This window comes from Erpetoichthys calabaricus, chromosome 13 (genome assembly GCF_900747795.2).
Source record: "Erpetoichthys calabaricus chromosome 13, fErpCal1.3, whole genome shotgun sequence".
Taxonomy (NCBI): Eukaryota; Metazoa; Chordata; class Cladistia; order Polypteriformes; family Polypteridae; genus Erpetoichthys; species Erpetoichthys calabaricus.
This window is the reverse complement of record NC_041406.2, coordinates 135,012,882-135,290,580: the sequence shown is the minus strand read 5'-3', so window position 1 is coordinate 135,290,580 and position 277,699 is coordinate 135,012,882. Positions and strand designations below refer to the sequence as shown.

The following is a 277,699-nucleotide window of genomic DNA, read 5'->3' as shown; positions in this document are numbered from 1 at the left end:
AAGTTATTACTCTTTTTATCTTTATTTTATTTTATTGTAGAATCAACTCACAGGTGCGCGCACCAGTGCGTGCGTGGCGGATGCGTACGGCTGACGTTTTCATTGTCTACCACCTTCGCTAATCATTCTTGAGGCAGATTGAAGAGTTAAGTGCCAGCTTAACTGAAAAATTAAAGAAAACATACTAAGTTTTAAAAAAAATCAGTTTTAACGGGTAAAGATGCCGACGAAAGAAGAGAAGCAGCGGGACGCTAGGGTCAAGAGCTGCTCATTAAGCAGCAAGCTCATCAACCTCTGAGCAAACGAATGTTAAACGTAGAGAGAAAGAGGATAAATACTATGAATGGTCATGTCAAGTGTATTCACTCCACGTTATCGTGCAGTGCGCTGTTACTGGTATTTTGATAAAAGAATCTGAATAACATATAAGAAGCGTATAAATTATTAAACAGTAAAACATTAACATTTAAGAAGTAAAGATACATTGAGTACTACTGTAGTGCTTTCGGGTATAGTACATTTTTTGTTTGCCCATTACATGCATAAATGTATACATTTTTTGGTGTACCTACCCAAGAACACGCGACATGACCCGGCAGTTAAAAATTTATCGCTCCAGCAATTTTAACTCTGTTACAAAGTCATCTAATATGGTATTGCAAACGGCAGCGGGAGCGTTTCTATAAACTCAATTTAAACTTACTGTTTACACCGTGCTTTGAAGATGCATAGTATGCGACACGTGTTTCGCCGTAATTGTGGGCTCATCAGGAGTACACAGTCACTGCACTCCCTTACGGGAATCGATCCTCGGACGTAGAGGCGAAGCCCCTAACGTTGTGCCACGGCGTGAGGTTCGTTCATTTGACAGCATATAGATCGGGGTAATTACATTGCAGGCATTCGTAGTCTGATTCACAATCTGATTGTATGGGTGGTTACCTACCAGGTAACGCTTGTGGTTGGTGAGCAAGTCGGCTAACTTCTGCCACGGTGCCCTCTTTCAGTTGCGAGAAGCAGATCATACAATGGTTGAAATAGTTTAATATATATAGCAAAATCACCGCGCTTCGCAGGGGCGAATATGGTATTGCAAACGGCAGCGTTTCTATAAACTTAAACTTACGGTTTATACCGTGCCTTGTTTCATATTCTTTTCCTACCTTATCAATTGTGTAATGTGTTTTTTGAACAGGTTTCATTCATGGAAGAGATCACTCCTGCTGCGTTCAGTCACTTCACGTGAGCCACTGTCTTGTGTGATGTTGCGATGTCCACGGGTTTATTTAATGTTAGCTAAGACCCGGCAGTTAAAAGTTTCTCGCTACAGCAATTTTAACTCTGTTACAAAGTGATGCAAACTCTCGTTTATACCTCGTGTCTTCTCATTAAACTTGTATCTCGCGAATATGGCATTGCAAACGGCAGCGGGAGCGTTTCTATAAAGTTAAGGTTACGGTTTACACCGTGCTTTTTTATACCTCGTGTCTTCTCATTAAACTTGTATCTCGCGAATATGGTATTGCAAACGGCAGCGGGAGCGGTTCTATAAAGTTAATTTAGACTTACGGTTTACACCGTGCTTTTTTATACCTCGTGTCTTATGAAGATGCTTGTATGCGTCACTCACTCGCTTCTTATTGTTTCGCTGCCTTGTCAATTGTGTAATGAATGTTTTCTTCTGTGCTCTTTGGGGCTCCTCCTTCTTTTCTACGTACTGAGTTCACAGTCAGTTCACGTGATTACGTGGGAGGCGTGATGACGCGACACGCAACTCAGTCTCCTACGGCCATCTTGCTGCCTACCATTACAGTATATGGACAAAAAAGAGGTTCCAGTTATGACCATTACGCGTATAATTTTGAAATGAAAACTGCCTAACTTTTGTAAGTAAGCTGTAAGGAATGAGCCTGCCAAATTTCAGCCTTCCACCTACACGGGAAGTTGGAGAATTAGTGATGAGTGAGTCAGTGAGTCAGTCAGTCAGTCAGTCAGTCAGTCAGTCAGTGAGGGCTTTGCCTTTTATTATTATAGATGTATATGTGAATGTATGTATGTATGTATATATGTATGTCTATATTTATATATATATACAGTATGTGCATATGTATATATATGTGTATATATATATGTAGATATGTATATATTTATGTGTATATATATATATGTACATATGTATATATATATGTAGATATGTAAATTTGTATATGTATATATATGTATATGTGGATGTGTATATGTATGTATGTATATGTATATGTAGATATGTGTATATGTAGATATGTATATATATGTATAAATGTATATGTATATATATATGATTACATAACATCTTTAACACACTACTTCTCTGCTGCGAAGCGCGGGTATTTTGCTAGTTATTTATATTCGCCGCTGCTTCGCTCGCCTCCCCCTTCCCTTTCAGGGAGTTCGGATCCGTCGGGGAATAAACGACCTCACTGACAGACCGATGTTGATCTTCTTCCCGACATCCTTCGGGCGAAATCACGTGGCCCACTTTTGCGAATAAGCAGGTCTCTTCCTGGTCAGGTGACGCCGTATTTTGCTGATGATATACCCAGCCTGCCCCAGGATAGTCCACGTGACTGTCGTCGACGAATAGGCATCCCCCTTGCAGACTTCTAGATAGGCTCACCTCCTCGCTATCGCAGCCATCTTGCCTGGGTATGAGGTATGTGTCCATCTCATAGTCCGATTCGTGCCGACCGGCCTCTGCAAAATAAGAAAAGAAAGGTTCCGGCACACCGGGCGTTGTCCCGGCACATACCTCCGACTTTTGATGGCTTGTTTCGAGCTCCAGTGAGGTAGTCCTCTGACAGTCCTTCTGTTGCCGTAACGAATGGGCTCTCTCGGCAGCTATCAGGGCTCTGTCTTCCTCACTGCCCGTCAGGTATTTCCACACTGTTGCCGCCTCGTGTAGGGCCTGATTCTTTTGGGAATGCCCATTCTTTTTACCTGATTTTCTTCCCATCGCGAACCAATATGAGACGAGGCTCATCACAACCGTGTTGCTTGTAGAGTGTGGCGTTTCTACCTCCATGCTCGTGACCGGTACCGTCTTAGGGTTTTCTGCCCACACAATTTTTATAACACAGGTCCTCTGCCAAATCAACGGTCAGAGAATCCTGCCGACTACCCAAGTGTAGCAGTAGAGGCCCCTATCGACCTCTTGAACCCTCAGGTACCAATCCAAACACCAGGTAAAAGTCGAAGACTTATTTATTTTATAATAATTACGTGCACAAAGCACCCTCCACTCCACACTACTCATACAAATCAATAATCAATAAACAATCACCAATCCTCCTCTCCCAGACACGTTGCCACCCTTCCACCCAGCTCAGCTCACTCGTCTGGGGTTTCCCATAGTCTTTTATAGTCCCTGACCCAGAAGTGGATCCAGCCCTGCAATCCATGAGTCCTCATCACTACCAGGTCAGATTAAAAGTCCTTTTCTTCAACCCAGAAGCATGTCGTTCCTTCTGGTCATGTGATCAGGACGCACTTCCGGGTTATAGGGCACGTAGCACTCCTCAAGCCTCCCTACAGCGGCTCCTGGTGGTCCCCATGGTATCCAGCAGGGCTGTTTATAAAAACTACAAGGTCCATAAGGCCCTGCTGGAACTCGGGGAAATGCTGGGAGGGCTCCATCTGGCGGCCTGGAGGTGTGGGCCGGAATATTTGGCCGGCCATCCCTCACAATATATATATACAGTATACTGTAACATATATATATGTATATATATATATATCTATACTAATTAATAAAAGGCAAAGCCCTCACTGACTCACTGACTGACTGACTGACTGACTGACTCATCACTAATTCTGCAACTTCCCGTGTAGGTGGAAGGCTGAAATTTGGCAGGCTCATTCCTTACAGCTTACTTACAAAAGTTAGGCAGGTTTCATTTCAAAATTCAACGCGTAATGGTCATAACTGGAACCTCTTTTTTCACAATATACTGTAATAGACGGCAGCTCGATGGCCATGGGAGGAGGAGTTGAGTGTCACATCATCACGCCTCCCACGTAATCACGTGAAAAGACTGAATGCAGTAGGGAGAAATGAAGGAGGAGCCGCAAACAGCGAAGAACAAAAAATTCATTAAACAATTGAGAAGGGAGTGAAACAATAAGAAGGGAGCGAGTAAAGCATACAAGCATCTTCATAAGGGAAACAAAGCACGGTGTAAAACGTAAGTTTGATTTAAGTTTATGGAAACGCTCCCGCTGCGGATTGCAATAACATATTCGCGAGATAAAAGAACGCAGTAGGGAGAAATGAAGGATGAGCCGCAAACAGCGAAGAACAAAAAATTCATTCAACAATTGAGAAGGGAGCGAAACAATAAGAAGCGAGCGAGTGAAGCATACAAGCATCTTCATAAGGGAAAAAAGCACGGTGTAAAACGTAAGTTTAAATTAAGTTTATAGAAACGCTCCTGCTACGGATTGCAATAACATATTCGCAAGATAAAAGTTTAATGAGAAGACACGAGGTATAAACGAACCACACGCCGTAGCGCAACGTTAGGGGCTTCACCTCTGGCGCTGACATTCGAGATTCGATTCTCGAGAGCGGATGCAGTGAGTGTGTACGCCTGATGAGTCCAGAATTAGGGAGAAACACGTGTCGCATACTCTTTGCATTTTTTGAAAGTAAACTATTAAAACCATTCTATAATCTGCTTCTCGCAACTGAAAGATGGCACATGGCGGATGTTAGCCGACTTGCTGACCGCAACGTTAGGGGCTTCAACTCTGGCGCCACAAACAGCGAAGAACAAAAAATTCATTAAACAATTGAGAAGGGAGCGAAACAATAAGAAGCGAGCGAGTGAACCATACAAGCATCTTCATAAGGGAAACAAAGCACGGTGTAAAATGTAAGTTTAAATTAAGTTTATAGAAACGCTCCCGCTGCGGATTGCAATAACATATTCGCGAGATAAAAGAACGCAGTAGGGAGAAATGAAGGAAGAGCCGCAAACCGCGAAGAACAAAAAATTCATTAAACAATTGAGAAGGGAGCGAAACAATAAGAAGCGAGCGAGTGAAGCATACAAGCATCTTCATAAGGGAAAAAAGCACGGTGTAAAACGTAAGTTTAAATTAAGTTTATAGAAACGCTCCTGCTGCGGATTGCAATAACATATTCGCAAGATAAAAGTTTAATGAGAAGACACGAGGTATAAACGAACCACACGCCGTAGCGCAATGTTAGGGGCTTCACCTCTGGCGCTGATGATAGAGATTCGATTCCCAAGAGGGGATGCAGTGAGTGTGTACGCCTGATGAGCCCAGAATTAGGGAGAAACACATGTCGCACACTCTTTGCATTATTTGAAAGTAAACTATTAAAACCATTCTATGATCTGCTTCTGGGAACAGAAAGAGGGCACGTGGCGGACGTAAGGCGACTTGCTAACAAACCACAAGCGTGACCTGGCAGGTAACCACCCATACAATCAGATTGTGATTCAGAAAACGAATGCCATGAATGTAATTACCACGATCTACATACTGTCAAATAAACGAAACACATGCCGTAGCGCGACAGCTGTGAAAAGGGAGGTTCACAAAAAAACAGATCCTTAACAAATTGTTATTGGTATATTTTCGATCCGTTTAAAAAGGTTTTCTTTTCTTCTTAATAAAAAATTAAAAGCAGTACTTCGCCACAACGAAGCGCGAGAATTTGGCTATATATATCTGCTTCTTGCAATTAAAAGAGGGCACGTAGCGGATGTTAGACAACTTGATGACCAAGCATAACCGTTACCTGCCAGGTAACCACCCATACAATCAGATTGTGATTCAGACTAGGAATGCAATGAATGTAATTACCCCGATCTACATACAAGGCGAAAGTCTTGCAACATTCAAAGATGATGGTTTGGGATAAGTACACCATGGAACATAAAAGAGCTTATGAAGCCTTGAACCGAAAAAAGCAAGATCTCAGAGATCGTAAAAAAAAAATAGGAGGTAATGTCGTTTTACTCGCTGTAGATTTTAATCAAACATTACCAGTTATTCCACGAGGGAGACCAGCAGATGAACTCAACGCGTGTTTAAAATCCATGCTTCTCCCACGCTCGGTTATATGTCGCGTGTTCTCGGGTAGGTACACCAAAAAATGTATACATTTAAGCATGTAATGGGCAAAGAAAAAATGAGGTATACCCGAAGGCACTGCAGTAGTACTCAATGTATCTTTACTTCTTAAATGTTAATGTTTTACTGTTTAATAATTTATACGCTTCTTATATGTTGTTCAAATTCTTTTATCAAAATACCAGTGACAGCGCAATGCACGATAATATCGAGTGAATACACCATACGCATCCGCCCACGGCCGCCCTGGTGTGCGCAGATAGGAGTTGATTCTACAATAAAATAAAATAAAGATAAAAAGAGTAATACAATCATCACCCATAAAGCGGATAGCAGATGTGACGTACTATATGTGTACCAGATTTCAAGTCAATAGGTGAAACGGTTTGCGAGCTACAGGTGATTTACAATCCTGGACAGACAAACGAATAGCCACGGTAGCAAATTATAGAAGAAGATTTTACTGTTTAATAATTTATATTTATATGAAATGTGCTTCTTATATATTACTTCATATTCTCATATGATAATGATGTTAATGTTGTTTATATTGATTTCTATGTTATTGTAAGTGCATGTATGTGTGTATATGTATATATAATATATGTATATATATATGATATATCTGTATATGTGTATATATAATATATGTGTATATGTGTGTGTGTGTGTATATATATATATATATATATATATATATATATATATATATATATATATATATATAATATATGTGTATATGTGTGTATGTATATATATATATATATATATATATATATATATATATATATATATATATATATATATAATATGTGTATATGTATATAATATGTGTATATGTATATATATATGACAGCAACACTCATAACAATGACAACACAATTACATTGACAATCATGTTACGTTATTTTTAAAATGTTTCCTTTACTTTTCATAACCTCTTTAACACACTACTTCTCCGCTGCGAAGCGCGGGTATTTTGCTAGTATATATATAAACTGTACATACACAGGTGTGTCTATTAAATAACGAGACTGTGATTCCACCTAGTAAACAAAGCAGCAGAACCGGTTATAACTGCATGCGTGGTGACCTTGAACATGTCTGAACCTGCATGACAAGCAGCAACACTCTATGACGTTCAGTTGATTGTGAGTCGCCATTTAGTTTGGTTGTGTTTTCTGTAGTGTGCCGAAAAAATGCTAAGTTTAAAAGTTCTGCAAAGATGGTCCCAAGGGTTCTCACACTAGAGCAAAAAGAACGTCACAAGGAATGTTGTGTTGACATTCTGCAGCAATATAACGCAGATCCAAACCTGTTTCATAAAGTAATCACTTGTGACGAAACCTGGGTCTTCCAGAATGATCCTGAAACCAAAAGACAGTCAATGCACTGGAAAACACCGTCATCACCAAGAATGAAAAAACCTCATCAAACCAAGTCAAAATTCAAAGCCATGCTCATTGTATTTTTCAATATCAAGGGTGTAATTTTGGAAGAATGGGTTCCAGAAAGCACAACAGTTAACCAATATTATTATAAGGAAGTTTTGATAAAGCTGAGAGGAAAACGTCAGAAAAAAATGGCCAAAACTATGGGAAAATGGTTTCATTCTACACCAGGACAATACGCCTGCTCACACAGTACTTTCTGTAAAGCAGTTTTTGACCGAGAAGCACATTACTACACTTGAACATCCTCCATATTCGCCCAGTTTAGCACCCTGCAACTTTTATCTTTTTCCCAAAAGTTAAATCAGTGCTTAAAGGGACACATTTTGAGTCAGTTGATGCTGTAAAGAAGAAAATCGCGGATGTGTTGAAACAGCTGACAGAAATTGATTTGCTCCATGCCTTCAACCAGTGGAAAACAAGACTGCAGCAATGTATTAGTGCACATGGGGAGTATATTGATGGGGACAAGCATTAAATTTGTAATACTTATAAATGAAGGTGAGTTATTTAATCAGTCTCGTTATTTAATCAGTCTCGTTATTTAATAGACACACCTCGGTATAGTATATGTACAGTATATATACACTGTGTATATATATATATTGTCATACACATGCGAGTAGGAGGCAGATAAAGGGCCTGAGTAAGTGTAATACCACCACTGACCAGGGGGTGGTGGAGTGTGCTGACTGTCTTTCTCAATTATTTGCAGACCGTTCCCAGGAAATCCCGCCAGGTTCTGGCACCCTCGATAACATTACTTCTGGGTCCAGCCCAGAGATGATGTCACTTCTGGTCCCGCAGATATCACTTCCAGTCCTGTCCCTAAAGATGATGTCACTTCCTGAACGGGCCTTCAAAGCCACCATCTTTCTTGTGTTTGATCAGTTCTGTTTTGGACTCAGTCTCAGGCTGCCCCAAACCTTTATCATGTCTTTTGGCATTATTTATCACAATACTGTATATATATAGGGGCGGCACGGTGGCGCAGTGGTAGCGCTGCTGCCTCGCAGTTAGGAGACCCGGGTTCGCTTCCTGGGTCCTCCCTGTGTGGAGTTTGCATGTTCTCCCCGTGTCTGCATGGGTTTCCTCCTGGCGCTCCGGTTTCCTCCCACAGTCCAAAGACATGCAGGTTAGGTGGATTGGCAATTCTAAATTGGCCCTAGTGTGTGCTTGGTGTGTGTATGTGTTTGTGTGTGTCCTGCGGTGGGTTGGCACCCTGCCCAGGATTGGTTCCTGCCTTGTGCCCTGTGTTGGCTGGGATTGGCTCCAGCAGACCCCTGTGACCCTGTGTTCAGATTCAGTGGGTTGGAAAATGGATGGATGGATGTATATATATATATATATATCTATAATAATAAAAGGCAAAGCCCTCACTGACTGACTCACTCACTGACTGACTGACTGACTGACTCATCACTAATTCTCCAACTTCCCGTGTAGGTGGAAGGCTGAAATTTGGCAGGCTCATTCCTTACAGCTTACTTACAAAAGTTAGGCAGGTTTCATTTCGAAATTCAAAGCGTAATGGTCATAACTGGAACATATTTTTTGTCCATACACTGTAATGGAGGAGGCGGAGTCACGTATCGCGTCATCACGCCTCCTACGTAATCACGTGAACTAAAAACAAGGAAGAGATTTACAGCACGAGTCACACGCGGGAACGAAGGTAAATGACGTTAATTTTTGACTGTCTTTTAATACTGTGTAAGCATACATATTAACACATGTGCAATTAAACGTGTGCATTTACGGGGTGATTTCTCAGGCTTAAAAGCTCACCTTTTATCAAACGCGGGAACAAAGGTAACTGACGTTGTTCACTGTCTTTTAATACTGTGTAACCATACATATTAACACATGTGCAATTAAACGTGTGCATTTACGGGGTGATTTCTCAGGCTTAAAAGCTCGCCTTTTACTAAAAAGGTAAATGCAAAACTATTTTCAATCAGTTTATTGAAACGCTCCCGTTAAGGATTGCAATAACATATTCGCGAGATAAAAGAACGAAGTAGGGGGAAATGGAGGAAGAGCCGGAAACAGCGAAGAGCAAAAAATTAATTAAACAATTGAGAACGGAGCGAGTGAAGCATACAAGCATGTTCATAAGGGAAACAAAGCACGGTGTAAAACGTAAGTTTAAATTAAGTTTATAGAAACGCTCCCACTGCGGATTGGAATAACATATTCGCGAGATAAAAGTTTAATGAGAAGACACGAGGTATAAACGAACCACACGCCGTGGCGCAACGTTAGGGGCAACAGTTTCAACCATTCTATGATCTGCTTCTCGCAACTGAAAGACGGCACATGGCGGATGTTAGCCGACTTGCTGACCGCAACGTTAGGGGCTTCAACTATGGCGCTGACGCCACATCTCAGTGCCAACACTTTGCAGACTCTACTTAAAAGACACGCCCTCCTCACTGGACAGTTAAAAAGACCAATCAAACTAACGATGACATCAAGTATTACCCAATCAAAAGTAGGAAAGGAGGCATCTTCATAAAATGCGTGTGGGATGATTTGCATGAGACGCTGCTTTAAAAAAAAAATGATAAAAAAAATACGGGATAAATCCCGTCCAGTATTGATTCAAAACGGGACGCGCAATTTCATTCTCAAACGCATAACGATTCCGTATTTTAAAGGACGGGTGGCAACCCTACAGTGCCAGGTAACCACCCATACAATCAGATTGTGATTCAGACTAGGAATGTAATGAATGTAATTACCCCGATCTACATACAAGGCGAAAGTCTTGCAACATTCAAAGATGATGGTTTGGGATAATTACTACTTATTAAGTACACCATGGCACATAAAAGAGCTTATGAAGCCTTGAACCAAAAAAAGCAACATCTCAGAGATCGTAAAAAAAAAAAAGGAGGTAATGTCGTTTTACTCGCTGCACATTTTAGTCAAACATTACCAGTTATTCCACGAGGGAGACCAGCAGATGAACTCAACGCGTGTTTAAAATCCATGCTTCTCCCACGCTCGGTTATATGTCGCGTGTTCTCGGGTAGGTACACCAAAAAATGTATACATTTAAGCATGTAATGGGCAAACAAAAAATAAGGTATACCCGAAGGCACTGCAGTAGTACTCAATGTAACTTTACTTCTTAAATGTTAATGTTTTACTGTTTCATAATTTATACGCTTCTTATATATTGTTCAAATTCTTTTATCAAAATACCAGTGACAGCGCAATGCACGATAACATGGAGTGAATACACCATACGCATCTGCCCACGGCCGCCCTGGTGTGCGCAGATAGGAGTTGATTCTAAAATAAAATAAACATAAAAAGAGTAATACAATCATCACCCATAAAGCGGATAGCAGACGTGACGTATTATATGTGTACCAGATTTCAAGTCAATAGGTGAAACGGTTTGCAAGCTACAGGTGATTTAAAATCCTGGACAGACCAACGAAAAGCCACGGTAGCAAATTATAGAAGAAGATTTTACTGTTTAATAATTTATATGTATATGAAATGTGCTTCTTATATATTACTTCATATTCTCATATGATAATGATGTTAATGTTGTTTATATTGATTTCTATGTTATTGTAAGTGCATCTATGTGTGTATATGTATGTATGTATGTATGTGTATATATATATATATATATATATATATATATATATATATATATATATAAAAAATATATATATAAAAAATATATGTGTATATGTATATATAATATATCTGTATATGTGTGTATATGTGTATATGTATATATATATGACAGCAACACTCATAACAATGACAACACAATTACATTGACAATCATGTTACGTTATTTTTAAAATGTTTCCTTTACTTTTTCATAACCTCTTTAACACACTACTTCTCCGCTGCGAAGCGCGGGTATTTTGCTAGTATATATATATATATATACAGTACTGTGCAAAAGTTTTAGGCAGGTGTGAAAAAATGCTGTAAACAAGGTATGCTTTCAGAAATATAAATAATGATTGTTTATTGTTATCAATTTACAAAATGCAAAGTGAGCGAACAAAAGAAAAATCTAAATCAAATCAATATTTGGTGCTACTACCTTTTGCCTTCAAACCAGCATCAATTCTTATAGGCACACTTGCACAAAGTCAGGGATTTTGTAGGATTATAGTCAGGTGTGTGATCAACCAATTATACCAAACAGGTGCTAATGATCATCAATGTCACACGTAGGTTGAAACTCAGTCATTAACTGAAACAGAAACAGCTGTGTAGGAGGCTTAAAACTGGGTGAGGAACAAGAACTGCTACCAAGGTGAGGTTGTGGAAGACAGTTTCATGTCATGGCAAGATTGAACACAGCAACAAGACACAAGGTAGTTCTACTGCATCAGCAAGGTCTCTCCCAGACAAAGATTTCAAAGCAGACTGGGGTTTCAAGATGTGCTGTTCAAGCTCTTTTGAAGAAGCACAAAGAAACGGGCAACGTTAAGGATTGTAGACACAGTGGTCTGCCAAGGAAACTTAGTGCAGCAGATGAAAGACACATCAAGCTTATTACCCTTCGAAATCCGAAGATGCCCAGCACTGCCATCAGCTCAGAACTGGCAGAAACCAGTGGGACCAGGTACACCCATCTACTGTCTGGAGAAGTCTGGCCAGAAGTGGTCTTCATGGAAAAGTTGCAGCCAAAAAGCCATACCTCCGACGTGGAAACAAGGCCAAGTGACTCAAGTATGCACGAAAACATAGGAACTGGGGTGCAGAAAAATGGCAGCAGGTGCTCTGGACTGATGAGTCAAAATTTGAAATATTTGGCTGTAGCAGAAGGCAGTTTGTTCGTCGAAGGGCTGGAGAGCAGTACAATAATGAGTGTCTGCAGACAACAGTGAAGCATGGTGGAGGTTCCTTGAACGTTTGGGGCTGCATTTCGGCAAATGGAGTTGGAGATTTGGTCAGGATTAATGGTGTTCTCAATGCTGAGAAATACAGGCAGATACTTAACCATCATGCAATACCATCAGGGAGGCGTATGATTGGCCCCAAATTTATTCTGCAGCAGGACAATGACCCCAAACAAACAGCCAAAGTCATTAACAACTATCTTCAGCGTAAAGAAGAACAAGAAGTCCTGGAAGTGATGGTATGGCCCCCACAGAGCCCTGATCTCAACATCATCGAGTGTGTCTGGGATTACATGAAGAGACAGAGGGATGTGAGGAAGCCTACATCCACAGAAGATCTGTGGTTAGTTCTCCAAGATGTTTGGAACAACCTACCAGCTGAGTTCCTTCAAAAACTGTGTGCAAGTGTACCTAGAAGAATTGATGCTGTTTTGAAGGCAAAGGGTGGTCACACCAAATATTGATTTGATTTAGATTTCTCTTTTGTTCATTCACTGCATTTTGTTGATTGATGAAAATAAATGATTAACACTTCCATTTTTGAAAGCATTCTTTGTTTACAGCATTTTTTCACACCTGCCTAAAACTTTTGCACAGTATTGTATATATATCCATCCATCCATCCATTTTCCAACCCGCTGAATCCGAACACTGAGTCACGGGGGTCTGCTGGAGCCAATCCCAGCCAACACAGGGCACAAGGCAGGGAATCAATCCTGGGCAGTGTGCCAACCCACCGCAGGACACACACAAACACACCCACACACCAAGCACACACTAGGGCCAATTTAGGATCGCCAATGTACCTAACCTGCATGTCTTTGGACTGTGGGAGGAAACCGGAGCGCCCGGAGGAAACCCACGCAGACACGGGGAGAACATGCAAACTCCAAGCAGGGAGGACCCGGGAAGCGAACCCGGGTCTCCTAACTGCGAGGCAGCAGCACTACCACTGCGCCACCGTGCCACCCATATATATATATATATACTAGGGGGCTTTGGCCCCTGCTCACTTCGCTTGCCAACCCTCAGGCCGGCGCTAGCCACTTTGCAGTTTAGCTGCACACATATGCGGATGTACAATTTAAGCAGATTGTTATTTTGATAGGATTTGTTACATAAGCATAATAGAACTAACTATTTTACATTACAACGAGTAATTAACCATATTAAAAAATAGTAAAACATAATAATTTGAAAGTAAATTGTTTCATGTTGCATTAGTTATTCATTGCGTTATATGATTTCTTTATGTTCGGATTTGAAATTAACACACAAATATTTTTAAACTTACACTTCTACTGTAAAACTTCAGTAAAAACAATTTTTTAAATTAAATTTTTGCCAATATTGCATTGAATTTTGTTTCTGTATTTGGACTTACATCGTGACAACTCAGTGTATAACTGCCCCTGATTGAATTTCACTTCTTTCTCTCTAATAAATAAACAGACTTTTTCAAATGTTTGTCTCTGTGATTTGTTAATTGTCTTTGCAAAAGTTTTTCTAACGGGAAACTGTTAACGTTTTAATATGAATGGCATATCAAGATCTCCTTTGGTGTGTAATGTTATCCACGGGAGATGTACTACATTATCTTTCTTGGATACATCCTTCTTTCAACAGTAATTCGGGTGGTGGAAGACCGTACAGTGTTAACGGTTGTAGATATTCTTTGTGATATTGTAAGATGATGTTTTCATCTTCTGCACGATCACCACCAACTGTTTCAGCATAGTCTATTGATACGCATTTAACCAATCTGCCGTGTAACTGATTGACAATTTTCACATTAATTCATTTGACTTCATCTTTCTCTGTTCTAGGATTGCCCGTGTATTCTTCCTTGAAAGATGTTTCTGCAGAACAATAGAGATTAGGTTGTGGTTCTAACTCCTAGGGCAAGAAGAATTCAAGAACTTGGTCAACAACTGGCATAAAACTGCAAATGAGTGGATGAATTGTAAAGCAGTAAAACAGTCCTGGAGCTCTGGGCTGCAGCACTTCCACCACACCTGAAAGTGCTGCCTGAAGAGGATTCAGGTGCACCGGGAGCACTTCCAGGTGCCTATGCAGCACTTCCACAACACTCAAGAGTGCTGATGGAAGAGGATCAGAGTGCACCTGGAGCTTTTCCAGGTGCACTATAAAGGAGGCCACCTCACTCCATTCAGGGAGCTAGAGTCGGGAGGTGGAGGACAAAGCTTGCGTAGAGGAGTGGAGGTGGCAGAAGAAACAGAAACAGAGAGGAAAAGAATAAAGAATGAAAAGAGAGGAAAAGGGACTGAGCAATAGTGATGTTTTTGCTGATTTGTGCACTGTGCTGTAAAGGGAAGCAAAAGAAAAATAAAAGAGTATGCTTTTGGGACTTGTGCCACTGTGTCTGTCTATGTTGGGGCTGACTTCCACAATGATCACAGTTGAGTTGTTAGCAGCAAGAATCCGTGATCCCTCTGACTGGAATTTGAGTATGTTGTTCAGTAGTCAGTTGGTTTGATCTACAGCTTGATCCCCTCTCTGGTATGGCTTGTTTCTCCTTGGGAGTCGAATGATTCATTTGTCTGCAGATCTTTAGCACAGCTCACTCTCCAGGTTCAAATTCAAACTGCAGTCATAAACAATGTACTAGGAAAAATAACTTTTACCTGCAGGTGTAAAGACTTAAAAGTTTTGTTCCATATTATTCAGCATTAAAATACTTCATTTGTAATTTTTAAAAGTTACTTATGGATCCCAAAAATAGTGTCTCATGAGGTGTCAGGCCTGTTTCAAAGAGATGGTCATTTTATCCAGTCTCTGTCTCTTAGCCAATTGGTTTTTAATGGTCAGCTGGTAAGCACAATGTGGAAGTTTCCACTCATTGTAGCCATCATGTTAAAAAAACATATCCCTCAATCAAAAAAAAAATCCTCTATAGTTGTATCTAGTTTGGCCATTGTTGTGGACCCCACTCAATTAAAAGAATATTCATCAGAACAAGTAAATCATGACAATATAAAATACTCAATCTTAATTTATACAGGTGCTTGTCATAAAATTAGAATATCATGACAAAGTTGATTTATTTCAGTAATTCCATTCAAAAAGTGAAACTTGTATATTAGATTCATTCATTTCACACAGACTGATGTATTTCAAATGTTTATTTCTTTTAATTTTGATGATTATAACTGACAACTAATGAAAGTCCCAAATTCAGTATCTCGGAAAATTAGAATATTGTGAAAAGGTTCAATATTGAAGACACCTGGTGCCACACTCTAATCAGCTAATTAACTCAAAACACCTGCAAAAGCCTTTAAATGGTCTCTCAGTCTAGTTCTGTAGGCTACACAATCATGGGGAAGACTGCTGACTTGACAGTTGTCCAAAAGACGACCATTGACACCTTGCACAAGGGGGGCAAGACACAAAAGGTCATTGCTAAAGAGGCTGGCTGTTCACAGAGCTCTGTGTCCAAGCACATTAATAGAGAGGCGAAGGGAAGGACAAGATGTGGTAGAAAAAAGTGTACAAGCAATAGGGATAACCGCACCCTGGAGAGGATTGTGAAACAAAACCCATTCAAAAATGTGGGGGCGATTCACAAAGAGTGGACTGCAGCTGGAGTCAGTGCTTCAAGAACCACCACACACAGACGTATGCAAGACATGGGTTTCAGCTGTTGCATTCCTTGTGTCAAGCCACTCTTGAACAAGAGACAGCGTCAGAAGCGTCTCGCCTTTGGACTGCTGCTGAGTGGTCCAAAGTTATGTTCTCTGATGAAAGTAAATTTTGCATTTCCTTTGGAATCAAGGTCCCAGAGTCTGGAGGAAGAGAGGAGAGGCACAGAATCCACATTGCGTGAGGTTCAGTGTAAAGTTTCCACAGTCAGTGATGGTTTGGGGTGCCATGTCATCTGCTGGTGTTGGTCCATTGTGTTTTCTGAGGTCCAAGGTCAACGCAGCCGTCTACCAGGAAGTTTTAGACCACTTCATGCTTCCTGCTGCTGACGAACTTTATGGAGATGCAGATTTCATTTTCCAACAGGACCTGGCACCTGCACACAGTGCCAAAGCTACCAGCACCTGCTTTAAGGACCATGGTATCCCTGTTCTTGATTGGCCAGCAAACTCGCCTGACCTTAACCCCATAGAAAATCTATGGGGTATTGTGAAGAGGAAGATGCAATACGCCAGACCCAACAATTCAGAAGAGCTGAAGGCCACTATCAGAGCAACATGGGCTCTCATAACACCTGAGTAGTGCCACAGACTGATCGACTCCATGCCACACTGCATTGCTGCAGTAATTCAGGCCAAAGGAGCCCCAACGAAATATTGAGTGCTGTACATGCTCATACTTTTCATGTTCATACCTTTCAGTTGGCCAACATTTTCTAAAAATCCTTTCTTTGCATTGCTCTTAATTGATATTCTAATTTTCTGAGATACTGAATTTGGGACTTTCATTAGTTGTCAGTTGTAATCATCAACATTAAAAGAAATAAACATTTGAAATACAACAGTCTGTGTGTAATGAATGAATCTAATATACAAGTTTCACTTTTGGAATGGAATTACTGAAATAAATCAACTTTGTCATGATATTCTAATTTTATGATCAGAACCTTTATACCAAAGGAAAAGCATTCAATTGTCTCAAAATATTCAAACTATTGGCACATAACCTTTACTGTTATAAAAATAATTTTGCAAACTAAACATCAACCTTTCCCCCTTAGAGGAAATGTGGAATGAGAGGGTATTGGTCAGTGAAAAGGTCTGAATCCAATCCCATTAAATATTACAACTTGGCAAGAGCTGTATGTTATAGTTCTCCTATAGAGAACACAAATATGCCCAGGAGTGGCAAACCAAACAAAACAAAAGAGAAAGTAGAGTGGTGTGGAGGTTATTAGTTAAAGAGTTAGTTCTGTGGAGGTTCCTGTAGTAAATTTTAAAGTACTTACTTTCCTTTCTTATTCCAGTCTTGAACTGGAGCTTAGACAGGCATTCTCAATCCCCTTTTCATAATGAATGGAAATATAATACCAGTGTCCTCCAGAGAACATCTCTCAACCAGGCATAGCAAGCAGAAGTCAAAGAAGAAATCCACAGTCTGGACTGGTAAATTCCTAATTATTTCTAGGAATAAGAGCAAAATAAATTAAAACAGTTAATCTCCATATTCCCTTTCCCAATTGCTCTAATTACTGAATATTGTTTAATTATGTGCAGTCTTAGAATTTAAATTATTTAGAAAAGAAATTAATATTTCACTTCATCTAAGTCTAACAGGTTATTTTCATAAGTTACAATTATGTTCCAAAGATATATCTATTATTACCTCAACATCTACAGTATAATCTTAAAGCTAAATAGTTTCTATATTCATATCCCAGCTATTTTTTATCTTTAACCTAATATTTTACTAATTAAATTGACACACACATTTCTACCAATGGCTTCACAATTGTTAACAAAATGTCTGGAATATTTAATAACAGCATCAAACTATAGAAAATAAAGCTAAACATTCTATCAGCTATATAGTCATTCAAAAAATAACATTCTATTTCACATCTATATATACATATATTGTGAAAATAATCAGCCTCAACATAAGAAAAAGGTTGGGAGCAGCCACCCATATATTGTCCGTGGCTGCAAATGGGTATTTGAAAAAAAGAGCACTCATGTTCACTGGTTGAGTTCCAAACTGAACTGTCCTATTGTTGGAAACATGGCAGCTTTAAAGGCCAGAACCAGAAGTGACATAATGGAACCAGAAGTGATGTGTTTCTGGACGCTGGAACCGAAAGTGATGTGCTTCTGGGCACTGGAACCGGAAGTGGTGTCTTCAAAGTTGAATCAGCCAGGTTTTCCCTGTGTTTGGTCTGCAGAGGCAACAGAAGGTTTAGAGCACCCTGCCACCTCCTGGCCTGGCGTGGAATTACTTTCACTTGGTTCATACAGCTCCCTCCTACTCGCATGTGTGTGACACGGCCCCCCTTGTCAGCCCAGACCCATCAGGTCAGGCGTACCTGTCTGTGAGGTTGTGGCTCCGGGAAAGGGGATTGGCATTAGCCTGCAGTATACCTCGATGATAAATGACCGAAAACTTGTATGGCTGTAGGTCTAAAAACTACCTCTTGACTTGTGGGTTCGAGTCCCTGTGTAAGGCCATCCACTGTAAAGGCGTATGGTCCGTCACCAGGGTGAACTAACGTCATAAGAGGTAGTACCTCACCTGAGTAATTGTCCATTTAATTGCTAAAGCCTCCCTCTCCACTGCCGCATACCTGGTTTCACTGTCCAACAGTTTCCGACTCAGGTACATAACAGGGTGTTCCACTCTATCAACGCTTTGGCTCAGCACGACTCCAAGACCTGTGTCCGAAGTGTCCGTCTGGAGGATGAAAGGTACAGAAAAATAAGGTACTTTCAATGCTGAAGCTGACGTAAGTGTCTGTTTTAGGTCACTAAATGCAGCTTCTGTTGTATCATCTCATAGCACATAATTCAGTTTCCCCATCCTTGTAAGACTGGTCAAGGGCGTTACTCTCTCAGAAAAATGGGTACAAACCGGTGATAGTAGCCTGCTAAGCTGAAAAAGGCCTGTACCTACTTCTTGGTCATTGTACAGGACCAATTCAATATGGCATCTATTTTGGATCACTGCAGTCTTACTATACCCGGGCTCACTAGGTAACCTAAATATTTAGTTTTGTGTAATCCAAAGTAGCATTTTTTCGGATTAATACGAAGACCGGCTTCCGCTAGTGACCCAATACAGCTCGAACCTGCTGTAGGTGTTCCTTCCAGGTGCTGGAATAGATGAAAACATCTTCCAAGTAGGCAGCACAGTCATCCCTCACCTATCACGGGGGTTACGTTCCAGAGCCCCCCGCGATAGGTGAAAATCCGCGAAGTAGCGACCTATATTTATTTTATTATTTATACATATTTTAAGGCTTTATAAACCCTTCCCACACTCTTATAAACCTTTCTCACTCTCTTGTTAACCTTTCCCACACTCTTATAAACACTTCCTATGCTCTTAAACATTTTCTACATTCTTAAACACCTCAGACCAACACTGCACACTGCACGTAGCGATCAGACGTCAATGTGTCTGCACTCGCTTTGTGAAGGGGGGCAGCTGAACTCACGCTGAGCAGAAATGGACTTTGTGCTGCTTCTGCCAAAATGCCTGCTTGTCGCTCTGCGCGTTCAGAAGGAGGAGGAGGAGTGGGGTTGTGTGAGGGCTGAACGCACATTTGCTCAAACCCCCCCTCGCAGTACTCTCCTGCCACTTCGCATTGTCAAGGGGGTGGGGAGCTGAATGAATGCTAAGGAGAAGTGGACTTTGTGCTGGCTTTGTGCTGCTTGTCGCTCTGCGTGTCAATAATTTTAAAGCCTTGTATTTTCCTGTCTCACTGTCTTGTCTTGCGTGAAGTTAAAATGTTTTATAAAAGTGAGATGTTACTCATATCCTTAGCCCGACATCCACATATCATATGTGTTAACAAAGTGTGTTTTATAAGTTTACATGTGTTTAAAGCATGTGGGATGGGTATTTTAAGGCTTAAACTATAAAAATGTTTATTTATATGGTCTTTCTATATCGCAGATTTTCTCCTGTTGCTGATGGGTCTGGAACATAACTTCCGCGATAGGCGGGCAATCACTTGTATTTAAAAACCCGCGAAGTCGTGAATCCGCGAAAAGTGAACCGCGAAGTAGCGAGGGATTACTGTATACGAATTATAAGCATGGAGCACTTCGTCCACCAGACATTGGAAGGTTGCAGGTGCCCCATGTAATCCGAATGGAAGAACATGATACTGCCAGTGTCCGCTAGGGGTGCTAAATGGTGTCATTTTTTTTTACGGAGCCCGTTAAGGGAACCTGCCAGTACCCCTTTGTCATATCAAAGGTAGTCAAAAATTTGTCTTGTCCTAAGCACTCGAGGAGGTTGTCCACTCATGGCATTGGATTTGCATCAAATTGGGAGACTTGGTTAAGCAGACATAAGTCATTGCAAAACCTCCAACTCCTGTCAGGCTTTCCGACTAATACGATAGGGCTGGACCAGGGATTATAACTCTCCTCTATTACACCTAGATCCAGCATTTGTGTGATCTACAGCTCCACCTCTGCCTATTTTGCTTCGGGAAGTTGAAAAGGGCGTTTTCTGACTATTAACCTGGGTTCTGTCATAACATAATGCGCAACCAGGGAGATTCATCCGGGCTTCTTACTTACTACCTCCGGGACAGGATAACTGCTTTGAGCTCCTGTCATTGTAGGCCAGTCAGATTATCACCGAAGTTAAGGTTTAATTTATAAGTGGAGAGTGAGCAGGGCTGTCCAGAGGAGGGATCGGGGTCCCTTTCCTTCCACGGTTTCAGCATATTTACATGATAAATGCACTTGCTGGGTCAACGATTTGGTTGTTTAACCAATTAATCGACTAGCCCCTTCCTCTCCTTAACCTAATATGGTACTTGCCAATGTTCTAGTAATTTGGAATGTGAGGTAAAAACTAAAACCATGACTCGATCCCCTGGGCAGAACTCCTGAAGAGACGTACCATGGTTATAGCAACGGACCTGGGTTGCTTGCACCTTTTCCATTTGTGATTATAGATTGAGTCTAAATTTTGCAAATCTATCGTGTAATTGCACGTCATTATTTAACATAAAGTGGGGACCCTGTGGCATGGGATGTAGTGTGTGTTGGCCATCTATCAAAACTACTGCATTTTTTGCAAATTTAAGGGAGTCATCATTCCACTGTTACCTTTTAAATAAAGCTTGGATCTGCCTAAATTGAAACTGCAGACGTGTGAGAGGATCGGATTCAACCTCAACAGGTGTGGTTTTATCCTGTGTCGACACAGCGCCTGATGATGACGTATCACGCGGCGACGGCCCAGGTGTCTCCATGTCATCATTAGAGGCCAAACTCTGTCTCTCTTCTGGCTGTGTACACAACATGGAGGTAGCTGACACTGTTTCTGCATCCATGACTAGACTGAGGGCCTGTGTGGGACTAGTGAGGGTGATACCACTTTTATTGTCTGACCAATCTCTACCCAGTATCACAGGGAACTGAGGATTATCGAGTACCACCACCAACAATTTTTTCAAGATGCCGTCGTGGTTGATATAACAGGCGGCGGACTCATAATAAGAGACATCTCCGTGAACACAGATTAGACCTATCTTTCGCTTGACCAGAGATATCTTGCCAACTTTTTACATTTTTGGCAAAGAGATCACAGCTACATTCTCAGCCCTGATAGCAAACCAAAAATATTGTATATCAATAGGCCCTTGGATATGAAAGTTATCAATATAAATTCTGCTCAATACATATTATTATCCATCCAGCCATCCATCCATTTTCCAACCCGCTGAATCCGAACACAAGGTCACAGGGGTCTGCTGGAGCCAATCCCAGCCAACACAGGGCAGGAACCAATCCCGGGCAGGGTGCGAACCCACCGCAGGACACACACAAACACACCCACACACCAAGCACACACAAGGGCCACTTTAGAATCGCCAATCCACCTAACCTGCATGTCTTTGGACTGTGGGAGGAAACCGGAGCGCCCGGAGGAAACCCACGCAGACAACATGCAAACTCCATGCAGGGAGGACTCGGGAAGCGAACACGGGTCTCCTAACTGCGAGGCAGCAGCGCTACCACTGTGCCACCGTGCTGCCCACATATTATTATCTTTTTTTTTAATTGATTTTTAAAGTTTGTCCTGTTTCACTACTACACGAGCAGAGCCACTGGGGACAGCTAGTATTATACATTTTCAAAACTCACATTGTAACCCAAATTAACTCAGAGCTCTGGAAATTGTTTGCACAATATATTTTACTTTAAACATTCAGTTAAACACAGAAGCATTTCAGACAAAGTCATTCACACATGTCTTAGGCACAGAACAACATTTTCAGACACACAAAGTAATTCTTTCAACACATCATCTAATACACACAATTTCTTTAAATTCGCTGCACCTCAAGACATCTATTATACACTATGTCTGACACAAAAGAGGACAAAGATAAGGACTCATTTATCTTCATACAGAGTACATATAAACTCTACATACACCTTCCCTATTCCTTGTTCTTACTAGTTTTTCATACATTGTAACAGGAAGGAGTCTACTCGAATGGAATCTACCCCCATTGGCGAAGTAACAAGAAAGAGATGTACCTTGTCCCAATACCCCGACCCCCTGACTCAATAACAAGAACCAGATCTATTGGGTGAGAAATCGATATTTCCTTACATGGAGGAGAGCTAGGGACACCCTGTCCCTAACACACCCTTTATCCTAATTAAGCTAACACCTTGCCTATTTTAATGACCTATTACTATTCAAACAGAACTTTCACCTAGCTATTTTACAGCATTACTCTCTTTTAACCTAACTCACAACCCTAACTCTAGACACAAAACACAAAAATGACCTGGGATTTAACCCAGCACCTTATCCCCAAAAGAACAAATGAACATGCCTCCTCCTAACCTTTTCAGATCCAACAATTGTGTCCTCCGGAGGGGAATCCCATGCAGATGGGAACAAGTCCGTTCCAGTATTGCATTGTCAGCTTCGCATCTTTTGAGAGTCTACTTGGAGTTCCCTCAGGGTCACAGAATGCCTTAACGTTGGGTGCCAAAAAAGTATGGTAGAAATTTAACATGTTATTAAAGAAAGAAACATCCTCTAACAGGACAAATCAGTAATCAGGCAGCAGAAAAGCTGTTCATTATATCTTTTAATTACTCCTTGGCAAAATGCCTTAGAGGGAGCATTCATTAAAAGCAGTCTGTTACAGCATGGTCAGAATGATCAGAGAAACAAAGAACTGAGGTAAATTTTATAAACTATTGAATTTACATGCAGTGTCAATCAATGCTTACATTTACTCTGGTTGGTTCATTGATTTACAGCCAAATGACTTACAGTATATAAAATAAGTCTACTATACAGTATTATATTCTGGTTCTTCTTATATTTTTGAGTTGAGCCACCACCCTTGAAATTTCTGTGCATATAACAACTGTCCATTCTTGTTCTTTAGTCATCTCTTAGTTATCTTTCAGTACATTTTGTTGTTCACTTGACCTTTATTTAATTTTCTTATATGCCTGCAAAGGTTTTTAACATTTATTAATCCTTTATGCTATTTCTTTAAGATGAAATCTGTTTCCCTAAAATTATTCTTCCACAAACAAATCACCAGGACCAGATAATATTTATCCTTGTGTTCTTAAGGAGGCTAGCGATTACATATATAAACCCTTGACATATACTTTTAGGAACTGACTGCACAATAGCAAATATTATCCCATTATATAAAAAGGGTGACTGGGCAGATCCAAGCAACTATAGGCCAGTAAGCTAAAAGAAATGGGATTTCAGGGTGATGTTTTTAGATGAGTGCAGTATTGGCTCAGACACAGGAAGCAGCAGGTGATGGTGCGAGGAACCTCATTAGAATTGGCTGATGTTAAGAGTGGTGTTCTAAAGGAGTCAGTGCTAGGGCCACTGCTATTTTTAATATATATAAATGACCAAGGTAGGTGGATTGACAGATAATTTGAAATCCATTAAATCATTACAGAAGGACTTGAACAGCATACAGACTTGGGCAGATTTGTGGCAGATGAAATTTAATGTCAGTAAATGTAAAAAAATACACATAGGGAGTAAAAATATTAAACTTTGAATACACAATGGGAGGTTTAAAAATCCTTATGAGAAAGATTTAGGAGTCGTTATCAACTTCCCAATAGTGTTCAGAAGCCATTAAGAATGTTAGGTAATATAGCACAATGTGTGGAGTACAAATCCAAAGAGGTTATGTTCAAGCTTTAAAATGAACTGGTGAGGCCTCAGCTGGAGTACAGTGTGCAGTTGTGGCCTCCAGGCAACAAAAAAGACATAGCAGTGCTAGAAAAGGTCCAGAGAAGAGTGACTAGGCTGATTCCTGGACTACAGGGGATGAATTATGAAGAAAGATTAAAAGAGCTGAGCCTTTTCAGTTTAAGCAAAAGAATATTTAGTGGTGACATGATTGAAGTGTTTAAAATTATGACATGAATTAGTACAGTGAATCGAGACTGTTATTTTAAACGGAGTTCATCAAGAACACAGGGATACAATTGGAAACTTATTAAGGGTAATTTTCGCACAAACATTAGCAAGTTTTTTCTTTACACAGAGAGCCATAGGCACTTGGAATAAGCCACCAATTAGCATGGTAGACAGTAAGACTTTAAGGAAATTAAGGGAATTAAGTAGATAGGACTGAATGGCCTGTTCTTGTCTAGATAGCTCTAATGTTTTAATTCACATAATTCCATGCCAAGCCAGGGGGTGGTGGGGTGCACTAAACCTTCCTCTTTTATCTCTACAGACCAGACATGGGAAATTCTGCCTGATTCTGACAATATCACTTCCGGTTTCGGCCAGAGGACGTCTGTGTCAAGGTTGTTCATTTTCACTATATATATACACTAGGGGGCTCTTCCCCCTGCTCGCTTCACTCGCCAACTCCCTGGCCTGTGCTACACACTAACCACTTTGCGGTTCTGCTGCTCACATATGGGGATGCAGATGTACAATTTAAACAGATTTTTATTTTCATGGAAATTGTTACATTTGCATCAACGCAAAGTATAACTGCCTGTGATTGAATTTTGTTTCTTTCTCTCTATTAAATAAAATGACTTTTTTGAATGTTTGGCTCTGAGATTTGTTAATTGTCTTTGCAAAAGCTATTTTAACCAGAAACTGTTAACGTTTTAATACGAATGGCATATCAAGATCTCTTTTGTTGTCTAACGTTATCCGCGGAAGATGAACTGCATTACCTTTCTTGGATACATCCTTCTTTCTACAGTAATTTGTGTGCTGTAAGACCAGACGTTGTTAACGGTTCTAGATATTCTTTGTGATATTGTAAGTTATTATTTTCATCTTCTGCACGATCACCACCAACTGTTTCAGCATAGTGTGTTGATATGCATTTAACCAATTTGCCATGTAACCGTTCGACATTTTTGGATGCATTTAACCAATTTGATGTGTAACCGATTGACATTTTTGGCGTTAATTCATTTGACTTCCTCCTTTCTTGGTGCTAGGATTATGCATGCTATCATTTTTTATGTTAATAACCATTTGTGATTTGGACATAATACATCTTCTTTAATTGGAAACTTAAAGTGAGGAAAACGTTAAAATGTATTAGAGCTGAGAGCACAGGAAGTGTGTCTGACAAAAGCATTCACACAAATGAAAGTTGAGAGGACCATGGTCTTGTTTGAAAATGTTTGAGAGTGAGAGCGTGTCTTGAAAAAATCTCAAGTCAAAAGTCATGTCTCGCGGGACTTGAATAAAAATCTCTGTATATCTGTGTGTATATATACACACCCTAAAACAAGACCTTTTTAAAGTTGTGATATTAAATTTATACAGATATCAAGGGATGAATTTACAGTATGTCACTTTTGACTTCTACATTTACAACAGGTGCTCAAAATGGTTACCAACTGTTGTCTCACATGCACATTGTTTGGTAGACTTTTGAGGTGAATGTGTGAACTGTGTAATATATTGTGTGTTGAGGTAATAATAATAAGGAGCCACCAGGAAGCTGTTTTTGCAGAACTTCTTTCTTAATTGTGAACTTGCCCAAAACACACTCTATGGGTGCCTAGCTGGAACAATACAGACCAAACATGCATATCATGCGTTCCATACACGGCAGATTACAACTCCCTCTTTTTAAACAGAAAACAAATCAAGAAAATCACATATCTTTAAACAGTAAATCTGCAATTAGTTTAAATTATTTACAACACCTATTTATTTTGTCTACTTTATTTTGCACTAAAAATGAATATCAATGTTCAGAACTAACAGGGCACTTTACTGTAAATGTTTCTTTTTTAAATTTTACTTTGCAACACAACTAACTTGGAAGGAGCAGTTTCCTGCACTTCACTTCCCCAAGGTGTCTTTACGATACCTGTCCCTAACTATTTAAGAACTTCCTAATTTTCAGGACTCACAGGTTCAGGGGGTTTCACAACATGGTCCAGTCTGGTTGTGCATTGTTTGACTGGTTGAATTTGAGCAGATGCAGGAGGTTCCTTTGGTGGTGACTGATGCAGATTCAGATAAGGTAGGAATTGTAACTACATGTTCACTCCAAGGCTCATCACACATTAACATGACTCATTGGCAGCTTTAGTGCTTGAGCGGTGACCTTGACTGTTGCAGTGGAATTCTTACCTTCACTTTCCACAATATAAGATCGTGGAGCACTGTGTGGTGCAACAACAACAGCAGGGGACCATTTGCAACTACCACCATAAGGTGTCATCCTAACTTCATCTCCAGGTTCTAGAGCAGCTCTGGAATTATTGACCTGAAATTAGGTACACATATACTATGTGAAGTCAACTATCCGCTTAAGCGGTGATGATTGACCTCCAAGGTTATTCCTCTTTTTATTTTTATTTTATTGTAGAATCAACTCACCCCTCCCTATGGAAGCTCATTTCTATAGAAGCCCATTTACATTTCCACCAAAAAAAAGAAATGATAAAAATAAATTTATCTCATAATTAAGACTTACTATCTCATTATAACGACTTACTAACTCAAAGTTATGACAGTATCTTATCATTTCGATTTAATATTTCATAATTACTACTTACTGTCTCGTAAATATGACGTAGCATCTCATTATTAGACTGACCATCTCGTACCTATGATGTTATATATCAGTATAAGTGTGCATTTCAGTTCAGCTATTGATGTCTGATTGTGGGTTGACACCTAGTTGGTGATGCCTTGCACATTTTGTTAGTTGTTGTTCAATAAAGAGAAAAAAGAAGAAGGCACACTCTGTCTGCTTGTCCTTTCTTATCAAAGAAAAAAAGGCTACGATAGTGTACTGCATTACAAATACATGACATATGACTATCTCATAATTCCGACCTAGTATCTCATTATTATGATTTACTGTCTCGTAATAATGACTTAGTATCTCGTCATTTCTATTTAATATCTCATGTTTATGAGTTTTTATCTCGTAATAATAACTGCATCTCATTATTACAACTTACTATCTCATAATTTCGAGTTAGTGTCTCATTATTACGATTTACGATCTTGTAATTTCGGGTTAGTATCTCATTATTACAACTTAGTATCTCGTAATTTCGAGTTAGTATGTCGAAATTATTACTTACTATTTGAGCTTTCATTGGACAAAATAGTGTCCCATGACTTGAGCAGTTTTAGAGCCGCGGTTCCATGCCGCAGTATCACCACTAGCACTATACAGTAGTCTGTTTCTTTTTTCTAAGGTGAGTTTTTTTCGAATTTTATTTTAACGATTTAATGAAAACCGATTTAAATATGGTTGTACACAATGCAGTAATTTACAAAAGTACGGATTTGTACCATTTTGTCTTTGTACCGAACAATTGAACTTGCTACTGCTCCACAGCAAGTGTCTGGGGATCCATCTACTATGAAATGGCAAAGTACAACGCATAATCGACATAGAATTATATAACATTCTTATAGTTCGCCAGTGCTGATATTTCGGTAACATAAAGTGTATTATAAGTATTCACTTATTTTCCTCCTCAGTCACTGCTTTCAGCATAAGTAGTGAAAAACGTGATACCGTTCTGCCACTTTGCGGGCTCAGCATGAAGCCGCAGATTTGGCTGGCAAAAGCTGTTAATGTTCGAAATCAAATCTCGCTACAGCTCTAATGTAGAAAACAATCGAAGCATGCATCATTTTGAAAATTAATAAAAGTCTGCTTGTTCACGGCTCTGTTGGCCTCAATGTGATTTTAAAGTATTATAAAATGTGTGCGAACATAGTACACTATGTATTGACATGTACGTATTAATGGACGGGCGAAGTAAGAGTTTACCAAAAAGCTGCTTGACAGGGAGTACGCAAAATATGTGGATATTTCAGGTTGCTGAATAACTGTTTCTTAAAGGTATTCAATATTTTAAAATATATTTTAATGTCATTAGTTGAGGAAGGATGTAATTGGTATTGTAAGCTAAGCTGACTGAAGAAACATTGTGCATATTATTAAAGACTTTATTAATTTATTGATTTTATTGTAGTGCACTTAAGTACTTAATATCAACAATATTTTATAACCGTCACCACTAAATGTTTTGTTATTACTCCATTTTTAACTTATTAGGACGATGGATGACCTTATCAGTTCCTTGAGGTCAAGAAATGTTCCTGAAGCTTTGCTTGAAAAAAATGCAGCTGGTAGGCTGAACTATTTCAACATTATTATTTCAGTCCTGCATGTTTTACCTGCATGATTTTGTTTTTCAAATTTATTGAGAATGTGTAAGATTTTATTACACAAATTATGTACAGTAATCATTTAACAAATCAGACTAATGCCCTAGCACATCGCCATCACATTACAGAAAATGGAAGTGCATCTTCAGAAGAAAGCAGACAGATAGCTAAAAGGAACATTATATTATAAAAAATAAATACAGTGTTCACTGGCAAGACTTTTTTTTCCAGTTGCTAGTATGGAAAACAACACTAAATCGAGTATGGTAATTAAAGATATACTTTACTGCAGTGTACTTAAAAAAAACTTACATTTACTTTAATTATGTTTGTTAAAATATAAAAATGAAAAGTGTGCTATTTTTTACTTTTTATTTTGAATTGGATTAGTTATCTTTGAGAATATCAAGTTATATTTTGTTTACATCATCTTGTATCTTACTAAATTTATTCATTTTTCTTCTTTGCTTTAATGTGCTGTGATATAACTACAATATTTATTAACTATTGTTGCTAGTCCCAGTCATGCAGTACCACATTGGTGTTTGTTTTCAGTGCACTTCTGCTTTCAAAGTAGTAAATGAGTTAAAACACCAGAGCTTCTCATGGATGAGCAGCAAAAACATGCAGTCACTGTGGCCTTCTGTTACTGGGATTGTCTGCACTGCTTTGTAATGCGCACACAAATAAGCAACATAAATATGTATTGACAGTTACATGTTAGTGGATTATTACATTTTTAATAGTGATATTATTTAGGAATAATCAACTGTTAAAAATGTTTTTTTTGTTTAGATTGATTCATATATTCTGCAGCTAATGACAGAGGAAGACATGAAGAACTATTTGCCATGGTGATCAACTGGCAGTAATGGGTTACTGTAGAAGAAAGGACAGTCATTCCAATAATCGAAAATCAAAACGTTTTGATGCCCTAAAATCCAAACTGAGTAAAAAACAAAAATATTCTCATCCAGATGATACACAGAAGCTGGATGTGCAGCCAAAGAATGCAGAAAAGAACATGAGAAATATAGGTTGGGTGGATGATGTATGACTTTGAAAAAGAAGATGTCCAGGTGAGAACAAAAAAAGGAGGTGGTACTTGAAAAATAATTGTGTCAAAGGAAAGCAGACAGAAAGATTTGACAGAACAGGCATTGCATTTATTTTTTCCAAATGGAAATAATCATCATGGAATCATCTCTGATTTCGAGGTGGACTTAAAGAATTATCAGGAAATGTTACTTGATGAAGTCATAACAGTTGGAAAACTATAGGAAGACACCAAATTACCAATCCTTAGATTCTATCACACAACAAAGAAAATAAATGACAGTAATAGAGAAATTCATAACAAATCAAATTCAACTGATCCTTTGCAGAATAGTTCTGTGGGTAATGCATCTTCCTCCACACCTAACCCATTAAACAGTATTCCACTTAAAGGACTGACCACCATTTGTGATTTGTGTTGACAGTTTCAGTGATTATTTCATTGACAGGACAGATAGTACATCACTTCTGTGTTCTACTCCAGATGTGACAGGTGATTACAGCACAACTCTGCAGAGTTCTGCTCTTATTACAGAGGAGAGTTTGAATAACAGTAATATTGTGACAATTTTACAATGGAAACCTCTTTGAGATGTATGGACACATTTTGGAAGACACAGTTGCACTTTTACCAAATGAAACTGCACATTAGGAGAAAAAGATGAAAACCATTGTTGTTCATCGGGGGCAGGTGCTTAAAGAGCTTATTAGATATTTTTGTGAAGGTAATCTTATGAAGGCTAAAATCCAAATCCAGCTTGTTCTACCACATGGAAAAAATGAAATGGGCCATGATGAAGGAGGAGTTTTAAGAGACTGCCTTTCTGGAATTCTGGCATGACTTTTATGAACAATGCACTATGGGCAATAGTTTAAGGTGTCATTCCTTCGACATGACTTTGGAAAGCAGCAATGGGAAAGTGTAGCCAGAATAATTCTATTTGGCTGGCTGAAAGACAAATATCTTCCAGTTAAGATTGTTCCAGATATCTTGAAGAAAGCTGCTTTTGGATTTGTTAATAGTGATCTCATCCAAAACTTTTAAAAATATGTTACAGAATCTGAACGTGTAATCCTGGAAATGGGCCTGTAGAATATGGCAATGTTGATCACGAAGAATTACTTGAAATACTGGACATTTACAGTTGCAGAAAAATTCCTACAGCAAACAATTTTGAAGAAATCCTCAAAGAAATGGCTTATAAAACACTTATTCAAAAACCAGCATATGTAACTGAACAGTGGACAATCATACAGTACTCATATCTGTAAGCAGCTAGTTTGAAGATCCCCCAGCTGTATATGAAAATATGCAGCCAACTGGAAGAAAAGATATAAAGTCTTTGGATTTTCCAGTCAACATGAATGCCCAAGAGAAGAGCATTGGGAGATATTTAACTACATACCTCAGAGAGTTGGAAATGAAGCAATTGTCACTTTTCCTTAGATTTTGCACTGGATCTGACCTGTTTCTTGAAAAGAGTATCATCATTGACTTTACACGTTTAGAGGGATTCCAGAGAAGGCCAATTGCACGTATATGTGGTTATGTTTTAGAGTTGCCGGTACACTATGACAGCTATCCTGATTTCAGTTGGTCTCATCCGTTATGGGAGATGGACGTCTGAAGCGGAGCTCCGTTGCAGCGGCTTTATTTTTTCTCTTATATCTTATTATCCCAAGGTATCCTGTATTTACCTAACCAAAGGAGTTTCTACTACAGTATATAAACATGAGTAACAAAAAAGGGGGTCAGAAAGAAACGGAAAAGAAACCTAAAACTACACCCAAGTCTAGACAGGCATCAGGCCCAAGTTCAAGGTATGGCCTTTCAGAGACTGACCTGGAACAGGCAGGCGAAAGCACAGATTTCCCAGGACCCCGTTCCACTGCATCATCTCTAGTTAAGAGCGAAAATGGGAGCAAAGGTACAAGTGATGCAGGTCACGATAGCTTGCCGATTCCAGAAGATCACTTGAAACTAGAGATGGCCTTGCAGTCCGCGCATTCATCTACTCCTCGCGAGCCGGAAGTGTCGGCTATAACGGGGGTTGCCACTTCACCCGCGGAGCACGAAAGCCGAAATGATTTGTCCAAACTGAAGGAAATGATCGCAACATTGGCCACTGCCATAAGCGAGCTCAAGAAAGACATTCAGAAAAATATGAAGAAAGAAATAAATGGCTTGCTCAACACAAATGAGTAAACAAACTAGAAGGTGCGGCTGGAGCTCCCGGTTCCTCCCTGTGTGGATAGCGCTTTGAGTACTGAGAAAAGCGCTATATAAATGTAATGAATTATTATTATTATTATTACAAGAGATGCGGCAGGAATATAAAGACTTAAAAACGTATATATAATCGTTTTGATGCAGTCTTTAAAAATATGCTGAGAAAAATTGAGGAACACATTCAGGAAAATACGTCTAAACTGAGAAAACTTGCAGATCAGCTGGAAGACGTTAAGCAGACATTCACGGCTCAAATTGAAACAGCAGAACATTTGGCATCCAACGGCGATGGAAAAGCTACAGCTGCGAATTCCGAATGCAAAAAACTCGGAGACGGACTTGCGGCTCTGGAAGATGGATACATAAGGAATAATATTAGAATCGAAGGTCTACCTGAGAATCGTGAAAGTTCAAACCCAGTGAAACTTGTAGCTGAAATATTCTCAAAAATAACTGGAGAGGACTTTAAATCAGATACCGAGATAGCGGCAGCATACGTGGATCAAATACTTCTAAACCTAGGACTTTAATTGTCCGCTTCATGAGATTACAATTTAAGCTTAATGTAATGGCACTTCTCAGACACAAACAAGAGATTATATTTGAAAATAACCACATTCGTATTTTCCCTGATTTCTCACCCTCAACAGCTGCTAAATGTGCAGCTTTTTTACAACATTAAACAGCGTTTATGGAAAGCCGATAACAGATACAGCCTCTTGTATCCTGCCAAACTGAAAGTGGATATTCAAGACAAATATCACATCTTCTCCTCCACGGAGGAAGCAGAACAGGAATTAAGAGAGCTGATCCCGACGCTTTTTTGAAATACGAGAGTGAGTCGCATCCTGTCATGGTATGGCAAGAAGATATTACCTGCTGTCTGATCTGCTTGCAATGATATGGGTACCATAATTATACATCCTTTTTTCTTCACGGACACTTTTTGTTTATGTTTTAATTACAATTACACACGTATGTATGTGTCTTTTTTTTTTGTTTTTAACAATTCTAAAGGAGACTGTTTAACATCATACCCTTGGTTTATTGTTATTGCTATTATTGCCTTAGAGTTTACTATGCTCATCCAGGGCCACTTTTTAACACCATTAACTGGGTTTACTGTCTTAATATTCCAAGACTGTTGAAGATTATATTTTATGCTTATAGTATTTAGACTTTATCGGCAATAGATATCTCTACTTTTTAATCCTCAAATGCCGCTGCTGGGGGGCTTATTTTGTTTTGGACGTGCTCTGTCTCTAGGTATGTCAGAGGACTGGGACTTTGTGAAGTGGGGTCCAGCCTCACGTGGGGAGGCAAAATGGGGGTGTTATGGTGTATAAAATCTGTACATTTTGGTGTAATTTTCCATTATATTTTGGTCAAGATAAAACAACAGATGAACTACATTTAAGACAAATCAAAGCAGGTTTTCTTACACCTCACTTTTAAAACTGCTGTTTCAACATTGAAAGGAAGACAGGCTGGTGGCTCAATTACTTTATAACCTGGGATAGGAAGACTGAGTCGACACCTCAGGCTATTGATATGGACATCTGGGACAACAATTTGGTTTACAGCCTGGGAAAGACGGACATGAGGCAAATCAAAGAATTTTATTATCTGGGAAAGATAGATTAAAGAGTTTGAGCAAAATTCATCAATCATATTGACAGCCAACCAATCAGGTGCATTTGTTGTGAAACCATGGCATGACATTTCATAATAAATATGCCTCATTTTGAAAGCAACGTCAGAGAAGAAGAAAGAAGAAGGAGAAGAAGAAAGTACAGAAGGAGAAGAAGAGGAACGGATGAAGACGGCACTGGCCGTCAGAAAAGCATCATGAACATCGATTGCTAAATCAAACACCTCCCTGGGACGTTCATCCTTGTCATCTCTACTTTTTTTTTCATAAGCTTTTTCTAAAGACTATATATATTCAGACTTTCCTATTAGTACATATTTTCTATTATTCTTTGTTCCAGTGGTATTATTATTATTCCTGTATTTAATACCATGCTGCTTTTAACTTTCTATGCTTTGTCTTAATGTCTAGAGTGATTGAAGTAATAAGTTAGATTTCTTTGAGCACCTAGGTGCAGCCAGACTTTTGCCATTATTTCTGTGCTGAGGGGTTTATTTGGCTGAGAGTAAGGAGCTCCACTCAATAGTTGCAGAACAGTACAAAAAGAAGGTATTCTTGGCTAATAAATGGCCTATAGCCAAGAGTGCTGAGTCTTTGTATGTTTAAATGTAGACCAAAAGTAATATTTAGGTCTGAGATATCACTAAAACATCGTATGTTGTTCGTGCCAATAATAAGTAAGTCTCTTGAAGTGCTGAGTGACAGGCTGTGTTATTGCTAAAGCACTTGTGTGGTTTAAAGTGCTAAGGGTTAATCAGCGTGTGTGTGTCATTCATGGGGCACTGTTGTGGTTAGGGTCTGTGTGTATGCGTATAGCTACGTATGTGTGTGTTCATCTTAAAGTGCAACAGTAGACCAACCCTTGACAAGAACATTACCCTTGAGGAAACAGATAAAGGGCAAGTAGAGGGAAATACCACAATAATACGGGGGGGGGGGGGGGGTGGATAAGGGGAGGAGAGAAAGAGAGTAAGCTATATCTAATCTATCCTTTTAATCCTTATAATTATAACTTCCAATGTAACAACAGGCTGCATGACAATAGCTCGTGGGAAAATTGGAAATTAAGGTTAAAGCTGTCTCACTTCCAGTTAAGACTACAAAATGACATCAAAAATTCAGAATCAATGTCTCCAAGATGGGACCGTTAACTTTGTGAGCTGGAATGTTAAAGGCCTGAATCACGAATTAAAGAGAAAGAAAGTATTCTCTCACCTAACAGGTCTAAACGCTAAAATAGTATTTTTACAGGAGACCCACTTACTAAGCAAGTATCAGTTCTGGCTGCAAAAAGACTGGACTGGCCAAATGTTCCATTCCAGCTTTACAAAGAAAACTAGAGGTGTGGGAATTCTTATAGAACAGTCTCATTTGTAGCATCAGATGTAGATTCTGATCCTGAAGGGAGATATGTGATTGTCATGGGCAACTTATTTAACTGTAGTGTGATTTTGATAAATGTTTATGCACCCAATGTCGATGATAGGGAATTCATGCAAAATGTATTTACATCTATTCCCAATGTGAACACTCAAAAAATTATAATGGCTGGGGACTTTATTTGTGTTTTAAATCCACTCTTAGATAGGACTCCTGTCACAGGGGGGATGACATCTAACACTGCAAAGACAATTACACAGTTTGTAACTGACCACAACTTAACAGACCCCTGGAGGTTTCTTAACCCAAACTCAAGAGCATATTCCTTCTACTCACCAGTGCATCATTACTACTCAAGAATTGATTATTTCTTTATAGATAATACTTTCTTGCCTGCGATTATATTTTACAAGTACAATGCTATTGTTATTTCTGACCATGCCCCTCTGATTTTGGAGCTGAAATCATTATGCCCCACATACTCATCTCGCAGATGGCATCTTACCCACTTCTATTAGCAGATGAGAACTGTACAGAATTTATATCACAACAAATCAGTTTCTTCCTAGAGACAAATACATCCTCAGAGGTCTCTGCAGGAATACTCTGGGAAACTCTAAAGGCCTTCTTAAGAGGACATATTATTTCATATCTTTCCCACAGAAATAAATTAGAAACCAAGAAGGTATCAGAGCTAACCAGTGAAATTACTAGAATAGATCAAGAACATGCCAGGTGTCCAAGCGAGGCTCTTCATAGGAAAAGACAGGTTCTGCATTCAGAGCTCAACCTCTTAACAACCAAAGAAACTGAACACTCATTTTTAAATCAAGACATCATTACTATGAACATGGAGAGAAATCTAATGAGCTCTTAGCTTAACAAATCCGCAAGCAAGAAGTTCGCAATACAATCCCAGCAATCACCAACACGAATGGAGATAAAATCATTGACCATAAAAATATAATGCACACATTTAGAGACTACTATAAATCCTTATATTCTACTGAGTTCAAAGAAGACAACACACAATCTAATGCATTTCTGGATACATTACAGATACCACAAATAGATACTTTTATTGCAGAGGAATTGGATAAACCTCTGGCGTTATCAGAATTACTAGATACTATAAAGTCACTTCAGATCAGGAAAGGAGCAGGCCCCGATGGCCACCCTGTCAAATTTTATAAGAAATTCTCCATTCAGCTAGCTCCCCTCTTATTAGCAACACTTAGAGAAGCTAGAGACAATCAAATTCTACCTCAAACTTTTCGCCAAGTATTAATCACTGTCTTTCCTAAACAAAACAAGGACTTATTACAATGTGCATCATACAGACCAATTTAACTTCTGAATAATGATGTTAAGATACTCTCCAAAGTCCTAGCTAGAAGGATGGAGAAAGTGCTGCTTTTGGTAATATCACAAGATCAAACTGGATTTATTAAAGGTCGACACTTAGCTTTCAATCTTCGATGCCTGTTTAATGTAATATATTCACCTGCAAAGTCAAACACCATGGAGATATTATTATTGTTGGATGCAGAAAAAGCATTTCATATGATTGAATGGAAATACCTTTTCACTACATTAGAGAAATTTGGGTTTGGCCCGAATATTTGTGCATGGATCGAACTACTGTATACCAATCCAGAAGCTTCACTTATTAAGTTATTATTAACAACATTTGCTCAGACTACTTTAGACTACAATGTGGTACCAGACAAGGATGCCCCTTGTCACCACTGCTATTTGCGATCGCCATTGAACCACTGGCAGTTCACTGTTGAAATGCTTATCAGATAAAGGGGATTATCAGAGAAGGACTGGTACAGAAAATTTCTCAATATGCAGATGATATGGTTTTGTATATATCAGACCCACAAAATACTGTGCCAGCAGTCTTAACAGCACTTACAGAATTTCAAAAGATCTCTGGTATCAGAATTAATTTGAATAAAAGTGTGCTCTTTCCAGTGAATTCTCAAGCATACAATATTAGATTGGACACTGTCCCTTTTACTGTATTATTGCAGATCAGTTTAAATACCTAGGGGTAAATTTTACAAGTAAACATAATGCTCTTTATCAACATAATTTCGCTGTCTGTATGGAAAAAATTAAGCAAGACTTGCATAGACGGTCAACCCTCCATCTCACTCTAGCTGGAAGAATTAATGTTGTTAAGATGAATATCCTTCCTAAGCTTCCCTTTTTATTTCAAAACATTCCAATATACATCAATAAATCATTCAATAAAGCAATTAGATTCAACCATAACCTCATTTATTTGGAACCTAAAACATCCACGTATCCAAAGAGCGACCCTACAAAGACCTAAGACAGAAGGTGGCATGGCTCTACCTAATTTTCAGTTTTATTACTGGGCAGCAAACATACAAGCTTTAAAAACCTGGACACAAATAGATGAACATACACAGGCTTGGTCCACAATAGAAATAAAATCCTGCAGTACTTCTCTGTATTCCCTGCTTTGTGCCCCAATAAATGCAAGTTATCACCAATATACTAACAACCCAATTGTGCTTCACTCACTCAGAATATGGAACCAATATAGAAAGCATTTTAAGATGGAGAATCTTTTATCTGTGGCACCTCTGCATGAGAACCACCTTTTTCAACCCTCGCAAACATATACAGTTTTTAATATCTGGAAAAGATTTGGGATTAAATTGCTTAGAGATCTTTATATAGACAACATCTTTGCATCCTATGAACAATTACATTCCAAATTTAATTTTCCAGCAACACATTTCTTTCACTATCTTCAGATTAGAAACTTTGTCAAACAGAACCTGCCTGATTTTCCCCATCTCCCACCTTCCACTATGCTGAAAAAAATATTGCTTAGTCTCGAGGACTCAGACAGCATTTCTGCAATATATAAAAATATTTTTCAGTCCCTCCCTTTCAAAGATCCAAGAAGACAACGGGAAAAGGATCTCTCACTCAACATATCAGAAAAGGAGTGGAAGGTAGAAATGCAGAGAATTCATTCGAGCTCCATATGCACAAAGCATACAATTATTCAATTCAAAATTATAAATATCGAGCACATCTGTCTCGCTTGAAATTGTCCAAAATGTTTCCAGGGTAAGATCCAACCTGGGAACGCTGCAATCAAGCTCCATCTTAACTGGGTCACATGTTTTGGACCTGCACCAAATTAACATCATTCTGGACAAATTTTTTTAAGTGCCTTTCAGACAGCCTTGGTGTCACAATCCCTCCAAATCCACTAACAGCTGTGTTTGGTGTTCTTCCAGATGGGCTTAAAGTGGAGAAGGACAAACAAACTGTGATTGCATTCACTACACTTTTGGCATGCAGACTTATTTTGCTGAACTGGAAGAATTCTAACGCTCCTCTCTTAAGTCAGTGGGTAACTGATGTTTTATATTATTTGAAATTGGAAAAAATCAAATTCTCACTCAGAGGATCTGTGCAGAACTTTTTCAAAACCTGGCAGGATCTAATCAATAATATTGATCTCTGCCTATTAAACTCATCAATTTATTTATTTTTACTATTTTTAACTTTTATTCTGTTGTCCATGCTCTCTTTCTCAGGGGTGGGGGTTGATTTGTTTTCAATCCTATTTTTTTTTTTGTAAAAATGGATCTTTTTGTATGGAATAATTGCAATAAAATCAATAAAATGTAAAAAAAGAAAGAAAGAAAGTAATGTGTGGGTAATGGACATTGTCTAATGTCTAAAATTAACTGTACATCCTTGACATAACAATGAATATGATTTCTTTCAGCTCCGTCAGCCATATTATTTATCAGGATAATGTAGCTGATGAAGAAACAGTTTTTTCTGGTTTGTTCTTGGAGTTTAACATTAATATTAAGGAAATATTTGATTAAAATGTTTAAATAGTGTAATGGATACTGATTCAAACCTATATTGATGTCATGTAAATATTTATGATCTTATAACATTTTTGAAAGTTGCAAATGTTTCCGAATACCATGTTACTGTTGCCCTGAAAAGCAGTTAATAAGAATCAGGATTGGCTACAGTTTAAAGTTAGTGCAAATATGGATAGAATATTGAGTTTTTGCCACTTCCTCTATCATTGCAGGAGCAACTACTGAAAAAAAGAAACCTTCTTATGTTTGATAAGGCCCATTATCTGTTTTAATCGATTAATTAAATTGAATTTTTGTCATTAGAGTACACTTTACAACATTGTAGGTTTACTCAGTTCATCTTAAAGGTAGGTGTACGTAGCATATGAAAATAGTGCAGCTTACTATGGTCTGAAACAGAGCTCTACTGGCATTTTTGTTGTGAAGTGTTCAATTCTGTAAAATTTGAAAAGGACCTCACATCCTGGCAAACTTTATCACTTATATCTCAGTGGCAAAATCCAAGACCACGAAATAAATATAAAAATCCCATTAAAACATTTATTCACTACCTAACCTTTTTATTTTCAAAGAACCACAATAACTTTACATGGTGGCCAATTATTGGCCTCATTCATAAATTACAGTCCAAGTTCCAAATAACGTTACATCCTTGGCTTTGCATTTCCACTTCAGGTTGTTTTGGGAGGGAGGCAGGACTAATAGGGCAACTAACCAATATATAAAATGACAAAGGCCATGTGTTGCGTTCAAGTTACTTTAAAGGGCCAAACTCAGTTCACCCTGGATCATTTGCTGAAGTCTAACATAGAAATCTACAATTGCATATACATCATGGGGCATTAAAATATTGTTTTCTGTCATGAGTTCAAGACAGACATTAAATACATCCTCATCACATGGATAGTCCTTAAATACACAAACCTCCAGGGCCACTTCAACCTCTTCTGGGCTTACGTGGTGTAAAAAGTCTCCTGCTCCATATAACTGAGGAGCTGCGTACATTATGGATGGGCGATCATTAGGGAATTGTGAGTTGTGTAAGGGTCTTATTCGGTGACAGTTCCATGCAGATACCACATCATTCAGTTCTTCCTATAGAGTGAAGTTAATATTTCATTAATAAGCTGACATGAGTAGCAATTTATAATCATTACATAATGTCTGTATAAACTGGAAAAAAAAATTCACTAATACAAAGTGAATGTATAATCCTGTTTTAGTGTTGCAAATACCATTAACAGTACCTTTATGTGCAGTAGTCTCAGCTTGTTTGAGTTTAAAATGGATTGTTAAAGAACAGCAATTTTTAAGATAATTTGACAATAATATTACTGTGTATGTGTTCTGGGTTTATTAAAAATACTGAAAACCTCCTGACTTTCATGGCTTATTTATAAATAAATTATGCTTTACAGTAAAATTATTTTATTATATTATTAATAAAGAAAAAACAGCAACTGTTTTTAATGACTTATGTTATATAAACAGAGTGACAGAATACAGTTTATATGTGCACTGTGTGTCAACATTACTGTCATGAATACTGTACATACAGTATAGTAATGAGGTAATATATTCAGTTGTTATGGTGTATTACTGTATATTGTTTATATATATATATAATATATGTAAATAGACAGTTATATAGAGAGTCCACTGTTAAATAGCCACAAAGATTACATCTAAAACTTACAAAACTTTAGATGTCACATATTGTACATCAATATTGTATAGAACGTTGCCATATCTGGTTGTAATATAAAACAAAAATTAATATCTGAAAAGAATAACTTACAATTTTTAAAAAAATATATCTTTATATATGGTATATAATAAATTTATAGCAGGTAAAGAGACACTGACAAATAGCCATACCTGTATGGTGTTCTGAAAACAAAACTGAATAAGTGACTTGTCCATAAATGTGTCGGCAAAGTGTCCATCCCCTCTCAGGGTTTCAAAATGGTTCATCCAAAATTGAATACATTCGCTTCTCAGTGTAAGCCAGCATCTCTCAATACATTGATTACTGATACTGGGATCAAAAGTTACACTCTCTTCTAATTGATCTGCACAGAGAAACTGTTGCATATTTGCAATATGAACATTTTCTGTCCCTTGGTCTATTCTTATTCTTTTAGGACAGCCCTTGTATTCAATTACTGCATTTAAAAAGTATCCTGCAATAAGTTTTGGATCATTGTTGGCTTTGTAAGCTTCAAGCCATATGATTTTTCTTGAAAAACTATCAATACACCCATTTATTCCAATTCCATATGGCTTCAATTTATCATACCCATCAATGTGCCATACATAATTAGGATCTCTACTATTATATACAAACCTGCGGAGCCGACTTCTTGCTCTCAGATCTACATCTTTTTCATCTAGAATTCGTAAGATAACACACACAGTCTCTCTGTCAGAAATATTTCCAATTAGCCAACATTTTTGGTGTATCCGTCGATAGCCATGGGACTGCCCTGATGTTTGAAGCTATTGTTGAATGAATGATATTACATCTGCCTCATCAGTTTTGTTCTTGCGTCAACAAAGCCTTTTCTTACTTAAAATTCTCTCAAGACTACCATGGCTTATACAAACTCCATGCAGTTCCCTAAGCATTTTCAAAATCTCTGTGTTTTTATATCCAAATCTGAAATATTCTTCAATCTGTATGGATGCCATAGCTGAGCACCCTGCTTTAAGAACACAACTGGTATTAACCACTGAGTGCTAAGATATTCTGTAGGTCACCTGCAATACATCATATATAATAATTATATACTGTATACACAAATAAATAAATTTTAATATCTATACATTTTTACAAATGGCAAAAATAATTATCTGCGGTGGGTTGGCGCCCTGTCCGGGATTGGTTCCCTGCCTTGCGCCCTGTGTTGGCTGGGATTGGCTCCAGCAGACCCCCGTGACCCTGTGTTTAGATTCAGCGGGTTGGAAAATGGATGGATGGAAAAATAATTATTTGCAATACTGTATGTTGCTCAAAATAAAATTCCTATTGATGGGTTGGTAAAATAAGATTGATTTTCTTAAATTACTACACCTGTACGTGTAACTGCCTTTCTGTAAGTTTTATATGAAGGATAGTCAACAAAATAATAAACATTTTTGTCTGGAGTTGAGACATTGCCGGCGAGCTAGTGAGCGTGCCTTCTGTTAGGTGCTGCCTGGATAGAAAAAAAATACATATTTAAAATAAATTAATTAAGTGGATGGAAAATGAAAAGCTTAAAGTCAACACCCTTATTGATAAACTAGCCGACGCCCGCCGTAGCATACGGCGGTGTAAGAATAGGAATGGAAAACGGTGAGAAAGGAATTCAGAAATCAAGAAGAAATAAATACTCCTTGAAAGAAGCAGTGTGCATGTAGAATTTCCGGCCAAGCAGGATTACATGTGAAAGTGATAAATAAATCAGGCTTTCCGAATTTACGTACTATGGCCATGGCATCCTGATAGTTTTGTTGCATGTATCTTGGACTTCCTGGAAATGTTGACAGTAATATGATCATTTTGCCTACACGTACGTTGTTATTTTCAGCGTTTGCTTGCAGTGCATCTGATAGTTCAACGTGCACATCTTGTTGATGTAATCTGAGATAGTTGATACGCGCGCCCTCTGTTTTAACATACGCATCTACTACTTACTGTTGGAATAGTTTGCCGCTGGAGTGCAAAATACTAAATGTATATTCCTCATTGCTAATCTGTACGCGTAAAATTGGCATTGAGTAAGCCTTATTTGCTTGGCGCTTCTTTTATCGGGAACATGTCGTAAATTTTTGTGCCAGCCAATGTCTCCGGAAGGGAATAAAAGTGAGTAAACCATAGGATCGCAATTCATATTGAGCGTGGAAATCTGTTTACAGGAGTTGCCTATGGGATAGATGCAAATGTCCCTTTCGGCAGGTGTTTCGCCATCTTCTCTGACGAAAATCGCTGCAATGTCGGGGCATTGTATCGTCGTAAATCCTGCCCAGGTTTTTCCTTGAAAACCATTAGTACAGATGCTGTTGGATTGGACTGAGCAATTTCATGCATGTGTTTGTATGATTTAGAGAAAGGGTTGATGGTTCTGAGCATGGAATCTAGCAGAAGTACATTTTCGCTGCATGCAGAGTTTGTTTTATTTTGTAAGCGTACTTCAGTAGCTTGCGCTGTGTCAAAAACATACAACTGTCCATATCCTGGAGAGGTAGAAGTGTCAGCGTATAGTGGAGATATTTGGTGATAAATTTGACTGTGTATTTTAAAACAGTATGGTCCATGGCCAGGAGGTTGAGTTATCAGTACACCTATGGAAGCAAATGCTAGAGAAGAGTTGTATTCTCGAATGTGTTCATGATAATTTTTAGCTTCCGATGTTTGCTGTGTAAGAAGCTGTTTGTAAAGACACAGGTGGCTCCCGCAAAGGTGGTAAAGCTACTTAGATAGATAGATAGATAGATAGATAGATAGATAGATAGATAGATAGATAGATAGATAGATAGATAGATAGATAGATAGATAGATAGATAGATAGATAGATAGATAGATAGATAGATACTTTATTAATCCCAATGGGAAATTCACATTCTCCAGCAGCAGCATAATGATACAATAAATAATATTAAATTAAAGAATGATAATAATGCAGGTGAAAAACAGACAATAACTTTGTATAATGTTAAATGTTAACATTTTCACCCCCGGGTGGAATTGAAGAGTCGCATAGTTTGGGGGAGGAACGATCTCCTCAATCTGTCAGTGGAGCAGGACATTGACAGCAGTCTGTCGCTGAAGCTGCTCTTCTGTCTGGAGATGATACTATTTAGTGGATGCAGTGGATTCTCCATAATAGATAGGAACCTGCTGAGCACCCTTCTCTCTGCCACAGATGTTAAACTGTCCAGCTCCATGCCAACAATAGAGCCTGCCTTCCTCACCAGTTTGTCCAGGCGTGAGGCGTCTTTCCTCTTAATGCTGCCTCCCTAGCACACCACCGCGTAGAAGAGGGCGCTCGCCACAACTGTCTGATAGAACATCTGCAGCATCTTATTGCAGATGTTGAAGGACGCCAGCCTTCTAAGGAAGTATAGTTGGCTCTGTCCTTTCTTGCACAGTGCATCAGTATTGTCAGTCCAGTCTAATTTATCATCCAGCTGCACTCCCAGGTATTTATAGGTCTGCACCCTCTGCACACAGTCACCTTTGATGATCACGGGGTCTATGAGGGGTCTGGGCTTCCTAAAATCCACCACCAACTCCCTGGTTTTGCTGGTGTTCAGTTGTAGGTGGTTTGAGTCGCACCATTTAGCAAAGTCATTGATTAGGTCCCTATACTCATCCTCCAGCCCATTCCTGATGTAGCCCACGATAGCAGTGTCATCAGCGAACTTTTGCATGTGGCAGGACTCCGAGTTGTATTGGAAGTCCGATGTATATAGGCTGAACAGGACCGGAGAAAGTACAGTCCCTTGTGGCGCTCCTGTGTTGCTGACCACAATGTCAGACGTGCAGTTCCCAAGACGCACATACTGAGGTCTGTCTTTAAGATAGTCCACGATCCATGCCACTAGGTATGAATCTACTCCTGTCTCTGTCAGCTTGTCCCTAAGGAGCAGAGGTTGGATTGTGTTGAAGGTGCTAGAGAAGTCTAGAAACATAATTCTTACAGCACCACTGCCTCTGTCCAAGTGAGAGAGGGATCGGTGTAGCATATAGATGATGGCATCCTCCGCTCCCACCTTCTCCTGATATGCAAACTGCAGAGGGTCAAGGACGTGTTGAACCTGTGGCCTAAGGTGGTGAAGCAGCAGCCTCTCCATGGTCTTCATCACATGTGATGTCAGAGCAACAGGCCGAAAGTCATTCAGCTCACTAGGACGTGATACCTTTGGGACTGGGGTGATACAAGATGTTTTCCAAAGCCTCGGGACTCTCCCTTTACCATTTACCTTTACCGTTGTGGCAGCACCTCGAGTACTTGTTGGATGTATTACACTCAGCTGGCCAGTATAGTGCATGACATGGAAGAGGACGAATAGGAATCGAGAAATGCCGTGCTGGCTGCGTGTGGGCTGGATCGGTTTTGAAGTGGAAGCAGGACGAACCAGAAGAGAAATATATATAGGAGATTGTTGTTTGTAATTTCCCTCTTCTATCCTGGGGTGTACAGTGTAGTAGCTCGAAATTATGAGATAGTAACTCGAAATTATGAGATTGTAAATCATAACAATGAGATGTTAACTCGAAATTATGGGATAGTATGTTGTAATAATGAGATACAAAATTGAAATTATGAGATACTAAGTCATGATTACTATATAAAAACTTGTAATAATAATGAGATACCAAGTTGGAATTATGAGATAGTAAGTCATAGGTACGAGATGGAAAGTCATAATAATGAGATACTAAGTCATTTATGAGACAGTAAGTAGTAATTCTGAAATATTAAATTGAAATTATAAGATACTATGTCATAACTTTAAGTTAGTAAATCGTAATAATGAGATAGTGAGCCTTAATTATGAGATAAATTAATTTTTATTATTTTGGAGGAAATTGGCTTCCATAGGAGGGGGAAATAGGCTTCTATAAAACTCTCGGCAGTGGCCAGCAGGGCGACCGTGAGGCGTATATATATATATTCACGGCATTCGAAGTCTGTGTCACAATCTGATAGTGTGGGTGGTTACCTACCAGGTAACGCTTTGTGGTTGGCCAGCAATCTGCTAACATCCGCCACGGTGCCCTCAGTTTGTGAAGAGCAGATCATAGAATGGTTGAAATAGTTTACTGTCAAATAAATGCAAAGAGTACACGACACGTGTTTCGCCCTCATTCTGGGCTCATCAGGTGTACACACTCCACTGCACTCCCTCTCGGGATATATATATATATTGTAATATATATATATATATATATATATATACACACACACACACGGGTGCCGTTTTCATCCCTACCACCTTTGCCGTCACTTCCCCTGTCTCTTCATATCTTAAATCAGTCTTGAGGGAGATTGAAGGCTTAAGTGCCAGTTTAAGTGAAAAATTAAAGAAAACGTACAAAGTAATTGCAACACAAACACTGACTTAATCAGTTTTAACGCCAAAAGATGCCGACGAAAGAAGAGAAGAAGCGGGCCGCTAGGGTGGAGAAAAGAAGAGCTACTCAGGAAGCAGCAAGCGCAGCAACCTCCGAGCAAACGAATGCTAAACTTACAGTGAAAGAGTATGAAAACTATGAATGCTCAAGTCAAGTGTATTCTGCGCCGTTACTGGTGTAATATAGGCCTATTGTGTGTTGAGGCATCAATAATTAGAAGCCACTGGGAAGCTGTTTTTGTAGAACTTGTTTCCTTATATTCACTACATTACAAAATGTTCTAACACCATACGAGGAAGCAGGACTTGTTGCTGTACGAGGCTGCCCAGCTCTTCCCTTGTGCACATCACACACGGCATGGGTTTCAAACTTATCATGACTACATGCAATTGTCAGGCATGTTGGTGGCTCTGTTGCAAACTCACGTCTCCATTGTTGTTGTACGTCAACAACATTCTCAAATTTAAAGCACAACTTTAAAATTGTCTTGCACTCTTCGAACGATAACCGTACCCTGTCATTTTTTGAGGGTCCTGTCTGCTACGTGGTGATGCCACCGTTCATGCTAGTAAAGACATCTTCTGAGATAACGTCATACTACACATTGTTGCCGTAATTCGATTCAGCAACAAATAACTGTTAAAATGTGTATACTGTACATTTTTCGGCCCCCTCTGTATATATCTGAAACGAACCAGTCTTTTTTTTTCTTTTTCTTGAAAGGACCCTCATATGGAATGCCGGTTATTGTTATTTCAGCTGCACTGGGTATAAAGCAAAAACACACTTCGTGCAGCCAAAACAGAAAGGACTTTCTGTATGCAGTATGGTAACAAAATAAAGTGTCCATCTAAACAGATTTATAAAACAAAAGAAATGTATCACAAGCGTCAAGCTTATTTTCGAATTTACGGTGGCGGATAACGGCGTTTAACTGTAACAAAGGAAGTTTACTTGCGCAAGTAAAAGCGGATTCTTAACAGCAACATCAACAATTTATAGCCCAAAATCACACAATGAATGCTTCAATGGGCTTTAGCCGAGCCTGTTTTATGACAGCAAGTTTGCACTCCCAAAGAAAACAAGAAAAAAAAAAACGTAACATCAAGAAAAGAAAGAAAAATGGAAAATGGAAGAAATCTCGGGAAAAGCCACGCAGAATGGGACCCCTTCCGGGTAGGTTGGGGCACCAGGTTTGTGTGTAAACCCAGTTACGTGTGGCCATGCAAACGCACCGAGTGGCGTGGCGGTCACTTTTCAATTCGCGAGTCGTCGGTGGTCCATGCCGGGGATGTGAAAAAGCAGACAGATGCGTCTTACTTCACAACACACGAAGGACTAAACTTATCTATAAAACTTAAGAACATTATGATGTTTGGTTGTGTTTCTGGTCAGTTTCATGAAGGTTCATACTGTATACGAGTTTAAAATTTAATAACAGATGCTGGCCAGCCACGTACTTTTTCATTTAAAAGAAAATACAACGTAACTCAATAATAACATACTGTTATACAGTTTGGGCGGCACGGTGGCGCCGGGTCCTCCCTGCGTGGAGTTTGCATGTTCTCCCCGTGTCTGCGTGGGTTTCCTCCGGGCGCTCCGGTTTCCTCCCACAGTCCAAAGACATGCAGGTTAGGTGGATCGGCGATTCTAAATTGGCCCTAGTGTGTGCTTGGTGTGTGGGTGTGTTTGTGTGTGTCCTGCGGTGGGTTGGCACCCTGCCCGGGTTTGGTTCCCTGCCTTGTGCCCTGTGTTGGCTGGGATTGGCTCCAGCAGACCCCCGTGACCCTGTGTTCGGATTCAGCGGGTTGGAAAATGGATGGATGTTATACAGTTTACAAGTATCTATAAAACACATTTAGTAACTGTTTTATTAGTAATCAATAATGTAACAGTACTTTTAAAAGTAACGTTCCCACATTGGCAGGGAGATTCTGGCTCCCCGCTTACTTTCAGACTCACGGCAGCCGATGAGAACATTTGAATTTTTTTGCGCAGTTTAATGCCATTGAAGACTTTTGGGAGAACTCCATTAGGGGCTCGCGCATGTAAATTGGGTTTTTTTCTTATCCCGCTTTTGTGCTTTCATACAAATGCACCCATTGTTATGACCATGAACGCCCAAGCTACTCCGCCCTTTTTTGCAGAACTTTCGGTGAAATGTAATAAAAAGGGATTGTGCGGCTTCACTGAGCACTGATTACAAATACCCGATTTCTCACTCCTCCCGCATGGCAAATGGCCCATAGAAATCGTTTCTGTGCAGTTTTCTTGTTGCTGAGGCAACCGAGGTTCTCAGAGGCTTTCATTTGACCACGTGACTTGGATGTTGACGTCAGCAGGAGGCAGAGTTTGGTACTTCGTCTCCCGAGTCAAAGCCGCCCAGCAATCGTGCTGGCTTATACTTTTGTGAAATAGCTGTTGTTATCTACGTGACTGCACTCACTGTCTGTTAGCTCATTGCAAAGGAAAGTGCGCAGTTATGGAGTATTGAATCTTTGTGAACAGTCTTTGGTGAGTGAGCTGCTTTTTTGTGTTCATTCTACCATCTTGCCTGGATTTTCATGTTGTATTGTGCTTCCTACACAAAATAGTGAAAATGAAGGAAATTAACTTATGTGAATTAAGCTCAAGCGTGTATTTATTTAAAATTGATTTTATCCCCCTTGCATGATTATGTTTTGCTTCACAATGACTGTATTGTTCACCGAAAAAAGATTTTTTTTTTATTCTTTGGGACTAGGGTATGGGCGCGATGTTTCCGTTTACTGCGGGGGAGGTGGCTCAGTAGGAAATGAGTGAAAGTATATGGCATTTGCACTTTCACGCAGTAACGGAAGCAGATCTGTAACAGTCTCGATGTGCCTTTTCAGCGTGTGCATGTGTAAAAAAATGTTTTTTTTTCATTCGGGCTACAGTGCATTCGTTAATGTCACCTATAGTAAACTGGTAACATTTTATAAACAGTGACGATAGATTTGTGGGGGTGTGTTAAGAAAGAATGACGAAAAATGCACAATGCTTATTTTAATATGTCGCATTATATGCATGGTGTTCGTAGATTTTGAAACACTATTTTCAGCGATTTACTCTAGACTCGAACTACTCTGAAATATAAAAATCGTGCCCGAGTTATTTTTCTGTCACTTTTATAAAGGCTTGTGTGTTAAACACTTTTCTTCTTTATTGTAAAGGTTTTTTACATTTACTTGCGTTTTAGGTAGTTTCCTTTTTAAAACCAAGTTTGTATAAAGAAGTGGCATATTAGTCTCATCAGATACAACAATTTATTAATTTTCCTATATTTGAAAATTCACATGGACGTAAGGAAAATATGCAGAAACCATACCTGTATGTGCATGGTAACTGGAAATGTGAGGCAATATCTCTAATTAACATGCAGTTGTATCACACAAAATCAAGCCTTGCACTTAGGATATTTTGTGTAGTGTTGTTGGCTGTGGAAAACATCAGTCAAATGTTAAAACTAAAGTTGTCACAAGTTTAGGCATTTCCACGTTTTATGCTCTTTTAGTAATGTGTAATAATCTGCCCAATGCAGACAGTATCTTTTGTAATATTAGAAAGGCAAGTTCACAGGGGGATGTTATAGTCATGGAGGACTTTAATTACCTAAATATTAACCAGGATAATCTTCAAAAAAGCCGAACTCAAGAACAGCAGTTTTTAGAAGTAATCAATGACCGTTTTTTTAACACAACATGGGAAAGTCTGTCTAGATTTTGTATTTTTTAAATAATCAAGATAGAATTGTGGGTGTAGAGGTGATTGAACCACTAGGATTAAGTGACTATAATATAATGCAGTTCTCAGTGTTTTTGAAGTTTAACTTTGGTAGGGCAATTTTTGAGCAGATATGGCAAATTCTAAGGAGAATAGACTGGAATTATCTTTTAAGTGCTGACATATTTGAGGAGCAGTGGAACAGGTTTAAAAACATTTTACATATAGTGCATGGTAGGTTCATACTGAAATTTGGAATTGGTAGGAAATTAAAAAAACAAAAAACTCTGCATTTGGTTAATAAAGAACTGAAAAACAGCAGTCATAAGGCGTATGAGAACATGGGGGCAACCGTTAAGAAGGATATTAGGGAGGCTAAAAGGCAGTTAGAGAGAAATATAGCAGATAAGGTGAAAGACGATCCTAAGAGATTCTTTCAGTATTTTAGTAGTAAGGTAGTAGATAAGGTGAAAGATTAACACAGATTTTTTTTCATTATTTTAGTGGTAAAAGAACAGTCAAATAGGTGCTGTGCATCTGGAATAGTAAAGGGGAATTAAAAATATTTAGGTAGTAAATGCTTTAAACTTGCATTTTTCAGAGGTCTTCACATGTGGATAATTTCCTGGTGGTTAAAGGGACTAATAAGGAGGTACTGAGTGATTTGAAATTGTAGAGGGAGAAGTACTGTTAGATTAAACAGGCTGAAATCAAACAAATCACCAGGGCCAGATAATATTTGTCCTTGAGATCTTAAGGAGGTTTGAGAGTACATATGTAAACTCTTGACACATATTTTTGGGATGTTACTGTGCACTGGGGAAATTCTGAAAAACTGTGATATGGCAACTGTTGTCCTGTTCTATAAAAAGGGTGACAGGGCAGATCCAAGCAATTATAAGCCAGTAAAATTATAAGTGCATCACAGATAAATTAATGGAAGGAATTATTAAAGGAACGATTGAGCACCACATGGCTTAACGGGAGTTTTACTGAACAGTCAGCATGGGTTCAGAAGAGGAAGCTCTTGTTTTACCATCATGCTGGAATTCTATGAGGAAGCAACAAAAGGATACAACTAGAGTGGAGCATATGATATTTATCTTGACTTTCTGAAAGTATATGATAAGACGCTACATGAGAGGTTGTGCTTCAAACTAAAAGAGGTAGCAGTTCAGGGTGTTGTTTTTAAATGTGTTAAAATTGGCTCCGACACAACAAGCTGCGGCTTATGGTGTGATCAGAATTGGCTGATTGCTAGTGGTGTTCCACAGGGATCAGTGCTAGGGTTGCTGCTGTTTTTAATATCTAAATGATTTGCGTAGGAATATAAGTATTAAGCTGGTTAAGTTTACAGATGATGCCAAGCTAGGAGGATAGGCAGATAATCTACAATCCATTGAATCGTTGTAGAGGAACTTGGACAACTAACAGGCTTAGGCAGATTTGTTCTAGATGGAATTTAATGTCAGTAGAAGTAAAATATTACACATAGGAAATAAAAATGTTAGGTTTGAATACACAATGGAATGTCTGGATGTTGAAAGTACACCTTATAAGAATGATTTATTAATTGTAGTGGACTTAATACTATCAACTGCCAGTGTGTGCAGAATCCATTAAGAAGGCTAACAGAATATTAGGTTATATAGCATGGTATGTGGAGTAAGTGTACAAGGAGGTTACTAACAAGCTTTATAATGCATTCGCGTGGCCTCACATGGAGTACTGTGTATAGTTTTGGTCTCCAGACTAAAAACAAAGGACATAGCAGTGCTGGAAACAGTCCAGAGAAGAGTGACTAGCCTGATTCCAGGGCTATATGGAATGAATTTTGAGGAAAGATTAAAATAGCTGAGCCTTTTCAGTTTAAGCAAAAGAAGATTAAGAGGTGACATGATTGAAGTGTTTAAAATTATGATGGAATTAGTACAATGGACCAAGACTGCTGTTTTAAAATGAGTTTATCAAGAACACAGTGACACGGTTGGAAACTTGTAAAGGGTAACTTTCACACAAAAATTAGGAACCATAGACACATGGAATAAGCTGCCAAGTAGTGTGGTAGACGGTAGGACTTTAGAGACTTTCAAAAGTAGACTTAATGGGTTGAATGGAACTACCTTTTCACCATATTGGAAAAATTTGGGTTTGGCCCAAACATACGTGCATGGCTTAAACTGCTGTATACCAGTCAAAGAAGCTTCAGTTTGTATGAACGATATTATTTCAGACTACAAATTAGAGCGTGGTACTAGACAAGGATGCCCCTTGACACCACTGTTTTTTGCAATTACCATAGAGCCACTGGCAGTTCACTGTTGAAATGCTTATGAGATAAAGGGGATTATCAGAGAGGGACTTGAACAGAAAATTTCACTCTATGCAGATGATATGGTACTATATATATCGGATCCACAAACTACTGAGCCTGCAGTCCTAACAGCACTAACAGAATTTCAAAAGATTTCTGATCTCAGAATTAATTTGGATAAAAGTGTGCTCTTCCCAGTGAACGCTCCAGCACACAATATTAGATTGGTCACATTCCCTTTTATCATCACAGATCAGTTCAGATACCTAGGGGTAAACATCACAAGTAAACATAAATCTCTTTATCAACAAAATTTTGCTATCTGCTTGGAAAAACTTAAGCAAGGCTTGCATACAGGGTAGATGGTCTACCCTTCATCTCACTTCAGCTGGAAGAATTAACATTGTCAAGATGAATATCCTATCTAAGCTTCTTTTTCTGTTTCAAAGCATTCCAATATACATCAACAAATCATTTTTTTTAAGAAGTTAGATTCAATCAAAACCTCATTTGTTTGGAATTCAAAACATCCACGCATCCAAAGTGCGAACCTACAAAGACCTAAGGTAGAAGGTGGCATGGCTCTACCTAAATTTCAGTTTTATTACTGGGCAGCAGATATACAAGGTATAAAAACTTGGACATTGACAAAAATGGATGAACATACACAGGCCTGGTCCGCAATATAAATAAAATCCTGCAGCACTTCTTTATATTCATTGCTTGTACCCCAGTAAATACAATATATACTACAATATAAAATATATAATATATCACCAATATACTAAATAACCCAATTGTGCTTCATTCACTCAGAATATGGAACCAATGCAGGAAGTACTTTAGGATAGAGAAGCTTTTATCTGTGGCATCTTTGTACTATAACCACCTTTTTCCTCCCTTTCAAACGTACGCAGCTTTCAATGTCTGGAAAACATTTGGGATTAAATCACTTAGAGATCTGTACATAGAAAATGTCTTCGCATCCTATGAACAATTACACTCCAAATGTAACCTTCCAGCAACACATTTTTTTTCACTACCTACAAATTAGAAAGTTTGTTAAACAAAACCTGCTCGACTTTCCTCACCTACCACATACTTCTACTCTGGAAAAAATATTGATCAGTCTTGAGGACTCAGACAGCATTTCTCTAACATATAAAAACATTTTGAAGTCCCTCCCTTTTAAAGATCCCAGAGTACATTGGGTAAAGGATCTCTCACTCATTATTTTGGAAAAGGAATGGAAGGCAGCAATGCACAGAATTCACTCAAGCTCCATATGTGCAAAGCATACATGTTCAACTTAAAATCATCTGTTGAGCACATCGGTCTTGTTTAAAATTGTCCAAAATGTTTCCAGGGCAAGATCCAACCTGCGAACGTTGCAATCAAGTTCCAGCCTCATTGCGTCATTTGTTTTGGGCGTACACCAAATTAATATAATTTTGGACCAAAATCCTTAAATGCCTTTCAGACAGCCTTGGTGTCACAATCCCTCTTAATCCACTAACAGATGTTTGGTGTACTTCCAGATGGGCTTAAAGTGGAGAAGGACAAACAAACTGTAATTGCCTATACTTCACTATTGGCACGTAGACTTATCTTGCTCATCTGGAAGAATCCTAACTGACCTCTTTTCAGTCTTTGGGTAACCGATGTTATATAGTACTTGAAATTGGAAAAATTAAATACTCACTTAGCGGATCTGTGCAAAACTTTTATAAGACCTGGCAGGATCTGATTAACAGTATTTTAGAATAAGCATTTAAATTGAGGAAGCAGATTCTCTTCCCCTTTTTATTCTATTTATTTACTTACTTATCTTTTCTACTATTAAAGTTTCACTATGTTGGCCTAGCTCTCTTTCTCATGGGTGGGGGTTGATGTTTTGTAAAATTTGACTTGCTTGTATGGAATGTTGTTTGATTTTAATAAATTCAATAAAATGTTAAAAAAAACTAGATTTAATGTTATTCTAGAAGAATTGAGTGGATAGGATGAGGGAGCTTTGTTGAGCTGAATGACGTGTTCTTGTCTAGATTGCTCTAATCTAGTTAAAGAGCTGATCATCCTCGTGATGCACAGGAGACTGTTTTGTACATGTCCCTGGAATTTATCAGTGAATTACCTTGTCGAAGACAAGTGAACAAAATCACTTCTATATACAGTATAATTATATGCAACCATGTATACTTTCCCACACAGAAAGTTTTTTTCCAGAAGCCAACTGAGTGGTGCTTGCTCAGTCAGCAACAAAAGCAGTATTGAAATGGGGGAACTGTCAGGTGGTACCATGGGAATTGCTACTGCTTCACATAACTACAGCATACTTTGGTGAAATTCCAGCCTATGGATCTCCTGTACCTCAGTTAATGAAGTAGATGCATTCCAGGACTTCAGTTTGTCATAAATTATTTTATCAGAGGTAAATGTACAATAAGAAAATGCAGATTCATTTTTGTAATGTCAGGGTTGGGGTGTTAGGGTTGTTGTCTATGACAACACTACCTCCATTCCAGTATTCCACAGCTTCTTCCATTCTACTCCAGAGCTCGCAAAATCGCTAGCCTGACATCCCGGGGCTATTGTGTCTTCCAGTCGGGCTACCAAAATCTATCTCAGCCCTTCCCGTCGGGTTATCATAGGAAGGAAAAATATATGTCAATGCTTTTGCATTCTTTTGCAAATGTAGCTGGGTAATTATGTCATTTTCGGACATCGATGAGCCACTGTCAATATGTGAAATATTGAAATCGTGTTTGATTTCGCGCTTGTTTTTTACTTTCACTTTCACTTTGAGATCGCGCAAACTGTGTATAGAGAGCGGCAGTACTGATTGGTCAGTGACGGATTAATTGCGCACCAATTCCTCTGACATCGTCTTATCACTCATTAGCTTACTATTCAGACGTGACAAGTGAAATCTCCCGCAGCAAGCTTAAACATGTGATAGAGGTTGATTGCACAGAGAATTTAAAAAATTGCTGACTGTTATGTGTGTGCATGTGTAAAAATAGATGGATTTACGCAGGTATTTTAGTTCTGCTGAGCCAAATAAGACAGGTCAGGGTGAAGAAGGGACAGCCAAAGAAAAGCCTACAACAAAGTGGAAAAGTTATGACAAATCAGACTATGAGGCAAAAAGAAAGTGCAGCTTTTTGGTTTCATGGACAAAAGAATTTCTGTGGCTGGAATATGACAAGCTAAATAACATAATGTTCTGCCGGGTGTGTCGTAAGTTTCCCTTGATTTCTGACTTGACAAGCGCCTTTGTTACTGGGACCAGTAATTTTAGGAAAGACCCCATCAAAACCCATGAGAAATCTCTGCATCACAAGAAATGCATTGGTGCTCAGTCTGCAGCATCTTTCCCAGAACAAACACCAATTGCAAAAAACATACTAAAAATAAACCAAGCACAACAAGAAGTCCTGAAAAAGCTGTTTAGAACAGCGTACTATGTTGCAAAGTGTGAACTACCATTGGCAAAATTTAGCAGTCTTTGCAAACTTCAAAAAGTAAATGGCCTAGATCTTGGTTCCACTTACCTCAATGACCATGCTTGCAGAGAGTTTATTGGAGCAATAGCACAAACTTCAAGAGACCAGATTGAAAAGTAAATTCAAGAAAGCAGGTTCTTATCCATTCTTGCATATGGCAGTACAGACACTGGTATAATAGAACAGGAGTTGGTTCATGTCAGGTATGTGAGAGATAATGGTGACATATCCACATACATGATCAAATGTCAGCCAGTCAAGAGTGCAAATGCTGCAGGTATTTTAGAGGCTATTGATGAAGCAGTGAACACCATGGGTATCAGAGAAGACACATGGAAAAAGAAAGTAGTGTGTGCAAATTTTGATGGTGCTGCAGTGATGATGGGTGAGAAAACAGGAGTAGCTGGGAGACTGAAACAGAGGATACCCCACATCATAACAATCCACTGTGTGGCACACAAATTAGAGCTAGCCGTGCTGGATAGCGTGAAAGGCTGTGAGTACCTGGTGAAATTTGAAGATACACTGAAAACCATCTTTAAGATGTACTACTATTCCCCAAAGAAGTGAAGAGAACTGACAGAAATAAGTGAACTGCTAAATGAGAAACTGGCACATTTCAGTGGCCTGAAGAGCACACGGTGGCTTCCAAGCCGGCTGAGATGTTTGAAGGCTGTGGAAAAAAATTACACTCCCACTGTTGTTCATATGGAGAACATGGCAGGAGGAAGTGATGTCAAGTCCGAGGATGCAGCCAAGGCTAAGGGGTTGGTGCAGGAGATGAAGACTGAGAAATTTGTTCGCTTCCTGCATTTCATGTTGGACTACAGTACCATCTTATCCATTTGCTGTACTGATTTTCAGCATGATAACCTAAACATCACTTGAACAAATCAGTTAGTTGAGAGCACCACATCACGCTTAATCAGCCTAAAAACTTAAAATTAGTTTTAAGTAAAATTTAAATTTTACTTAAAATGAAAATAAAGTGAAATGATAAAATGTGATAAAAATGTGTTGAAAAGTCCAAACTGACTGTGTTTGTTTCTCTGTGTTGCTACATGCTATTATGGCTATTTTCAAACTGCAGTGACAATGCAGAGAACATGTAGCATTGGGGCAGTTTTGCATTTAATATTTCTCTAAAAAGAGTGAATCTGTGTCAGATATACTGTATGAAAGACAAAAATCAGTAATTTAAAATGCTGTTTGAATCTGGACTGGCGCCAAAATAAATTACAAAAGGGAAAAAAAAGTGTTTTCAAATGTATCCATGTTAGTGTGGAATAGGTGCCAGATTCTCAAAAGCTATATACTGATTGATGAGAGAAGCTTATCAGACTCTCACTGGCTAGCAGTCATGTTTAAAAATTGGTGTATGTAGTCAAAATCTTGGTGGTGAGAAGCTTTTGATTGGTTTAATCTCTAGGATCCTTGTTGTGTAAATAAGCATAAAATTGCTGTTTCACTGTTAAGACACTAAAATATTTTTTTGTTTATATTCTTGTATCAAAGCGCACATTTTTATTTGATACTTGGACTAAAACCTTCACACATTATACACTTCTCGTCATTATTAGTATAACATAGAAAAAGTTTCTGCTTTAGGTGTGTGTTCAGCATTTCTTGCATTTCTCACATTTCCTTTCATCCTACACTTACTTACCCATATCTTTGTAGACCCAGAACACACATGAAATGCATGTATTCCAAATAACAATATACTGTATTATTTACCTTATACAACTCCAGGAACCTCGCATGCAGATAAGTAGGAGCCTTGTCTTGAGCTGGAAGAGTTGAGCTCCATCAAGGCGGGGGAATGGAACAGCTGGCTGCATGCTGCTTATGCTGATAGACACATTTACAAAACAAAAGACGCTGATGGTAGAGGTGCGAAGGGACTTAAGGTGGGCTGGGATTACGAGTTTTTTCGTAGGCTTCAGGAATTCTAGTGTTAAATCTTGCCATATTTTAACAAAATTTTGAACAGATCCTCTAAGTGAGAATTAGATTGTTTACCATTTCAAATAGTATAGATCTTGCTCCATGCAATTTCTTCTTGTGGGGCTCTCTTAAGTTGAAGGTATACACACACCGACATCAAAACCTTAAAGCCATCAAGGACGGTATTTGCCACGAAATGGCCGCTATTCCCCTTGAAATGACCGAACGAGTCATGCGAGCGTTCAGAAATCGTCTTGTAGGGTGTATTGCTAATGATGGCCACCACCTTGAAGACATCATTTCTAAAACACAGTGAAAAAATCTATTTTGTATACCCTCTCTTGTGTCGTAATGAAATTTATTTTATCTTGTAGTGTTTTTGTAGAATAACATTTGAAATGTGGTACTTCTTTTTGGCTTACCCTGTATTACTTGTTAGGTTGGTTTCAATGGTGGTTGTGTGGAAGTTAGCAATTGGGAACTAGCCTGAAATACCGGGGGTGTCTGAAATTTTATATGTTCTTGTGCCTTCTTCACCAAGATGTCAATGTTTTCAGACCAGGTCAAGTCCTGTGTGTTGTGGACACTGATGTATCTGAAACTGTCAACCCTCTCTACCAGTGTGTTGCTAATACTGAGAGGGTGGTAGTTCCTCTGCTACTTTCTCCGGATTTGTCTTGTTGACATTCAGGACTAGACTGTTGCTCTGAAACAAGTGTGATTGATTCTCCACTTCATCCAGGTAAGCCTGCTTATTGTTATTAGATATCAGGCCTATCACAACTGTTTTACCAGCAAAAGTGACTATAATATTAGAGTCTTGTGAAGTCATGCAGTCATATGTGTATTAGGAGTACAGCAGAGGACATGGGACACAGCCATGTGGAGCTCATGGGTTGAGAGTGAGGGATGATTAGTTATGGCTACCCACTTGAACCACCTGGGGTCTGCCTGTCAAGGAGTTAAAGACCCAGCTGCACAGTGGAGCACTCAGACAAAGGTCCCTGAGCTTGGTGATGAGCTTAGAGGGGTTTATTGTGTTAAATGCAAAGCTATAGTCTATAAATAGCATTCACACATAATTTCCTATCTTGTATTCCAAGTGGGCCAATACTCAATACTGTTTGAAAAATTAATGTGATGGCATCCTCTCTAAATCTGCTGGTGTGATATATGAACTGCATTGGGACTTGTTCTTAGGTTACTGAAGAGCATATTTAGGCGTTCATATAATGTGAAGATAATCACTCAGATGAAATTGATTTTTTAGATATAGGGATAATGGTGGATCCTTTAAAGTAGGGGTTCTCAAAATCAGTCCTGGGGATCCACTGTGGCTGCAGGTTTTTGTTCCAACCAGCTTCTGTTTTTAATTGGACCGTGGGCTAATTAAGTGAACTGTTATTTCCCAGGTTCTGTGTTTTGGGAACAATATAGAAATTAGAAAACTAAGTTTGGTAAAAAAAAAATATATATATTAAAATGTACTAAGCAGATATATGGGAATAATGTACAGTATTTTTCTTCTTTTTAACAGTGTTTTCATCTTGGTTTTTATTCAGATTTTTTGGGTGTTCAAATTGTTTAATTTATCCATTATTTTGTAATTAGTGGGTCTGATGCTAAAGTAGTTGCAGCCTTTCATGATTCAGTGTTGTTTGCCTGGGTGTCTGCTCTGCTTATTTTTAATTGTCATTATTAAGATACAATGAAGGGAGCAAACTGCACAAGAAAGGGCAAAATATAATGAAAGCAACAAAAGTAAGTTAAGCATTAAAATCTATAGCAAAACTGGAAATGTTTCTAAATGTCTTATAAATGTAAAATCATGCTGCAGTGCTTTCTTAATGTAGAATAAGAGAAGAGAGAAAAAAAACAGCTAATTAATTGAGATCAGTCTTATCAGTTGTCACTGATTATGAATCTGGTTGAAGCAAAAACCTGAAGCTGCAGTGGGCCCATAGGACTGACTTTGAGAAACCTACAGGATTTAATATAACAGACTGGATTAAGGATAGTTCAGTATTACTATGAACAAAAATACAAGCTGAGTGGCATAGACCTTAAAAACACATCCTGGTATGCCGTTGGAAACCTCTGCCTTCCTGGTGTTCACTTTCATGAAAGATCTCCTTATGTCATGTTCCGATAAAGTGAGTGTTGTTTCCTCACTGGATAGAGCTTCTGTCTCAGATGTGTTGTACCGCTGACTGGCATTAGCGGCATTTACATTGAAGTGTGTATAGAAATTGTTAAGCTTGTCTGCCAGAGAGATGCTGGCACTCTCTTTGGTGGGAGTAGTTGCTTTACAGTCTGTTATTGTCTGCAGACCTTGCAACATGAGCCACTTTCTCCCCATATTGTTGCTATGTGACTTTCATAGCTCTCATTTGGTTGACTGTGAACTTGTCCATGTTCCCAGACACAATCCATGAATTGTACGCAGCAGTGTGTGCATTTAGTACATCACAATTGGTTTTATTCACCTATGGTTTCTGGTTTAGGTAAGTCCTGATGATGACGACTTTCTGGGCAATTTCATCTATGAGATTTCCAACGAAGCATGTCACAGTTTCATTAAACATGTTCATATGCAGCTCTGATGACATTAATATTTCCCATCAGTGTCACTCATTGCATCCTGGAGAACGGCCTCTGATTGTGACCTGATGCATGCCTGAAGCTTCCTGCGTTAAGCTTTGTTTGTATCTGGGTATAAGAAATATTGTAGCTTGGTAAGATTTACCCAGCGGAGGAGCAACTGGAGTATAAATTATAACCGTCTTTATACAGAGTATAGCAATGATTCAATGTCCTGTCGCCTCTGGTACTACAGGTACTGACATGCCGATATCATCTTTATGAGCAGAATTGAAAGTCTTTTGCTGTGTGAGAGTGAGATAATTAAAATACAAATTTTGCTCCTCTAAACTGGTTTTTGGTTGTCCCTAAGGAGCAGTACAGGATTTTTATTTATTATTTTTTTTTTTTAAACCTTTTTTTTTTTTTTTTTTTTTTTTTTGCTTGCTCAGGAGCTGATGTGTTTGTATATGATTGTTTGGGCAAAGCACATGGGAACATTACTTGTTATTTGTACAGTATTTGTACTTGTTACGTTTATTCAAAACTAGTGTTGGCGAGGTTGGTGGGAAGTGCAGAAAGTAGTGTGGAAACTGACAAGTTCGTAAATAAATAACTGGTGCTGTAGTAACGAATCGATAATTAAAAGTATTAGCGGTCACAGTCGCAAGGCACAAGTCAAAGGGTGCATGATGTCTGGAGACATCAACCCAAGAACTGGAAGTCTTTGAAAACTTTGAGGTGGTAGGCATGCATTTGGAGCCCTGACAGGCCATCTCAAAACCAGTACCCAGAGAGAGAGATGTTGTGAGAGCAGAGGATTAAAGTGCAGGTTTGCACCAGTGTGGATGCCTCCTGGGTGCACTGATGAGAGATTGCCCTGGAAGGGTGCATAGGCTCTTGGCTGGAGCCAGGATAGATCCAATTGTCATTGTTCATGTTGGAACAAATGACATACGTAAGGGAAGGCTGTCAGTTCTGCAGTCCAAATTTAAAGAGTTAGGTGCTAGGCAGAGGAGCAGAACTGGAGAGGACTACTTTGTCAAAGTTCTGCCTGTGCCATGTGCCAATCCTGGAAGGATCAAGGAGATTAGAAGGCTTAACATGTGGCTCAAATTTTGGCATGTGATAGAAAGGTATATAGGTTTATGGGCATTTTGGAACAAATGGGATTTGTTTTGCTGTGATGTGTTATATTTGAACTGGAAGGACACTAATGTGTTGGGAACGTGTTAGAACAGGTTAGTTGAAGATTATTTAAACTAGGGAAATGGATGGGAGTGGAATGGAGTTGAGGATAGGCCAGGTTTAGAATGGTTCATGAAGGGACACAAAATAGTGTAAAAACAGTTATGCGTAGTAACGTTAGTTGGAGTTTTGTGTAGCTGAGCATAATTACGATATTATAGCAAAAACAGAAACCTGCTAAATAATAAGGATGGGGATGAGCATAACATAAATGAGTACACACTTTTTAGGAAGGATAGACAGAACAGAAAAGGAGCTGGTTTGTGGTTTATGTCAAAGAGAATTTTAATGTATATTTTCTTCAGTTGGACAATGAGCTACATCCTAGTGAGGATGTCTTGATTCATCTGGAAAACCAGTGCAGCATGGTCTAAAAGGGATAAACTGAAATATGCTTTTTTTCATTTTTATTTTATGTATTTCAAGAAGATAACATTACATACAATGAAGTTGAACTTATACAACAAATGACTTCATAGTCGAACTAGAAAAGAAAATATCAGAAAGTTAAAAAAGTAAGGAGGGACTAAACAAAACCAAATTTAGCCCCCATCTAAGAGGAAAAGAGGAGAACCAAGATCATGGACAAAAATAGTTGGGGGGGGAAAATGTTTCAATATTCTTATTGTAACATTTTATTAATTAAATCTTGTCATATTTAAAAAATGTTTTGAACAGATTCTCGAAGTCCGTGGTTCCAAAACTTGGTCCTGTGGACCCTCTGGGGTTGCAGGTTTTTGTCCTAACCAACTTCTGTTTTTAATTGAACTCCTAGCCTAATCAAGTGAGCCGTTATTTCCCAGTTTCTGTGTTTTGGGGTCAAAGAAGAAATTACACAATTAAGTGTGTTAATACATCCATCCATTTTCCAACCCGCTAAATGTGAACACGGGGGGCTACTGGAGCCAATCCCAGCCAACACAGGGCGCAAGGCAGGAACCAAATCCCAGGCAGGGTGCCAACCCACTGCAGGACACACACACCCCAAGCACACACTAGGGCCAATTTAGAATTGCCAATCCACCTAACCTGCATGTCTTTGGACTATGGGAGGAAACCGGAGCACCCGGAGGAAACCCATGCAGACATGGGGAGAACATGCAAACTCCACGCAGGGAGGACCCAGGAAGCGAACCCAGGTCTCCTTACTGCGAGCACTATCACTGTACCACCGTGCCGCTGTGTTAATACATTTTAATAAAAATTGAGCAGTTATAAGTGGATTTCTTTTTTTAACTTTTCATTTATGTTCATCCTGATTTCTATTCTGCCTTTCCATTATTGGCAAATTAGTGGGGTCTGGCTCTGAAGCAGTTGCAGCATTTCATCACTTAGTGTTGTTCGCCTGGGTGTCTGTTTTTCTTGTGTTTTATTGTCACTATTAGGATACAATGAAGGGAGCAGACTACACAGAATAAGCAAAAATAATAGGCAAACACCAAAAAAGAGTTAAGCATTTAAAGCTACAGGAAAAAATAGAAATATTTCTAAATGTATTATACTGTAAAAGTCAAACTGCTGTGCTTTTCTGAATGCAGAATAAGAAAAGAGAGGGAAAAACAGACCAGCTCACTAAATGAGATCAATTATTATCACTTATTGTGAATCAGGTTGGAACAAACCTGCAGTCACAGGGGGTCCCTTGGGGGGGACATTGGATGAGAGCTGTGATGTTCGTGACATAGCACAGCTGCTGATTTTTGTAAAAGAAATAACGAAAGACTTTGAAATGACAGAGGAACTGGCTTGGATGCAGTCAGTGAAAAGGACACCTGGTAATGATTTATGTAATGAAGTCAGTATGTGGATGCAGTTAGGAGTGCAGTGGGAAAAGTTAGCTGATGTGACAACTGATGGTTTTCCTAACCGGACTGGTAAAAATGTTGGTCTTTTGAAAAGCATGCAGGAAAAAGTGACTTAGATGAACGTAGCCCAAAAATTCATATTTTTACATTGTATTATTAACCAAGAAGTGCTATGTAAATCACTACGGAAAATTAATCATGTGGTTGATGTTGAAATAAATAATGTAAATTTCATCTGGGCCAGGGCCTTAAGTCACAGACAGTTTGTTACACTGTTGGAAGAGAATGAAACTGATCACACCAATCTGGACTACCACACAGCTTGTCAGGTGGTTAAGCTTGGGCATAGTGCTCAAACAAGTCTGAGATCTGAAATCCGAGATTTAGGAGTTTTGTCAAATGAAAGGAACACCTATCCCTGGACTAAGCAGCATCGAGCAGCTATCAGATTGAGCATTTGCAGTTGATGTGACTGCACTTATGATTTAACTGAATACAAAATTGCAAGGCAAAGGTCTTTTTGCACATGATATGCACAGCCAGTCAAAGCCTTCATGAGGAAGCTGCTGCTTCTCTCACAAGTAGAGAGGAACACATGACTCACCTTCCCACACTGAGAGGGAGGAATGCAATACAATACAATTTATTTTTGTATAGCCCCAAATCACACAAGAAGTGCAGCAATGGGCTTTAACAGGCTCTGCCTCTTGACAGTCCCCTGGCCTTGACTCTCTAAAAAGACAAGGAAAAACTCCCAAAAAAACCCTTGTAGGAAAAAATGGAAGAAACCTTAGGACTAACAACAGAGATGCAGTCTGTACAGTTAATCAGCAGCTCTAGTCAGGATATGCTAAACTGAAGTAGTGAGTCTTCAGCCGGGATTTAAAAGCTGAGACCGAAGGGGCCTCTCTTATAGTAGCGGGCAGACCATTCCACAGTTTAGGGGCCCTGTAACTAAAAGCTTGACTTCCCACTGTTATTTTATTAATTCTTGAAATCATAAGCAGACTGGCATCTTGAGATGTTAATGTGCACTGTGGTTCGTAAGTAATGATAAGTTCAGACAAGTAAGCCGGACCTTGGCCATTTAATGCTTTATATGTTAAAAGGAGGATTTTGAAATCTGCCCTAAACTTAACAGGGAGCCAGTGTAAGGATTTGAGAACTGGAGTTATGTGTTTGTACTTTCTTGTTCTTGTAATAATTCTTGCAGCAGCATTTTGGATTAACTGGAGGCTGTATAAAGAACAGTTTGAACATCCAGTGAACACTGCATTGCAGTAGTCAATCCTATTAGAAATAAATGCATGAATTAATTTCTTAGAATCCTGTTTATTTAGAATGCGCCTTAATTTCCCAAGTTTTAATATGGAAGAAACATGATTTGTACAACTTTGTAATGTGTGCTTCAAATGACATGCTAGAGTCAAAGATAACTCCTAGATTGCGTGCTGATTCAGTAAAATTAATGGTGATTCCAACTGATGAATGATGACAAAATATTGTTGTGATCAGCATCATTCCCTCCAACAATTAACATCTCTGTTTTATCGGTGTTCATAGATAGGTAGTTCTCATCCTTCCACTCCTTTAATTCACCAACACAACTAATTAAAGACAATATTGGAGAAACCTCATTTGATCTAAATGAAAGGTATAAATGGGTGTCATCTGCATACGAGTGAAAATTAACATTATGTTTCATAATGAGAGATCCCAGTGGAAGCATGTAAAATGAAAACAGTAAATGTCCCAGTATTGAGCCCTGCGTGACACCATATTTCAGTTCTGTGTATAATGACTGAGCACTGTCAGCACATTTCTGTACAGTGCATCCAGAAAGTATTCACCGCATCACTTTTTACACATTTTGTTATGTTACAGCCTTATTCCAAAATGGATTAAATTCATTTTTTTCCTCAGAATTCTACACACAACACCCCATAATGACAACGTGAAAAAAGTTTACTTGAGGTTTTTGCAAATTTATTAAAAATAAAAAAACTGAGAAATCACATGTACATAAGTATTCACAGCCTTTGCTCAATACTTTGTTGATGCACCTTTGGCAGCAATTACAGCCTCAAGTCTTTTTGAATATGATGCCACAAGCTTGGCACACCTATCCTTGGCCAGTTTGGCCCATTCCTCTTTGCAGCACCTCTCAAGCTCCATCAGGTTGGATGGGAAGCGTCTGTGCACAGCCATTTTAAGATCTCTCCAGAGATTAGGGTCATTGTCCTGCTGAAAGATGAACCGTCACCCCAGTCTGAGGTCAAGAGCGATCTGGAGCAGGTTTTCATCCAGGATGTCTCTGTACATTGCTGCAGTCATCTTTCCCTTTATCCTGACTAGTCTCCCAGTCCCTGCCGCTGAAAAACATCCACACAGCATGATGCTGCCACCACCATGCTTCACTGTAGGGATGGTATTGGCCTGGTGATGAGCGGTGCCTGGTTTCCTCCAAACGTGACGCCTGGCATTCACACCAAAGAGTTCAATCTTTGTCTCATCAGACCAGAGAATTTTCTTTCTCATGGTCTGAGAGTCCTTCAGGTGCCTTTTGGCAAACCCCAGGCGGGCTGCCTTGTGCCTTTTACTAAGGAGTGGCTTCCGTCTGGCCACTCAACCATACAGGCCTGATTGGTGGATTGCTGCAGAGATGGTTGTCCTTCTGGAAGGTTTTCCTCTCTCCACAGAGGACCTCTGGAGCTCTGACAGAGCGACCATTGGGTTCTTGGTCACCTCCCTGACTAAGGCCCTTCTCCCCTGATCGCTCAGTTTAGATGGCCAGCCAGCTCTAGGAAGAGTCCTGGTGGTTTCAAACTTCTTCCACTTACGGATGATGGAGGCCACTGTGCTCTTTGGGACCTTCAAAGCAGCAGAAATTTTTCTGTAACCTTCCCCAGATTTGTGCCTCGAGACAATCCTGTCTCGGAGGTCTACAGACAATTCCTTTGACTTCATGCTTGGTTTGTGCTCTGACATGAACTGTCAACTGTGGGACCTTATATAGACAGGTGTGTGCCTTTCCAAATCATGTCCAGTCCACTGAGTTTACTACAGGTGGACTCCAATTAAGCTGCAGAAACATCTCAAGGATGATCAGGGGAAACAGAATGCACCTGAGCTCAATTTTGAGCTTCATGGCAAAGGCTGTGAATACTTATGTACATGTGCTTTCTCAATTTTTTTATTTTTAATAAATTTGCAAAAACCTCAAGTAAACTTTTTTCATGTTGTCATTATGGGGTGTTGTGTGTAGAATTCTGAGGAAAAAAAATGAATTTAATCCATTTTGGAATAAGGCTGTAACATAACAAAATGTGTGAAAAGTGACGCACTGTGAATACTTTCCGAATGCACTGTACATATTGAAATCAATTTCTTAAATAAGAACTAAACCAAGTGAGTACAGTGCCTGTAAGGCCAACATCATTTTCTAGCCTGTGCAGTAAAATAGAATAGTCAATGGTGTCAAATGCTGCGCTTAAGTCTAACAACATAATTACAGTGGAGTTTCCTTCATCAGAGGATATCAGAATGTCGTTTACAACCCGTGTTAGTGCCGTTTCTGTACTATGACCAGTGCGGAAACCAGACTGGAATTTCTCAGATAAATTGTGATGTGTAAGGTGTGACTGACGCTGATTGGCACCTACTTTTTCTAGTATTTTAGAGAGAGGGTAAATTTGAAATAGGTCTTTAATTATTAAGTATGTGTGGGTCTAGGTCTGACTTTTTAAGTAATGGTTTAATGACTGACACTTTTAGTGCATCAGGTACTGTGTCATGCAATATCGAACTATTGATAATGTTTAGAATAGGCGCTGCAAGAACATCCATTGCACTTTTTACTAGTTTTGTTGGCACTGGATCTAGGGAACAAGTAGTGGGTTTAATTTTAGAAATTAAAGTTAAGACTTCCTGCTCAGTTACAGGATTAAAATTACTAAAGTGCTGAATGCAATGTGAGATAGGGTCTGCTAAGCTAATATGTGGTTTGTACTGTGATGCAGAGATCTGGGATCTTATATTTTTAATTTTCTCATTGAAGAAGTTCATAAAGTCTGTACTGCTAATATCTGTTGGTATTTTGCACTGTAGATCTGAATTCCAATTTGTTAATTTAGTCACTGTTCTAAATAGTACCCGAGGATTTTTATTATTGCTATCTATTATTGTAGAATAGTATTCTGAGCAAGCTTTAAAGAGAGCTTTTTTATATTTTTTAAAACTCTCTGTCCATGCAATTTGAAAGACATGTAGCTTTGTTGTTCTCCATCTGCGCTCCAGTTTTCGACACTCTAATTTAAGAGCTCGAGTGTTTTCATTAAACCAGGGAGAGTTTCTATGTGCTTTGATCACTTTTATTTTAAGGGGAGCCACTGTGTCCAGAGCATCTCTCAAGGTCACATTATAATGTGATGTTAACTGATCTAAATGGTTTTCCATAATTACACTCAATTTACTCAAAGTATCTATAAATTTTGAAGCTGAATTATAATCTGGATGTCGCACTGTCTTTGTTTTAATCTGTGAGTACGTTGGCAAGGGCAGGACTAAATCAAATGTAATTAAGTAGTGATTGGAAATAACTTCATTTAATGGAGTAATGTTTCAATTTTGAATTTCAACTTTGTAAGTTATAATTAAATCTAATGTGTGGTTATGATTATGAGTTGGACCTTTGACAATCTGACAAAATCCTACTGAATTTAACAAATAAATAAAACATTTGCTAAAAGTGTCAGTTTCCACATCAATGTGTACATTAAAATCCCCCATCAATGCTATGTGATCATAATTTATAGCCAAATCAGATAAAAGGTTGCTAAATTCAGTCATGAACAATGAATATGGCCCTGGTGGTCTGTATACTAGCACTATAGATGTGTTGGAATCTGTTTTAATATTTAAAATGAATGCCTCAAAGGATGTAAAGTCACCTAAATTTTTAGAAGTGATTTGCATTTTGTTACAGTGAATTATTGCAAGGCCTCCTCCTCGACCAGAATCTCTAGACTTATTAAGGAACAAGTATCCATCTGGTGATGCCTCAGCTAGGGAAACAGTGTCACATTTACTAAGCCAAGGTTCAGTGAGAAGACACAGATCAGATTTTGTACTTAATATAATATCACGAGCTGTATATACCCGGCGTTGCCCGGGGCAGAAGTAACCTAATCGGTCAAACACTTACATATATACCAAAGTAAACCTAATCGGTCAAACAGCTTCATATATACAGAAGCGAACCTAATTGGTCAAACAGTTATGCATGTGCAGAATGATTTTACAAACATTATGCGTGTTAACAATCATTAAAAAGAAAAGATTGAGGAACTGTTCTTCTATATGTGATGAAGCCACTAATAAGACAGATTTTTTTCAGGACCCAGCTGTTTCATAACTAAACTACTGCCACCCCAAAGTAATGCCTAATAGTGGTTTTTGGGGTAGCTGTGGAATAAAAAGGGTTTTTTTTAGTCAGTAAGAATCTGACACTACCCTTCAGTACGGGCTGAAGGGTGCCTATGTAAGGTTTTACATCCTTCCCGTATGGAAAAAAAAAACATACTAAACTTTTTTTTCATCATTACAGATAATCTCAGTCAAATCGAAGTACGCATTCTCAATTTATTTTTATCTAATTTTTACTTTTTCACAAAGCCATCCCATGCCAATTTGTATGAATAAACTTTTGCTAGAGAGTTAGCAAAAGTTTATTCATGCACATATTTTAATACGGATAATCTATCTCTAATCCAGGTTCTCATTTTCATTCTAATTTAAAATAATAATAGATACTCATTTTTTTCTTCTGTTTTAGAAAAAACAATCTATGCCACCTACGTCTTCGTCAAGTCAGCTTCATCCAGCTTCATCACATATAGAAGAAGAGTTCCTCAATCTTTTCTTTTTAATGATTGTTAACACGCATAATCTTTGTAAAATTATTCTGCACATGCATAACTGTTTGACCAATTAGGTTCGCTTCTGTATATATGAAGCTGTTTCATCGATTAGGTTTGCTTTTGTATTTATGTAACTGTTTGACCAATTAGGTTTGCTTATGTATATAGATTAGCTGTTTGTCCGATTAGGTTCGCTTCTGTATATATGAAGCTGTTTATCCGATTAGGTTCGCTTTTTTTATATATGTAACTGTTTTGACCGATTAGGTTTACTTTGGTATATATGTAAGTGTTTGACCGATTAGGTTACTTCTGCCCCGGGCAACGCCGGGTATATACAGCTCGTATATATATATATATATAGCAAAATACCCGCGCTTCGCAGCGGAGAAGTAGTGTGTTAAAGAGGTTATGAAAAAAAAAGGAAACATTTTAAAAATAACGTAACATGATTGTCAATGTAATTGTGTTGTCATTGTTATAACTGTTGCTGTCTTTTTATATATATATATATATATATATATATATATATATATATATATATATATATATATAATATACACACACACATAAACATTTATATACATATACATATATATACATATCTACATATACACATGTACATATATATACACACACATACATAAACACACACATAAGACTTACTGAGTGAAACGGGCTTTCATTGACAATCATGTTACGTTATTTTTAAAATGTTTCCTTTTTTTTTTCATAACCTCTTTAACACACTACTTCTCCGCTGCGAAGCGCGGGTATTTTGCTAGTATATATATATATATATATATATATATATATATATATATATATATATATATATATATATATGTATATATATATATATATATATATATATATATATATATATATATACATATATATATATATATATATATATATATACATATACACACATACATGCAGTTTTAATAACACAGAAATCAATATAAACATTAACATCATTATCATATGAGAATATGAAGTAATATATAAGAAGCACATTTCATATAAATATAAATTATTAAACAGTAAAATCTTCTTCTGTAATTTGCTACCGTGGCAATTTGTGTGTCTGTCCAGGATTTTAAATGACCTGTAGCTCGCAAACCGTTGCACCTATACACTTGAAATGTGGTACACATATAGTACGTCACGTCCACTATCCGCTTTATGGGTGATGATTGTTTTAGTCTTTTTATCTTTATTTTATTTTATTGTACAATCAAGTCCTATCTGCGCACAGCAGGGCAGCCGTGGGCGGATGCGTATGGTGTATTCACTCGATGTTATCGTGCATTGCGCTGTCAGTGGTATTTTGATAAAAGAATTTGAACAACATATAAGAAGCGTATAAATTATTAAACAGTAAAACATTAACATTTAAGAAGTAAAGTTACATTAAGTACTACTGCTGTGCCTTCGGGTATACCTCATTTTTTGTTTGCCCATTACATGCTTAAATGTATAAATTTTTTGGTGCACCTACCCGAGAACACGCGACATATAACCGAGCGTGGGAGAAGCATGGATTTTAAACACGCGTTGAGTTGATGTGCTGGTCTCCCTCGTGAAATAACTGGTAATGTTTGACTAAAATCTACAGCGAGTAAAACGACATTAGCTCCTATTTTTTTTTTACGATCTCTGAGATGTTGCTTTTTTCGGTTCAAGGCTTCATAAGCTCTTTTATGTTGTATGGTGTACTTATCCCAAACCATCATCTTTGAATGTTACAAGACTTTCGCTTTGTATGTAGATCGGGGTAATTACATTCATTGCATTCCTAGTCTGAATCACAATGTGATTGTATGGGTGGTTACCTGGCACTGTAGGGTTGCCACCCGTCCTTTAAAATACGGAATCGTGCCGCGTTTGAGAATGAAATTGCGCGTCCCGTTTTGAATCAATACTGGACGGGATTTATCCCGTATTTTTTTTATCATTTTTTTTTTTAAAGCAGCGTCTCATGCAAATCATCCCACACGCATTTTATGAAGATGCCTCCTTTCCTACTTTTGATTGGGTAATACTTGATGTCATCGTTAGTTTGATTGGTGTTTTTAACTGTCCAGTGAGTAGGGCGTGTCTTTCAACCGTAAGCAGATTTTTTGCACTGGTATCACTGACCTCGACGACGGCGACGTTATACGTCAAAAATAAATTACGATAAATGACGATTTTAGCAATACTTTATTACGACGGCGGCTACATAGACACGATCAAATAAAAACAAAAAAATCAAATAATCATTCTACATTTTCAAAACGTCGAAAAAACGACGGAATGAAAAAAAGGCCCACCCGACGACCCACCCATTCCATTTTTATATATATAGATTTACCAAAACAGCTTTACTGCCAAGAGAGCGAATGTTCAGTAAGCAGCATTTAAAACTGCATGCTTCTTTCTGGACTGGTGATATATTTTTGTGTTAATTTGAAGTAAATTTCTATTAAAGATGCCCCTGATGGAGGGTCTGGTTTTATCTCTTGGTCTAATTATATACCTTATTTTTTGGTTATCAAGTAATTTAAGGTTTACATCAATTTGGGGCGGAGTGGTGGCTCTGAGGCTAAGGATCTGCGCTGGTATCCTGAAGGTTGCCGGTTCGAATCCCCGTCACTGCCAAAAATAGATCCTACTCTGCTGGGCCCTTGAGCAAGACCCTTAACCTGTAATTAATCCAGGGGCGCTGTACAATGACTGACCCTGCGCTCTAACCCCAAGGGGTATGCGAAAACTAACAAATTTCTAATACGAGAAATCGTATAAGACGAAATAAAGAAAAAAAAACAAAAAAAACAAAAGATTAAATTTACTGGATGCCCCACAACAGGGATTATGGGTAGCAGCTTCAGGATAGTAACAGGTGGGATAAACAACAGCCTGTGATTTAAGATCACATGACTGTGGCCTGGATGGTGCTCTAATCAGTCAGCCAGGCAGTTTTGCTGCCATATTTTGGGATAATACATAAGATCCCTTCCAGTTAGGATGAAGACCATCTCTTTTGAAAAATTCAGGCCTTTCCCAAAAATCATCCCAATTGTTCACAAACGCTATGCTTTTATTTGCACACCAGGTTTCTACCCAGGAGTGAAGGGAACGCAATATGCTATAAATCACATCCCCTCTATATAATCTTGCTAAGGGCCAGATTCAAATAAATTCCTACATTTTCTTTTAGCTTTGGTGCATAGAGAGATGAGGTTCCTCTTTAATACCTCAGATTGCTGAAAATAAATATCATTAGTGCCGACATGCAGCAATAAGGTAGATACTTTATCATCGGCAACATGGTCCAATGCGGCCTCTATGTCAGAAATCTTGCAAGACATTTAACATTAACTGCTGGTTTAGCATAGTTTGGAATTCTAACATTGCACACTATGGAATCGCCAATTATGAGCACTTTCTTATTTTCAGTTTCCACAGGGGCGCTGTGGAGTGCTGAGAATCTGTTCTGGGTCCGAATTGGTAACCTGGGTGCCAAGGGACTAAATTTTGGCTTCTTAGACCCCCGTCTTACTGTTACCCACTCGCCCTGTGGCTGAATTGGTGCTGCTGACTTCAGCCATGCGCTGACTACATTGGGACCTGGAGAGACTGAAGGCGATTCAGAAGTTGCCAAATTGTCTAAACAGTCGATCCAATTTTCAGTTTGCATAATTGCTATCAGGTTCCTAACGTGGTCCTCCAATTTGCGTATTTTCTCGACCAACTCTAAATTAACTAAACACTTTTGGCAAGTGAAGTTGTCTACACTGTCGTCTGAAAAACCTGAATTGTACATGCTGCAGGACACACAACATATAAACGTGCCCTCAACTGGCAGAGAGCAGATAGAACTTACGTTTAGCGCTGCTATCCTCTTCTCTGTTTTTGCAGTAACTTCGGTGCTTTCTGCGTTCAGCTGAATCACTAAGAGACCGTCGGCTTTAAGTTTCCAACATCCGCTTAGCGATTGACTTTGATTTCTCACTGCCGGGTATTTCTCCTGGTCAGCTGTCGGCTTCACTTCAGTTGAACTTACTCGAGTGTTTGCGAAGGGCTACGTGCCTGTGGAGACGCCGGTATCTATCTGCTGATTTGCTTAATAGATATGCAGCCATGTTCCAAGTACTACATGGTGAGTTTTCCAGGCAATCTGAAGACTTCAAAGCACTGGAAACTTTAATGTTCACCATCTCTTGTCCTTTTGAATGTGATGTGGACAGTGCCCCCAGTGAGGTACAGTGCATCCAGAAAGTATTCACAGTGCATCACTTTTTCCACATTTTTTTTTTTGTTACAGCCTTACTCCAAAATGGATTAAATTCATTTTTTTCCTCAGAATTCTGCACACAACACCCCATAATGACAATGTGAAAAATGTTTACTTGAGGTTTTTGTAAATTTATTAAAAATTAAAAAATTGAGAAAGCACATGTGCATAAGTATTCACAGCCTTTGCTCAATACTTTGTCGATGCACCTTTGGCAGCAATTACAGCCTCAAGTCTTTTTGAATATGATGCCACAAGCTTGGCACACCTATCCTTGGCCAGTTTCACCCATTCCTCTTTGCAGCACCTCTCAAGCTCCATCAGGTTGGATGGGAAGCGTCGGTACACAGCCATTTTAAGATCTCTCCAGAGATGTTCAATCGGATTCAAGTCTGGGCTGTGGCTGGGCCACTCAAGGACATTCACAGAGTTGTCCTGAAGCCACTCCTTTGATATCTTGGCTGTGTGCTTAGGGTCGTCCTGCTGAAAGATGAACCGTCGCCCCAGTCTGAGGTCAAGAGCGCTCTGGAGCAGGTTTTCATCCAGGATGTCTCTGTACATTGCTATAGTCATCTTTCCCTTTATCCTGACTAGTCTCCCGGTTCCTGCTGCTGAAAAACATCCCCACATCATGATGCTGCCACCACCATGCTTCACTGTAGGGATGGTGCCAGGTTTCCTCCAAACGTGATGCCTGGCATTCACACCAAAGAGTTCAATCTTTGTCTCATCAGACCAGAGAATTTTCTTTCTCATGGTCTGAGAGTCCTTCAGGTGCCTTTTGGCAAACTCCAGGTGGGCTGCCATGTGCCTTTTACTAAGGAGTGGCTTCCATCTGGCCACTCTACCATACAGGCCTGATTGGTGGATTGCTGCAGAGATGGTTGTCCTTCTGGAAGGTTCTCCTCTCTCCACAGAGGACCTCTGGAGCTCTGACAGAGTGACCATCGGGTTCTTGGTCACCTCCCTGACTAAGGATCTTCTCCCCCGATCGCTCAGTTTAGATGGCCGGCCAGCTCTAGGAAGAGTGCTGGTGGTTTCGAACTTCTTCCACTTACGGATGATGGAGGCCACTGTGCTCATTGGGACCTTCAAAGCAGCAGAAATTTTTCTGTAACCTTCCCCAGATTTGTGCCTCGAGACAATCCTGTCTCGGAGGTCTACAGACAATTCTTTTGACTTCATGCTTGGTTTGTGCTCTGACATGAACTGTCAACTGTGGGACCTTATATAGACAGGCGTGTGCCTTTCTAAATCATGTCCAACCAACTGAATTTACCACAGGTGGACTCCAATGAAGCTGCAGAAACATCTCAAGGATGATCAGGGGAAACAGGATGCACCTGAGCTCAATTTCAAGCTTCATGGCAAAGGCTGTGAATACTTATGTACAGTACATGTGCTTTCTCAATTTTTTTATTTTTAATAAATTTGCAAAAATCTCAAGGAAACATTTTTCACGTTGTCATTATGGGGTGTTGTGTGTAGAATTCTGAGGAAAAAAATGAATTTAATCAATTTTGGAATAAGGCTGTAACATAACAAAATGTGGAAAAAGTGATGCGATGTGAATACTTTCCGGATGCACTGTACATTGTGGTAGAACACTTCAGGTCAGTGCCATTACTGACAATTCTTTCAAAAAGGAGAATTTCCCACACTTGAGAAGACTACCTCAGAGAATGCTTGTCCTCTTTGGATCAACATGCATATGTGAACAAACATTCACAGTGGTGAAATTCAACAAATCTAGGTACAGATCTCTCAGGGATGACCATCTGTCTGCTATACTGTGAATAGCAACATCAGGAATTACACCTGACATCAGTGCACTAGTTGAAGCTCATCAAAGTCTTAATTCTTCACACTAAGTTGTCAAAATACTTTATCAGTGATTAGTGCATTAAAATGTATTTCTTATTTTGTTTTACACAATGAGGAATTTTGGATTGTGTTACAATGCATGCTATAGTGTGTGTATGTTCCATGTTTCAATAAATAAGACAAAATCTGTGAATATGTAGTCTATATTAATTTTATTATGGTGAATAAAAGAAATATAATGTTTACTGTAATGTAACAGTTGGCAGAATGTGTTTGGGCCTCCTTAACAAGCTGGGTTTCTCATGTAGCCCTACATAAAAAATAGCTGCCCACCCTTGGTCTTCATGCTAGCAGTATTGTGTAGGCTATTAGAATCTATTTGTGTTTCTCAGCTTTAAGCCCATCTGTGAGTACACCAATCACAGCTGTTAATGGGTTAGGATTGATTGTGACACCAAGGCTGTTTAATAAGCATTCAAACAATTTTGTTCACAATAATGTTAATTTGGTGCATTTTCAAAACATGTGGCCAAGAGAGGCTGGAGCTAGATTGCAGCACTTGCAGGTTTCTTCTTACCCTGAATACAGTACATTTTCACCAAATGTGATGATGTGCTAAATGTGATAAATGAATGATTTTAAGTTGCATTATTTAATGCTTTGCACCTATAGAGCTAAATAGTATTCTGTGCATGGTTGACTTCCACTGTTTTCCTGAGATATTAATTGAAGGCAAATTTTCCCGCCATATCCTAGGATGTTTTGATGGAAAGATTATTTGAATTTTTTTTTATATATTGTTGAGGTATTTTTTGAGTCTTTAAAATGAATCAGTATTTCTTCTGGAATAGATATGGGTAGGAGGTGTGGAAAATTGGATAGGTTTCTTTTAGCAAAATGTGGGTTCCTGGGAAGATAAATTTGAAGCGTAACTGTTCATAAGATGCAAAAACATTATATATAATTATCTTAAGTGTTAATGTATATAGCTGCTGCTTCTTTTTCTTCTTCATTCAGCTGCTCCCATTAGGGGTTGCCACAGCAGACCATCTTGTTCCATATCTTCCTGTCCTCTAGATAGATAGATTTTTTTTTTTTTAATTGTATTATTATCATTCTTTAATTTAATATTATTTATTGTATCAGTATGCTGCTGCTGAAGAATGTGAATTTCCCATCGGGATTAATAAAGTATCTATCTAGCTATCGAGCTATCTATCGATCTAGCTATCTAGCTAGCTATCTATCTATCTATCTATCGATCTAGCTATCTAGCTATCTATCTATCTATCTAGCGATCTAGCGAGCGATCGAGCTATCTATCTATCTATCGAGCGAGCGATCTATCTATCTAGCTATCGATCTATCTATCTATCTATCTATCTATCGATCTAGCTATCTATCGATCTAGCTATCTATCTATCTATCTATCTATCGATCGATCTATCTATCTATCGATCTAGCTATCTATCTATCTATCTATCTATCTATCTATCTATCTATCTATCTATCTATCTATCTATCTATCTATCTATCTATCTATCTATCTATCTATCTATCTATCTATCTATCTATCTATCTATCTATCTATCTATCTATCTCTACATCTTACTCTGTTACACCCATCACCTGCATGTCCACTCTCACCACATCCATAAACCTTTTCTTAGGCCTTCCTCTTTTCTTCTTGCCTGTCAGCTCCATCTTTAATATCCTTTTCCCAATATACCCAACATCTCTTCTCTGCACATATCCAAACCAACGCAGTCTTGTCTCTCTGACTTTGTCTCTCAACTGTCCAACCTGAACCAACCCTCTAATGTACTCATTTCTAATCTTGTCCAACCTCGTCACACCCAGTGCAAATCTTTAGCATCTTTAACTTTGCCACCTCCAACTCTGTCTCCTGCTTTCTGGTCAGTGCCACCGTCTCCAACCCATATAACAAAGCTGGTCTCACTACCGTCTTGTAGATCTTCCCTTTCACTCTTACTGATAACAGCCTGTAACAAATTACTCTTGACCATCTTTTCCACCCATTGCACCCTGCCTGCACTCTCTTTTTCATCTCTCTTCCAGAATCTCCGTTACTCTGTACTGTAGGGCAGGGCAATATGGCCAAAAATATTTATCACGATATATATTTGAACATTTGTGATAACGATATAACTGACGATATGATTGACACGAGACAAAAAACTTTACAACTCCACAACTTTATTAGTGCAAAAAAACCCCTTCAATTTATTTTCACTTAAACAAGCAGCTGTTTTTATGTGCATTAAAGCTATATAAAAATTTAACAGTGCAAATGCAAATTCCTTGCTGACAGTTTAACCAAAAGGCATTTCCAGTGGAAATGGGCTGACATATCCTGAGCATAACCATGTATAATATCCACAGAACTTAAAAAGAGTTGCTTTGCAACATAAAACTGCAGTGTGCCAAATAAATAAGTCAAATAATAAAATTGCACAAACTCTTGAGTAAAAACAAAACAAACAAACAAACAAAAAACATGGATAAATTATTGCTACTGCTCATGGAAGTTTCCTACTGTACATTTCAAGTTTTAAGATTCTTTGTCAGAAACACTAACATGTTCACAGATGTGGGCTTAAGGGAGGACCTTTGACAAGTTACAACGTTTCCACCTGTGCTGAACAACCTTTCAGATGCAGAGCTAGTTGCTGGAATGCAGTGGTATTTCCTAGCTAATCTGCTGATGCGGGGAAAGTTTACTGTGTGAACTTTCCACCACAAAAGAGGATCACACTCACTGTCTGCTGATGGACTATTCACATAACTGCTTTTATGTATAACACACACACACACATATTATATATACAGTAATCCCTCCTCCATCGCGGGGGTTGCGTTCCAGAGCCACCCGTGAAATAAGAAAATCCGCGAAATAGAAACCATATGTTTAAATGGTTATTTTTATATTGTCATGCTTGGGTCACAGATTTGCGCAGAAACACAGGAGGTTGTAGAGAGACAGGAACGTTATTCAAACACTGCAAACAAACATTTGTCTCTTTTTCAAAAGTTTAAACTGTGCTCCATGACAAGACAGAGATGACAGTTCCGTCTCACAATTAAAAGAATGCAAACATATCTTCCTGTTCAAAGGAGTTTGCGTCAGGAGCAGATGTCAGAGAGATAAAGAAAAGCAAACAAATCCATACGCTGTTTGGCTTTTAAGTATGCGAACCAACGCGGCACAAAGCTGTTGAAGGCGGCAGCTCACACCCCCTCCGTCAGGAGCAGGGAGAGAGAGAGAGAGAGAGAGAGAGAGACAGATATAAACAAAGTCAAAAATCAATACGTGCCCTTTGAGGTTTGAAGTATGCGAAGCACCGTGCAGCATGTCGCTTCAGAATGCAGCTTGCACAGAAGGTAGCAACTTGAAGATAATCTTTCAGCATTTTTAGACGAGCGTCCATATCGTCTAGGTTTGCGAACAGCCCCCCTGCTCAATCCCCCTACGTCAGGATCAGAGAAACTCAGCGCAAGAGAGAGAGGGAGAAAAGTAAGTTGGGTAGCTTCTCAGCCATCTGCCAATAGCGTCCCTTGTATGAAATCAACTGGGCAAACCACCTGAGGAAGCATGTACCAGAAATTAAAAGATCCATTGTCCGCAGAAATCCGCGAACCAGCAAAAAATCCGCGATATATATTTAAATATGCTTACATATAAAATCCGTGATGGAGTGAAGCCGCGAAAGGCGAAGCGCGATATAGCGAGGGATTACTGTATATATCTTGCAGCACAATTGCCCACATCCAGCCTCGCAGAAATCCTCGAACCAGCAAAAAATCCGCGATATATATTTAAATATGCTTACATATAAAATCCGCGATGGAGTGAAGCCGCGAAAGGCGAAGCGCGATATAGCGAGGGATTACTGTATATATCTTGCAGCACAATTGCCCACATCCAGCCTGCCTGTTCATTTTTAAAGACAACTAAAGATTAATTAAAACAGTTTTATTACCATCATATAAACTAATGCAAGAAATGCTTAATCTGACGTTATAATTAACTTACCTATTGCAATGTGCAGGCGATGTCCGAAGCATGAAAGTCTGGTCCAGTTATTGAGTGCGACGGCTTTCACAACGTTGGCCCCGTTGTCGGTCGTCACACACACTTGTTTTTCCTCCTGAAGATTCCACAAGCTGAGGAACTCTTTTAAGCCTTTGGCTATATTTTCCCCTGTATGGTCCTCGGGGGAAAAAACTTGTTTCAGGGCACTTGTTTTGTAGCTTCCAGTCTTTGTCCATGTAGTGTATTGTGAGGCTCATGTAGGGGTCTGATGTTCGGGTTGACCACATGTCCGTGGTGGACGCAAAAAACTCCACCGAAGATAATGCATTTGACACCTCAGTACGGACCTCTTCATATAAAGCAGGCAAGGCGACTTTAGAGAAGTATTTCTTGGTGGGCAGCTTGTAGCGTGGATTGAACTTTTTAAGCATCTTTGTGAAACCTTCTCTTTCCACACTCTGAATGGGCATCATATTCCTGGCTAAACAATGCGTCACTGCATTAGTTAGTTCCCCCCAACGTTTGCTACTTTTGTCATAAGGCGTGCAGCTATTTAAAGCTACGCCGATTGTTTGTTGAGTCAGCTTCTTTGGTCTCACCACCATGCTAGTTGAAGCAGACGCCTCTTCACGTGCTTTAACAGCTTTGTTGTACTCCAACATGTGCTTCTGCTTCAAATGATGAAATAGGTTTGTGGTGTTTCCTTCCTTCGCCACGACGGCCCGCTTGCATGTTCTACAAGAAATTGTGCTTTGTTGGGTATCTGACGGGCGAAAACCAAACCAGTTCCACATCACTGAAGTTGCACCATTTTTACAAACCAATTCTGGTTCATCTGTTTCATTCAACGATCCGCTTTCGCCCTTGTCATTCTCCGTCGCCGCCATGCTTTTTCCGCCATGTGCGTATGAAAACAAAGGCACTGCGCATGCACGTTTTACCCATATTCTATCGCGATATTTCATTTTCTTATCATTGCCTAACATTGTACCGGTATTACCGTGAAAGGTATAATATGGCCCAGCCCTACTGTACTGTTGATCCCAAATATTTAAACTCCTCCACCTTCACCAACTCTACTCCCTGCATCCTCACCATTCCACTGACCCCCCTCTCATTTACACACATGTATTCTGTCTTGTTCCTACTGACCTTCATTCCTCTCCTCTCTAGAGCATATCTTCACCTTTCCAGGGTCTCCTGAATCTGCTTCCTACCCTCACTACAGATCACAATGTCATCAACAAACATCATAGTCCAAGGGGACTCCTGTCTAATCTCACCTGTCGACCTGTCCATCACCATTGCAAATAAGAGCCGATCCCTGATGTAATTCCACCTCCACGTTGAATGCATCTTTCACTCCTACAGGTGACCTCACCACTGTCACATTTCCCTTGTACATATCCTGTACAACTCTTACATACTTGCCTGCCACTGTCGGCTTCCTCATACAATACCACAACTCCTCTTGAGGCACCCTGTCATAGGCCTTCTCCGGGTCCACAAAGACACAGTGCAACTCCTGGCCTTCTCTATACTTCTCCATCAACAGCCTCAGAGAAAGCATCACATCTGTGGTGGTCTTTCTTGGCATGAAACCATACTGCTGCTCACTAGTCATCACCTCACTTCTTAACCTAGCTTCCACTACTCTTTCCCATAATTTCATGCTGTGGCTCATCAGTTTTATCCCCCTGTAGTTACTACAGCTCTGCACATTCCCCTTATACTTAAAAATCAGCTCCACTCCTCAGGCATCTTCTCACTTTCCAAAATTACATTAAACAATCTAGTTAAAAAATCCACTGCCATCTCTCCTAAACACCTCCATGTTTCCACAGGTATGTCATTTGGACCAATGTCCTTTCCATTCTTCATCCTCTTCATAGCTGTCCTTACTTCCTCCTTGCTAATCCTTTGCATTTCCTGATTCACTATCTCCACATCATCCAACCTACTCTTTCTCTCATTCTCTTCATTCATCAGCCTCTCAAAGTACTCTTTCCATCTCCTCAACACACCCTCCTCACTTGTGAGCATTTTCCATCTTTATCCTTTATGACCCTAACCTGCTGCACATCTTTCCTAGCTTGGTCCCTTTGTCTAGCTAGTCGGTACAGGTTTTTTTTTCTCCCTCCTTAGTGTCCAACCTCTTATACAACTCATCATACACTTTTTCTTTAGCTTTCGCCACCTCTCTCTTCACCTTGCGCCTTATCTTCTTGTACTCTTGTCTATTTTCTGCATCTCTCTGACTATCCGACTTCGCCATCCACCACCATTTTTCCTTTTCCTCCTTCCTCTGTCCAGATGTCACTCCAAGCACCCTTCTTGCTGTCACCTTTACTACTTCTGCTGTAGTTGCCCAGCTGTCTGGCAACTCTTCACTACCACCCAGTGTCTGTCTTCCCTCCTCCGTAAACTCAACCTTGCAGTCTTCCTTTTCCGACTTCCACCATTTGATACTTGACTCTGCCCTCACTCTCCTCCTCTTCTTGATCTCCAACGTCATCCTACAGGCCACCATCCTATGCTTTCTAACTACACTTTCCCCTGCCACCACTCTTCTGCATAGGATCTAATCTACCTGTGTGCATCTTCCTCCACTCTTGTATGCCACCATATGTTCCTCCTTCTTAAAATGCTTATTCACCACAGCCATGCCCATCCTTTTCATAAAATCCACTCTCATCTGACCTTCTTCATTCTTCTCCTTGACACCATACCTACCCATCACCTCGTTATCTCTTCTGTTCCCTTCACTAACATGTCCATTGAAATCCGCTCCAATCACCACTTTGAAGTACACTGTTCATCACTTCATCCAACTCACTTAAGAAATGTTCTTTCTCATCCATTGCACACCCAACATGCGGAGCATATGCACTAACAACATTCACAATCACACCTCCAATTTCCAGCTTCATAATCATTGCTCTCTCTGACTCTCTTTTCACTTCCAATATGCTCTTGACATACTGTTCCTTCAGAATAACTCCTACCCCATTTCTCCTCCCATCCACACCATGATAGAACAATTTGAATCCACCTAGCCTTACTTCCCTTTCATTTAGTATCTTGCACACACAGTATATCAACCTTCTTTCTCTCCATCACATCAGCTAACTGTCTCCCCTTACTAGTCATACTTGTAACATTCAATGTTCCTACCCTCAGTTCCACTCTCTTTACCTTCTTCCTTTCCTCTTTCCTCTGGCCACGTCTCCACATAAGTACTGTTGGCCGTTGTTGTTATCCCAGGACTCGACCAATCCGGTATGGAAATCTGTATTGCTGTCATGTTGAACTGGCAAAATTTTACACCAGATACCCTTCCTGACGTAACCCTCCCCATTTATCCGGGCTTAGGGCCGGCACAAAGAAACACACTGGTTTGTGCATTGCCTGTGGCTGGGTTTTGTTAATGTATATAGCAATGCTCTTAAATAGAAAAAGCAGCTTAGGTTGTCTGTTTTGGCAGTATTGATTTTCCCTGCTAATGTGAGATGGAGGGTAGACCATCTGTTCACATCTTTTTTTGATTGTTTTCCAGGCTGATATTATAGAAAAAGTGTTGAGAAAGACCTTATATTTACTTGTGATGTTTACCTCTTGATATATAAACCGTTCTGATAAAATGAACAGACAGATGTCCAGTCTACTATGGTGCTCTAGAGAGCTCACTGAAAAAAGCACATTTTCTTTCAAATTGATTTTGGGTCCAGATTTGAAATTCTGTTAGTGCATTAAGGAGTAATGGTAAAGATGTTTGCAGGTCTGATATATACAGTACTGTATCATCAGGGTATAGTGAGATGGTATGTTCGAGCCCTTCTCTAATAATCCCCTTTAATCTCTAATGTATTTTAAAAATGAATGGCCAATAACTCATTAGTGATTGCAAAAACCAATGGTAAAAAGAGGGCACCCATTTCGAGCACAACGTTCTAGTCTGAAGTAGTTTGAGATCATGTTGATATAGACTGAGGCTGCTGGACTGGTATAAAGTAAATTTATCCAGGCATATATACAGTATATATTTGAGCCAAACCCAAACTTATACATTGTAATGAATGGGTAGTCCCATTTGACTCTGTCAAAGGCTTTTTCTGTGTCCCAAGATGATAGGGTCTCTGGTGTATTTGAGTTAATGTGTGAAAAATTACATTAAACAGACTGCAAAGGTTTGAAGCTTAAGGTTTGATAAATCAGATTTGTTCTTGTGATATTATAGAAGGAAATAGTTTCTCAGTCTTTCTAGCTAAAACTTTGGAGAGAGTATGTTAGCATAATTATTCAGAAATAAAATTGGTCTGTGTTATGCAAATTATTCTCATTTTTCTTTGGAAAAACAGCAATTAATGCTTGGCAGAAAGTTTGAGGTAGAATTTTGTTGTCTCTAGCTTCTATAAACATTGCTAATAATAATTTGTTTTTTTTTTTTTACATTTTTTTATAGCCATTTGGGCCCACTGCTTTCCTTCCCACTTTGGAGTGAGTTTATAACATTCAGTAATTCTGAAAGTGTCAGAGGTTTGTCCAGTTCCTCAGCACTAAGGGAATCTTACTGATTAACTCTGACGCCTTCATGGGCTTCAGTGTATTTTAATAGGAAATAATCTGTCATCTGAAAAACGCCTTCAGAGTGTCCCAAAGTACTCCTATGGAAACCTATGGGGATTCATTAGTCTCAAAAAATGATCAGTTTGTTTGGAAATTAACTCTGTAAAGTTCATGTCTGATAACAACAGGATGTTAGGATGCTAGGTACAAAATGAGTGTGTGGGGCATGGTTCGGTGGCAACTGGGCGAAAAGACAACTTGACTTATCATTATGTTGACACAATTGTTCGGATAAAAAGAATAGGTAAGAAGTATTCCAGAATTGGAGGGGATGAGTTATGAGGAAAGATTAATAGAGCTGAATCTTTTCAGTTTAAGCAAAAGAAGGCTAAAAGGTGGTATCATTGAAGTGTTTAACACTAGAATCCCAGAAGGTTACAAAAATATCATCATCAGCATTTTTGTTTTGCAAATGTGTCAATCAGCACAAGCAGCAAGCAACCTGCTATCCCACTCCCCACCAAGGCAGCTGAAGTCAAGTCAGATGCAAAATTCTCATAGCTGATGTCTCTCCATCTGGGAGTTTGGTGTCTGGAATTGTATAGGGTAAATACAGGGTGGCCCACGAAAAAGTGGTCTACCTCCAATCGATCTCATGACATTGCAAAGAGTGTACATGAACATGCTGAAACGGGCACAGAGATGTATTGACACACAAGGAGATCACTTTCAGCATCTTCTGTAAATGTGAGTACCAAATTTGATCATTTTTCTCTTCACCACGTAATGCAGTTATCTCGGTGGAGGCGGGCCACTTTTTTGTGGGCCACCCTGTAATACATTGTTATTTGGAATATATACATTTCATGTGTGTTCCATGTCTACAACTATCTGTGTAAATGTAGAATGAGAAGAAATACAAGGCAAGAAATGTTGAACACATAACTAAAACATGCATTTTTTCATGTTATACTAATAATTTACAAAATGCTAACATGAAGTGTATAATGTATGAAGAGTGAAGTCCAAATATCAATTAAACACTTTCACAGGGCATCATATCTTTGATTGTCGGTACAACAAATAGTTCTGACCCGGCATCAAACATACAGTGGTGTGAAAAACTATTTGCCCCCTTCCTGATTTCTTATTCTTTTGCATGTTTGTCACACAAAATGTTTCTGATCATCAAACACATTTAACCATTAGTCAAATATAACACAAGTAAACACAAAATGCAGTTTTTAAATGATGGTTTTTATTATTTAGGGAGAAAAAAAATCCAAACCTACATGGCCCTGTGTGAAAAAGTAATTGCCCCCTTGTTAAAAAATAACCTAACTGTGGTGTATCACACCTGAGTTCAATTTCCGTAGCCACCCCCAGGCCTGATTACTGCCACACCTGTTTCAATCAAGAAATCACTTAAATAGGAGCTGCCTGACACAGAGAAGTAGACCAAAAGCACCTCAAAAGCTAGACATCATGCCAAGATCCAAAGAAATTCAGGAACAAATGAGTAATTGAGATCTATCAGTCTGGTAAAGGTTATAAAGCCATTTCTAAAGCTTTGGGACTGCAGCGAACCACAGTGAGAGCCATTATCCACAAATGGCAAAAACATGGAACAGTGGTGAACCTTCCCAGGAGTGGCCGGCCGACCAAAATTACCCCAAGAGTGCAGAGACGACTCATCCGAGAGGTCACAAAAGACCCCAGGACAACGTCTAAAGAACTGCAGGCCTCACTTGCCTCAATTAAGGTCAGTGTTCACGACTCCACCATAAGAAAGAGACTGGGCAAAAACGGCCTGCATGGCAGATTTCCAAGACGCAAACCACTGTTAAGCAAAAAGAACATTAGGGCTCGTCTCAATTTTGCTAAGAAACATCTCAATGATTGCCAAGACTTTTGGGAAAATACCTTTTGGACTGATGAGACAAAAGTTGAACTTTTTGGAAGGCAAATGTCCCGTTACATCTGGCGTAAAAGGAACACAGCATTTCAGAAAAAGAACATCATACCAACAGTAAAATATGGTGGTGGTAGTGTGATGGTCTGGGGTTGTTTTGCTGCTTCAGGACCTGGAAGGCTTGCTGTGATAGATGGAACCATGAATTCTACTGTCTACCAAAAAATCCTGAAGGAGAATATCCGGCCATCTGTTCGTCAACTCAAACTGAAGCGATCTTGGGTGCTGCAACAGGACAATGACCCAAAACACACCAGAAAATCCACCTCTGAATGGCTGAAGAAAAACAAAATGAAGACTTTGGAGTGGCCTAGTCAAAGTCCTGACCTGAATCCAATTGAGATGCTATGGCATGACCTTAAAAAGGCGGTTCATGCTAGAAAACCCTCAAATAAAGCTGAATTACAACAATTTTGCAAAGATGAGTGGGCCAAAATTCCTCCAGAGCGCTGTAACAGACTCATTGCAAGTTATTGCAAACGCTTGATTGCAGTTATTGCTGCTAAGGGTGGCCCAACCAGTTATTAGGTTCAGGGGGCAATTACTTTTTCACACAGGGCCATGTAGGTTTGGATTTTTTTTTCTCCCTAAATAATAAAAACCACCATTTACAAACTGCATTTTGTGTTTACTTGTGTTATATTTGACTAATGGTTAAATGTGTTTGATGATCAGAAACATTTTGTGTGACAAACATGCAAAAGAATAAGAAATCAGGAAGAGGGCAAATAGTTTTTCACACCACTGTAGCAGCAACTGTGGTTATCAGGTCAGCATTTTCTGGTTTTAGACCTGAATGCTGACACATGACTACATTGTGCCATAGAACTAAACAGTCTCTCTGATGGTAAACTCCTGGCTGGAATGCACAGGAAATTGCCAGTCAGTTTGCTCAGCGTTGAAAAGTTAACATGGTATACTAGGGCTGTCAATTTAGTCAAAAATTATGGGTTGAAGATTCAAATTAAAAATAAATAAATATTTGAATATATTCAAACTTAGTTTAACAAATGAACTTAGGTCTTACATGTACGTTTTTGCTTGCTTTCTCATACTTTACTGTAATCATAATGGTCGCAAAGGTGGCTGAAATAAGAAGCAACACCAACACAAAAAGAAAAAAAAATTCTTAGCGGTACTCAGTCAGCTATTGTCTAAAGATAAGAGCCATCAAAATCCAAAGCAGCTGTACCCTATATGAAAGTGAAGTCTCAATATCACTGTTTTGTTTTCAGTCTACTACTGATGGTTAAATGCTTAAAGTTTAAACCGCAGAGACTGTTTGGAGGAAAAGTCTAATCTTATCCCTTACCCCAGTCTCTCAACTTTTCCCACAACAACAATTTATTTCTTGTATAGCCCAGTATCATACTAGGAATGCCCCAGTGGGTTTTGACACGCCTGTTTTTTGATAGCCCCACAGCCTTCACTCCCTAAGAAGACAAGATTTTGTAAGGGGGGAAAAAAATGGAAGAAATATTTGGAAAGGTACTTGAGACACAGGTGAGAGACACCCTTTCAGTAGGGCTGAATGATAAATTAATTTCAGGCGATTTGATGCAATGTGATTAGCAAATAACCACGGCTGCAATTTAGGATATACGTTAAGCAGATTTTCTAGCCAATAGGGCTGTTAGATCGAATGAAGGTCTTATTCAAAGGCAAAAGCAGACATTAGATTTTAAAGTAGCGGTTGTTTAATTTTACGCTCACTAAGCTATGCACAGCTGCAGTATTTTGCAGATCTGTTTTTGCAGTTCACTTCCGTCATCGGCCTTTTCATAATTTTGAATATTTAGCTTGTTTTCTTTATTAGTAAAACTTAGAGCTAGACCCCTTTGAAACCTTTATTTTTCTTTCCCACTACTTTGATCTTTTATCTACAAGTCAGATCTGTCACTGTGAGCAGGCCTCGGGGCACCGTGCCCCTCCAAACAGACAATTAGGGTTGTCCATTAATTATTTTTTAATGAGGAAAAAATACACTTTTGTGTACAATTTACATAGTATTCATACTTTTTATCAAGAACCAAAGAGGTGATTTTTTTTTGTGATTGCTAGGTGCCCTTCTAGTGAGTATATTCATATAGTATACCCAAATTGGTTAATCGGCACGGAAAGCTAGTTAGCATTGCCAATGGCAGGAAGTTGTCTGTATGTCCAAAGTCACTGTAGCTGCATTTGTCCTAAATTACCAAAGTTCTGCAGTTTTTACTTCACTTCATAGAACAGTTCAGGTAATTGTGTGATGTGTTTTGAAATGAATCCATAATCCAAATATCTTTAAAGGTTTTAGTAAAATTCAAAGCAAAACAGTTCACACAAAAATAGAGAAAAATTGATATTATATTGAAAGGAAAAGTTCTTGATTAAGGAAAGTTCTGTTTAAGGCTTGCTTATCTTGTTTCATATTTCTCTCAGTTTGGTTATACAGTTGTACTTTCAAATGTTCATATCAAAACAGAAAGTGGTATGCTAATGCTCTATTTATAAATTAATCTAACAGTCCATACTAGCAGTGAGACGATTTCCTAACAGACTTAATTTAACAATCAGTTTTACAGATATAGCTAAGAAAGTTCTTTTTCATGTTAACTTACAAGGGATAAAAGACTATACCATAATCTAAGTAGCTATGAGAAACTAATATGTTGAAATTAAGCAAGCACTTAAATGAATTTATCATTTACCTTAACTCTTTAATATTGGTGGGTATAGTTACCGTTGTGGACTGTTAATAATTACAGAACATAGCGCATCAATTTAAAAATATTACATTATCGAATTTGCAAAATGCAAGACATTGCACTCACAATATACATGAATATCTACCTTATATTTCGCTGAAAAATCCTTATGTTGTCAACAGAATTGGGCTATCAAACTGTATGAGCAAATGTGTTTAACAGAGTCTGATTGAATAACCTGTGCCAAGTTCATAGATGATCTAGGCAGAGAAAATCCTAACCAAGTTGTACCGAGAGAGCTCCATATTGGGCAAGGTTTTTTGTGCTTAGCTTTGCAGCCGCTGCTGTATCTATTTTGCCTTATTATATGTGAGCTGCCTGGCTTGGTGATGCATTCTGATGTCCAATGTGTTATTCACACAGTCTGTAGCACTTGATTAGTATTCTAAAGCCTGCAAAGTGTTTATTGACTGGTTTTATTATTTGGAGGCCTCGGCTTAATGCTGTTCTTCAGTTAACTCGGTTTTGTGAGCATCTGAGCGAGAGGTCTTCTTTGGTGATATGAACTCTTCTGCTACTTAAAGTGGCACTGACCTGTCATTACAAATCATTTCTTTAAACTAGTGCCTGATTGATTAGTGCTTCAGCATCCCTGCTGTTCTTTTATTTTGAAATCAGTTTGTTAAAAAAGTGTAAACTTTTTTTTTTTTCCAACTAAATTTCAAAACACATCACACAATTACCTGAACTGTTCTATGAAGTGAAGTAAAAACTGCAGAACTTTGGTAATTTAGGACAAATGCAGCTACAGTGACTTCGGACATACAGACAACTTCCTGCCAATGGCAATGCTAACTAGCTTTCCGTGCCGATTAACCAATTTGGGTATAATACATGAATATACTCACTAGAACAAGCTAAATTACTCACTCGGAATATGGAGCCAACTTAGAAAGCATTTTAAGATGGAAAATCTTTTATCCGTGGCACCTCTGCAAGAGAACCACCTCTTTCAACCCTCGCAAACTTATCCAGATTTTAATACCTGGAAAAGTTTTGGGATTAAAATGCTCAGAGATCTTTATATAGACAACATATTTGCATCTTTTGAACAATTACGTTCCAAATCCAATCTCCCAGCTACACATTTCTTTCACTATCTTCAAATTAGAAATTTTGTTAAACAGAAACTGCCCGATTTTCCTCACCTCGTACCCTCCACCATGCTGGAAAAAATACTGTTCAATTTCGAGGAATTAAACACCATTTCTGCATTATATAAAATCTTATTAGAGTCCCTACCTTTCAAAGACCCAAGAGGACATTGAGAAGATCTCTTAATCAATATATCAGAAAAGGAGTGGAAGGTAGCAAAGCAGAGAATTCACTCGAGCTCCATATGTGTAAAGCATAGAATTATTCAACTAAAAATTATATAGCGAGCTCATCTGTCTCACTTAAAACTGTCCAAAATGTTTCCAGGGCAAGATCCAACCTGCGAACGCTGCAACCAAGCTCCTGCCTCACTGGGTCACGTTTTGGGCATGCACCAAATTAACATCTTTTTGGACCAAAATTTTTAAGTGCCTTTCAGACAGCATTGGGGTCACAATCCCTCCTAACCCATTAACAGTTGTGTTCGGTGTTCTTCCAGATGGATTTGAAGTGGAGAAGGACAAGCAAACGGTGATTGCATTCACTACACTTTTGGCACGCAGACTTATTTTGTTAAATTGGAAGAATCCTAACTCTCCTTTGAGAAGTCAGTGGGAAACCGATGTTTTATATTATTTGAAATTGGAAAAAATCAAATTCTCAGTTAGAGGATCTGTACAGAATTTTTTTAAAACCTGGCAGGATCTAATCAGTATTATTTTAGAATAAGAGAAATAACTATTACTGCATTTAATTTCCACCTCCATTTTTTATTTACCTATATATATTTCTTCCTTTCTATTCTTCCTTTCTAATTCTCCTTTGGCTAAGCTCTCCTTCTCAGGGGTGGGGTTTGATTTGTCTTCAATTTTTTTTGTTATAAATTGATCTATTTGTATGGAATGATTACAATAAAACTAATAAATAAAATTTAAAAAAAAAAAAGTGTAAACGGATTATGTTGAAAATTAGAAATTTATATTGACTAGTGCATGCCCACAGAAATGCAAAGGCCTTAAGATTTCGTCTAATTTCGTATAATTTCATCTCCAAAGAGACTGAGGGAGAAAAAGTAGACAGATTGTACGACCCTGACTTGATACCATGATGATGGTGCATTTCTGAACGAGTTCAAAGGTGCCGACTGGGTTTCTTTCTGAATGCGATGATATTAAATGTACCCTACCACTGCCTACCATGCAGTGGGCACCTCTAAACAAAATAAAACAAGTTTACCTTCAATCTACTTGCTGTTTTACTTTGTATAATGTTCTCACACTTTCACGGTCTTACTAGCCGACTGGCCATTATTTGTCTTGATCTTTGTCAGGGCAGTGAGCCATAAAAGCAGCCAAGAAAATGAGCCTAACTCCTTACAAGGTACAAGTACTGGGGTGAGGGATAAGATTGTGCTTTTGTGCCAAGCAGTCTGCACAGTTTAAACTTCAGCATCTAGCCATCAGTAGTACAGTAGTCACCAACGGTTTTGGTAGTGATGCAAATGTTGTGTTTTGGAAACTTTGCTGTTTCAGCATTTTCAGATTTTTTTTCCATTTTCTATGGTATGCTGAAGAACAATTATAAACATTTCATAAGTTTAAAAGTCTTTTATTGACAAATGCATCACATTTATGTAAAGGGTCAATATTTACAGTATTGACCCTTCTTCATTACTTCTGCAATTCACTCTGGAATGCTGGATATCAGTTTCTGGGCCAAATCCTGACTGATGGTGATCCATTCTTGCCTTTTTAGTGCTTGGAGTTGATCACAATTTGTTGGCTTCTGTTTGTCCACCCACGTTTTGAGAACTGACCAAAGGTTCACAGTGGGATTAAGATCAGGGAAGATTCCTGGCCATGGGTCCAAACTTTCAATGTTATGATCTCCAAGCCACATTGTTATCACTTTGGCCTTGTGACACCATGCTTTATCATGCTGGAAAATACACAGTTCATCACAAAATTGCACCTGGATTGTTGGGAGAAGTTGCTGTTGGAGGACTTTTTGATACCATTATTTATGGCAGTGTTTTTGGACAGAATTGTGAGTGGGCCACACTCCCTTGAATGAGAAGTAACCCCACACATGAATTGTCTCAGGATGCTTCACTGTTGGCATGACACAGGACTCATGGTAGAGTTCACGTTTTCCTTCTCTGGACAATCGATTTTCCAGATGTCTGAAACAGTCGGAAGGAGGATTCACCCCGAAAAAATATCCTTGCACCAGTGTTCTGCTGTCCAATCATTGTGCTTCCTGAAGAATATCTGTCTGTCTGTCTTTGATGTTTTTCTGGGAAAGAAGTGGCTTTTTGCTGCCCTTCTTGACACAATGTCATTGTTCAGAAATCTTCACCTCGCTGTACATACAGACGCACAGCCACCCACCTGTTGCCAATACTGAGCAAGCTCTGCATTGGTGGCAACACGATTCTGTAGCTGACTCCTCAGGAAGAGATGGTCCTGGCGGTTGGTGGACACTTTTCGCTGATCATTTAGTACCAGGACCAAAATAAGTAAAAATGGGTTTTTGGAATGAAGTAAATTTTTTATGCTAATAAAGTTCTTCGCAATGAATAATAATTACGCACAATAATATAAAACAATGTGAATCGCCACCTCAAAAACTGAAGCTGCTAATTTTGTAAAACAGCATTTGTGTCACTGCCAAAACTTTTGGCCACTAGTGTAGACTGACAACAAGATGGTGGTGCTGATGCTTCCCTTTTATGGGATGCAGCTACTTGGGATTGTGATTGCTGTTACAGTTGCCTATGGTAATTCCCCTGCAAGGTATTACCAATTTAAAGATCAGTGTAAAGCTGACTTGTACCGAGAAAAGAAAAAGCACTTTTTAAACTGTCGAAGAGCAGGTGTGCACTTCTGTGAAGATTTTAAGTTTGGCTTTTGAGGACTGTGATATATGATGCTGGTGCCAGGGTAAGTGTGCATTCAGGATGGGCCTGATGGATGTTTCATGTGCCTTGTCAAAAAATTGGGCGTCTCCATATCCACCTGCTGCTAACAGAGTAAGAAGCCTGGAGCGTTAAGTTTGGGTTAATTTAGTTTAGGCATGCATGCTTTAATTTGCAGAAAGGGATTCAGAGTTAAAACTTTATGCAAGTAAGCTGCTTTAGTAACTCCAGAGGATGCATCAGCTTATCCGATTGGGGCACATTAAGGGTGTGCTAGTGCTTGTACTAGCTCACGTGAGGCTGTCGAGTTATTTATTACAGGCCTTGCAGGAGTTGAGTGTAGCATGTATGTGGATCATGTCAGCGTTATTGGATAAAATGAACAGTTTGATGCAGGATTGGCTAAGAGTTTTGTTCCCTAGAATTAGGGAACTTCTAGGGGTGTCTCTTGGGCTTAGTTGTGGGTCGGCTGAGTTTGGTATAGCAGTTCCTTGCAGTGTACCAAGCAGAGTAGCTTGTGCTTTGTTTTGTATATATTTTCTTTTTGTATATAAATATTTATAGATAGTTCTCCTAGTTATCGTTTAGTTTTGATGGAAGTATATATATAGTCTGGGTTTGTGGTGTACTTTTTGTCTTTCTTGCATATACACTGTGTGTTCTTTTTTTTTCTTTTTTTTTAGTAGTCATTGAAATGACTGTTTTGTGTAGACTCATCTTGATTGTATTTTTTATTTAGGAAAGCTACTGTATACATTTTTGTTTTTGATTCTTTTTCATTTTGGGACTGCCAAAAACCACTGTAAATAGAGTTCACTATTTTTTATCAGAACATTGCTTTTTGTGTTTTGTGCATCTGTAAATAAAACCATTGTTGTTTTTTGTAAATACCATCTTTCTGTGTCCGTGTCTCCATGTCTGACATCTCTCAAGTCTGATTCCAGTCAGTTCTAAACTAGAAGATGCCCGGAGTATAGTCTGTTGCCACCCTTGCCACTACACGGGGTGTCACATTTCCCGAGTACCGCTAGATTTTTTTTTTTTTATGTTGGTGTTTGTTCTTGCTTTAGCCACAATTGTGGCCAATACTATTATAGTAATGTGTTAAGCCCAGCATTGTTAACCTATATTCGAGTATTTACTTACTTTTATTTAGTCTTTAGAAACAAATGCTGTATACTAATTAACTTTCACACAGAAGTAACGTGCATCAGTGAGCTTTAGTCCAGTCCATCAACCAAGGTTGATAGCAGCAATATAGTACATGCTCTGTAAGTCAGCAAAAGACTCTGGGTTCTGAAAACCTTTTCCAGCTGAACACAAGTACCTGTGGCTGTAATGTGGTTGTTGCAGTGGTTGTTCAACTTGCCCTTCAAAACAGTGAGGAGGTCAACAGTAGTGGGAAACTCCAGGCAAGCCAGTTGTAGTTGTACAAGTTGCTGTGGTGCCCACATGCCCCATTCAAATGGGTGGTGGGGGTTTTGGTTCAGTTGTATGGTATTGTGGGAGAAGATTAATGAAATTATTAAGGGTTTACCTTAATTGGCTGGTTTGGGACCTCTTAGTAATAATTTAATATGTATTACTGTCATTATTACTCAAAAACAAGCCTTTGAAATTCCAATGTCCATCTAATATTATGCTTTCGTTTTTTTTTTTTTTAACACATATATAAAATATATAACTACTTCTCCTTCTCCTGCCATTATAACGCTGTCATTTGAAAATTTAAAACACTTCATTGTTTGATTGGCAAAATCAGCAAACATCACAATGTTCGCAAGTAGTAAATGGGCCAATCTAATAACCACTGAAACATGGAAGTTACACTGAATCAAAATAGAAATATATTCTAATGAAACATTCTTTTTTTTTTTTTATTTTATTTATTAATTTTATTGTAATCATTCCATACAAATAGATTAGTTTATAACAAAAAAGAATTGAAGACAAATCAAACCCCACCCTTGAGAAGGACAGCTTAGCCAAAAGAGAATTCCTTAGGGCTTTTTAATAAGGCAACAATAAACAAAAGAAAGGAAGAAATATATATAGGTAAATAAAAAATGGAGAAGGGAAATAAATGCGGTAATAGTTATTTCTCTTATTCTAAAATAATATTGATTAGATCCTGCCAGGTTTTGAAAAAATTCTGTACAGATCCTCTAACTGAGAATTTGATTTTTTCCAATTTCAAATAATATAAAACATCGGTTTCCCACTGACTTATCAGAGGAGAGTTAGGATTCTTCCAATCTAACAAAATAAGTCTGCGTGCCAAAAGTGTAGTGAATGCAATCACCGTTTGCTTGTCTTTCTCCACTTCAAGTTCGTCTGGAAGAACACCGAACACAGCTGTTAATGGGTTAGGAGGGATTGTGACCCCAAGGCTGTCTGAAAGGCACTTAAAAAATTTGGTCCAAAATGATGTTAGTTTGGTGCAAGCCCAAAACATGTGACCCAGTGAGGCAGGAGCTTGGTTGCAGCGTTCACAGGTTGGATCTTGCCCTGGAAACATTTTGGACAGTTTTAAGCGAGACAGATGAGCTCGATATATAATTTTTATTTGAATAATTCTATGCTTTGTGCATATGGAGCTCGAGTGAATTCTCTGCTTTGCTACCTTCCACTCCTTTTCTGATATATTGATTAAGAGATCTTCTTCCCAATGTCCTCTTGGGTCTTTGAAAGGTAGGGACTCTAATAAGATTTTATATAATGCGGAAATGGTGTTTAATTCCTCGAAATTGAGCAGTATTTTTTCCAGCATGGTGGAGGGTACGAGGTGAGGAAAATCGGGCAGGTTCTGTTTGAAAAAAGTTTCTAATTTGAAGATAGTGAAAGAAATGTGTAGCTGGGAGGTTGAATTTGGAACGCATTGTTAAAAAGATGCAAATATGTTGTCTATATAAAGATCTCTGAGCAATTTAATCCCAAAACTTTTTCAGGTATTAAAAACTAGATATATTTGCGAGGGTTGAAAGAGGTGATTGTCTTACAGTGGTGCCACGGATAAAAGATTTTCCATCTTAAAATGCTTTCTAAGTTGGTTCCATATTCTGAGTGAGTAAAGCACAATAGGGTTATTAGTATATTTGCGATAACTTGCATTTATTGGAGCGCAGAGCAGGGAGTATAAAGAAGTACTACAGGATTTTACTTTTATTGCGAACCAAGCCTGTGTATGTTCATTTTTTGTGTCCAGGTTTTTATGGCTTGTATGTTTGCTGCCCAGTAATAAAACTAATGAAACTTTCTGACTGCATAATAAGGCTTAATCCTTACAGCATCTTCAGATGAAGTTTGACCGGTTTTTGTGTTTGAAATCAGTAAAAAGCATCTGCTTATTAATAACTTAAATGAAGACTAGTGAATGGTTTGTGACAGCAGCTGATTTGTTTTAGTAAAACTGTACTGAACTCATTCCCTGTTACTCATTTATTCTAATGTGATAAAGCATGATGGTTCTCTATTTGCAGTATGAATGGATTGTTCTTTATAAAAGGTGATGCAGAAAATAATTTACTTTTTCTTTCATTTGCAGGTATTATTAACAGTCCACAATGGGTAAGCAAAACAGCAAGCTGCGCCCAGAGGTGATGCAGGATTTATTAGAAAGCACAGACTTCACAGAGCATGAAATCCAGGAGTGGTACAAAGGGTTCCTTAGGGATTGCCCCAGTGGACACTTATCAATGGAAGAATTTAAGAAAATATATGGGAACTTTTTCCCTTATGGGGATGCATCTAAGTTTGCTGAACATGTTTTCCGTACCTTTGATGCAAATGGTGATGGTACAATAGATTTTAGAGAATTCATCATTGCTCTGAGTGTCACATCTAGAGGAAAATTGGAACAGAAATTGAAATGGGCCTTTAGTATGTATGACTTGGATGGAAATGGATACATCAGCAAATCAGAGATGCTGGAGATAGTTCAGGTATACGTTTCTACCTGCTTTTTTTTCCTTTTTATTCTGTTTGAAAAAAAGTGAATTTCACAAGGTAGTGTCCATTATTTGTTTTGTTTGTGATAAAATTGTTTCATTTAATCTCACATTTACAAGTCTAAATCAATTTAATAGGAAATTTTGTATCTACTTGTTTGAAAAGACACTTGCTATGTCTATTTTGGAAAATGTTTTGAATGGTACAGTGCCTTGCAAAACTTTGGGCACCCTTGCTTAAAATGTCATTACTGTGAATGGTTAAGTAAGCAGAAGGTGAACTGATCACCAAAAGGCATAAAGTTAAGGATTACACATTTCTTTTCACCATTTTATGCAAGATTACTGTATTGTTTTTATTTTGTATAATTGTACAGTGAAAAATGGAAAGGAGCACCATGCAAACATTTGGGTACCCCAAGATATCTGAGGTCTCAGATAACTTTTACCAGGGTCTCAGGACTTAATTAGCTTGGGCTATGGCTTGGTCTCAGTCATCATTAGGAAACCCCAGGTGATGCAAATTGCAAAGATATATAAATTCTGACTCCTCAAACCGTGCTCCAACAATTGCAGCCATGGGCTTCTCCAAGCAGCTGCCTAGCACTCTGAAAATAAAATAATTGATGCTCGTAAAAAATTAGAATGCTGTAATAAGATAGTGAAGTGTTTTCAGGTAGCTGTTTCCTCAGTTCATAATGTTATTGAGAAATGTCAGTTAACAAGAGTGGTGGAGGCCAAGTTGACGTCTGGAAGACCAGGAAAATTTTCTGAAAGAACTGTCTTGTTGGATTGCTAGAAAGGCCAATAAAAACTTCCATCTGACTGCAAAAGACCTTCAGGAAGATTTAGCAGACTCTGTAGTGGTGCTGCGCTGTTCTGTTGTGTGGTGACACCTGAACAGATCAGACCTTCATGGTACAGTCAGGAGAAGGAAACTTTTCTTATGTCCTAGCCACAAAATTCAGCACCCGAAGTTTGCAAATAAACATCTGAACAAGGCCTGATGCATTTTGAAAACCAGTCTTGTGGACTAAAGTCAAAATAGAAGTTTGTGGCCACAATGTGCAAAGGTAGCGCAGGTGGCGCAGTGGTAGTGCTGCTGCTTTGCAGTAAGGAGACTGTGGAAGATTGTGGGTTCGCTTCCCAGTTCCTCCCTGTGTGGATAGCGCTTTGAGTACCGAGAAAAAGCGCTATATAAATGTAATGAATTATTATTAAGAAAAAGGTTGACGAATTCCAGAAAATGAACACCTCTCCAACTATTAAGCAGGAGTGTGGATTGATCAGCTGAAGAATCTTGCAGAATTAAAAGTCTTTTACAAGGACGAATGGGTGAAAATACCCCAAGTAAGAACTGAAAGTCTCTTAGCTAGCTATAAAAAGCATTAACAAGCTTTGGTACTTGCCAAAGAGGGTGTTATTAAGTACTAAATGTGTACAAACATTTGCCTGAGGCCCTTTTCATTTTTTTGGTATTGTTTACCTGGGAATGATGGAAATAAAAATGTAATCTTGCTAAAAATATTAAAGAAATGTGTCATCTTTAAGCCTTTTGGTGATCAGCTCATCCTCTGCTCACTTAACTATTCAAACATGCATTCCACCATGCTCTGACTACATTGAGTTTATATATGTTATAAAATGTTCTAGTCTCTTGGAACACTTGCCTTTATTATCACAATGGAAAATGGTTACCTTTTAGAAACTTATTAAAAACAAATATAATAATGAATTTTATCTATCTATCTATCTATCTATCTATCTATCTATCTATCTATCTATCTATCTATCTATCTATCTATCTATCTATCTATCTATCTATCTATCTATCTATCTATCTATCTATCTATCTATCTATCTATCTATCTAACTCAAAAAAAATAAGGAAATACTTAATAATCACTGTTTAACACCAAGTCATTTTAGCTTAGGTGATATCAATCTGTCTAGTTAGAAATCATTGTGTACCAGCTTCACCTTCTTTGGTTCACATGAAACTGACAACAGGTACACTCGAGAGGCAACAGCAGGACCACTCTCAAAATAAATGGAAATGGTTTTGTAGGTGGTGACCACAGACAGTTGCACTCTCCTTATTCTTTCTGACTCATTCTTCTCTAGTTTTGTGTTTTGCTATTGTCCTTGTCACAACTGGTAGTATGTGCCGGTACCTGCAGCTGATCAAGGCTGCACAGGTAGCCCAGCTCCTTCAGGATGGCACATCCTTATGTGTCTTCACAAGAAGGTTTGCTGTGTCTCCCTGCACAGTCTCAAGAGCATAGAAGAGATACTAAGAGACGGGCCATTACATGAGGAGAGTTGGAAAGGGCTATAGAAGGGCATCAACCCATGTGTAGGACTGGTATCTGCTCCTTTGTGTGAGGAGGAACAGAAGGAGCACTGCCATAGCCCTTCAAAATGATCTCCTGTCTGAAGACGCTGTGGTGAAAATTATGCAACCTGCAGCATCATCCGGAATGACTGGTTTGGCAGTGGGTCAGTGATAGTCTGAGGATGCATATGTTGGAGGGTCAGACAGACCTCCACGTACTATGCAATAGTATCTGACTGTTAGGTAGCAGGATGCAATCCTCAGAGCCATTATCAGACCTTACACTGATGCAGTTGGCCCTGGGTTCCTCCTGGCTCAGGACAATGCTTGGTCTCATGTGTTCAGAGTTTGTAGGCTGTTCCTGGATGATGAACGCATTGTTGCCATTGATTGGCCCACACATTCTCCAGACCTGAACTCAATTGAGAACCTCTGGAACATTATACATTGGTGTAACCAACTATGCCAAATAGCACCACAGACTGTCCAGGAGCTTGCTGATGTCCTGATCCATGTATTGTAGGAGATACCCCAGAACACTGTCCTGCATCTCATTAAGAGCATGCTCAGATTTTGTCAGGAGTGCATACAGACACGTGAGGGCCATACACAATACTAATGCACATTAAGAGTTGCCAATTCAAGGAAGTTGGATCAGCCTGTGATTTCAGTGTTTGGCTTTCATGTGATGTGATGTTGCGTTCAGCCCTCAATAGGCTGGTGATTTTGATTTCCGTTGACAGTTGTTACATCATTTTACTCTCAATGAATTATACCACTTGAATATTTTATCCATCGAGATCTGATGTTTAAGTGACCCCTTAAATTTTATGAGCAGTGCGTATGTTTGTATATATATATATAAGATGTAATACTGCATATGTGTATACGGTGTTACTACTAAATGTATTACTACACAGTGCACCCCCAAAAGTTTGCGGGGGTTACGTTCCTAGAGCACCTGTGAATTGTAAAAAAAACCCCGCATTTTGTATGTGGTTAAAAGAAAATGCCTATTTTCATAGTTTAAACCCTAAATATGCCCCCAAAACACTTTAATTTCAAACTCAGTTTAATACATTACTTAAAAATAAAGAATGTAAAGGTAAACCTGTATACTGTACTGCTATGTCTCCCGAAGTGCTAGAATGTCAAATACCGATGTTACCGCTATATGTACTGTAGTTTATCCAAGCGCGTTTTCATTGCCAGAAGCCTTAAAACGGTGCAGCTCGTTTCGGCGGCATCTTGGGGCTTTAACCTTTAAACTGCCACATACTTGGGGGTTAATGCATCCCTGGACGCCAAATACTTTTTTGCTGCACTTTAAGTAAATGTCACAATTAACAAAGATGAGGTGAAATTTTAATGGAACACTTTTTTTCATGCAAAGAGCATCACAATTACTGCAACACTGATCATTTTACACACTGCTAATGAACTGTAAAAACTATTTAAAAAAACTACTGGAACAATATATACAAAGTGCAACTGACGCCATGGATGAAACTCAGTAAATCACTGAGCCAACTGTGCTTGAACTGGCTGCACGCAAGCACACAGAGGTAAGCGCTGATGCTGGCAGGCTATAGTGCAGCAGCTCAATCACAGGGACAGTTAGGCTGCAGTACTGCAGGGTGTCACGCTTGGAGAAACACAGGAGATTGTAGAGACAGGAACTTTATTCAAACACTTAAAACAAACATGTCTTCTTTCAGAAGTAAAACGAGCTCAGTATGCAGTTAGTTATCGATTAAAGAATAGACAAATATCATAGGGGAGTACAACCCCCAACAGGAGCAGAGAATGTCTGGGGGAGGAGAGAGAAACAAAGTAAACGGAAAACACTCGGCTGGAGATGTATCACAGTCGATCAGCAGCAAGGAGAAATGAATAACGCTGTAGTGGTCCGGTGCCGCTAAGATTCACACCGTCAAAGACGGTGATTTATTTATTTTTATGGTGGAGATTCCAGGGACGCACCCAGCCTTGACCCGACCCGCGTGCACTCACAAACAGAGACAAAAACAAAGCAAACTGGTAATCAAACAGCAAATAAAGAATGTAATGAAAACAAATGAAATAAGAAAACAACGATACCACCCCTGTTCCCCTTACGGCGATTACACATTAAATACAATAAAGCACAAACAAAAAACCCACAGTAAATCATGAAAAAGTTCATGAAAAACATCAACGGATGAAATGTAATGATGAAAATAGATAGTCCAGAGATCTGCACGTTGAATGGAAATGTAAAGATAGTCCTACCGGTTGTTCCTGAAATGGTGAAGACGGGTGGATGGGTTCAGGAGTGCTCCTTTCTTTGCAGGATGGCCATGAATCCACTTTCAGTCCTCATGTATACAGGCAGGCAGCAGACAATCCAGACGTACGAAATGATCCAGGACAAAATTAATAAGTACAGGTAACTCAACAGAAAGCAGGCAGACAGGAACTTGAAACACAAATTACAAAAACCTTTTTTTTTTGCTTTTGGTCACCAGCCCCCTTTTTAAAAGCCACGCTGACATCCTTTGACATCAACAGCCCCAGCACCCTCAGTAGAAGACCAATCAGATCCATCTGCAGGGACTGCTGGGAGTTGCAGTTTCAAATTCTATTGGCTACTTTCACCATCCCAAGTCGTGGTTGTCTATACAGTTGCTTCCTGTTTTCTCTACAGTACAGTATTGCCACGATAAAAGCCATAAAAATTGCAGAGGTTATTTGAGGTTTCCGCTAACAATTATTAGTTAGGTTCTAAGGGAAAATCTGCGAATGACTGAGGCCGCAAACTGAACCGTGACTTCGCGGGGGTCTACTGTAATCTATTTTTTTCTTGCAAGCATTGTCATTAATTTGAGTCATTGAGTTGCAAATTTTCAATGAGAAGTTTAGTGCAACAGCAGTTGTATATCAGTTGCTTAAATGATATCTTGTGTTCTGAAAGTAAAGGTTTAATTCAATGAAGTGACTGTATGTCTTAACATGTGTATATGTTGTTAGCAAAACAGTAAACGAATACGCTTGTTTTTCACCTTGAAATGAAACTATTTACTTCAATGAAAATCACCAGTAACAAAGTCAAATAAATTTAAAGACTAATGAAACTGAATAATAGAAAGCTTTCAGATTGTAAGAGCCATTTGCTAGTTATTTAAGTTATATTAAATGATTGTCTATACATATACTATATTAGTGCATAGTCTATGGGAGGTTCTTACAACCCCCATAAGTTGAGTTGAATTGGTATATTCTATTTCTAGCCTCTTTGACTATACATTGTACTCAGTGACCTGCCTTTCCATGTCTAAGGCATTGAGGGCACATGGTTTTAAACCATGCCTTACGTGACAAGTAATATGAAAAACAACGTGCTCTATTGAATGTGCAGCGCCATACGTGTAAAGCATACTGAAGAAGTAGTAAACCATCTTTGCGTATAGAAACAACTGAAGTTTGACAAGAAAAGCTAAGTTTAGTGAACATACATTTTTTTTTCTATCTTTTTGCCTTTTATTCTACATGTGTAACAACTTTGTTCTTTATTCTAGTGTAGACTATTTGCTTTGAATTTTCACTAAATCTTTTAAAACAAACTTTTGGACTGATAGATTTCTTTCAGCATGCATTTTTCCCGTGCTTCATCCTGCCTTACAGCTACACTAAAATTAAGTTGTATAATCCGATTATAAATTACAATTAATAATTTCAAATTGATTTGTATTTTGAAATTTTGTTTTGTGGAGGAGTTATATCATGGTTTTCAAAACCTTCACTCTTATATTTCAAAACCTTCAATCTTATATTTAAAGTTTTTTTAATGTTACTCAAACTTCTATTTCATGGTTGTCAACATGTAGTAAACACTGGGGGGACATAAAGACAGGCTAAAACATAAAAGACTGATTTAATTCATAGTATAAGCATCTGTCAAATGCTCTTACCTTAAAGCTTGTGTTAAAATTCAGAAAATATTGTCCTCATCCATCTATCACATCGATCTTCATAGTTGGCTTTAATTGGAAATACTCTGTTGTATTTTGATTGGATGGTAGCGTTGCATTTTTTGCATATGTTATTGAGTACACGGCAAACAACGTGGGTCATCATTGGTGAATGTTTCAAGGTAATCTTCATATGTTGACTTCATTGAATTTTGTGATTATGTTAGGCCAGTCACTTTGTTAGGGAAATGCATAAAACCTGTATATGTTTATGTTTATAGGTAGTCTTGGTACAAGTATAATTTGACTAACATCATCACTATGACTGTCTCTATCTAGTATAGCTCAGTTTCTACATGATCTTTCAAGAGAATCTTGCAGACTAGATGTTGACATAGGTGATTGAATCTCCACCTTCATGTTCTTACATTGCCAAACCACTGTTTCCCATCAAACCTCTTCACATTTCTTCCCCACCAGTGCCGGTTCCTTTCTAATATCCACCTAATATCCACCTTGCACTTCAGTGCAGTGAAGATAACACCCTCTTCTCAGACTCTTGATTAAATAGATAGATAGACAGATACTTTATTAATCCCAAGGGGAAATTCACATACTCCAGCAGCAGCATACTGATAAAGAGCAATATTAAATTAAAGAGTGATAACAATGCAGGTATACAGACAGACAATAACTTTGTATAATTTTAACGTTTACCCCCCCGGGTGGAATTGAAGAGTCGCATAGTGTGGGGGAGGAACAATCTCCTTAGTCTGTCAGTGGAGCAGGACATTGACAGCAGTCTTTCGCTGAAGCTGCTGCTCTGTCTGGAGATGATACTGTTTAGTGGATGCAGTGGATTCTCCATTATTGACAGGAGCCTGCTCAGTGCCCGTCGCTCTGCCACAGATGTCAAACTGTCCAGCTCCGTGCCTACAATAGAGCCTGCCTTCCTCCTGTTTGTCCAGGCGTGAGGCATCCCTCTTCTTTATGCTGCTTCCCCAGCACACCACTGCGTAGAAGAGGGCGCTCGCCACAACTGTGTGATAGAACATCTGCAGCATCTTATTGCAGATGTTGAAGGACGCGAGCCTTCTAAGAAAGTATAGTCGGCTCTGTCCTTTCTTACACAGAGCATCAGTATTGGCAGTCCAGTCCAATTTATCATCCAGCTGCACTCCCAGGTATTTATAGGTTTGCACCCTCTGCACACAGTCACCTCTTATGATCACAGGGTCCATGAGGGGCCTGGTCCTCCTAAAATCCACCACCAGCTCCTTGGTTTTGCTGGTGTTCAGTTGTAGGTGGTTTGAGTCGCACCATTTAACAAAGTCCTTGATTAAGTTCCTATACTCCTCTTCCTGCCCATTTCTGATGCAGCCCACAATAGCAGAGTTGTCCGCGAACTTTTGCCTATGGCAGGACTCCAAGTTGTATTGGAAGTCCGATGTATATATCCGAGACGCACATACTGAGGTCTGTCTGTAAGATAGTCCACAATCCATGCCACCAGGTATGAATCTACTTCCATCTCTGTCAGCTTGTCCCTAAGGAGCATAGGTTGGATGGTGTTGAAGGTGCTAGAGAAGTCTAGAAACATAATTCTTACAGCACCACTGCCTCTGTCCAAGTGGGAGAGGGATCGGTGTAGCATGTAGATGATGGCATCCTCCGCTCCCACCTTCTCCTGGTATGCGAACTGCAGGGGGTCGAGGTCGTGGCGGACCTGTGGCCTTAGGTGGTGAAGCAGCAGCCGCTCCATGGTCTTCATCACATGTGACGTCAGAGCGACAGGCCGGAAGTCGTTCAGCTCACTAGGACGTGATATCTTTGATATATTTTTATAATAATAAAATTATTATATTTTATAATTATAAAATTATAAAATAATTTTATTTAAATTCAGCACTGTGGAATTATTTGGCCTTATATGTGTGTTTGTGTCCTTGTGTTTAATAAGTTGCATATACTGTAAAAGGCAGGGGTCGACAACCTATGGCACACGTGCCAAGCGCGTTACGCAGAACGATTTTCAGTGTCACTCTGATTGAATTAAAATATAGTAAAAATTATATTTTAATTACAGCTCATGCGTTCACATCCTCACCTACATTTTGATATGTAACTCACGTGTAAATGGAAACCATGTGATCAGTGCAGACTGTGTTACGTTAAAACAAACCAATTGTTTTAAGTACTATAACTAGCTGTTCCCTGCAGCCTCGCCTGAGTAGAAGTGAAACAGGACAGTGGGGAGGGCCCTTCCCGGCTGCCTACTCCTGACGTGACACATCCTCCTCCTCTTGGCCTGCAGCCTCTGTCTTGGATTAGAGCGAATATATCGCACCTGCAAGCAGACTATGATTCTTAGCGCAATGAGAAAAATCGCAAAATCAACCGGAATGTTCAAGCAAATTATAGAAAAAATTTGCTTGATCTAAATTCATTAAGTAGGTCTCTCGTTCACTAGCTAAGCAGATAAAACATATGCCCGAGGCTGGTGCGTGAGTGAAGAGGACCCCCCCCAAGTCTGCTGCATGTGTCTTGGATTTGCGCAAATAAATCAGTACCGCAAGAGAACTATGAGACTTCGGGTACTGAGAGAAGTCGCAAAATCAACTGAAATGTTCAAGCAAATTATAGAAAAAAAAAACCGATTTAAATCCATTAAGTAGTTCTCTCGTGAAAAGCGGACAGACATACAGAAAGACAGACAAACATGTTGGATTTTATATATAGAAAGATATACTGCCCTAAAATGACTCATAAAAGACCAAAACTTAATGTTCGCTCTTTTCAAGACTATTAAATGAGTGAATATGGATTTGTACAACAAAAGGATTGTGCTGTGTGTGCATAATGCTGTGAAAGTGTCGTGTGTCGTACATCAAGTGTACAAAGACATTATCAAACTAAACATCAGTCCACGTTTAAAAACTCTGATGAGAAAAGTAAAGCTCTAAAAAGAGCTGTTTCTGGCTTTAAGAAACAAACTACTTTATTTTAGTCAAATAATTGGAACCAAAAATAAATCCACCGATTTTGGTTATACAATTGCTTCACATTAATTGATTAATAGGTCTAATTAATAATAAAGATTGATGAATCATATTAGACTTCTTGATAATTTTTTCTTATTCAACCTATGCATTTTGTATTGAAAAAACTTGTAATTTACAATTTGTAATACAATTTTTAATAAATGTGTTGAAAATTAAAATTTGACAGAACATTCTTTTTACATATGATCAAATGTATTTTAAAATATTGAATGACCAATAATATAAGATCTGGTTATTATGTGATTCAATATTATAACCGGACCAATATTGATACTATATATAACAAAATTGGTAGAATGATGTTGGCATGTGGATTAACATTGTAAAATAGGTTCAGCACGTCACCGCTGAAAGGTTGCTGACTCCTGCTGTAAGGGTGGAAAGGTTCTAGTAGATTCTCATGTAATAACACTTCTCAGAGGGGGTCTTAAACTTGAACCACTGTTTGTCATTTGGATATCAGGGCAAAATTTTAGCTGGTTCACAAAATTCAGTAAGCTCTTCACAGAGATGACTGGTGTATAGCAGTAGGATAGCAGGGTTGAGATGCCTGATTGGAAGCAAACCTTTAAATCAGGATGGTTCAAAAAAGAGGACGCAGACTTTCCTAGGAAACAAATCAGAGTCCAAGGCAAGCATTGATGATGAAGGATGTAGTGGAGAGTGCAGATACCATGCTGCTTAACACTAGAGTCCCTGAAGCCAACGAAAAAAGTCATAATCCTAGGCCACCATAAATTCCTTCGCACCTCTCCATCAGTGCCTATCTTTTCCAAATCTGTCAAGCAGCACAGGCCACAAGCAGCCTGCTATCCCATCCCAAGTCTGTTTATCTGGGTGTGAGGTGCCTTGAATTGTAGAGGGTAAATAATACTAGCCAACCCGTGGCGTAGCATCCATCCATCCATCCATATTCCAACCCGCTGAATCCGAACACAGGGTCACGGGGGTCTGCTGGAGCCAATCCCAGCCAACACAGGGCACAAGGCAGGAACCAATCCCGGGCAGGGTGCCAACCCACCGCAGGACACACACAAACACACCCACACACCAAGCACACACTAGGGCCAATTTAGAATTGCCAATCCACCTAACCTGCATGTCTTTGGACTGTAGGAGGAAACCGGAGCACCCGGAGGAAACCCACGCAGACACGGGGAGAACATGCAAACTCCACGCAGGGAGGACCCGGGAAGTGAACCCGGGTCCCCAGATCTCCCAGCTGCGAGGCAGCAGCGCTACCCACTGCGCCACCGTGCCCGTGGCGTAGCATACGCCTCATAATTATGTATTGATGGGTGAACACTTCCTGAACGACACAGTTGTCCAAATGGGGTGGGTTTGAGGATATGACTGTGAGTGAATGAAAAGATAGACCTCTGGGGAGAGCAACATGCAATTGTCCGTGACTGAACTGAAAGCGGGATCGTCTGTGACGATGGAGGCCACGCTGGTGAAAGTTACTTCGTCGGTAGGGATAAGTGTCAGTACTTGTTCATTAAGGTGTAGCGAGTCTTCGTTGTTGACGCTTAACTGCCTTCTCTGCCTTGTGGCGCAGTGGTAGTGCTGCTGGTTTGCAGTAAGGAGACTGTGGAAGATTGTGGGTTCGCTTCCCTGTTCCTCCCTGTGTGGATAGCGCTTTGAATACTGAGAACACCGCTATATCAATGTAATGAAGTATTATTATTCTTATGCGTCCAGCCCTCTCTCTCTCTCTCTCTCTCTCTCTCTCTCTCTCTCTCGCTCTCTCGCTCGCCTGTATGTGTGTGTGTGTCGCTCTCTCTCTTTCTCCCTGGCTCGCTCGCTGCACGTGTTCCTGCAGGCATACGCCACATAAGTATTTATTGATGGCTGAACACTTCCGGAAAGACACAGTTGTCTAAAAGGGGTGGGTTTGAGGATACAACAGTAAGTGAATGAAAAGATGGGACTCTGGAGAGAGCAACATACAATTATTGTCCGTGACTGAAAACTGGTTTTGGCAGATACATGCATATTGTTTTGAAAGTTTGGCCCTGTGCCTTATTAATTGTCATCGCAAAGGCCAATCTAACAGGAAATTGTCTTCGTGTAAAAGTAAAAGGCAAATTATCCGCAACAAACAAACTGTTTTGCACGCTGCATGCCAACCCACGGCGTAGCATATGCCGCATAATCACACCGCTTTTTTAATGTTTTTTAAGCAGAGGGACAAAATTGAACATTTGCAAAATCCATAATTTAATAAACCACCAAGAAAAGTAATATTGCAACAATGCACGCTACGAACCAACATACAATCATCATTCAGTGCATACTGCCTGCTCATGTGCCCGCCCCAACTCCTCACCTGAGTTGCTGTCGTCTGTGCACCTCTGAGCCACGTTGTCCTTTCATTGTTCTTTGCGGTTCCGGCTGCTTTTCTATATATAATCCACCAAGTCACCCGACCATGGTAGTAGCGGGTGGGGGTGCATACACAGGGCAGGGACGTAATCAGAGCGAGCGTATGACCCGCACTTACTGGGTATTCCTCGTTCGTGGGGAACAGTTGCAAGCCCCGGTCCCCATTATGAATGGGGTTCAATGGCTTACCCACGCCTGTCGGCGCCGGGTAGACACACGTTGATCCATTCAGTGTAGCGCACGTGCAGTACCAGACATCCATGGGCATCACATACCTGTTAATGCTCAATCTCACGTGGCTAAAAGCCACTTGTCCCTCTAAGAAGTTGAATGCCGACTGCTTGGCGATCATGTAACTATTTAGCAGTAGGGAGTCTTACTCGTTTTCGGAATTAACCAGACTAATCGCTCCACCAACTAAGTACGGCCTTGCAACACCATGCACAGAATCGAGAAAGAGCTATCAATCTGTCAATCCTCTCCGTGTCCAGGCAGGGTGAGGTTTCCCGTGTTGAGTCAAATTAAGCAAAATTTGTGTATGGTGAGTTGTTGCGTCCGGGCACATGAGCAGGCACTGTGAATGCCTTGAGAGCGTGGGTGGACGCGTGCCGGGGAATAATGAGTATCTATATATCTTCTTAGATATAGACAGCGTCTGATAGTTGTGATGGTTTTACACTCCAGTACATTGCGGTGAACGCTGCTAACAGTCAGGCGGGCAGGCATTCTCGTCCCATGCTCTTAGAGTTGGTGGGCGTGTCTCTCTATCGGTTTGAGTTGTTGGGTGGTGCTCTGTCATTTGTATCCCATGGTTGGACGACTTGGTGGATTATATATGGAAATGCAGCCGAAACTGAAAAGAATAATGAAAAGTCAATGTGGCTCAGTGGTGCATGTGTACTGTAGCAGAGACTAAAGCAAGTTGGTGAGTTGTTGCGTCTGGGCACATGAGCAGGCACTGTGAATGCCTTGAGAGCGTGGGTAGACGCATGCTCGAGTTGGTGGGCTGGGCTTTGTGAGTTGACTGACATGGCTATTTTTTGCGTATCCCATGGTTGTCTTCCGGCGGTGTGAATGCCTCGAGAGACAGGGCATCCTTGTTTGGTGAGTTGTTGCAGTGTATGAGTTAAAAGCTGTGATGGTTTTACATGCTGGTAACTGTCAGGCGGGCAGGCAGGCGTTCTCGTCCCATGGTCTTAGAGTTGGTGGGCGTGGCTCTGTGAGTTGTCGGCGTATCCCATCGTCTTAGCGTTGGCGGGCTAAGAGTGGTTTATTTATCGTGCGTATCCCATGTTTTACACTCTGCATACAGCGATTCACATCCGCGATAAACATCCCTCTTCTTAGATGGTCCTGCCGCGTCCACCCTCATTCTCGAAGCATACACACCGCCTGGTCATGCACCCGCTCGCAAGAGCAACTCACAGAGACCCGCCCACCAACTCTAAGACCATGGCGTGTAAAACAGTTTGCGATGGTGGATGCGGTCGTGCATCGTAACCGAAAAGAATAATGAAAAGTCAATGTGACTGTAGCAGAGAGAAACGCGAATGACGCCGTGTTTTGTGAGTTGCTGTGTCCAAGTTGGTGGGCGTGGCTCCGTCCTGCGTACACCATGGGTGTCTTACTCGCTGGCGACTTAGTGAATTATATATATAGATATTGTCATTTGGAATACAGTAATCCCTCCTCCATCGCGGGGGTTGCGTTCCAGAGCCACCCGCGAAATAAGAAAATCCGCGAAGTAGAAACCATATGTTTATATGGTTATTTTTATATTGTCATGCTTGGGTCACAGATTTGCGCAGAAACACAGGAGGTTGTAGAGAGACAAGAACGTTATTCAAACACTGCAAACAAACATTTGTCTCTTTTTCAAAAGTTTAAACTGTGCTCCATGACAAGACAGAGATGACACTTCTGTCTCACAATTAAAAGAATGCAAACATATCTTCCTCTTCAAAGGAGTGCGCGTCAGGAGCAGTGACTGTCAGAAAGATAGAGAAAAGCAAACAAATCAATAGGGCTGTTTGGCTTTTAAGTATGCAAAGCACCGCGGCACAAAGCTGTTGAAGGCGGCAGCTCACACCCCCTCCGTCAGGAGCAGAGAAAGAGAGAGAGAGATAGAGAGAGACAGAGTTTGTTTTTCAATCAAAAATCAATACGTGCCCTTCGAGCTTTTAAGTAATACGAAGCACCGCGCAGCATGTCGCTTCAGGAAGCAGCTGCACAGAAGTTAGCAACATGAAGATAATCTTTCAGCATTTTTAGACGAGCGTCCGTATCGACTAGGTGTGCAAACAGCCCCCCTGCTCAATCCCCCTACGTCAGGATCAGAGAAAGTCAGCGCAAGAGAGAGAGAGAAAAGTAAGTTGGGTAGCTTCTCAGCCATCTGCCAATAGCGTCCCTTGTATGAAATCAACTGGGCAAACCAACTGAGGAAGCATGTACCAGAAATTAAAAGACCCATTGTCCGCAGAAATCCGCGAACCAGCAAAAAATCCGTGATATATATTTCAATATGCTTACATATAAAATCCGCGATGGAGTGAAGCCGCGAAAGGCGAAGCGCGATATAGCGAGGGATTACTGTACATGCATTTCTTGTGTGTTCCATGTCTACAACAATCTATGTAAATATAGGATGACAGGAAATGTGAAGCAGGAAATGTTGAATACATAACTAAAAGAGAAACGTCTTTCATGCTTTAGTAATATTTAACAAAATGTTGATAGTGTATAATGTGTGAAGACCAAAGTCCAAATATCAATTAAACACATTCACAAAAGGTATAACAAAACAAGTGTGCTTATATTCAAGAATATAACCGAAGAAAAAGAAATTGGTTTAGAGTACAAAGCAGATATGCCGCTTGGCGGCTGCAGTAAAGAAAAACTGTCCAATGTTTGTGTGAAATTTACCCTTAATTTCCATCTGTGTCTCATTTTAAATAACAGTCTCTATCCACTATACTAATTCCCCTTATTGTTTTAAACACCTCAATCATGTCTCATCTTCGTCTTCTTTTTGCTTAAACTGAAAAGGCTCAGCTGTTAATCTGTCCTTGTAATTCATCCCTTGTAACCATGGAATCAGCCTAGTCGCTCTTCCCTAGACTTTTTGTAGCACTGCGGTGTGCTTTTTGTTCCCTGAAGACCAATACTGTACACAGCACTCCAGATGAAGCCTCACCAGTATGTTATAAAGCTTGAGCATACCCTCCTTTGATTTGTACTCTACACATCTTGCTATATGACATTGTAGCGGGGCTACATAGTAATAGTGTTTTCAATGTTTGTGCTGAGTGCATTTTGTTTCCATCGTCCCGTTTGCTGTTTATAGTGTGTGCATCAGTGAATGTTGTCCCCGTAAATACAGAGGGTCCGGATGATGGAGAGAGACCGCAGCCCCAAGATGGAAAGCACCTGTTCACAATCAATTACATCCGGCTCTTTACTATTTAAACAATCAGGAGGGAAAAGAGAAGGAGGAAGGAGAAAGACGGAGATTTCATTTTACAACAACGAACCACCATTACTTGCTGTTTTTCACATTGTGCTTTTGTATCCAGTTTGTTTTTCATTCCGCCGGCTTTTCTTCAGTTCAATCATCGCCCGAGACCCCGGGGTTGGTCTTCGTTATCTACCACACGCCAAGGATATACGGTGAGGTTGTTCCATTTTTCCAGGAGATTCAAACATATCCATTATTTGTTGACCAGTCATCCGTATTCAGGACAGTAATATACCCGGACTCAAGTTCACGATCATTGTCATTTCCGTATTCATTCATTGTTAATTGTACTGTGTGTGTTATACAACATTACAAGGTCAAGGGAGGGTTTGTTATTGTATATATGGTGTTTTCACGTTGCTGCTTTGGTGGAGGGATATACATATATGTATTTTTTTCATGGGGAATGTGCAGTATTGTTTTGTTGTTGTGTTCCATTTAATATATGTATTCACTTATTTGACATACCTGCTTTTGCGTGCTTGTGTAAACCGTCGATTTAGGGGAAAATATTATTTGTTAGCGGTACGGCTTGGTATATGTAGATTCATCTCAGGAATTTATCCAGGCCACAGGTCTTGGTAGTGTAGCTGTTTTAACGATATGTTTAGATTGTTGTAGACACGTAACACACATGAAATGCATGTGTTCCAAATAACCATATAGTATTTATAAAAGGTGTTATTTTGCTTGACTTCTCACTCTATACAACTCTAAGCAACTGACACGCAGGTAAACAGACTTGAGCTGAGAAAACTGTGTGGCGGTGGGGGATATGATAGTAGGCTGCTTGCTGCTTATCAACACATTTACAGGACAAAAGACGCTGATGAAGAGGTGCGAAGCGATTTAAGGTGGGACGGATCTATGAGTTTTTTCGTAGGCTCTGGTAATTCTAGTTTTAATGGCTTCTGAACACTGTCTGGCAGTTAATAGTGTTGAGTCCACTACGACTCTTAAATCTTTCTTATGAGGTGTACTTATGATTTTCAGACCTCCCATTGTGTATTTAAAACTAACATTTTTACTTCCTGACTGGGTTATCCCATGTCAAATCAACCAATGGGTCATGCACTTCGGACTCAGCAAATTCTGGAAAAACTACTAGGTGTACCTGTGTTAGTCAGGAAACACTCTGTAATTTTTTTTGATGTAAGATTAGAACTTTCCAAGATACAGGCAGTTTACTGAGGGGAGGGGTGTGGTGTCAATTTAATCTGGCCTAATTTTCTCATCATATTTCACAAGTTAATAGCACAAGAACTAAATCATTGAGCTGGCTCAGATTTTGCAGGCTGGTACACTAGTTATAATATGTGACGAAATTAAAACATTTGGTACAGATGACCCTACATGGTCAAAGCAGCCTCTTGAAATTGACCAAAATTTAATTTGAGTTTTTGGCTTAGCTATGTTTAGGCATCAGAAACACATATTTGTAACCAACATAGACTTTTGTTGGTTTTTTTCCTTATTCAGATAACTATATAGGCTTTACGAAAAAGAAATGAATGGGAATGTAACTGTATCAGGGTTTGAACAGCAGACCACTCAAATCCAAAAAATCATCTTGGATTTTGTTTTCAGAGCACCCTAACATCATTTGGGAATGTGCAAATAATTGTTTAAATATATTTCAGTTATTCTACATTGTGCCTTCTTTCTCAAAACACAAATCTTACTTTTCTTATCCAAATCTTTCATGTTTATTTTCCATCCTAAACCTAGGATGAATGCACAATGTGTTAATAATGGTAATCATTCAGTTTTCAATCAGTAAGTTACCAAAATTTTCAAACTTTTTTCCATATCAAATAACAGTGTCCTATCTCATATTGCTGAATAGAAAATGTGATTCTCCATTGCCAAAAGAGTAACTGGGCATTTGACAATTCCACTGTTACATCCCTATGAGAGTGGTGGTAAGGCTATCCTCCTGGCATTACAAGCAATCTTTGCTTCCATTTGGGAGAATGATTGGAAAACTGGACTCTTCGTCCCTACCTGGAAAGGGAAGGGTGATTGCCTGGATTGTGGAAACTACAGGGGGATAACACTGCTCTCAGTGCCGGATTAGGTCCTTGCTAGGGTTGTCCTCCACAGATTCTGTGATCACTTGCTCAATTACCAGAGACTGTCTGGTTTTACATCTGAGAAGTCTACCATCAACTGCATCCTGGCAATGAGGGTTCTCATGGAGCGCAAATGCAAATATCGGCAGAGTTTCTTTGCAGCCTTTGTCGAATTTCATAGGGCGTTCGACTCGGTAGATCAAGCTGCTCTATGGGACATCCTGAGAGTTTGTGGGATCCCCTCAAGGTTACTGAATTATCATGGTGACTGTGAGTGCTGTGCAGAGTAGAGGCAGAACCTCTGAGTTTTTCCCAGTTGATTCTGGGGTTCTTCAAGGGGTGTGTTCTTGCTCCTACTGTGTTCAGTGCTTGCATGGAGTGGGTGTTGGGCAAGGTCATGGGGTCCAGCGGCTGTGGGGCATCTGTTAGTGAAAAAAGATTCACTGATGTTGACTTTGCCTATGATGCTGTGATCTTCGCAGATTCAATGGAGGCTTTGGTCAGTGCTCTCAGTAGATTGAGCGAGGAGTCTGAGTGTCTGTCTGGGCATGCGAGTGTCCTGGATAAAAACCAAGATCCAGGCCTTTAATGACCTCTTAGGCACAGCCATCAGCAGTATGTCTGTCTGCAGAAAGAGTGTCGACCTTGCTGAGAGGTTTACTTACCTCAACAGTGACATTCAGTGTGTGGTGTTCCCGATATCTATGCGAAAGGACGAAGGTCCAAGTCTTTAGAGTCCTGGTGCTTCCTGTCTTGCTATATGGTTGCGACACATGGACGCAATCCAGTGACCTGGGACAAAGACTGGACTCCTTTGGTACTGTGTCTCTTCGGAGAATCCTTGGGTACCGATGGTTCTGAATGAGGTACATTACTTGCATTGTGAGGGAGTGTCAGTTACAGCACTATAGCCATGTGGCGCGATTCCCCAAGGGTTATCCGGCTCGTAGAATCCTCATTGTTGAGGACACGAGTGGCTGGACCAGGCCAAGAGGGTGCCCATGTAACACCTGGAGGCAGCAGATAGTGGGTCATTTCCGGAGGGTGGGACTGGACCGTGTGTCTGCCTGGGGGGTTGCCAACCAGGATCTCGATCTATTTCGTCATGTGGTGGGTGCTGCAACGTGCTGTACATGTGCATGCTCCCCAACCTGACCTGACACAGAAGATGGCAAACTCAAAGTCAGTTGGGTGTCTGGTAAACAGTCAATTAAATGTCCAAATGTTCATCACTGAAGCAGCAGCTGAGATCTTGCCCTCTCACGATCACACTCTTAATGAATCAGATGCATCTCTCACATTAGACCAGTGACCTGTTGGAGGCTGTGTTGGGTGCATGTATGATGAAAGATGTTGGATTGTTGTGGTTCGTGACAAGAGTGAAGCAGAATCGGACTTTCTGATGTGTTTCATGCATCCAAACTATCCTGCACAGTCTTTCCATTGGCCACCTAGAGATGATATTTGTTGGGTGTCATTGCACTGCTTAGTGCACCTACAACGGTCATTGGGACTCAGTACCATCTTTATCTCAAAGACAAAGACGCACTACACTGTGCACTTCGATGGAAACAGAAATTAAATGCGTCACATTCCTGCTGCTGCAATACCAAGATGTTAACTTTTCATTATAACTGGTGTTGTATTTAATGATAAATCAAGCAGCTGTTGCTCATGTGTTGTGTGTAATGCGCATTTGGTGATTTACTTTTTCCCATTGATCCTATGCCCAAGTTAGTGATGAAGAACTTGATGATAATCATTACTGACAAATGGTGAATTTAACCCATGTTTTGAATGGAAAATAAAAATGAAAGATTCACATAAGAAAAGTAAGACTTGTTTTTTGAGAAAGAAGGGACCATGTAGGATACAGGACAAATTATTTTAAAAATGTCTGGACATTCCCACAGTGCATGAAGCTGGTATAAAAATAAGACCCACTATGATTGATTCATATTTGAGAGATCTGCTGGTCAAACCCAGATGCAGTTTCTTGTTTTTTTATAACCTTTTGAAAAGCCCTGAGTAGGTATCTAAACATGGAAAAAATTTTCAACAGGCTGTATCTGTTAGAAGTATGCTTTCTGATATCCTAAACATGACAAAGCAAAAGGCACATTTTTCCATTTTTGAGGGTCTGTTGTTACAAAGTGGTGTCATCCTGATCAAACATTTTGATTTTGGTATGTACTATACCTATAAAAGTACCAGCATGCAGAATTTGAGCCTGCTAGGTGGTTTAATTCTTGAGATATCGTCTTGTGATATTGAAAAAATAAAGCTGTGTCAAATTTGACACTTCACACAAAATTGGCTGTATTTTAGAAAGCATCGATCCTACTTGTAATACTTTCCATTTACTTACATTAAATTTAATCAGCCACAAATCTGCCCAAGCTTATATGCTGTCCAAGTTCCTCTGTAGTGCTTCAGCGAGTTCTAGATTGTCTTGCCAATCCACCAGCTTGTTACTTGTAATTCCTGTCCAAAGGTCATGTTAGTAAAAATGACCTTCTTCTCTTGAACCCATGCTGACTGTTCAGTAAAACTCCTGTTCTTGCCATGTGTTTGCTCAATGTTATCCTTAATAGTTCCTTCTGGGATCCACACCTGGAGTGCTTCTGGGTGCCCATGTAGCACTTCCACCACACCAGGAAGTGCTGCCGAATGATCATCAGGGAGCACCTGGACCGCTCCCAGGTGCACCCAGATCCTCTCCTGGCTGCACTTCAAATTTCCAACTCACTCTGTACCTCCTTCGTATTATTTAACCGATGGAAGGTTATCTATTTCCTCACATGTGAAAACCTCATAAAAATGCGAGTTTAGAGCATCTGCTATTTCACTGTCTATTACTGTTAATTCTTCTTTACCATTCCTGATGCTGTTCACCTCCTGCTTGACTGTTCTTTTACTACTAAAATGCTGAAAGAATCTCTATGGGTCATCTTTTACATATTCCCCTCAAACTGCCTTTTAGCGTTCCTAAGATCTGCTTGATGTTTGCCCCATGTTCTCATGCACTGTGTGATTCACATTGGAGTTCTTGATCTTATAAACCTTATACAGTGGCCTTTTTTCATTTGTGGTTTCTTTTTCACGACTTTATTAACTCACTGAACAGTTTTGTTTTTTGTTTAATTTCCTAATAATTCCAAATTTAGGGATGTACCTGTCTTTTTATATGTAAAATGTTTTTAAACCTGTTCCACTGTGCTTCAACTTTCCTCGCATTTAAAAGCTTACCATATATACTTGCGTATAAGTCGGGCCTTGAAATCCAAAAAACCGATCATAAAATCAGACCCCGACTTGCCTGTTCAAAAATGCGACACGTAATTTTTTTTTTTTTTTTTTTTACATCTTCTTGCTTCTTCCAATCTCGCACCAGTTTCTCAGGCACATCAAATTTTGTTGCAGCAGCGCAGTTACCAATTTCTTTTGCCACTTCAACGACTTTTAATTTAAACTCGGCTTCATATTTTCTTTTGATCCAACACTCCATTGTAAATAAGGAATGCTCTTAACGATAAAGGTGTATGAGGGTGTGAGATACAAAAAATACAAAACAGTGCAAACATCGCTTCAGTATAGTTCAAGTATTGTTGTGTGGTCACGTAGGCACAATACATGGAAAATAAAGGCAGTGTGCTCCGTGGTTACTCTCTCAGGTGGGTGATAGCATAGCATAATCTCTTGGACCAATAGCGTGAGTTTTCCACATTCGACTTAAACGATCGACATTATAAAATACCGGAAATTATACTAATTATACCAAAATTCTATATCAAGGTATTTTTCAAAATTATACAGTTTCACGGTATTCAACGGTATTTTTTTTCTCATGCATGAGTGGATGTTAACCACATTTTCCACTGCAATTACTGCAGTAGACTGGTTAAGAATAACCTGTTCCACTGTCATGAAAATTGTACATTATGCAAAAAGACATTTTAATGTGCACACAAGTATTAATACAGGTTTGCATGGCCCCATAAAGTTTTCAAGGGGGTGGCACTAATGAAGAGAAGGAATCACATTGCATGACAGATGCAGTCAAAATATAGAACCTTTTTATTGAACAAATTTTGCAAACAACTTGAAACGATGATTTTGACAACATATTTTCAACCATCCAAACAGGCATTTAGACTTAATAAAATATCCAGAAGTGCTTGTCAAAAGTTATATTGCACTGAACATGTCTTAGAAAAGGAATAAATGGTAAATATTTTTTGTAAACCAACTACACTTTCTGTTAATGTTAATAATCTCTGTCCACTGACACGTTAAAGTGACTTTTTAAACAACTTTACCATCATTAAACTGCATAATATTTAAACTAATAAATAATAACAATAAAGTAAATAATAGTGCAACTTCCAGTAATACAGTAATCCCTCCTCCATCGTGGGGGTTGCGTTCCAGACCCCCCCGCAAAAGGTGAAAATCCGCGAAGTAGAAACCATATGTTTATATGGTTATTTTTATATTGTCATGCTTGGGTCACAGATTTGCACAGAAACACAGGAGGTTGTAGTGAGGCAGGAGCTTTATTCAAACACTGCAAACAAACATTTGTCTCTTTTTCAAAAGTTTAAACTGTGCTCCATGACAAGACAGAGATGACAGTTCCGTCTCACAATTAAAAGAATGCAAACATATCTTCCTCTTCAAAGGAGTGCGTGTCAGGAGCAGATAATGTCAGAGAGATAGAGAAAAGCAAACAAATCAATAGGGCTGTTTGGCTTTTAAGTATGCGAAGCACCGCGTGGCACAAAGCTGTTGAAGGCGGCAGCTCACACCCCCTCCGTCAGGAGCAGAGAAAGAGAGAGAGAGAGAGAGAAAAACAAACAACCAAAAATCAATACGTGCCCTTCATGCTTTTAAGTATGCGAAGCACCGTGCAGCATGTCGCTTCACGAAGCCGCTGCACAGAAGGGAGCAAAGTGAAGATAATCTTTCAGCATTTTTTGACGAGCGTCCGTATCGTCTAGGTGTGTGAACAGCCCCCCTGCTCAATCCCCCTACGTCAGGATCAGAGAAAGTCAGCGCAAGAGACAGAGAGAGAAAAGTACATTGGGTAGCTTCTCAGCCATCTGCCAATAGCGTCCCTTGTATGAAATCAACTGGGCAAACCAACTGAGGAAGCATGTACCAGAAATTAAAAAACCCATTGTCCGCAGAATTCCGCGAACCAGCAAAAAATCCGCAATATATATTTAAATATGCTTACATATAAAATCCGCGATAGAGTGAAGCCGCGAAGCGCGATATAGCGAGGGATTACTGTAATACTATTACTTCAAGACTTCAATCCCAGGTGCATTACATAGTATTCACCAAATAAAAATTAAATAAAACAAGTACAACTTGGTGATGACATCTTTACCACCTGAACCATCATTAAGGCAAACTTCATTAATATGGACCTTGCTTCATGCTAAGCTATATGCATAAATAATAAAAGTGCAACTTGCATTTATAATGCTATTTGTGGTATAGCCCTACAAAAGTGTATTAGAGCCACGGTGAAGAAAAAAAACTACAGACACAGTGAAGAAAAAGTATTCATTGCTGCCTTCCTTGAATTATATTTTAATTTGATTTGATCATATTTCACTAGAACTCTGCAAATAAATCAGTCATCGTTTCTGTTATGGATGAAAGATGTTAAGCACCTATTATCTTTGAGTATTTAGTTAGTTTCTGCATGGTCCCCCCATTTTAGGGCACCATAATGTTTGGGATATAGCAATGATAAGTACCGTATATACTCACATATAAGTCAGGTCTTGAAACCCGAAAAAATTGATCATAAAATCAGACCTCGACTTATACGCCCATTCAAAAATGTGACACTTACATTTTTTTATTTTTTTGCCTCCTCCAATCTCGCATCAGTCTCTCAGACGCATCAAATTTTGTTGCAGCAGCGCAGTTACTAATTTCTTTCGCTACTTCAACGATGTTTAATTTAAAACCAGCTTCATATTTTTTTCTGATCCAACACTCCATCATAGATAAGAGATGCTATTACAATAAAGGTGTATGAGGGTGTGAGATACAAAAAACACAAAACAGTGCAAACGTCACTTCGGAATAGTTCTGTTATTACCGTGTGGTCATGTAGGCACAATACATAGAAAAAAAATGGCAGTGTGCTCCGTGGTTACTCTCTCATGTGGGCGTTAGCATATCATAATCTCTTGGACCAATAGTGTGAGTTTTCCGCATTCGACTTATGCGAACGACATTATAAAATACCAGAAATTATATGGTAAAATCAAGTCCCGAATTATCAGCGGGAGAATTTATCCGCTAATATATACAGTATATTAAAGCAATTGTATTTAGTACTTTGTTGTATATCCCTTGCATGCAATAACTGCTTGCAGTCTGTGATTCATAGACAGCACCAGGTGTTCAGTATCATCTCTGTAATGTAGCCATCTTCAGCTCCTGTTTGTTTCAAAGGCTTTACCCTCTTACATTTTCCCTTCAGCATTTGGAAGGTATGCTCACTTGGATTTAAATCGGATGACTAGCTTGGCCATTCAAAATTTTTCCAATTTTAGTATTGAAAAACTCCTGTGTTGCCTTAGCAGTATGTTTGGGATCATTATATTGTTATACAATGTAGCGACATCAAAGGAGTTTGAAGGTAATTCCTAGAACTTGAGCAGATGTTTCTATACACCTCAGAATTCATTGTGCAAATGCCGTCTGTAGTTCCATCATCAATGAAGATAAATGTGCCAGTACCTATGGCAGCCATGCATGCCCAAACCATAACACTTATACCACCATGTTTAATACATGAGGTGGTATGTTTTGGATCTTGGGTGGTTCCTTTTCATCTCTACACTTTGCCCTTGCCATCACTTTCATACATGCTAATCTTCATCTTGTCTGTCCACAGGTCTTGTCCTCCTGTTGAACAATGGCAACTGCAGACTCCAAAGGAAGTCTGCATGTAGGTATCTTATGCCTGCACTAATGAAGCAAGGAAACACACCCAAGTAATCACAAACACCTGTGACGCCAGTTGTCCCAAACATTATAGTGCCCCGAAATGTGTGGGGTGGGCATGTATAAAAAGTGTTGTAACTTCTGCATGGTGTGACCGAAATGTATGCAAATGACCTTAAATGAAAGTCTACAATGTGTACTTGAATCATGTCTGTGTTGTTTGATATGTAATTTTAAACTGTGGCACATGGTGAGTGTTTGTTACTACTCACAGTAGTTGTTCAGAATGGAAACGCAGTGTATTGCAGCCATGAAATAATATAATAACATCATCAAGTTAGTGTGAATGAAAAATCTTTTAAATTTCACAGGCTCCAACATATGTTTTTCTCCTCATAGATGTTAGAAAGCCAGTGTGCTTGTCAGGTTGATGCCCTTATTGGTGACAATGGAAACAGTATTACATTTTTTTTTTGTAAAAATATTTGCACATAATCCATAGCATTTTAAATGCACATATTCAAATAATGTATTTTAAATACAATAGGCCTAGTGAAAACAAACTGTAAACAGAAAGCTCATAATGAAATGTTTCCAGTCTTACTGAGAACTGTTTTTTAACATTGTGACCTCCATTGGGCACTGTAGCTCCCCATCACCGGACACCAACAGATGCTAGGCACAAGTGCAGTGCAAATAAAGCTTTTATTCATGGGGAATGCTTCCAGCAGATGTTTCCACCACTAAAGCACAGTACAACCAAGCCCAGTCAAAGTCCTCAGTAGTAGCACAACACTCTGCCCTCTCTCGGTCACAGCCTCCTCCACTCCTCCCCGCAATCTTCGTCCTCTTCTCCCTGATTCTGGCTCCCGAATGATCTCGGTCACAGCCTTCTCCACTCCTCCCCGCAATCTTCGTCCTCTTCTTCCTGATTCTGGCTCCTGAATGATCTCGGTCACAGCCTCCTCCACTCCTCCCCGCATCTTCGTCCTCTTCTTCCTGATTCTGGCTCCCGAATGAAGGAAGGTGGCTTCTTTTAAGCAATCCCTGGAAGTACTTCTTGTATCCCGAAAGCTTGGCCCAGGAGCACTTCCAAGTAAGGCTGGAGCCCCAGTAAGTAGTCCCCAGTCCCCGTGACACCCACAGAACTCCAATTCCCATGAAGCCCTGTGGGAAACTGTGGTTTTGCCACAACCCAGGGGAACTGCCATCTAGTGCTCCGAGGGAGATAATGTCCTGCACACATTTTCTCCCCCAGTCCTTCCATCAGAGATGTGTCCCAGCTAGGCAAGGGCCACAGGCATCCACCATATTATCAAAGAGGATGACTTGGGCTGTGCAAGTTTGATTTCAGTTTTTATCAGTCCATTTAAAAAGTGAATAATAAATGGTAATTTAAAGTATTGTGTAATTGAACCTTAGTAATTAATATTACGGTTGAATGGTACAACCTGTGTAGACAGTATACTGTTAGAAATACTTGCCATAATGTGCATGTTGCTTAACCATTTATACTGGTAGAGAATTTTTTAATTTTTACATGTTGTATATAAAGCTCCCAGAGTTGTTACTATACGAGGATTTCAAAATTTGGAAATTTTATTGTTCACCTGTCATATTTTAAAATTCTTCCATTTTTTATCTACAGTTATGTAACAATGAAGTGTTCATCTTGCTCATATATGGAAATCTTATAGGTTCAGAATTATTAATCTTTTGTGATTCAGGTATCCATGTATGACACATTTCCAGTCAGTAAGGCCAATCTAAGCAATCATGTGTCCTCTTAGCTCTTCCATGAAAGCAGAAGCACTGACCAATTCCAAACACAAATATATGAAGAAATGGTGGAAAAGCTGTGTTAGAAAGTTGGGAATAAATAGCAAAATTGTTGAAGAGAAGGATGTTTGGAAATGCAATAGTTCAAATTAAAAGCTGGAACTAGAGCAGAAGACCATTATCTGCATATTATGTTGGGTGAAGATTTTAGTTAGAAGTGGTATTGCACCTGAATACAAATATTTATGTAGGTATATGTTCTGAGGGAAATGCTGACATCATGGGGATTAAAAGGAGAGCAACCTTTTCCCTCAGGCTTCATATTGTTTTTGGTAAATTTAAATTATGATCCCTCATTATATAAGAAGATGTTTGAAGCTTGTAGTTACGACTCCTGTCGCACCCTATGCTACTGTGTTTGATCTTACTCAGGAAAAGATCCCAGTCGACTTTCTGAGACTAAGGTCATAAAGCTTATGAAACTGTTCCTGGACAAAGGCAGAACCGTAACAACAGCTGCGTGGAGCTTCTACCTGCAGCTGAAGTCACTTCAGTGCACATGAGCATGCCCGTGTCGATCAAACAAAGGAAGCTCTGCAGTTTACTTGTGACTTTAAGCTGTAGGAAGATACGTAAATAACTCAAGGTAAATACCATTCGATCAGTCTTTTATATAAGTAACATATACATGGTTTTCATTAAAGACCATCACAAAACATAATCACAAAAAGGACTTTGCACAATACCTTGGCAAGCTCTGTAAGCCGTGTTGTTTCGCTGAAGGACAGTTGTGGGGCAGACTGACTGGCAGGATGACGCCGGACCTGTTGCTACATCCAGACGATGCCATCTTTTGCCATTATGCCTGGTACAGCTGCATTGTTCTTATATGTGAGTGGACATTTTTTTAGGGGAGGGCTTCTGTCCTCTTTCTCTGATGTAGAACCCTCATCCTCATCTGAGTTTGAAAACAGCAGTGGCAGATCGGGGCGAGCTTGAACGTGACTGAGAGAATAAAACCGAATTAAAAAAAAAAAAAAAAAAAACAAGTACCATAAATTTACACCAGCTATTACAGACTCAAATTAAATGTATGTTTTTATTCTATAATAGTAAGAATAAGAGCAGCTCACTACTCAAAATGGAGGCACCCAGTATTGAACCACGAACATCTTGATTACGAGTCAGCAGTTCTTACCGCTGCACCACCAAAGTGGTTGTATTAAGTGCGTGTCCATGTCGCACCCTAACGTGAGTTCTATTTCTGTAGTTATATTCTTGAATAGAAGCGCACTTGTTTTGTTATACTTGTACCTTTTGTGAAAGTGTTTATTTGATATTTGGACTTCAGGCTTCACATATTGTACACTTCATGTCTACATTATGTCAAGTATTACTAAAACATGAAGAACGTTTCATTTTAACCATTTGTGTAGATAGATTGTTGTAGACACGGAGCACACATGAAATGCATGTATTCCAAATAACTATATATTATTTACCCTATACAACTCCTGGCAACTCACACGCAGGTAAACAGACTTGAGCTGAGAGAACTTTGTACCCTTTCTGTATTGGTGGGGGATGGGATAGTAGGCTGCTTGTGTTGATCGATACATTTATAACACAAAAGACGCTGATGGAGAGGTGCGAACAGATTTAAGGTGGGCCAGGATTATGAGTTTTTTTGTAAGATTTGGTAATTCTAGTGTTAAATGGGACACTATTTTATTAGATAATCTCTGAGAAACTCTTATTATGTTGTGTATTTTTATACAGTATTATTGTCATTCTGTTTTGTTGTATTACTTACTCCTGTATATGTGTTTGTACTGTAATGCTTTACCTTTCTTCATTTACCTTCTTGCTTAATTTTCTAGATTTGAGTTTTGCTATACCATCCCTAAATGCCAAATAATATTATTAGGTGGTGTGGGAGAATAAAAATCAAATATTGTTTTGTGTTGGATTGCTTATTTATATTACTGTTGTGGATTTTACAGTCTATTTTCATTTTCATTATGCCCTATAAACTGCATTGTTTATGATTGTTTTAGATATTTAAAAAAATACTAAATAGCCAACTTCAAAAAAGAAATCGTGCACACCTGTGGTAGATAATACAGATGGGAAGATTAAATTGATATAAAATCCTCACAAAATATTTTGAGTGGAAAAATGAAGAGCCAAATATTTTTGCAATGCTTGTACATATGCACAAGTAATTCCAGTAGTGTCTCAGCAGAAACAAGATTTTTGTCAAAGATAATTTGTCTTTGACATTCAATAGAGTGCTCACTAGCAAAATGGAACCATTTTATAGAGAAGAGTATTGCTTTTACCTTACAGAAAGACTTAGAACTAAATAAACATCTTTTAACCCCCTCCATTCTCTGTAATAGGCCATTTTAGGCCAAAAACTATTATTGATATTTATTGTGATGGTAAACTTAACTCATTGTATGTATTTAAATGCATTTATTTAAAATAATTATTACTAAAAAAAAATTTTGTATTCTGATGTGTATGAACATTTCCAAATGTATATATCCATCAACAATGTTATATGACCGATAGTTTTTAAAAAGTAGTTGTAATTATTAGAGCTGTGCAAGAAATTAAAGTCAAAAACAAAATATAGCCTTATAGAATGAGCATAATAAAACTTTCAGCATTAGTGCTACCCACTGAATTCCTGTTCCATCCTGTTTCCATTCAACTGAAGGAATGAGGATGGATGCATTACTGGAACAATAGGTGGCAATGTAATTTTATACATTTTTGTCATGTCTGCATAGTTCTTTCTTCTCCAATTAAATTGTCAATGTGATACGTGCTAAATTAATTTGGTAATTCTAAATTTGCCCAATATGGTAAAGATCTGTGTGCAAGTGTACTCTGAAGTGGACCAGTGTCACATCAAGGTTTAGTTTCTTGTCTTATTCAAGACACTTTGAGTAGCTTAAGAAACTGGGTTGATAGAAGTATGAACTATCTGCTTATTCATTTAAAAGATTTGCCTTTACACTTGTGCTGTACTAGTACAATATGTCAACAACTATAGACTGAAATTTGTGTAGCTTTCCCTTTTGCAAGGTAAGCACTAACTTGAGTATCTGTTTGCTTTATAGGCAATTTACAAGATGGTTTCATCAGTTATGAAAATGCCTGAGGATGAGTCTACTCCCGAGAAAAGAACAGAGAAAATATTTAGACAAATGGATACCAACCGTGATGGTACAATCCCAACATCATTTTTTAACTATACATTTGTTTCTAATTTATCTTTATGATCTATGACAATACAACAAATTAATTACATTGTAAAAGGTATTTCACCTCATTATCATAAAATAAACACTTGTCTAAATCTAAAGAATGATGGCTAGAAGACAAAGAGGGCATTATTTTTAGTTTAACATTAATATTTTTCAATTCAACTATTCTGCTAAAGGGTTTTGGTTTTTTGTGTGTAAAAGTCTCTTCTGTTTGTAAAGAGTCAAAAAATCAGTAAAATAATCTTTTACTTTATTTAGTGAGCCCACGTTTTCTGTTGCAGAAGGTCTGTCATTAATAGTCAATGTAGAACCAGAGTGATTATATATTTTCTCTTCCAGTTTTATAATTAGAAACCATAACACAGTGTTAGTGAAACTCGTTATTTAATTGTGTTGCTTGCTAGTGCACTTATTCTGTCATATCAGAAATTTGTTGTATTGTAGCTTTTCATTTTTGAACATCATCAAAATGTTTCAATATGGAATATAATCAATTGGGAATTACTTAATAGACTTTCACGTTTTTGTCTTATTTCCTTCAAAATATTTTATTGAAATTGACCCAGATTCACAAGCACATCTACAAATGAAATCGAGCTTAAAGGTTTGCTGTTGATTTTTTTATCAAACCACAGTGAACTAAGGCTTTTTAGAATCTTTAATTAAAGAGTCAAAGCTTTCTATTACAGCATAGACAGTTATTCATACATTCACCTTAGATATATGGTAAATTCTGACTGTACTTTTGTACTCATATAATGATGTTGTGAAATGAATCACTGAAAAACAAACTTTTTGTGTCGAGTCCATGAGGCCATTCAGACTTTTACTAATCAAGAACAATTTTGTCAAGATTTTGTCATTTAGCCCAACAAAGCTAGTGTTTATATTCACCAAATTGTTTCCAAAATAACATTAAGATGACTTTTGAATGTTCCAGAAGTATTACAAAGACTTAGATTTCTATTCCATGTGTCTATATTCTGCTTGTGAACAGATACATGCCAACATTTGTCATCTCTTAAGATGTTTAAATCACTCATCTTTGTGTTCTTTTTGAAAAACTTAGTTTAAAGTAACCACTAGGATCCCCCATAGTAATTCATTTCGTAATTTTGAACAATTCAATCATGTCACCACATAATCTCTATTTGCTTTAACTTTAAATGTTCAACTGATTTAATCTTTGCTTGTGGCTGTCTTGGCATCAGCCTAGTCACCCTTCTCTGAAAATTTTCTAGAACTTCTGTGTCTTTTTTCTAATATATACACCAAAGTTATACATTGTGTTTCAGATGTTATATAGCTTAAGTGTATTCTCCCTTGATTTGCTGTACACATGTTGGGCTCTATTATAGTCATGACTGAACATGCATTATTTCTCAGTTTAAGAACATTTCCCATGGCTGGGTTGTTTATCCCCTGAATCTTTGTATTCTTGGTGTGGGTTGCTCTACTTTCATTTTGTGGCTACATTAAGTATTTAGATTCAGCTTTCAGCTAATGGTTTGTTATTTATTATTTGTATCGTGATGCCACCTTGGTTTCTGACAGCCAAGTCATTTTGGAATTGAATTGCTAGGTTATAATAAGTGCAGGTTGCTTGGGGCACACGCCGGAGGTCATACCATCATGACATCATCATTTGTGATGGTATTTAAACCCTCTGTTTGAGAAGTCCATTATTCCTTTGTTGACATACCTTAACTGCAGTTGTGTTTACCTAAAATTACCAAAGTTCTACAGCTTCAGCGTGCTTCATAGGATTCTGGCAAAAGCTTGACACGTTGAAATGATTCCATAGACAAAATATCTTTGTTTTAAAACTTTAGTAAAATTCAAAGTAAACAGTTTACATAAAAATAGAGAAAAAACTGATATAGAAAAGAAAAGTTCTCCTTTAAGAAAAGTTCTGTTTAAAGCGTATAAATCTTGTTTCATTTTTTTAAGTTTGCTTATACAGCTGGGCCATTTCTAAATGGTCAGAAAACCGTATGCTTATCCCATTTTCATACTGTAAATGGGTCTTTCGGTCCCTTCTAACACTGGGGCCTATTCTAAGCAACAACTACAACTGACTTAATTTACACACTGTATCTCAGATATAGCAAGTTGATAAAAGACTATACCATATTCTAATAGATATTCTTCTATAGGAGTCAAGCAAACACTATATGAATTTAACTTTAAGCATTAACTTTCTAAGATTGTCTCATATATTAACTTTTAATGTTATAATGTCATTTTATTTTGAATTTATTAATTATTATTCATTCCATATTGATGTTTTATTTTAATTTCTGTTTTTATTTCCTTATTTTATATGTTGTCCCACGTGTTCTTCTCAGTTGTAATGTAGTACCATGATGCACGGTGATTTTGCACTTTAAATAAATGTGATTGATTGATTGATGTCAGCCATCCTACTTTTGAAAGAAAAAAAAAAAAACTTTGGATTTTTTTCTTTCAGTTTATGCATTGGGCTTATATTCTTCTTTCTGATTGATCTCCTGGTTATGACTGCTTGGTTTCTGATGTCATGCTCAGTTGTTCTGTTCCTCATCCTTTCCTCCTTTCTCCCTGATTCTGCACTATAGGCAATTCAAGTACCTAATATCATTTTAGCCTTCTTAATCATTTCTGTACACTATCTGGATGTAGATAGTGAAGAGTCCACTACAACTCTTAGGTCCTTCTCATAAGTATGTTTTCAGATTTTAAAATGCTCATTCTGTATTCAAAACTAAAATGTATACTTCTAAGGGCTCATTTATACTTCACGCTCAGAACACACGAGCAGGTGTTTTTCTTGGAATGCGGTGTTCTTCTGCCATGCAAAGCACTCTTTGTTATGACCAAATAGCTCAATTTTTGTCTCATCAGTACAAAGCACTTTGTTCCAAAATGAATCTGGCTTGTCTAAATGAGCATTTGCATACAACAAGCGACTCTGTTTGTGGCGTGAGTGCAGAAAGGGCTTCTTTCTCATCACCCTGCCATACAGATGTTCTTTGTGCAAGTTGCGCTGAATTGTAGAATGATGTACAGATATGGGTGGCATGGTGGCACAGTGGTAGCACTGCTGCCTCGCAGTTAGGAGACCCGGGTTCACTTCCCGGGTCCTCCTTGCGTGGAGTTTGCATGTCCTCCCCGTGTCTGCATGGGTTTCCTCCGGGTACTCTGGTTTCCTCCCACAGTCCAAAAACATGCAGGTTAGGTGCATTGGTGATTCTAAATTGTCCCTAGTGTGTGCTTGGTGTGTGTGTGTATGTGCCCTGCCCGGGGTTTGTTTCCTGCCTTCTGCCTTGTGCCCTGTGTTGGCTGGAATTGGTTCCAGCAGACCCCTGTGACCCAGTAGTTAGGATATAGCTAGATGGATGGATGGATGTACAGATACACCATCTGCAGCAAGATGTTCTTGCAGGTCTTTGGAGGTGATCTGTGGCTTGTCTGTAACCATTCTCACAATTCTGTACATATGTATTTTTCTTGGCCTGCCAGACCTGGGTTTAACAGCAACTGTGCCTCTGGCCTTCCATTTCCTGATTACATTCCTGACAGTTTAAACCTCTGAGATAGCTTTTTGTAGCCTTCCCCTAAACCATGATACTGAACAATCTGTGTTTTCAGATCTTTTCAGAGTTTCTTTGAGGATCTCATGCTGTCACTCTTCAAAGGAGAGTCAAAGAGAAGCACAACTTGCAATTGACCACGTTAAATACCTTTTCTCATGATTGATTTGGTGTTGACAGTAATCAGTATTGAGCAGTTACATGCATTCAAATCGGCAAAATTACAAGGTTACCCAAATTTTTGCACAGCCAGTTTTTCACATTTGATTTAATTTCATACAACTAAATACTACTTCACTAAAAATCTTTGTTTGTAAAACACCCCCAGTACTCGGATGTTCCTAGGACAGACATACCACTGTTATCTTTTTTGTTGAAAGTAGAGTAAATTATTATACAGGCTGAGAGGGGTTCCCAAACTTTTTCATATGACTGTAACATTATCTTACATAACTCTGTGTGTCCAGTTAAAATAAAGGATGGGTATTCTTAAGGTGTTACATGGACTAGTGAGGTCTCGTCTGGAGTATTTTGTGCGGTTCTGACCACTGTATTACAAAATTAATGAAGAGTAATTTCATGGATTCCAGGACAACAGGGTATTAGCTAGAAAAAAAATTTTATGAGTTGAATCTTTTCAATTTAATCAAACTTAGGTTAAATGAGATGTAATAGACATGTTCATAATTATGATACAGTGGATTCCAGCAGATTTTAAATGAACACTTAAGGAAAAGGAGCCACAGATGGAAGTTGGTTAAGGATGCATTTTACACAAATGTTAGAAAGTTTTCTTCATACAGAGAGCAATAAATATTTGTTAAATATTGCCAAATGAATGTGGTGGACAAAAGTAATTTGTGACCTTACAAAAATCAACTTGATGATATTTTACATAAGTAACGTGAACATGGAATTCATGAGTAATGAGGACTGAATGTCCTGATCCTATCAACATTTTTCTTATTTTCTTCGTAGATTGATATGAAACCCCTGTATTAATAATTACATATTTTATTTATAGATTATGTCAAAGTGTTTAGTGTTGAAGGTAGCCAGAATTTATCTTGGAAGCACTGAAATTAATCCAAAAGCCAGCCCTCATGGCCACTTTTGAGTAGTTGTGAGTTCTTTGCAGCGTACACCCATACACACCTGCATAACACTAAGAAGGAGAAAAAAAAGAAAACACAAAGGCTTCTGATATACTGTCAGGCAGAGAAAAGGGATGGTACAGTAGCTGCTTGTAGTAATTCACATTCAAGTTAATGCATTATGAACTTTGCTAACCAAAATGACCAAAAGGTGGCAGTCATGATGCATCATTTGTTGTTGATACAATCGCTTTTCTTTTTTCATTACTCTACACGTTTAACACAAGAATCCCTGAGGCCTTTGAAAAAAGTCATAATCCAGGGCCACCTTAAATTCCTTCACACCTCTCCTCATCAGCGTCTTTTGTTTTGCAAATGTGTCAATCAGCACCAGCAGCAAGCAGCCTGCTGTCCCAACCCCCACCTTGACAGAGCTCAGCTCAGGCAAAAAGTTCTCCCAGCTCAAGCCAAAGCTCCTTATGTGCGTGTGAGATCGGGAGTTGTATAGGGTAAATAATACAGTATATCGTTATTTGGAATACATGCATTTCATGTGTGTTCCATGTCTACAAAGATCTGGGTAAGTGTAGGATGAAAGGAAATGCAAGAAATGCTGAACACATACCTAAAGCAGAAACTTCTTCCATGTTATATTAATAATGATGAGAAGTGTATAACGTCTGAAGACTTTAGTCCAAATATCAAATAAACACATGGAATCAAAAATCATTCAATTTACATGTTGCTGTCAATGAGTTAAAAACCTAAGCTCAATTGTCAATTGAAACAAAGTTGATATGTATTCTTAAATAGTGCAGAGGTAAGAATTGCTGCCTTGTAACCAAAAGGTTCCAGGTTTGAGTCCGGTCACAGTTTGAGTAGTAAGCTGCCATTATTATTACTGTCTTAATACATAATTCGCCTGCCTCCTCACTCACTCACTCACAGCCGAATGCGCAGTCGCCTTCTGCGCACGTCCAAAGCTGAATGGGCAGTCGCCTTCTGCGCAGCTGCCTGAAAAACCTTACGAGACCGACATCCAACCCCAACATCGTGGCAGGCGGCGGATTTACGGCCGCAAAAATTCAAAGAGAAAGGCAACTTCGATTAAAGCTCTAGAGGCCTGAAAGGCGATTTCGACTACAGCTCGAGGCCTAATTACGCATTCTGATTCAATTATGTATTCATTCAATACACGTATATCAGGTTTGTGGTGCTTATACTTATTACTATTCCATATTGTACTGAAACATTCATCATTCAATATTATACTATAGGCCTGGAAAATTCATCAACTAACAGTACAAGCCTGTACAGTAATGAGTAAAGCGGACTACAATCATTACAAAACAACTTCTTCGTTACTTATCATTTGTTCTTCATACACTGCTGACACAAACTCGTGCCCGTTTCATCTTACGTTGTCGAAACGGGCTCTTTGTCTAGTAATATAATAAAAACATACATTTAATTTGAGTCTGTAACACCCAATGGAAATTTTGTCTACTTGTAAAATTTAGCGCTTTTTTTATTATTCAATTTTATTCTGTCAGTGACGTTTACATGGAACAACAAACTTGCCTTTCCCTCTCTGAGTTGATGGCATTTATCTCCATTCTTTTCACTAGAGCAGCACTATGGCTGATGCCTGCTCAGAACTATTTGTTGTACCGGCAATCAAAGATACGATGTCCTGTGACTGCTATCAGACAAGACAAAGGCAGCCTTTCGCTGGCTAACAGACTGCTGCACTCTGCTCAGCACCATAAAGTAAAATGGGACTTCCACCTGCAGCTAAAGTCATTTTAGCACGCGAGCAATTTGCCATGCTAGTGTTTAGATCTGGCAGTGTCATGCTGACAGTGTATGCGCCCAAAAAGAAGAAGCCATTGATTTCAGTCTGTAACAGACGGTGTAAAGTTTTGCTGCCTGTAAAAGATATCACTGAAGGGATATAAGGAGACACACAAACACTGGTGAATCATGTCTTCTTGGTATCTTTTTTGTCACTTGAATTTTTTGTTACAGTAATGCCTCCTCCGCGAAAGGTGAAAATCCGCGAAGTAGAAACCATATGTTCATATGGTTATTTTTATATATTTTAAGCCCTTATAAACTCTCCCACACTATTATAAACATTTCCCGCACAATTATACAGCATAAACCCTTTGTATTCTCTTAGATATTAGGTAAGATTCGTTGAAATTATGTATGTAAACACAGTTTATATACAGTAAAACCTAAATATTATTTTAAAGATATCGAGCGTCTCCGATATCACATATGTTACAGCCATTACGACAGACAGGCCACCAGCAATAAATACGTACAATGCAAGAAAAATTGTATACAGTAAAATGTGTGTACAGTGACACTATACTATGTACATGTAATAAGTACTGTACGTAGATAATTAATTATGGTTACTCACCAACAATGACACGACGACTTGTCCAATAACGATGAGTTTAATTTTACTGTACAACAAAGGATAGCGTTACAGCTCTTCTAAAGGAGCCTCTTCAGGCGACTGTGTAGCACAGCTGTTGTTCTTCTTCCAGCACTCTTCAATCCAAATCCCTAAAGCAGATTCCATCCAGACTACTGCCTTATCACGTCCACTTGCAACTCGTTTTGCACCATGGTTAAAGGACACTGCGGCCATAGATCTTATATGCTTTTCCTCCTTTTTAAATAAAAAGAATCGTGGACTCATGCCGTAATGGTGTCCTGCAGCGGTGCAGCTGTTCCCTTCCTTCAACATATCCAAAACTTTTACCTTTTCTGCAATCATTTGCATCTTCTGTTGGCGCTTGGACACGGCCCCTGAAGCAGTAGCAGGGGCACGTTAATGCTGAATGAGTGAAATGAGACTTCCTGGTTAATGCAGCACTCCGTCGCTGAGCCAATCAACAGCACACAGGAACTTAACTGCGTGCTCTGATTGGGTAGCTTCTCAGCCATCCGCCAATAGCATCTCTTGTATGAAATCAACTGGGCAAACCAACTGAGGAAGCAAGTACCAGAAGTAAAAAGACCCATTGTCCGCAGAAACCTGCGAAGCAGCAAAAAATCCGCGTTATATATTTAGATATGCTTACATGTATAATCTATGATAGAGTGAAGCCGCGAAAGTCAAAGCGCGATATAGCGAGGGATTACTGTATTCAGTTTTATTCCTGAATAAAAGCACACTTGTTTCATTACACCTTCGCGAAAGTGTTTATTTTATATTCCAGTCACCACTTGAATGAGATCAAATCAGTCTGTGCCTTTCTCGCACATGCACAAACACATTCATACATGAAAACAACACTTATTTAAAAACGCTATGCCATTTTAACATGGGTTGTCATTTGAACATGTTTTTTTTCGATCTTGCCTGTACTCCGTGTTATGGTGAATGGTACAGAAAATGCAGACAGACTTCTTCTTTTTGGTCGCATAAATTAACAATACCTTCTCAACCCCCACCTCAGAATTGGTGAGGTGCTCACCTGGTTGACAGTATTAGATCACAATATAATTTATTCATTTTCTTTCTGGTGCGAATACCTGCTGTTCAACAACAAAAATAAAAAAAACTTTTCTCATTGTTATTGTACAAAAAAAAAAAACACATGACCTAATTTCAGTATTTCAATGACTGATTTTCTATGTCCATTTAACAGCACCACAAAGTTACATGGGGCAAAACCCAGGCTCCTCAGATTCGAGCAGAAAGCAAGCTCCATTCAGTTGCTTGTTATACTGTGCATGATAATGGCTTTATTCACCCATGCTAACGATACAAATTTCATTGAAACGTTAAAATGAACACGGTGTGGAAGCTTACCATCTATTTTAATACAGGTCTTTGAGCAGGTGGAAGGAAAACCCACTGTGGTGTGGAAAGAAAATGCAAGTACTACACAATTGGCACCATGCTCAGAATTAAATTCAGTGAAGTTATCAAATATAATTTTCAATACTTAGAACTTTTGCTGCTATGTTGGAAACAAATTCTTAAAAGCATAATAAAGGATTATAAAGTAACATTTTATAAATACAGCTTACTTTGGATTTATAGCTGCTTAGAATTAAACACATGGACACATTAGAGGAGCCACTCTGCAAGAACTTTCTGAAAAATGTGTATATGAAATGTGACATTTCAGAAAATATGTCGCAATTGGGCTGCAATGGCAGGCTTTCTTTTTTCCTTTTCACATTTCTCTAAAATTTCTCTTAATTTTGTCCGTGTCACAGATGTGAAAACAATTCCTTTGTATAGTTTTTGTTGTTTATTCATTCTTTTGTAACAATTACAAACATTTTCAGGAATATAATGAATTTCATGCATATCAGACAGACATTTACAGACATGAAAAAGCACAAATATGCCAATAAATTATAATGAAAAACCAGGAACCTTTGTGGCTCAAACTCAAATGATATATACCTCTTTATTGCAAAGCACCATAAATTGAGTGAATTTCCTCTGCCCACCTCAGAATTGGAATACGGCGTGCACTGACCTACTCTATGATATGCTAACTGGCCAAACTTGAATATCCTTGTCTTAGCAGACCTGGCACATTGCTCAGAGAACTTGGTGGGAGTAGGAATAATAATGATGGTTTTATTCTGACCAATCATGTCCTGCTGCAGATCATGCACTGAGGTCTCAGTGGCCCTTATACACTCCTGCTGATAGCTGGGAATCAAGTTCTTACTCTGCAAATTTGTCACTTTCCCATTTTTACAGATAACATACAACTCCACACTTTTTTTGCATTTCACATTCAGACTTGGCTCAGTTCAGCATTCATTGAAGCTGTTCATTAGGTGGACTGCAAAGCCATCAACCAAGGATCAGCTCTTGTATGCAATAAAAAGTACTTGGAATGTAAAGTGACATCTGGGAGATCTAACCAGTATATTGATGGACTTTACAGTGTGCTAAGAAAGGTGGTTGAACTTTAGGGATGTCACTCTGTGAAGCAAGACCAAAAGTCAGATTTCATTTTTTTTTTATTTGAAAATGCATAATAACACTTAGAATTTGAAAGGAAATGTTCACTGATGTAACATATATTGTGTATGAAATGTTTGTGTGGTTATGTGCTGTATATACACATTGAATAACTTGCAAAGTTAATTAATTGTTACATTCTCAGTTCACTGGACACTGTATATAGTTACGTGCATAGTGCAATAATAAACTTGTTGCCTCATGTACAGATTTGGATACAGCAGTCTTGCTGATAAACATACAAATGGAGAGCTGTCAGAAACTGCACAGTGGGACTGTGGGCAAAATTCCTGTGTGTTCCTCTTTACATTTTATGCTACTCCAGACCACGGAGGGTCATTTTTTCACCACTGGGCAGCCTATATTTCTTTATTAATTTTAGATTACTAAGATGGTCCAAGGAGTTTATTTCTTTCTGCAAAAAAGCATTTAGACCAATGATTTGGCTTCTTGGACAGTGCTATCTCAAACAACGTCTCTGGCTGAGATCCACCATTCTGTGCACAGCTGTCTTTGTCATTGCTTGTACTAAGGGGTGATTCACCTTTCCACTTTAAATGATGTGACTGATGATACAGCAAGATTGATAATTCATTATATACTAAAATTGTGAATGGTTTTAGAACGACTGACACTTATTTTTAATAAAACTACTGCAATATGTTGACACAAATAAAAGACTAACCTTATCTACAAGCAGTTCATGCTGTCATAGAAGTACATGTATCTTTAGTTGTGATAATAAGAGCATAGAAAGCACAACGTCCTCACAGGTGGCGCAGTGATAGAGCTGCTGCTTTGCAGTAAGGAGACTGTGGAAGATTGTGGGTTTGCTTCCCAGTTCCTCCCTGTGTGGATAGCGCTTTGAGTATTGAGAAAACTATATAAATGTAATGAATTATTATTATTATTAACGTGTCCAGCGTGCGGTCGTCCATGCGAACCACCGTCCACCTTCATGCAGAAGTACGCCAGCCGCTGAGAAAGCATGCTCTGCCTCCACTGAAGTAGGCGGCACAATCATCAGATACTGATACACTTGTTCTAAACAACGCCCGTGCTTGCCGTAGATAGATAGATAGATACTTTATTAATCCCAATGGGAAATTCACAAAAAAATTTCACTGAAACACCGCCATTTCAGCTTTTACTGATGCATCCAGTTTCTTGTCATCATTCTGTGATGGCAAGTTTCTTGGCACAGATAATGCAGATGCAACAGACTGACGCATTGCAATTTCAACTTGCTGTTCAAAGCTGTTGTCTGATGAAGTGCAAGCTACAGCAGTGGCACCTCCTTAATTATTTTCAACTATAGCTCTGTTATTTCTTGATCGATTTTTACACTTTTACACGCTATATATGCGAGCTTGGCAGTTCCCGTTTTCCCGGGAATGAATGAAAAATGTCCGGGAATCCCGGGCTCCCAGGATGGATTCCCTAGTGTGCATGGAGTTAGTGTGCCATTACTTTTTATTTTTTACAATTGATTTAAAAGGTGTGATCACATTAAATGCACAAGTGGGAACACATTAGAACATTCTAGACGAAAACAGGCAATTCAGCCCAACAAAATTCGCCAGTCCTATCCACTTAATTCTAAAGTAACATCAAGTCTAGTTTTGAAAGTCCCTAAAGTGTTACTGTCTACCACACTACTTGGCAGCTTATTCTATGTGTCTGTGGTTCGTGTAAAGAAAAATATCCTAATGCTTATGCAAAATTTACCCTTAAGTTTCCAACTGTGTCCCCATGTTCTTGATGAACTTTTTCTTGATCCACTGTACTAATTCTCTTCATAATTTTAAACAAAAATGTCTCCCCTTAATCTTCTTTTGCTTAAACTGAAAAGGCTCAGCTCTTTAATATTTCCTCATGATTCATCCCCTTTAGTTATGGAATAAGACTAATCTACCTTCTCTGGACTTTTTCTAGCACTGCTGTGTCCTGAAAGGCACACAATTGGGCATGTACCAACTGTTGATGAAAAGCTCTGTTAAATTATAGTGCACCAAATTTCACCTACACAGTCTGATTCAACACTGAAGGGTGGTGTGGTGGCAACCTCCATCAAAGAGGTTTCCCCATCAAGCCTATTGAAACAGACACAACATATGTGAAATTGTTCACCGAAAATAGAAAAGATTACGTACATATTTACATGCAGTACATTCCAAAATGTCGTTTTCCTGTTTTTTTCCTGTTTTCCTTAGACCTTTCATTTATGGAAATACTAATAATAATAGTCACGATATGTATGCTTGAAGCATGGGGTAGCTCTTCAAAAGTACTAAACACCACAATCATGTGATTTGTTTGCATGTCTCTCTATATGCATAAAAAACATTAAACTTCTGAGAAGAGTCCACCGTTCTTGAGGCTGATCCTCCAATTAGCTGTGAGCCACCCAGTCTCACTGAGATTGCACAGGTGGTGAACTAGCTTAGGGTAGGGAAGGCTGCAGGGATCTGTGGTATCTGGGGTGAACTTCTACAGGCTGGTGGTAAGGCTGTCCTCCTGGCTTTGCAAGCAATCTTTGCTTCCATTTGGGAGATGGGCGTCATCCCACCTGACTGGAAAACGGGACTTGTCGTCCCTATCAGGAAAGGGAAGGATGATCGCCTGGATTGTGACAACTACAGGGGATAACACTGCTCTTGGTGCCGGGTAAGGTCCTTGCTAGGGTCATCCTCAGTAGGATCCGTGATCACTTACTCGTCTACCAGTGACCGGAGCAGTCTGGTTTTACGCCTAAGAAGTCTACCATCAACCGCATCCTGGCACTAAGGGTTCTCATGGAGCACAAATGCAAATATCGGCAGAGTTTCTTTGCAGCCTTAATCGATTTTCATAGAGTGTTCAACTCAGTTGATCGAGCTGCCCTGTGGGACATTCTGAGAGTTTGTGGGATCCCCTCAAAGTTGCTGGATATCATGAATGGCCTGTACACTGGTACTGTGAGTGCTGTGCATAGTGGAGGCAGAACCTCTGTGTTTTTCCCAGTTCATTCTGGGGTTCATCCGGGTGTGTTCTTGCTCCTACTCAATGCTTGTATGGACTGGGTGTTGGGCAAGGTTGTGGGGTCCAGTGGCTGTGGGGCATCTGTTGGTGAAGAAAGATTCACTGATCTTGACTTTGCCGATGATGCTATGATCTTCTGGAGTCAATGGAGGCTCTGATCGGGGCACTCGAGAGACTTAACGAGGAGTCTGAGTATCTAGGCTTGCGAGTGTCTTGGTTAAAAACCAAGATCCAGGCCTTTAATGACCTTTTAGGCACAGCCATCAGCAGTGTGTCTGTCTGCGGAAAGAGTGTTGACCGTGTCGAGAGGTTTACTTACCTTGGCAGTGACATTCATGTCTCTGGTGACTCTTCCTATGAAGTCAATAGACAGATTGGGAGAGCATTGGGGGGGGGGTCATGATGTCACTGAAAGGGGCGTGTGGTGCTCCCGATATCTATGCAAGAGTCCTGGTGCTTCCTGTCTTGTTATATGGTCGCAAGACATGGACACTATCCAGTGACCTGAGACAAAGACTAGACTCCTTTGGTACTTTGTGTCTCTGGAAAATCCTTGGGTACCGTTGGTTTGTATCAAATGAGCGGTTGCTCATGGAGTACCGAATGAGGCACATTACCTGCATTGTGAGGGAGCTTCAGTTACAGCACTACGGCCATGTGGTGCGATTTCCAGAAGGTGATCCAGCTCGTATGATCCTCATTGTTTGGGGACTTGAATGGCTTGACCAGGCCAAGGGGTCGCTCACAAAACACCTGGTTGCGGCACATAGAGGGTCATTTCCGGAGGGTGGGACTGGACTGCATGTCTGCCTGGGAGGTTGCCAACCGGGATTCCAAACTGTTTCGTCATGTGGTGGGTGCGGTGTGTACCAGTGCATGCTCTCCAACTTGAATTGACTTTAATTTCAGAGTACTTTGAGACTGGTGGTGGTTCTTGGCTCAGTCATGTCTCTTTTTTATTTTACAATGCCACACAACCTGTCAAATATGCAGCATGAAGTCTTCTCTATACAGTTAAAAGTGACACTTGCTTACTTGAACTAATTTTAAACTGTGCTTAAAGATGTTGTCCTGTGAGGCGGCTTTCAAGCAAGATGTTGACTGTCAGCAACTTGTCTTCTGATTCTGCTTTGCTGTGCTATTTGTTTGTTTGTTTATTTGTTTGTTTGTTTATTTAAACCTTTGGCAGTTTACTGTGTATCTTTGAAATCTTTTAAGTTATTCACTGGACTTGAGCTGTTTTAATTTCAAGGTAAAATTGCGGTGTTCAGATACCTTTGACCAGTAATTGTATGTGTGTGTATTTAAATATTGTATTATAAAGAATATCCTAATGAAAAAAATTATTTTTGGAGAACCACATGGAGTGAAAGAATGCAAGTACTGTTCTTAACTAGGGAAATTAACACTAGAATCCCTGAAGCCTACAAAAAAGTCATAATGCCGGGCCATCTTAAATTCCTTTGCATCTCTTCATCAGAGTCTTTTTTTGCAAATGTGTCAATCGGCGTGAGCAGCGTGCTAACCCATTTCCTCCCCCCAACCAACACAACTGAAGTTCTCCCAGCTCAAGTCTGTTTATCTGGGTATGAGGTGCCTGGAATTGTATCAGGTCAGGGGAGCATGCACTGGTACAAGGTAAATAATATATTGTTATTTTGAATACATACATTTCATGTGTGTTCTGTGTCAATAATGATCTTGGTAAATGTAGGATAACAGGAAATGCAAGGCAAGAAAGTGTTGAACACATAACTAAAGCAGAAACTTTTTTTCATGTTATAGTAATTGACAAAATACTGACGTGAAGTGTATAATGTGTTAAGACTGAAGTCAAAATATCAAATGAACACTTTCACAAAAGGTTTAACAAAACAAGTATGCTTTTATTCAAGAATATAACTAAAGAAAAGGAGATCATTCAATTTACATATTATTGTCAATGAGTAAAAAGCCAAGCCCAAATATCAATCGACAGAGAGCAGACGTGTCTGCTTGGCTTTTGTAGAGGTAAGAACTGCTGCCTTGTAATTAAGAGCTTGCGGGTTTGAGCCCCAGTTCTCCCCGTTTTGAGTAGTGAGCTGCTATTATTATTACTATTATATAATAACATACATTTGATTTGAGTCTGTAACTGTGTAAATTTTTGCTACCTGTAAAAGTTAGCATTATTTTTTTTTAAATTCAGTTTTATTCTTTCTGTCACATTCATGTGGTACAACGACCTTGCCTCTCCCTCTCTGAGTTGATGTCGTTTATCTCCATTCTTTTCACAAGAGCAGCAATGACCACAGTTGATACGATGTCTCATGGCCGCTGTCAGACTATCATGCGGCAGTTGTGCTTTGACAACAAAGACACCTGTGCAGAACGTGTGAAAATTGACAAATTTGCTGTGATCTCAGACATCTGGCAACATTTTGTTGAGAACTGTGTTTTGAGTTACAACCCAGGGCAGCATATTATTGTTGATGAGCAACTTAGGGCCCTATGATTTCCACAATACTGGAAAACACAGATGAAATTATGGAATTACCGCATAAAAACAGATTTTAGATTTAAAAACACAAATGTGTGGAATTTAGAGACTAAAGGGGGTGACTGTTACAAAACTTCCCAATAAATTAAATGATTGAATAATCTTTACTTATGTCATTCAGATACTATTTTCTAGTTTGTTGTTTTTCAAGTGAACACAATTCTTTGTAGAAATTCAGTCATGCTTTTCTATGTGCACAAGACAGAAATGTTGAAGCGAGCAGTATAAGATTACCCTAACTACATAGAAAAAACTAAGCTTAACAAGCTTAACAGCAAAATTGAGGGCACAACAATATTCCGGCAACATTTATGAATCTGAACGACAACTTTTCTGCAAGTTTTGCCAGCATACCATAGACTGGACATGAAAAGATACTTGCAATGACTATATCAAATCTAAAACCCATCTCAAGAACAAAGAGAAATTAAGATAAAAAAGTGTTCCCTTTCAGGTAACTATAAAGGAAACAACAAAATCATCAGATGCAAGACGCCGGTTTGTGGAGAACTTTGTGGTCATGCAAGTCAGACATACCGCTCAAAAAATGACGAAGATGCATCCTTTCTTTATTAAGCATTGTAAACAAGCAGGCGCGCTGCCAAAAATGAGAGCCGTCTTCGTCAAAGTCATTTGCCCCATGTCTTTGAACAACACATGTACTTCGTTCTCCGAAGATTTGTGGCAATAAAATTTATGTTGTAGTTGATGAAACCACAGTTAGCCGAGAACACATAGTTCTCAATATAGTGATAGGTGAACGAACATTTGGCTGTATGGTAATTCTTTTATGTAGGTAGTTCTAATTGTACATGAAATTATATTTAACCGGAATTTAACAGTCTTTAAATATAACTGCATTGATCAAGAGACTAATTATGTCATCAGACAAGATCAGCATATTGTTACTGACCAATCACTTTTGCTTTAAAAAAAGTAATTTAACAATGAACCAGTACAAACCTTGTAAAATTCCTGAGTTGGCAATGCCACTACTGAACTACAGGTAGTTAGGTGAAGAGGGTCTGCCAACTGGTGAAAAACTAAACATACTAATGTGCTTTTGTATTTATTCTATATTTATTAATTTATCTTTTTCTAGGTTATGTTCACAGCTCAAAATACCTGATATTGTGCAAATAATCCATTGGCCGAATTATGTTTTAAAATATTTTCAATTTTTTTTTCTCTCTCTCAAAATTGATAGTTGAAGTATCATATTGTTTTTGTTCTTAACATCTGCCATATCTTACATATTGCATACCAGGGATTTTTCCTGCCTTGTATCCAAACCTGCTGGGGTAGGCTGCAGGTTTCCTGCCATCCTGCTCTGGATAAACAGGTTTAGATAATATATACAGTGGAACCTCGGTTCGCGACCATAATTCGTTCCAAACCTCTGGTCGTAAACCGATTTGGTCGTGAACCGAAGCAATTTCCCCCATAGGATTATATGCAAATACAATTAATCCGTTCCAGACCGTACGAACTGTATGTAAATAAATTTTTTTTAAAGATTTTTTAGCACAAATATAGTTAATTACTCCATAGAATGCACAGTGTAATAGTAAACTAATGTAAAAACATTGAATAACACTGACACAAACACCCAGGCTCCCTGCTCAGCTGCAAGAGCAGGCTCGCTCGCTCTCAGCTGCACATGCTCTCCCTCTCTCTCTCTCTCTCTCAGCAGCACGCGAGCCTGGTCTCTCTCTCTCTGTAACATTGCAGCAGTTCGCGCTATAGCCTTGCAACCGATCACTGTATAAACACTTTTTTTAAATGCGTTTTAAGCACAGGGGAAAAAAGGAACAATCGAACAAATCCGAACTTTATTTAAAAACCAACCACAAGCAACCAAGAAAGTAACACAGGAGTTCACGCTATAGCCTTGCAACCGATCGCTGTATAAACACATTCTTTTAACCCTTTAACCGCCAACTCCCTAAATATTCCCCAAGCCAGGCGAAATCTGAACAATTTTTGTTTTTTTACTTTTTTACATTTTTTTTTACATTTTTTACATTTATTCAAGCAGTATTGACCACTAAATGTTGTGCAAGTTGCCAGTGTATACACGAAATCTATAAATGTAACCTGAATTCTCAGCTAAGCAAAACATCTTGATACCAAACCGTGCCCTTTTCAATGGTAGATACTGTCGAAACTGTAAGCGGCCCTTCCACGACAATAAACTTTCATCAACTGCAACTGACGGTCCTGGCATGTAGGGCAACTGAAATGCTTCAAATAAATGATCAATCAAAGGACGTAGCTTGAACAAGTGGTCGCGGTTTGGATCTTTCTTATCTGGCTCGTTTCTGTTGTCATTCAAATGAAAGAATTTCAGCAGCAAAGAGAATCGGTTACGTGTCATGACAGCTGCAAAAATAGGTGTTGCATACATAGGATCTGTAGACCAGTACATCTCAATATCTGGTTTTCTGATTATTCCCATCAACATCAAAATCCCAATGAATTTTTTCATTTCGTTTTCATCAGTGTCAAACCAAGCACGAACACGGGAATGTGGAGGTAAATTGGGATTTTTCTCAATAAACTGTGCTGCATACAGATTTGTCTGATGAACAAAATGTCTAATCAAATCAGGTGACACAAACAGCTCATAAAACTGCTCAGCAGTGTAATTGTTTACATCAACAATAAAGCCACACGTTCCCTCAAACGAATGCAGAAAAGGTAGTTCACCACGGGCAGCAGCCCAGCTGAGATGCTGGGGATACACCCACTCAGCGCCGTCATCCGATGCGTCTTCATTCACAATATCATGCAGCGCACGTTGCTGCTCATCACTGTCACTAAAATCTTCTTCAGAACTGCTACAATCATGATCAGAACTGTCCAAAATCGCCTGCAAAGCCTCACTTGAAGTCAGTTTACGTTTCGCCATATTCACAGCTGTTACATGCGAATCACGTCACATGACCGGCCAAAACAACCACAGACTTGTCGAAATACAACGTAGTAATAATACCCACGCCAAACCGTCAGTTATACTACTTGCCAGGCATTCATATAACCACAGGCAAATGTGCCGGATAATTCCAGCAGTATGGCGTTAGCATTAAAACAGCGGTGCCGGATATATCCGGCAGAGGGCGGTGAAGGGGTTAATGAGTTTTAAGCATAGGGGGAAAAAAAGGAACATTTGAACAAATCCGAACTTTATTTAAAAACCAACCACAAGCAACCAAGTAAGTAACATTTACAGGAGTTCGCGCTATAGCCTTGCAACCGATCGCTGTATAAACACTTTCTTTTAATGAGTTTTAAGCACAGGGGGGAAAAAAAGGAACATTTGAACAAATCCGAACTTTATTTAAAAACCAACCACAAGCAACCAAGAAAGTAACATTTACAGGAGTTCGCGCTATAGCCTTGCAACCGATCGCTGTTTAAACACTTTCTTTTAATGAGTTTTAAGCACTGGGGGAAAAAAAGGAACATTTGAAAAATCTGTAATACAAAATCTAACCATAAATCACCAAGAAAACTAACCTTACATGAGTCGCGGTCTGGCATGAAGTGAGGAGAAAATGGGTGGACAGGAGGTTACAGTTTTGAGGGAGAGTCTGGCTACACGATGGAGGGATGTTTTCTCTCTTGTGATTTCTTGGGTTTCTGGTGTTTTTAGCTGTTTAGCTGGTGGGAGCGAAAGCCTTGTGCAGCCATTCCAAAAACAAAGTCCTTGTGACCCAACCCTTCGTGTTTGCCCTCCACCTCACTGGCAGTCTGGCTTTGTTTACATTGTGCTTCTTGAAAGCACGAGGGTTCTCAAATTGGTAAATGAGTAAACTGGTAAACAGTTTTTCCACCTCTTCCAGCACTTGAGGCCTCTGCCTGGTTAACGCTGTAACTCCTTTTGCAACATCAGCTGCTTTAATAGATTCTTTCTGCTTTAGAATAGTCGAAATCGTAGGTTTTGACTTCTAGTACTCGGTGGCAAGATCAGTAACACGAACGCCACGCTCATACTTTTCAATAATTTCTTTCTTTACTTCGATTTCAATTTTCTGCAAAACTTTCTTCTTACCACTCTTCATTTGCTCAGAAGCCATGGTTAACTGCAAAAGCACACGAAATACTGTAGAGCACAAAGAGTTCACAGGTAAAGCACGCACGTCTGACTGAGAACAATGAACAGGGAGAGGCTGAACACGTGCTTAAACACAGTAATCGGCGCGTATGAACCGGAAGGGAAATGAAATAGTGCACAAAGAGTTCACAGCGAAAGCACGCACGCACGTCTGACCGAGAACAATGCAACACGTGTGGAAATCATCAGCGCGCACAAACCGAAAGGGAAACTGGCTTGTTTGTATACCGAGTGTATGGTCGTGAACCGAGGCAAAAGTTTGGCGAACTTTTTGGTCGTAAACCGAGTTGTACGTGTACCGAGACGTTCGTGAACTGAGGTTCCACTGTATATTGTTCCTAATCTCAGATGGCTGTCCCTGTTGTTTTGTGCCTGTCCATACTCCTATTTCTTACTCTTGCTCTGCTCATTGAGGGTTTACTGTTCTTATGCATGGACTATTCAAGTCTTACTGCCCCTAACCTTGACACTATATGCTTGTTTTTCTTTGTTTCCCTCAGTACAGCTAGGTGGGGTCTACACACTGATTCATGCTTAAGAGCCCTGTTCTTCCCAAGCCACTGTGATTTTCATGATCACACCTGTCAGAACACAGTAAAATCTATTTTCTGATTTTTTTTATATCTTTTCAAGCCTGCAGGTGGCCAAATTCCGTCTATAAATTGTATGTGCCTAAGATGGAATCAGCGATCAATATGGCTGGTAGAAAATAAAAAGCTTAGTATGGGAGATTTTTGAATGCTATATTGAAGGCATTCATTTTAAGCACATTGTTTTGCAGTGAGATATGTTTTGTAGTATAGACATTTAGAGTAAAATTCACCTAAATTTCATTACAAATTTGCCCATCCTGGGCAATGAAAGGAAAAGATAAAAAGTGCCAACATAGAATTATATTTTAAAATATAATAAAAATGTATAAAATTGTTCATATTCAGAATCTTGTTTTAATTATGCTAGTTTTTTTCAGACAAAAACAAAACCAGATAGTAAACCATGTAGTGTAGTAAGCTTCTGCTAACATCTAAGTGTACAGTTATGTCTTATTGTGAAACAAAACTAAACTCCATAGTAACTGTTTAACCATACCATCTCTATCTCGGGCGGCACGGTGGCACAGTGGGTAGCGCTGCTGCCTCGCAGTTGGGAGACCTGGGGACCTGGGTTCGCTTCCCGGGTCCTCCCTGCGTGGAGTTTGCATGTTCTCCCCGTGTCTGCGTGGGTTTCCTCCGGGGGCTCCGGTTTCCTCCCACAGTCCAAAGACATGCAGGTTAGGTGGATTGGCGATTGTAAATTGGCCCTAGTGTGTGCTTGGTGTGTGGGTGTGTTTGTGTGTGTCCTGCGGTGGGTTGGCACCCTGCCCGGGATTGGTTCCTGCCTTGTGCCCTGTGTTGGCTGGGATTGGCTCCAGCAGACCCCCGTGACCCTGTGTTCGGATTCAGCGGGTTGGATAATGGATGGATGGATGGATGGATCTCTATCTCTCTCTCTTTCTCTGTGTGTGTGTGTGTATATATATATATATATATATATATATATATATATATATATAATGTAAAATATGGAAGAGAAAGTCTGTGATATGGTTTGCATATTTGCAGCTGGAGATCCACAAAGGGAGAAAATGAATCACGTATCATAAAGTAGTTTTTATTCCTGAACTTTCAGACTCTACCATGGGCCTTCATCAGAGGATAATGCTTAGACTTACAAGAATCAAAGGCAATATATAACAAAAGTTACATGGGGGAGGTGGCGAGGTGGGGTGGGGGCTAAGTCAGTGTGAATGGGGGGGGGGGTTATTGATTGTAAAGATTTTATTTATTATGAACATGTTCTTCTTAAATTTGCATATGCTAGGTTTATGTCCAAATGTCTGTTGATGGCGTTCTCATTTGATAGCCAAGATTCAGCCAGCTCTCTGGCACTTTTGGTACTGGCCTTAAATCTTACTTGTACATTGTCCCAGTTAAATGTATGTCCTGTTGATTTAGTATGCGTGTAGATCAGTGATCGTGAGTCCTTTCTTCTGACGGCGTTGCAATGTTCATGTATTCGTTTAGCGATTCTTTTTGAAGTTTGTCCTATGTATACCGCTGGGCAAGAACTGCATGGAATGCTATAAACTGCGTTTCGTGTTTCTGCTGTCGATTTCTTGTTTTTAGCATTAAAGAGGACCGTGTGCAGATTGTTTGTGGGTTTGTGTACTATTCCGACACCTGACTTGGCCAGGATGCGTGCTGCACCTTCAGACACATATATATATATATATTGTGACGGGCGGCTGGGTCACCCCTGCTGCATATGTTTCAGGGGGAGCAACCATGGGCAGCTCAATACCTCCCTTGGGATTCTTGCTGACAGCCTCCCTGGCCGACGGTGATTCCCCAACCTCCCGCAGGGCTCCATGAGAGATGGAATCCTCCACAGCCCGTTTGGGAGCTGGGTTGGCTGCCACGGGGTGCTGCGTGGATTCCATAGCCCGGGTAGACAAATCTTCAGCCCCACCCGTAAGTGCAATTGGAACCAGGTGGTCAAGCACCTGGAACACTTCTGGGTGGGCTATAAAATGGGCCAGCTACCACCACTCAGTGGCCAGAGTCGGGAGGAGAGGACAAAGCTTCAAGGGAGGGGTGGTGGTGTCAGAAGGGCGTGTTTGTGTTACTGGTGTTGGTATAAAGTGCTTTTGGGACTGTGTATTGCCTTTGGGGTTCACGGGAAAGACGTGCCTGTCCTGTTTCACTACTATGCGGGCGGAGCCGCGGGGGACAGCTAGTAATAGTAATAATAATACCTACTCACTACCCAAAACAGGAAGAACCCGTGTTCAAATCACTAACCTCTTGATTATGAGGCTGCACTTCTTACTTCTGCGCCAGCCAAGCAGACGTGTCAGCTCTCCGTCGATTGATAGTTGGGCTTCAGTTTTTACATATATATTCTCTAATAAAAGTGCACTTGTTTTGTTATACCTTTTGTGAAAGTATTTATTTGATATGTGGACATCAGTCTTCACACATTATACACTTCACTTCCACATTTTGTCAATTACATGAAAAAAGTTTCTGTTTTAGTTATGTGTTCAACATTTCTTGCCTCACATTTCCTGTCTTCCTACATTTACATGGATCGTTGTAGACACAGAACACACATGAAATGTATGTATTCCAAATAATTATATATTATTTACCCTATACAATTCCAGGCACCTCACACCCAAATAAAGAGACTTGAGTTGGGCGAATTGTACATTACAACAGGTACACGTTATAAATGTTGGAAGGACGGTCCTTGGTTGTGTGTGAACTGTTAACATTTGAATTTGATGATTGCGTATAGCGCTGAACTGACCTCTCTGTACTATTCTTTCCTCTGCATGTCCTGGAGTACAAAAGAAACCGCACCATACAGCAACGTGGAGACTGGCAAGATCTGGAAAAAAAATTTATTATAACCGCAAGATGTTATGCAAATGAATATGTTTTCCGAAATGTACTATACAGGTCATAAAATGAGTTACTCCAAATATCATATACACCTATGTCTCCGTTTTTTTTTTTTGTCAGTGCGGCTTTGACATCATGGACCATAAGGTGCATTCTAATTCAGCGTGAGCAGGAACACTCAATTAAACCTCAATAAAAAAAATTCAAGTGACGGTGAGATACGAATAAGGCAGATTCACCAGCGTTTGTGTGTCAGCTTTTATCCCTCCAGATCAGATAATGTCCAGTTCCTTTGCCTCAAAACACCACTCACATCTACAGTTATTCCCAGTTTCAGATAAAAAGTAATAGCATCAGATCCCTGGGGGGGGGGGGGGGGGGGGGGGGGGGGGGGGGGTTGTTTGGGTTTGTAGTATGTATCGTGATCGTGACTGACAGAATAAAGGTGAAAAAAAAGCGGTAACTTTTACAAGTACTACAGTATAAATGTACACCGGCTGTTACAGACACAAACCAAATGTATCTGTTTACTGTATAATATTAACAATAAGTGCAGCTCACTACTGAAAACGATAAATATAGGAGGCAGTCGGGATCGAACCGGGGACTCTTGATTACAAGTCAGCAAATCTTACCAGTACGCCATGGAAGCTGTTCTATCGTCCTTGAACCTTTTGTGAAAGTGTTTATTTGATCTTTGGACTTCAGGCTTTACACATTATATAGTGTATGCCTACATTTTGTCATTTACTACTAAAATATGAAAAATGTTTCAGTTTTAACAATGTGTTTACACAGATTATTGTAGAAACGGAACACGCATGAAATGCATGTGTTCCAAATAACGATCTATTATTTCCACTCTAAAACTCCAGCACTTCTCCCAGATAATCAAGGCATGAGCTGGGAGAACGTTGTGCACGTTCTGCAGCAGTGGGGGGATGGAATAGTAGGCTGCTTGCCGCTTGTCTTTATCGGCACATTTACAGGACAAAAGATTGACGGAAAGGTGCGAAGGGATTTAAGGTGAGCCAGTTTTATGAGTTTTTTTGTAGGCTTTGGTAATTCTAGTGTTAATCAGCTAAAAGCCTTTTTCAAGTTTGGGCAGACATTGATGCAGTAAACATAAATAACCACAGACGTAACAGTGGGGATAGAAGATTAAAGGCTTCAGAAGGTCCAAAGAAAAGTGAAGATGTTATAGATGCACAAGTAACACACAAAAAAGAGGAATAATAATAAGAAAAAATAATAATGAAGAAAGAGAAAATGCATTATTTTCAAACATTCTTGAAAGCAAGATGGCTGTTGATGCTGTAGGAAAGACAGTGGACCATCTTAAGAGAGAAAGGAGCACAACGAAAAGCTTCACAAAGCAGTCCAATTATCTGAGCAGATGGGCAAGCAGCATGACTGAAGCAGAGCTAAGAGAGGAATTCAAAAAACTTTCTACTGATGTGAAGGAGAGTCATGGAAGCAAATGATGACTACAAGGCTGGGCTATTGGCCGAGGCTGAAGTGATGGAAGATTCTGATGATTCTGTGCTGACTGAAAAGTACCAAGAGGCTGAGAAAGTGATTGGGGACTGTGAATCACGAATTAATGAAGTGAAGAACATTGTTCAAGGCCACTTATGGACTAGATATGGAAATGACAGACTATTAATTGCTGTAAAAGAAGCTGAGAAAGCATGTGAAGAGGCAAAAGCAATACCTGTATGTAGTGTTAATTTTGAGAGCTATGAAGTGCAGCTGATTTTTCTGGAAAAACTTACTAAAGAAGCAGCTGGGGCTCTATCAGACTGGGAGCCGTGGATTCCAACGGGACAGAAAGATGACCTTAAGGCTGAAGTGAGATACCTGAAAGCAATAAGCAACAAACTTCAGTTGTGAAAAGCAGAGTTTGTCAGAACAAGGAGTATTGCCTAGGTAGAACAGGCTACAGTTACAAATATAAGTCCAGGACCAGCTACAACTACCATCCCAGCGATGCCAGTTCTGAGGTTAAAACCAGCCAGTCTGCCAAAGTTCAGTGGATACAAAAGAGAGTTCCATCGCTGGAAAATAGATTGGGAAAATCTGCAGAAACAAGGAGAGCCAACTGGGTCACCTTAAAAAGATCCAGCTCCTAGACAGTATATGTGATAATATTGTCAGAGACCTCAGGCTATCAGGTTATAACACAGGTGAGGACATTTTTAGAGTGCTAGAGAACTGTTATGACAATAAGACTATGATTGCCGTAGAAATTGTTGAAGAACTAGAGAAGATTTCTGGTGTAAGAGGAAATCAGCCAAGAAAAGTAATTGATCTAATCCAAGCTCTGGAGAAGACCCTAGCAGATCTCACAGAACTTAGAAATGTTGGCGCAATCAAGAACCCTCTTGTGATCAAATCCATAGAAAGCAAACTACCTGAATTTGTGAAGAAAGACTGGCTCATGTTTATGATTGACCCTGTAAATGGTGTCACTCCAGAGAACCACTTTGACACTCTGCTTAAGTTCCAGAAAAAGCAGGAAGACATATTTGAGAAACTTGAGCAGCTTAAAGTAGCAGACAAATTTGAGAAACCAGATAAAGCAGGAAAGAAATTTGAAAGAAAGTATGCTACAACTAGAACAGCAAGGAAATATCATTCTCAGGATGGGTGTATTGTATGTGGAGATGAGAAACACAAAGATAAACTGTTCTTCTGTAAAAAGTTTAAAGGATTTAAGCTGACTGAGAAAAAAACGGCTGTAAAGAAGCTGTGAGCATGCTAAAGTGTTTGGGATGTCATGAGGAGGATGGCAACTGCAGAGACTCTTACCTATACAGAAATAAAGACTGCAAAAGAGAAGGATCATCAGATCATCACTCCTTTCTTTGCCCAAGAAAAGAAATTAAAAAAGGAAATGAAATGGCTGGGGCAGATAAAACAAAGATAAACAAGCTAACAGAGGAGCAAGAGGAGTTCTTAGTTATTCTCTTACCAGAAATGGCTGAAAGATGCATAAAGGCTTTCACTAATGAGACTGCAGTGACCAAAGGTACCTATAGCAACCAAATCAGTCTCTTTCAGAAGAGTGAACTTCGTGTTCTCATGATGTTAATGGATGTCACTGCCAATGCATGTGAAAAAATTGGAACGTTTGTGGATCTTGCATCAGACACCAACTACATCACTCATGAGGCAGCTAACAGGCTGAAATTGAGAAGTGAAAGGATAACTCATATTGTGCATGGGGTTGGTGGAATGAGCATCAAAGTGAACACCAAAAGATACCTTCTCAAAGTTAGAGTGAGGACACCAAGGGGAACAGAGAGAGCTCCTGAACTGGTCTGCTATGGTTTAGACAGGATTGCCAAAGTACATCAAATCATTAGACCTGAGAAGCTAAAAAGATTCTTTCCAGAGGTTGACATTGAAGAGCTGAAATGGTCAGAACGTATTGAACTTATGAGCCACCGGGAGGGAAGACTGCACCACAAAGAGTGAGAGTAATTGGAGACCTAGTCCTATGGGAGAGTCCATTGGACAAAACTGGGCGAAGCTCACCCCGACTTGTTTGATTCGTGTGTAGTGATATCGATGTGTTCAAAGACACATTTTACTCGCTCAATGAGAACAGCTGTGGTCAAATATAAAGACGTAATTAAAAAACGTGAGATCCAGATACAAGCTGAAAGGATCCAGCTACACCAGAAAGGTACATTTGAAGTTAAGTACACAGCTGCTAGTAATCGGGAGTTCCTGGAATGGTGGAAGTGGGACTGTATTGGAGCAGCATGTGAGCCCAAATGTGGAGGGTGTCGCTGCGGAAATAGCCAACCAGGAGGAAAGGAGATGGCTCTGGCAGAAGAAAGAGAACTTGAAGTCATAAAAGAAGGTCTCAGCTACAAAGAAGAGGATGCCCATAGTGCATCTCCACACTGGGATGCAAGGTATCCATGGATTGAGGACCCAGTCTTCCTACCAAATAATAGAAGTGTAGTAAAGGCTACATTTCTGAGGACAGTAAAGTAGCTTGAGAAGGAACCAATCTGGAAAATGGCCTATACAGGTCAGATCCATGAGATGGAGGAGCGGGAAGCAGCCATAAATGATCAATGACTGGAAGGGGCCTGTGTGGTATGTAAGCCACCTGGTAGCACTAAATCCCCACTCAGTAACGACTCCAGTGCGCCTTGTATGGAACAGCAGTCAAAAGTTTAAGGGAGTGCGTATGAATGATCTCCTGCTAAAGGGACCAGATGTTATTAACCCTATCAGGGCTGTTCTGCTTATATTTAGGAGAGGAGTGTATGCTGCTCTAGGAGACATAAAAAAAATGTAAAATTTGGTGTGGCTAGAGAAACGTGAAGTTCACCTACACAGATTTCTCTGGAGAGATACTTCACAAGATGAAATAAGTAAATTTGCCATCACCAGAGTCAACATTGGAGATAGACCAGCAGGATGCATTGCACAGCTGGTTATGCGAGAAACAGCAAGACTGATGAAGTTTGTTCACCTACAAGAGGAGCGCAGAGTCCTTGAAGAGGACAGTTATGTGGATGATATTCTTACTTCCTACTGTGACAAACAGAGACTGGATGAAATCACTGAGAAGGTTGAAGAAATTTTGAAGGCTGGAGGATTCTACCTCAAACCATGGATTCGGTCAGGTCAAGGTGAGAGGCAGGGAAATGAAACTGCAATCTGTGAAAAGGATTCAGATGATAAAAGCAAAGTACTGGTACTACCAAACCAAATGAAAGAAGAAAATAATAAAGCTCTAGGTGCTGGGTACTTTGTGGATAGTGATCAGTTATATGTAATGACTTCAATCAATTTTTCTAAAAGGAAAAAGAAAATGAGGATAGGAAAAAATCTCTCTGAAGAGGAGGTAAGAGACAAAACTCCAAACCCTCTGACAAGAAGAGAATTACTAAGCCAAGTTGCTGGGCTTTATGCTAAGCTAAAGGGGAGCAGTTAGAGTCAGAAAAGCCTTTCAAGAAATAGGAAGATTAATCCAAGTGATACACCACTTTCTAATGGCCTCAGAGAAGAAGCCGTCAAGCTATTTGAAGAGTATATGAAACTAGCTCAGGTGAAGTTTCATAGGAGCCTGACACCGGCTGACTGGAGAGGAAAGCCATGGGGAATCACATTCTCAAGGCCTAAAGAGCTGTTATGTACCTTAGATGGAATACGGACCATGGAGCTGGGTTGAGGTTGGTTGAATCCAAAGCCAAGTTAACACCGTTGGACCAAAAAGGGTGACAAAGTCAAGGCTGAGATCCGTGGTGCCTTGTTTGCAGCATGGCTGAGAAAATATGTAGAAAAGCATTGTCCAACGGATATTGAACATTGGTTCCACTTAGTGGATAGTCAGACCGTTCTTGGTGCTATTCAACGTGAAAGTTACTGGGTCAACTGATGATTGGAGGTGGATTCCAGGAGATTGCAATATTGCTGACATCATCACAAGAGGAGCCAGCCCTGAACATCTTAATGAGGGTTCTGCATGGGAGGAGGGGCCAGGGTTTCTTAGATGGGGTGTTGGGAATTGGCCAAAGAAATCTGCTATGGGGGTCATACTGATGCCAGAGAGACTATCAATACATTTCAGAGAAAGGCATTTTCAGCGATCCTAACAGGAGCTCAAGCCAAAGGAAGTCTGGAGACTGTCTCACAGGAAACCCCTTAAGTGAAAGGAAATGAGGAAAAATACATTAGTGAGCAAACTCATTCCACTGTTGATTCAGAAAATGTGGAAGATGAAGAAACAGCAATGATCAAAAAGTGTGAGGGAAGAAAGCCTGCAGTTTCAACAATTACAAACCTTGTGGATATAATAAAGTTCAGTAGTTTATCCAAAGTGAGCAAGGTTATTGCATAGATGTGGAGAGCTGCTAAGAAGTGGTTAGCAATGAAAGGCCAGACCAGAAGACAGTCAAAGTGGGAGGCAACACAATTAGTGAAGAGTGTCAAAAACACTGTCCTGACAGCAAGAGAACAGGAAGAAGCTCTCAGAAACCACTTTTTAGCTGCACAAGAGAATGTTAACTTTCCTGTTACAACTCTTAACAGGTTGGTAGTATATAGAGACAAGATCTGTGGACTTTTAGTTGTGGTAGCAGAATTCAAACCTTTAATAAAGACAAAACCACAGTGCCAGTCCTACAATATGAAGCTTGGATATCAACGTTATTAGCACGAGAAGCTCATGGAGTTAATCATGAGGGTATTGCTGGAACACTTTTAAAAATGAGGAAAAATGCTTGGGTTATAAAAGGCAGAAGGCTTGCGAAAAAAGTAGTAGACAGCTGTGTGATCTGTAGGAAAGTGAAGGCAAAACAATGCCAGCAGATGATGAGTAATCTTCCACCTGAACGGACAGAGCCAGCTGCACCGTTTGAGTTCACGACCATAGATCTGTTTGGACCTTATGAGGTGAGAGATGAGGCAAAGAAGAGGGTAAAACTTAAAAGTCTGGGTGATCATCTTCTGCTACATGGCTTTGAGAGCTATACATGCAGATGTTGTCAGTGCCCAGTCGGCTTACAGATTCCTGTTAGCATACCAACGATTCACAGCACTAAGAGGACACCTAAGAAAACTATGGTCAGATCCTGGGTCAAACTTTGTCGGAGCCAAGCCAGCTCTTGAAGAACTCTACCTTTCTGAATTGCCTAGAAAAATTGGATATAATTGATGAAGCTGCCAAGCATGGAACAAAATGGTCCTAGAAGATCCATCTAGCAGATTCTCCTCACATGAATGGAGCAGCAGAAGCAGCTGTTTGTGTTGTGAAGAGGGCCCTGCATAACCTGGTTAGTGATGGTGTTTTCACATGGGGGGAGTTCCAAACTTTTCTCTGTACGGCTGCCAACTTAGCTAATGAGAGACCTGTAGATGCTAGGATGCAGAGTAGAGTGGACTGCATTGAGTATGTCACTCCTAATTCTCTTTTATTAGGTCAAACTGGGAAAAGGGGGGATCCAGGAAATTTTGAGTTTGAGGGCTATCCCTATAAAGATTGAGAGTTATCCAAGGGGAAGTGAATAGGTTCTGGGAGAAATGGAGTCGGTTGGCAGGCCCAAGCCTCTTTGTAAGAAACAAGTGCCATACAAGAGAGAGAGAAATGTTGCTGTGGGGGATGTGGTCTGGTTGGCTAATCAGAATGCCTTGAGAGGTCAGTACAAATTAGCCGGAGTGATTAAAGTAAATGCTGATGAGAAAGGCATCGTGAGAGATGTCAGTGTCAAAGTATTCCCAAGTTATTCAGTCGCTATTACAAAACCTACTATAAACAGTATTACTAACATTAGCGAGGCTAAAAAGAAAGCTGTGAACAAGATCCCTGCTGCAGTTCTGTATAGGGATGTTAGATGTCTATAGTTGTTTTGCTCCCCATAGAAGAACAGAAATTTAATGAGTGAGCAGACTGACCTCCTTGGGTTTGCAACCAGAAGCTCAAGTGGGAGGTGTTAAGCTGAGCTTAAATGTTGTTATTTAATACATTTGGGGAAAAATTGAAAAGCAATTTATCTTGTGGATTTTTATTTAAATAAAGATTGAATGTGAAAAGGGCTAAAGACTGCTTTCAGAAATCAGGGTCAGCGTACTGCTGCACGGAAGAGACATTTAGTTGTTAAAAGAAGGCGCGGAGAAGGTAATTGTGAGCGAGAAAAAAAAGCATCACGGAAGAATTGGGAAGCTTACTGTATTAGCTGATTTTGGAGACGTCACTGCTATGTTAAAAAATCCCTTTTTTTAATGTGAAACGTTTTTGACTAGTGACGGCTGTTATTTATGTAAATGATTAAGTAAGTTAATGCACGATTTTAATGCATGATATCGTGCATCGATAAGCTTGTTTATTTTTAGTAACTAGTGCATGTTCCAAATAATGGTGTATGTGTATTCAATATTGTTATAGTATGAATGAAAATATGAGTTTTCTTGTATTTTCTTTGTTTATTTAAGGATATTGACCTACTCCTAATTCTACTCCTGTTCCTGTTGTTGCTGTTGCTGTTTATTATTAAACAGCATCAAAAAACGAAAATGAAGAGTTGTTCCATGCGTCCTCTTTAATCAGTCTTTTTCCGGTTTGGGCAGACATTGATGCAGTAAACCTAAATAACTTGACAGACACCTTTCTTATACAGGTACATAATCACAGATGGAGGATGGAACTCACATAATATTCAAGCGAACAGATAGCCATGATCTGTGAGAGCCTCAAAGGAGAGGTATGCTTGCAAAATATTCTCCTTCCTAGGAAAGAGCAGGGCACTTCTTCCATATCCTCAATTATTTCAGTTACAAGGCTGGCTGCTGTGTGAATATGAAAAGATAACAAAGCAATTGGTAATAAATAGTGTCTGAAAATTTTATACATGCAAATAAATAAAACATTACAGAATATAGCTGCAATATTACATGTTTATAAACCTTTATTTGTCCAATGAAAAATGATTAGGCCTAATATTCATTATACAGTTTATTACACAATATTGAAAAATTCAAGACAAACTTGAAAAAAACAGGCAGAAATGAAGAGAAATCAACATGTGATCATCAAAATTCTGAATGCCATATGTCCATTACCTATACACTTTACAGCAACTGTGTATAACTGTCTATAACTGTATCAGTGTGTGTCAGAATTTTGACTGTTGAAGTAATCAGTTGGGGGTTGCCAAGAGTGCTCTTCTGTACACACATTGTTTCTGATGGAATCAAATATTTTGGAAAGGCATGCAGAGCCTTTGCATCTCTACTACTTTGTACTAGTATTTTGGGCTGTTCAGCAGGTATTTTCTTGTTAAATATCAAATATCTTAGCATCCTTTCCACCTCTTTATCAGTCTGTGAGCAAGTAAGTTCTTCAAATGGAGTCAGGGGTTTACATACAATACATGGACTGTCTTCCTCTGTGCTTCTCACCTTTTTAAATAAGTTTTGCTATGTCTGAAACAGATGCTATTTAGCTGTAGCCTTGCCCTGATATACATTTGCAATGCCATGTATTTCTTTTGGTTCCATTTGCCACAATAACTCTCCAAAGCCTGCTATAATAAGCCTTATATTAAGCCTATCATATACAGAAATATGCAATTTTATCTCTGTTGCATTCAGAGTTAGCAGAACTGACAGGGGCACATCATTTTCATTTGCCTCCTGTTGCATCTTTACCAGAGCCTCCTTGCTCTGAGCTCCATACTAATTATTTTGGACCATGATGTCAAGCACATCTTCTGTAAGAGCTTCTTTGCAGTTACTTGAATAAAGACAAAAGTACAGTTATTGGATGTGCTCACATTCAAAGGGTAGAATACCACCACTTTTGGCAAAGTCATCATTTAAGAGCCACTTGTCAAGTTCACACACAGAACTATGAGTTTCAGACCAATTGTTTTTTATTATTAGTACCGGAGTAGATAGACTGTAGAATGATTTATAGACAGTGAACACACCTTGTTTTGGATCCACACACTGACAGCTGAAGAATCTATCCTTTGACCTCATCTCAGCCTTACTGTGGGTTTTCGTCTGATGTGGTTTCATAAGCTTATCTTTTTCAAGTGAAAGTGGCAGTACACTGTTTTAATAGGTGGGGACTTCAGGCTGGCTGGCAGGTGGGGCTACAGGCTGGTGAGACTGCTGACAATTGCCTAGAAAGATGTTGTAACATGTCTCTAACTAGTTTTGATGTGCAATACAGACAATGATAGTGTGTTTTTACGACACTGTAGTCCACATCGAAAAATGACTAACCCGATACCAGAGAAAAATATAAAGGAATTTGAGACAGATTGCTGTTTAGCAATACTGCTTTCTACAAGCAGCTGGTAACAAATGAAATTACATATTTTCATTACCTGGTAAATCAGACAAGCTTTTTGGTTATTTTCTTTCATGAGTTTATTTCCTGCCTTATAACCCACCAATGCAGGGAGAGGTTCTGGCTCTCCACAACTGTATACTGTATTAAATCAGGTTTGAGAATAACAATAGCAGGTTTGACATGACAAAACTGCTACTATTATTGTTTCACATCAACTATAAATATTATTTCCCTTACACATGTTAAACAAAGCAGGTATTGAACGATATATTGAAAACTTAAAATTTTGATAAATAGGAGTGATACCTTAAGAATGACTTTGCATGTTTTCTTATAACAACATTTAGTTATATCACTAAATGCACAAATGTTGAATTTCATATGTATGAAACATTAAGTAACATATATTAACATTTACTTTATTGTTTTATTTATTTATTTATTGCTCTCTTATTCATACCTTAATGTTTAACAGTCCCATGATTCTCTGTGTGTTAAATCACTGTACTGGCCTGTATAGAAATAGCATAAATGGCACTGATGATTTCCAGAATATCTTGTCTCTTTAGAGAAAAGCAATAGAACCATACACAACATATCTGATATAACACATTTAATTTAAACTGCTTATTGGACAGCTAAAATTAAAATTAAACCTCATCCTCATCTGAAATAAAAGATATAAACAGAATATATGAAAACAATAATCCAGACTAGCTAAAATACTGTATATTTTCTGTTTCTTTAATTTAAGTAAACAGCAAACAAAAAAGCAGAAAAAAAGTCATTAGCCTTCCACTGAAATGATGGATTTAAACACTTAATGAAAATAGTATCCAGTCTCGTGATTTTATTATTCTGTTTTATTAATTTAGTTACACATAAATAGCTTAAGTTAAATACATAAACAACAAAGTAAATGGGAAAAATTTTAAATACTGGCCTTTTGTTGTACCTTCATTGAAATAATAAATTTAAGCTGACTTTACAGAACACTATCAAGTCTTTAACCACATCATTCTGTTGTCTTTCATTTGTCTCATCATGATAGCAAAAATTAAATAAATAAATGGCAAAGTAAATGATAAATGTCTTTGATTGTCCATGTTCTATTCACTGCTTATCAAATCCTGTCCACTATCTAGTCTTCAAAAATCTATTTTATCATTTCAAAGAGCTTCTTTCTTTGTTTGAATTAACCTGCTACCAGGCAAACAAGCATTACTTTATATGGAATTTGCCATCTTTGCTTTCTGTCCCCCTCTTTTACAAACAACAATTACCAAAATCAGGCGGATTCTGTTGCCTAATTTTGCCCATACCTGTCCACACCCTCCTGAGCTCCATCCCCTCCCTCATGAGATCCTCAGTGAGGACCTTCTCAAAACTACATCAAATAAGCACTGTGCTTCAGAGGCAATGTATGAACATTAAATTAATTATGTTCTGCCCTATTGCCAAAGAGGAGCTTATTTTTACTTTATTTAAATTGATGTACCAGATAAAAAGGAACACTAATGAGTTTTCTTGTGCCAGAATAGAGTGAAATCAAAAGTCTACACAGCATTATTGAGATGTTAGCTTTTGTTGATGTAAAGGCTGAAACCAAGAGGGACCATAACCTGTTTCACTGCAATAAAATCATCTCATGAACAGTGTTTAAATAAAAAATAGGATTATTTTACAAAAATAATGTAAAAAAAAAACTTTCAGAACATTAAATACTTTATTGAAGCACTTTTGTCTTTGATTATAGCATTACATCTGTTTGAATTGGATTCTGTCAATTTTGCACACCTGGAATTATATTTCACTCTTTGCAGAAGAGTCCCATCATTCAGATTGGAAGCAAATAAAGCAAGAAGGTTTCAGCTGGCTTTGCTGACAGGCAGCAGAAACTTTTAGCCTGTTCAGACTTATCCGAACATGTCTTAACAAGTACATACAGAGCTAGCCTTAGAGCAACTTCAGTTTGTGGTTATTCATAGTCGAGTAGTCCTGTAGCTATGTGCTTCTTAACAAGTCAAGTAAACTTTATTTATAAAGCACCTACAGTTAGGTCCATAAATATTTGGACAGACAACTTTTTTCTAATTTTGGTTCTGTACATTACCACAATGAATTTTAAATGAAACAACTCAGATGCAGTTGAAGTGCAGACTTTCAGCTTTAATTCAGTGGGGTGAACAAAACGATTGCATAAAAATGTGAGGCAACTAAAGCATTTTTTTAACACAATCCCTTCATTTCAGGGGCTCAAATGTAATTGGACAATTGACTCAAAGGCTATTTCATGGGCAGGTGTAGGCAAGTCCGTCATTATCAATTAAGCAGATAAAAGGCCTGGAGTTGATTTGAGGTGTGGTGCTTGCATGTGGAAGATTTTGCAGTGAACAGACAACATGCGGTCAAAGGAGCTCTCCATGCAGGTGAAAGAAGCCATCCTTAAGCTGCGAAAACAGAAAAAACCCATCCGAGAAATCGCTATAATATTACGAGTGGCAAAATCTACAGTTTGGTACATCCTGAGAAAGAAAGCAAGCACTGGTGAACTCAGCAACGCAAAAGGACCTGGACGTCCACGGAAGACAACAGTGGTGGATGATCGCAGAATCATTTCCATGGTGAAGAGAAACCCCTTCACAACAGCCAACCAAGTGAACAACACTCTCCAGGGGGTAGGCGTATCGATATCCAAGTCTACCATAAAGAGAAGACTGCATGAAAGTAAATACAGAGGGTGCACTGCAAGGTACAAGCCACTCATAAGCCTCAAGAATAGAAAGGCTAGATTGGACTTTGCTAAAGAACATCTAAAAAAGCCAGCACAGTTCTGGAAAAACATTCTTTGGACAGATGAAACCAAGATCAACCTCTATCAGAATGATGGCAAGAAAAAAGTATGGAGAAGGCGTGGAACAGCTCATTATCCAAAGCATACCACATCATCTGTGAAACACGGTGGAGGCAGTGTGATGGCTTGGGCTTGCATGGCTGCCAGTGGCACTGGGACACTAGTGTTTATTGATGATGTGACACAGGACAGAAGCAGCCAAATGAGTTCTGAGGTGTTCAGAGACATACTGTCTGCTCAAATCCAGCTAAATGCAGTCAAATTGATTGGGCGGCGTTTCATGATACAGATGGACAATGACCCAAAACATACAGCAAAAGCGACCCAGGACTTTATTAAAGCAAAGAAGTGGAAAATTCTTGAATGGCCAAGTCAGTTACCTGATCTTAACCCAATTGAGCATGCATTTCACTTGTTGAAGACTAAACTTAAGACAGAAAGGCCCACAAACAAACAGCAACTGAAAGCTACTGCAGTAAAGGCCTGGCAGAGCATTAAAAAGGAGGAAACCCAGCATCTGGTGATGTCCATGAGTTCAAGACTTCAGGCTGTCATTGCCAGCAAAGGGTTTTCAACCAAGTATTAGAAATGAACATTTCATTTCCAGTTATTTAATTTGTCCTATTACTTTTGAGCCCCTGAAATGAAGGGATTGTGTTAAAAAAATGCTTTAGTTGCCTCACATTTTTATGCAATCGTTTTGTTCACCACACTGAATTAAAGCTGAAAGTCTACACTTCAACTGCATCTAGTTGTTTCATTTAAAATTCATTGTGGTAATGTACAGAACCAAAAATTAGAAAAACGTTGTCTCTGTCCAAATATTTATGGACCTAACTGTATATAGAAGTCTCCATGGGTCAGATAAGTTGTAGTCAGTTACAAACTGTGTAATTGTCTTTGCAGTGTTAGTTGTCATTGCCCCCATGGCAGGAGACCTATCTAGGTCTGGATTTAAAACACAATTAAAGTCCCCAGCCATTATAATTTTATGAGTGTTCATATTGGGAATGAATGCAAATACATTTTGCATAAATTCCCTATCATTGACATTGGGTGCATAAATATTTATTAAAATCACTTTACAGTTAAATAAATTACCTATGACAATCACATATCTCCCCTTAGGTTTAGATGCTACATCTGATGTTAAACCCAAACTCAAGAACATATTCCTTCTACTCACCAGTGCATCATTGCTACTCAAGAATTCATTATTTCTTTGTAGATAACAACTTCTTGCCTACGATTAAATCTGGTAAGTACGACGCTGTTGTTATTTCTGACCATGCCTCCTTGGTTTTGGAGCTAAAATCACTATGCCCCACATACTCATTTCGCAGATTGCATCTTAATCCACTTTTATTAGCAGACGAGAACTGTACAGAATTTATATCCAAGCAAATCATTTTTTTTAGAGACAAATACACCCTCAGAGGTTTCTGTAGGAACAATCTGGGAATCATTGAAGGCCTTCTTAAGAGGTCAGATTATCTCCTATCTTTCCCAGAAAAATAAATTGAAGCCAAGAATGTATTAGAGTTAATCAATGAAATTACTAGAATAGGTCAAGTACATACCAGGTGTCCAAGTGAGATGCTTCATAGGGAAAGGCAGGCTCTGCATTCAGAGCTCAACCTCTTAACAACTATAGAAACTGAGCAACTCATACTTAAATCAAGACTAGTGCTGGGAGGTATACCGGTTCATACCGAAAACTGTTTTTTATTTTTGTTATGATATGGATTTTTTTTACACCGCAACACCGGTTTAAATAGCCTAAACAACGTTCAGAACGTGGCGCAGCAGGAAAAACTGTTTCAGGCGGGACCTTTTTCACTGCTACACCGCTAAACACGCATGCAACGGAGTACATGCGTTAGTGGAGGTATTGCGTGGTGAAAATGGACAGAGAACATTCTGAAACTGAAGCTGTAGCAGACGATAAAGTTGAACATGATGACACAGAAGAACTTTTGCAGAAAAAGGCAGTCATGTCTGTTGTCTGGAGATACTTTGGTTTTAAAAGGTCGAGTGTGGCCCATTATTATTTTAAAATGTTTGACTGCTGTTTCTATAGCATTGGATAATACTGCAAGCCAAATAGCACTTCCCAACCCCCCCAAAACTTGAATACTGTGTAATGTACCTGGGTACTGTGTAATACTGTGATGATATCAGTCCCCTACAGACTCCCTCTTCCCACATGGGAGTCTGTTGAATCAACACCGTCGATAGTTATGACCGAGATGAGCTGACAAATCTCATTGAAGCCAGGGGATGGTGGAAAGTGCTCAAGTACTTTTATTAAAAACAGTCAAAAGTAAAACCAAGTGTCCATTGTGCAGTGTTAAATACAGAATAAATAGCAAATACAGTGGTGCCTCGCATAAAGAACGCCTCGCACAGCGAACGCTGCACACAACGAACTTCATTTCATGATTCATACAACGAACTTCGTTTCACACAACGAAGTCGCCCGAGCTTCCACGACCGCTTTGCCCGAGCTTCCACGACTGCTTCGCCCGAGCTTCCACGATCGCTGCCGATGTATTGCATCCTTCCGCGCAGGCACTGCAGGCAGTCGTTAGTCACTGCGCTTAACTTAAGCACGTATCGCGGCAATCTTTCTTCATTACGAATTAAATCACGCACGTATCACGGCAGTCGTCCTTTTAAGTTAAACTCAATATTTTTTTTATATCATGGCTTCTAAAAAAAGCAGGAAGGTGATTTCTGTTGAAATGAAACAGGAAATAATTAGAAGGAGTGAATGTGGGGTAAAACAGTGTGACCTCGTCAAAGAGTTTGGCCTCAGCAAGACCACCATTTTGACAAATAAGGATGCAATCAAATCAGCCAAAGTAGCCAAAGGAGTATCAAAACTATTTCATGAAAAACATAGGTCTTCAATCCACGAGGAAATGGAGAGGCTATTAGCGATTTGGATTAAGGACAGGCAGGTGAAAGGTGACGTAACAACCCAAGATATTATCTGTCACAAAGCCAAGAGAATTTATGACGATCTAAAGAAAAACGTCCGTGGAAGTAGCAGCAATCAAGATAATGAAGAAGAATTCAAAGCCAGCAGGGGGTGGTTTTTTAGATTTAAGAAAAGGTGTGGAATCCACAGCGTTACTATGCATGGTGAGGCTGGCAGTGCTGACAAGAAAGAAGCAGAAAAGTTCTCTATTAACTTTCAAAAATGTATTAAGGATGAAGGATACTGCCCACAACAAGTGTTCAATGCCGATGAAACGGGTCTTTTCTGGAAAAGAATGCCGAGCAGAACCTTCATTACAAAAGAGGAGAAGAAATTGCCAGGACACAAAGCCATGAAGGACAGACTTACCCTTATGTTTTCGTCTAATGCCAGCGGAGACCTCAAGATCAAACCTCTATTGGTTTATCACTCTGAAAATCCCAGAATTTTCAAGAAAAATAACGTTATTAAGTCCAAACTGCCCGTCCATTGGAAGTCCCATCAAAAAGCCTGGGTGACCCAAGTTATCTTCAACGAATGGATTCTGGAAACCTTTGCTCCTGCCGTGAAGAAATTCTTGCTGGAAAAAGAACTGCCGCTCAAAGCCCTTCTGATACTTGACAATGCCCCTTCTCACTCAAAAGACCTAGAGGAAATATTGCAGGAAAATTATCCTTTTATCAAGGTGCAGTATTTGCCACCAAACACCACATCCATTCTTCAGCCAATGGATCAGCAAGTTATTGCGAACTTTAAAAAACTCTACACTAGAGCCCTCTTTAATAAGGTGTTTGAAGAATGCGAGTTTGGTGGAGACAATATGACTGTCCGAAAGTTTTGGAAGGAGAAATTTGATGTCCTTATGGCAATACGACTTATACAGAAGGCCTGGGAAGAAGTGTCACAAAGGACCCTCATTTCTGCTTGGAAGATGCTTGTGCCTTCGTGGACCCAGGAAGAAGCAGTAGTTGATGACACAGAAGTGGTGAAGGACATCATCACAGTGGCCCAAAGGTTGGAATTAGAGGTAGAGGAAGAGGATGTAGAGGAGCTTATTGAGGAACACGAAGAAGAGCTGACAACTGAAGAGCTCCAAGCACTTCTGGTCCAGCAACAGGACAATGCTCAAAGGGAAGCGTCATCTGATAACGAGGAGCAACAATCAAACAATCAACCAATCCCAACTGCTGACATCAAGAACATCCTGGTCAAATGGAAAGCAGTTCAGGAGTTTACCAATGCCCACTATCCGGATTCAGCTGAAGCAAACAGGATCAACGATCTTTACTCCGATACTCTTGTCCGTTATTTCCGGCAGATGTTGAAGAAAAGAGAAAAACAAACGACTTTGGACAGGTTTTTCATGAAACCATCGGCCAAAAAGCAGAAAATGGATGATGTGCAAGATTCGGTAGACTCTACTTAGTCTGTCTTAAAATTAAAAAAATGTGTTTTTTTAAAAAAAAATTATGTTTTTAGATGTATCTAAATAAAAATAATAACAAAAAATTTATCTTTTTTTATGTCATCTTAGCATATTTTATGCTACAGAACGAATTATTTTTTTTAACATGTATTGTTATGGGAAAACGCGTTTCACATAACGAACTTTTCGCATAACAAACTTGCTCCTGGAACGAATTAAGTTCGTTGTGTGAGGCACCACTGTACATAAAACCAGTGAAACGTGGGGATAAAATCCATAATAAATAAATTTGTTAAAATAGATGTTAAAATGCAGTCTCTCTCCTCACCCGATCGCAGCCCACCACCTTTTGTCTCCCTGGCTTAACCATCACTGGTGTTGCCAGCAGAGCCTCTGCAGCACAAACTCCTTTCTGCCAACCCCCAGCTTGGCTGCTGCCGCACTGCGCAGCCAGACCATCCGAGGTCGGCACACCTCACGTCTTCCTTCACGCTCACTCAGTCGCTTCTCGGATCCATTGGGAGGCCTTTGCAGTCGCTGCTCCATGGCTCTGGAATGCCCTACCAGAGAACTTGAGAACACAGCAGATTGTGGGCTGTTTTATATATCGGCTAAAGACTTTTTGTTTTTTTTTATTTAGGAATGCATGTTAACAAGAATGCCACTATTTATTGTTGTTTTATCTCTGTTTTTATCTTGTTTTGTCTTTGTTAAATATTTTTATGTAGCACTTTGAGATTTACTTCTAATGTGCACTGCCTTATAAATAAAATTAATTATTATTATTGCCTTACATCTCGCTTGCCCCACTCTACACGCTTGGTCAGTGGGGCGAACAAGCCCCTAGAGCGCCTCAGCCTACGCACCCTCACGGAGCCCCAGCTCGTGCTGCCTTCTCCTTCCTGGTATCTGGTTCGTCTCCCATGACTGCCTTTTCCCTTCTTTAACCTCCTTCTATTCTGTCTTTTCTTTTTTCCTTCCCCCTATCCTGCTGGCCCATAAATATACGTTTCCGTGGACGCAGCACCTTAATCACACGCCTTAGGAAGCCGATGAAGAAATTGAGAACGATCGCACCCCCACGTGCAGGTGTGACTTGCCCCAATTACCTCTTAAACTCCCCGCGGTCATACAATCGCACCCATGGAGATGGACACGGTGAACTGGATTTAAAAACTGGCTATATTTTTTTTGAAGCCGTGGACCTGCTATACCACAAATAGCATTATAAATGCAAGTTGCAGTTTTATTATTTATGTATATAGCTCAGCTTGAAGCAAGGTCCATATTAATGCAATTTGCAATATGATGGATCTGTTGGTAAAGATGTCATCACCAAGTTGCTCTTGTTTTATTTTATTTGTATTTGGTGAATAATGTGTAATGTACCTGGGCTTTGAAGCCTTGAAGTAATAGTAAGTTGCACTATTACTTATTTTATTGTTACTATTTTTTAGTTTAAATATTATGCAGTTTAATGATGGTAAAGTTGTTTAAAAGTCACTTTAACGTGTCAGTGGACAGAGATTGTTAACATTAACAGAAAGTGTAGTTGGTTTACAAAAAATATTGACTATTCCTTTTCTAAGATAGCTTCAGTGCAATACAACTTTTGACAAGCATCTCTGGATATTTTACTAAGTCTAAATGCCTCTTTGGATGGTTGAAAATATGTTGTCAAAATTATAGTTTAAATTGTTAGCAAAATATGTTCAATAAAAAGGTTCTATATTTTGACTGTAACTGTCATGCATGAACTGAGCCATCGTCACGACGGATCAAGTCATCTGTGTGTAGTTTTGTGGGAGGGTAGGCCAATTCGGGATTTGCAGGTTTTGCTGCAGATGTCACAGGTAAAAACACCACTGGCTAGCTGTCTTGCTGCTTCTTTCCTTTGCATCCTCCTTACTTCCAGCTGTGCAAGTCTGCTCATCTCAAAGTGCTAGACACCTTCATGACAGATTTGTCGCCAGGTGGACCGGTTCAGAGTGAGTTGATAAAATTATAATGTCAGACCATACGTCTTCAGGTTGGCTTTGAGAGTGTCCTTATATCGGAGTAAAGGATGCCGACTGAGCGATGGCCATATGACAACTGTCCAAAGAAGATTTGTTTTGGGATCTGAGTATCTTCCATGTGCACCACATGTCCTGCCCACCGCAGCTGTGCAGCTTTGATGACTGCCTCGATGCCATGCATACCACTTTTACGCAGCACCTCTGTATTTGGGACCATGTCTTGCCACTTCACATAATTGATTCTGCGGAGACAGCGTAGATGGAACTGGTCTAGCTTCTTCAGATTGCGGTGATACAGTGTCCACATTTCACATACTTACAATAAAATTGTTAGGACAATGGCATTATTTACTGCCAGTTTTGTGGACAGTGTAACTCCATGTTCATTCCCGAGGCGATTCTGAAGTTTACCAAAAGATGCGCGGGCTTTGGCAAGTCTTGCAGAAATATTGTGGTCAGTGCATGCAGAACTGCTCAGGACACTGCCTAGGTAAGTAAACTTGTCTACATATACAAATGCTGTCCCATCAACAGTCACTACTTGTTGTTGGAAGTGACTACAGTAATCCCTCGATATATCGCGCTTCGCCTTTCGCGGCTTCACTCCATCGCGGATTTTATATGTAAGCATATTTAAATATATATCGCGGATTTTTCGCTGCTTCGCGGGTTTCTGCGGACAATGGGTCTTTTAATTTCTGGTACATGCTTCCTCAGTTGGTTTGCCCAATTGATTTCATACAAGGGACGCTATTGGCAGATGGCTGAGAAGCTACCCAGCTTACATTTCTCTTTCTCTTGCGCTGACTTTCTCTGATCCTGACGTAGGGGGATTGAGCAGGGGGGCTGTTCCCACACCTAGACGATACAGACGCTAGTCTAAAAATGCTGAAAGATTATCTTCACGTTGCTATCTTTTGTGCAGCTGCTTCCTGAAACGACATGCTGCACCGTGCTTCGCATACTTAAAAGCTCGAAGGGCACGAATTGATTTTTGCTTGCTTGTTTTTCTCTGTCTCTCTCTCTCTCTTTCTGTGCTCTTGACGGAGGGGGTGTGAGCTGCCGCCTTCAACAGCTTTGTGCCGCGGTGCTTCGCATACTTAAAAGCCAAACAGCCCTATTGATTTTCCTCTGCCTTTATGACAGTCTCTGCTCCTGACTCCTTTGAAGAGGAAGATATGTTTGCATTCTTTTAATTGTGAGACAGAACTGTCATCTCTGTCTTGTCATGGAGCACAGTTTAAACTTTTGAAAAAGAGACAAATGTTTGTTTGCAGTGTTTGAATAACGTTCCTGTCTCTCTACAACCTCCTGTGTTTCTGTGCAAATCTGTGACCCAAGCATGACAATATAAAAATAACCATATAAACATATGGTTTCTACTTCGCGGATTTTCTTATTTCGCGGGTGGCTCTGGAACGCAACCCCCGCGATGGAGGAGGGATTACTGTACTGGAAGATGCCTGAAATCATGACTTCTGTCTTCTTGAGACTTGACAGTGAGACCAAAACGTTTGGCTGCACTGGCAAAGCGATTCATCAAGCCCTGTAGATCATCTAGAGAATGAGCCACGAGAGCACAATCATCGACAAATAGGAGGTCACGTATGATAGCATTATGGACTTTGGATTTGGCCTGTAAGCGGCTAAGATTAAAGATGTCACTGTCTGTTCTGAAATGAACTGGAATACCAATGTTGCAATCTTTGAAAGCTATGTACAGCATAAATGAGAAGAAGATGCTGAACAGGAGTGGGGCAAGCACGCAGCCCTGCTTCGTGCCATTGGAGACCTTAAATTCCGGTGACATTTTGCCATCTTCAGTGACGCAAGCTTTCATGCGATCATGGAATGAAGAGACAATATTCACCAGATTTGTGGGACAGCCAATTTTATGCAGAATGAGCCAAAGTCCTTTTCTATGTACAGAATCAAAGGCTTTGGTAAGATCAATAAACACAGCCATCAGATCTTTCTTTTGTTTGGGACACTTCTCCTGAAGCTGTCTTGCTGCAAATATGTCCTTGACACCCAGGATGGAAGCCACACTGACTCTCAGGCAGTATGCCATTTTTGGACACGTGCATGTATAATCTGTTCATGATCACGCGTGCAAGTATTTTGCCAGGGAAAGATAATAGGGCTATGCCTCGATGATCATCACATACTGAGCGATCCCCTTTACGTTTGAATATGTGAACTATCTGTGCATTCTTGTGGTACTGTCTGCTGTCCCCAGATCTGCACAAACAGTTGTGTTAGTTTGCGTGCTAGCTGGAGGCCCCCATACTTGAAACACTTTTTCAATGAGACCGTCTACTGGCGCTTTTCCAGACGCCATGCATTTGACGGCATGTAAGACTTCATGCTCAGATGGGGGTATACCAAGGTTGTCAGGTATCTGCCACTGTGGTATTTCAGCTAGCATACTGTCAACAAACGAGGATTTTTGGTTTAATACTGCTTGAAAGTGTTCGGCCCAACGTTCCAAGGTCTTGTTCCGATTTGTGATCAGTGAACTGCCATCTTTGGATCGCACAGGTTCACTGCCAGAGTCTCGTGGTCTATACATAGCTTTCAGGCCGTCGTAAAATGCCTTCATGTCATGACGATTTGCTGTCACTTGAAGTTCCATAGCTTTAGCTGCCCACTACCGTTCCTTCATTACACGAAGCTGGGCTTGGGCCTCTTTTCTTGCAGCAGCATATGCCTATCTTTTGTCAGTGCAATGTTTGTTGTTGATCCAGAGTAGATGTGTGGCATGCATTCTATCTTAACAGCACATGGGCTTCAGAATTCTGTTCATCAAACCAGTCTTTGTTGCCCGTTTTATGGGAACCAACCACGTCTGCAGCACAGCTATACACTGTGTTCTTAAACTGGTCCTAGTCACCACAGCCTTTACCAGTGTCAGCCAACTTGGACGCAAGTTCTAATTGTAGCATCAGCTGTGTTTCTGGGTTCTTAAGTGAAGCCATGTTTAATTTCCTCACTGCTGTTACACAACGCTGTCTGCGTGGTAGGCGGATCGACAACAAGACGGAACAACATACTAGTCTATGGTCTGACCAGCATGATGTACTACGCATGACCTGTGTCAAACAAACTTCTCTGGCATCACGATTCCTTACTAATACATAATCAAGCATGTGCCAGTGTTTCGAGCAAGGGTGCATCCATGTTTTATGCTTGTTTGCTTGCTGGGAGACTGTGTTCGTAACCACCAGTTCATGTTTGGCACACAACTCCAGTAACAGGGTGCCGTTTGAGTTCTCGTTACCAACACCATGGCGCTCAAGTAGTCACAGCCTACACGTGCATTGCCGTCTCCAAGCACAAACAGCTTGTTCTTAAATGGGACAGAAGAAATGGTTTTAGTCAGCTCTGTGTAGAATACTTCCTTGTCTTCATTAATTGCTGTCATTGTTGGTGCATTAATGGACAGCAATGTGGCTTCCCCCCCTTGAGGCAGATCGATTGTCATGGACATCAGGTGAGTTGAGATGTCAACTGGTGAAGCAGACAGCTTCGTAGCTATGGACTGTTTAATGGCAAAACCAACTCCACCCTGTCTAGCTATGCCTTATGGTTGACCAATGCAGTAAAAGGTATATCCACCTCCAGCTTTTGTGAACTGTGAGTAACCAGAAATACGTGTTTCACAGAGTGTATCAATATCAACATTGTATCGAGATAGCTCTCTGGCAATTATTGCTGTCCTTTGCTCATGACTATCTGTGCTGTCGAGAAGGGTACGGACATTCCATGTGGCCAAATGAAGTGTTTAGATAGATAGATAGATAGATAGATAGATAGATAGATAGATAGATAGATAGATAGATAGATAGATAGATAATCCCAATGGGAAATTCACATTCTTCAGCAGCAGCATACTGATACAATAAATAATATTAAATTAAAGAATGATAATAATACAGGTGAAAAAAACAGACAATAACTATGTATAATGTTAAATATTAACGTTTACCCCCCCTGGTGGAATTAAAGAGTCGCATAGTTTGGGGGAGGAACGATCTCCTCAATCTGTCTGTGGAGCAGAACAGTGACAGCAGTCTGTCGCTGAAGCTGCTCTTCTGTCTGGAGATGACATTATTTAGTGGATGCAGTGGATTCTCCATAATTGATAGGAGCCTGCTGAGCGCCCTTCGCTCTGCCACAGATGTTAAACTGTCCAGCTCCATGCCAACAATAGAGCCTGCCTTCCTCACCAGTTTGTCCAGGCGTGAGGCGTCTTTCCTCTTAATGCTGCCTCCCCAGCACACCACTGCGTAGAAGAGGGCGCTCGCCACAACTGTTTGATAGAACATCTGCAGCATCTTATTGCTGATGTTGAAGGAAGCCAGCCTTCTAAGGAAGTATAACCGGCTTTGTCCTTTCTTGCACAGCGCATCAGTATTGGCAGTCCAGTCTAATTTATCATCCTGCTGCACTCCCAGATATTTATAGGTCTGCACCATCTGCACACAGTCACCTTTGATGATCACTGGGTCTATGAGGGGTCTGGGCCTCCTAAAATCCACCACCAGCTCCTTGGTTTTGCTGGTGTTCAGGTGTAGGTGGTTTGAGTCGCACCATTTAACAAAGTCATTGATTAGGTCCCTATACTCCTCCTCCAGCCCATTCCTGATACAGCCCACGATAGCAGTGTCATCAGCGAACTTTTGCACATGGCAGGACTCCGAGTTGTATTGGAAGTCCGATGTATATAGGCTGAACAGGACCGGAGAAAGTACAGTCCCTTGTGGCGCTCCTGTGTTGCTGACCACAATGTCAGACATGCAGTTCCCAAGATGCACATACTGAGGTCTGTCTTTAAGATAGTCCACGATCCATGCCACTAGGTATGAATCTAATCCCATCTCTGTCAGCTTGTCCCTAAGGAGCAGAGGTTGGATTGTGTTGAAGGCGCTAGAGAAGTCTAGAAACATAATTCTTACAGCACCACTGCCTCTGTCCAAGTGAGAGAGGGATCGGTGTAGCATATAGATGATGGCATCTTCCGCTCCCACCTTCTCCTGATATGTAAACTGCAGAGGGTCAAGGGCGTGTTGAACCTGTGGCCTAAGGTGGTGAAGCAGCAGCCTCTCCATGGTCTTCATCACATGTGATGTCAGAGCAACAGGCCGAAAGTCATTCAGCTCACTAGGACGTGATACCTTTGGGACTGGGGTGATACAAGATGTTTTCCAAAGCCTCGGGACTCTCCCCTGTTCCAGGCTCAGGTTGAAGATGCGCTGTAGAGGACCCCCCAGCTCCGATGCACAGACCTTCAGCAGTCGTGGCGATACTCCATCTGGACCCGCTGCTTTGCTGGCACGAAGTCTCCTCAGCTCTCTGCTCACTTGCGCTGTTGTTATTATGGGTGGGGATGTTTTTCCTATGTTTGCCGCTCTTGCCGATTATTCTTACTCTTGCTCAGGTTTCGACCGCAAACTGGATATCCAACTGGTCGCGGTCTACCAGTAGGAGGAGTTTGAACTAGCATTTGTTTGAGGAATGTTTTCTATCCTTGCCTTCTTCTCCAAGAGAGCAGTGCTATCCCTAAATAGGGCTGTTCAGCCACTCAAGCAGGACACGGATGTTGCAGTAGTTCCAGGTCTACAACGAGCGACCATCACACTTGAGCCGTCTACGTGCAGGTTTGCAACTAGACACTCCCAGTGGTATCCTCCACCTGTGCCACTCTCCCATCGCCGCAGGACTTGGAAAAGACGCACCACACCACCAATAATATACCTTCACTTGGAGTGGATTATAGTGAGAGATGCTTGTGCAACAAATCCCACTCTCTTGGCACACGAACCAATGTCCACAGGCATGAAGATTGGACGTGTAGTCTAATAAGTGTGCCCGCAGCAGGCTGACCAAAACTGCAGTCGAGTTGACGTGCCGAATCGCCCTTCTGACCATGTATTCTGTCAAAGCTGCCTGCATTTACTTCACAGTTGCCTGTGTTAGCCGCCATTTTCAGGGTTCTCTTTGAGCCTGTCCACCTCACGTAACACCTTAAGTGGTACTTTAGCCGAGGCCTTCTGCACTGATGGCATAGCCTCAAAGAGCTATCCCCTACTTGACATTACACCCCCACATCACAGAGGTATAGGTCGGGTTTTTGTGGAGGAACTGTCATACAATGTGATTCCTTCTCATTATTGGTGCCACCCCCTTGACAACTATCAATTTATGGGGCCATGCAAACCTGTATTAATACTTGTGTGCATATTAAAATGTTTTTTTGTACAATGTACAATTCTCATGATAGTGTTATTCTTACCCAGTCTACTGCAGTAATTGCAGTGGAAAATGTGGTTAACACCAACTCATGCATGGGAAAAAAATACCATTGAATACTGTGAAACCGGTATAATTTTGAAAAATACCGTAATGTAGAATTTTGGTCATACCGCCCAGCACTAATCAAGACATTATTATTATGAACATGGAGAGAAAGCTAATAAGATCTTAGCTCAACAAATCCACAAGCAAGAAGTTCACAATGCAATTCCAGCAATCACCAGCACAAACGGAGACAAAATCATTGACCATAAAAATATAATGCACACATTTAGAGACTACTATAAATCCTTATAGTCTACTAAGATTAAAGAAGACAAGACACAATTTAAGGCATTTCTGGACGTATTACAGATACCACAGATAGATGTTCTTAGGGCAGAGGAATTGAACATTAGAACACTCTAGATGAGAACAGGCCATTCAGCCCAACAAAGCTCGCCAGTCCTATCCACTTACTTCTTCCAAAAAAATCAAGTCGAGTTTTGAAAGTCCCTAAAGTCTTACTGTCTGCAACACTACTTAGTAGCTTATTCTAAGTGTCTATCGTTCTTTCTGTAAAGAAAAACTCCCTAATGTTTGTGCGAAATTTACCCTTAACACTAGAATTACCAGAGCCTACGAAAAAACTCGTAGATCCGGCCCACCTTAAATCGCTTCTTAAAACCGTTCTCACCTCTCCGCCAGCGTCTTTTGTCATCTAAATGTACTGATAAAGACAAGCTACAAACAGCCGGCTATTCCATCCCCCCAACGACTTAGAACGTAAACGAGCTTTTCCCAGCTCATGCCTTGATTGATTATCTGGGAGTGAAGTGGAGTTTTAGAGTAGAAATAATAGCCTGTTTATAATAGTGTGGGAGAGTTTATAAGCGCCAACAGAAGATGCAAATGATTGCAGAAAAGGTAAAAGTTTTGGATATGTTGAAGGAAGGAAACAGCTACACCGCTGCAGGACACCATTACAGCATAAATGAGTCCACGATTCTTTTTATTTAAAAAGGAGGAAAAGCATATAAGATCTACGGCCGCAGTGTCTTTTAACCAGGGCGCACAATGAGTTGCAAGTGGACGTTGTAAGGCAGTAGTCTGGATGGAATCTGCTTTAGGGATTTGGATTGAAGAGTGATGGAAGAAGAACAACAGCGGTGCTAAACAGTCGCCTGAAGAGGCTCCTTTAGAAGAGCTGTAACGCTATCCTTTGTTGTGCAGTAAAATTAAACTCATCGTTATTGGACAAGTCGTCGTGTCATTGTTGGTGAGTAACCATAATTAATTATTTACGTACAGTACTTATTACATGTACATAGTTTAGTGTCACTGTACACACATTTTATTGTATACAATTTTTCTTGCATTGTACGTATTTATTGATGGTGGCCTGTCTGTCGTAATGGCTGTAACATATGTGATATCGGAGACGCTCGATATCTTTAGAATAATATTTAGGTTTTACTGTATATAAACTGTGTTTACATACATAATTTAAACGAATCTTACCTAATATCTAAGAGAATACAAAGGGTTTATGCTGTGTAATTGTGCGTGAAATGTTTATAATAGTGTGGGAGAGTTTATAAGGCCTTAAAATATATAAAAATAACCACATGAACACATGGTTTCTACTTTGCGGATTTTCTTATTTCGCGGGTGGCTCTGGAACGCAACCCCCGCGATGGAGGAGGGATTACTGTATTGGATTGTTTTTTTTCTTAGTCTGATCTCATTTTTTATAAAATTGAAAACCATTTATGGTCTTACCTTTATTTGTAAATGAAGTCCATGTGCCTATCCTTCTCCACGAAAATCTCTGTCAGTTTCTTGTACCAGTCCTTCTTATTTTCCTTTAGTTTTAAAAGTCTTAATCATCCATTTTGGCAGTCAGTCGGAAGAAAATATAAAAATAAACGGACTGCAACAGTGCACTTGACTTTCTGATATCGCTAAGTTATTGGCGCCTCTGAAAGAACAGCAGCATCAAGCACCTTTTGGGTTCACATCTGCCCCCTTCAGGCCAGCACGGTACTGTCTGCTTTACCTTGTGCCTTTTTAGTACGGTTTTATGTCTGATCAAGAAGACTAATGTCATACACATTCATTAACGATATTAGCCAGACTGTGGAAAGTCAGGGTGTATAATAAAAGTGTCTACAAACATTATATTGGCGACATACAGAGAGACAGCAACAGGCACACACCAATAGCAGGCATCAACCCAGTGTGTGAGGGACAGCTCAGTCCAACGTGAGATGAGGTTCGTCACTGCTGCACCTCGTGTTTCTCTCCTGTATTTGATCAGGAAATGCGCAAATTCAGCGATTTTGACTATAAAAATTATTAGAATTATTGGTATCATACAGCTGCGGTTGGTTGGTACCCTGCCCAGGATTGGTTCCTGCCTTGTGCCCTGTGTTGGCTGGGATTGGCTTCAGCAGACCCCCGTGACCCTGTGTTCGGATTCAGCGGGTTGGAAAATGGATGGATGGTATCATACAGAAAACAAATTTATAGCACAGACCAGTGGACAAATTTATTTTATGTTATTATTATTTTTTATACTTTTCATGATGACAGGTGAGACCGGATGTCCCTGTATGCAGTATAGTCCTGGTGCCAGAGAAGTGCTGGACTTCCAAGTCCTGATCCAGCTGGTCCTGTACTGAAAGTCTGAGACTCTTTTCCTCTTCTCGTACGCTACATTTGCTTTTATTATCATCTGCGCTGTAATAAAAGTATTTCCAAACGTTACTTTCTCTCTTTCTACCCGCAAACATCTGTGCAAAACTCACCATCGTCAACCACAAGTGCTTACTGCTTCCACCCGACGAGCCAAATGCGCTTAACAAACAAACAACGGTCCTTAACGGAAGTTGTGCCATGTGACACTAGTAGCCCAAGTTACAAGATCACCGCATAGTGAACAGCGCAGTGTAACTGAACTCTCAGGGCGGCCTACAAACAACCCCCTCTGCACGACTGAACGAAAATGCTATCAATTTATTTTTATTTAGTTTTAGTTTCTCTGTTTGCTTTAATTTCAATTCTCATTTTTGTAAAATGAAAAACTATTTTTAATTCTAGTTCTCGTTTTCGTTATGAAAATGTCACTGGCAACATGAAAAGCACTCATAGCATGCTGAACACTTGTAGTCCAGTAGGAACAAAGAGAAAGGGAAATACTTAATTTTTAGATGCAACATTTTAAAAAGTCTCATAACTTTATTATAAATTTAATTCAATTGGTGATCAGTACTGCTCTGCACTCCACCAACCTTCCTGTAGGCAGAAGAAACATCAAAGCAGCAAAACGTTATTGACATTGCCAACTGCTTTGTAATGATGATAACCATTGCTTATTGTGTTTACAATACTGACTTCTCACACTTCTTTTCTTACAGTGCCCATACTGCATACTCCAGTATCTCAGTTTTAAGATTTCTCTGTACTTTGTTTGCTCGCTGACTAGCTTTTACTTCATTATTGCTTTTCTGCCTCTTTTATCAATAGTGCAAGTGTGGAATAACTCATTTTATTTATAAGTTCAAAATATGTACAAAAATCACTTTTTAACAAGTAATTATTGAAATGTTTGGTTGAGAAATTGAAACAAAGAAATTGGAGGATGTTTACTGACCTCATAATAAACCATGTACATGAGACAAGATACAGGAACAAAAGAACTCACCTTCTATTCATAGTGTGTGGTCAAATGTTAAATAAGATAATGTGTATTTTTGGAACATGTGGAGATGTTTTAATCATTTACAGGTTTGTTGATTCTCGTGTGTAAGCCCTTTGTGTTTTAGTGTGTGGAATTGCCATTGATGCTTTTCATTGAATACCAGAAAGCACCTACTTTTAAAATTGTGTTTTAAATCATATTTTTTTTTTCTGTTCAAGGTAAACTGTCTTTGGAAGAATTTATTCGAGGAGCCAAGAGTGACCCTTCCATAGTGCGACTCCTGCAGTGTGATCCCAGCAGTGCTGGCCAATTTTGAAACCCAGGATCTCATATATTATTATCATCAGTTTGTTTTTGTTTTTTCCTCTTTTACCTGCAGACTTCTCAATATTTTTGATTTCTCCTCAGCATGATTTACTGTGCCTTTCTCTTGGCATGTATAAAAGGTTTAACAGTCTGGAACATGTTTTACATTAGTTGTTCTAATCTCTACAACATAATGCTGTTTAAAATGCAAAAATCCTCTCACATGGAACAAAAGATTTTATGGGTTTTACATTATTAATGTGTTAAGATTTGAATCATCTTTCCTTTACATTAATGAAAAATCCAAAACAAAACACTTATAGTCATAAACATGTTTCAGCATTTTTTTTTCAAGAGTGTGTGTCATCTTTGCAGCTCTCTAATTATCCTTCCCAAACAAATGAATGTAAAACAGTAGAAAACAAGGCAAGAACAAAATTAAAATGGATAGCCAAAAAGGTACTAATTTAAATATCGATAAAGTCCATTTAATTTGTATGTTTCCTGTATAAATATCATCGATGATTTAAACAAATCTAACATTTCTTACAAATGTGCAAATAAAACTGTTTACTGTATATTTTTAAAAACAAGAGTGAATTTTTTTTTTTTTTTTTTGGAAGTTTGTTTTTGCCACAAAGTCAAAACATTATTTGAGGTAAAGCAGCATTTAAGGAATTGCTTTCACATTCAGGTGTGATTCTCTTTTTTGTCTATTAAATCTACATATGTGAACAAATGATGAATCATTACATGAAATTAATATTTTTGTTGTTTGTTATACGTTGAAATATTACATTTTTAATACATTTTTGATGATCAATTTGATAGCAACTTGGGACGTGTTACATGCATGTCCAGCCAACATGCAAGAATTGTACTGGACTCTGTATATATGGCAGTACTACTACCACTACATTCTTTGTTTGAAAATTAACCTAGCAATGTCCATGAGGTTCGCAATTTCACCATACGTCACTGCATTCCAACCAAACTTGCCTACCTAAAGTAGATCTAAAATTTTATTTGCCGAACATACTGTATTGTTACTTCTGTAGTGGTGCTTTGTGCTTCATAGCCCCAGTGTTCTGGGATTTAATCCAACAGAAAGCTGCTGCATGTGTAGATTTACATATTCTCTTTTTCAGTCTGAGGTTCTTTCCACGACCTAGTGACATGTGTCTGTTAGTTTATCTGGTTATTTTAAATTGGCCCAAAGTGAGACTGCTCTGTAGTGGACTGGTTTTCCTTCCAGGGTAGGAGTGGACTGGTTTAACTTCCAGGGTAGGTTCTCACCTTACACCCATTGATAGACACTGGCTCCTTGCGAAGCTGAACTGGATAAGTCTTAGCTATTTAGTCTCTATTTTATGGTTTTGCTTATCATGTAATGTTTATAAAATTATTGTCCCACACCATTGAAGCCGCACTGGAGCCTAGTTTACTCAAAACACATATTTACAACAAACTTTTGAAGTAAATCATTGGTATAAACACATCAGTTTACACCTGCTGTGAACTTTACAGAAGCATCTGGCATAATCTCTGCTTGATTTGTAACAAATACCACACACCTAATAATACAGTCACTTATATTACTTTGCTATCCAATTTCACAGGTACACACAACTAAAACGATGTTAAACAAATATATAGTATGTTACTGATCATGCTGAATGAAATGGGGTTCAAGTGAGGTGAAGGGTATAGGGTTTGGTGGTCTGCTGTAAGTACTACATATTGTATATCTTAATCGGAAATGCCAGTTTTATAACTGTGTCTGCATTACCACAAAGCGAATGAGCCAGAGTGAGAAATGTTGAGCTGCACCTGTCTCAGTTTAGACACTTTGACACAGAAAGCCCAAAACAGTGGCAACTAGTATTTTGAACTTAATATTTGACCCTTATTTTACAAATGTAAAGGCAGATGTGTATTTACAGCCACTTCATCAAACAACTTTACAGCTCTGATAAATGGCAAACATGATACTAGTCAAATTGCCTGGCAAACTTGGCACATAATGTTTAAATCTCATTGCTTCCCATCTAACTTGTGACAGTTTTCTGACAAGAAGCACACTTTAGTTAAATTGCAGTTCAGTTAGGGTTAAATCGAACTGCTTATTATGATAAAAACTGCTAAATGTCTGATAGCCATTAAAGATTAAAGCCCTTTACTGTTCCTGCTAAATATCACAGATCAGCATGCTAGATAAAGTATAGTATTTGCCACTGATCAGAGCTGTAAAGTTGTTTGAAAAGTGGTTCAGAATATGAACCTGACTTTAGACTCGTAAAACAAAAGTCACATATTCAGTTCTGAATATTAATTGGCAAAGCTTTGGGCTTTCAGTGTCAATGGGTCTAAACTGTACAGATGCAGCTCACCAGATCTCATACTGGCTCATTCACCTTGTGATCATCTTCTCTGATACACCATATAGATCTGCATTCTGTCATAGTTTTAAACCGCTTAACAGAAAGTTTTCTATTGACTCAGTTGGAATGTTAAAGAATCGACGTCCATGGTAGGTAACTTTGTCACCTGAACTGGAGTGTAGCCTAGTTCGTTACTCTAGTTCTTCAATGTTTTCAAAAATAGTTTCATCAATATCATAGTCTAAAAAGGCTGCCAGCATTGTAGTTTCTTCTGATAAATCTTCAATTTTCTGTCTGAAATACATGATAGCTTTGGCAAAATCCATTTCATTGGCATTGACTAATTAATTCTAGTGCTATCTCAGTTTACTACTATCTCCCGCACTAATACATTGAATCAGGCATGAGCGACCTACATTAAATGATTCACCAATCAAAACATAGTATATGCTAGAGCCCATTGTCTTAACATTGACAAGTGAAAGTGACAGTTTCATTTCAAGCTGTATTTCATGATGCATTTGGAGGAATTTTGTGGACAAAATAAATAAATAAGCAAAAAAACAATTTGTGGCACATTTATTTATGCTTATATTTTGCAATTTATATTTTTTGTGCATTTATTTATTTTATCCAAAATATTCCTCTAACATCTATCTACTCGTATCTACTATCTATCGCCATTTTCATTGAATTTGCTTTTCTGTAAAAATAACCACTATGAATAATGTTTACTAGACTTAGGTTGAGAACTACGTGACACATGGCAAGTGTGGTTTAAAGCATTTTTTGTAAAAGAAGCAAGGCATTTTAAGTACATTTCTTTAGATAGATAGATAGATAGATAGATAGATAGATAGATAGATAGATAGATAGATAATAAAGTATCTATCTATCTATCTATCTAACTTTATTCACTAAACTTCATAGCACAAGGCCTATTTGAATTGATATAGATGGTAGCCATGGGTTTTCCACTTATATCCTTATCCTCATCGCCATACCTTCACAGTTGTGTGTTTTCCTTTAACACTCCCTGTTTTGTGCATATTTTAATCTGGATGTATTGTGTGTTTACAGTATAGATTACTATAATCTGGGCAAATGTGTGATGATAACTGTTATGTTTTCACACCAAAACGTGATTTTACTCACTCTAGGAGCAGCTTATTTGTTTTATACTTTATGTCAAAAAAGAAACCAGTCAGATCCAACAGATGTGGTTTATAAAAGTCTGTACTAGTATGTACACCGGTATTGCTATGTACTGCAAATATTAGATAATTTAATAATACTATTTCATTACTTGATTTAATTGATACGAGTAAATGCATTTATTAGTACTGTATGGTCTCATAAAATCAAATATTTGTCTATGTCAAGTGCAAGCCCAGCTTAACTCATTGAGTCTTTGCAAGCCACTCATACTGAAAATTCTGCCAGGTAATTAATTAAATAAATCCTATAGGAGATAATTTGTGCCAAACGTTTAACAGATAAAACCAGGAAAAAGCATGTGCATATATGAAACTACAAAGAAAGAATTGGAAAATTAATTAAGAAAAGAAAAATCTTAAAATGAAGTGCATATTTAAATAAATTAAGCTAAAGTCAGTTTCATAGTTTATTTTCATTTACAGGCTATAGGCCACAGATATGTTTTGTACTATTGTTGCCTTTTTGTTTATAGAGCTATGTTCCCAAAAAAACAAAAACAGTATATTATGGATTTCTGTTTCAGCAGTACCTAATATATACAATAGTTTTTAAAATCTCTACAGTGCCATTTTCTTCATCTTCTGACTTTGTATTTACCTGGCTAAATCAGCATTTGTATTGCAACCCATGTACCTAATTATACAGGGGCGGGCAAAAGTAGTTTTACAGTTCTGAGTATGCGAAACAGAGTTTTTTTCTTGGATTGATATTTATTTATTTATTGTTTTATTATTTACGATGAGTTAATAAAGCTATGATTACTATTTAGTTCATAAAGCTATTGTAATAATCGTAACCTGCATGTCTTTTTTATACAAACAAGTATAAACCTACTTTTGCCCACCCCAGTATATACCGTAGGTTGTCTAATACTTGACATATCGTGAGGCATTTAGCTTTTGAAACATATTACATGCATTTATAACGTACAAATTTTAGTTTTTTAAACTCATAGCTGAAGAGCTAAACAATTTGTATTGTGTACCTTTGTTGTAAACTTTTATTGCTTGGAAAAGGGAGTCAAGTGAACATGCATCTGTCAAATGATGAATGGCTTTCTAGCTTGATGAAGATTATGTGAAATTTCACTTGAATTTATAGTCTCTTTTACTGAGCTAGATGCAGCCTGACATTGTACATATGGAATCGCACCGCTGCAGCTTTAGAAGCTGACCTATCCACAGTAAGGATCACCTTTTATTGCTCACCGAGATGGAACAGCACCTACTGTATGTAACCCAAAGGCCCTGGGTTCATAAATGGTGGCTGGCTCTTGGTTGCAGCACCAAAGACTGAATTCCCGGATGGAGTGAGGCAAGCCACAAAAATGTAATTGTTACCAAATACATAAAATATTGACACAATATCTTGCAAATATTTACAGCAACCATTAACACTCATAGGGCCCTTTCTAAATTGCTCGGTTTACTACAAAGTTCTTTTGAATATTGCATTGTGGTCATAATACTTTGTCTTTAGAGATTCTTCATTATCATCCATAACAGAAATTCTCAGATTATTTGCCATATAAAGCATAGACCGTTACATATGATTTTTTTTTTTCATACAGTGTAACAAATACAGTAATCTCTTAATAAATAATATTCACTTTTTTTTATAAAAAGTGTATTTTTTGCTTCATCCAATTTCTTTCTCAGTCCTCCCAGTTTAAAAGAAATATTTTCATTCCTTCTTTCCGTTAGTTTCAAAGTGTATTAGTTTATTAGTGTTTTGTCAGTTCTTAAAGCAGGAGTGACTTGAGTGTTTCTACTTTGTAAATATTGGAACAACTATCACTTGCATTCAGTTAACATTAGTTCACAATATTTGAAGAATATTTTTAAAATTAAAATGAACTATATAAATATTACCATAATCTGTATTTACTTTTTCCAAATAAAGCCTTAATTGAATTATACACTGCTCTTATTTTTAATATACATGTCATTAACTAGATAAGCAGGTTAAAAGATGGATGGAAAGATATGTTGGTGTCAGTGTTGACTATAGACTCATGACTTCAATCTTGTTTTGAACCTATTTTGATTCCAACATTTTATGGGAAACATTAACCTGAGAGTGATTCCTGAGAGGGTTAAAAGCTTTTAACTGCTTACCTTCAATGCTTTGTGTATGTTATCACACCACCATTTTTATAGTAGATGTCACTTCCTACCTTTTAATTGGCATCCATTATAGTGAAATGCAGACTGCATTTAATAGCTGTGAAAAAGCATTTGTCCCCTTTTACTGATATCTTTTATTTTTGAATATTTGTCAAATGGAATGGCTTTCTAGACAAAATCTAAAATTAGTTAAATGGAACTATGATGAACATGCCACAGGCCCTAGAAAACACCATTACTAATAATAATAATAATACATTTTATTTATATAGCGCCTTTCCCATTACTGAAGGAACCATGAATTCTGCACTTTAAGTAATAGGGCTATACAACAGGACAGTGAACCAAAGCACAAAGCTAGTTAACAACTGAATGGCTGAGAAGAAACAAAAATTAGTTTTATAGTGACCTATTAAAAGTTACAATTTGAATTAATTAGAGGTGTTGTAGCAAGATCTGAATCGAGCAGTTCATTTTTACAAACCTACCAGTGTGTCTTGAGTTAACTCTGTTTAGTAAGTAGTTGGGCTAAAATAATTAACTGACTTCAATGTATATTATGGGTAAGTAAAGTAAAAGTGTCTGTTCCACTACCCATACAATTTTTCCAGCAGTATGTTTTTATTGTTCGTTGGGTGATGTGTTTTATTGAATCTTCATCAAACTGAACATTTTTGTTATATAATATTTCTTACCTTTTGCAGTGTTCTGCATAACCTTAGAAGACTCTTTGGGTTTTCATAGGTAATGCTTTTCATCTTGCTATCCTCTCATATAGGTCTGATTCGTGAAGAACAAATTATATTGATTTGAGATACTCATGTTGATCAGTTCTACACAATCTTTTACAGCTCATTATAATGTTGATCTTCATTGGCCTGTTATCCATGCTTCATATTTTTTTTTGAAGGGAAACCTCATCTAGACAATGTCTGTGTATTACCTTGTTAATGGTCTTGACTGATATTATTTACATTTGAAATATTTTATGCATGTCTTGATCATGCTTTCCTGCCATCAGGCTTATTAGAAAGGTCCGTGTTGCCCATAGATGACTCTGATATATGCTACAAATTCAAGTAAAATTAAACATCTTCTTTGTTAGTTCATCATATTCTGTTTATAAAAACATTTTTTAATTTTTATATTGTAATTGAGACAGACTGTCAGAGTTGGAAAGAGGTTAGCTCAGTGGCTATAGCAGCCATATCTGGAATTTGCATTGTCTCAGTGTACAGGCATAGAGTATCACAGCATATACTCATTTTGTTCACAGATAGCAAAACCATGCACTTTATGTAAATCAGCCCATGTTGGAAGTGTGATTTTTATTTACATCTGCATGCTTTGAAATAGTGACACCTGCATTGTTCCTAATGCAGTCTAGATAGTCAGAAGGCTTGGAAAATTAATGGAAGCAGGGTATTAGAAAGCCAGTCATTAATTCAGACAGTAATATTCTGTTTTATTTTATTCATTTCAGGTGTTTTGAGCATTTTTCAAGTGATGTTTATAGATGCATTAAATATTGTGGTTTCTTATCTTACTGACAGATTGAAAATGCTTTTGAATTTCTTTTATCAGTGCAATGTTTTTAAAATGCTAACAGGTAAGGAAAATTGTGGCCACATTCAAAACTGCATGAATGACAAAAAGATGAATTACAACACAATTTCCCCATAAATGATATTGATATAGACTACTGTGAAGTATTTTTGCTTCTTATAATTAGGCCAAACATGACTTGCATAAGGTAAGAGCTAAGTATAGCCATACATTCAAAGGCAGAGAATTTGTGTCTAGTAGCCACATCATTTCAGAATGAGGGCTCAGGAGAAATATACAATATTTTGACAAAAAATTAAAAGTAAAAAGAAGGCTAATATTTTTAAAAGTAAAATAGTTGCTAAATCATTTACTTTATATAAATAATAATAATAACGGGAAACACCCATACTGCACTGTGTTGATGTTTTTGAACAAAAATGAAAAGCAGGGAGTATTTACTTTATCACCATAGTGTATGACACGCTATGCATACATAAAATACAAAAAAAAACACAACCTAAATCACTTTTTTAAATGTGTTAATGTAGATTTTTAATGCATGTTCCTTTTGCTCAACTCCCCAGATCCAGGTGGTCTGTTTCTATACTGAATGATAAAGACTAATATGGTGGTCACTTGAATTTTCTTTTATTGCTATGACTTATAGGTAGTGAAGCTGTTAGATGTTTTTTGAAAATTTGTTGTGTTCAATTATATCACATTCTTTGGTGATTTTGATTATCATTATTTAAGAACTACTATTTCTGTGATAAGCAGGTTTGGAAAAATTAATGAATATTTAGTAGATATATAGTATATGTTTGTGCTTGTGGTTTTTCTTGCTTTGTTAAAAGGTGTGAATAAGCAAACTGTATGTGGAGGCAATAGTCTAGTATATTGTTATTTAGACTGAACATTTACTTTCCTTCCCTGATTATTTGACTCAAACCTGGCTTTATTATTATTATTATTATTATTATTGCCCTGTTTTCGTATGATCTTGTTTAATAACTGACCTGTTTTATGCCTCAAGCAATTATGCATTTAATTGAATGGCCATTTAAAATGAATTAATGCAAGTTGCCATGATAGGAAAAAGTAGGTGATTTAACTTGTTTCATTATTGTTTTTTCCTCTGAACATGCACTGACAGTCTGTAAGATAGAACTGATTGATTGTATTTTACTTTTTTATATAATATGAAAGCTAGCATCAAAATTTGGCACTCAACTATTCCCAAATTTATAGACAATGGCCATTGGGCCATAATTTTATTTTTTTAATGTTTCAGCTCATCATTAAAAATAGTTTAGGTATTACAGAAAATGAATAAAAAAATAAAAATAACTTTACACTCAGCAGCATTTCAACTAGTGGTACAGTTAGATTGCATACAATTTAAAATCTAGGCAGTATCACAGTATATTGTACATTGGCCAGTTCCAAAAGGGATTTTCAATGGAAATAAAACTTTAATATACTGATATTTTGTAACATATTAAAGATGCATTTCCAGTTTCCCTTAAATGAGTAAGAGGTTACCTAAGTAATGGGTATGCTAAATGGACACCAGAAACAGCAACAACTGAATGCCTTTATATAAAAGTTTAGGAAATGAAGTGAACTCTAAATAAGATTTTACCTTCATGGCAACTTTATTTGCTGGTCCATTGTTTTCTTTGCTAGCATAGCTCTTCTTTGAGTGTGATTCTGTATATACAGTATTTCACATTGCATGTAAATTTAATTACTAGAGGTTGACAGTTTTTGAAACTAAATAAATGTTTTGGAATTTTGTCTGTTATATTGCATGTTCAGCATGTAATTACATTTTTCAAAAATATACTATCATTTTGGTAGGTTGTTCAATGTAATTTTCCTGTCTGTCACAGTCTTCACCATATATTGAAATACTTTTTTTTTTTTTTTTTTTACCAGGAGGAACACGTCTAGTGTAAAAAGTGTTTTGTAATAATTAATCCCTCCAAACTTCCTTTTTCAGAAAAATATCCTAAACTTTTCCATGTATGCACATTGAGCCAGTGAATCTTACACTTTGCTGTATGTGTTCTTTTTAATTTTTTTTCGAAAGGTCCTACTAGAATATTTTTAACTATTAAATAAAGTTAAATTCAACAACCAATTGTCAAAAAATAGCAGAAAATGAAAGCATTGCATTTTTGGAAAAATAAAAATATTTTGTACAATTACTTTCAAAGTGCTTCTAATAAATTTAGTTTTTTTTTTTTTAAGATTTTTTTTTTATTGATTGTACACATTAAGGAATTAATGAAAACACTACTTTTTTCTTAGCTGAAGAAAGCAGCTTAGTTTTGAATGCTCCGTCAGGTACATTTTCATGATGAATCAGACATATCATATAAATACAGTATGGCATATCACATAGTTTTTTTTAGAGTAGACTACATCATATTGGAATTTACAGTATATAATGTTTCTTCAGGTACCACAATATTTTCAGAATTCATGTAATGTTGGGCTTTGGGATTTGGAATCTTTCTAAACCCCTCATCATTTGTGTCACTTCAATGATGCTTATCTTACCTGTCACTAATTTGAAAAATAAATTAGTAATTTGAAAATAAGTTCATACAATTTTTAAAGATTATTCAAGCTGTTGCATATATTGAAAAAAAAAAATAGAAATCTAGGTTGAAAACAGAATCATATTTTACTCGACTTTTGTATCTCTACTTTTCAATGGATAAATAATATGTAACCTTAATCTTTTGGTCTACATTTTATTTCATTTTTACTGTGAAAAATTGCATTGCTCTTTCAAACACACTGGAATGAATGGGATACTTACTAAAGATCATTGGTTGCATTAGAGGGGTATGTTCAAATATGTATTTATAACTATTGAATTTTAATGTTTTGTTGTTTTTGAGCTTTTGTAAACAAATGCTAACTTACAAGTAATGTAATGGAAATGTTTAAATTTATCCAGCTTAGTTATCTCTTATATACACACGAAGAATAAAGAATAACTTGGTCTGTATTGCATTAAAAATAGCATTTAGTGGTTACTGTAAGTGCCAAAAGACAAAATCAGTATTGTATACATTTATACTGTAATGTTGATCAAAATGTTTATTGTTGTTAAATTTTGTAGCCCGTATATGGTATTTTGGTTTTGTGACATTGTTGTTTTTAAATATAGTATTTTGTTATCTTGTAGACCAATACCTGAAATCTCCAAAAGCTTGCTTCTGTGTCTGATTTTCTATGCAATATCTTCTATAACCCATTTTCTGAACCCAGCTCAGTAAATTTTTGTTTCTCTTCACATTCTTAATATTACTGTTCATCCAGCTCGAGTCTGCATTTTTTCAATACAGTCACAAAGAGGTGGTTAAAATATACATGTTCTGATGCACCAAGAAACATTATCTGTGATGTAACCAGAGGTTAATGGGTGTTTTGAATCTTTCAACGTCAGACACTCTCAGCCAGTGATCCAGAAGAATGTTCTTCCACCTTTTGTTATTCTCATTCACATTTTGCAACAGAACATTTGAATAATTTAGACGAGGACGGGCCATTCAGCTCAACCAAGCTCACCAGTCCTATCCACTTAATTCTTCTAAAAAAACAAAGTCTAGTTTTGAAAGTTCCTAAAGTCCTACTGTATACCTCACTACTTGCTAGTTTATTCCAAGTGTCTATGGTTCTCTGTGTAAAGAAAAACTTCCTGATTTTTGTGCAGAATTTGCCCTTAATAGGTTTCCAACTGTGTCCCCATGTTCTTGATGAACTAATTTTAAAATAACAGGCTCAATCCACTGTACTGATTCCCTTCATAATTTTAAACACTTCAGACATGTCACCTCTTAATCTTCTTTTGCTTAAACTGAAAAGTCTCAACTATTTTAATTTTCATAATTCATCCCCTGAAGCCCTGGAATGAGCCTACTTGCTCTTCTCTGGACTAGGGACTATGTCCTTTTTGTAGCCTGGAGACCAAAAGTGCACACAGTACTCCAGATGAGGCCTCACCAATGCATTATAAAGCTTTATCCTCTTTGAACTTGTATCTACACATCATGCTATATAACCTAATATTTCTGTTTGCCTTCTTAAAGGCTTCGAAACAGGTAAATATTTTCTGGTCTTGGTGATTTCTTTGATTTCAGCCTGTTTAATCTGAGCAGTACTTCTCTCTCTACAATTTCTAAATCACTCAGAACCTCCTTGGTAGGCTATTTACTGCTGGGAAAAATGCAAGTTTAGAGCAGGGGTCTCCAAGTCTGGTCCTGGAGTACCACAATGGCTGCAGGTTTTCATTCTAACCCTTTTTTTAGTGAGTGCTCTGTGCTGCTAATTAACTTCTTGTGAGTTAATTTTAATTGAATTGCTTTTTTAAGATTTGTTCCCCTGAATTTCTTCATTGTTCCTCTGAATTGCTTCATTACTTTCCTTAAATAGCACACAAACAGAAATGAAATGTGAAGCGAGAGAGCCAACAGAAGACCAACTAAGTCAGGCCTCAAACTCCAGCCAATTTCACTCCAACCAGCTGCTTAATGAGGTGCCAATTCTTGTCATTAATTAAACCAATTCTTTAATTTTGTGGCTTGTTGCTGCTCTTGTGGTGCAATAGCAGACATTTCTGAAATTGTTGATTTTCTCTTTCTGTGAGAGCCTTGTTACAATGTTTTGGGGACCTGAGCAGATCGACATTCTTGAGACCATCATCTTTCTTTATTTTCAGATATTGTACTTTAGACACAAGTTGTTTTGGCTCATTTTGTATGTCATTATTGTTTGTTTGCTAATTAAGGGGTCTGAGTCTTCAAGAACAAGTCAGTTAAAATTAATTCAAAAGAAGTTAATTAGCAGCAAAAACAGGTCACTCATTAAGAAACAGGTTAAAATGAAAACCTGCAGCTACGGTGGTCCTCCAGGACTGGAGTTCTCGGCCCCTGGTTTAGAGCATCCTCTATTTCACTGTCTCCATCTTTCAATTCCTTTTTACTATTCCTGATGCACTTGACCTCCTCCTTCGTTGTTCTTTTACTACTAAAATACTAAAAGAATCTATTAGGGTTGTCTTTCACCTTATCTGCTATATTCCTTTCCAACTGTCTATTTGCCTCCAGGTTGCCCTCATGTTCTCATACACCTTACGATTCACTTTGTATTTATTTGTCTTATACACCTTATACAGTCGTTTTTTCCTTTGCATCTTCTTTTCTAACTCTTTATTAGCCCACTGCACAGTTTTTTTAAATTTCCTATTAAAGTCAAATTTATATATGTACCTGTCCTACATTACATGTAAAACATTTTTAAACCTATTCCACTGCTCCTAAGCTGTCTCCACACTTAACAGCTTATCCCAGTCTGTCCTCCTTATACTTTGCTGCATCTACTCAAAGTTTGCCTTGTCAAAGTCAAACTTAACAGTTTTAGCCTTTGCATCCGCACTCTTGCAAAACAGTGTATTATAGTATGGTCACTTAGTGATTCAGTCTCCTCTCCACCCTCAGTTCTATCCTGATTATAACAAAATACTAAATCTGGACAGGCTTCTCCCTGCATTGGTGCTTTAACATACTGTATTAAAAACTCTTAAAACAGTTAAAAACAGCTCTTGTGCTGTGCCATCTGCAAAGTTATCCCCATTAATATTCGTATAGTTGAATAATAATATCCCCCTGTAAACTTGCCTTTTTAATATTACTAAAAAATGTGTGTTGAAATTACTGTCTGCATTGGATGGTCTATAACACACTCCTAAAATAAGGCCTCTTTTCCTAATGCTTTCCAGGCTAAGCAACATGTCCTCATTAAGATGAAGCTCATTGTCCAACTGAAGAGGACTTGCATTTAAATTCTGTTTGACATAAACAGCAACCCCACCTCCTTTTCAGTTCTATCTATCCTTCCTAAAAATGTGTATTCCTATATGTTATACTCATCCCCATCTTTGTTATTTAGCCAGGTTTCTGTTATTGCTATAATAATTATGCTCTGCTACATAGAACTCACTTGCCTTATTTTTGATTCTTCTAGCATTAAGGCAAGCTATTTTTATTTTGTTACTCCTTCTACATTTAAATGTTGGGTTAGAATTTACATTGCTATGCATTTTTATTTTTACACTATTGTTTGATTCTCCATGTATAGTTCTAAACCTGGCCTGTGCTAGACTCCTCCCCCATACCCTCCACCCCACCCCCCATTCACTAGTTTAAACAATCCTCGACTAGCCTACTCATATGCCTCACCAATACATTGGTGCCCCTCCAGTTCAGATGTAACCTGTCACGGCAGAACAAGCAGTCCCATTGACCCATAAACCTATACCCTTCTATGCTGCCCCAAGATTTGAGCCATGCATTAAGCCTTCTAATCTCCTTAGTCTTACCTGGACTGACATGTGGCACGGGCAGAACTGCTCATCAGCCTGGCAACTGACACTTTCAATTAGGATCGCAGAACTGACAGACTACCCTTATGTATGTCATTTGTTCCAACATGGACAATGAAAACTGGATCCACCCTTCCAGGGAAGTCTCCTACCTGTACACCTGGAAGGCAACACACCGTGCGAGATTCTCTGTCTCTGAAGCAAACCTATGCTTCAATCCCCATAATGATCGAATCCTTAACTATCATTACCTCTCTCTTTCTGGGAACTGGTTTTGAGGTGGCCCTCTGGGGCTCCTCATACCTGTCTACCAGCTCAGAAGCATCAGAGACACTGTCCAGCTTCGCAAAGACCTGAAAACAGTTAGATACTTCCAGTTCTGGGCTTGATGCCCCTGACTGTGTGCACCCTTTACCTTGTGCTTTGTGACTGTGACCCACTTATCTCTACCTGTCTGGTCAGGAATGTCTTCCCATGCCACCTTAGGGGGTGCACACTATCTGAAGAACACCTGAGCCAGGATCACCAATTCTGTACTAAAATCTAGACCAGCCAACTCCTCCTCCGGTTCAGTGACCCTGAGCTTGAGGTGCTGGATCAGCTGGCGTCTCCTGCAGATGTATCCCTCATAGGCAACTGGCTCCTCCAAGCTATCATATAAAAAAGTCCAACAAACAACAGGGCTTGCACTGGACGCGCCTCATTATTAAAATTTGATTTAGGATTGCTAAAATTTCCTTAATTTTAAGCCAAAGAAATTAGATTATAGAACTGCCACTGCTATTTTACACTTTCTGTCCCCTTAATCTCCAGTAATATGTTTGCCTGCTTTTTGACCGTCTATGAGGTTAACTTTACTTTTGCCTTGTCTTTTTTCCTAACTTTGCACTCCTCTTATTCCATACTTAAAAGCTCCCCACTCGTACTGTTTGTATTTCCCCATATTAATGAAGCCATATGTTGTCACCCACTTAGCTATTCTACTGCTAAGACCTATTCAATCTTTATATATAATACGCCACCGTGACTGTTCCTTTGTCTGTCCAGGATTTTAAATCACCTGTACCTTGCAAAACCGTTTTATTGTAGAATCAACTCTCAGCAGGATGGCACATGCGTACAGGTGCCGTTCTCATTCCCTACCACCTTCACTGTCACTTCCCCTACCTCTTCATATCTTAAATCATTCTTGAGGCAGATTGAAGAAGTGCCAGCTTAAGTGAAAAATTAAGGAAAACCTACTAAGTAATTGCAACACAAACACTGACTTAATCAGTTTTAACGCAAAAAGATGCTGACAAAAGAAGAGAAGAAGCGGACCACTGGGGTGGAGAAAAGAAGAGCTGCTCAGGAAGCAGCAAGCACATCAACCTCTGAGCAAACGAATGCTAAACATACAGAGACAGAGGATGAACACTATGAATGCTCAAGTCAAGTGTACTCACTGCACGTTATTGTGCAGTGTGCCGTTACTGGTCTAAAATAAATAAATAAAACTTGCTTAGTGAATATCTGCTGCTTGTTAATTTCTTACTGCTTATCTGCTTTTACAGCCCCTTATGCCTGATCCGGTGTCTTAACGCTGGCCACTTATCTACGCACTGCTGAGCCGGTTCCCTATTATTGCTTTGAAGTCAGCCTTGGCCATGGACTCATCCACCACCTGCACGAGGTAATAATTAAAGTTAGGTCAAACCAGATCACTCTGAGCCTTCCCCCAAACCACTGGACATCACCCCCTGGCAGCTCATACTCCAGCTGTGACAGGTGGATGGTAAGCCCTACAGACATAAGTAAGTCCATACCAAGTAACAAAGGCATTGACAGGTGGTCGTTTTCCAGGACATACACTTCTGTTTCCTAGTGTGTTGTGCAAACAAGGTCTCAATGGCACCCTGCCTTTTGCCTCATGTGCCTACCATCGGCGAGAATGAATTTTACTCTCACACTTTCCTTTAGCTGCTTATGAAGCACTTTAAGCTTTTCTCACAAGCTATATCTCATAAGGGTATAAGTGCTACCTGTATCTATGACCATCTCTCCCATTACATCTCACACTTGCACGAGCACCACTTAAAGGGGCGAGGTGGCTTGCACCAAGGTGACAGTGACACGGGATTCTGCTAGGGCTTTCCCTCATGGTTTGGGACAAGGGACCTCCCGAGGCATGGCACCCTTGCAAGACCCACTAACCCCAATGGCCACTCAGTCCTTTTCCACTCTGGACCCCAGGCTTATCAATTCATCCACTGTTTTCACAACCCTCCTCAGAGTAGCTGCCCGAGGGTCACATACATCAAGGGTACGTCACAATATCTCTTCCTCACACATGTCAGAATGCCACTTAAGGCACAACACCCAGAATTCAAAGACTAAGTCCCTGAGACTCTGCAATGGTTTTTACACAAAGGTTTGGAGCTTTTTTTCCAACTGAGCCTGGTACTCATCCAGGAGAAACCCGTTAAAAAGGCTGTATGTAACTCTGCCCAGTTTTTACAATTGTGCCGTTTCGTAAAACACCAAGCACGAGTCAGTTTGCTGAGTGCTGTGTACAGGAATCCCTGCAGCTTGGTGCTCAGTGGATGCAGCTCCATGAACAGGCTGACTTCCTCTGCAAAGTCGACAATGCTCGTGGGTGCACAGTGAAGGGAATGCTTAGCAAATTCCATCTATGACTCCGCAACTGACAAGGTCAACTGTCCCCAGTTGTTGTCCACCCCCATTACAGAGCTGACTGCCTCAGTGGCTGTGAGATGGCACACCAGTTCTTTTGCACCTGTCTTCAGATCTCCTCTCTCATGTTCGCCTACTGGTGCTGCATGCTCTGTGTGAAGAACTGTTCAAGATGCTACATTCTCACAGCTCCCTCACTGGATGCTTGGGCAGTTGTGGCATTGATGTGGTCATGGATAGTCTCATCTTTATTAATAAAGCTGCAAGCGATATCGTCAAGCTGCACCTCCAATTACTCTAGGTGCAGCTTTAGGACTTGCAGAACCCATCTCTGGCTGGTCCCCACACACTCCAGACTAGAGATGCACAGGGTATCCAGCAGGCTAAACTTTTCCTCAAGAGTTGCTCTGACTGTTACATGACGTAGCCTAGACATTGGATACATATTTATCACTGGCACACTCAGTTAACGCTCCCTGCACTGTGCCCTTGACAGACATGACTTCTGTGTAAGTGAGAAATGGGAATTGAACTAAAAGGGTAGGTATAAGTAAACCTGGCACCTACCCGGCTCGTCAAAATCTGTACCAGGTACAACGCCGCTGCAAGGACAGTAATTTTTTTATTTTTTCGGTGGGTACCCCAGGAATGCACCCAGCCCTGGCTCAACTCACACCCTTCACACACACACAGACACGGAAAAATCAAAATTAGTATATTAAATAAAAATAATGATTATGAAGCTGGAAATTGGAGGTGTGGTGATGAATGTTAGTGTATATGCCCTGCAAGTTGGGTGTGCAATGGATGAGAAAGAAGATTTTTGGAGTGAGATGGATGAAGTGATGAACAGTGTACCCAAGGACAGAAAGTGGTGATTGGAGCGGATTTCAATTGACATGTTGGTGAAGGGAACAGTGGAGACGAGGAGGTGATGGGTAGGTATGGTGTCAAGGAGAGGGATGAAGGTGGTCAGAGGATAGTGGATTTTGCCAAAAGGATGGACATGGCTGTGGTGAATACGTATTATAAGAAGAGGGAGGAACATAGGGTGACGTACAAGAGTGGAGGAAGATGCATACAGGTAGATTACATCCTATGCAGAAGAGTTGATCTGAAGGAGATTGAAGACTACAAAGTAGTGGCAGAGGAAAGTGTAGTTAAGCAGTATAGGATGGTGGTCTGTAGGATGACGTTGGAGATCAAGAAGAGGAAGAGAGTGAGGGCAGAGCTAAGGATCAAATGGTGGAAGTTGAAAAAGGAAGACTGCACGGTTGAGTTTAGGGAGGAGGTGAGACAGGCACCGGGTGGCAGTGAAGAGTTACCAGACAGTTGGGAAACTACAGCAGATATAGTAAGGGTGACAGCAAGAAGGGGGTTGGCGTGACATCTGGACAGAGGAAGGAGGGAAAGGAAAAAGGAAACCTGGTGGTGGAATGGGGAAGTACAGGAGAGTATACAGAGGAAGAGGATGGCAAAGAAGAAGTGGGATAGTCAGAGAGATGCAGAAAGACGAGTACAAGGAGATAAGGCATAAGGTGAAGAGAGGCGACGAAGGCTAAAGAAAAAGCGTATGATGAGTTGTATGAGAGGTTGGACACTAAGGAGGGAGAAAAGGACCTGTACCGATTGGCTAGACAGAGGGACCGAGTTGGGAAAGATGTGCAGCAGGTTAGGGTGATAAAGGATAAAGATGGAAACGTACTCACAAGCGAGGAGAGTGTGTTGAGCAGATGGAAAGAGTACTTTGAGAGGCTTCTGAATGAAGAGAACAAGAGAGAGAAGAGGTCGGATGATGTGGAGATAGTGAATCAGGAAGTGCAATGGATTAGCAAGGAGGAAGTAAAGACCGCTATGAAGAGGATGAAGAATGGAAAGGCCGTTGGTCCAGATGACATACCTGTGGAAGCATGGAGGTGTTTAGGAGAGATGGCAGTGGAGTTTTTAACCAGATTGTTTAATGGAATCTTGGAAAGTGAGAGGATGCCTGAGGAGTGGAGAAGAAGTGTACTGGTGCCGATATTTAAGAATAAGGGGGATGTACAGGACTGAAGTAACTACAGGGGGATTAAATTGATGAGCCACAGCATGAAGTTATGGAAAAGAGTAGTGGAAACTAGATTAAGAAGGGAGGTGATGATTAGTGAGCAGCAGTATGGTTTGATGCCAAGAAAGAGCACCACAGATGTAGTGTTTGCTCTGAGGGTGTTGATGGAGAAGTATAGAGAGGGCCAGAAGGAGTTGCATTGCGTGTTTGTGGACCTGGAGAAAGCATATGACAGGGTGCCTCGAGAGGAGCTGTGGTATTGTATGAGGAAGTCGGGAGTGGCAGAGAAGTATTTAAGAGTTGTACAGGATATGTACGACGGAAGTGTGACAGTGGTGAGGTCTGCGGTAGGAACGACGGATGCATTCAAGATGGAGGTGGGAATACATCAGGGATCGGCTCTGAGCACTTTATTATTTGCAATGGTGATGGATAGGTAGACAGATGAGATTAAGGAGGAGTCCCCGTGGACTATGATGTTTGCTGATGACATTGTGATCTGTAGCGATAGTAGGGAGCAGGTTGATGAGACCCTGCATAGGTGGAGATATGCTCTAGAGAGGAGAGGAATGAAGGTCAGTAGGAACAAGACAGAATGCATGTGTGTAAATGAGAGGGAGGTCAGTGGAATGGTGAGGATGCAGAGAGCAGAGATGGCGAAGGTGGATGAGTTTAAATACTTGGGATCAACAATTCAAAGTAACAGGGATTGTGGAAGAGAAGTGAACAGGAGAGTGCAGCAGGGTGGAATGGGTGGAGAAGAGTGTCAGGAGTGATTTGCGACAGACAGATATCAGCAAGAGTGAAAGGGAAGTTCTACAGGACGGTAGTGAGACCCGATATGTTATATGGGTTGGAGATGGTGGCACTGACCAGAAAGCAGGAGACAGAGCTGGAGGTAGCAGAGTTAAAGATGCTAAGATTTGCATCGAGTGTGACAAGGATGGACAGGATTAGAGGGTCAGCTCAGGTTGGATGGTTGGGAGTCACAGAGGCAAGATAGCGTTGGTTTGGACATGTGCAGAGGAGAGATGCTGAGTATATTGTGAGAAGGATTCTAAGCACAGAGCTGCCAGGCAAGAGCAAAAGAGGAAGACCTAAGAGAAGGTTTATGGATGTGGTGAGAAAGGACATGCAGGTGATGGGTGTAACAGAGCAAGATGCAGAGGACAGAAAAATATGGAAGAAGAGGATCTACTGTGGCGACCCCTAATGGGAGCAGCTGAAAGTAGAAGAAGAGTATATTAAATAAAAAAGTGGAAGGAAAAATCCAACTAAACTTTAAACCAAACCAAACTCTCCTCAGCTACTGAAACATCGATTAAGGAGAACCCAGTTGGCAATCAGAAAAGTAACTCTATACGGAAACAACAACAAACACAATAAACATAAATGACAAAGTCCATAATAGTCCAATGTGCAGCTGCAACAGATTGAGTGAAATAAAGGAGAAAATGATGATCCAATTAACAGCTTGCTTTAAGCAATGTAGCCGTATTCCTGATTTGGCAAGTGGTGGTGAAATTTGGAAGCACTCCCTCTGACGAAGCATGATTGTAAATCCGACTCCCTACTCACACAAAAGACAGGCACAAGACAGTCCACACATCATACAGGCATGATTATGCAGGCAAAGACAATAATCCACAGGTGACAGTATATTTATTTTATTTATTTTTTATTTTTGTATAGCCCAAAATCACACAAGAAGTGCCGCAATGGGCTTTAACAGGCAGGTCAAAGAGAGACCCCTTTCCAGGTAGGTTGGGCGTGCAGTGGGGGTCAATACAATACAATACACAGAACAGAACAAATCCTCAATACAATATAAAAATAAAACATTTTAGAAGTATGGAGCAGAATTTAACAGTAGATGATATAATAAGTGCCTCGCAGTTAGGAGACCCGGGTTCACTTCCCGGGTCCTCCCTGCGTGGAGTTTGCATGTTCTCCCCGTGTCTGTGTGGGTTTCCTCCCACAGTCCAAAGACATGCCGGTTAGGTGGATTGGCGATTCTAAATTGACCCTAGTGTGTGCTTGGTGTGTGGGTGTGTTTGTGTGTGTCCTGCGGTGGGTTGGCACCCTGCCCGGGATTGGTTCCTTCCTTGTGCCCTGTGTTGGCTGGGATTGGCTCCAGCAGACCCCTGTGACCCTGTGTTTGGATTCAGCGGGTTGGACAATGGATGGATAGATGGATGGATGATATAATAAGATTTGGATATGTTTAGAGTCCTGGAGACCTCATCCATCAAGCTGCCTCCCCCATTTTGCCATTCCATGGCTGAAACAGTGCTGGGCCAGCCAATCCGATGAAAGGACCCCTCTTTCCCACGATTCCTGCGATCCTCCATCAGGGATGACTTTACCTTAGGCAGGCAAAACAACTTGGCAGGTGGGCCGTGGCACCAAGTGCCACATTTGAGTACCGAGAAGAGAAACAGAATAGGTGAGGGTTAGTATCCAGTTATAACTATCATGTTACTTATGTTTAAGTGCTAATGACTAACAACAGAGATGCAGTCTGTACAGTTAATAAGCAGCTCTAGTCAGGATATGCTAAGCTGAAGTAGTGAGTCTTCAGCCGGGATTTAAAAGCTGAGACCGGGGCATCTCTTATAGTAGCAGGCAGACCATTCCACAGTTTAGGGGCCTTGTAACTAAAAGCTCGACATCCCACTGTTATTTTATTAATCGTTGGAATCATAAGCAGACCGGCATCTTGAGATCTTAACGTGCGCTCTGGTTTGTAAGTCATGAAAAGTGCAGACAAGTAAGCCGGACCTTGGCCATTTAAGGCTTTAAATGTTAAAAGGAGGATTTTGAAATCTGCCCTAAACATAACCGTGAGCCAGTGTAAGGATTTAAGAACTATAGTTACGTGTTCGTATTTTCTTGTTCTTGTAATAATTCTTGCAGCAGTATTTTGGATTAACTGGAGGCTGTATAAAGAACAGTTTTAACATCCAGTGAACACCGCATTGCAGTAGTCTATCCTACTAGAAATAAATGCATGAATTAATTTCTTAGAATCCTGTTTATTTAGAAAGCACCTTTTAATTTCCTAACATTTTTAAGATGGAAGAAACATGATTTGGACAACTTTGTAATATGCGCTTTAAATGACATGCTAGAGTCAAAGATAACTCCTAGATTGCGGGCTGATTCAGTGAAATTAGTGGGGATTCCAACTGAGTTAAATGATGACAAAATATTGTTGTGATCAGCGTCATTCCCTCCAACAATTAACATCTCTGTAGATCTCATTCATCCACTCCTTTAATTCACTAACACAACTAATTAAAGACGACATCGGAGAAACTTCATTTGATCTAAATGAAAGGTATAACTGGGTGTCATCTGCTTACGAGTGAAAATTAACATTATGTTTCCTAATGAGAGATCCCAGTGGAAGCATGTAAAGTAAAAACAGTAAAGGTCCCAGTACTGAGCCCTGCGGGACACCATATTGAACTTCTGTGTATAATGGAGTACTGTCAGCACATTTCTGTACATATTAGAATCGATTTGATAAATAAGAACTAAACCAAGTGAGTACAGTGCCTGTAAGCCCAACATCATTTTCTAGCCTGTGTAGTAAAATAGAATGGTCAATGGTGTCAAATGCTGCACTTAAGTCCAACAACATAATTACAGTGGAGTTTCCTTCATCAGAGGATATCAGAATGTCATTTACAACCCACATTAGTGCCGTTTCTGTACTATCACCAGTGCGGAAACTAGATTGGAATTTGTCAAATAAATTGTAATGCGTAAGGTGTAACTGAAGCTGACTGGCGACTACTTTTTCTAGTATTTTAGAGAGAAACGGTAAATTTGAAATAGGCCTATAATTATTTAGTATGTGTGGGTCTAAGTCTGACTTTTTAAGTAATGGTTTAAAGATTGACACTTTTAGTGTACTGTGCCATGCAATAATGAACTATTGATAATGTCTGTTGGTATTTTGCACTGTTGATCTAAATTTTAATTTGTTAATTTAGCCACTGTTCTAAACAATACCTGAGGATTTTTATTATTGCTATCTATTATTGTAGGATAGTATTCTGAGCGAACTTTAAAGAGAGCTTTTTTATATTTATTAACTCTCTGTCCAAGCAAATTTGAAAGACATGTAGCTTTGTTGCTCTCCATCTGCGCTCCAGTTTTCGACACTCTAATTTAAGAGCTCGAGTGTTTTCATTAAACCAGGGAGAGTTTCTATGTGCTTTGATCACTTTTATTTTAAGGGGATCCACTGTGTCCAGAGCATCTCTCAAGGTCACATTATAATGTGATGTTAGCTGATCTAAATTGTTTTCCACGTTTACATTTGATGTTAACTGATCTGAATGGTTTTCCACAATTACACTCGACTTACTCAAAGTATCTATAAATTTTGAAGCAGAATTACAATCTAGATGTCGCACTGTCATTGTTTTAATCTGTGAGTGTGTTGGCAAGGGCAGGACTAAATCAAATGTAATTAAGTAGTGATCGGAAATAATTTAATGGAGTAATATTTAAATTTTGAATTTCAACTTTGTAAGTTATAATTAAATCTAATGTGCGGTTATGATTATGAGTTGGACCTTTGACAGTCTGACAAAATCTTACTGAATTTAACAAATAAATAAAACATTTGCTAAAAGTATCAGTTTCCACATCAACGTGTACATTAAAATCCCCCATCAATACTACGTGATCATAATTTATAGACAAATCAGATAGAAGGTTGCTAAATTCAGTCATGAACAATGGATATGGCCCTGGTGGTCTGTATACTAGCACTATAATTGTGTTGGAATCTGTTTTAATATTTAAAATGAATGCCTCAAAGGATGTAAAGTTGCCTAAATTTTTAGAAGTGATTTGCATTTTGCTACACTGAATTATTCCAAGTCCTGCTCCTCGACCAGAATCTCTAGACTTATGAAGGAACGAGTATCCATCTGGTGACGCCTCAGCTAGGGGAACAGTGTCACATTTACTAAGCCAGGTTTCAGTGAGAAGACACAGATCAGATTTTGTACTTAATGTAATATCATTTACCAAAACAGCTATAGTAGTATAGTTGACAAGACAGATGGGTGAACTCAGACAGAAACAACAGGGCCTTCTTTACTGTATATCCAGCTTCCTTTTAAATCTCCCGCTGACCGGCCTTGTCCCCAGCAGCTCCCGTGTTCTCCTCAGATGTTCAATAAGGGCTACAACAGGGACTAAAGCTAAAGTTCTAAACTCATGTATCACTTCTGCAACATGTGTAGGTAGGTGAATTAATGACCTAAATACAGGAAGCAAAGGGTTATGGCAAGGGGATTTAAGTGATGTTAAAATTGGTGTCCATCAGGGATCAATGTTGGTGCTGCGTCTCTTTTTAATATATATAAACAATCAGGACAAGAATGCAATCGATAAGCTAAGTGGAAGGGCAGATAATGTAGAATCAACTACATTTTTACACACCACTTGTACAGCATACAGGCTTGGGCAAAACTGTTGCAAACAAAGTTTCATATAAGTATTAATATAAGTTTACGTAAGTATTATACATGCAAAGTAGAAACGTTAGATTTGAATACATAATCGCAGCTCTGAAACCTGAAAGTAAACCCTATCAGAAGGATTGTGTAAGGCTTTCTTTGGTTCTGTCTGTACATTCAAATTTGAAAAAGCAGACCTGAAAAATATTTTCTGTTTACACATTAGCCCTTGTGTATTATTTGGAGTTTTTTTTTTTAAATGTCTTTTGTATGCATTTATTAGAAGTTTGTGGTTTTGCTACATGCACCATTATAAGCAAATGGTTTGGAAAGTGAAATAATGCTTTGGCACCAAACTGGAAGGGCCCTCTGCAAGTATTTATCTCCACTCAGTTTATGTGAAGTATGAAGGACAGCCATCATGTGCTCACTCCACCTTTCTGTTGTTGCACCCTCAAGTGCTTATTTCAGTTCTGTTTTTTGGACAATAACATTAACAATTGCTGACTCGCACCTGCACTCATCTTAAATCATCTTGAACTTCATCCTGACCTTCATTTGCTTCCAGGTCTATGAGGGAGTTTCGTTTCCCCATTTGGTCTTAGAAGAAGATATTGCACTCAAGTACCCAAATTATACATCACCTTTAAAATTCATACATATCACTTTTTACATATGGTCACACCAGCAGAGACCTTTCAAATATTCTTAGCCCTGATGAACATGAACACACCCATGAAATATAGTAGTATGGTAATACCAGTGCTGAGTGCACAATGGATCCTCTGATCTTTACTTGGCTCTTTTAGATAACTCAGTAGCCTTAAAAGGACTGGTTGCTGTCACTGCACTAGATGGAATTCTGTGTTGCGACGCTGCAGGCTTGCCACTTTTATAGGCGCCCCTGCCACTGGTGAAGGAATGCCAGCTTATAGAGTAAGTGACTTATCCCTATCAGCAGCTGTCATCTGGTGTTTGTGGACGATCACTTAGACAAGACAGCAGGTGTGGTTATAATAGCAGCTTTATTTTCCATCGTCACAGTGAGCAGGTTTCAGAAAAGCAGGCAATCAATATTACATGACAGCATCAGGGCTCTTCTGAACCCTGTCTGTTGGGTGGGACAAAGTTTTTATACCCCTAGCATGCATGATTTAATATTCATTATGAAATGCAACAATCCTTGAGCCGCTTCAATGCCCCTTGTGCAACTTGATTCCTTGGCCCCTTTGTTATGGCGTTCAGATGTAAACTAAGGGAAAACGTGATAAGGCAGTCTCATGTGTGAAGTGCTTAGACCTTGAGTCCTTTTGACAAATATTTTTCTGTTTGCTCAGCAAAGCATGTTTTTAAAGCTTACTTCTGCTTAACAACTTAGACAAGGATTAGTACAAGGGAACGAAGAGAACATTCATGTTCCACATGTTAAACTCTGTACTTCTGTGTGGTGATGTGTCAGTTGTAAGTAACCATTTTATGTGGAGCTGTAGATGTATCTCTAGTCTGTTTTCCTTCACAGAAATAACACTGTTAACACAATTCCAGGTCCAAGCTTTCATTCACTCCATCCACTTCTGCTCTCTAAGGCCTCTGTGTTTGCAGTTTTACTACTGGTGCAGCTTCACATGGCACACCTGTGGTCAGTGACAATTTGACATGCCACATTTTTTCCCAGCTCCATGACCTGGACACTTTGCTGATGTCTGGATATCCAGGCTAGTGGACCTTACCTGATGGAGAAGTGTTGGTACAGCTGCAGAGGTAGCAGTCCCTCAGCTAATTCCTCCTTGTACTGATGCTACAAATGGCATTCTAGGTCATGGATATCAGCCTTGAGACTGTCCAGCAACTCCTCCAACCAGCAAAGCAGGTCCATTGTGGTCTCTGCGGCACTTGGTGCCTTGCTAAATGTAATGCTAACGCAGAGGGCCAAAATGAATCTTCTGCTGTTTACATGACTCTGTTAGGTGGCTCGTTATCCTTAAAATGACTACTTACCATTCATAGGAAACAAGATGGAATTCTATGTTGCAACATTGCAGGCTTACTATTTTTATAGGCACCCCTGTCGCTGGTGATGGAATGCCTGTTCATAGTATTGGTGACTCATCCCTGCCTGATGCAACCTGTCAATGGTGTTACATATTACAGTGCTGCTAATTATTACATGTTTATTACATATCTGGGCCTCTTTAGCGCTTAACCATTCCTGTTGGGTCTCTACTGGTATTCCACATTCAGTCAGCACAACTATACCGTGTTTCCTAATCTGTTTTATATTAAATGCTTATGGCTTAATGTGAGTTCATTTTTTTACAATATGTTTTAATCTCAGAAACAATGCCTCCCATTTTCTGTCCATTCTGTCCCAATATCATTTCCATATCCACATGAACCTGATGTTTCAGCATACTTTCTGCATTTTTTTTTAAGTATTACACCCACTTACTTTTCTCAAAAGTATATTCTTCCTATCAAACTCAATTATAGTAACACTAAGTGATGTCATATTGCTCCAGAGACTCTTTGGTGGTTCATAGTAGTCTGTTTGGTGTAAAAGATTCCAATCATTTTATGCAAAGGTCATAATGCTATGACTATGCTCTCTACTACAGAAGCTTATTCCCGCCACTCAAAAAAAAATATATTGCGTTATATCGCAATAGAATTGCGTTATATCGCAATAATAATTGCGTTATATCGCAAAAGAATTGCGTTATATCGCAAAAGAATTGCGTTATATCGCAAAAGAATTGCGTTATATCGCAAACGTATTGCGTTATATCGCAAACGTATTGCATTATTTTGCAATACCGATTGCGTTATTTCGCAAAAGAAGCCAATGCAGAAGGCTTGCAGTAGTGTCTGCACATTGCCGACTAGCAGCGACTCGTGTACTCGCACATCCGTCTTCTGAGTTCACAACGCAGGCATCTGTAAGGCAGAGGTAATTTAGAACTCAAAACAAAAATTAAACCTAAATCATATATTTCAATGATAATATAGGTTGATTAAGATACAATATAAGTATGTCCATAAGTTTCATTTTAATGATGACATACAGCTCGGTTAAAACAACGGTTCGAGTGAAAGGTGTCTAATTAAAATCCTACTAGTGGTAAAGATAGCGCATTTGAATTGTTTTAGTAAAGATAATGTTTAAATGGATCGGCAACGTGCTCATCTTTAACTACCGCCTGGCCGTAATGTGTGTGGAGATTTCGCGATTTGATTCAAAGAATTCCCGACAATGCATCAAACATTATTATAAGTGACTGGGTCGTCAAAAATGGACGGATGCGTACTAGATTTAGTATACCAGAGTGCATTGCCAAGTGCAAGCACACCTACTAATTAGAGATAACGGTGGTGAGGTGGATGTACCAAGGGCCATAGCCCGACTAGGTAAAACGTAACTCATTAAACTTGACGAGGGTTTATTTGGCAAAAAACAAACGTGATTGGGCCCTGCGCTGGGCTGGCGCCCTGCCCGGGGTTTGCTTCCTGCCTTGCGCCCTGCGTTGGCTGGGATTGGCTCCAGCAGACCACCGTGACCCTGTAGTTAGGATATAGCGGGTTGGATAATGGATGGATGGATAAAACGTGATTGGATTGCTACTGCAATCTTACTTTTAGCTAACATTCGTACTGCCTAAACGAAGTCGAAAAGAATCTCAGAGCAAACAAACTTAAAGTAAAGATCGCTCTCCCCTTATTTGCTTTTTTAAGACCCACGTGTTTTAATATAATGTAACGGTTTATTTCATTACTACATTCCTTTACATTTGAAGTGATTATGTTCAGGTTGGAAGATTTGGGTTCATTTGCGATGTAAACAAGTATAGACAACGATTGAAATTTCAGAAGCTGCTATTCAGTGTATTTTCATTACATATAAATATTGTATTTATTGATTAACCATTTTCTTACTGTTTTTGCAGTCACAAAGTGTCTGATTTTGGAATTTACCCATAATATTTTACACAAAAACCCTGTGTAAATCATATCCAATGAACCTTTTAATTGTAGTTTTAATAAATAAAAAAGAAAGGTGTGAAATGTTTTTGTCTGTCTTTCTCGTTATGAAACGTTTACATATACTCTTTATATTTAATTATGCACTGTTTCTGTTTCAGAAAACAGATGCATTACAAGTGTGAGAACATCTTAAAATAATAAGCAGTCATGTCGAATTCTAAAAGCCAACCCTGGCGGAGGAAAAATGGAATAATAATAAAATTCTGTCAGAAGTTAAAAAATGGTTAAATAGATTAAATAAATGAACCATCAATATTAATTATTTTAATATTTCACATACTTCTACATACATTCAAAGCACCTCATAATTCTGTCATTCATCAGGTACTGTCCACCCTTGTCTCCATCTTTATGTACCATATCTGTGTCTGTTTCATCAATATCATTGCCAACCAGACAGCCTGTTAAATTTGCAGCTTTCAAACAGGTTTTGTAAATGTGTTGTTTTTGATTTTTATAATTTTGAAATGCAATACTTACACATGAAATGCGCTCCTGGTAATGACAAACCCTAAAATTGATACCAACTAAAATAATGCTTTAAATAAAATATTATCCAAGGATTAAAAAATTACTGATTTGATACAAAAATTAATCATTTATAAATTTTATTTCTAGCATTTTCAGTCTCCAGTTAAGAATGGCCTTACAAGACATAATGTATGACCAGTTTTTTGACTTTTTGAAGAGCAGAAATCTACAGGAAATCATTCCAAAGTTAGAAAAAGAAAAGGTATTGGAAATTAATTCATTTCATTGTCAGCATATACTAACATGTGGACTTTGCTACACATTAAACTACTGAATTTAATAGTGTAACAACAAAACAGTGCAGTGTATTTTATTCACCACTTTGCTCTCCAAAAAGGGTGTTGCGGTGATGGCAACAAGGTGACTTGGATTCAGGTGCTTTCTGTGTGCACCTTGCATGTTCTTCCCGTGAGTATGTGAGTTTCTTCCCACAGTCAAAGACATACAGGTTAGATGTACTGGTGTTGTTAAACTAGCCCCAGTGGCTGTGGTATAGGCTTCAGCTTTTTCACAACCATGCCCTGTCTAAATGGGTTTGGGAAACAGACAGACTCTCAAAAATCTTTTGAGGACAAAATCCAGTAGAGGGTAATCGTCACATTACAGAAGATAGAGATTTAGGGTATAGTACACATACTTTTGCACAATTTTCTTAAATTCAAAAAGGAACTTGAGGTTTTTAAAAGTATGTGGGGTCAAGAATCCCACAGGGAATTATATTAAGCTTACAGTTTTTAAAAAATGTATAATTAATTTAAATAAAAATGTAGCTGTTACCTTAATTTCAGTTGATAATGACTGCAAAGTTGGTAGATTGCCAGATAAGTAAAGAAAAATAACAATAGAGGGACTAAAGTAGACAGTGTATACGAGAGATTAGAAATTGTAATAAGGATGTTATGTTACTCAGTATCCATGAGCTGCTGAACAGAGTTGGTCAGAAAGATTCAGCTTCCCTAGTTTGGCACACTTGTCAGGTTTCATCTGGAACTGTATGCAGTTCTAGACCCCATATTACAGCAAAGATGTAAAAAAAGTAATGAAACTGCAGACCAGGTACAGGAGCTTAAAATACAGCTATGAGTTACGATAGAACTTAAGACTAAAATAGATCATAAGAGGTGACATGAAAAAAATATTTTAAGTGGTGGTTGATGATGATGATGATAGGTTGATTGTTAGATGAAACTTTTAAATCTGTCTTTCAAGGGGAGCACAAATTGAAGTTGATTAGAGGGACAGCAGAAACAAAGTAAAATAGCGATAACTGCTGATATAAGGAAAATAGGTGCACTGAAAGTATACTAGGTAAGCCTGGTGTATCATCATTGCTGACTGTAGAGTAGTCTGAGGATTGTCTTTTCTTTAGATACATTCTAGGGAAAAACTGGTAAGTCTACTTACTTGCAGTTTAAAGTAAACCCTTTCCACTCCATTTTAATGGTCATGGCCAGCAGTAGAGTTTTGCTGGATGAAAAGTGCTATAAATAAATGGACATCCTGAAGAATATACCAGACACTGTCATAATTTGTTTATTAATGTACTTCTTTTATTGCCGTTATATTTTAATACAGATTGATCAGAATGTTTTATTACTCATGGATGAGAAGGCTTTATCCACTTATTTTCCCCTATATGGTGATCGTTTAGCAGTTTTAGACTTCTGCAAGAGGCAAACATTTCAGACGCATGAAATGTCTAGAAAAGAAAAGCTACTACAGAATTTACGCAAGAAACTCGGTGTTTTGAAAAGACCTGAGCCTTGTTCAGATGAAGAGGATAAACGACCAACTAAACATATGGGTCGGTATGGAAATAGTAATGCTAAAAAGTCTGCACGAAAAATTGAAATTGGGTGGCTTCAGAAAGAAAATCAAACAAGTGATCTTAAACAAGTACGTACAAAAAGTGGTGGAGGAACAAGGAAATTATCAGTTTTAAAGAGTGCTACAAAAGAAGACATTCTAAATATGGCAAAAAATATTTTCTTTCCTAATGGTAAGTCATCACACGGATCAGTTGAGGAATTTGATTTTGATATTACCAACTTTGAGCGTAAGTCTCTAATGGATGAAGACACAGTTGGAGAATTATATGACCAAACAAAACTCCCACTGCTTCGTTTTTATGTGGTTACCTGCAAGAAAGAAATCATAAATCGTGAAGCAGTTTGCAGATCTAAGACTCTATTAGAAGAGAAGGAAACTCCTAATATTTACAAATCACTGAGCAACTTTCCGGCATCCTCACCTGCAAAGTCTAGAGATCTTAATGAGGGATTAGTCTCAGATTCACAGAATGAAGCTATCTTTGTAGTGCCCGATGCCTTGATATCTGAATCTTGCAAAGCTGGTTGCTCACATACCCTACTAGATTTTCCTGCAGATGCTTCTAATTCTGCGAATCATTTTACATTTGATGTAAACAAACATCAAAAAATAAATGAAGAAGGTTTGGATTACAACTATATAAACTATGAAATTCCCAAATCACCTGAAGAGTGCCAAAAAAAAGATAAACAGTGTACTGAACATGAAATTCCTAATGATGCAGTATTTACCACATTGAGTGATGACAGCAACAGAATTGTCTTTGGACCTTCTTTTGATTCTGATGTCTTATGAGACACAATACCTCTCGAGTCTACAACATGTTTCATGGAGTTTGAACTTGTTGCAAGACGTGGAAATGCTATGGAAGATATAGTACACGCTTTTGAGAAAAATCCAGAAATTGATCATGGCTGCACTCTGAAGATTAAAAGACTTCTACTCTCAGGTGAAATGGAAGAAGCAAATGACTTTGGTGGAGTAATACGTGATGCATTAGCAGAGTTTTGGGAGGAATTTTACAATAAATGCACACTTCGTAAAACATTCAGAGTGCCATTTCTGAGGCATGATTTTACATTAAGTAAGTGGAGAGCTATAGCAAAAGTGATCTTGATCGGATACGAGCAGTGTAGGTACTTTCCAGTACAGCTTGCCCCAGCTTTCATGCAGCAGGTTTTTTTTGGAAGCATTGAGAAAAACAGTACACTATTAGACAGCTTCATGAAATTTGTACCCCCTTTGGAATCCGAGGTTCTCCAAATGGCAATTTCTAATTTCACAGAAGTGGAATTACCTGAGCTCATTGAAGTTCTTCAGGAACACTCATGCAAAAGGCTACCCAAAGCTGATAATATACAGCAGATAATAATGGAGATAGCACATAAGGAGTTGATTCAAGAACCAATGTTTGTTATCGATATCTGGACCGAAGTTCTGAAAAATATCATGTTTACTGTGACATCATTAAATAAAATTTATGAAGAGGCAGTACCTGACAGCAAGAAAGTTCGAAAGATGGTCCATTTTCCAAATGAAATGAGCCAAAATCAAAAAACTGTTTCAAACTATTTGGTAAAATTCATCAAGGAACTAGATGATTCAGAGTTGGCCACATTTCTTCGATTCTGTACAGGCTCAGATATAATTTGCACAGAAAATATTGATGTAACTTTTGTGAACCTTGAAGGTTTGGCACGCCGGCCAGTGTCTCATACTTGTGGTGGTGTTTTGGAATTGCCAGATTGTAACGGCCGACCCCTTTTACCCAGCCGGCAGCTACACCTCCAAGACCAGTGGCCTGGATAATTTACTGAGAAATAATCTAACTATCAAGCCGTACTTCTTACCAATTAAACTCCCCCCCCCCCCCACCACAATCAACGGTGAAAAATATGAGCACACAAAAACAGGATGTAAAATTAAACAGATTATATGTATTAAGTGAAATGAAATAGAAACATATAAATATAAATATCCCTCCACCCCAGCAATAACAAGACACCACCAAATATATATATATACAACAAAAACCCTCCCTTGTCCCTGTAACAAATAAACACACAACACGAATAACAACAATGAATGATAAACTGAAAATGAATGAGAACGTGAGTCCGGTAATAAAGAAACTGTCCTGAAATCGGATGACTGAATTAGTGAAATTGCGATGTTTGATTCTCCCCGGAAAAAATGGAACAGCCTCACTGTGAATCCTCGTGTATGTGGTGGATGATTAAGTCCTACCCCGGGGTATCTCGTGGTGAGGTCCTTGAAATAAATCCGGCAGATGGAAAAACAAACTGGATGGATAAGCGCAATATGGAAAACAGGTACAGGTTGCTCGTGGTTGTGGTCGTGGTCGTGGTGGTGAAACAAAATCTCCTTCTCTCCTCCCCTTTCCTTCTCCTCCTGCTGGCTTAAATAATCCTGTGACGGCTGTGATTGATTGATTGTAAACAGGTGTTTTCCAGGTTTGCGGCTGTGGTCTCCTTCCATCATCCGTCCCCTTTTTCGGGGACGGCATTAACTGATGCACATAAACAGTAAACGGGACAATGAAACGAGACGCACTCAGTACTGACATTTAACACTTATGTGGCCCCGCTACAAGATAACTATGAAAGTTATCCTGAATTACGCAGTGAATTCTTAGCTATTCTAAAGTCAGGCATATGGATAATGGATATTGTGTGACAAAACAAATGTTATGGTACAGCCATAAAAATATGTTCCTTTTACAGTTCTTTGCACTTTAGCAGCAAAAGTTGGCATTGTTCTCTGTTGTGTTTCCCTAATTATGTTCCGAAGTGAGTGAGGAAAAATAGATAGATAGATAGATAGATAGATAGATAGATAGATAGATAGATAGATAGATAGATAGATAGATAGATAGATAGATAGAATATTTGGAATACCAAGAAATGATGGGTTCATTAGTAGTAGAAAGTATGTTTCATTATGCAAGCAGTGTTGTACTTTCTGATATTAAAAAGATGTTCTTCATGTAGGACATTGACTCACACTTTAAAAATGCCATTAATGCAAATATAGCAGTACTGTACAACTTAAAACAAATTTCTAGATTATGTCAGGAAAAACAAAGCATTTTATTTCCTATTTCAATGTTTTCATATAGTGTGTTAAAGAGAGGCATATTTTTGTGATTAATAAAGAACAACATTGTAATATTTTGGCTAAATTATGTTTAACAATATTATTTGTTTGAAATATTGACTTAATTGTTATATGGCTACTGATTAAGTATTCAGTTTGATACAAATTTTGTCACAAAATAAAGTTTGTAATGCTATCATTACTCTCATGAAATGGTTAAAACATATATTATGTGTATCTTCTTGGACTGTTTTAAAAGTCCTTTCACTTTTTTCTTCTGGAAATTAACAACATTTGTTGTACAACAATTTGAATGCAGAATAAAGAATTATGTATGCTTTTACAGTTTTTTTTATTAATAATAAACTTAAAATTATTAAAAACTTTTATACTCCATTTTTATAAAGTGTTACATTTTTGCCTAATTTGCAACTGCTATCTTTGTATAGTGAAATACAGTGAAATAATGCATGAAATACTGTGAGCATATGTGCTAATAACATGAGAAGCACAGGGATTGGATTGGCACTATTTTCTCAGAGATAGTCCTGTGTTCAGACACTATTCTGGGCGCTGCCTGTGTAGTTTGTGTGTTCTTTCTGTGTCTGTGTTAAGTTTTCTATACCAATTTCATGTCTTTGCTATGTCAGTCTTCCACTGTAATTGGTCATTCTAAACAGGTGCTATATAAGTGAATCTGGGTATGTGTAAAAATGTACTCTGTGAATGACTGATATCCCGTCCTGTATTGCTTCATACCTCGCACCTGATGCTACCCAAAAGTGCATAACGTCCATTTGACCTTGATCTGCATTAGTAGAATAGAAAATGAACAGATTGTATAGTAGAATATGCCTTTCATAATTGCATCAAATGGTTTAATACAAAATAATAAACAAATAAACAGTGCTGTCTATGCACGTGCCCTTAAAGGTGCATTAGTATTTAGGCTAAAACCAGTTTTAGTCATACCTAATTGTTTACTTCCTATAAAATATAACTTTCAAAGTTATGAAATATTTTTATATTTTGATGTCATGAGAATGATGTAGTTTAATACTATAAATATTACTTAGAAAAATATTACCTATCTGTCTATTATATAGTGCCTTCCACATCTATCTACTGTAATTTTCATCTGCCACATTCATATCATGACATTGTAATTCACAGAGTGAAACCCTTCTATTTATCCCCAACCTTCACTATGTGATCACAGAAATCCGCCAAATGGATTCTGAACTCAGTAGGTAGTCACCCCTGGAATACTGCATTTAAGGAAGAGTAAATATCTTACATAGCTATTAGTAACATCCATCCATCCATCATCCAACCCGCTGAATCCGAACACAGGGTCACGGGGGTCTGCTGGAGCCAATCCCAGCCAACACAGGGCACAAGGCAGGAACCAATCCCGGGCAGGGTGCCAACCCACCACAGTATTAGTAACATTCATACAATAAAAGCAGTTTTTCAACCACCATCACAAGAACTGTTATCTTTTCCAGTGGTGTGATTATGTTGCATTACTGTCTGAATGTATTTGTAAATTTGGCTAAACTCAGTAACATTTTACTTAATCCCCATTCTTTGTCTCTCTGAATGACAAACCTCTCTATAGCTCGTTCAGATTATGCACAACAAAACTATGTCATCTACTTACCTATCTACTATGCCCTGAAACACCACCCCTGGACCTGGATAAATGCATGGCTTCAAGTAGATCTGATCTGTGTTACAATATTGTGGTTTCATTAATACAGATAACATACACAATCTTTGTTCATTCTAAGATCAATTGTCAAATTCAAAAATGCTTTTATCCATCCATCCATCCATTTTCCAACCCGCTGAATCCGAACACAGGGTCACGGGGGTCTACTGGAGCCAATCCCAGCCAACACAGGGCACAAGGCAGGGAACCAATCCTGGGCAGGGTGCCAACCCACCGCAGGACACACACAAACACACCCACACACCAAGCACACACTAGGGCCAATTTAGAATCGCCAATCCACCTAACCTGCATGTCTTTGGACTGTGGGAGGAAACCGGAGCGCCCGGAGGAAACCCACGCAAACACGGGGAGAACATGCAAACTCCACGCAGGGAGGACCCGGGAAGCGAACCCGGGTCTCCTAACTGCAAGGCAGCAGCGCTACCCACTGCACCACCGTGCCGCCCTGCTTTTATTTCAAGTAAATAATTACCAACTTATAATGAGTGTAGTTATAATTCACAGAATCACTGATGATAGTTTTTGAGCTTTATACTAGGCTCAGACGTTTTCTGTTAGCCTCATAATATTTCACAGGCATTCATATTTATTCTGACACTGAAAATAAGAGTGTGGACTTTTATTTAGACACATTAATATTTAACTGCACATTACAAAATATTGTAACTGGAAGGAGTATATAAATGCATAGGATATTGATCCAGAAATAACAGTGAGTGTGGTGTTGAAAGCACAATTGTATTTTTTCTAAAATATTGTGTGAATTACTAACATTTCAAACAGCAAATGTAAAACATAAAAAGTATGTGTAACACCAATATACTTAAACATCACATTGCTAGGTGAATTTTCTTGTTTCCATCATGGACACTGTACTGTAAAGTGGTAATAATGTAATTAGGAATAACACATAATAGTTTTTAAATTATAAAATCTTTTTTGTGCAACTGTTGCAAATATAAAAGATTGAAACCCTGGGGCAATGATTTAAAGAACATGCTGTAAATAATTGCAGAAAAATTCTAATAGATATATTGGTCCATTACAAAATTAAATGTATCTGTATTTCTAAAGTAAATTATGTATTATTGTCTTAAGTGCCTGGTAGAGTGTTACAGCATCAAAAGGGTCAGATGGCATGCTAAAGCCATTCTCTTCCATAAGTATAGAGCAAAGCTCATGTATATCTGGATCACAGGGATATTCATTTTTTGGAATGCTTTCCTCTTCACAGACTTCAGTTTCTAGGTGATCAACAAAAACAAGTTCATCTTGATAACCAAACATTTCGGGAAGAGTATACAAAAGAAAAGGTTTCCCACTGGGAAGGATAGCTGAAGGATTGGCTCTCATACGGTGCCTGTTCCAAATGGCAACAACATCATCCAACTCAGCCTGAAAGGCAATACATTATGAATAGTTAATGATCAAATTTAACATGTAATCGACTGCACTGTGCTTTTCAGCAACATTATACTAACTGTGAGATTCAATAATCATCAATTGCCATACCATTAAAAGGTTTGCTTATTTTTTGTACTCATTGATAAAAGTAATGCATTTTCAGATCGATCAATATACCTGGCGCAACATTAAATTGATTCCCTTCCCTTTAAATCAGAATGACAAAATATATTTGCAATAATTAATAGCAAACTGTTCCACATGGCATAATGGAGTGATTACATATTGTCATATTACTTTGTAGGACATAGTTAAGATGGTGCTGGAAGTGTTTCTACAAATGTTGTGAATTTCCCCTTGGGATTAATAAAGTATCTATCTATCTATCTATCTATCTATCTATCTATCTATCTATCTATCTATCTATCTATCTATCTATCTATCTATCTATCTAAATGGAGTAGATTATGGGCAAGGCTAATTGCTATGGGAATATCATAAATGAAATAAAAGAATTCCATACTTGTATTAATTTCATAAAGCAGAATCTTATCAGCTCCTTATCTAGAAAATCTCCACTGAAGTAACCATCCACTTGGATTTGCCTAAAAAGATCCATCCAAAACTGAAGATTCTGTTTTCTTAGTATGCCCCACCAAAATTCAATACACTGATTTGTTCTGCTTTGACCATATATAAAACTATTTTCTGAAGCATAAAAATCAGTGTGATTTCTTCTTAGAAATTTTTGCATTTTTTCAACATACACATTTTCAACCCCGAGATCAGCTCGAACAAGGCATGGACAGCCATTCCTTTTTTTTAACTGCTTGTGCAAAATAATTTGCAGTTATTCCAGCCTTTCCACTGTTACTTGCTTCCAACCATATAATAAACCTTGAAAAGCCATCAATGCAACCATTTATGAAAATACCATAGGGTTTTAATTTATCATTGGAGTCTAGGTGCCATGTATTGTTAGGCCCCTTACTAGAAAACTGACGGCGTCTTAAACAACGACGTTTACGCTGTTCAACTCCTTCTGGGTCTGGTGTCTTTAGTAGAAGTCTTATACTTTCAGAGTCAGTAACAAACCCTTTTGCTAAGCATTTTGCATGCATCCATTTATATCCATGGAGTCTTCCTGATTTATTGATTTCCTGTTGAAGAAACAGAGCTAAGTCTAGAGAATCTGTCTTGTGTTTCCGTCTGTACAAGTTTAAGCACTGCAGATTTCTTTGCAAAGTTCGAAGGGAAACAATTATTCCATGATTGTGGGCCAAACACAATAAAATGTCCTTTTGTTCTAGTCCAAGATCAAAGTACATTCTTATTATACTACTTAACATCGTCTGTGCTGAATCCACAATGTATATATGAATAAATAGCTTGAAAACAGAAGCAAAGAGAAAATAATTTAAATGATTTGATATAATTTCCCCTGTTTATTCATTTAAAATATTATAGTTTATTTTAGTGTAACATGCAAAAAACATCAAATAGACAGTACAGGAAAAAATAAAGCTTCAATGTATTGCCACTGTATGCTGAAGACTAATATTAATAATTATTTTAATTTACTCTTGATGCCACTGAGAAACATTTGCTAAAAGAAACTCTAACGCTTACCTTCAATAATATAACACAAGATACTCACTTAAAATGAGTACAATATATTTAAAAATATGATTAACTACAAAGTGATACGAAATGACATTTAGCCTAAAATGTATTTCAGCTGATAAAAACAATTAAGTACTGTGTTTATTGCAATATGAAAATACTGTACTTCCCTGCACACATATTAAATTGTTTCATAATTATGAATAATAGTTTATATATTTTCTGTATTAAATCGTGCTTGTTTTACACCTCGTCATCTGCTTGATGCCTATTGACACTGGTCTATAATCGATTGTGTAATCGGTGTAAATATGATACGTTTTTCGTTAAAAATGTCACACATTCATTCATCCATCCATTTTCAGACTGCGCGTGTTCTGATAGCGCTGCGGGGACCGAGGTAGTGCAAGGTAGTGCAGTATCGGCAAACGGATCAATTCGGAGCTTGTTGGGGTGTCAGCACATCTCAGGGCACTGTCACACAGGGCCGGCCTTAGGCCACTGCAACCTATGCAGCCGCAGTGGGCCCCGCACTTTCATAGGCCCCGCGCTAATTCTAGGTGTAAATTATTAAATTAAACCATTATAACTTATAATCATGTATAGGTCAGCATGTTTATTCTGTTTTTATGCTTTTACAGTGTTTTTTATCTATTACGTCGTTGTTTCAAGTGATTACGACAAGTAAATAAAATTGAAAAAAAATTGTAGCTGCTCTGGTGCTTTATCTCTAAACTCGTCATTTAGGGGAACTTGGGGTAAGATGAAACAGACACCGTTCTTAACCTTATGATGGCTCAGCTCAGTGAAACCAATCAAATAGGAGGAGCTATTTATGGAGATGATGTTATCGATTTTTTGGATGAATAGTTTGAAATTTACCGGCAGTGGTTTAAATTTTCTGTTTTCTGCCAGACGAAGATTTTTTCACCGGTGAGTAAAGCTTGTTCCTCATAAACAAGCGTTGTATAAAATTCGAAGATCCTGTACATTGATAACCCACCCTATGTTAACAGTCAGCCATAGAATCATCGGCACGTCAACTTGTATCTTTATACAATTTGTTTTATGAATAGTCTCTCATTTCAAATGTTTAAGATAGTTTTACAAAATAAAATAATGTGATTCGTCTACCCAAACGTTAGATAAAAGATAAAAAAGATTAAAAAATTTTTTTTTCACAAACACTTGCTCAAAACGTACCGATTCATCCCTAAGCAACAAGCGCATGCATATGCAGATCATTAACAATAATTTGACTGAAAATTACTGGTAAAAAGCAAAAAATGCGGATTTGACAAGGAATTTTAAAAAGTGGTTCATCTTACCTCAAGTTCCCCTAAATTGGTAGACTTAAGGTATTTTTTTAAATTTTATTTACTCGTAATCAAATGCAAACGTGACATAATCAAATGCAAATTGTCGTTCAAACATTAAATCACGTAATCAAATGCAATAACGACGTAATAAATCAGTAAATACTTTATTTTGTTCATTTTCCATTTTTTTAACTGTGGCATCTGGTGAAAGAAGCTTCTCACGCCTCAAACTAATCAAGAATTACTTGAGGTCAACAATTCACGAAGATAGATTGAACAATTTATGCTATTGAGCGTGATCTATGTAGGAAACAAAATTTTGATGATATACTGTATGACTTCGCTACACGCAAGGCTCGTAAAGTAAAGTTAATTTGATCGTGATTTTGTACTTAGTAAAGAATGAATAAAATGCAAAGACGAATTTATTTTCTAATACAAAATCTTAATTTTCACTTATTATCCTTATCCCTACCCCGACTGGGCCCCACGCAATCCGTTTTGCATAGGGCCCCGCAATTGTTAGGGCCGGCCCTGCTGTCACACAATGACACCTACTCTCACTCATTCAGAGTATAACAAAAGAGCATCGCCTGTAAATTTTACTTGTTAATGTAGAGTAAAGCGTTTAACCCAAAAATGCCGGAGTGGTGGCTCTGAGGCTAGGGATATGCACTGGCAATCGGAAGGTTGCCGGTTCGAATCCCGTAAATGCCAATAGGGACTCTGCTCTGTTGGGCCCTTCAGCAAGGCCCTTAACCTGCAATTGCTGAGCGCTTTGAGTAGTGAGAAAAGCGCTATATAAATGCAAAGAATTTTTTTTTTTTTATATTACATTTCGTAAAACTGATTTATCCAAAACTTAGAGGAATTTATCTATATTTAACCGCTGTAAAAAGGTATAGATTTGGTACATTTGTTTACAGGCAAAGGTTACACAAACCGCTGGCAAAACCAAAGACGTATTATTCTGTGTAAGTATTTCATAAACGTCCGAGTTATTTATTCATGCCTTATTATGAGGATTGGTTTTGGCTCTGATCAAATTAACTGTTGGACTACAAGCTGGTTCAGAGAAATTATGAACTGACAGAGTTGTCCAGCTTATACGTTGCATCTTGTATACATAGTTCTACAGTTTGCAGTTTTATTTACAATAATGTTTGTTGCATTGTCGGGAATTCTTTGAATCAAACTGTGAAATCTCAACACACATTACGGTCAAACAGTAGTTAAAGATGAGCACGTTGCCGCTCCTTTTAAACATTATCTTTACTGAAACGATTAAAAAATGCGTTATCTTTACTAGTAGTTTTTTGGAACAGACACCTTACACTCGAACCGTTGTTTTAACCGAGGTGTATGTCATCAGTATCTCTATCAACCTATATTATCATTGAAATATATGATTTAGGTTTAATTGATGTTTCGAGTTAAAGATTACCTCTGCCTTGCAGATGCCTGCGTTGTGAACGTGCGCTTTGTCCTCAGAAGATGGATGTGCGAGTACACGAGTCGCTGCTAGTCGGCAATGTGCAGATACTACAAGCCTCCTGCAATGGCTTCTTTTGCGAAATAACGCAATCGTTATTGCAAAATAATGCAATACTTTTGCGATATAACGAAATTATTATTGCGAAATAACGCAATTCTTAATATTTTAGTACCTTCTGGTGGCCCTCAAAGGAACTTATATTTTCTTGGTGCTCTTGGTGGCTCTTGTTATCCTTGTCCATGTTGTTTATGTTACTGCTCATCAGATATTTACCCAACTGTTTCCTTAAGAGGCATTAGCTCTCTGGAAATGTGTTCTTTTCAATTGTGGCGTTTTAATTAACCTGAATTTAAATAATAAAAATGTATTATCCCCCTCCAGCATGCAATAAGACGGTTACAAGATTACACGAGAAGTAAAAAGGATAATTTAGCTCTTTATTGACAGGTTCACGCGGTATTACAAACGGGAAGCTTATGACAGACATATCAAGCATGTGGGTATCTTGACCTACACAGTCTGCCATCTTTCGTTTGCCACGCTGAAAGGATTTTAACCGGACGGAAGACATAATCTTCCGCCCGGCAGCTTCAAAGTGTGTTGGCCGTAGGTCCATTCTTACATACTGGTTGCTCCATGTGCAGGTTCTTGGCTCCGGATCCAAACAAGGACAGGAAAGGACTCAAACCCCACCTTCAAAAATACAGGAATAGCACAATGCCTACACACAGTTCTCATTCTCCCAACAAGGAAAGAGGATGGTGTGCTGACAAAGGACAGAAATATACTGGTCTGTCTTTAGGCTGACTATTCAATTCTCCAGTTGGTTTTTGGCTCTCTAGTCCTGTGCTTGGCTTGGCAATTCTAAATGAAGATGCTGTGTACCATACTTGGTTTGCCTGTATGAATGAGTCCATAACAGTGGGCACAGAGAACAGTGACATTAAACATAACAAAACCTACTATAACACAAATATCTTTCACAAATCAGTTGGGCCCTTATAAAAGGACAAAAGCAGTCATTCTGTTTTCCTAAGTATAGCCAATCATTTTACACAATGGAGACAGTGGCCAATTTAACTACCCATTCTCTCCTAGAACTTACTGCTGAACAAGTGGCCACGAAGACCATGGTTCTTCAAAATCTCATAGTACTTGATATGTTATTACACTCCCAGGGGGGAATGTCTGCTGTTATTGGTGTTCAGTGTTCTACATATATTCCAGATACCTCTCAAAATATTACTGTTATGGCTTCATACTGTATATGCAAATATAGGATGTGGAGCTGGTCTTTCAAATGAAGGTGTCCTGTTCAGAACAGAATTAGTGGAATGGTTCACTATTTCTGGGTCATGGGCTTATGCATTTTTTATTTCTGTATATTTTAATTATTATGCATATTGGACTATTTATGTAAACTGCTCAAAAAACTAAAGGAACACTTAGAAAACACATCAGATCTGAATGGGAAAAAAATCCTGCTGGATATCTCTACTGATATGGACTTGGTAATGTGTTAGGAACAAAAGGATGCCACATTGTTTGATGGAACTGAAAATTATCAACCTACAGAGGGCTGAATTCAAAGACACCCCGAAAATCAAAGTAAAAAAATGATGCGGCAGGTTAGTCCATTTTGCCAAAATTTCATTGCAGCAACTCCAAATCGTACTCCGTAGTTTGTACGGCCCCCATGTGCTTATATGCATGTCTGACAATGTCGGGGAATACTCCTAATGAGACGACGGATGGTGTCCTGGGGGATCTCCTCATAGATCTGGATCAGGGCATCACTGAGCTCCTGAACAGTTTGAGGTGCAATCTGGTGGTATCGGATGGATCAAAACATAATGTCTCAGAGGTGTTGGATTTAGGTCAGGTGAGCGTGGGGGCCAGTCAACGATATCAATTCCTTCATCCTCCAGGAACTGCCTGCATACTCTCGCCACATGAGGCTGGGCATTGTCGTGCACCAGGAGGAACCCAGGACCAGCATAGGGTCTGAAAATGGGTCCAAGGATTTCATCCCGATACCTAATGGCAGTCAAGGTTCTGTTGTCTAACCTGTAGAGGCCTGTGCCTCCCTCCATGGATATGCCTCCCCAGACAATTACTGACCCACCACCAAACTGGTCATAATGAACGATGTTACTGGCAGCATAACATTCTCCACGGCTTCTCCAGACCCTTTTACGTCTGTCACATGTGCTCAGGGTGAACCTGCTCTCATCTGTGAAAAGCACAGGGCACCAGTGGTGGACCTGCCAATTCTGGTATTCTATGGCAAATGCCAATTGAGCTCATGGTGCCAGGCAGTGAGCACAGGGCCCACTAGAGGACGTCGGGCACTCAGGCCACCCTCATGAAGTCTGTTTATGATTGTTTAGTCAGAGACATTCACACCAATTGCCTGCTGGAGGTCATTTTGTAGGGCTCTGGCAGTGCTCATCCTGTTCCTCCTTGCCCAATGGAGCAGATACCAGTCCTCAGCTGAAACTGATTAATAACCCCCTCTGCTACTTAACTGACCAGGGGCCTCATGTATAACGCCATGCATAGAACTCACACTATAACATGGCGTAAGCACAAAAGTGGGAATGTGCGTACGCACAGAAAAATCCAGATGCAGGAATCTGTACGTACGCAAACCTCCATGTTCTTCCGCTACATAAATCCCGATCTGCGTGAAAAGTAACGCACGTGCTTGCTACCCCACCCCAACTCCTCCCAGAATTACGCCTCTTTGAATATGCAAATCAATATAAATAGCCCCTTACCTTCAGCGCTTCAGGATGACAATGGCGAAAGCACGGAAGAACGTGAAATGGAGGTCTTGCTAAGGGAAGTAGAGGCCAGGAAAAATGTTTTATTTGGTAGCTTAGGAAGTGGAATTAGTAACAAAAGGAAATTGATGGAGTGGCATAGCGTGGTGGATGCACTCAAAAGTGCTGGAGCAGAAACTCGCACTGTGACCGAAATAAATAAGAAGTGGTCCGACATCAAAGTTGCCGTGAAAAGGAGAGTTGCAGCTCATCGTCTGCATGTCAGCACGACTGGAGGAGGTAGTGAACTCCCGGAGCTCACACCATTTGAGCAGCGAGTTGCTGCAATTATTGGCGACACACTCATTGCTGGCATTGTACCAGCAGGGGAGGGTGATTCTGACATCACCGCAGGTGATAGTGAGTTACCAGTTCTTTTTTGATTACCATTATCCATACTCGTGTAAATAATTTGTATGTGAAATAAGACAACCAGGCTGCAGATGCTGTATTAATTACTGTTTAATTAATTCCATACAACAGTACAAAAGCTGACCCTAATGCTAAGGACGTGGCTCCAGGCGATGATGGTGCTGAGTCTGTGCCGACCACATCTTCGGGAGCTGGCTGCTCACACACCCCTGCCTCGGAAACCACTGTTCGATCATCTGGCCGTGTGCTGACTGATGCAGTTCTTGAATCCCAAAATGCATTGGTGGATGCGATGAGAGATGTAGTCAATGCACAACGGGATGGAGCCAATGAACTACAAAATATAAAGGCAGTATTGTGTGATATTAATCAAAAATTAAATGAATTTGTGAATAAATAAATGATACATCTGCTTACCTGTTTTTACATTCTGTTAATTACATTCATTCGACATTGTAATGCTGTCCGGTGTGGCTGCTCATTTGGTGGACCAGGGTCCGGTTCATCATACCGCATCTCTTCAGGTACGGGCAAGCTACGAATGAGTGCCATATTATGTAGAATGCTACATGCTTGCACGATGCGACACACTTTCTGTGGATAATAGAGCAGCACTCCACCAGTCTTATCCAGGCAGCGCCAACGGCCCATAAGCTGCCCTATAGTACGTTCTACAACCGCCCAAGCCCGAGAGTGGAGGTCAGTATAACGTCAATCTTGTTCAGTCAGTGGGTTAGCGAGAGGGGTGAGGAGCCACGTCTTCAGCGGGTACCCACTGTCACCTAAGTAATCGTGTTATATGGTTACATCGTACAGATAACGTACGACTGTGATTAAAAGGTAATAAATGTCTTATCTTACCGAGAAGCCAGCCATCACGCATCGCACCATTTTCAAGTTTGTTCCCCACACTACTATTTCTCAGGATGAATGAATCATGAGTTGAGCCAGGCCATCTCGCAACAACATTAGTGAGGCGCATTTTCGCATCACTGATGATTTGCACATTAATAGAGTGAAAATGCTTTCTATTTACATAAACAAATTCATTCTGTGAAGGTGCCTTTATAGCAATGTGTGTGCAGTCGACCGTTCCGATGACATTTGGAAAACCGGACATTGCTGCAAATTGCACTTTGATGTTTGCCTGTTCAACCAGAGTGTACGGAAATCTGATATATGTGCTTGACAAGCGGATAATACCATCCCATACAGCTGGCATGGCACGACTCAGTGATGACTGAGAAATACCGGATCGGTCAGCCAGTTCACGCTGAAAAGCTCCTGTGGCTAAAAATCCGAGAGTGGACAGAACTTGCAAAGGAGCAGGTAGAGCACAATTCCTCAAAGTCTGCCTTTGTAAAGCAGGTGCCAGTTCAGCACACAGCTCAAAGAGGATCGCTCTTGGAAATCTAAACCGACTTAGTAGCCAGTCATCATCATGTGCCAAGAAATCCGTATGATCTCTGAATACACGTTCTCTTCTAATCCTTCCATTTGCGATGTCCTCTAACAACGCTAAAGCAGCCATGGCAGTGGAATAGTTTGGCCATTCTGTGCACAGTTATATTGTTACAAATTGATTACAATCATGTGCCTTAAATTTATCAACGATATGCCGTTAGTTTCGGTGTATATGATACAGCCGCGTCAGGGATGTCGATCTAAAAATGAAAGGGAAACCACACAGGAACAGTAGCACTGCTTTGACGCTGGGTGCCGCCAGTCTGCAAAACCGAGCGGAGAACTTGCGTACGCCAGGGTATGAGGTACCATGGAAATGTGCGTGGCTTTACGCCAAGTTTAGGTTTTATACATTGCGATTTGAGTGTGGAAACGTTCGTACGCAACGTTTATGTGCGTACGCACCGTTTATACATGAGGCCCCAGGTCAATAGCCCAGAAGTTTAATTGACTTTATGCCATTCTCTGATTAAAAAGTGTTCCTTTAATTTTTTGAGCAGTTTATTTTCTAAATGCCTTGTTGATAAATTATTTAATGTCACTATAAAGAGCAGCTCTGCTTCAAACTTAATCAGAACTACACTATATTGGGAAACTACAACTTTAAACTTACTGTCCAGACTGTCATTACCTTTAATTTCTTCAAGAATTATTTGTTAATATATATAGGGATACTGAGGAGTAGATATAGCAGCTAAGGGATGATTTTCATTTTGACAGTTGTGACAGAACTGAGCTCCAAACCCCCAGACACAATCACACAAAGTGTCTTGGGCATGTTCTTATTAAACACACTACCTCCACCAAGTTGCAAAAGCCCAGCTTTTCCTTCTCTCACTCCACAATACTCTCTCTCCTCTCACCACCACACTGACCTCCTCCAGTCGAGTGTTGCTGTATGTCCTCCCAGCTCCGACTCCCTGGATAAGGCAGTGCTTCCTGTAACAAGGCCACTACCCAATGGAAGTACTTCAGGGTCATACAGAAGTCCCATAAATTGCGGAGTGCATCTCTCAACAGTACCCCCTTGTGGCACCCATGGTTCCCAGCAGGGCTGTGTTGCCGGACTACATCTCCTAGCATTCCCTGCTGGTTCCCAAATGGGCACCAATATGGAGAACTGCTGCCATCTTGTGTCCTGGGGGAATAACTTATCTTTTACAATTGATGGGCTCCATCCCTTCTGGCCATCTCTTCTGGGTTGCCCATCTGCCTGCTCGGAGCCACCCATCTGGGTTAGGAACCATCCCCTTTTCTGGTTGGGATGCCCGTCCAACCCTTGTGGCATTTACACAATTTTAATTATCCTTCCTAAAGTGAGAGGGAGGGATAACCATTAATGACTTTTACACAAAGTACTCCCAAAATTGTACTGGAAAAGATCTTTGCATTTAATTGTGATTTAACTGTAAATTGTGTGAATTTAAATATTTTGGTTATGCCTAGATATTTAAACTGTTTTGATATTATGGATGAATAACTGTCCAGTTTAGTAGGATGTGTTAGAGAATTAACTGGAAAAAGCACACATTCATTCAGATTAATTTTCAATCCAGTTCCTTAAAATATGCAACCAACATATTGTAAGGTTTCTAAACTCTTCTAGGGCAGCATGCTAAGGAGCGTCCCAAAGTGCGATCGCCGCGTCTGTGGAAGACAGCCTATCATTTGCCGGGGCAACCGCAGGTTCCCATCGCTGTAGCGGCTCATAGCAAAAGCAAATCTGAGATGATTGCGTTCGCTCTTTAAGTGCCTGTCATTGATGGGTGATGCAAGGAACATTTTAAATGCGGGGAACAGTATTACTTGGCCACGACCCTGCCTGACTACTGTGTCTGTGTATAGGAGAATGGTAAAATGGACAAGGTGGGGCAGGTGCTTGCATATTCCGGTCTCAAAACACAGAGGCAGGTTTGTGCCTTCCTCAAGCTTGTGGGGTATCACAGTTCCAGTTTTGCACATCAGACCGCCCCCCTCACTGACTTGACAAAGGGCAGAATGAATCATAGTGTTGCTTGGACCGATGCCTGTGAGAGAGCTTTTGCGAACCTAAAAGCTGCTTTATCATCATTCCCAGTTCTGCTCAATATTGACTTTTCAAATGAATTTATTGTGCAAACAGACGCTAGCAATTTTGGTTTAGGAGTGGTGCCCTCACAGTGTTTTAAGGGGGAAGAACACCTCATGATGTTTCTCAGCAGAAAGCTACTACCCAGGGAGCACAATTACTCGACTATTAAAAAGGAGTGCTTTGTGATTAAGTGGGTGGTGGAGGCCCTCCGTTACTATCTCTGGGGGCGATGGTTTACACTTGTGACTGACCATGCCCCGTTACAATACCTGTACAAAAAGAAGGATACGGACGCCCAGCTCACTTGGTGGTCTATTAGTTTGCAAGATTTTTCTTTTGATGTTAGCCACCGTCCTGGGGCTGCACACACCAATGCTGATGTTCTCTCCCGCCTCGCTGAGCCCGGCTTGGACGGTCACTTTGCCCACACTGGAGTGGACAAAGCTGAGGAGGGAGATGTAAGGTTTCTAAACTCTTCTGGGATTCCTTCCAATTGGATGATATGCCAAAGAGCATCCCGAAGCACGATCGAAGAATCTGTGGAAGACAGTTTATCAGCGCAGTCTCCCAGTTCTGTAGTGGCTCGCAGCAAAAGCAAATCTGAGCCGATTGCATTCACACTATCAGTGCCTGTCGTCGATGGGTGATGCAAGGAACATTATAAACGCATGGAACTGTATTACCTGGTCACGACCCTGCCTGACTGCTGTGTCTGTGTATAGGATAGTAGTAGTAATAATAATAATAATAATTCATTACATTTATATAGCGCTTTTCTCAGTACTCAAAGCGCTATCCACACAGGGAGGAAACGAGAAGCAAACCCACAATCTTCCACAGTCTCCTTACTGCAAAGCAGCAGCACTATCACTACAATAAATCCCCGTGCTGTTCCTATTTCATGCTGAATGAAGCTGGTTTTGCTAAAGTACTGAGACTCTGCCTTGTGTTTTGGGGTGCAAGACAGGGACTCACATGTCACAATATCAAGGTACAGAAGCTCTTATCTGTTGCTCCTCTACATGATAATATCCTTTTTCTACTTTCTCAGATGTGCTCAGTGTTTAATTTTAGAAAAATGCACCTCATGGTTTTGTATGCCTGAAGCATTCCTAATGCAAGAAATTGTATTTGTCACAAAAAGTTAATTATTATATGATTATCATTAAAAAATAAAACCATGAATAGTTCACCAATGTTAGTGCAGAAACAGTGACTGTGAACCTGCACAAAGAAATTTTGTTAAATCCTCTTGGCAGCTCCGATAAAGAGAAATGATTGTTTGTGTTGTCAGAAAACCCACCCTGGTAGTCTTGAACCAAATAGCTCAGTTTTTGACAAACCCAAGTCCCTGATCAGGTCATTTAATTCTTACTGTTATTAGATGAGGCTTATCTGACATAAATGGTTCAAAAGCTGGATTACTATCATATCATATTGACTAATATATAATAATATATCATATATATATATTAATCTTAGTCACTGTCCTGCTCCACTGACAGACTGAGAAGATCGTTCCTCCCCCACACTATGCGACTCTTCAATTCCACCCGGGGGGGTAAACGTTAACATTATACAAAGTTATTGTCTGTTTTTACCTGCATTAATATCAATCTTTAATTTCATATTGTTTTTTGTATCAATAAGGTGCTGCTGGAGTGTGTGAACTTCCCCTTGGGATTAATAAAGTATCTATCTATCTAATATATCATATTGACTTTTTCATCTGCAGCATCTAGGCTTCGTGTTTCTGGTGACTGCAGCACCATCAAGCTGTCATCATGAACCATTGGTCTCATGGCTGAAGGCAGATTGGTACATTCAATAGATTTCCTATTTTTAATAGAGAAGCTAGAGACATTGATCAGGGAGTCTCATATGATCCTTCTGTTTTTGCCATATCAGGACTGTGAATAGCGTTGGCTTCAGAATACCTCTGAACCATGTTCACAGATGAACAGCACATGTTGCACAACAAATGTGAGGAGGGTATGGTCTACCTTGAAAACCAATTTTACAACTAAATTATAGCTCATGTGCTTTCTTAACAAGTACAGTTATACTTCATCTTTGAGGCTTCAGCATATATTTGTCAGAAATGTAACAGAAAATATCAGGACTGTTGCAACATTATCGAGACATTTCTGCTGTAATGAATTGTACTCTACACAGTGCCGGATTAACCAATAGGCACATGTAGCATATGCTACGGGCCCCGCAATTTCGGGGGCCCCCAAATGGTGGACCCAATATTTAATGAAAAAGTGTAGCATTGAAAAACTGGTCTTTAAAAATATTATCTTTACGTTTTTAAACTGTAAATTTCTTACACAACAAAACTTTAGGGGCCCAACACATAAAATTCACATAAATATTATAAGATTCTTATTATAATCGAGAGTAAAATAATTATTTAGTCCAGTTTGAACTGTTCAGAATCTAAACTTCAGATGATGCAGACCAAAAGGGCCCCCAAATTTGAAATGTGCTACGGGCCCCCAAAGCTCTTAATCCGGCCCTGACTCTACACAATAAATGCAAGTTCACACACTATACTACTTCTATAGAACATTTGCTTATATTTCAGTGATATACTGTTGCACACGTGCACTTGGGGGACAATCTTCAGGACTCATCCAATGGTAATTCTACTTCGAGCCACAGGGTGGTGCTGTATCTTAACTGCCTCTCCTCTTCCTCCCTCTGCAGAATGGAAGACGAACAAGCGAAAGACCTCTAATGCCACTTCCAGTTTTCAACCTTCTGGACTCACCCCTTCCACTTGCTTAGCTTCATAACCAGTTCCACTTCCATCTGGAGGCAGTCGATAGAAGACTCTCATCTGAAAAGTGACTTCTACATACATGTCTGCTTGTACAATCTCTCTTGTTATTTATTTCTACAGTGGCATGTCAACAGGATTTTGCACTGGAGACATGATTGAACTACAGGACCTTGTGGTGGTAATGGCTGCCTTGAGTGAGCAGATGCAGGCATTGCTCATCCATGTAGGACACCAGCTTAACGAGATAGAGGCCTGCAACCAAACCAGGGTGGCTCTGCAGCTTGAAAGGGCATTGGGACCCTCACAGATACTAAAGCTATTATGATGACAGCACAAGATGACACTGAAGCCTATTTTTTGATCTTTGAACACATTGCAACCCAGCAATGCATTGAAACGTGTGGAATGGGTTTATATAATAGCGCCAGTTTTGATGGGTGAAGCTTAAGAGGGCTTCTTATATATAGGAGTCAGATGGAGAACTGTGTTTCTTGGCGCAAAGAGAATTGTCTGCATCCTAACAGAAGCAAAACCAAGGAATTGGATATTTTGACTATCACAGCAACAAAGAGTCTTCATGCCTGGTCAGTGGATGTGGAGGTGTTCCACTCCTACAAGTACTTGGGGATCCACGTCATGGACAGGTTAAACTGGTCTTCGAACACAGATGAACTATATACTAAAGGGCAGAGCAGGCTCCTTTTCCATAGGAGACTCTGTCCCTTTAATGTGACGTCCTTCACATCTTCTATAACTCGGTGGTGGCCAGTGCAATTTCCTACACTGTAGTGTGCTGGGTTGGTAATGTCGCTTCAGGAGAGACCCACAGAATCAACAACCTAATTGAAAGGGCAGGCTCAGTTATGGGGCACACTGTGGACTCCCTGGAGGTAGTGGGAAATGCTGTTCATCTTCTTTCTGACACACTAACACTGAGAACTTTCAGCCAACAAATTAAGTGTGTCAAGAAACGCTACGAGGGCTCCCTTATACTAACAGCAATATGCCTACATAATGCCTCACTGTGACTGTGAGTGCTAAGTCATAAATTTTCTTTCTTGTTGATTTTATTGCTTTTCAGTCATTCTGGCATGTGTTTAGACCATAGTGGGTGTATATATTTATTTATTTATAGTCATTGTCCAACCCGCTATATCCTAACACGGGGTCATGGGGGTCTGCTGGAGCCAATTCCATCCAACACAGGGTGCAAGGCAGGAACAAATCTTGGGCAGGGCGGCAGCCCACCGCAGTATTTATTTAAAGTGCTTCTGTAAAAAGCCAAATTTCCCCCTAGGGAAAAATAAAGTTCCTTCTATCTATTGTATCTATCTATGACCTCAATGAGCAGGTTGCCAGTGACTATGAGAAGCTCAGGGCCGAGATGCTGGCTTGTTGCTTGTGACTATCTGCTAATGCCCTCCTAGAGTCTCTCACCCAGCAGGTATGACAGCAGAGCTGGAACAACGTGAAAAATCTTGGATGGGTCATGTACCAAAACCTGAGCCTGCCACAAGTCCGAAGGAGAAGAGTCCACCTGCCCTCCACTCTTTCAAGTGTGGGAAGGTGGGACACATCATTCCCATCTCAATGAGCCAAAGGATTGCAGTTGAGTGTAAGAATAAATGTACTGAGCAGCTGATAGCCCTTTTTCTCTTTCTTACACAGGTGTGATTGTAGTCAATGGGCACAAAGTCGCTGCATTTATTGATTCTGGGAGTAACATTTCTAATGTTGCTTGCCGTTTTGTGCTCTGGTGACAGTGAGAAAACTGGAGGACCAGTCTAACATGGGTAAACTCGTTGGTACAAATCTGCCTCATGCGTCATTATATTTTTGGATATTACTCTAACTATAAAGATGACTGTCATATGCAGCCCACCTTACCCTATCATATTGGTGTGCAACTGCTCACAACCTAACAGCGAACAAGCACGTTACACACCTGGTGGGCTTGGCAAAAGACTGAACTACTCTGTCTCAAGTTGTCCCCAAGCAGTGTCACCAGCCAGCATAAGAAGTGAATCATGTGGCCAAGCCATTGTGAACAAGATGATGTTACACCATCACATGCTGATGTCTTGATAGCGATGTCGGCTGGGACATCATTGGCCGAAACGCCACCCTAGATGGGCACGTCCCATCCGCTCTGAGAATTACATTTTCAATTTAGAAACTTACTGGCTTCTTTTAAAAGAAATCTATTGAATTCTGTTAAATTCACTAAAAATGCAGTGGTCCCAGTCGATGGGCAGCATTCCAGTGAACCCGGGCCCCAGGGGCCACATTTTATAATGAACAAAAACTTTCTTGAAACTAGTGAGGAACTACTACATGAGCTTTTCAGAAAGAGCTAAACCTTTGACCAACCTCTAAGAAAAAAGTAGGCTAACAATATGGTGGCAATGAGTTAAAAAGTGTATGTGCCATGATGAGGCAAAGCGTTGATGGTGTTCAACACCCCATCATGTACTTGTGGATGACACCACACAAAGAGTTGACTGTGTGTCACTAGGTGGTTTTAGGACCTCCAACTGTTCAAGTTTAAGGTCCTACAATGCTGGGATTCAATTCACACCAATGCTGATGCTCTTTCTCGAACATATGACCTCTCAGTGCAGGCTACCTACATGTGCTTGGGGGACAACTTCAAGACTCACCCTTCATCACACTCTACATCAAGTTTTAACACAGTTCCCACAAAGACAGTCCACAAACCATGGATCACAAAAGAACTTACTAAATAAAAATAAGAAAGCCTTCAAGTCTGGAGATAAGGAGGAAATCAAGTGGATGCAATACTTAGAAAAGGACTAGAGAGACAAACCTGAGAACAAGCTGCAGCAGAATAACATGAAAGAAGTGTGGAATAGGATGAAAACTATCAGGGTCCAGAAACAGGCTGTAAAACATGCAGAGGAAGGGAACAAAAGCAGAGCTAATGAACTGAACGAGACTTCCAACGGGGTCCTTGATTCTCGTCAGCCCACTCCTCCCCTAATACTGCCAGCCTCTGTTTGCAAGCTGAGGAGGTTACAGAATCTCAAGTGCAATCTGCACGACCTTCCCCTGCAATGATATCACACCTGTGGTCCTCTGTCCCCCACCACTTGAATCAGGAATTTAGTGCTGTATTAGTGCATTCACCATTCATGTTAAGCAGCATTAACCAGCAATTTAAGTTTTGGATTGTGTCTTCATACAACAAGGCATTATTATCAGGCCATCCAGCATGCAAAATGAAAAGGAAGAAACAAAAACTAATCTGGTAAGAAATAACTTTCCAAGAATTTTAATAGTTATGCTTTACTAGAATCATATCTTAAGCATCACCGTCCCTTTGTTTGTCTCTTCTTCTAAATTTGTAGATAATACAGAAATGCTGTTTAAATAACTCGTTTCTATGTCCCCGATAATGCTGATACTTATCAGCTGTTATACACACAACTTATTCTGAAAATCTTAATAATTTAATAATTCAAAAGAAACATAATACCAGGTTATATGACAGAGTATTTGTAAAGAATGCCTGATTAGAGTGTAAATATCCCAATTTTGTAGAACTGAATATCTGACTGCAGGACACTCACAAATATACTTCTACAGTACCTAGAAGCACAGAAGAAACTCACATCATCTTACAATGAGACTTTACCAAGGGGCATAAAATATTAAAAAATACATAAGTGGTAAATGTGTCAGGGAATCCATTTTTTCACTGATCAATTTTACAGGCATTTTGTGCAGTTTTCTGTAACACTGAGTTAAGTATGATTAACGCAGTCATTGCCACACCATTGTTAAGTCCAAATGCTACACTGTATATGTTTTATATCTTTTGCAATGGGTCCAACTATGGGGAATACTATTTGCATATACTATATGTACATTTTCAAATCCTTAATAGTTTGTACAATGCATGAGTGAATTCATTCTATACCATTCACAACTATACTTTGATGGTTAGATTTGTTCACAAGTTAGTTTAACTTACTACTTTTTCTACTTTGGCAGCTCTGAAATGCATGTTGCAGCACCAGTTAGTCCAGTGTACACTGCAACATTGCTCTACATATTAAGACGAGATCAGCTCAGGATGATTCCACACTGGATGCACACAGCAACTGACCCATAATTTTATACCCGAGATGTACAGTATCTGATTACAAAGACAAGGAAACATTTAGCCTCATTAGTAAATTATATTTTTGTAACCTGAGTTTTGGTATCCCTGTTTTCCATTTTGCAGACTTATGGAATGTTTATACACGTCTCAATATATTTAATCATTATGGTGGTGATGTCACTACACTGCTGTGTTTTTGGTTGTTTTTCTTGTGGGCGCCACTGTTTGGAGCCATCTTGGTTTTGCCAATGGCCCCTTTCCTCTGGAACAGTCAAATGTTCTGAGTGTGGTCCATCAGTTGAGACTCTACAGAGCCTCTGGCCTGAGCACTTCTGGGTCATCCGGCTCAAGGGTCACCTCTAGGAAATGTCAAATCACATTTGTGAGGTCGTCAGGAACTTTCTAGGCTTGTGTGAAGAGAACTGAGAGGAAAACATGGCTTACTGCTTCAATGCCCATCTCTGAAGGTGAAATAATAAACTCCTTAACAAACTGAGAACACAAAGTGAATTTATTTATTTATTTATTTTTATAAGGTATTCTTATTTTTTATATAAATGAAAAGTCTATTCCAAAATATAAAATTTACTTGAATTTGCAACTTTATTCACAACCTTTGTATTTGTTTGATAAATACAGTTGATTGAAAATATATCTAATAATAACGTAGCAGACATTACTTTCAAAAGTCACATTTTGCCTTGTACTCAATCTACGGCACTTAAAATGATCTGTACCAGACCTTGTGCATACTGAACCATCATTGTCTGATTTAAAATGTTGTTAGGTATAAAATGTGCATTCAAAGTGATAATTATTAAGCACAGCTCATCCATGTGGATAAATGTAATAAGAACTAAGGACTTGAAAGGAATACAAGCATCCAGGATTGAAACATCATTCAAATTCCTTTCAAACAATATTTGAAGGTGAGTTTTGCTATCAGGACCCTTTTTACTTTGTAAAGCCTGCCTGTCTAACGGATTTGTAGGTTTGAACTAAAGAACTCAAACTATAACACTTTGAACAGCCTTTTCACCATTTTAGATTCATCTACTATCCATTATCAGTATAAAATTCTTTAAAGGAACACAGAACACATTTAAACTCCTTCACTTCACGCAACACTTTATTGTGCTGTAGATTTAATTATAAACAGATGACGCTGCTATTTATGCCCTCAATCTACACTCAAATAATGGTAAAACAAAGCCATGTTTTCAGAAAGACTTGCAAATTTGTTAAAAATGAAAAATTAAATTCCTTCATTCATATCAGTAGTCAGACATTTAACTCAGTGCTTTGGCTGCAACTACAGTTTCAGATCTTCTCGGATAACTTTCTATATGCTTTGCGCACCTAAGTAGATTTGGGCCGATTCTCGGAAGCTCCGTTAGACTGGAAGGGAAGTGTCTGTAAAGTGCCATCTTCAGGCCTCTTCAAACATATTTTATGGGGTTTAAGTCTGGGCCACTAAAGGACAGTCAAAGAGTCGTCCCAAAGCCACTTTGGTGTTATCATGGCTGAATGTTTCAGGTCACTGTCATGACTTCAGCCCGAGTTTGCATGCATTCGGAAGCAGGTTTTCTTCAAGAATCTCTCAGTATTTGGCTGCATTCATCTTCCTTTACTTATGAGTAGTCTCCCTGCTCCTGCCACTGAGAAGCAACCCCACAGCATAATGCTGCCAAACCCCATATATCACAGTGGGCAGGTGGTGAGCAGTGCCCAGTGTTTGGAGTTCTGTCTGAAGACTTTTTGTCTACTCAGACTAAAGAATCTTTTTCCTCATGCTTTCAGCATCATTGCATGCTGTCTGTCAAATGCCTTTTACCAAAGAGTGGCCTCTGTTTAGCCCTATTATCATAAATGCCTGATTGATGGAGTGCATTCCACCCGGGGGGGTAAACGTTAACATTTAACATTATACAAAGTTATTGTCTGTTTTTCACCTGCATTATTATCTTTCTTTAATTTAATATTATTTATTGTATCAGTATGCTGCTGCTGGAGAATGTGAATTTCCCATTGGGATTAATAAAGTATCTATCTATCTATCTATCTATCTATCTATCTATCTGCTGGGATGGGAGAACCTGTTGAAGGGACTTCTGAAGCTCTGTGAGAGTTATCATTGTCTTCTTGTTCAACTCCCTGTCCAAGGCCCTTCTTAAGGATGGCCAGTTCTAGGAAGAGTCCTGGTGGTTACAAACTTCGTCTATTTCACAATTATTGAGGCCACTGTGCTCCTGGGAACATTCAGAGCTTTAGAAATGGTTTTATACCTTTGCCCTGATCTATCATCCCCTACCTTTTGATCAGTGCAGCCAAATACAGAGAGATTCTTCAGATAGCACAAAGGTCTCGGGCTGGGGCAATGGTTTACCCTTCAGCATGACGCTGACCTGAACAAGAAAACACTGGAGTAGACCTGAACATAGCAGTTTGCAGACACTTCCCACCCAACCTGATGGAGCTTTTGGAGGATTTGCCAAGAAGATCGGAGGTTGTAACGGTTGCCAATGGGGCTTTTTCAAAGTACTGAAATAAGTGTCTGTATACCTGAATGAGAGATTTTTGTTTTTAATTTTTAACACATTTGTAAGCCTTTCTGAAAACATTTTCACCTTAACATTACTGAGTGTAGGCTGATGGCCAAAAATGGTACATTTATTCGTTTAAAATTAAACCTACAACACAATACAGTGTGCAGAAAGTGAAGGGGTCTGAAATACTCGCTGAATCCACTGTAGCTTTCCAAAACAACCATCTGCAACATTTTTAGTTGCTTACATTATTAAATATTAATATTACCTTTAAGTACATGCCAGAAAAGGATAAAACATTATAAAGTAACATTTAATGAAGTACAGAACATAAACGTTACATGTCAGATCAAACACTTTAAAACCATTATCCACCATACTGTAAGTTACCAGGTTAAAGACTTTTATAAATAAAATATTTATGAAAAGGTTAGAAGTTAGTTGTTGTACACATAGAGTATATCACTAGAATGTTGCCATCACCTACAGTTATGCCATTGAATTTTCTTGATGCAGATATAAGTCTGAGAAATGCACATCACTTTCACATGCTACAGAAAAAAATTTAAAATGAATAAAATTCTCAACAGTATATAACTTAAATTATACAATTTTAAAAATGATTGTTTTACAGCCTTGACTGGAAATCAAATGCAGGTCATTACTGGTAGCAGCTCCAAATTCTTTTTCAGGTTTTCAAGAACCCATTTTAGACAGTAATAACAAGCATGGTGTTTTAAACATGTATAAAATATAAACAACACACACACACACTCACATGTATATATATATACACACACACCTCTCTTGAGAGTATGATGTCCTTGGCCAAATTAATATATGATTATGAAATACAGACTGGCACAATTCCTAAAGCACTAGAAGTGTCTGTTATCAGAAGAGTATTGAAAGAAAAACCTGCGCTAAAACTCCTGTACTGTATATATCCTTATAATTACAGATCTGTTTCAAGTAGTACTAGGGTGTTGTACCGTGTTAGCCATTATGAATGTAGAGAAAAGCCAAGCAAAATGACACCGTTTATTGGCTAACTAGAAAGATTACAATATGCAAGCTTTCGAGGCAACTCAGGCCCCTTCTTCAGGCAAGATGTAAAGTTACATCTTGCCTGAAGAAGGGGCCTGAGTTGCCTCGAAAGCTTGCATATTGTAATCTTTCTAGTTAGCCAATAAAAGATCTGTTTCAAGTGATCCTTTTCTTTCTAAAGTTAATGAAAGAGCATTTGGTTTCATCCTCACACTTTTCAATTTGCTTAAAAACAACATAGTCTGGTTTTAGCAGACTACAACAACAGCACTACGTCATGTTGTACAGTAAATTATATTTTAATATGGTCTAATGAAGGAAGCACTATAGTAATGCTTTTGTTATATTTAAGCACACCCTTCAACACCACTGACCACTCCATTCTGTTAAAAAGGCTTAAACGTTAAATTGTGTTCTTGGGCTCTGTTCTTGTATGGTTTAGTTCACATCTATCAAATCAGTTTTAAGTATGTAAGGAATTGTGTTAACGGCACTGCTAAATTATATTCAGAAGTTAGATACGGTGTTCTACAGGAGTCCGTGCTCACACCTTCAATGCTTTCAGTTGACGTGGTTCTTTTGAGAGTTATAATTACAAAACATAAGAGTCATTTTCACTCAGTTATCTCTTTCTTTCAGACCATATGACGTTTCTCTTGTAGTGCATTAAAAGAGTGGCTCAACGATGTCTTTGAACATACTGTAGAATAAACGGACATTGGAGGAATCATACAGACCACAATAAAAAAGAAGAAGAAGATCTAAACTAAATTTCACTGAATCAGTATGTAACTTTGGCATTATGTTTTACAGCAGTCTGTCTTTTTGAATAAATATTACAACACTGCCCAAAACCGTTTTCTTTCCCAGCTTATAAATATTGGAAATGTTTTGGCAGTTTAAAATAAAATAATGCTATGAATGTGACATGTGCAAATATTTTGGCTCCTTTTTGTCAATACTTATTAACACTTCCTTTGCACAATCACTGTTTTACAGCATTTTGTATAGCAGTTTATTATTTTTTATATTCTCTAACATTTTTCCAACTAATCAAATTATTTGTATTCGTTTTTTTTTTTTTTTTTGTTTTTTTTTAAAACAGGCATTTGCCAAATATTGAAAGCTTCCAACAGCCTTTTAATAATATTCAGGTCTGGAGCATTTCAAGTTGTTTTCAAAATGTGTTTTTAAAATATTATGGTGCTAAGAAAAAACGGTTTCTTTTCATGTCTAATGTCCTCGCTGACTGGGGACATCAGTTTGTAGTATTTATTGATATTCTTGTGACATTCTCTCTCTCATCTGTACAATGCTTCCTGTGGCACTGCCTGTCTACTCCAAACATAACCAATCCACCCTCCTTTATGTTCATCAGTTGGCAATGTGTACTGTTGCTCAAGTGCGTCACTATGGTTCTCTTTTGTAGCTGTGGTGTGAAACTTGTTTTTTATTTCATCAGTCCCCAGGGTTTGGGCTTATATTGTACTTGGCTGGCCTGCATAAATTCCAAACTGTACACAGTAGATATTTTTTATAGCGTGACACAGATTTGTAACTGCAAACTATCTTTATTTTTAAGACTTTGGTTAACTGCTCAGAATCCATGATTGCTGAAAGTAGGCATAGAATCCTAAATGGTTAGAAGGGCCACATAATTCAACTCTCGAATTGCATTGTTTTGGCTTATTTAAACTGCTTACCAATCAATCATATTTGAAGTCATAAGAATATATTAATTAATATGCTGGAAAGATGCCAAAACATTTGCATATGTTCACATGCACCTATTTTATAATTGGTTAAAAAATAGGTTATTTTATAATAGGTTTTATAGGTTAAATTCTGCAAATGTGTACTAGCTGTTCAAACATACAGAAATGTGCCACACTTAAGTTTGCATGCTGCGCAGATTCTTCTTTTCACTTACAAATACCAGAAATAGTCAATTAGTCATTTGGTACAAGGGCAGTTTTTATAGTATTGTTCGAGCTGAATGAGTAACGAATTTGGGATCAGTGGATGTTATTTAATGGCTGAGGGGTATTGCTAGAATGTACCTTTTAGATCTGAGTGCTCGCTGGTGAGACTGAAATACGGAACAGCTTGTATATGTAAAGGAACCGAAAGTGATAACACATAGTGAGAATCCACCAGTTGGTGTAAATAAAGGAAGTGTCTGGATTTCATTTATAACAATAACTTGAGACTTTATTTACTTTTTACTTTTTATTTAAGTGTTTTCCACAACAGCATACTTGTACCATCATTCTTTTGGTAATATGTTACAAAAAAAGTTGTTTGTTCAGGTTCGTCAGGAGTATGTCTGTATGTCTTAACTGAATCTTTTGTCAGAAGCCTCACTCCTCATAGGCCACTAGTTTATCATCATGCAAACGTAACTGAACTCCACAAAAAGTGTGAAAATAATCTTGCTTTGTATTACAAAATTCCTACCACACGTGTCCTAACAGAAAAAGTGGAATAAAGTGCATCACATTAGATAAGATTTATTGTAAAAAGCAGTGCAAAACAAGACACATTCTTACATATCTTTAAACCTACAATATATGTTCAACAGCAGCTGTATCCTGAAAGTATCTTTGTATTAAGCTTATAATGGAGTCATTACAATAGTCTGGTGTCAAATTATATTGGAATACGTGTAGCTTTGCATCTATTGAGAGGAATGACATTACTACTAGTAGGAAAAAAAACGTCCTCAACCCACTTGTAAAATCCTACATATTGTATGAATTCCATTAAAGCTTCCCTTTCCTTAAAGATCTTTCATGCACAAGTGACAAAATGTTCTAACATCCTTATGAAAGTTTGCACTGGTCAGTTTAACAAGAAATGTTTATTATACAAACAGTCTTCAAAAAAAATTTACTGAAGAACTATTTTGAGTATTACCTAAAATTCACATTTTTATCATTGCAAAACATATCACCAAAGACTATGGATTTGGATGAATCCAAGCTTTCTAGTAGTATATTAAAATAATAATATTTATTATACAAACAGCATACAATATAAAGAGACCTTTTCCCAAAACACATTTTCTGGTCACAAACATGTAAAAAGATCTACAGTAAAAGATATATATGTATAAAAATAATTGCAACATTAATAATGAACTACATTTATGTTAACCAAAAATAAAATATCTATTTCTCAGTATAGTTATGTGAAAATAAGAATAAAGACGGGCATTTAAAAAGTCCCAGAGTTATTTCGTGAATGTGGAATGAAAGCAGTATCCATAACGCTACACATTTACAGAGCTGAAGAGCACTTCTCTACTCACCTGAAAAATTATACAGTGGCTTTCCAATGCTCTATTTTATATCCTCTAGGTAGGGTACATAATATTCTGAAATATACCATAGAATAATGCATTTGAAAGACTAATCCATGCAGAATAAAATGTATATGACAATTTTATAACAAGCTGTGACCACCCCAACCACAATATATGACAACAATTTCTCAAATTAGAAAGCATCACATACGCATTCAAGGAATTCTCATAGCTACCATTTACAAATTTCACACTGATATTTTTCCATGGTTATCTCTTCTGTATAGACTTCTTTTTCAATTGATATTGAAAAATCATCTTCTGCGTCTTCCAGTGATTAATATCAGCAATGTCTTAATCAATTATGTTCCTATTTCCATGATGCTTTCCCCTTCTGCGGAGCCTTTTAGCTAGCCATTTGTAATTACTGTGTAGACCAGTGCTATAGGTTTTGTAAGACAATTCTTCTTTGTCATCTTCAATGTTTGCCAGCTTTACTGTTGACTTGTGGATATCAAAATTAAAAATGGCAAGTTTAATAATCAAAATGAATGGCTTTTACCTCTTATGCCCTGAAAATCCCAGTGAAATTGCGATTTAACTAATACTCTAAAAGCAGCACAGGTTCTTTGAGACTAGCAATAAACCCTGTAATTGGCAATAAGCCCGTGTCCTTCCAGTATGAAATATGAACTTCTCAGGTAAAAGCAACAGTTTGCTTGACAAATGAAGCACATATAAAAATAAAGAAAATCATTCAACTTCTCTGAGGAGAAAAAAAAAAAAAAAAGAACAGCGCATCTTTAAGGTTTGTTAACAGGCACCCTAGACCTGATTTTGTCCCACTTTTTGCCTTTTAAATTCACAGATGACTTCCATCAAGGGTTCTTACAAAAGTAAAGTTTGTTTAGATTTCTGTTAGTGTGATTTTGTAAGCATCACAAATATTCTCGATATTCAGTATAAATGTGTCTTCATTTGAGTAATGCTCAATGATGTTGTCATCCATATTGACCAAAATCCTGTAATGGGAGGAAGACCAAATTATTGTTAGACAACAAACATAAAAAAAGGCTTTTTTAAAAATCTTTTATGGAAATATATCTACATAAATATTTACTGGATATTACAATTACACTAGATAATTAGAATACAGTATGCACAAAAAATAGAATGTATGATTAACCATTTATTTTATTATGGCATTCTGTACCTTATAAGACATAATTCTTTTTATATTGTAATCTCACCAATGCGGTTTAAACACTGGGATGTAATGATATGCTCGGAGTCTTAGATGTAACTACTCCATCAATGTAAAATGACACTCTGAAAGCTGATGTCAAACACTGGGTGGAGGATTAGAAATACCGGACAAAGCCGACAAAATGGCAAGAGGATGCTAATCTTATATAAATCCACTAACTGTGTTACCTTGGCTTCTCCAGGGACATTTCATTAGACGAAGGGCCCTTTATAGTGCCACTGGCCAACTAAGTGGATCACATGAACTATACAAGTAACAAAGTGGTGTTCTGTACGTACACACTATTAGTAGCTTTCATTTATTATTAGATCACTGGAGCTGCTTAATTGTTTACAATTGTCCATAACAAAAACACTTTAATTAGTTTTTGATTTTTATTTAGTTTAGCTCTTTACCATTTTTTTATTTTTTTTATTTAGTTTAGTTTTTCAGCTATCAAGTTTTAGTTTTTATTGCATGAGAACCGTTTTGCCTGTGTAAGTGCAGTTTTCTTTACAGTTGTCAAATTGTATATCATTTCTATTGTACCTGTCAACTTACAGCATATAATATTACTGTCCATGACAGAACTCCATTTTCTCACACACGAACATTCATATCAACATCTTTTAAAGTGCCATAAATTTACACAGGATGTTACAGACTCGCACCAAATGTATTGTTTTGTTATATGATAATAATAGCAGCTCACTACTCAAAGTGCTAAATACAGAGAAGACGTGGGATTCAAACCTATTACTTCACCATTGATAACAGGAGTGTACCCATTGCACTATCTGCGCAGCCCCATGATGGAGCACCGTTACTACAGTGACAACAGATTGAAAATGAAATGTGCAAACACACATATGTGAACATCTTTTATTTTTGGACCGACTGATAGTTGGGCTTCAGCGACTTGTCTTTTTCTTCGGTTTTATTCTTGAAAAAGCATACTTGTTTTGTTACACCTTTTGTGAAAGTGTTTATTGGATATTTGGGCTTCAGTCGTCAGACATCCTAGACTTCACTTCAAAATTATGTCATTATTAGAACATATAAAAACATTTTCTGTTTTAGCCGTGTGCTCAGCATTTATTGCCTCGCATTTGCTATGTTATTCTATATTTATACAGATCGTTGAAATACACATCAAATGTATGTATTTCAAATCACAGTATTTCATTACCTAAACAATTCCTTACAAACGCATAACCAGATAAACACTTCAACACAGATTTGAGCTGTGAGGATTGCAGCAGGGTGATGCCTTCATCTGACTGAATGGGGAGTGGGGGGTGTAGCAGGCTGCGTTCTGTTAAACCACACATTTGCAAAACAAAAGCGGGCTATTCACGCAGTGATAAGGAACTACCAGTTTCTTGCCATATGTCAGGAAAATTTAAGGAGGTCAGGGACAGCAAAAAAATTGTAAGCTTCAGGGATTCTAGTCTTAATTACAGTATATGCAAGTATGTACAAACTTGAGCAGCAGAAAAAAGGTTCAGAAGAAAATGGTAAAGACAACTAAAGCTCCATGTAAGCCTAAACAGGCCTCAAGTTCAAGTTCAAGGTATGGCCTGCCAAAGACTAGGTGAAAGCACAGATCTCCGGGGACCTGACACCACAGCATCGGCTCCAGCCAAGAGCAACAGTGGGAGCAAAGCTGCAAGTGAGTTGGGCCAGGAGAACTTGCCGATTCTAGAAGGTTCATCGTAACAGAGCATGGCCTTACTATCCACACCGGAGCTAAAGAGTAATATAAAGAAGGTTACAAATGACAGAAGAAAAGATATGAAGGACATACACAAGACAAACAAGAAGTTAGTTCAGGATATTAAAGACCAGGAGAAATGTTCAATTAGTCGCTTTGAGGCAACTTTAAAGGTATGCCAGAAAAAACTGAGGAAAAAATACAGGAAAATGCAAGTAAATTTGAGCATACATTTACAGCATTTAGTGCTCAGTCTGAAGACATAAAGCAAATGTTCACAACTCATAATGAAATAGTTGAACAACTGACATCCACTGCTGACAAAAAAAGCAATGGCTACAAAATCTGAATGCAAAGTGTTTGGAGACCAACTAACTGTGCTGGAAGATGGATATAGAAGAAATAATATCAGAATTGAAGGTCTCCCTGAAAACTGTGAAAGTCCAAACCCAGTACAATTCATAGCTGAACTATTCTCTATAATAACTGGAGAGAACTTTAAATCAAACACTGAGATATCAGCAGCTGGACGGATACGTGGATCAAATGCCTCAAAATCTTATAAATGCCTTATTGTTATAATGCCTCAATACCTTATTGTTCGTTTTGACAAATTACAATCTAAAGTAAATTTGATGTCACTTCTCAGACTGAAACAAAAGATTATATTTGAAAATAATCGCATTCATATTTTCCCCTGATTTCTCACCTTCAACAGCTGCTAAACATGCCGCATTTTACAGTATTAAACAATGCTTGTGCAAACCCGAAATCAGATACAGTCTCTTGTATCCTGCTAAATTGACAGTGGATATTGAAGGCACGTTCTACATATTTAGATCTCTGGACGAAGCAGAAAAAGAGCTAAGAAAATTGATCCCAACACTTTTTGAAATATGATCTTGAGTCACATGGTGTCCTGGCAAGGCAAAGATTTACCTGCAATTAGGTCCATTCGCAATGAGACTTTTGCTGTACTTATACATTCTACTCTCTTCTTGGCAACTTTTACATTATAATTATAATGTATTTAAAATCTTTTTTCCCCCAAAGGGGATTGTTCAAAATCATACCCTTGGTTATTATAATTGGACTATACTATCATACAGTGTCTGCTTCTCAATGGGTACTGTTTAACATCATCCCTTGGGTTTATTCTTTTAGGACTCTTTAAGATTACATTCTAGGTTTATTGTATTTGGACTGTATTGCCAATAGATATCTCTACAGAGCTTTCAGAGTGATAGCCCTTAAAATTTGGAATTCTCTCCCTCTCAGCCTTCGCGAGGAAAAATCTATTATTAATTTCAAACTCCTGTTAAAAACACATCTTTTACATGAGTGTTATTCTTTTTTGTGTATGTAATTTCTACTGTCATGTTAATTTGTGTATTGAATGTAAAGTGTCCTTGAGTGTATGAAAGGCGCTACATAAATAAAACTTATTATTATTATTATAATCTTTCTACACCACTGCTGCTGGGGGGATGTTTTGTTTTGGGCATGCTCTTTCTCTAGGCATGTCAAAGGACTGGGACTTCATGAAGTCTTGCCTCACTTGGGTAGGCAAAATATGGGGGAATCTGGAGGGGGAGGGTACGACAGCAAGCTGTTTCTAATCTATCTTTTTTACCCCCACTATTGTAAGTACCAACACAACAATAGATTTCACAGCCGTATCTCCTGGCAAAATTGGAAATTAAGGTTACAGCTATCTTATGTAATAATGTACTACCTTAATTTAAGACTATAAAATGTCAACAAAAGTTCAGAAGCAATGTCTCTATGACCAAACAATGAATTTTGTGAGCTTGAATGACAAAGGTCTCAATCACAAATTAAAGAGGATGAAAGTATTCTCTCACTTAACAGGTCTAACGACAAGATAGTATTTATTACAGGAGATTCACTTCTTAAGCAAAGATTAGTTTCGGTTGCAAAGAGATTGGATTGGCCAAATATTTCACTCCAGCTATACAAAGAAAACTAGAAGTGTGGGAATCTTAATACATAGAACAATAGAATTTGTAGCATCTAACCCTGAAGAGTGATATTTGATCATGATGGACATTTTATTTAATTGTAAATTGATTTTGATAAATATCTACGCACCCAATGTGGATGACAGTCTTCATCCAAAACGTATTTGCATCCATTCCTAACCTGAACTCTCATAAAATTATAATAGCCGGAGACTTTAGTTGTGTTTTAAATCCAGACCTGGATAGGTCTTTCAGCTACAGGGGTAGTAACATCTAATACTGCAAAAACAATTACACAGTTCATAATTGATCATAACTTATCATCTATCATTATTTCTAAATCCAAACGTAAGGGCATATTCTTCTTACCAGTACATCACTGTTACTCAAGAAATTATTATTTTGTTACAGATAATTTTTTGCCCACGATCAAATCTTACAAGTAAGTTGCTATTGTTATTTCTGACCATGCTTCTTTGATAATGGACCTCAAATCACTAAACCCCACATACTCATCTCGCAGCTGGCGTCTCAATCCCCTGTTATCAGCTGACGAGAACTGTGCAGAATTTATATCCAAGCAAATAGATTATTTTTTTTAAACAGACTTCTCTGAGGTCTCTGCAGGAATACTCTGGGAAACTCTGAAGGCATTTTTAAGAGGACAGATTATTTGAGATCTCTCACACCAAAATAAATCGGAACCCAAGAAGGTGTCAGAGTTAATCAGTGAAATTACCAGAGTAAATCAAGAACATGTCAGGTCTCAAAATGAAGCACTTTATAGGAAAAGGCAAGCTTTGCAATCAGAACTCAACATCTTCACAACAAAAGAAATGGAACAACTAATTTTTAAATCTCAACATCACTAATGTGAACATGGCGTGAAGACTAATAAGATTTCATCTCAACAAATCCACATGCAGGAAGTTAGCAATGCATTACCAGTAATTACCATCAGATAATCAGATAAAATCATTGATCATAACAATATAATGTACACATTTAAAAACTACTATAAGTTTTTATATTCTACTCAGTTTAAAGAAGACAACACACAATGTAATGATTCCACAGCTAGATATTGGATGTCACTCTTAGAATTACTAGACACTATAAACTCACTTCAGATTGAGAAAGCAGCAGACCTGATGGCTACCCTGCTGAATTTTATAACAAAAAAATAAAATAAGTTAGCTCCCCTTTTATTAGCAATATTTATAGAAGCCAGAGACAATACAATTCTACCTCAAATGTTTCACCAAGCATTATCATCTTTCCTAAGAAAGATTGTCATTACAAGGTGCATTCATAGAGACCAATGTCACTTTCGAATAACAATGTCAAGATTCTCTCCAAGGTTCTTGGTAGAAGGACTGAGAAAGTGCTTCCTTCAGTAATATCACAAGACCAACCCAGATTTATTAAAAAGCAGACCCTTAGCTTCCAATATTTGATGTCTGTTTAATGTAATACATTCATCCATAAATTCTAACACCCTGGAGATTTTATTATCTTTGGATGCAGAAAAAGCATTTGATATGGTTGAATGGGACTACCTGTTCACTACATTGCTGAAATTTTGGGTTTTCCCTGAATATATGTGCATGGATCAAACTACTATATACCAGTCCAGAAGCTTCAGTTTTTCTTCAAACTAGATATATATCGGAGCCATAAAATTCTGTGCCTGCAGTCCTAACAGCACTAGCAGAATTTCAAAAGATATTGGACTTAAAATTAATTTGATCAAAAGTGTGCTTTTTCCAGTGAACTCTCTAGCACACAACATTAGATTGTACATCTTCCATTTTATCATTGCAGATCAGTTTAAATAGCTAGGGGTAAACATCACAAGTAAACATAAAGCTCTTATTCAACAAAATTATGCTAACTGCATAGGAAGACTTAAACAAGACAAGCATAGACGCCTATCAGAGAGCTGGAAGAATTAACACTGTCAAGATATTCTTCCTAACCTTCTTTTACTATTTCAAAGCATCACCAAACACATTAACACATAATTTTAAATTAGATTCAATCGTAACCTCATTTATTTGGAATTCAAAACATCCACGCACCCAAAGGGCGACCCTACAAGAACCTAAATCAGAAGGCAGCATGGCTCTACCCAACTTTCACTTTTATTACTGGGCGGAAAACATACAAGCTGTAAAAGCCTGGACATTGACACAAATAGATGAACACACACAAGCTTGGTTCACAACAGAAATAAAATCCTGCAGTACTTCTTTATACTCCTTGCTTTGTACTTCAGCAAATACAAGTTATCGCCAATATATTAACAACCCAATTGTCCTTTATTCACGCAGAATATAAAACCAATGTAGGAAGCACTTCAAGATAGAGAAACTTTTATCTGTGGCACCTCTACACAATAACCACTTTTTTCCAACCTCTCAAACTTAGTTTTTAATCTTTGGAAAATGTATGGGATTAAATCATTTACAGATCTGTACATAGATAATGTCTTTGCATCCTATGAACAATTACACTCCAAATTTAGCTTCCCATCAACACAATTGTTCCACTATCTACAAATTAGAAACTTTGCTAAACAGAATCTGCCAAATTTTTCTTACCTCTCACCTATTTCTATTCCAGAAGAAATATTGATCAGTCTTGAAGACTCCATTTCCATAATATATAAAAACATTTAATGCTCCTTCCTTTCAAAGATCCCAGAATACAGCAGGAAAAGGATCTCTTACTCAACATTTTACAGAAGGCGTGGAAAGCAGCCATGCACAGAATTCACTCTAGCTCCATATGCACAAAGCATATAATTATGCAACTTAAAGTCTTTTATCGAGCACATGTATGTCATTTAAAATTGTCCAAAATCTTTCCAGGGCAAGATCCAACCTAATGAACCTTGCAATCCAGCTCCAGACTCACTGGGTCACATGTTTTGTGTGTGCACAAAACTAACATCATCCTGGACAAAAATCTTTAAATGCCTATCAGAGAGCCTTTGTGTCACAAGCACCCCTAATCCATTAACAACTGTGTTTGGTGTTCTCCCTGATGGGCTTACAGTGGAGGAGGACAAACAAACTGTAATTACCTTTACTTCACTGTTAGCACAAAGACTTATCTTGATCAACTGGAAGAATCCTAGCCCACCTCTTTTAACTATTTGAAATTGAAAAAAATCAAATTCTCACTTAGAGGATTTGTTCAAAACCTTTTTAAAACCTGGCAGGATCTAATCAATGATATTTTGGAATAAGCATTTATATTGGGGAAAATGATTTTCTTCCCTCTTTTCTACTTTTAAAGTTTTACTCTGGCTGTTGGCCTTACTTCCTTTCTCTTGGGTGGGGATTGAACCGAATTTAGTCTTGTTAAGTTTGATTTGATTGTATGAAATGTTACTTGCTTTTAATAAAATCAATTTTAAAAAGTCATTTGCTCTGTATATGCTGCTCTGTTCATAGTTGGATCCAAAAATGCATTTGACAAAAATGGTTTGTGGTACTTTGTTCATACTGTGATGGACAGGTGCCTGTCTGGGGGTTATTTCTGCCTCATGCCTGATGCTTGCTAGGATAGTCCCCAGCTTCTCCTTGACCCTACTCAGGATAAGTAGGTTAGAGAATGGATGGTTCAGGAAATTATGTTTATAATATACCTATAACCTTTCAATCATCCATTTCTTGAACCTGCATAAATGAATCTGACTGGCTGTATACAGTGGACGTGGAATCAAATGCAAATTAAGGCAGGAACTAACTGTATACTAAGGTACCACCTCATCACAGGGCACAAATATCACTAAATATAATTAAATTCAATAATAACATTATACAGTATAACTGGGTTTAAAAAGCAACAGACAGATGACTATTTTTCTAGATGGAAATTTAAAAATGTATTGCCACTGATATTTATTGATTTGCTAAACCCTAAATACAGTATGTAAGGTGTTTGAATTAAGTCAGATGTGTATTTAATATATAGATTTCTGAAAATGTTGCACACTTTACTGGTGTAACTTGTATGCTTTTATTGTTTCATACTAAGTTTTAAAAGTTCACGACTTCCCTAAACCCTTGTATGGTTGATATATATTTTCCATTTTCCTAACCCACATATGGAACCTATTCCAGTAATCATCAGCTACAAGGCAGAAACAATCCATGGTAAGGGTGCCAATTCATCACAGTTCTTTATATATATTAGATGGTATTTTATGTTCATCATTTTGTGACGAAATGAAAATGTACTATTAAGAGAAACTCCAGTAACAGTAAAATTTCTGTTATAACATACGCAACGCTTTTTCTTTGCCACTCAGAAAAAAAATTCTCTTGCTTGTGCAGCCAGTTCAATTCAATTCAGCTTGTTTTGTGTAGTGCTTTCAGGGGTAAAGTGGGACTTTTTGTCAGGTCTGGAGTGCCATGATACAGACAAGCCCACCCCCTTGGGTGGATGGGGGCGTTAATACTAGGCCGTAATGGTAACTGCCAACAAAAGAAAAGAGTCATACAACTCCTAACTCAGCTATCTCTTTCTCTTTTCAACATACTTATGCAGATGTTGGAGCAACAAGTTGCCATGGTGTTGCGTGTTGTCTTGTAAAGTACAGATAGCTTCAGCTTTGTACCCATGTTTTCCAGTCTCATTTACCAGATCAACATCACATCCTGTCTTGAGGATTGTTGGAGGTGAGAGCAGAAAAACAGATCAAGATCTTTGCAATGTAGATTTGCAAAGTAATCAAAACTTATTGTAGCCTCTCTAAATTCCATTTATCTGACCTCTGATCTCTTCATCCTCCTTGGCTGTTGTTGCTTCTGTCATGTACCCAAGAAGTACAACCCTGCCTGGTCTCTGACATGGATCCTGCAGTTTAACCACTCTCCCAAAAGGGCCAGCCTCATCTTTGCTAACTAATAAATTACTTAATAGGACTACTACTATGTACTGTATACTACTATGTACCACACATAATTATAACTTTGCGATACTTAGTACTTGATGCCTATGCCATAATATATTATTGCTTATCCCTTCATTGATAATTTTTTCGTATCTTGCAGTCACTATAATATTTCACACTGGTCATATAATTTTCTGTAATATTGAAAAATGCTTGCAAACCAACATCCTATCATCATGCCACTGCACCACAATGTTGCACACACCTGTTGCTGTTCTGTCTTTGCTACCACCTGCTCCTGCCTCATTAGCATCACTGAACTGACTTGTTTGTGGCAGCTAATTGGAGCAAAACTGTGAAACACAGTGTTTTGTTCTTCTTAGGCATCCAAAGCAAGTAATATTTTGGTTACTTAATGCTTTTCTTTGTAAATTCACTAAACAATTTCCTTTTCTTAATAGGCTACAAACAGCCTACATTCTAAAGCTTAAAGCCTCTTATGAAAGCTAATTGATGGCACTAAGTCACAACTACACTTGTTGGCCACTAAGTAATTTAGTGAACTGATGTTAACTGCGTTGTCATGTGAAGCACCACACATCAATCTCAGCAAGACGAGTGTTTCTCAACCTTTTATGGTCTTGGGATATAGTTTTACTTTTTTAAGTTCAATGTTGACCAACGGGCAGCAACGTACGGGGCAAATTCACCCTGTTCAAGAAATTAGTGTGGTTAGAGATTTGCCGAGCGCATCTTTGCACGTTGGCTGCACACACACCACTGCCTCGGAAACTGCTGGGAGGCCATCTGGCTGTGTGCTGACGGACGCTGTTCTGGAGTCACAAAATACAACAGTGGGTTCTGTAAGAGATGTGTCCAATGAACTAAAGAATATAAGGGCTGTACTATGTGATAATGACAACAAATTAAATGAATTGGTTAAAAAACAAATGCTGCATCTGATTGCCTGTTTTTACATTCTGCTAATTACAACAACAACAACATTTATTTATATAGCACATTTTCATACAAAAAGTAGCTCAAAGTGCTTTACATAATGAAGAGAAGAAAAATAAAAGATAAAATAAGAAATTAAAATAAGACAACATTAATTAACATAGAAAGGAGTAAGGTCCGATGGCCAGGGTGGACAGAAAAAACAAAAAAAAACTCCAGAAGGCTGGAGAAAAAAATAAAATCTGTAGGGGTTCCAGGCCACGAGACCACCCAGTCCCCTTTGGGCATTCTACCTAACATAAATGAAATAGTCCTCTTTGTAGTTCGGGCTTTTCACGGAGTCACTTGATGCTGATGGTCATACAGACTTCTGGCTTTTAATCCATCCATCATTGTTGGAACATCATGGTGCTTTGGGTAGATGGTGGTGGCGCACGCCACCACCAACAGGACACCGGAAAAGGAAAAAGATTTAAATGAATTTAAATGAAGTTGTAACGCCATCCGACTTGGCTGATCATTTGGTGGGACAGGTTCATCATAACACATTTCTTCAAGTATGTGCTTGCACACTGTGACACAATATCTGTGCACTATACAGCAGCACATTAACAGAGTGGAAAATCTTTCTATTTTCATAAGCAAATTCATTCCCTGAAGGAGCATTCATAGTGTAGCGCCGGCACCAAGCGCCACAATGGACCGATTCTCTGCTCTTTGCTTTGAGGTGACTTGCTGTACTTAAAAGGACTGCTTGCCCTTTGCCGCACTAGTTGGAAAAAGCACCTGCGACTGTACGGAGCTGCCGTTTTTATAGATTCCCCAGCTATATATGATGTAATGCCAGCTCATTCTTTTGCCGATTCATCCCTGGCTTATGTAACTTGTCCAGCGCTATTGCAAAAGCAATGTGGGTGCAGCTGACCACTCCGATTACATTTGGAAAACTGGACATTGCTACAAATTGTGCTTTGATGTTTCACAGTTCAACCACGTTGTAAGGAAATCTCATCTATCTGGATGACATGCGGATAATATCATCCTATACAGCTGGCATGGTCCAACTCGGTCAGCAAGTTCACATTGAAAAGCTCCTATGGCTAAAAACCTGAGAGTGGGCAGAACTTGTAAAGGAGCAGGTAGAGCACAATTCCTTAAAGGCTGCCTTTGTAAAGCTGGTGCCAGTTCAGCACACAGCTCCAACAGGATAGCTCTCGGAATTCGAAATCACCTTAGAAGCCAGTTATCCTCATCTGTAAATGCGCACTCTCTTCTAATTCTTCCATTTGCGATGTCTTCTAACAATGCTAAAGCAGCTATGGTAGTTGGAGTTTGTTACACATAGTTCTGCCCGTGAGATTAGGAGTAAACCCCGTTCTTTCTGGGCATATGCACTATATGCAGTAGCATGCAAAAGTCTGAGCACCCCTGCTTAAAATGTGAATGGTTGAGTTAACGGATTACCAAAAGGTATACAGTTAATGATGACATGTTTCTTTAATATTTTAAGCAAGACAACATTTTTTCAATCATTCACAGGTACAAAATAAGAAAAAAATGAGAAAGACCTCAAGCAAGTGTTTGGGAACCAGACATGGCCAGTACTTAGTAATACCCCATTTTGCCAAGCATCACAACTTATAAACATTTTCAGGCCAGCTAAGAGTCCTTCAATTCTTACTAGAGGAATTTTTGCCCATTCATCATTGCAAAAGGCTACTAACTCTGCAAAATTCATGGGCCGTCTTGCATGCACTGCTCTTTTGAGATCTATCCACAGATTTTCAACGATGTTTAAGCTGGGGGACTGTGAAGGCCATGACAAAACTGTCAGCTTGTGGCTCTTGAGGTATTACAATGTAAATTTTTAACTGTGTTTCGGATCATGTAGGACCCATCCTCTGTCATATGATTATAATGGGATTTTAAGACTTTATCACACTATGCTCCAACTACTATTTCAGATGACCCCTTTACCATTTTGGTCTGGAGCCGAGGATGATAATTTCACTTCTCTCGTACCATAATGTATTTACACACTTTATCCAGCAAATTGAGCAAGCAGAAGATATGAAAGATAATGAGAAAAGTCCTATTTGCTTTTTATAACCAGAAAGAGATCACAGACAGGCAAAGAATACTGTGCCCATGCAATGGAGAGAAACAACAACATTCAAGGCACCTTTACTTAGTGTAAAGTAAATAGAAATGCTGATAAAACAAAATGCATTTCTTTCTCTGGATAGATGATGAAGTGGAGCTGCTTTTAAAGGTTATACATGAGCATAAGGTTGCCAAACCCTTGGAAAATATAAAATATTAGTAGCACCTGCCATTGCCCGGGCAAGTAATGTTAAGGCAGACCCATCTAACTTCTATAAATGGTGTTTCTTAATGTGTACACTCCCAGGGACAAATTAAAATAATTTATTCAAGTTCAAAATCGGGGAAAAGGCACTCACTGTAGTGAAAAAGAACCTCCTCCATACCCGTGTCTCTTTCTAACAAAGTGGAATATGTATGCAAATTTTGTTGAGACTGGGCCAACGATGTGGAATTTTCTAAAGAACAAACACACACACCCACTGTGAGCTTTATATATCACACTAGACAAAGAGCTAGTGTTGCCTAGGTATACTTGCAGAATGGGTAAAGGAAAGTAAGCAAAGGTTTGTGTGTGTTTTTTTTTTTCAAAGTGACTATGATGCTATTGCTAGCAGTCCCATTCTTCATTCACACTGCATCTCTATCAATGTCTCTGCTCTCATTAATTGAGAATTTGTTCTTTTCAGATCTGAATGAACTCTAAGATTGTGGTAACTCTTTGCTCAGTTGCAACAATGAACACTGTTATGTCTACTTAGTTCAAGTTGATCAGTTTGCAGCGCTTAATTATGAAGAAAAGCTGACAAAGCAGGAGTTAAACAACAACCCTTTGACTTTCCTTTGAATTGAGCTGCATTTCCACTCTCAATCAAGTCTCACCCAACAACCCCCTGCAAAAGTACAATACATATATATATATATATATATACAGTAATCCCTCCTCCATCGCGGGGGTTGCGTTCCAGAGCCCCCCGCGAAATAAGAAAATCCGCAAAGTAGAAACCATATGTTTATATGGTTATTTTTATATTGTCATGCTTGGGTCACAGATTTGCGCAGAAACACAGGAGGTTGTAGAGAGACAGGAACGTTATTCAAACACTGCAAACAAACATTTGTCTCTTTTTCAAAAGTTTAAACTGTGCTCCATGACAAGACAGAGATGACAGTTCTGTCTCACAATTAAAAGAATGCAAACATATCTTCCTCTTCAAAGGAGTTCATAGGGCTGTTTGGCTTTTAAGTATGCGAAGCACCGCGGCACAAAGCTGTTGAAGGCGGCAGCTCACACCCCCTCCGTCAGGAGCAGAGAAAGAGAGATAGAGAGAGAGACAGAGTTTGTTTTTCAAAAGAAAATCAATACGTGCCCTTCGAGCTTTTAAGTATGCGAAGCACCGTGCAGCATGTCGTTTCAGGAAGCAGCTGCACAAAAGATAGCAACGTGAAGATAATCTTTCAGCATTTTTAGACGAGCGTCCGTATCGTCTAGGTGTGCGAACAGCCCCCCTGCTCACACCCCCTACGTCAGGATCACAGAAAGTCAGCGCAAGAGAGAGAGAAAAGTAAGCTGGGTAGCTTCTCAGCCATCTGCCAATAGCGTCCCTTGTATGAAATCAACTGGGCAAACCAACTGAGGAAGCATGTACCAGAAATTAAAAGACCCATTGTCCGCAGAAATCCACGAACCAGCAAAAAAATCCGCGATATATATTTAAATATGCTTACATATAAAATCCGCGATGGAGTGAAGCCGCAAAAGGCGAAGCGCGATATAGCGAGGGATTACTGTATTGCATATAGAACCAGCACATGGCAAGTAATGTTAACCGCTGGTATTTTTCTGCTAGTCTGGCTTCATTCTGTTTAGATGTTTCACTCATTCTGAGCCAGCAGGTGGCACTAGTGTGCAAACTGTAGCACACAGAAAAAAAAATCACTGGGACCTCTCTCCCAGGTCAAAATTTGAGAAGGGTATTGCTGCAGACCGGAGACATTATGGGCGGATCTAAAGGCAGGATAACTGTGAATCAAATTCGACTTCAGCAAATCATATTGTGATAATTCAGAACTTCAACAAATGAGATTGTTGTTACTGTATGACAAATAAAAACTCACCTGTCCAATTATCAACGCTTGAAGTTGTCTATCAAGTGTAATTTTAACCAATCATTTCACAGTTCGTGATCCCCATCTCTTTGAGATTCTGCCTTATAGAGTTTCCTCTTAAATAACTTGCCGTTGTAACAAGCGGTGAAACTCCATTAAACAAAAGGAAACAAAAAAGAAGCTGCGGCGATGAAACTCCATTAGACAAAAGAAGGAGAAGCGACAAAATTACTTGCTCGTATTTTTGACAATGGAAGTAAGTGTGCTTCGAAATGAAAACGTCTGAAATTTGCACAGTTTTCTTCGTATTTTTAATAACTTTGTGTTGCATGGTTATGCTTGTACCGTGAACCTTTACGTTTGTATTAATAATCATTTTCGCTGTAGTAATTGATTTACATTCAGTGCTTGAAGTGGACCAGCACTCAGCTGTAATGGCAACTCTTCAATTCCACAAGGCACGTTTTACGAGAACTCCTCGACTCTGCATGGAAGAAGAAAAAATCTTTTATAAGCATCTAGGAAACGCTCGATCAGTTATTCTGTCATGAAGCAGGCTTTTGATAAAGTTCAGATTGACTACAGTGGTGCGCGATATTACCTTTTATTCTTTTCAGTTTAGTTCCTAATGTTGGGGTAATGTGTCTAAATTATAATACCAAATAATCTGCAATGTGTTTGTACGGTCAATTTTAATAAAATTTCATGGTAGTTTTGTGCAGGTGATGCCTGCCATTTATTTCTAAACTGGTAAAGACTTTCCTGCAATGGGCAGTGCGCCACTAAATTATACGCGAGTCAGACTGACAGTCGCGATGTTCGCAGAGACTTTTCTATTTAATCACAAGTGACATTTATATTTTTTTTCCTTTCAGCCAACTTGCTACAAGAATATCTTCTGGAAATTGGATGTTAATATAAAATCAGGTAAATTGCGAACAACCATTTCTTAAACTTGAAATTCACTTGTAGTGTTTGACTTTCACGTGTGTCTTTTTTATTTTCTTTCCTAGGACATCCCTGCTGGTTCAGTAGACTGTGGAATAGACACGCTGATGGTATTTAAATATTCATTTCTAGGCTTTATGTAACTTTACATTTGTGTTTAGATTGTGTAGGACTTCAGTACGTGTTCTCTTGTTCTCTCTCAGTGTGCTCTTTATCTGACCAGGAGGAACTCTTTGATTTTACTGCTCTCTTCGTCTTTTAAAGATGCTGATAATATATATATATATTTTCTTCATGTGTAGCATACTTTTTAACTGTGGCATTCATTTAACGTGCCCTCCACTATTAATGGCACCCCTTATAAAAATGTTAATTTAAAAAAGTTATTTCTTGATGAGGGCTTTGTTTTTCTTTATATGAAATTGTTTCAATTAAAAGTCAGACGTTTCTAATTTTTTCAGTGCAAGATGACATTCCTTCAACAAACGGATTTTATTTCTAACCCTTCTTACTCATTTTTACAAGGGGTGCCAATAATAGTGGAGAGCTCTGTATTTATCCTTTTCATCTTAGGATGATGTGCCTGTGACTTGCATATTACTTGAGGTCGTGTCCAGATTGGTGTATTCATAATACTCTGAAATAATTGATGTATTCTAAAAAAACTATTGAGATAACCACCAACGAGAGTTTTTGTAGTAAACTACAGAGGAACTCTCACAGTTTGATGAGAAAACAGGAGTGTTCAGACCAAAACCAGCCAGTGTGCACAAGACAAACGCTCCATGTGACAGTCTGATGTATTTATTTGTGTGGCTGCAGAAGGACAGCTGACTCGAGAACAAGGGGCTCGGGTTTGTGTGACTGCAGAGATCAGCAGGACCTCCAGGAGGACTCAACATGAAAAACTGTTGGAGTTCATCATAAAGGGCCATGGAGCAGATGATCACTAGCTGGTAACTTAGTTCAGATGACAAGTAAAACTTTGTTATTGTAATCTATCTAGTAGCAAAGAGCTATGATGACTTTATTACACCAAACTCTTGTATTTGCTTGTCCAACAGGCTGTTGTATCTGAAAAGGTGTCATCCAAATGGTTTAAAAATGACAAAGATCCTAAAGGTCACAGTAGAAGATGAGGAGCTGACAGATGGCCTCTACAACTACCTGATGAAGTGCTGTCAAGAGCTGTAGGCACTTTTGAAAAGATCAGCAGAGTTCACGTCATTCTGGATGTGCTGATGCCGGAGGCTCGTTTGGCTTCAGTGAATCTCTGATGAGTACAGAAAGTGTCTCTGTGAGTAACGTCCTCTCTGTTTCTGTGTTTGGGATCGGCTCTTATTAAAACTCGAGGAACAGTTGAGAGGATTTCTCTACCAGAGGCAGAAGGTCTGCTCATTGAAGGACTAGCAGACGGTGAGTGGGACGTCATGTGGTGTTGGGGGGGAGACGGTCCTTTCTTTTTCTTTTCAGCACCATTCTTCTGTTAAACAGAGTGCCATTTTACTTGTAGTGAATTTAGACAAGAATTTAAACTAAATAGATATCAATGTAAATATATGTTTAAAGTGAATTGTAAAATACGCATTAATACACTTTTAGTATTGGTGAGAGAGAAGAGAGTTTGACAAACTTGGGCTTTAACTGTGTGAGGACAGACAGCATCACTGAGGCATCTCGGCTGCTCCTCTAATAAACAAGGCACTTTATTTATTTGTCTTTTTTTTTCTGAGTGTTAAACTGACTGTGCATAATAGAGTTGTATATGTTTGATTTAACTATTGATGTAAGTAATAAAGGACACTTTGTTATTGTTAAAGATTGTTGATTAAGTTCTGTATATTTGAAATTGTCTGTTTATCTGTTTTTAGCCAATTCATGCCATCTGCATAAGCACGTCTTTTTCTTTAATTTTTATAAGTGCATTGTACAGTTTTATTCTTTTTGTACATTACAAGCAAACATGTCTATCCCCAACACATTGTTATTTTATTTATATATAATCTATAGAAGTTGGCATACTGCAGTTTTAATACTTCAGCCTCAGTATATTCCCCCAATCAGTCTGTTTGTTACAATGCACAAAGATTAATTTTTCTTTCAGTTCAACAGACCCATCATTATTGTTAATTGTAAATATTTCTTGAAATGATTGTACAACTTCTACTGAATAATTATTAATGTTGTTTTTGGTAGTGACAATACTGAGTGTTTTCATTTGTGCTGGCCCAATCAACTCGCGTATGAACACAACTAGAACTGACAGATTTGAGCAGAGCCTTCACTTGTATCAACACCGTCTACAGATGGCACTTTGCTGGACTCGCCGGTAAACCCACAGGATAAAACATCTTGGAAACTGAGCAGCCTGATCAAGACTTTGCTGTTCACTTACAAACATAGTCTACAACAATAAGGGTCTTACTTATCTTTATTTAGGAGTCACATTTTCAATAAAACTTGCATTGTCCTTAACTGAAAATGCAGCTTTTATATATAGGAACAAAATTAATGGAAAAGGATTGTATACTCCTGATAAATGGAGAGAAGCTCAGTATTCTAAAACCATAACTCACAGTCTTGACATTAAGTGTGTGTCAGTGTTTTCATATTTATATATATATATATATATATAAACTGCTCAAATAAATTTAAAGGAACACTTTGAAAACACATAAGATCTCAATGGGAAAAAATCCTGCTGGATATCTCTACTGATCTAGGCTAACATAGTAATGTGTTAGGAACGAAGGGATGGAAATGAAAATGATCAACCAACAGAGGGCTAAATTCAAAGACAACCTGAAAATCAAAGGGAAAAAATGAGGCGCCAGGCAGGCAGGTGAGTCCATTTTGCCGAAATTTCATAGCAGCAACTCCAATACGTACTCAGTAGTTTTTATGGCCCCCATGTGCTTGTATGCATGTCTGACAACATTCTAATGAGATGATGGATGGTGTCCTGGGGGATCTCCTCCCAGATCTGGACCAGGGCATCACTGAGCTCCTGGACAGTCTGAGGAGCAACCTGGTGGCGTCAGATGGACTGAAACATAATGTGACACCCAGAGGTGTTCTATTGGATTGAGGTCAGATGAGTGAGCATGGGGGCCAGTCAATGGTATCAATTCCTTCATCCTCTCGCCACATGAGGCCGGGCATTGTCGTGCACCAGTAGGAACCAGCATAGGGTCTGACAATGGGTCCAAGGATTTAATCCCGATACCTAATGGCAGCCAAGGCGCCGTTGTCTAGCCTGTAGAAATCTGTGCATTCCTCCATGGATATGCCTCCCCAGACCAACCATGACCCACCACCAAACCAGTCATGCTGAACGATGTCACGGGCAGCATAACGTTCTCCATGGCTTCTCCAGACCCTTTCACGTCTGTCACATGTGCTCAGGGTGAACCTGCTCTCATCTGTGAAAAGCACAGGGCGCCCACCAGTGGTGGACCTGCCAATTCTGGTATTCTATGGCAAATGCCACTCGAGCTCCAGGGTGCCCACTAGAGGACATTGGGCCCTCAGGCCACCCTCATGAAGTCTGTTTCTGATTGTTTGGTCAGAGACATTCACACCAGTGGCCTGCTGGAGGTCATTTTGTAGGTTCTGGCAATGCTCATCCGGTTCCTCCTGGCCCAAAGAAGCAGATACCGGTGGGTCCTGCTGATGGGTTAAGGACCTTCTATGAGGGGCCCTGTCCAGCTCTCCTAGAGTAACTGCCTGTCTGTCTCCTGGATTCTCCTCCATGCCCTTGAGACTGATGGGAGACACAGCAAACCTTCTGGCAATGGCACATATTGATGGGCCTGCCATCCTGGAGAAGGTGGACTACCTGTGCCACCAAACTCTGTAGGGTCCAGGTAGTGCCTCATGCTACCAGTAGTGACACTGACCGTAGCCAAATGCAAAACGAGTGACAAAACAAATGAGGAGGGAAAAATGTCAGTGGCCTCCCACCACCTGTTAAATTATTCCTGTTTTGGGGGGTTGTCTCATTGTTGCCCCTTTAGTGCTCCAAAGCAGCTGAAACTGATGAACAAGCCCCTCTGCTACTTCACTGACCAGATCAATAGCCCAGAAGTTTCATTGACTTGATGCTATACTCCCATTCAAAAGGGTTCCTTTAATTTTTTGGAGCAGTACACACACACACAGTATATCCTATAGAAAACTATATTGATGTAAACCAGTTTTTTAGTATAAACCTATGACAAACAAGAAAAAAAATGCCTTAACAGAACTATCATTGCCAAAATAAATTTCCAGCTGTTCAGATTGAATTATTTAATGGCTATGACTTGACAGACTCGGTGTAGTGTGTGGTTAAATGACCAGTAAAGTGGAGTCATTTACAGCTGTACAGGTTGTTATGTCAGGGCCATCTGGTCAGTTCTACAGGAGTATATAGACTCTGTATGCTATTAATATGCTGTTTTCTTGGATAGTCATATAGGATGATGCCCAGCTGAAATATCTGCCATCTCTATCTTGTTACCAGTCGTGATGCAGACACACATCAGTGCCTGCTGTACAGTTGGACTCCTGTCCTCTTCCAGTCTCAGAGACACTAAAGACAGGCCGATGTGTTCAGCACACCACTAGGACCTGATGGAGTCAAATGGAGGCTCAATGAGATATGAACTACAAACAAACATCTGTCAAGTTTCAATCTCTAAATGTAACTTTTGCATAAGTAATATGTATAATAATAAACATATAAAAGAGGTATTTAAAATCCCAAAAGTAACAAAGATCCAGTTAAGTCAAATAATTGAATACCCTGATTAACAGGTGCGCAGTCACAAAAACTGCAAAATTATTACTCTTTTAAGGCATAATATTTGCTCTTCACAGATCGTTTAACATAGTAAACTTATTAAAAAATAATGAATGAAATGTGACTGTTAGCACTATGATAACTGTGTTTCTTACATTTAACACTGATAACATGCAGAGACAGCCAATGGATTCTTTAAAGTCACAAATTTATTGCCATCTTTCTTAATGTTGTCTGTTCCCTAATACATGAATGTGAGAGTGTCAAGTATGTGATTTGTAATATTCTGTAATCATAATACAGCTAAAAAAAAAAAACTTGAATACGAGATCCACAGGCAAGAAACTCAGTAGAGCTGCTGGTGTGTTGAGAACAGACACGAAGACCGCAGAATATTTGACAGACATCAGCAAACAAAGAACAGAGGCTGATCTGCAGGCAGAAGGGGCTACAATGGAACATTAGGAATACATAAATAAACGTTGATAAATAGTAATGAAAGTAATAAACACATTTTAGGGTTGTGTATTATAGAAGTAAAGATTTAACTCTGACAGTTTATTCAAAGTTTAAAATTGTAATACGTTTATCGCCCGTCTTTAAGGTGACCTGTTAAATGTAGGCGATGATTTAATTTGGACATTCGAGTAAACAACAACAGTCAAACATTTGTTTTAATCTGACTGACTCAATTAAGTAGCGCCCACACTTAAGTCTACATCAATCCATTAAAATTAGGCGGACACAAATTTGTATTGATATGTTCATTTCAATTTTCTTTAGACGTTGTTTAATAAAGATAAATATCTCATATCCAAACTTTTATCATTATTATTTTTTCAGAACCGCTAATCATAAATGACAGTGGTGAAAATACACTGCAGTCTTAATAATGCACTCGACAGAGTGCTATAGTGTAAGATAGTGGTACTAGTAGGCTACCATCGGAGAAGTATTTTACAAATATACACTCTGTCTCTTACAGTCACTTTATCTTACATGTCCACCTTTAGAAATTACTCCCACCTTTCTTTTTACATATCCATAAGGCAATTGGCTAAAGTGGAACATGAATGACAAATAACACCGATAGGCGATTTGTTAAATAAAAAGGTGATTGACCGCAACGTTTAAATTTGCGATTTGCTGAAGTCGAAAATGATATGTCACGCCCATTTTACTCCAGTCTGCAGCAATATCTACTTGCAAAATTTTGGGTTTCAAACTAGTATATCTTGTTTTTATTAACCTAGACAACAACTACACAAGATTTGGTTCAGATTAAAAAGGTGTCAGATTGTGTAAAGAACATACAGATAGACGTTCTATATTATATGTAAACAAATATAAATCTAAATACAAATAGATATATATTATATACACACACACACATACACACACTACTCAAAAAAATAAAAGGAACATTTTTTAATCAGAGTATAGTATCAAGTCAATGAAACTTCTGGGATATTGAGCTGGTCAGTTAAGTAGCAGAGGGGGCTGTTAATCAATTTCAGCTGCTTTGGTGTTAATGAAATTAACAACAGGTGCGCTAGAGGGGCAACAATGAGACAATCCACAAAACAGGAATGGTGTAACAGGTGGAGGCCACTGACAGACATTTTTCCTGACTGTTTTTTCATTAGTTTTGCATTTAGCTCTGGTCAGTGTCACTACTGGTAGCATGAGGTGATACCTGGACCCTATAGAGGATGCACAGATAGTCCAACTTCTCTAGAATGGCACATCAATACGTGTCATTACCAGAAGGTTTGCTGTGTCTCCCAGCACAGTCTCAAGGGCATGGGGGAGATTCCAGGAGACAGGCAGTTACTCTAGGAGGTCCACCACTGGCACCCTGTGCTCTTCACAGATGAGAGCATGTTCACCCTGAGCACATGTAACAGACATGAAACGGTCTGGAGAAGCCATGGAAAATGTTATGCTGCCTGTAACATTGTTCAGCATGACTGGTTTGGAGGTGGGTCAGTGATGGTCTTGGGAGGCAAATCCATGGAGGGACACACAGACCTCTACAGGCTAGACAACGGCACCTTGGCTGCCATTAGGTATCGGGATGAAATCCTTGGACCCATTGTCAGACCCTATGCTGGTGCAGTGGGTCCTGGGTTCCTCCTGGTGCACGAAAATGCCCAGGCTCATGTGGCGATAGTATGTAGGCAGATCCTGGAGGATTGAGGAATTGATACCATTGACTGGCCCCCACGCTCGCCTGACCAATTGACACCTCTGGGACATTATGTTTCGATCCATCAGATGCCGTCAGGTTGCACATTGTCCAGGAGCTCAGTGATGCCCTGGTCCAGATCTGGGAGGAGATCCCCAAGGACATCATCCATCATCTCATTAGGAACATGACCCCCAGACATTGTCAGGCATGCATACAAACATGTGGGGGCCATACAAACTACTGAGTACAATTTTGAATTGCTGCAATGAAATTTCGGCAATATGGACTAGCCTGCCACATCATTTTTTCACTTTGATCTTTGAATTCAGCCATCTGTAGGTTGATAATGTTCATTTTCATCAAACGAGGTGGCATCCTTTCATTCTTAACAAGTTACCCAGTCCATATCAGTACAGATAGCCAGCAGGATTTTTTTCCCCATTGAGATCTGATGTGTTTTCAAAGTGTTTTTGAGCAGTTTATAAAAAAAAAAAGAGAGGAGTCTTGCAAAATACACCAAATTACTCAAGGTTTTTAAGGGTGATAATTTAGAAAAGAGCAAGCGTCACTGTAAAGATGAGATCATAGAGCTCCTTATAACCCATTCATAATGCCTTTTTGTAAAGCACATGAGAGACTGAAGAGGATGAGGAATTCAAAATATTGTTATATTTATAAACAATTAAATGTGCCTTAGGCATCAAAAACAACATTATTGCAAAACTTTTTTTTGTGAAATTTATTGTAAAGTTGTGTTCAAATAGTATTGTTATTTTTATATTATATTAACTGTATAGAGAGAGGGTGATGAAACATCTAGAATGCCTTGCATCTTCCAAGATTCCAAGCCAACATTTCTTTTAAACTGGGTGAACTAATGCAACTGATGAACATTAAAATGTAAGTACAGTATAAACATAAAATGGGTAGAGCAATGAATGTAATATTAATTGTTGCAAACAACAGGTTTAGCAATTTGGTAAAAAAAAAAACACATTTCAGGATTATAAAAATTCATGAATTACAGAGAGAACACATCAGATATCTGTGCATGTCTGGTATGAGTGCAAGAGAAATCCAGAAGATCTTAACTGCTACAGGAATTGATGTTTGTCTGGAAACAATCAGGAAAAAATATTGTGAAATGACACCTTTTATTGGCTAACTAAATAGATTACAAATGCAAGCTTTCGAGGCAGCTAAGGCCCGTGACACCTTGCCTGATGAAGGATATGGAAACAATCAGGAAATACTGTCCTTAAATCTCTGTCAAGCCATGCACAAGAACTCAGAGGAAAACACACAGGTAGGCTATATGTATATATTTTCAAATTGTTATAATCATTGTGGCTATCAGTATTACTTTTTGCTTTTTTTTTTTATAAGACACAGTACTGCATTTACAGTGTATATGCATTTTGTGACACTGCACATGGTGTGCATAATACATATTAATTATTTTTAAAGGTAGATTGAAACTTTGGATACAGGAGGAACATGAGTGATCAGCATGATATTTCTAGGCCAATACAAAAAAATCGGCATATTAGAGCAAACCATTAAAAAAAAAACAAACAGAAGAAAGCTTGGGTGAATATATGCTCAAATGCAGTAAGTTTCCGTCTTGCAATTAAATGTGTTTGCCAAGTCTGATGATGTTTCGGTTTCTTAACTTACTCTCTACATCTTACTACTGGTTGACTCCCATTCAATGAAAAAAAAAATTGTTGAAGTTTAAGGAGGTGCAAAATTGGCTCACTACTCGTGAAACCTTTCAAAATATTATTTTTGTTGAAGAATCTACGATCAACCTAGTGAGATTTGCGAGAAATTAGATGTTCATGTACTCCCTGTAATGAAGAAAATTAACCAACTATCTTACGGAATGTTGCAGATAATGATCTAAAACACTCAGCAGCTACATACTGTATAGAGAATGAAGGAATAAAGTGGGGTAGAACACCAGAAGAGTAAGCACTCCAGTAGTCAAACTTAATTTCTCCACCCATATTTACAGTATAAATAGCCCTGAATTTTAAGTGCTTTTGGCACAAGTGTCTTTGTTTCTGAAGGTTTCAAGATCTAAATCCCATTGAGGTGGTGTGGCATTCCGTGAAGTAGTACATAAAATGGACTACAAAGCTATCAACCAGCTTGGGCGTGCAATCAAAATGTACTGGGAATGTAAGATGACATCTGGGACCAGTAAAGGGTTTATTGACGGACTGACGAGCATGTTTAGAAAAGTGCTCAAGTATCTGGGAAGTCTCTCTGGGATGTGAAGACCCAAAAACAGATTTTTTTTTTTTAAATCCATATTGACTGTGGTAGAATTTGAAACAAAATGTTTACTGGTGTAGTATGTAGTTTATATGAAATGTTTATATGGTTATTGTATGTGTTACATTGCACATTTACAAAATATTGCAAAGTTAAATGATTATTACATTCTCAAATGTGGTTAGTTTAGACTGTCGGTCAAAGGGTTGAAGGGGCCTGTCTCCCATCTGCATCAGTCCATTGCAGTCCACTTACTCATCATCAGCAACATGAACTTTGTAGGTTTGTGATGGTAGGGGTTAATGGAGAGCTGAATTTCACCAAAAGAAGAAAGTGCACATTGGTCCAATACTGAAAAAATAGGGACATTATGTTTCTGGCACTTTATTTATAAATCTGATTAGATTTGCTGAAACATTTTGTCACCATCACATGCACAAGAACTTGATAAACAAGTATTAGTGATCAAAACCAAGGTAATTAAAATTAACAAAAACTAAAATCAAAACTAAAACTATTAATAAAAAAACATTTTTGCAAACAAAAAAACAGAATGGAAATGAAAAACTAAAACAAAATAAAACTATTAACGTAGCTGGAAAAAACTAAATGACTTACTGAAATAAAACTAAGTTAATAAAAATATTTTTAGTTTTCGTAACAACCGGTTTTACGCATGGGTGTATGTGAAATAGAAAGCAATTTACTGTGTGATAATAAAGTCAGTTCTTCAGGAGCTGATAGTAACAGCATGATAGATTCTGGTTCAAGGGTTAGTGAAGAATACCAAGGTGATGATTTTTCTTGGGATGTGTTCTGTAGCTTTAAAAACCCAGCCACAGGGGATGCACAAACCAGTGTGTTTCTTCGTGCCGGTCCCAAGCCCGGATAAATGGGGAGAGTTACGTCAGGAAGGGCATCCGGTGTAAAATTTTTCCAAATCAATATGCGGACAACAATACAAATTTCCATACCGGATTAGTCGAGCCCCGGGTTAACAATGGCCGCCACTAGTACTGTTAGCCAACAGGGTGCTGGTGGAAATTGGGCTACTGTTGACCGAAGAAGGAGAAGAGGAGGGAGACATGTGGCCAGAGGCAGGAGGAGAGGAGGAAAGTAAAGAGAGTGGAACTGAGGGTAGGAACTTTGAATGTTGGCAGTATGACTGGTAAGGGGAGAGAGTTAGCAGATATGATGGAGAGAAGGAAGGTTGATACATTGTGTGTGCAAGAGACTAAATGGAAGGGGAGAAAGGCCAGGTGGATTGGAGGTGGATTCAAATTGTTCTATCATGGTGTAGATGGGAGGAGAAATGGGGTAGGAGTTATTCTGAAGGAACAGTATGTCAAGAGTGTTTTTGAGGTGAAAAGAGTGTCAGGCAGAGTAATGATTATGAGGCTGGAAATTGGAGGTGTGATAATGAATGTTGTTAGTGCATATGCAAGTTGGGTGTGCAATGGGTGAGGAAGAAGAATTTTGGAGTGAGTTGGATGAAGTGATGAACAGTGTACCCAAGGGACAGAAAGTGGTGATTGGAGCGGATTTCAATGGACATATTGGTGAAGGGAACAGAGGAGACGAGGAGGTGATGGGTAGGTATGGTGTCAAGAAGAGGAATGAAGGTCAGAGGATAGTGGATTTTGCCAAAAGGATGGACATGGCTGTGGTGAATACATATTTTAAGAAGAGGGAGGAACATAGGGTTACGTACAACAGTGGAGGAAGATGCACACAGGTAGATTACATCCTGTGCAGAAAAGTTGATCTGAAGGAGATTGAAAACTGCAAAGTGGTGGCAGGGAAAAGTGTAGTTAAGCAGAATAGGATGGTGGTCTGTAAGATGATGTTGGAGATCAAGAAGAGGAAGAGAGTGAAGGCAGAGCCAAGGATCAAATGGTGGAAGTTGAAAAAGGAAGACTGCAAGGTTGAGTTTAGGGAGGAGGTGAGACAGGTACTGGGTGGCAGTGAAGAGTTACCAGACAGCTGGGAAACTACAGCAGACGTAGTAAGGGTGACAGCAAGAAGGGTGCTTGGCGTGACATCTGGAAAGAGGAAGGAGGAAAAGGAAACCTGGTGGTGGAATGAGGAAAAACAGGAGAGTATACAGAGGAAGAGGATGGCAAAGAAGAAGTGGGATAGTCAGAGAGATGCAGAAAGTGGACAAGAGTACAAGGAGATAAGGCACAAGGTGAAGAGAGAGGTGGCGAAGGCTAAAGAAAAAGTGTATGATGAGTTGTATGAGAGGTTGGACACTAAGGAGGGAGAAAAGGACCTGTACCGATTGGCTAGACAGAAGGACCGAGCTGGGAAAGATGTGCAGCAGGTTAGGGTGATAAAGGATAAAGATGGAAACATATTCAAAAGCGAGGAGAGTGTGTTGAGCAGATGGAAAGAGTATTTTGAGAGGCTGATGAATGAAGAGGACGAGAGAGAGAAGAGGTTGGATGATGTGGAGATAGTGAATCAGGAAGTGGAACGGATTAGCAAGGAGGAAGTAAGTACAGATATGAAAATGATGAAAAATGGAAAGGCCATTGGTCCAGATGACATACCTATGGAAGCATGGAGGTGTTTAGGAGAGATGGCAGTGGAGTTTTTAACCAGAGTGTTTAATGGAATCTTGGAAAGTGAGAGGATGCCTGAGGAGTGGAGAAGAGTGCACTGGTGCCGATATTTAAGAATAAGGGGGATGTGCAGGACTGCAGTAACTACAGAGGAATAAAATTGATGAGCCACATCATGAAGTTATGGGAAAGAGTAGTGGAAGCTAGGTTAAGAAGTGAGGTGATGATTAGTGAAGAGCAGTATGGTTTCATGCCAAGAAAGAGCACCACAGATGCAATGTGTGTTCTGAGGATGTTGATGGAGAAGTTTAGAGAAAGCCAGAAAGAGTTGCACTGCGTCTTTGTGGACCTGGAGAAAGCATATGACAGGGTGCCTCGAGAGGAGCTGTGGTATTGTATGAGGAAATCAGGAGTGGCAGAGAAGTACGTAAGAGTTGTACAGGATATGTACGAAAGAAGTGTGACAGTGGTGAGGTCTGTGGTAGGGGTGACAGATGCATTCAAGTTGGAGGTGGGATTACATCAGGGGTTGGCTCTGAGCCCTTTCTTATTTGCAATGGTGATGGACAGGTTGACAGACGAGATTAGACAGGAGTCCCCGTGGACTATGATGTTTGCTGATGACATTGTGATCTGTAGCGATAGTAGAGAGCAGGTTGAGGAGACCCTGGAGAGGTGGAGAAATGCTCTAGAGAGGAGAGGAATGAAGGTCAGTAGGAATAAGACAGAAAACGTGTGTAAATGAGACGGAGGTCAGTGGAATGGTGAGGATGCAGGGAGTAGAGTTGGCGAAGGTGGATGAGTTTAAATACTCAACAGTACAGAGCAATGGGATCAACAGTACAGAGCAATGGGGATTGTGGAAGAGAAGTGAAAAAGAGAGTGCAGGTAGGGGGTGGAGAAGAGTGTCGGGAGTAATTTGTGACAGACGGGTATCAGCAAGAGTGAAAGGGAGGGTCTACAGGACGGTAGTGAGACCAGCTGTGTTATATGGGTTGGAGATGGTGGCACTGACCATAAAGCAGAGAACAGAGCTGGAGGTAGCAGAGTTAAAGATGCTAAGATTTACACTGGGTGTGACGAGGATGGATAGGATTAGAAATGAGTACATTAGAGGGTCAGCTCAAGTTGGACGGTTGGGAGACAAAGTCAGAGAGGAGAGATGCTGGGTATATTGGGAGAAGGATGCTAAGGATAGAGCTGCCAGGGAAGAGGAAATGAGGAAGGCCTAAGCAAAGGTTTATGGATGTGGTGAGAGAGGACATGCAGGTGATAGGTGTAACAGAGCAAGATGCACAGGACAGAAAGATATGGAAGAAGATGATCCGCTGTGGCAACCCCTAACGGGAGCAGCCGAAATAAGAAGAAGAATAAGAACAAGTGTTCTGTAGCTTTCAAAGTTATCGTTCACTGGATCTCCGGGGCTCAAGGGAGAAGTATTAGATACAAATATAGATACAGTAATCCCTCCTCCATCGCGGGGGTTGTGTTCCAGAGCCACCCACGAAATAAGAAAATCCGCGAAGTAGAAACCATATGTTTATATGGTTATTTTTATATTGTCATGCTTGGGTCACAGATTTGCGCAGAAACACAGGAGGTTGTAGAGAGACAGGAACGTTATTCAAACACTGCAAACAAACATTTGTCTCTTTTTCAAAAGTTTAAACTGTGCTCCATGACAAAACAGAGATGACAGTTCCATCTCACAATTAAAAGAATACAAACATATCTTCCTCTTCAAAGGAGTGCGTGTCAGGAGCACAGAATGTCACATAGATAGAGAAAACAATCTCTAGCAAACAAATCAATAGGGCTGTTTGGCTTTTAAGTATGCGAAGCACCACGGCACAAAGCTGTTGAAGGCGGCAGCTCACACCCCCTCCGTCAGGAGCAGGGAGAGAGAGAGAGAGAGAGATAGAGAGAGACAGAGTTTGTTTATCAGTCAAAAATCAATACGTGCCCTTCGAGCTTTTAAGTATGCGAAGCACCGTGCAGCATGTCGTTTCAGGAAGCAGCTGCACAAAAGATAGCAACGTGAAGATAATCTTTCAGCATTTTTAGACGAGCGTCCGTATCGTCTAGGCGTGCGAACAGCCCCCCTGCTCAATCCCCCTACGTCAGGATCAGAGAAAGTCAGCGCAAGAGAGACAGAGAAAAGTAAGTTGGGTAGCTTCTCAGCCATCTGCCAATAGCGTCCCCATTGTATGAAATCAACTGGGCAAACCAACTGAGGAAGCATGTACCAGAAATTAAAAGACCCATTGTCCGCAGAAATCCGCGAACCAGCAAAAAATCCGCGATATATATTTAAATATGCTTACATATAAAATCCGCGATGGAGTGAAGCCGCGAAAGGCGAAGCGCAATATAGCGAGGGACCACTGTACTGTAAACTCACATTAGAGTGGGAAAGCAGCAGGCCCTGATGGCTACCCTGCCGAATTTTATAAAAAAAATTTAAATTAAGTTAGCTCTCCTTTTATTAGCAGCATTTACTGAAGCCAGACACAAGATATTAATATTTTAGAATAAGCATTTAAATTGAGGAAGCAGATTCTCTTCCCTTTTTTTTTTACTCTATTTTTATCTATTTACTTATTTTTCCTACTATTAAAGTTTTACTTTGTTGGCCTAGCTCTTTCTCATGGGTGGGGGTTGATTTGTTGTGAACCTAGTTTTGTAAAACTTGACTTGCTTGTATGGAATTTTATTTGACTTTAATAAATTCAATAAAATGTTAAAAGAAACAGATACAGATAATCCCTTACAGAATTTCAGTCTATTCATAAATGGTGGCATGTTAGCAGTAATTCTGACTAAGCCCAATATACCCTATGTTCACAATAATTAATACAGCAGCACACACTAAGCTAAATTCCAGGTTGCATGTGAGTCTGATTTCAGTTATGGTGAGATGTGACATTTCTTTGCACTTCTTTTATATCAAGATGTAATTCAAATGCCTGAAATTGGAATGTGCTGGTTAACAAAACCTTTACTGTATAGACAGAAAAAGAGTGAGTGAGTAACGTTTCAGTTTATTTCTCCAGTGTCTGCGTTTTGTTGACAATAATTCACCTGCCACTTTGAAATCCTTTTTTAAAATAAAATGGCACTGATAGAGAGAATGCAGGCCCGGCCTTAGGCATAGGCGAAGTAGGCAACCGCCTAGGGCCCCGGCATCCGGGGGGCCCTGGATTGACTCCTTGGTCTAATTTTCCCCCTCAGGGGGCCCCTGGACCCCCCTTTTGCCTAGGGCCCCATAATACCTAAGACCGGGCCTGGAGAATGACAAGATCAACATACAAGATTGGCATATTTTTGCTGACCAATCACTTTTGCTTTAAAAAGGTCGTTTAACAATGAAGCAATGAAAACCTTGTAAAATTCCTGAGCTGGCAATGTCTCTTTTGAACTACAGGTAGGTAGGTGAAGAGAGTCTGTCAACTAATGAAAAACTAAACCTAAGAAGGTGTTTTTGTATTTATTATCTTTTTTTTTTAGTTTACACAGCTGAAAATGCATTATTGTGATAATAATCTGGTGGCAGAATTGTTATAAAATATTCGTCTCTCTCTTTTCAATATTTCTCTCCCTCAAAATAGATAGTTGAAATTTTATACTCTTTTTGTTCTTAGCATCATCCATGTCAAACATATTGCATATATATTATTATTGTAATAGGCTGGCACCCTGTCCAGGGATTTTTCCTGGTTTACATCCAAAGCTGCATGGATAGGCTCCAGGTTTTCTGCAAGCCTGCTCAGGATAAACGAGTTTAGAAAATATACACATTTTCTTTGTTCCCTTAATACAACTAAGTGGGGTCTTCACACTGATTCAAGCCTAAGAGCCCTGTTCTTCCTAAACCCCCATGATTTTCATGATCACACCTGTCAGAACGTAGTAGAATGTATTTTCTGATTTTTTATATATTTTCAGACCTGCAGGTGGCAAAATTCTGTGTATGAATTGCATGTGCCTGAGATGGAATCAGAGATCAAATATGGCTGGTTGAAAATAAAGAACAGTATGGGAATTTTTTTAACACAAAAATTTGTATGTATACTAAAGTCATTAAATGTCTACAGCACACAACATATCCTGCTCCAAGAAAATTAGAGTATAAAAGCCTCAAACCTTAAAATTCACCTAAATTTCATCACAAATTGTCCCATTCAGGGCAAGAAAAGGAAAAGATGGAAAGTGCAAACAGTGTGCACCTTTGTTCAGCACAAATGTAAAAGAAAATGTTTTAAAAATTATAAAATTGTATAACATTTTTCATATTTGGTGTCTGATTTTGATTATGCTTGTTTTTAACCAAACAAACACAAAAACAGATATTAAACCATGTAATGTATTAAGCTTCCACTAATATTAAACTCATATCCGTTAAAGAGTACAGTTCTGTCTAATTGTGACACAAAACTAAACTCTATAGTAGCTCTTTAAGCATAACACAATTACAAAAACTGAAACTAATAGATCTAAAATTAAAGTGTCTTTGTGAACTAAAAACTAAATTAAAACTAAAAGTACATGATGAAGAAAGACTAAAACTAAAGTGAATTTCCAAGTAAGATCAGAAATAATATAGAAACAAAAACTAATATAAAAAGGCAAATCTATAATAACCTTGATCAAACAACACTGTCTCAATTCACCTGCAGAGTATGCCAAATATTTGAGAACAGCAAAGCTGTCTGTATATGAAGTAAACTACCAGAACCAATTTGACATGGGGAAAGGAGAACACAGAATTATGCATTTATTACAAATTTTCCCACACGTTCAGTATATAAAGCATTGGATAAAAAGCAACGTTCTTTCAGAAGCAATGAGTTCATTAAGATTTTATGGAATAAAACCTGCTCAGAAAAAGATGGCAAAGAGTAAGGAAAGGAGACCCATGGAAGATTCAGCCTTTATAATAAAAATATAAGTCATTATTGTTGAAAATAATAAATTGCTGCTAAAAGATTAGATTTTATATTATGACCACATAATCACTAATGTTAACATATTGTGTATTACATTACCCAAAAGAAGAGGAAAAACAGTAGCAGGGCTGGTGTTATTCCAGAAAAAAACAATTTTTGAAAAGATGGTAAGATAGATTTGTTCATTTTTTGTTTGTTTTTGGTGCATCATAATTTGAATGGCTGCTTACTGTAAATTTACCAATATTCCTTCAGGCATGTGCAAAAGAACTTATGCAGGATGATTCAGCAGGCTTCCAATTGCAGATGTTAAAAGAATTGGATGATTCCTGGGTGCTAAACGTGGTTTTCTATGAGAAGAACAGGCAGTTCAGAGAGACAACTTAGCCGGAAATAAATGAGTTCCATTTCTGCTTCCATACTAAAATTATCCCTACCTGAGCCTGTCCTGTCCAGAGCAAAACCCGAGCAAGCCATAAGCAGCCTCCCACGAGTTCCCCTACTTGAGACATGGGGTTTGAGGAATATGTCCTTGCCAGACATTACTTCAAGGATATTCTTTCCGATATTAACATGCACCTTTTCTTGGGGCATTGTGGTAAAGCGCATTTAGTGGTCAGTTGGCATTGTAAGTTTTCAGTTTAGAAACAGTTTGTCTCGGGCTCTGCAGAAAAAAAAAAGCAGAGAAGGAAAGTCAGGATTGTGGTAGAGCTGGTGCAGCAGAGAGGAGACTTGGCCATAGGGAAAGAAACCTCCGTGTGGAGCAGTGGCATTCCAGGAGCAGAGTAATTCCTGCTTAGCAATGAACTGGAGCAGGAGCTACCAACTGAGACAGTGGTGTAAGAAGAGAACATGGCTTGTGGAGTCTAATTGGTCGCTAAAGAATGGTGGTGGGGACAAAAGCGAGTTAAAGGCTGACCACGCTTGATGGAGGGTGTTTCCTGCTGCTGAGCAGACAATAAAGGCAAGCAAAGGAGTGTGCAGATTTGTAAGAATTCACTAAGGCCTGTGGCTTTTAAAAGGACTGATCCTGACTGTGTTGTAACCTTGATTTTAACCATTGTGGGATTTATTTATTGTGATTATAACATGCCTTAAGAACATTTTTTTTTAATTGTGGATTATTTATTTGAAGAGACTGAACTGTGCTTTTAAATACTGCTTTGTTTACAGAATAAAAGCACTTTACACTTTGGCAACAACCCTTGTAGTGATGCATCCTCATTCGCCCTAGTCCATTTTGGTTTCATGACTATCGATGACCCGGGTTCAAGTGGAATAAGAAAGTTGTGGGCAACCCATGCACTACAGGCATGTGCCAGCTGCCCCTATCAATATGGAGTAAAGTTTTTTCAAAACCTGATCACATTTTACAAAGTATAAAGAATGGACCACAAATGTGAACTGGACTTCCAAAAACCTTGAAACAAAACATCATAGGAAAAAGTGAGAGACATTACCCATTTTGGGTAATGGGAATAGAAAGAATGTTATGTTTTTTTTCAAACAACAAGAAAAATGTGCAACAGAAACATGTAAATACCGACACATCAATATACATACACATGCATACATATACATACATACAGGGCGAGTTAAAATGATGTTAACATTTGAATGGCGGAAACAAGTTATTCACAAAACATACTTCATATGTACGAGCAACAGTACCTTTTAAAACCCAGACACACATTTCGTGGGAAATAGATAACACCACAGTCCGTATTATGTCCTTATGGTCATTGATATCATGAACTTTCCTGCTATACATGCGCTTCTTCAGCATACACCATAACAAGAAATCACATGGTGTCAAATTGGGGGAGTGTGGACGCCATGGCAATGGTCCACCACGACCTATCCATAGACCTGGAAAGGTGTGGTCGAGATAAACCATTAGTGTTAACTTAATTTTGACTCACCCTGTATATATATTTTTTACATATTATATTATATATATATATATATATTATATATATATATATATATATATATATACACACACATACTACGGGGTTCCCCCCCTGCTCGCTTTGCTCACCAACCCCACCTCCCTTGCCTGTGCTATGCGCCAGCCACTTCATGTCTCTGCCGCTCGTGTTGTGAAGAGGGGTGCTGAACGCACCCCAAGGAGACGCAGTTGCTCCTCCGAAACCTCCTCTTAATACTAGAATTACCAGAGCCTACAAAAAAAACTCGTAAATCCCCCCCACCTCTCAGTCAGCATCTTTTGTCTTCTAAATGTGACGATAAGCCCAAGCAGCAAGCAGCCTGTTATACCATCCCCCCCACCGCCTCAGAACGGGCAAGAAGTTCTCCCAGTTCCTGCCTTGATTGATTATCTGGGGGTTAGCTACCCAGAATTGTAAGGGGAAATAATTTTATGTGTTTTGTGTCTACAAAAATCTTTGTACACACATCGTTAAAACAGAAACGTTTTCATGTTTTAGTAGAAAATGACAAAATGTAGACATGAACCACCTCAAGTTGAATCCCAGCAAGACTGAACTCTTGTATATCAGAGGCAACTCATCTCCGAATCTTGACCTTGCAATCTCTCTTGACAACTCGGTTATCGTCCCCTCAAAAACGGCAAGTCTTGGTGTCACTCTAGACAAAGAATTGTCTTTCTCTCCACACATCAGCAACCTCTCCAGGTCCTGCAGATATCTCCTTTACAACATTAGGAGAATCCGCCCCTTTCTCACTACAGAGGCTACTCAGCTTCTCGTCCAGACCTTGGTCATCTCTAAGCTGGACTACTGCAACTCTCTGCTGTCTGGACTTTCACTAAAGGCAACACGACCACTTCAACTGATCCAGAATGCAGCTGCAAGACTCGTTTTGATATTCCCAAATTCTCGCACACTACACCTCTGCTGCGGAACCTGCACTGGCTCCCTGTGGCTGCCCGCATCAGGTTCAAAACCCTAACACTTGCCTTTAAGGCCAAAACTGGAGCTGCACCACCTTACATATCAGCACTGGTCAAGCAGCGTGTCACTTCTCGCTGTCTCAGAACATCAAGCACTGCACGTCTCGAACCACCCTTACTTAAAAGAAGAGGACGACATGCATCAAGACTCTTTGCAGTGTTGGCTCCTCAGTGGTGGAACGAACTTCCTCTTGCTGTACGAACAGCGGAGACCCTCACTGTCTTCAAACGTCGCCTGAAGACACACTTCTTTCAACAGCACTTGGACTAAAGTCCCCATACTTTTTTTTCTACCCTTTTTTTTTTTTTTTTTTTTTCAAAAAAAAAAAAAAATTTTGTACTAACTTACTATTTTCTTCTAGCAGGGTTTTGTATACAACTTGGTCAGCGGTAACTTGTTTAATGACAGTAGATTTAATCCTAGCCTTAAAGACTGAAGAACAGTCGTAGACTACTAAGCACTGTTGTAAGTCGCTCTGGATAAGAGCGTCTGCTAAATGATGTAAATGTAAATGTAAACTGTATAATGTGCGAAGGCTGATGGCCAAATATCAAATAAACACTTTCACAAAAGGTGCAAGTACAATACAACAGCTTCCGTGGTGAAGTGGTAAGAACTGCTGACTTATAATCCGAAGGTTGTGAGTTCGAAACCAGCTTCCCAGCAAATTTATCGTTTTGAGTAGTGAGCTACTCTTATTGTTAATATTATACAATAAAAACATACATTTGATTTGTGTCTGTAACAGCCGCTTTAAATTTATAGCACTTGTAAAAGTTAGCGTTTTTTTTTTTCACTTTTATTCTCTCAGTCACGATCACGATACAACACCCCCACCCACAGCCCCAGATCTGACGCGGTTACTTTTTATCTGAAACTGGCAATAACTGTAGATGTGAGTGGTGTTTTGAGACAATGGAACTGGAAATTCTCTGATCTGGAGGGATAAAAGCTGACACACAAACGTTGGTGTATCATGACTTCTTCATATCTCACTGTCACTTGAATATTTTTTATTCAGTTTTATTGAGTTTTCCTGCTCATGCTGAATTAGTATGCACCTTATGGTCCATGATGTCAAAGCTGCACTGACAAAAAAACAGAGACATAGGTATATATGATATTTAGAATAACTCATTTTATGACCTGTATAGTACATTTCGGAAAACATTGTGGCACTGATGCAACACTATTTATATTATTCATATTCATTGTTATGCCTTCTTGCGCTTGTAATCAGTGACCGCGTTTTTTTTTTTCTTTCTGTCTTGCCAGTGCTCACTTTTGTGTGCATTGGGGTGTTTGTTTTGTACTCCATGACATGAAGAGGAAAGAAGAGTACAGAGAGGTCAGTTCAGCGCTATATGCAATCATCAGATTCAAATGTTAACAGTTCCCACACACCCAAGGACCGTCCTTTCTATGTTTACGACATGTGTACCTGTCACAATGTACACACTTCTCTCTGTGCTGTGGTTACTATTACACTGAAGAGGCTGGGGGGGAGTGGAGGTATTGGAACAGAAGCTTGTCGATGTTGCATCCTCTTCTTGCTTTACCCATCGCCTTTTCTAGTAAGAAGTGACGACTAGGTTCCTCTGCAAGGTGAGCAAAGAACACTCTTCTTTTCTCAGTGGCCCCGGTGCTTGCCTTGTACAGTACACGTGCATTTATCGCCGCCAGGTCAAGCTTGTTATAGTACAAGCAACCGGCCACCTGCGTGTTCTTGCTCGCACTGAATAAGCTCACGCCTTCTGGTGCACGATGTCAATGCAGCACCGGGCAAAAAAGAAAGACACAAATATATGTGACATTTTGAAGAAATAATTTTATGCCCTGAATAGTACCAATCAGAAAACATCGTCGCAGTAATGCAATATTATTTGAAAACAAACCGCGTCAGATCGGGCATTAATTTATACTGTCGCTGTCAGTTATAGTCAGGTCAGAAGGGGGTGGAGGGGGGATGGGATTTTCGAGAGAGAGCGTGAACGTAACAGAAAATAAAACTGAAAAAAAGCTTTTACAAATACCAAATTTACAACTGATCTGAAGTTTGTTTGCATACTTTTGTTACATTTTTTATGTTGATCGCACCAGAGAGGGTGAAATGTCAGTGCCTGATCCTTTTGTATTACTGTTGGCTACCACTGCTTAAGGCTCAGTGATTTCCGCATTTCACCTTATATGAACATTGACGGTTGCTGTATTGGGAACAGTGCTTAAGGAATCAAGATTTTTCTTGTCCTTTCTCAAGAAACCCTAAATATATGTTTGGATTTCCAGATCTCTCA

The 277,699-nt window shown here is 39.0% G+C and overlaps 3 protein-coding genes across 4 annotated transcripts in view; 2 read left to right on the top strand and 1 right to left on the bottom strand.

Moving 5' to 3' along the window:
- Positions 1 to 48,530: 48,530 nt before the first annotated feature.
- LOC114663729 (neurocalcin-delta) lies at positions 48,531 to 188,727 on the top strand. Of its 2 annotated transcripts, XR_007936555.1 has the most exons (5): positions 48,531 to 48,717; positions 96,267 to 96,663; positions 125,873 to 125,978; positions 178,142 to 180,110; positions 180,455 to 188,727. XR_007936555.1 is itself a non-coding variant. In XM_028817650.2 (4 exons), the coding sequence occupies exons 2-4, from the start codon at positions 96,286 to 96,288 to the stop codon at positions 178,237 to 178,239; spliced, it is 582 nt and encodes a 193-aa protein (XP_028673483.1). In that variant the 5' UTR covers positions 48,531 to 48,717; positions 96,267 to 96,285; the 3' UTR covers positions 178,240 to 188,727. The 2 variants fall into 2 exon arrangements, 1 of the variants encoding a protein (XP_028673483.1); XM_028817650.2 differs by having other exon boundaries at positions 178,142 to 188,727.
- A 50,203-nt stretch (positions 188,728 to 238,930) lies between these two features.
- The window catches only part of grhl2b (grainyhead-like transcription factor 2b), a 338,201-nt gene continuing 299,432 nt past the window's right edge, over positions 238,931 to 277,699 (bottom strand). The window contains 1 exon segment of the mRNA XM_028817651.2: positions 238,931 to 240,762. Within this exon segment, the coding sequence (XP_028673484.2) occupies positions 240,648 to 240,762 (115 nt within the window). The 3' untranslated portion in view covers positions 238,931 to 240,647.
- Positions 266,005 to 277,699, top strand: part of LOC127529991 (uncharacterized) — a 205,018-nt gene continuing 193,323 nt past the window's right edge. The window contains exon 1 of the mRNA XM_051935516.1: positions 266,005 to 266,930. Within this exon, the coding sequence (XP_051791476.1) occupies positions 266,383 to 266,930 (548 nt within the window). The 5' untranslated portion in view covers positions 266,005 to 266,382. The remainder of the gene's footprint in view (positions 266,931 to 277,699) is intronic.

What these genes read in the sequence shown, in the direction of transcription:
- LOC114663729 (XM_028817650.2), top strand. Translation starts at nt 96,286, where the DNA reads ATGGGTAAGCAAAACAGCAAGCTGCGCCCAGAGGTGATGCAGGATTTA. An exon ending in AGATGCTGGAGATAGTTCAG is followed by an intron (nt 96,664 to 125,872) that starts GTATACGTTTCT and finishes TTTGCTTTATAG; the next exon opens with GCAATTTACAAGATGGTTTC. An exon ending in AATGGATACCAACCGTGATG is followed by an intron (nt 125,979 to 178,141) that starts GTACAATCCCAA and finishes TTTCTGTTCAAG; the next exon opens with GTAAACTGTCTTTGGAAGAA.